The 288,358-nt window shown below is 42.6% G+C and overlaps 1 pseudogene; it reads left to right on the top strand.

Annotated features, from left to right (window-relative positions):
• Window positions 1-260,491: 260,491 nt before the first annotated feature.
• Window positions 260,492-261,200, top strand: LOC137766797 (HAUS augmin-like complex subunit 2 pseudogene; annotated as a pseudogene).
• The last annotated feature ends 27,158 nt before the right edge of the window (window positions 261,201-288,358 follow it).

Here is a 288,358-nt window from a genome sequence, read left to right as displayed (position 1 = left end):
AGGGTTAGGGTATTTATTAAACCTATCCCACTCTCTAGATACCACTGAGCACGTAAAGTAATATTATTTAGGTTCCAGCCATGGAGATGAGTTTACAGACTAGGAGTAGGTAAGGAACACACCCAGTATACAGAAATCACATGAGGATTCTCTTTTTAACCTGTTCCCTAAAACACTAGTGCTTAGGAAATCTATTGGAGGCAGAAGCAGTCAAGGGAAGCTTAGGATTAGGGTTAGGTTTACGGTTAGGGTGAGGGTACGGCTTAGGATACGGGTTCAGATAGGGGTTAGGGTACGGCATAGGGTATCTCTTACGGTTAGGGTTAGTTGTAGGTTTAGGGCTCGGTTTAGGGTGCGGGATAGGATTACAGTACGTGTTAGGGGTACGGTAGGGTTAGGGTTGGGATACGCGTTAGTGTTAGGGTATTTATTAAACCTATCCCACTCTCTAGGTACTACATAGCACATAAAGGAATATTATTTGGGGTCCAGCCATGGAGAAGTGTTTAGACACTAGGATAAGATAAGGAAAAGACCCAGTATACAGAAATCACACAAGGATTCTATTTTTAATGTGTTCTTCAAAACACTAGTGCTTAGGAAATCTATTGGAGGCAGAAGCAGTCAAGGGTAGCTTAGGGTTCGGGTTAGGGTCACTGTTATGGTTAGGGTACGGCTTATTGGACGGGTTCGGATACGTGTTAGGGTATGGCATAGGGTATGGTTGAGGGTTAGGGTTAGGGTTAGTTTTAGGGTTAGGGCTCGGTTTAGGGTACGGGTTATGATTAGGGTACGTGTTAGTGTTAGGGTAGGCGTTAGGGTTAGGTTACACGTTTGGGTTAGGGTGTTTATTAAACCTATCCCACTCTCTAGGTACCACTTAGCACGTAAAGGAGTATGATTTGGGTTCCAGCCATGGAGAAGAGTTTAGAAACTAGCATAAGATAAGGAACTCACCCATAATAAAGAAATCACATAAGGATTCTCTTTTTAACCTGTTCCCTAAAACAGTATTGATTAGGAAATCTATTGGAGGCAGAAGCAGTCAAGGGTAACTTAGGTTTAGAGATAGCGTTAGGGTTAGGGTTAGGGTAGCGCTTAGCGTACAGGTTCGGGTATGGGTTAGGGTACGGCGTAGGGTATGCTTTAGGGTTAGGGTTAGTTTTAGGGTTAGGGCTCGGTTTAGGGTACAGATTAGATTTGGGTATGTGTTAGACTTAGGGTAGGGGTTAGGGTTAGATTACCCATTAGGGTTAGGTTATTTATTAAACCTTTCCCACTCTCTACATACCACTTAACACTTAAAGGAATATTATTTGGGGTCCAGCCATGGAGAAGAGTTTAGACACTAGGATAAGAAAATGAACACACCCATTATAAAGAAATCACATGAGGATTCTCTTTTTAACCTGTTTATTAAAATACTAGAGATTAGGAAATCTATTGGAGGCAGAAGCAGTCAAGGGTATCTTAGTGTTAGGGCTAGGTTTAGGGTTAGCATTAGGATACGGCTTAGCATACGGGTTCGGGTACGGGTTAGGGTATGGCGTAGGGTATGGGTTAGGGTTAGGGTTAGGTTTAGTTTTAGGGTTAGGGGTCGGTTTAGGGTATGGGTTATGATTAGGGTACGTGTTAGTGTTAGGGTAGGGGTTAGGGTTAGGTTACACGTTAGGGTTAGGGTATTTATTAAACCTATCCCACTCTCTAGGTACCACTTAGCACGTAAAGGAATATTATTTGGATCCCAGCCTTGGAGAAGAGTTTAAACAATAGGATAAGATAAGGAACACACCCATTATAAAGAAATCACATGAGGATTCTCTTTTTAACCTGTTATTTAAAACACTAGTGCTTAAGAAATCTATTGGAGGCCGAAGCAGTCAAGGGTAGCTTAGGGTTAGGTTTAGGGTTAGGCTACGGCTTAGCATACTGGTTCGGGTACGGGTTAGGGTACGCAATAGGGTATAGGTTAGGGTTAGGGTTAGGGTTAGTTTTAGGGTTAGCGCTCGGTTTCGGGTACGGGTTAGGATTAGGCTACGTGTTAGGGTTAGGGTAGGGGTTAGGGTTAGTGTACGCATTAGGGTTAGGTTATTTATTAAACCTATCCCACTCTCTAGATTCCACGTAGCACGTAAAGGAATTTTATTTGGGGTCCAGCCATGTAGAAGAGTTTAGACACTAAGATAAGATAAGGAACACACCCATTATAAAGAAATCACATGAGGATTCTCTTTTTAACCTGTTCCTCAAAACATTAGTGCTTAGGAAATCTATTGGAAGCAGAAGCAGCCAAGGGTAGCTTAGGGATAGTGTTAGGGTTAGGGTTAGAGTACGGCTTAGGGCACGGGTTCGGGTATGGCGTCGGGTATGGTTTAGGGTTAGGGTTAGGGGCAGTTTTAGGTTTAGGGCTCGATTTAGGGTACGGGTTAGGATTAGGCTACGTGTAAGTGTTAGGGTAGGGTTTAGGGTTAGGATACGCGTTAGGGTTAGGGTATTTATTAAACGTATCCCACTCTCTAGATACCACTTAGCACGTAAAGTAATATTATTTGGGTTCCAGCCATGGAGATGAGTTTACAGACTAGGATTAGATAAGGAACACACCCAGTATACAGAAATCACATGAGGATTCTCTTTTTAACCTGTTCCTTAAAACACTCGTGCTTAGGAAATCTATTGGAGGCAGAAGCAGTTAAGGGAAGCTTAGGGTTAGGGTTAGGGTTACGGTTAGGATTAGGGTACGGCTTAGGGTTCGGGTTCAGAAAGGGGTTAGGGTACGGCGTAGGGTATCTGTTACGTTTAGGGTTAGTTGTAGGGTTAGGGCTCATTTTAGGGTGCGGGTTAGCATTACGTTACGTGTTAGGGTTAGGGTAGGGGTTAGGGTTAGGATACGCTTTAGGGTTAGGGTATTTATTAAACCTATCCCACTCTCTAGGTACCAATTAGCACATAAAGGAATATTATTTTGGTTGCAGCCATGGAGAAGAGTTTAGACACTAGGATAAGATAAGGAACACACCCATTATAAAGAAATCACATGAGGATTCTCTGTTTAACCTGTTCTTTAAAACGCTAGTGCTTAAGAAATCTATTGGAGGCAGAAGCAGTCAAGGGTAGCTTAGGGATAGGTTTAGGGTTAGGCTACGGCTTAGCATACTGGTTCGGGTACGGTTTAGGGTTCGGCGTAGGGTATAGGTTAGGGTTAGTGTTAGTGTTAGTTTTAGGGTTAGTGCTCGGTTTAGGGTACGGGTTAGGATTAGGCTACGTGTTAGGGTTAGGTTAGGGTTTAGATTTAGGCTATTCGTTAGGGTTATTGTATTTATTAAACCTATCCCACTCTCTAGATTCCTCGTAGCACGTAAAGGAATTTTATTTTGGTCCAGCCATGTAGAAGTGTTTAGACACTAGGATAAGATAAGGAACACACCCATTATAAAGAAATCACATGAGGATTCTCTTTTTACCCTGTTCCTTAAAACACTAGTGCTTAGGAAATCTACTGGAGGCAGAAGCAGTCAAGGTAGCTTCGGGTTAGGGTTAGGTTTAGGGTTAGGGCAGGGGTTCGAGTACGGGTTAGGGTACGGTGTAGGGTATGGGTTAGGCTTAGGGTTAGGGTTAGTTTTCGGGTGAGGGCTCGGTTTAGGGTATGTGTTAGAATTAGTGTACGTGTTAGGGTTAGGGTAGTGTTTAGGGTTAGGGTACGCGTTAGGGTTAGGGTATTTATTAAACCTATCCCATTCTCTAGGTACCACTTAGCACATAAAGGAATATTATTTGGGGTCCAGCCATGGAGAAGAGTTTAGACACTAGGATAAGATAAGGAAAAAACCCAGTATACAGAAATCACATGAGGATTCTATTTTTAACCTGTTTATTAAAATACTAGAGATTAGGAAATCTATTGGAGGCAGAAGCAGTCAAGGGTATCTTAGTGTTAGGGCTAGGGTTAGGGTTAGCGTTAGGATACGGCTTAGCATACGGGTTCGGGTACGGGTTAGGTTACGGCGTAGGGTATGGGTTAGGGTTAGGTTTAGTTTTAGGGTTAGGGCTCGGTTAAGGTACGGGTTATGATTAGGGTACGTGTTAGTGTTAGGGTAGGGGTTAGGGTTAGGTTAAACGTTAGGGTTAGGGTATTTATTGAACCTATCCCACTCTCTAGGTACCACTTAGCACGTAAAGGAATATTATTTGGATTCCAGCCATGGAGAAGAGTTTAAACAATAGGATAAGATAAGGAACACACCCATTATAAAGAAATCACATGAGGATTCTCTTTTTACCCTGTTCCTTAAAACACTAGTGCTTAGGAAATCTACTGGAGGCAGAAGCAGTCAAGGTAGGTTCGGGTTAGGGTTAGGTTTAGGGTTAGGGTACGGCTTAGGGCAGGGGTTCGAGTACGGGTTAGGGTACGGTGTAGGGTATGGACTAGGCTTAGGGTTAGGGTTAGTTTCCGGGTGAGGGCTCGGTTTAGGGTATGTGTTAGAATTAGTGTACGTGTTAGGGTTAGGGTAATGTTTAGGGTTAGGGTACGCGTTAGGGTTAGGGTATTTATTAAACCTATCCCACTCTCTAGATACCACTTAGCACGTAAAGTAATATTATTTGGGTTCCAGCCATGGAGATGAGTTTACAGACTAGGATTAGATAAGGAACACACCCAGTATACAGAAATCACATGAGGATTCTCTTTTTAACCTGTTCCCTAAAACACTAGTGCTTAGGAAATCTATTGGAGGCAGAAGCAGTCAAGGGAAGCTTAGGATTAGGGTTAGGGTTACGGTTAGGTTTAGGGTACGGCTTAGGATACGGGTTCAGATAGGGGTTAGGTTACGGCATAGGGTATCTGTTACGGTTAGGGTTAGTTGTAGGGTTAGGGCTCGGTTTAGGGTGCGGGTTAGGATTACAGTACGTGTTAGGGTTAGGGTAGGGTTAGGGTTAGGATACGCGTTAGGGTTGGGGTATTTATTAAACCTATCCCACTCTCTAGGTACCACTTAGCACATAAAGGAATATTATTCGGGGTCCAGCCATGGAGAAGTGTTTAGACACTAGGATAAGATAAGGAAAAAACCCAGTATACACAAATCACATGAGGATTCTCTTTTTAACCTGTTCCTAAAAACACTAGTGCTTAGGAAATCTATTGGAGGCAGAAGCAGTCAAGGGTAGCTTAGGGTTCAGGTTAGGGTTAGTGTTATGGTTAGGGTACGGCTTATTGGACGGGTTCGGATATGTGTTAGGGTATGGCGTAGGGTATGGTTTAGGGTTAGGGTTAGGGTTAGTTTTAGGGTTAGGGCTCGGTTTAGGGTACGGGTTATGATTAGGGTACGTGTTAGGGTTAGGGTAGGGGTTAAGGTTAGGTTACACGTTAGGGTTAGGGTGTTTATTAAACCTATCCCACTCCCTAAGTACCACTTAGCACGTAAAGGAATATTATTTGGATTCCACCCATTGAAAAGAGTTTAAACAATAGGATAAGATAAGGAACACAACCATTATATAGAAATCACATGAGGATTCTTTTTTTAACCTGTTATTTAAAACACTAGTGCTTAAGAAATCTATTGGAGGCCGAAGCAGTCAAGGGTAGCTTAGGTTTAGGTTTAGGTTTAGGGTTAGGCTACAGCTTAGCATACTGGTTCGGGTACGGGTTAGGGTACGGCATAGGGTATAGGTTAGGGGTAGGGTTAGGGTTAGTTTTAGGGCTAGCGCTCGGTTTCGGATACGGGTTAGTATTTGGCTATGTGTTAGGGTTAGGGTAGGGGTTAGGGTTAGGGTACGCGTTAGGGTTAGGGTATTTATTAAACCTATCCCACTCTCTAGATAGCACTTAGCAGGTAAAGGAATTTTATTTGGGGTCCAGCCATGTAGAATAGTTTAGACACTGGATAAGAAAAGGAACACACCCATTATAAAGAAATCACATGAGGATTCTCTTTTTAACGTGTTCTTTAAAACACTAGTGCTTAGGAAATCTATTTGAGGCAGAAGCAGTCAAGGGTAGCTTAGGGTTAGGATTTGGGTTAGGGTACTGCTTAGGGGACGGGTTCGGATATGGGTTAGGGTATGGCGTAGGGTATGGGTTAGGGTTAGGGTTAGGGTTAATTTTAGGGTTAGGGCTTGATTTAGGGTACGGGTTAGGATTAGGCTACGTGTTAGGTTAGGGTAGGGTTTAGGGTTAGAATACGTGTTAGGGTTAGGGTATTTATTAAACCTATCCCACTCTCTAGATGCAACTTAGCACGTAAAGGAATATTATTTGGGGTCCAGCCATGGAGAAGAGTTTAGCAACTAGGATACGATAAGGTACACACCCAGTATACAGAAATCACATGAGGATTCTCTTTTTAACCTGTTCCTCAAAACATTAGTGCTTAGGAAATATATTGGAAGCAGAAGCAGTCAAGGGTAGCTTAGGGATAGGGTTAGGGTTAGGGTTATGGTACGGCTTAGGGCATGGGTTCGGGTACGGGTTAGTGTACGGCGTCGGGTATGGTTTAGGGTTAGGTTTTGGGTTAGTTTTAGGTTTCGGGCTCGGTTTAGTGTACGGGTTAGAATTAGGGTACGTTTTAGTGTTAGGGTAGGGGTTATGGTTGGGATACGCGTTAGGGTTAGGGTATTTATTAAACCTATCCCACTCTCTAGGTACCACTTAGCACATAAAGGAATATTATTTGGGGTCCAGGCATGGAGAAGAGTTTAGATACTAGGATAAGATAAGGAACACACCCAGTATACAGAAATCACATGAGGATTCTATTTTTAACCTGTTCCTCAAAACATTAGTGCTTAGGAAATCTATTGGAGGCAGAAGGATTCAAGGGTAGCTTAGGGTTAGGGTTAGGGTTAGGCTACGGGTTAGGGAAAGGGTTAGGTGATTGGTTCTGATATGAGTTAGGGTATGGCATAGTTTATGGGTTAGTGTAGGGTTAGGGTTAGATTAAGGTTTAGGGCTCGATTTAGGGTACGGGTTAGGATTAGGCTACGTGTTAGGGTTAGGGTTGGGGTTAGGGTTAGGGTAGGCGTTAGGGTTATTGTATTTATTAAACCTATCCCAATCTGTAGATACCACTTAGCACGTAAAGGAATTTTATTTGGGGTCCAGCCATGTAGAAGAGTTTAGACAATAGGATAAGGAACACACCCATTATAAAGAAATCACATGAGGATTCTCTTTTTAACCTGTTCTTTAAAACACTAGTGCTTAAGAAATCTATTGGAGGCAGAAGCAGTCAAGGGTAGCTTAGGGTTAGGGTTAGGGTTAGGGTACGGGTTAGGGTACCGGTTAGGTGATGGGTTCGGATACGAGTTAGGGTATGGCGTAGGGTATGGGTTAGTGTAGGGTTAGGGTTAGTTTTAGGTTTAGGGCTCGATTTAGGGTACGGGTTAGGATTAGGCTACGTGTTAGGGTTAGGGTAGGGGTTAGGTTTAGGTTACTCGTTAGGGTTATTGTATTTATTAAACCTATCCCACTCTCTAGATTCCACGTAGCACGTAAAGGAATTTTATTGGGGTCCAGCCATGTAGAAGAGTTTAGACACTAGGATACGATAAGGAACACACCCATTATAAAGAAATCACATGAGGATTCTCTTTTTACCCTGTTCCTTAAAACACTAGTGCTTAGGAACTCTACTGGAGGCAGAAGCAGTCAAGGTAGCTACGGGTTAGGGTTAGGTTTAGGGTTAGGGTACGGCTTAGGGCAGTGGTTCGAGTACGGGTTAGGGTACGGTGTAGGGTATGGATTAGGCTTAGGGTTAGGGTTAGTTTCCGGGTGAGGGCTCGGTTTAGGGTATGTGTTAGAATTAGTGTACGTGTTAGGGTTAGGGTAGTGTTTAGGGTTAGGGTACGCGTTAGGGTTAGGGTATTTATTAAACCTATCCCACTCTCTAGATACCACTGAGCACGTAAAGTAATATTATTTGGGTTCCAGCCATGGAGATGAGTTTACAGACTAGGATTAGATAAGGAACACACCCAGTATACAGAAATCACATGAGGATTCTCTTTTTAACCTGTTCCCTAAAACACTAGTGCTTAGGAAATCTATTGGAGGCAGAAGCAGTCAAGGGAAGCTTAGGATTAGGGTTAGGGTTACGGTTAGGGTTAGGGTACGGCTTAGGATACGGGTTCAGATAGGGGTTAGGGTACGGCATAGGGTATCTCTTATGGTTAGGGTTAGTTGTAGGGTTAGGGCTCGGTTTAGGGTGCGGGTTAGGATTGCAGTACGTGTTAGGGTTAGGGTTAGGATACGTGTTAGGGTTAGGGTATTTATTAAACCTATCCCACTCTCTAGGTACCACTTAGCACATAAAGGAATATTATTCGGGGTCCAGCCATGGAGAAGTGTTTAGACACTAGGATAAGATAAGGAAAAAACCCAGTATACAGAAATCACATAAGGATTCTATTTTTAACCTGTTCCTCAAAACACTAGTGCTTAGGAAATCTATTGGAGGCAGAAACATTCAAGGGTAACTTAGGGTTCAGGTTAGGGTTAGTGTTATGGTTAGGGTACGGCTTATTGGACGGGTTCGGATACCTGTTAGGGTACGGCGTAGGGTATGGTTTAGGGTTAGGGTTCGGGTTAGTTTTAGGGTTAGGGCTCGGTTTAGGGTACAGATTAGATTTGGGTATGTGTTAGACTTAGGGTAGGGGTTAGGGTTAGATTACCCATTAGGGTTAGGTTATTTATTAAACCTTTCCCACTCTCTACATACCACTTAACACGTAAAGGAATATTATTTGGGGTCCAGCCATGGAGAAGAGTTTAGACACTAGGATAAGAAAATGAACACACCCATTATAAAGAAATCACATGAGGATTCTCTTTTTAACCTGTTTATTAAAATACTAGAGATTAGGAAATCTATTGGAGGCAGAAGCAGTCAAGGGTATCTTAGTGTTAGGGCTAGGGTTAGGGTTAGCATTAGGATACGGCTTAGCATACGGGTTCGGGTACGGGTTAGGGTATGGCGTAGGGTATGGGTTAGGTTTAGGGTTAGGTTTAGTTTTAGGGTTAGGGGTCGGTTTAGGGTATGGGTTATGATTAGGGTACGTGTTAGTGTTAGGGTAGGGGTTAGGGTTAGGTTACACGTTAGGGTTAGGGTATTTATTAAACCTATCCCACTCTCTAGGTACCACTTAGCACGTAAAGGAATATTATTTGGATCCCAGCCTTGGAGAAGAGTTTAAACAATAGGATAAGATAAGGAACACACCCATTATAAAGAAATCACATGAGGATTCTCTTTTTAACCTGTTATTTAAAACACTAGTGCTTAAGAAATCTATTGGAGGCCGAAGCAGTCAAGGGTAGCTTAGGGTTAGGTTTAGGGTTAGGCTACGGCTTAGCATACTGGTTCGGGTACGGGTTAGGGTACGCAATAGGGTATAGGTTAGGGTTAGGGTTAGGGTTAGTTTTAGGGTTAGCGCTCGGTTTCGGGTACGGGTTAGGATTAGGCTACGTGTTAGGGTTAGGGTAGGGGTTAGGGTTAGTGTACGCATTAGGGTTAGGTTATTTATTAAACCTATCCCACTCTCTAGATTCCACGTAGCACGTAAAGGAATTTTATTTGGGGTCCAGCCATGTAGAAGAGTTTAGACACTAAGATAAGATAAGGAACACACCCATTATAAAGAAATCACATGAGGATTCTCTTTTTAACCTGTTCCTCAAAACATTAGTGCTTAGGAAGTCTATTGGAAGCAGAAGCAGCCAAGGGTAGCTTAGGGATAGTGTTAGGGTTAGGGTTAGAGTACGGCTTAGGGCACGGGTTCGGGTATGGCGTCGGGTATGGTTTAGGGTTAGGGTTAGGGGCAGTTTTAGGTTTAGGGCTCGATTTAGGGTACGGGTTAGGATTAGGCTACGTGTAAGTGTTAGGGTAGGGTTTAGGGTTAGGATACGCGTTAGGGTTAGGGTATTTATTAAACGTATCCCACTCTCTAGATACCACTTAGCACGTAAAGTAATATTATTTGGGTTCCAGCCATGGAGATGAGTTTACAGACTAGGATTAGATAAGGAACACACCCAGTATACAGAAATCACATGAGGATTCTCTTTTTAACCTGTTCCTTAAAACACTCGTGCTTAGGAAATCTATTGGAGGCAGAAGCAGTTAAGGGAAGCTTAGGGTTAGGGTTAGGGTTACGGTTAGGATTAGGGTACGGCTTAGGGTTCGGGTTCAGAAAGGGGTTAGGGTACGGCGTAGGGTATCTGTTACGTTTAGGGTTAGTTGTAGGGTTAGGGCTCATTTTAGGGTGCGGGTTAGCATTACGTTACGTGTTAGGGTTAGGGTAGGGGTTAGGGTTAGGATACGCTTTAGGTTTAGGGTATTTATTAAACCTATCCCACTCTCTAGGTACCAATTAGCACATAAAGGAATATTATTTTGGTTGCAGCCATGGAGAAGAGTTTAGACACTAGGATAAGATAAGGAACACACCCATTATAAAGAAATCACATGAGGATTCTCTGTTTAACCTGTTCTTTAAAACGCTAGTGCTTAAGAAATCTATTGGAGGCAGAAGCAGTCAAGGGTAGCTTAGGGATAGGTTTAGGGTTAGGCTACGGCTTAGCATACTGGTTCGGGTACGGTTTAGGGTTCGGCGTAGGGTATAGGTTAGGGTTAGTGTTAGTGTTAGTTTTAGGGTTAGTGCTCGGTTTAGGGTACGGGTTAGGATTAGGCTACGTGTTAGGGTTAGGTTAGGGTTTAGATTTAGGCTATTCGTTAGGGTTATTGTATTTATTAAACCTATCCCACTCTCTAGATTCCTCGTAGCACGTAAAGGAATTTTATTTTGGTCCAGCCATGTAGAAGTGTTTAGACACTAGGATAAGATAAGGAACACACCCATTATAAAGAAATCACATGAGGATTCTCTTTTTACCCTGTTCCTTAAAACACTAGTGCTTAGGAAATCTACTGGAGGCAGAAGCAGTCAAGGTAGCTTCGGGTTAGGGTTAGGTTTAGGGTTAGGGCAGGGGTTCGAGTACGGGTTAGGGTACGGTGTAGGGTATGGGTTAGGCTTAGGGTTAGGGTTAGTTTTCGGGTGAGGGCTCGGTTTAGGGTATGTGTTAGAATTAGTGTACGTGTTAGGGTTAGGGTAGTGTTTAGGGTTAGGGTACGCGTTAGGGTTAGGGTATTTATTAAACCTATCCCATTCTCTAGGTACCACTTAGCACATAAAGGAATATTATTTGGGGTCCAGCCATGGAGAAGAGTTTAGACACTAGGATAAGATAAGGAAAAAACCCAGTATACAGAAATCACATGAGGATTCTATTTTTAACCTGTTTATTAAAATACTAGAGATTAGGAAATCTATTGGAGGCAGAAGCAGTCAAGGGTATCTTAGTGTTAGGGCTAGGGTTAGGGTTAGCGTTAGGATACGGCTTAGCATACGGGTTCGGATACGGGTTAGGTTACGGCGTAGGGTATGGGTTAGGGTTAGGTTTAGTTTTAGGGTTAGGGCTCGGTTAAGGTACGGGTTATGATTAGGGTACGTGTTAGTGTTAGGGTAGGGGTTAGGGTTAGGTTAAACGTTAGGGTTAGGGTATTTATTGAACCTATCCCACTCTCTAGGTACCACTTAGCACGTAAAGGAATATTATTTGGATTCCAGCCATGGAGAAGAGTTTAAACAATAGATAAGATAAGGAACACACCCATTATAAAGAAATCACATGAGGATTCTTTTTACCCTGTTCCTTAAAACACTAGTGCTTAGGAAATCTACTGGAGGCAGAAGCAGTCAAGGGTAGCTTAGGTTTAGGTTTAGGGTTAGGCTACGGCTTAGCATACTGGTTCGTGTACGGTTTAGGGTTCGGCGTAGGGTATAGGTTAGGGTTAGTGTTAGTGTTAGTTTTAGGGTTAGCGCTCGGTTTAGGGTACGGGTTATGATTAGGGTACGTGTTAGGGTTAGGTTAGGGTTTAGATTTAGGGTATTCGTTAGGGTCATTGTATTTATTAAACCTATCCCACTCTCTAGATTCCACGTAGCACGTAAAGGAATTTTATTGGGGTCCAGCCATGTAGAAGAGTTTAGACACTAGGATAAGATAAGGAACACACCCATTATAAAGAAATCACATGAGGATTCTCTTTTTACCCTGTTCCTTAAAACACTAGTGCTTAGGAAATCTACTGGAGGCAGAAGCAGTCAAGGTAGCTTCGGGTTAGGGTTAGGTTTAGGGTTAGGGTACGGCTTAGGGCAGGGGTTCGAGTACGGGTTAGGGTACGGTGTAGGGTATGGGTTAGGCTTAGGGTTAGGGTTAGTTTCAGGGTGAGGGCTCGGTTTAGGGTATGTGTTAGAATTAGTGTACGTGTTAGGGTTAGGGTAGTGTTTAGGGTTAGGGTACGCGTTAGGGTTAGGGTATTTATTAAACCTATCCCACTCTCTAGATACCACTTAGCACGTAAAGTAATATTTTTTGGGTTCCAGCCATGGAGATGAGTTTACAGACTAGGATTAGATAAGGAACACACCCAGTTTACAGAAATCACATGAGGATTCTCTTTTTAACCTGTTCCTAAAAACACTAGTGCTTAGGAAATCTATTGGAGGCAGAAGCAGTCAAGGGTAGCTTAGGGTTCAGGTTAGGGTTAGTGTTATGGTTAGGGTACGGCTTATTGGTCGGGTTCGGATACGTGTTAGGGTATGGCGTAGGGTATGGTTTAGGGTTAGGGTTAGGGTTAGTTTTAGGGTTAGGGCTCGGTTTAGGGTACGGGTTATGATTAGGGTACGTGTTAGGGTTAGGGTAGGGGTTAAGGTTAGGTTACACGTTAGGGTTAGGGTGTTTATTAAACCTATCCCACTCCCTAAGTACCACTTAGCACGTAAAGGAATATTATTTGGATTCCACCCATTGAAAAGAGTTTAAACAATAGGATAAGATAAGGAACACAACCATTATATAGAAATCACATGAGGATTCTTTTTTTAACCTGTTATTTAAAACACTAGTGCTTAAGAAATCTATTGGAGGCCCAAGCAGTCAAGGGTAGCTTAGGTTTAGGTTTAGGTTTAGGGTTAGGCTACAGCTTAGCATACTGGTTCGGGTACGGGTTAGGGTACGGCATAGGGTATAGGTTAGGGGTAGGGTTAGGGTTAGTTTTAGGGCTAGCGCTCGGTTTCGGATACGGGTATTTGGCTATGTGTTAGGGTTAGGGTAGGGGTTAGGGTTAGGGTACGCGTTAGGGTTAGGGTATTTATTAAACCTATCCCACTCTCTAGATACCACTTAGCACGTAAAGGAATTGTATTTGGGGTCCAGCCATGTAGAATAGTTTAGACACTGGATAAGAAAAGAAACACACCCATTATAAAGAAATCACATGAGGATTCTCTTTTTAACGTGTTCTTTAAAACACTAGTGCTTAGGAAATCTATTTGAGGCAGAAGCAGTCAAGGGTAGCTTAGGGTTAGGATTTGGGTTAGGGTACTGCTTAGGGGACGGGTTCGGATATGGGTTAGGGTATGGCGTAGGGTATGGGTTAGGGTTAGGGTTAGGGTTAATTTTAGGGTTAGGGCTTGATTTAGGGTACGGGTTAGGATTAGGCTACGTGTTAGGTTAGGGTAGGGTTTAGGGTTAGAATACGTGTTAGGGTTAGGGTATTTATTAAACCTATCCCACTCTCTAGATGCAACTTAGCACGTAAAGGAATATTATTTGGGGTCCAGCCATGGAGAAGAGTTTAGCAACTAGGATACGATAAGGTACACACCCAGTATACAGAAATCACATGAGGATTCTCTTTTTAACCTGTTCCTCAAAACATTAGTGCTTAGGAAATATATTGGAAGCAGAAGCAGTCAAGGGTAGCTTAGGGATAGGGTTAGGGTTAGGGTTATGGTACGGCTTAGGGCATGGGTTCGGGTACGGGTTAGTGTACGGCGTCGGGTATGGTTTAGGGTTAGGTTTTGGGTTAGTTTTAGGTTTCGGGCTCGGTTTAGTGTACGGGTTAGAATTAGGGTACGTTTTAGTGTTAGGGTAGGGGTTATGGTTGGGATACGCGTTAGGGTTAGGGTATTTATTAAACCTATCCCACTCTCTAGGTACCACTTAGCACATAAAGGAATATTATTTGGGGTCCAGGCATGGAGAAGAGTTTAGATACTAGGATAAGATAAGGAACACACCCAGTATACAGAAATCACATGAGGATTCTATTTTTAACCTGTTCCTCAAAACATTAGTGCTTAGGAAATCTATTGGAGGCAGAAGGATTCAAGGGTAGCTTAGGGTTAGGGTTAGGGTTAGGCTACGGGTTAGGGAAAGGGTTAGGTGATTGGTTCTGATATGAGTTAGGGTATGGCATAGTTTATGGGTTAGTGTAGGGTTAGGGTTAGATTAAGGTTTAGGGCTCGATTTAGGGTACGGGTTAGGATTAGGCTACGTGTTAGGGTTAGGGTTGGGGTTAGGGTTAGGGTAGGCGTTAGGGTTATTGTATTTATTAAACCTATCCCAATCTGTAGATACCACTTAGCACGTAAAGGAATTTTATTTGGGGTCCAGCCATGTAGAAGAGTTTAGACAATAGGATAAGGAACACACCCATTATAAAGAAATCACATGAGGATTCTCTTTTTAACCTGTTCTTTAAAACACTAGTGCTTAAGAAATCTATTGGAGGCAGAAGCAGTCAAGGGTAGCTTAGGGTTAGGGTTAGGGTTAGGGTACGGGTTAGGGTACCGGTTAGGTGATGGGTTCGGATACGAGTTAGGGTATGGCGTAGGGTATGGGTTAGTGTAGGGTTAGGGTTAGTTTTAGGTTTAGGGCTCGATTTAGGGTACGGGTTAGGATTAGGCTACGTGTTAGGGTTAGGGTAGGGGTTAGGTTTAGGTTACTCGTTAGGGTTATTGTATTTATTAAACCTATCCCACTCTCTAGATTCCACGTAGCACGTAAAGGAATTTTATTGGGGTCCAGCCATGTAGAAGAGTTTAGACACTAGGATACGATAAGGAACACACCCATTATAAAGAAATCACATGAGGATTCTCTTTTTACCCTGTTCCTTAAAACACTAGTGCTTAGGAACTCTACTGGAGGCAGAAGCAGTCAAGGTAGCTACGGGTTAGGGTTAGGTTTAGGGTTAGGGTACGGCTTAGGGCAGTGGTTCGAGTACGGGTTAGGGTACGGTGTAGGGTATGGATTAGGCTTAGGGTTAGGGTTAGTTTCCGGGTGAGGGCTCGGTTTAGGGTATGTGTTAGAATTAGTGTACGTGTTAGGGTTAGGGTAGTGTTTAGGGTTAGGGTACGCGTTAGGGTTAGGGTATTTATTAAACCTATCCCACTCTCTAGATACCACTGAGCACGTAAAGTAATATTATTTGGGTTCCAGCCATGGAGATGAGTTTACAGACTAGGATTAGATAAGGAACACACCCAGTATACAGAAATCACATGAGGATTCTCTTTTTAACCTGTTCCCTAAAACACTAGTGCTTAGGAAATCTATTGGAGGCAGAAGCAGTCAAGGGAAGCTTAGGATTAGGGTTAGGGTTACGGTTAGGGTTAGGGTACGGCTTAGGATACGGGTTCAGATAGGGGTTAGGGTACGGCATAGGGTATCTCTTATGGTTAGGGTTAGTTGTAGGGTTAGGGCTCGGTTTAGGGTGCGGGTTAGGATTGCAGTACGTGTTAGGGTTAGGGTTAGGATACGTGTTAGGGTTAGGGTATTTATTAAACCTATCCCACTCTCTAGGTACCACTTAGCACATAAAGGAATATTATTCGGGGTCCAGCCATGGAGAAGTGTTTAGACACTAGGATAAGATAAGGAAAAAACCCAGTATACAGAAATCACATAAGGATTCTATTTTTAACCTGTTCCTCAAAACACTAGTGTTTAGGAAATCTATTGGAGGCAGAAACATTCAAGGGTAACTTAGGGTTCAGGTTAGGGTTAGTGTTATGGTTAGGGTACGGCTTATTGGACGGGTTCGGATACCTGTTAGGGTACGGCGTAGGGTATGGTTTAGGGTTAGGGTTCGGGTTAGTTTTAGGGTTAGGGCTCGGTTTAGGGTACAGATTAGATTTGGGTATGTGTTAGACTTAGGGTAGGGGTTAGGGTTAGATTACCCATTAGGGTTAGGTTATTTATTAAACCTTTCCCACTCTCTACATACCACTTAACACGTAAAGGAATATTAATTGGGATCCAGCCATGGAGAAGAGTTTAGACACTAGGATAAGAAAATGAACACACCCATTATAAAGAAATCACATGAGGATTCTCTTTTTAACCTGTTTATTAAAATACTAGAGATTAGGAAATCTATTGGAGGCAGAAGCAGTCAAGGGTATCTTAGTGTTAGGGCTAGGGTTAGGGGTAGCATTAGGATACGGCTTAGCATACGGGTTCGGGTACGGGTTAGGGTATGGCGTAGGGTATGGGTTAGGGTTAGGGTTAGGTTTAGTTTTAGGGTTAGGGGTCGGTTTAGGGTATGGGTTATGATTAGGGTACGTGTTAGTGTTAGGGTAGGGGTTAGGGTTAGGTTACACGTTAGGGTTAGGGTATTTATTAAACCTATCCCACTCTCTAGGTACCACTTAGCACGTAAAGGAATATTATTTGGATCCCAGCCTTGGAGAAGAGTTTAAACAATAGGATAAGATAAGGAACACACCCATTATAAAGAAATCACATGAGGATTCTCTTTTTAACCTGTTATTTAAAACACTAGTGCTTAAGAAATCTATTGGAGGCCGAAGCAGTCAAGGGTAGCTTAGGGTTAGGTTTAGGGTTAGGCTACGGCTTAGCATACTGGTTCGGGTACGGGTTAGGGTACGCAATAGGGTATAGGTTAGGGTTAGGGTTAGGGTTAGTTTTAGGGTTAGCGCTCGGTTTCGGGTACGGGTTAGGATTAGGCTACGTGTTAGGGTTAGGGTAGGGGTTAGGGTTAGTGTACGCATTAGGGTTAGGTTATTTATTAAACCTATCCCACTCTCTAGATTCCACGTAGCACGTAAAGGAATTTTATTTGGGGTCCAGCCATGTAGAAGAGTTTAGACACTAAGATAAGATAAGGAACACACCCATTATAAAGAAATCACATGAGGATTCTCTTTTTCACCTGTTCCTCAAAACATTAGTGCTTAGGAAATCTATTGGAAGCAGAAGCAGCCAAGGGTAGCTTAGGGATAGTGTTAGGGTTAGGGTTAGAGTACGGCTTAGGGCACGGGTTCGGGTATGGCGTCGGGTATGGTTTAGGGTTAGGGTTAGGGGCAGTTTTAGGTTTAGGGCTCGATTTAGGGTACGGGTTAGGATTAGGCTACGTGTAAGTGTTAGGGTAGGGTTTAGGGTTAGGATACGCGTTAGGGTTAGGGTATTTATTAAACGTATCCCACTCTCTAGATACCACTTAGCATGTAAAGTAATATTATTTGGGTTCCAGCCATGGAGATGAGTTTACAGACTAGGATTAGATAAGGAACACACCCAGTATACAGAAATCACATGAGGATTCTCTTTTTAACCTGTTCCTTAAAACACTCGTGCTTAGGAAATCTATTGGAGGCAGAAGCAGTTAAGGGAAGCTTAGGGTTAGGGTTAGGGTTACGGTTAGGATTAGGGTACGGCTTAGGGTTCGGGTTCAGAAAGGGGTTAGGGTACGGCGTAGGGTATCTGTTACGTTTAGGGTTAGTTGTAGGGTTAGGGCTCATTTTAGGGTGCGGGTTAGCATTACGTTACGTGTTAGGGTTAGGGTAGGGGTTAGGGTTAGGATACGCTTTAGGGTTAGGGTATTTATTAAACCTATCCCACTCTCTAGGTACCAATTAGCACATAAAGGAATATTATTTTGGTTGCAGCCATGGAGAAGAGTTTAGACACTAGGATAAGATAAGGAACACACCCATTATAAAGAAATCACATGAGGATTCTCTGTTTAACCTGTTCTTTAAAACGCTAGTGCTTAAGAAATCTATTGGAGGCAGAAGCAGTCAAGGGTAGCTTAGGGATAGGTTTAGGGTTAGGCTACGGCTTAGCATACTGGTTCGGGTACGGTTTAGGGTTCGGCGTAGGGTATAGGTTAGGGTTAGTGTTAGTGTTAGTTTTAGGGTTAGTGCTCGGTTTAGGGTACGGGTTAGGATTAGGCTACGTGTTAGGGTTAGGTTAGGGTTTAGATTTAGGCTATTCGTTAGGGTTATTGTATTTATTAAACCTATCCCACTCTCTAGATTCCTCGTAGCACGTAAAGGAATTTTATTTTGGTCCAGCCATGTAGAAGTGTTTAGACACTAGGATAAGATAAGGAACACACCCATTATAAAGAAATCACATGAGGATTCTCTTTTTACCCTGTTCCTTAAAACACTAGTGCTTAGGAAATCTACTGGAGGCAGAAGCAGTCAAGGTAGCTTCGGGTTAGGGTTAGGTTTAGGGTTAGGGCAGGGGTTCGAGTACGGGTTAGGGTACGGTGTAGGGTATGGGTTAGGCTTAGGGTTAGGGTTAGTTTTCGGGTGAGGGCTCGGTTTAGGGTATGTGTTAGAATTAGTGTACGTGTTAGGGTTAGGGTAGTGTTTAGGGTTAGGGTACGCGTTAGGGTTAGGGTATTTATTAAACCTATCCCATTCTCTAGGTACCACTTAGCACATAAAGGAATATTATTTGGGGTCCAGCCATGGAGAAGAGTTTAGACACTAGGATAAGATAAGGAAAAAACCCAGTATACAGAAATCACATGAGGATTCTATTTTTAACCTGTTTATTAAAATACTAGAGATTAGGAAATCTATTGGAGGCAGAAGCAGTCAAGGGTATCTTAGTGTTAGGGCTAGGGTTAGGGTTAGCGTTAGGATACGGCTTAGCATACGGGTTCGGGTACGGGTTAGGTTACGGCGTAGGGTATGGGTTAGGGTTAGGTTTAGTTTTAGGGTTAGGGCTCGGTTAAGGTACGGGTTATGATTAGGGTACGTGTTAGTGTTAGGGTAGGGGTTAGGGTTAGGTTAAACGTTAGGGTTAGGGTATTTATTGAACCTATCCCACTCTCTAGGTACCACTTAGCACGTAAAGGAATATTATTTGGATTCCAGCCATGGAGAAGAGTTTAAACAATAGATAAGATAAGGAACACACCCATTATAAAGAAATCACATGAGGATTCTTTTTACCCTGTTCCTTAAAACACTAGTGCTTAGGAAATCTACTGGAGGCAGAAGCAGTCAAGGTAGCTTTGGGTTAGGGTTAGGTTTAAGGTTAGGGTACAGCTTAGGGCAGGGGTTCGAGTACGGGTTAGGGTACGGTGTAGGGTATGGGTTAGGCTTAGGGTTAGGGTTAGTTTCCGGGTGAGGGCTCGGTTTAGGGTATGTGTTAGAATTAGTGTACGTGTTAGGGTTAGGGTAGTGTTTAGGGTTAGGGTACGCGTTAGGGTTAGGGTATTTATTAAACCTATCCCACTCTCTAGATACCACTGAGCACGTAAAGTAATATTATTTAGGTTCCAGCCATGGAGATGAGTTTACAGACTAGGATTAGGTAAGGAACACACCCAGTATACAGAAATGACATGAGGATTCTCTTTTTAACCTGTTCCCTAAAACACTAGTGCTTAGGAAATCTATTGGAGGCAGAAGCAGTCAAGGGAAGCTTAGGATTAGGGTTAGGTTTACGGTTAGGGTTAGGGTACGGCTTAGGATACGGGTTCAGATAGGGGTTAGGGTACGGCATAGGGTATCTCTTACGGTTAGGGTTAGTTGTAGGGTTAGGGCTCGGTTTAGGGTGCGGGATAGGATTACAGTACGTGTTAGGGGTACGGTAGGGTTAGGGTTGGGATACGCGTTAGGGTTAGGGTATTTATTAAACCTATCCCACTCTCTAGGTACCACTTAGCACGTAAAGGAGTATTATTTGGGTTCCAGCCATGGAGAAGAGTTTAGAAACTAGCATAAGATAAGGAACTCACCCATAATAAAGAAATCACATAAGGATTCTCTTTTTAACCTGTTCCCTAAAACACTATTGATTAGGAAATCTATTGGAGGCAGAAGCAGTCAAGGGTATCTTAGTGTTAGGACTAGGGTTAGGGTTAGCGTTAGAATACGGCTTAGCATACGGGTTCGGGTACGGGTTAGGGTACGGCGTAGGGTATGGGTTAGGGTTAGATTTAGTTTTACGGTTAGGGCTCGGTTTAGGGTACGGGTTATGATTAGGGTACGTGTTAGTGTTAGGGTAGGGGTTAGGGTTAGGTTACACGTTAGGGTTAGGGTATTTATTAAACCTATCCCACTCTCTAGGTACCACTTAGCACGTAAAGGAATATTATTTGGATCCCAGCCATGGAGAATAGTTTAAACAATAGGATAAGATAAGGAACACACCCATTATAAAGAAATCACATGAGGATTCTCTTTTTAACCTGTTCTTTAAAACACTAGTGCTTAGGAAATCTACTGGAGGCAGAAGCAGTCAAGGGTAGCTTAGGGTTAGGTTTAGGGTTAGGCTACGGCTTAGCATACTGGTTCGTGTAGGGTTTAGGGTTCGGCGTAGGGTATAGGTTAGGGTTAGTGTTAGTGTTAGTTTTAGGGTTAGCGCTCGGTTTAGGGTACGGGTTATGATTAGGGTACGTGTTAGGGTTAGGTTAGGGTTTAGATTTAGGGTATTCGTTAGGGTCATTGTATTTATTAAACCTATCCCACTCTCTAGATTCCACGTAGCACGTAAAGGAATTTTATTGGGGTCCAGCCATGTAGAAGAGTTTAGACACTAGGATGAGATAAGGAACACACCCATTATAAAGAAATCACATGAGGATTCTCTTTTTACCCTGTTCCTTAAAACACTAGTGCTTAGGAAATCTACTGGAGGCAGAAGCAGTCAAGGTAGCTTCGGGTTAGGGTTAGGTTTAGGGTTAGGGTACGGCTTAGGGCAGGGGTTCGAGTACGGGTTAGGGTACGGTGTAGGGTATGGGTTAGGCTTAGGGTTAGGGTTAGTTTCCGGGTGAGGGCTCGGTTTAGGGTATGTGTTAGAATTAGTGTACGTGTTAGGGTTAGGGTAGTGTTTAGGGTTAGGGTACGCGTTAGGGTTAGGGTATTTATTAAACCTATCCCACTCTCTAGATACCACTTAGCACGTAAAGTAATATTATTTGGGTTCCAGCCATGGAGATGAGTTTACAGACTAGGATTAGATAAGGAACACACCCAGTATACAGAAATCACATGAGGATTCTCTTTTTAACCTGTTCCTAAAAACACTAGTGCTTAGGAAATCTATTGGAGGCAGAAGCAGTCAAGGGTAGCTTAGGGTTCAGGTTAGGGTTAGTGTTATGGATAGGGTACGGCTTATTGGACGGGTTCGGATACGTGTTAGGGTATGGCGTAGGGTATGGTTTAGGGTTAGGGTTAGGGTTAGTTTTAGGGTTAGGGCTCGGTTTAGGGTACGGGTTATGATTAGGGTACGTGTTAGGGTTAGGGTAGGGGTTAAGGTTAGGTTACACGTTAGGGTTAGGGTGTTTATTAAACCTATCCCACTCCCTAAGTACCACTTAGCACGTAAAGGAATATTATTTGGATTCCACCCATTGAAAAGAGTTTAAACAATAGGATAAGATAAGGAACACAACCATTATATAGAAATCACATGAGGATTCTTTTTTTAACCTGTTATTTAAAACACTAGTGCTTAAGAAATCTATTGGAGGCCGAAGCAGTCAAGGGTAGCTTAGGTTTAGGTTTAGGTTTAGGGTTAGGCTACAGCTTAGCATACTGGTTCGGGTACGGGTTAGGGTACGGCATAGGGTATAGGTTAGGGGTCGGGTTAGGGTTAGTTTTAGGGCTAGCGCTCGGTTTCGGATACGGGTTAGTATTTGGCTATGTGTTAGGGTTAGGGTAGGGGTTAGGGTTAGGGTACGCGTTAGGGTTAGGGTATTTATTAAACCTATCCCACTCTCTAGATACCACTTAGCACGTAAAGGAATTTTATTTGGGGTCCAGCCATGTAGAATAGTTTAGACACTGGATAAGAAAAGGAACACACCCATTATAAAGAAATCACATGAGGATTCTCTTTTTAACGTGTTCTTTAAAACACTAGTGCTTAGGAAATCTATTTGAGGCAGAAGCAGTCAAGGGTAGCTTAGGGTTAGGATTTGGGTTAGGGTACTGCTTAGGGGACGGGTTCGGATATGGGTTAGGGTATGGCGTAGGGTATGGGTTAGGGTTAGGGTTAGGGTTAATTTTAGGGTTAGGGCTTGATTTAGGGTACGGGTTAGGATTAGGCTACGTGTTAGGTTAGGGTAGGGTTTAGGGTTAGAATACGTGTTAGGGTTAGGGTATTTATTAAACCTATCCCACTCTCTAGATGCAACTTAGCACGTAAAGGAATATTATTTGGGGTCCAGCCATGGAGAAGAGTTTAGCAACTAGGATACGATAAGGTACACACCCAGTATACAGAAATCACATGAGGATTCTCTTTTTAACCTGTTCCTCAAAACATTAGTGCTTAGGAAATATATTGGAAGCAGAAGCAGTCAAGGGTAGCTTAGGGATAGGGTTAGGGTTAGGGTTATGGTACGGCTTAGGGCATGGGTTCGGGTACGGGTTAGTGTACGGCGTCGGGTATGGTTTAGGGTTAGGTTTTGGGTTAGTTTTAGGTTTCGGGCTCGGTTTAGTGTACGGGTTAGAATTAGGGTACGTTTTAGTGTTAGGGTAGGGGTTATGGTTGGGATACGCGTTAGGGTTAGGGTATTTATTAAACCTATCCCACTCTCTAGGTACCACTTAGCACATAAAGGAATATTATTTGGGGTCCAGGCATGGAGAAGAGTTTAGATACTATGATAAGATAAGGAACACACCCAGTATACAGAAATCACATGAGGATTCTATTTTTAACCTGTTCCTCAAAACATTAGTGCTTAGGAAATCTATTGGAGGCAGAAGGATTCAAGGGTAGCTTAGGGTTAGGGTTAGGGTTAGGCTACGGGTTAGGGAAAGGGTTAGGTGATTGGTTCTGATATGAGTTAGGGTATGGCATAGTTTATGGGTTAGTGTAGGGTTAGGGTTAGATTAAGGTTTAGGGCTCGATTTAGGGTACGGGTTAGGATTAGGCTACGTGTTAGGGTTAGGGTTGGGGTTAGGGTTAGGGTAGGCGTTAGGGTTATTGTATTTATTAAACCTATCCCAATCTGTAGATACCACTTAGCACGTAAAGGAATTTTATTTGGGGTCCAGCCATGTAGAAGAGTTTAGACAATAGGATAAGGAACACACCCATTATAAAGAAATCACATGAGGATTCTCTTTTTAACCTGTTCTTTAAAACACTAGTGCTTAAGAAATCTATTGGAGGCAGAAGCAGTCAAGGGTAGCTTAGGGTTAGGGTTAGGGTTAGGGTACGGGTTAGGGTACCGGTTAGGTGATGGGTTCGGATACGAGTTAGGGTATGGCGTAGGGTATGGGTTAGTGTAGGGTTAGGGTTAGTTTTAGGTTTAGGGCTCGATTTAGGGTACGGGTTAGGATTAGGCTACGTGTTAGGGTTAGGGTAGGGGTTAGGTTTAGGTTACTCGTTAGGGTTATTGTATTTATTAAACCTATCCCACTCTCTAGATTCCACGTAGCACGTAAAGGAATTTTATTGGGGTCCAGCCATGTAGAAGAGTTTAGACACTAGGATACGATAAGGAACACACCCATTATAAAGAAATCACATGAGGATTCTCTTTTTACCCTGTTCCTTAAAACACTAGTGCTTAGGAAATCTACTGGAGGCAGAAGCAGTCAAGGTAGCTTCGGGTTAGGGTTAGGTTTAGGGTTAGGGCAGGGGTTCGAGTACGGGTTAGGGCACGGTGTAGGGTATGGGTTAGGCTTAGGGTTAGGGTTAGTTTCCGGGTGAGGGCTCGGTTTAGGGTATGTGTTAGAATTAGTGTACGTGTTAGGGTTAGGGTAGTGTTTAGGGTTAGGGTACGCGTTAGGGTTAGGGTATTTATTAAACCTATCCCATTCTCTAGGTACCACTTAGCACATAAAGGAATATTATTTGGGGTCCAGCCATGGAGAAGAGTTTAGACACTAGGATAAGATAAGGAAAAAACCCAGTATACAGAAATCACATGAGGATTCTATTTTTAACCTGTTTATTAAAATACTAGAGATTAGGAAATCTATTGGAGGCAGAAGCAGTCAAGGGTATCTTAGTGTTAGGGCTAGGGTTAGGGTTAGCGTTAGGATACGGCTTAGCATACGGGTTCGGGTACGGGTTAGGTTACGGCGTAGGGTATGGGTTAGGGTTAGGTTTAGTTTTAGGGTTAGGGCTCGGTTAAGGTACGGGTTATGATTAGGGTACGTGTTAGTGTTAGGGTAGGGGTTAGGGTTAGGTTAAACGTTAGGGTTAGGGTATTTATTGAACCTATCCCACTCTCTAGGTACCACTTAGCACGTAAAGGAATATTATTTGGATTCCAGCCATGGAGAAGAGTTTAAACAATAGGATAAGATAAGGAACACACCCATTATAAAGAAATCACATGAGGATTCTCTTTTTACCCTGTTCCTTAAAACACTAGTGCTTAGGAAATCTACTGGAGGCAGAAGCAGTCAAGGTAGCTTTGGGTTAGGGTTAGGTTTAGGGTTAGGGTACAGCTTAGGGCAGGGGTTCGAGTACGGGTTAGGGTACGGTGTAGGGTATGGGTTAGGCTTAGGGTTAGGGTTAGTTTTCGGGTGAGGGCTCGGTTTAGGGTATGTGTTAGAATTAGTGTACGTGTTAGGGTTAGGGTAGTGTTTAGGGTTAGGGTACGCGTTAGGGTTAGGGTATTTATTAAACCTATCCCACTCTCTAGATACCACTGAGCACGTAAAGTAATATTATTTAGGTTCCAGCCATGGAGATGAGTTTACAGACTAGGATTAGGTAAGGAACACACCCAGTATACAGAAATCACATGAGGATTCTCTTTTTAATCTGTTCCCTAAAACACTAGTGCTTAGGAAATCTATTGGAGGCAGAAGCAGTCAAGGGTAGCTTAGGGTTCGGGTTAGGGTCACTGTTATGGTTAGGGTACGGCTTATTGGACGGGTTCGGATACGTGTTAGGGTATGGCATAGGGTATGGTTGAGGGTTAGGGTTAGGGTTAGTTTTAGGGTTAGGGCTCGGTTTAGGGTACGGGTTATGATTAGGGTACGTGTTAGTGTTAGGGTAGGCGTTAGGGTTAGGTTACACGTTTGGGTTAGGGTGTTTATTAAACCTATCCCACTCTCTAGGTACCACTTAGCACGTAAAGGAGTATGATTTGGTTTCCAGCCATGGAGAAGAGTTTAGAAACTAGCATAAGATAAGGAACTCACCCATAATAAAGAAATCACATAAGGATTCTCTTTTTAACCTGTTCCCTAAAACAGTATTGATTAGGAAATCTACTGGAGGCAGAAGCAGTCAAGGGTAACTTAGGGTTAGAGATAGCGTTAGGGTTAGGGTTAGGGTAGCGCTTAGCGTACAGGTTCGGGTATGGGTTAGGGTACGGCGTAGGGTATGCTTTAGGGTTAGGGTTAGTTTTAGGGTTAGGGCTCGGTTTAGGGTACAGATTAGATTTGGGTATGTGTTAGACTTAGGGTAGGGGTTAGGGTTAGATTACCCATTAGGGTTAGGTTATTTATTAAACCTTTCCCACTCTCTACATACCACTTAACACGTAAAGGAATATTATTTGGGGTCCAGCCATGGAGAAGAGTTTAGACACTAGGATAAGAAAATGAACACACCCATTATAAAGAAATCACATGAGGATTCTCTTTTTAACCTGTTTATTAAAATACTAGAGATTAGGAAATCTATTGGAGGCAGAAGCAGTCAAGGGTATCTTAGTGTTAGGGCTAGGTTTAGGGTTAGCATTAGGATACGGCTTAGCATACGGGTTCGGGTACGGGTTAGGGTATGGCGTAGGGTATGGGTTAGGGTTAGGGTTAGGTTTAGTTTTAGGGTTAGGGGTCGGTTTAGGGTATGGGTTATGATTAGGGTACGTGTTAGTGTTAGGGTAGGGGTTAGGGTTAGGTTACACGTTAGGGTTAGGGTATTTATTAAACCTATCCCACTCTCTAGGTACCACTTAGCACGTAAAGGAATATTATTTGGATCCCAGCCTTGGAGAAGAGTTTAAACAATAGGATAAGATAAGGAACACACCCATTATAAAGAAATCACATGAGGATTCTCTTTTTAACCTGTTATTTAAAACACTAGTGCTTAAGAAATCTATTGGAGGCCGAAGCAGTCAAGGGTAGCTTAGGGTTAGGTTTAGGGTTAGGCTACGGCTTAGCATACTGGTTCAGGTACGGGTTAGGGTACGCAATAGGGTATAGGTTAGGGTTAGGGTTAGGGTTAGTTTTAGGGTTAGCGCTCGGTTTCGGGTACGGGTTAGGATTAGGCTACGTGTTAGGGTTAGGGTAGGGGTTAGGGTTAGTGTACGCATTAGGGTTAGGTTATTTATTAAACCTATCCCACTCTCTAGATTCCACGTAGCACGTAAAGGAATTTTATTTGGGGTCCAGCCATGTAGAAGAGTTTAGACACTAAGATAAGATAAGGAACACACCCATTATAAAGAAATCACATGAGGATTCTCTTTTTAACCTGTTCCTCAAAACATTAGTGCTTAGGAAATCTATTGGAAGCAGAAGCAGCCAAGGGTAGCTTAGGGATAGTGTTAGGGTTAGGGTTAGAGTACGGCTTAGGGCACGGGTTCGGGTATGGCGTCGGGTATGGTTTAGGGTTAGGGTTAGGGGCAGTTTTAGGTTTAGGGCTCGATTTAGGGTACGGGTTAGGATTAGGCTACGTGTAAGTGTTAGGGTAGGGTTTAGGGTTAGGATACGCGTTAGGGTTAGGGTATTTATTAAACGTATCCCACTCTCTAGATACCACTTAGCACGTAAAGTAATATTATTTGGGTTCCAGCCATGGAGATGAGTTTACAGACTAGGATTAGATAAGGAACACACCCAGTATACAGAAATCACATGAGGATTCTCTTTTTAACCTGTTCCTTAAAACACTCGTGCTTAGGAAATCTATTGGAGGCAGAAGCAGTTAAGGGAAGCTTAGGGTTAGGGTTAGGGTTACGGTTAGGATTAGGGTACGGCTTAGGGTTCGGGTTGAGAAAGGGGTTAGGGTACGGCGTAGGGTATCTGTTACGTTTAGGGTTAGTTGTAGGGTTAGGGCTCATTTTAGGGTGCGGGTTAGCATTACGTTACGTGTTAGGGTTAGGGTAGGGGTTAGGGTTAGGATACGCTTTAGGGTTAGGGTATTTATTAAACCTATCCCACTCTCTAGGTACCAATTAGCACATAAAGGAATATTATTTTGGTTGCAGCCATGGAGAAGAGTTTAGACACTAGGATAAGATAAGGAACACACCCATTATAAAGAAATCACATGAGGATTCTCTGTTTAACCTGTTCTTTAAAACGCTAGTGCTTAAGAAGTCTATTGGAGGCAGAAGCAGTCAAGGGTAGCTTAGGGATAGGTTTAGGGTTAGGCTACGGCTTAGCATACTGGTTCGGGTACGGTTTAGGGTTCGGCGTAGGGTATAGGTTAGGGTTAGTGTTAGTGTTAGTTTTAGGGTTAGTGCTCGGTTTAGGGTACGGGTTAGGATTAGGCTACGTGTTAGGGTTAGGTTAGGGTTTAGATTTAGGCTATTCGTTAGGGTTATTGTATTTATTAAACCTATCCCACTCTCTAGATTCCTCGTAGCACGTAACGGAATTTTATTTTGGTCCAGCCATGTAGAAATGTTTAGACACTAGGATAAGATAAGGAACACACCCATTATAAAGAAATCACATGAGGATTCTCTTTTTACCCTGTTCCTTAAAACAATAGTGCTTAGGAAATCTACTGGAGGCAGAAGCAGTCAAGGTAGCTTCGGGTTAGGGTTAGGTTTAGGGTTAGGGCAGGGGTTCGAGTACGGGTTAGGGTACGGTGTAGGGTATGGGTTAGGCTTAGGGTTAGGGTTAGTTTTCGGGTGAGGGCTCGGTTTAGGGTATGTGTTAGAATTAGTGTACGTGTTAGGGTTAGGGTAGTGTTTAGGGTTAGGGTACGCGTTAGGGTTAGGGTATTTATTAAACCTATCCCATTCTCTAGGTACCACTTAGCACATAAAGGAATATTATTTGGGGTCCAGCCATGGAGAAGAGTTTAGACACTAGGATAAGATAAGGAAAAAACCCAGTATACAGAAATCACATGAGGATTCTATTTTTAACCTGTTTATTAAAATACTAGAGATTAGGAAATCTATTGGAGGCAGAAGCAGTCAAGGGTATCTTAGTGTTAGGGCTAGGGTTAGGGTTAGCGTTAGGATACGGCTTAGCATACGGGTTCGGGTACGGGTTAGGTTACGGCGTAGGGTATGGGTTAGGGTTAGGTTTAGTTTTAGGGTTAGGGCTCGGTTAAGGTACGGGTTATGATTAGGGTACGTGTTAGTGTTAGGGTAGGGGTTAGGGTTAGGTTAAACGTTAGGGTTAGGGTATTTATTGAACCTATCCCACTCTCTAGGTACCACTTAGCACGTAAAGGAATATTATTTGGATTCCAGCCATGGAGAAGAGTTTAAACAATAGGATAAGATAAGGAACACACCCATTATAAAGAAATCACATGAGGATTCTCTTTTTACCCTGTTCCTTAAAACACTAGTGCTTAGGAAATCTACTGGAGGCAGAAGCAGTCAAGGTAGCTTTGGGTTAGGGTTAGGTTTAGGGTTAGGGTACAGCTTAGGGCAGGGGTTCGAGTACGGGTTAGGGTACGGTGTAGGGTATGGGTTAGGCTTAGGGTTAGGGTTAGTTTCCGGGTGAGGGCTCGGTTTAGGGTATGTGTTAGAATTAGTGTACGTGTTAGGGTTAGGGTAGTGTTTAGGGTTAGGGTACGCGTTAGGGTTAGGGTATTTATTAAACCTATCCCACTCTCTAGATACCACTGAGCACGTAAAGTAATATTATTTAGGTTCCAGCCATGGAGATGAGTTTACAGACTAGGATTAGGTAAGGAACACACCCAGTATACAGAAATCACATGAGGATTCTCTTTTTAATCTGTTCCCTAAAACACTAGTGCTTAGGAAATCTATTGGAGGCAGAAGCAGTCAAGGGAAGCTTAGGATTAGGGTTAGGTTTACGGTTAGGGTTAGGGTACGGCTTAGGATACGGGTTCAGATAGGGGTTAGGGTACGGCATAGGGTATCTCTTACGGTTAGGGTTAGTTGTAGGGTTAGGGCTCGGTTTAGGGTGCGGGATAGGATTACAGTACGTGTTAGGGGTACGGTAGGGTTAGGGTTGGGATACGCGTTAGTGTTAGGGTATTTATTAAACCTATCCCACTCTCTAGGTACTACATAGCACATAAAGGAATATTATTTGGGGTCCAGCCATGGAGAAGTGTTTAGACACTAGGATAAGATAAGGAAAAAACCCAGTATACAGAAATCACACAAGGATTCTATTTTTAATGTGTTCTTCAAAACACTAGTGCTTAGGAAATCTATTGGAGGCAGAAGCAGTCAAGGGTAGCTTAGGGTTCGGGTTAGGGTCAGTGTTATGGTTAGGGTACGGCTTATTGGACGGGTTCGGATACGTGTTAGGGTATGGCATAGGGTATGGTTGAGGGTTAGGGTTAGGGTTAGTTTTAGGGTTAGGGCTCGGTTTAGGGTACGGGTTATGATTAGGGTACGTGTTAGTGTTAGGGTAGGCGTTAGGGTTAGGTTACACGTTTGGGTTAGGGTGTTTATTAAACCTATCCCACTCTCTAGGTACCACTTAGCACGTAAAGGAGTATGATTTGGGTTCCAGCCATGGAGAAGAGTTTAGAAACTAGCATAAGATAAGGAACTCACCCATAATAAAGAAATCACATAAGGATTCTCTTTTTAACCTGTTCCCTAAAACAGTATTGATTAGGAAATCTATTGGAGGCAGAAGCAGTCAAGGGTAACTTAGGGTTAGAGATAGCGTTAGGGTTAGGGTTAGGGTAGCGCTTAGCGTACAGGTTCGGGTATGGGTTAGGGTACGGCGTAGGGTATGCTTTAGGGTTAGGGTTAGTTTTAGGGTTAGGGCTCGGTTTAGGGTACAGATTAGATTTGGGTATGTGTTAGACTTAGGGTAGGGGTTAGGGTTAGATTACCCATTAGGGTTAGGTTATTTATTAAACCTTTCCCACTCTCTACATACCACTTAACACTTAAAGGAATATTATTTGGGGTCCAGCCATGGAGAAGAGTTTAGACACTAGGATAAGAAAATGAACACACCCATTATAAAGAAATCACATGAGGATTCTCTTTTTAACCTGTTTATTAAAATACTAGAGATTAGGAAATCTATTGGAGGCAGAAGCAGTCAAGGGTATCTTAGTGTTAGGGCTAGGTTTAGGGTTAGCATTAGGATACGGCTTAGCATACGGGTTCGGGTACGGGTTAGGGTATGGCGTAGGGTATGGGTTAGGGTTAGGGTTAGGTTTAGTTTTAGGGTTAGGGGTCGGTTTAGGGTATGGGTTATGATTAGGGTACGTGTTAGTGTTAGGGTAGGGGTTAGGGTTAGGTTACACGTTAGGGTTAGGGTATTTATTAAACCTATCCCACTCTCTAAGTACCACTTAGCACGTAAAGGAATATTATTTGGATCCCAGCCTTGGAGAAGAGTTTAAACAATAGGATAAGATAAGGAACACACCCATTATAAAGAAATCACATGAGGATTCTCTTTTTAACCTGTTATTTAAAACACTAGTGCTTAAGAAATCTATTGGAGGCCGAAGCAGTCAAGGGTAGCTTAGGGTTAGGTTTAGGGTTAGGCTACGGCTTAGCATACTGGTTCGGGTACGGGTTAGGGTACGCAATAGGGTATAGGTTAGGGTTAGGGTTAGGGTTAGTTTTAGGGTTAGCGCTCGGTTTCGGGTACGGGTTAGGATTAGGCTACGTGTTAGGGTTAGGGTAGGGGTTAGGGTTAGTGTACGCATTAGGGTTAGGTTATTTATTAAACCTATCCCACTCTCTAGATTCCACGTAGCACGTAAAGGAATTTTATTTGGGGTCCAGCCATGTAGAAGAGTTTAGACACTAAGATAAGATAAGGAACACACCCATTATAAAGAAATCACATGAGGATTCTCTTTTTAACCTGTTCCTCAAAACATTAGTGCTTAGGAAATCTATTGGAAGCAGAAGCAGCCAAGGGTAGCTTAGGGATAGTGTTAGGGTTAGGGTTAGAGTACGGCTTAGGGCACGGGTTCGGGTATGGCGTCGGGTATGGTTTAGGGTTAGGGTTAGGGGCAGTTTTAGGTTTAGGGCTCGATTTAGGGTACGGGTTAGGATTAGGCTACGTGTAAGTGTTAGGGTAGGGTTTAGGGTTAGGATACGCGTTAGGGTTAGGGTATTTATTAAACGTATCCCACTCTCTAGATACCACTTAGCACGTAAAGTAATATTATTTGGGTTCCAGCCATGGAGATGAGTTTACAGACTAGGATTAGATAAGGAACACACCCAGTATACAGAAATCACATGAGGATTCTCTTTTTAACCTGTTCCTTAAAACACTCGTGCTTAGGAAATCTATTGGAGGCAGAAGCAGTTAAGGGAAGCTTAGGGTTAGGGTTAGGGTTACGGTTAGGATTAGGGTACGGCTTAGGGTTCGGGTTGAGAAAGGGGTTAGGGTACGGCGTAGGGTATCTGTTACGTTTAGGGTTAGTTGTAGGGTTAGGGCTCATTTTAGGGTGCGGGTTAGCATTACGTTACGTGTTAGGGTTAGGGTAGGGGTTAGGGTTAGGATACGCTTTAGGGTTAGGGTATTTATTAAACCTATCCCACTCTCTAGGTACCAATTAGCACATAAAGGAATATTATTTTGGTTGCAGCCATGGAGAAGAGTTTAGACACTAGGATAAGATAAGGAACACACCCATTATAAAGAAATCACATGAGGATTCTCTGTTTAACCTGTTCTTTAAAACGCTAGTGCTTAAGAAATCTATTGGAGGCAGAAGCAGTCAAGGGTAGCTTAGGGATAGGTTTAGGGTTAGGCTACGGCTTAGCATACTGGTTCGGGTACGGTTTAGGGTTCAGCGTAGGGTATAGGTTAGGGTTAGTGTTAGTGTTAGTTTTAGGGTTAGTGCTCGGTTTAGGGTACGGGTTAGGATTAGGCTACGTGTTAGGGTTAGGTTAGGGTTTAGATTTAGGCTATTCGTTAGGGTTATTGTATTTATTAAACCTATCCCACTCTCTAGATTCCTCGTAGCACGTAAAGGAATTTTATTTTGGTCCAGCCATGTAGAAGTGTTTAGACACTAGGATAAGATAAGGAACACACCCATTATAAAGAAATCACATGAGGATTCTCTTTTTACCCTGTTCCTTAAAACAATAGTGCTTAGGAAATCTACTGGAGGCAGAAGCAGTCAAGGTAGCTTCGGGTTAGGGTTAGGTTTAGGGTTAGGGCAGGGGTTCGAGTACGGGTTAGGGTACGGTGTAGGGTATGGGTTAGGCTTAGGGTTAGGGTTAGTTTTCGGGTGAGGGCTCGGTTTAGGGTATGTGTTAGAATTAGTGTACGTGTTAGGGTTAGGGTAGTGTTTAGGGTTAGGGTACGCGTTAGGGTTAGGGTATTTATTAAACCTATCCCATTCTCTAGGTACCACTTAGCACATAAAGGAATATTATTTGGGGTCCAGCCATGGAGAAGAGTTTAGACACTAGGATAAGATAAGGAAAAAACCCAGTATACAGAAATCACATGAGAATTCTATTTTTAACCTGTTTATTAAAATACTAGAGATTAGGAAATCTATTGGAGGCAGAAGCAGTCAAGGGTATCTTAGTGTTAGGGCTAGGGTTAGGGTTAGCGTTAGGATACGGCTTAGCATACGGGTTCGGGTACGGGTTAGGTTACGGCGTAGGGTATGGGTTAGGGTTAGGTTTAGTTTTAGGGTTAGGGCTCGGTTAAGGTACGGGTTATGATTAGGGTACGTGTTAGTGTTAGGGTAGGGGTTAGGGTTAGGTTAAACGTTAGGGTTAGGGTATTTATTGAACCTATCCCACTCTCTAGGTACCACTTAGCACGTAAAGGAATATTATTTGGATTCCAGCCATGGAGAAGAGTTTAAACAATAGGATAAGACAAGGAACACACCCATTATAAAGAAATCACATGAGGATTCTCTTTTTACCCTGTTCCTTAAAACACTAGTGCTTAGGAAATCTACTGGAGGCATAAGCAGTCAAGGTAGCTTTGGGTTAGGGTTAGGTTTAGGGTTAGGGTACAGCTTAGGGCAGGGGTTCGAATACGGGTTAGGGTACGGTGTAGGGTATGGGTTAGGCTTAGGGTTAGGGTTAGTTTCCGGGTGAGGGCTCGGTTTAGGGTATGTGTTAGAATTAGTGTACGTGTTAGGGTTAGGGTAGTGTTTAGGGTTAGGGTACGCGTTAGGGTTAGGGTATTTATTAAACCTATCCCACTCTCTAGATACCACTGAGCACGTAAAGTAATATTATTTAGGTTCCAGCCATGGAGATGAGTTTACAGACTAGGAGTAGGTAAGGAACACACCCAGTATACAGAAATCACATGAGGATTCTCTTTTTAACCTGTTCCCTAAAACACTAGTGCTTAGGAAATCTATTGGAGGCAGAAGCAGTCAAGGGAAGCTTAGGATTAGGGTTAGGTTTACGGTTAGGGTGAGGGTACGGCTTAGGATACGGGTTCAGATAGGGGTTAGGGTACGGCATAGGGTATCTCTTACGGTTAGGGTTAGTTGTAGGTTTAGGGCTCGGTTTAGGGTGCGGGATAGGATTACAGTACGTGTTAGGGGTACGGTAGGGTTAGGGTTGGGATACGCGTTAGTGTTAGGGTATTTATTAAACCTATCCCACTCTCTAGGTACTACATAGCACATAAAGGAATATTATTTGGGGTCCAGCCATGGAGAAGTGTTTAGACACTAGGATAAGATAAGGAAAAGACCCAGTATACAGAAATCACACAAGGATTCTATTTTTAATGTGTTCTTCAAAACACTAGTGCTTAGGAAATCTATTGGAGGCAGAAGCAGTCAAGGGTAGCTTAGGGTTCGGGTTAGGGTCACTGTTATGGTTAGGGTACGGCTTATTGGACGGGTTCGGATACGTGTTAGGGTATGGCATAGGGTATGGTTGAGGGTTAGGGTTAGGGTTAGTTTTAGGGTTAGGGCTCGGTTTAGGGTACGGGTTATGATTAGGGTACGTGTTAGTGTTAGGGTAGGCGTTAGGGTTAGGTTACACGTTTGGGTTAGGGTGTTTATTAAACCTATCCCACTCTCTAGGTACCACTTAGCACGTAAAGGAGTATGATTTGGGTTCCAGCCATGGAGAAGAGTTTAGAAACTAGCATAAGATAAGGAACTCACCCATAATAAAGAAATCACATAAGGATTCTCTTTTTAACCTGTTCCCTAAAACAGTATTGATTAGGAAATCTATTGGAGGCAGAAGCAGTCAAGGGTAACTTAGGTTTAGAGATAGCGTTAGGGTTAGGGTTAGGGTAGCGCTTAGCGTACAGGTTCGGGTATGGGTTAGGGTACGGCGTAGGGTATGCTTTAGGGTTAGGGTTAGTTTTAGGGTTAGGGCTCGGTTTAGGGTACAGATTAGATTTGGGTATGTGTTAGACTTAGGGTAGGGGTTAGGGTTAGATTACCCATTAGGGTTAGGTTATTTATTAAACCTTTCCCACTCTCTACATACCACTTAACACTTAAAGGAATATTATTTGGGGTCCAGCCATGGAGAAGAGTTTAGACACTAGGATAAGAAAATGAACACACCCATTATAAAGAAATCACATGAGGATTCTCTTTTTAACCTGTTTATTAAAATACTAGAGATTAGGAAATCTATTGGAGGCAGAAGCAGTCAAGGGTATCTTAGTGTTAGGGCTAGGTTTAGGGTTAGCATTAGGATACGGCTTAGCATACGGGTTCGGGTACGGGTTAGGGTATGGCGTAGGGTATGGGTTAGGGTTAGGGTTAGGTTTAGTTTTAGGGTTAGGGGTCGGTTTAGGGTATGGGTTATGATTAGGGTACGTGTTAGTGTTAGGGTAGGGGTTAGGGTTAGGTTACACGTTAGGGTTAGGGTATTTATTAAACCTATCCCACTCTCTAGGTACCACTTAGCACGTAAAGGAATATTATTTGGATCCCAGCCTTGGAGAAGAGTTTAAACAATAGGATAAGATAAGGAACACACCCATTATAAAGAAATCACATGAGGATTCTCTTTTTAACCTGTTATTTAAAACACTAGTGCTTAAGAAATCTATTGGAGGCCGAAGCAGTCAAGGGTAGCTTAGGGTTAGGTTTAGGGTTAGGCTACGGCTTAGCATACTGGTTCGGGTACGGGTTAGGGTACGCAATAGGGTATAGGTTAGGGTTAGGGTTAGGGTTAGTTTTAGGGTTAGCGCTCGGTTTCGGGTACGGGTTAGGATTAGGCTACGTGTTAGGGTTAGGGTAGGGGTTAGGGTTAGTGTACGCATTAGGGTTAGGTTATTTATTAAACCTATCCCACTCTCTAGATTCCACGTAGCACGTAAAGGAATTTTATTTGGGGTCCAGCCATGTAGAAGAGTTTAGACACTAAGATAAGATAAGGAACACACCCATTATAAAGAAATCACATGAGGATTCTCTTTTTAACCTGTTCCTCAAAACATTAGTGCTTAGGAAATCTATTGGAAGCAGAAGCAGCCAAGGGTAGCTTAGGGATAGTGTTAGGGTTAGGGTTAGAGTACGGCTTAGGGCACGGGTTCGGGTATGGCGTCGGGTATGGTTTAGGGTTAGGGTTAGGGGCAGTTTTAGGTTTAGGGCTCGATTTAGGGTACGGGTTAGGATTAGGCTACGTGTAAGTGTTAGGGTAGGGTTTAGGGTTAGGATACGCGTTAGGGTTAGGGTATTTATTAAACGTATCCCACTCTCTAGATACCACTTAGCACGTAAAGTAATATTATTTGGGTTCCAGCCATGGAGATGAGTTTACAGACTAGGATTAGATAAGGAACACACCCAGTATACAGAAATCACATGAGGATTCTCTTTTTAACCTGTTCCTTAAAACACTCGTGCTTAGGAAATCTATTGGAGGCAGAAGCAGTTAAGGGAAGCTTAGGGTTAGGGTTAGGGTTACGGTTAGGATTAGGGTACGGCTTAGGGTTCGGGTTCAGAAAGGGGTTAGGGTACGGCGTAGGGTATCTGTTACGTTTAGGGTTAGTTGTAGGGTTAGGGCTCATTTTAGGGTGCGGGTTAGCATTACGTTACGTGTTAGGGTTAGGGTAGGGGTTAGGGTTAGGATACGCTTTAGGGTTAGGGTATTTATTAAACCTATCCCACTCTCTAGGTACCAATTAGCACATAAAGGAATATTATTTTGGTTGCAGCCATGGAGAAGAGTTTAGACACTAGGATAAGATAAGGAACACACCCATTATAAAGAAATCACATGAGGATTCTCTGTTTAACCTGTTCTTTAAAACGCTAGTGCTTAAGAAATCTATTGGAGGCAGAAGCAGTCAAGGGTAGCTTAGGGATAGGTTTAGGGTTAGGCTACGGCTTAGCATACTGGTTCGGGTACGGTTTAGGGTTCGGCGTAGGGTATAGGTTAGGGTTAGTGTTAGTGTTAGTTTTAGGGTTAGTGCTCGGTTTAGGGTACGGGTTAGGATTAGGCTACGTGTTAGGGTTAGGTTAGGGTTTAGATTTAGGCTATTCGTTAGGGTTATTGTATTTATTAAACCTATCCCACTCTCTAGATTCCTCGTAGCACGTAAAGGAATTTTATTTTGGTCCAGCCATGTAGAAGTGTTTAGACACTAGGATAAGATAAGGAACACACCCATTATAAAGAAATCACATGAGGATTCTCTTTTTACCCTGTTCCTTAAAACACTAGTGCTTAGGAAATCTACTGGAGGCAGAAGCAGTCAAGGTAGCTTCGGGTTAGGGTTAGGTTTAGGGTTAGGGCAGGGGTTCGAGTACGGGTTAGGGTACGGTGTAGGGTATGGGTTAGGCTTAGGGTTAGGGTTAGTTTTCGGGTGAGGGCTCGGTTTAGGGTATGTGTTAGAATTAGTGTACGTGTTAGGGTTAGGGTAGTGTTTAGGGTTAGGGTACGCGTTAGGGTTAGGGTATTTATTAAACCTATCCCATTCTCTAGGTACCACTTAGCACATAAAGGAATATTATTTGGGGTCCAGCCATGGAGAAGAGTTTAGACACTAGGATAAGATAAGGAAAAAACCCAGTATACAGAAATCACATGAGGATTCTATTTTTAACCTGTTTATTAAAATACTAGAGATTAGGAAATCTATTGGAGGCAGAAGCAGTCAAGGGTATCTTAGTGTTAGGGCTAGGGTTAGGGTTAGCGTTAGGATACGGCTTAGCATACGGGTTCGGGTACGGGTTAGGTTACGGCGTAGGGTATGGGTTAGGGTTAGGTTTAGTTTTAGGGTTAGGGCTCGGTTAAGGTACGGGTTATGATTAGGGTACGTGTTAGTGTTAGGGTAGGGGTTAGGGTTAGGTTAAACGTTAGGGTTAGGGTATTTATTGAACCTATCCCACTCTCTAGGTACCACTTAGCACGTAAAGGAATATTATTTGGATTCCAGCCATGGAGAAGAGTTTAAACAATAGGATAAGATAAGGAACACACCCATTATAAAGAAATCACATGAGGATTCTCTTTTTACCCTGTTCCTTAAAACACTAGTGCTTAGGAAATCTACTGGAGGCAGAAGCAGTCAAGGTAGCTTCGGGTTAGGGTTAGGTTTAGGGTTAGGGTACGGCTTAGGGCAGGGGTTCGAGTACGGGTTAGGGTACGGTGTAGGGTATGGACTAGGCTTAGGGTTAGGGTTAGTTTCCGGGTGAGGGCTCGGTTTAGGGTATGTGTTAGAATTAGTGTACGTGTTAGGGTTAGGGTAATGTTTAGGGTTAGGGTACGCGTTAGGGTTAGGGTATTTATTAAACCTATCCCACTCTCTAGATACCACTTAGCACGTAAAGTAATATTATTTGGGTTCCAGCCATGGAGATGAGTTTACAGACTAGGATTAGATAAGGAACACACCCAGTATACAGAAATCACATGAGGATTCTCTTTTTAACCTGTTCCCTAAAACACTAGTGCTTAGGAAATCTATTGGAGGCAGAAGCAGTCAAGGGAAGCTTAGGATTAGGGTTAGGGTTACGGTTAGGTTTAGGGTACGGCTTAGGATACGGGTTCAGATAGGGGTTAGGTTACGGCATAGGGTATCTGTTACGGTTAGGGTTAGTTGTAGGGTTAGGGCTCGGTTTAGGGTGCGGGTTAGGATTACAGTACGTGTTAGGGTTAGGGTAGGGTTAGGGTTAGGATACGCGTTAGGGTTGGGGTATTTATTAAACCTATCCCACTCTCTAGGTACCACTTAGCACATAAAGGAATATTATTCGGGGTCCAGCCATGGAGAAGTGTTTAGACACTAGGATAAGATAAGGAAAAAACCCAGTATACACAAATCACATGAGGATTCTCTTTTTAACCTGTTCCTAAAAACACTAGTGCTTAGGAAATCTATTGGAGGCAGAAGCAGTCAAGGGTAGCTTAGGGTTCAGGTTAGGGTTAGTGTTATGGTTAGGGTACGGCTTATTGGACGGGTTCGGATACGTGTTAGGGTATGGCGTAGGGTATGGTTTAGGGTTAGGGTTAGGGTTAGTTTTAGGGTTAGGGCTCGGTTTAGGGTACGGGTTATGATTAGGGTACGTGTTAGGGTTAGGGTAGGGGTTAAGGTTAGGTTACACGTTAGGGTTAGGGTGTTTATTAAACCTATCCCACTCCCTAAGTACCACTTAGCACGTAAAGGAATATTATTTGGATTCCACCCATTGAAAAGAGTTTAAACAATAGGATAAGATAAGGAACACAACCATTATATAGAAATCACATGAGGATTCTTTTTTTAACCTGTTATTTAAAACACTAGTGCTTAAGAAATCTATTGGAGGCCGAAGCAGTCAAGGGTAGCTTAGGTTTAGGTTTAGGTTTAGGGTTAGGCTACAGCTTAGCATACTGGTTCGGGTACGGGTTAGGGTACGGCATAGGGTATAGGTTAGGGGTAGGGTTAGGGTTAGTTTTAGGGCTAGCGCTCGGTTTCGGATACGGGTTAGTATTTGGCTATGTGTTAGGGTTAGGGTAGGGGTTAGGGTTAGGGTACGCGTTAGGGTTAGGGTATTTATTAAACCTATCCCACTCTCTAGATAGCACTTAGCAGGTAAAGGAATTTTATTTGGGGTCCAGCCATGTAGAATAGTTTAGACACTGGATAAGAAAAGGAACACACCCATTATAAAGAAATCACATGAGGATTCTCTTTTTAACGTGTTCTTTAAAACACTAGTGCTTAGGAAATCTATTTGAGGCAGAAGCAGTCAAGGGTAGCTTAGGGTTAGGATTTGGGTTAGGGTACTGCTTAGGGGACGGGTTCGGATATGGGTTAGGGTATGGCGTAGGGTATGGGTTAGGGTTAGGGTTAGGGTTAATTTTAGGGTTAGGGCTTGATTTAGGGTACGGGTTAGGATTAGGCTACGTGTTAGGTTAGGGTAGGGTTTAGGGTTAGAATACGTGTTAGGGTTAGGGTATTTATTAAACCTATCCCACTCTCTAGATGCAACTTAGCACGTAAAGGAATATTATTTGGGGTCCAGCCATGGAGAAGAGTTTAGCAACTAGGATACGATAAGGTACACACCCAGTATACAGAAATCACATGAGGATTCTCTTTTTAACCTGTTCCTCAAAACATTAGTGCTTAGGAAATATATTGGAAGCAGAAGCAGTCAAGGGTAGCTTAGGGATAGGGTTAGGGTTAGGGTTATGGTACGGCTTAGGGCATGGGTTCGGGTACGGGTTAGTGTACGGCGTCGGGTATGGTTTAGGGTTAGGTTTTGGGTTAGTTTTAGGTTTCGGGCTCGGTTTAGTGTACGGGTTAGAATTAGGGTACGTTTTAGTGTTAGGGTAGGGGTTATGGTTGGGATACGCGTTAGGGTTAGGGTATTTATTAAACCTATCCCACTCTCTAGGTACCACTTAGCACATAAAGGAATATTATTTGGGGTCCAGGCATGGAGAAGAGTTTAGATACTAGGATAAGATAAGGAACACACCCAGTATACAGAAATCACATGAGGATTCTATTTTTAACCTGTTCCTCAAAACATTAGTGCTTAGGAAATCTATTGGAGGCAGAAGGATTCAAGGGTAGCTTAGGGTTAGGGTTAGGGTTAGGCTACGGGTTAGGGAAAGGGTTAGGTGATTGGTTCTGATATGAGTTAGGGTATGGCATAGTTTATGGGTTAGTGTAGGGTTAGGGTTAGATTAAGGTTTAGGGCTCGATTTAGGGTACGGGTTAGGATTAGGCTACGTGTTAGGGTTAGGGTTGGGGTTAGGGTTAGGGTAGGCGTTAGGGTTATTGTATTTATTAAACCTATCCCAATCTGTAGATACCACTTAGCACGTAAAGGAATTTTATTTGGGGTCCAGCCATGTAGAAGAGTTTAGACAATAGGATAAGGAACACACCCATTATAAAGAAATCACATGAGGATTCTCTTTTTAACCTGTTCTTTAAAACACTAGTGCTTAAGAAATCTATTGGAGGCAGAAGCAGTCAAGGGTAGCTTAGGGTTAGGGTTAGGGTTAGGGTACGGGTTAGGGTACCGGTTAGGTGATGGGTTCGGATACGAGTTAGGGTATGGCGTAGGGTATGGGTTAGTGTAGGGTTAGGGTTAGTTTTAGGTTTAGGGCTCGATTTAGGGTACGGGTTAGGATTAGGCTACGTGTTAGGGTTAGGGTAGGGGTTAGGTTTAGGTTACTCGTTAGGGTTATTGTATTTATTAAACCTATCCCACTCTCTAGATTCCACGTAGCACGTAAAGGAATTTTATTGGGGTCCAGCCATGTAGAAGAGTTTAGACACTAGGATACGATAAGGAACACACCCATTATAAAGAAATCACATGAGGATTCTCTTTTTACCCTGTTCCTTAAAACACTAGTGCTTAGGAACTCTACTGGAGGCAGAAGCAGTCAAGGTAGCTACGGGTTAGGGTTAGGTTTAGGGTTAGGGTACGGCTTAGGGCAGTGGTTCGAGTACGGGTTAGGGTACGGTGTAGGGTATGGATTAGGCTTAGGGTTAGGGTTAGTTTCCGGGTGAGGGCTCGGTTTAGGGTATGTGTTAGAATTAGTGTACGTGTTAGGGTTAGGGTAGTGTTTAGGGTTAGGGTACGCGTTAGGGTTAGGGTATTTATTAAACCTATCCCACTCTCTAGATACCACTGAGCACGTAAAGTAATATTATTTGGGTTCCAGCCATGGAGATGAGTTTACAGACTAGGATTAGATAAGGAACACACCCAGTATACAGAAATCACATGAGGATTCTCTTTTTAACCTGTTCCCTAAAACACTAGTGCTTAGGAAATCTATTGGAGGCAGAAGCAGTCAAGGGAAGCTTAGGATTAGGGTTAGGGTTACGGTTAGGGTTAGGGTACGGCTTAGGATACGGGTTCAGATAGGGGTTAGGGTACGGCATAGGGTATCTCTTATGGTTAGGGTTAGTTGTAGGGTTAGGGCTCGGTTTAGGGTGCGGGTTAGGATTGCAGTACGTGTTAGGGTTAGGGTTAGGATACGTGTTAGGGTTAGGGTATTTATTAAACCTATCCCACTCTCTAGGTACCACTTAGCACATAAAGGAATATTATTCGGGGTCCAGCCATGGAGAAGTGTTTAGACACTAGGATAAGATAAGGAAAAAACCCAGTATACAGAAATCACATAAGGATTCTATTTTTAACCTGTTCCTCAAAACACTAGTGCTTAGGAAATCTATTGGAGGCAGAAACATTCAAGGGTAACTTAGGGTTCAGGTTAGGGTTAGTGTTATGGTTAGGGTACGGCTTATTGGACGGGTTCGGATACCTGTTAGGGTACGGCGTAGGGTATGGTTTAGGGTTAGGGTTCGGGTTAGTTTTAGGGTTAGGGCTCGGTTTAGGGTACAGATTAGATTTGGGTATGTGTTAGACTTAGGGTAGGGGTTAGGGTTAGATTACCCATTAGGGTTAGGTTATTTATTAAACCTTTCCCACTCTCTACATACCACTTAACACGTAAAGGAATATTATTTGGGGTCCAGCCATGGAGAAGAGTTTAGACACTAGGATAAGAAAATGAACACACCCATTATAAAGAAATCACATGAGGATTCTCTTTTTAACCTGTTTATTAAAATACTAGAGATTAGGAAATCTATTGGAGGCAGAAGCAGTCAAGGGTATCTTAGTGTTAGGGCTAGGGTTAGGGTTAGCATTAGGATACGGCTTAGCATACGGGTTCGGGTACGGGTTAGGGTATGGCGTAGGGTATGGGTTAGGTTTAGGGTTAGGTTTAGTTTTAGGGTTAGGGGTCGGTTTAGGGTATGGGTTATGATTAGGGTACGTGTTAGTGTTAGGGTAGGGGTTAGGGTTAGGTTACACGTTAGGGTTAGGGTATTTATTAAACCTATCCCACTCTCTAGGTACCACTTAGCACGTAAAGGAATATTATTTGGATCCCAGCCTTGGAGAAGAGTTTAAACAATAGGATAAGATAAGGAACACACCCATTATAAAGAAATCACATGAGGATTCTCTTTTTAACCTGTTATTTAAAACACTAGTGCTTAAGAAATCTATTGGAGGCCGAAGCAGTCAAGGGTAGCTTAGGGTTAGGTTTAGGGTTAGGCTACGGCTTAGCATACTGGTTCGGGTACGGGTTAGGGTACGCAATAGGGTATAGGTTAGGGTTAGGGTTAGGGTTAGTTTTAGGGTTAGCGCTCGGTTTCGGGTACGGGTTAGGATTAGGCTACGTGTTAGGGTTAGGGTAGGGGTTAGGGTTAGTGTACGCATTAGGGTTAGGTTATTTATTAAACCTATCCCACTCTCTAGATTCCACGTAGCACGTAAAGGAATTTTATTTGGGGTCCAGCCATGTAGAAGAGTTTAGACACTAAGATAAGATAAGGAACACACCCATTATAAAGAAATCACATGAGGATTCTCTTTTTAACCTGTTCCTCAAAACATTAGTGCTTAGGAAGTCTATTGGAAGCAGAAGCAGCCAAGGGTAGCTTAGGGATAGTGTTAGGGTTAGGGTTAGAGTACGGCTTAGGGCACGGGTTCGGGTATGGCGTCGGGTATGGTTTAGGGTTAGGGTTAGGGGCAGTTTTAGGTTTAGGGCTCGATTTAGGGTACGGGTTAGGATTAGGCTACGTGTAAGTGTTAGGGTAGGGTTTAGGGTTAGGATACGCGTTAGGGTTAGGGTATTTATTAAACGTATCCCACTCTCTAGATACCACTTAGCACGTAAAGTAATATTATTTGGGTTCCAGCCATGGAGATGAGTTTACAGACTAGGATTAGATAAGGAACACACCCAGTATACAGAAATCACATGAGGATTCTCTTTTTAACCTGTTCCTTAAAACACTCGTGCTTAGGAAATCTATTGGAGGCAGAAGCAGTTAAGGGAAGCTTAGGGTTAGGGTTAGGGTTACGGTTAGGATTAGGGTACGGCTTAGGGTTCGGGTTGAGAAAGGGGTTAGGGTACGGCGTAGGGTATCTGTTACGTTTAGGGTTAGTTGTAGGGTTAGGGCTCATTTTAGGGTGCGGGTTAGCATTACGTTACGTGTTAGGGTTAGGGTAGGGGTTAGGGTTAGGATACGCTTTAGGGTTAGGGTATTTATTAAACCTATCCCACTCTCTAGGTACCAATTAGCACATAAAGGAATATTATTTTGGTTGCAGCCATGGAGAAGAGTTTAGACACTAGGATAAGATAAGGAACACACCCATTATAAAGAAATCACATGAGGATTCTCTGTTTAACCTGTTCTTTAAAACGCTAGTGCTTAAGAAATCTATTGGAGGCAGAAGCAGTCAAGGGTAGCTTAGGGATAGGTTTAGGGTTAGGCTACGGCTTAGCATACTGGTTCGGGTACGGTTTAGGGTTCGGCGTAGGGTATAGGTTAGGGTTAGTGTTAGTGTTAGTTTTAGGGTTAGTGCTCGGTTTAGGGTACGGGTTAGGATTAGGCTACGTGTTAGGGTTAGGTTAGGGTTTAGATTTAGGCTATTCGTTAGGGTTATTGTATTTATTAAACCTATCCCACTCTCTAGATTCCTCGTAGCACGTAAAGGAATTTTATTTTGGTCCAGCCATGTAGAAGTGTTTAGACACTAGGATAAGATAAGGAACACACCCATTATAAAGAAATCACATGAGGATTCTCTTTTTACCCTGTTCCTTAAAACACTAGTGCTTAGGAAATCTACTGGAGGCAGAAGCAGTCAAGGTAGCTTCGGGTTAGGGTTAGGTTTAGGGTTAGGGCAGGGGTTCGAGTACGGGTTAGGGTACGGTGTAGGGTATGGGTTAGGCTTAGGGTTAGGGTTAGTTTTCGGGTGAGGGCTCGGTTTAGGGTATGTGTTAGAATTAGTGTACGTGTTAGGGTTAGGGTAGTGTTTAGGGTTAGGGTACGCGTTAGGGTTAGGGTATTTATTAAACCTATCCCATTCTCTAGGTACCACTTAGCACATAAAGGAATATTATTTGGGGTCCAGCCATGGAGAAGAGTTTAGACACTAGGATAAGATAAGGAAAAAACCCAGTATACAGAAATCACATGAGGATTCTATTTTTAACCTGTTTATTAAAATACTAGAGATTAGGAAATCTATTGGAGGCAGAAGCAGTCAAGGGTATCTTAGTGTTAGGGCTAGGGTTAGGGTTAGCGTTAGGATACGGCTTAGCATACGGGTTCGGATACGGGTTAGGTTACGGCGTAGGGTATGGGTTAGGGTTAGGTTTAGTTTTAGGGTTAGGGCTCGGTTAAGGTACGGGTTATGATTAGGGTACGTGTTAGTGTTAGGGTAGGGGTTAGGGTTAGGTTAAACGTTAGGGTTAGGGTATTTATTGAACCTATCCCACTCTCTAGGTACCACTTAGCACGTAAAGGAATATTATTTGGATTCCAGCCATGGAGAAGAGTTTAAACAATAGATAAGATAAGGAACACACCCATTATAAAGAAATCACATGAGGATTCTTTTTACCCTGTTCCTTAAAACACTAGTGCTTAGGAAATCTACTGGAGGCAGAAGCAGTCAAGGGTAGCTTAGGTTTAGGTTTAGGGTTAGGCTACGGCTTAGCATACTGGTTCGTGTACGGTTTAGGGTTCGGCGTAGGGTATAGGTTAGGGTTAGTGTTAGTGTTAGTTTTAGGGTTAGCGCTCGGTTTAGGGTACGGGTTATGATTAGGGTACGTGTTAGGGTTAGGTTAGGGTTTAGATTTAGGGTATTCGTTAGGGTCATTGTATTTATTAAACCTATCCCACTCTCTAGATTCCACGTAGCACGTAAAGGAATTTTATTGGGGTCCAGCCATGTAGAAGAGTTTAGACACTAGGATAAGATAAGGAACACACCCATTATAAAGAAATCACATGAGGATTCTCTTTTTACCCTGTTCCTTAAAACACTAGTGCTTAGGAAATCTACTGGAGGCAGAAGCAGTCAAGGTAGCTTCGGGTTAGGGTTAGGTTTAGGGTTAGGGTACGGCTTAGGGCAGGGGTTCGAGTACGGGTTAGGGTACGGTGTAGGGTATGGGTTAGGCTTAGGGTTAGGGTTAGTTTCAGGGTGAGGGCTCGGTTTAGGGTATGTGTTAGAATTAGTGTACGTGTTAGGGTTAGGGTAGTGTTTAGGGTTAGGGTACGCGTTAGGGTTAGGGTATTTATTAAACCTATCCCACTCTCTAGATACCACTTAGCACGTAAAGTAATATTTTTTGGGTTCCAGCCATGGAGATGAGTTTACAGACTAGGATTAGATAAGGAACACACCCAGTTTACAGAAATCACATGAGGATTCTCTTTTTAACCTGTTCCTAAAAACACTAGTGCTTAGGAAATCTATTGGAGGCAGAAGCAGTCAAGGGTAGCTTAGGGTTCAGGTTAGGGTTAGTGTTATGGTTAGGGTACGGCTTATTGGTCGGGTTCGGATACGTGTTAGGGTATGGCGTAGGGTATGGTTTAGGGTTAGGGTTAGGGTTAGTTTTAGGGTTAGGGCTCGGTTTAGGGTACGGGTTATGATTAGGGTACGTGTTAGGGTTAGGGTAGGGGTTAAGGTTAGGTTACACGTTAGGGTTAGGGTGTTTATTAAACCTATCCCACTCCCTAAGTACCACTTAGCACGTAAAGGAATATTATTTGGATTCCACCCATTGAAAAGAGTTTAAACAATAGGATAAGATAAGGAACACAACCATTATATAGAAATCACATGAGGATTCTTTTTTTAACCTGTTATTTAAAACACTAGTGCTTAAGAAATCTATTGGAGGCCCAAGCAGTCAAGGGTAGCTTAGGTTTAGGTTTAGGTTTAGGGTTAGGCTACAGCTTAGCATACTGGTTCGGGTACGGGTTAGGGTACGGCATAGGGTATAGGTTAGGGGTAGGGTTAGGGTTAGTTTTAGGGCTAGCGCTCGGTTTCGGATACGGGTATTTGGCTATGTGTTAGGGTTAGGGTAGGGGTTAGGGTTAGGGTACGCGTTAGGGTTAGGGTATTTATTAAACCTATCCCACTCTCTAGATACCACTTAGCACGTAAAGGAATTGTATTTGGGGTCCAGCCATGTAGAATAGTTTAGACACTGGATAAGAAAAGAAACACACCCATTATAAAGAAATCACATGAGGATTCTCTTTTTAACGTGTTCTTTAAAACACTAGTGCTTAGGAAATCTATTTGAGGCAGAAGCAGTCAAGGGTAGCTTAGGGTTAGGATTTGGGTTAGGGTACTGCTTAGGGGACGGGTTCGGATATGGGTTAGGGTATGGCGTAGGGTATGGGTTAGGGTTAGGGTTAGGGTTAATTTTAGGGTTAGGGCTTGATTTAGGGTACGGGTTAGGATTAGGCTACGTGTTAGGTTAGGGTAGGGTTTAGGGTTAGAATACGTGTTAGGGTTAGGGTATTTATTAAACCTATCCCACTCTCTAGATGCAACTTAGCACGTAAAGGAATATTATTTGGGGTCCAGCCATGGAGAAGAGTTTAGCAACTAGGATACGATAAGGTACACACCCAGTATACAGAAATCACATGAGGATTCTCTTTTTAACCTGTTCCTCAAAACATTAGTGCTTAGGAAATATATTGGAAGCAGAAGCAGTCAAGGGTAGCTTAGGGATAGGGTTAGGGTTAGGGTTATGGTACGGCTTAGGGCATGGGTTCGGGTACGGGTTAGTGTACGGCGTCGGGTATGGTTTAGGGTTAGGTTTTGGGTTAGTTTTAGGTTTCGGGCTCGGTTTAGTGTACGGGTTAGAATTAGGGTACGTTTTAGTGTTAGGGTAGGGGTTATGGTTGGGATACGCGTTAGGGTTAGGGTATTTATTAAACCTATCCCACTCTCTAGGTACCACTTAGCACATAAAGGAATATTATTTGGGGTCCAGGCATGGAGAAGAGTTTAGATACTAGGATAAGATAAGGAACACACCCAGTATACAGAAATCACATGAGGATTCTATTTTTAACCTGTTCCTCAAAACATTAGTGCTTAGGAAATCTATTGGAGGCAGAAGGATTCAAGGGTAGCTTAGGGTTAGGGTTAGGGTTAGGCTACGGGTTAGGGAAAGGGTTAGGTGATTGGTTCTGATATGAGTTAGGGTATGGCATAGTTTATGGGTTAGTGTAGGGTTAGGGTTAGATTAAGGTTTAGGGCTCGATTTAGGGTACGGGTTAGGATTAGGCTACGTGTTAGGGTTAGGGTTGGGGTTAGGGTTAGGGTAGGCGTTAGGGTTATTGTATTTATTAAACCTATCCCAATCTGTAGATACCACTTAGCACGTAAAGGAATTTTATTTGGGGTCCAGCCATGTAGAAGAGTTTAGACAATAGGATAAGGAACACACCCATTATAAAGAAATCACATGAGGATTCTCTTTTTAACCTGTTCTTTAAAACACTAGTGCTTAAGAAATCTATTGGAGGCAGAAGCAGTCAAGGGTAGCTTAGGGTTAGGGTTAGGGTTAGGGTACGGGTTAGGGTACCGGTTAGGTGATGGGTTCGGATACGAGTTAGGGTATGGCGTAGGGTATGGGTTAGTGTAGGGTTAGGGTTAGTTTTAGGTTTAGGGCTCGATTTAGGGTACGGGTTAGGATTAGGCTACGTGTTAGGGTTAGGGTAGGGGTTAGGTTTAGGTTACTCGTTAGGGTTATTGTATTTATTAAACCTATCCCACTCTCTAGATTCCACGTAGCACGTAAAGGAATTTTATTGGGGTCCAGCCATGTAGAAGAGTTTAGACACTAGGATACGATAAGGAACACACCCATTATAAAGAAATCACATGAGGATTCTCTTTTTACCCTGTTCCTTAAAACACTAGTGCTTAGGAACTCTACTGGAGGCAGAAGCAGTCAAGGTAGCTACGGGTTAGGGTTAGGTTTAGGGTTAGGGTACGGCTTAGGGCAGTGGTTCGAGTACGGGTTAGGGTACGGTGTAGGGTATGGATTAGGCTTAGGGTTAGGGTTAGTTTCCGGGTGAGGGCTCGGTTTAGGGTATGTGTTAGAATTAGTGTACGTGTTAGGGTTAGGGTAGTGTTTAGGGTTAGGGTACGCGTTAGGGTTAGGGTATTTATTAAACCTATCCCACTCTCTAGATACCACTGAGCACGTAAAGTAATATTATTTGGGTTCCAGCCATGGAGATGAGTTTACAGACTAGGATTAGATAAGGAACACACCCAGTATACAGAAATCACATGAGGATTCTCTTTTTAACCTGTTCCCTAAAACACTAGTGCTTAGGAAATCTATTGGAGGCAGAAGCAGTCAAGGGAAGCTTAGGATTAGGGTTAGGGTTACGGTTAGGGTTAGGGTACGGCTTAGGATACGGGTTCAGATAGGGGTTAGGGTACGGCATAGGGTATCTCTTATGGTTAGGGTTAGTTGTAGGGTTAGGGCTCGGTTTAGGGTGCGGGTTAGGATTGCAGTACGTGTTAGGGTTAGGGTTAGGATACGTGTTAGGGTTAGGGTATTTATTAAACCTATCCCACTCTCTAGGTACCACTTAGCACATAAAGGAATATTATTCGGGGTCCAGCCATGGAGAAGTGTTTAGACACTAGGATAAGATAAGGAAAAAACCCAGTATACAGAAATCACATAAGGATTCTATTTTTAACCTGTTCCTCAAAACACTAGTGTTTAGGAAATCTATTGGAGGCAGAAACATTCAAGGGTAACTTAGGGTTCAGGTTAGGGTTAGTGTTATGGTTAGGGTACGGCTTATTGGACGGGTTCGGATACCTGTTAGGGTACGGCGTAGGGTATGGTTTAGGGTTAGGGTTCGGGTTAGTTTTAGGGTTAGGGCTCGGTTTAGGGTACAGATTAGATTTGGGTATGTGTTAGACTTAGGGTAGGGGTTAGGGTTAGATTACCCATTAGGGTTAGGTTATTTATTAAACCTTTCCCACTCTCTACATACCACTTAACACGTAAAGGAATATTAATTGGGATCCAGCCATGGAGAAGAGTTTAGACACTAGGATAAGAAAATGAACACACCCATTATAAAGAAATCACATGAGGATTCTCTTTTTAACCTGTTTATTAAAATACTAGAGATTAGGAAATCTATTGGAGGCAGAAGCAGTCAAGGGTATCTTAGTGTTAGGGCTAGGGTTAGGGGTAGCATTAGGATACGGCTTAGCATACGGGTTCGGGTACGGGTTAGGGTATGGCGTAGGGTATGGGTTAGGGTTAGGGTTAGGTTTAGTTTTAGGGTTAGGGGTCGGTTTAGGGTATGGGTTATGATTAGGGTACGTGTTAGTGTTAGGGTAGGGGTTAGGGTTAGGTTACACGTTAGGGTTAGGGTATTTATTAAACCTATCCCACTCTCTAGGTACCACTTAGCACGTAAAGGAATATTATTTGGATCCCAGCCTTGGAGAAGAGTTTAAACAATAGGATAAGATAAGGAACACACCCATTATAAAGAAATCACATGAGGATTCTCTTTTTAACCTGTTATTTAAAACACTAGTGCTTAAGAAATCTATTGGAGGCCGAAGCAGTCAAGGGTAGCTTAGGGTTAGGTTTAGGGTTAGGCTACGGCTTAGCATACTGGTTCGGGTACGGGTTAGGGTACGCAATAGGGTATAGGTTAGGGTTAGGGTTAGGGTTAGTTTTAGGGTTAGCGCTCGGTTTCGGGTACGGGTTAGGATTAGGCTACGTGTTAGGGTTAGGGTAGGGGTTAGGGTTAGTGTACGCATTAGGGTTAGGTTATTTATTAAACCTATCCCACTCTCTAGATTCCACGTAGCACGTAAAGGAATTTTATTTGGGGTCCAGCCATGTAGAAGAGTTTAGACACTAAGATAAGATAAGGAACACACCCATTATAAAGAAATCACATGAGGATTCTCTTTTTCACCTGTTCCTCAAAACATTAGTGCTTAGGAAATCTATTGGAAGCAGAAGCAGCCAAGGGTAGCTTAGGGATAGTGTTAGGGTTAGGGTTAGAGTACGGCTTAGGGCACGGGTTCGGGTATGGCGTCGGGTATGGTTTAGGGTTAGGGTTAGGGGCAGTTTTAGGTTTAGGGCTCGATTTAGGGTACGGGTTAGGATTAGGCTACGTGTAAGTGTTAGGGTAGGGTTTAGGGTTAGGATACGCGTTAGGGTTAGGGTATTTATTAAACGTATCCCACTCTCTAGATACCACTTAGCACGTAAAGTAATATTATTTGGGTTCCAGCCATGGAGATGAGTTTACAGACTAGGATTAGATAAGGAACACACCCAGTATACAGAAATCACATGAGGATTCTCTTTTTAACCTGTTCCTTAAAACACTCGTGCTTAGGAAATCTATTGGAGGCAGAAGCAGTTAAGGGAAGCTTAGGGTTAGGGTTAGGGTTACGGTTAGGATTAGGGTACGGCTTAGGGTTCGGGTTCAGAAAGGGGTTAGGGTACGGCGTAGGGTATCTGTTACGTTTAGGGTTAGTTGTAGGGTTAGGGCTCATTTTAGGGTGCGGGTTAGCATTACGTTACGTGTTAGGGTTAGGGTAGGGGTTAGGGTTAGGATACGCTTTAGGGTTAGGGTATTTATTAAACCTATCCCACTCTCTAGGTACCAATTAGCACATAAAGGAATATTATTTTGGTTGCAGCCATGGAGAAGAGTTTAGACACTAGGATAAGATAAGGAACACACCCATTATAAAGAAATCACATGAGGATTCTCTGTTTAACCTGTTCTTTAAAACGCTAGTGCTTAAGAAATCTATTGGAGGCAGAAGCAGTCAAGGGTAGCTTAGGGATAGGTTTAGGGTTAGGCTACGGCTTAGCATACTGGTTCGGGTACGGTTTAGGGTTCGGCGTAGGGTATAGGTTAGGGTTAGTGTTAGTGTTAGTTTTAGGGTTAGTGCTCGGTTTAGGGTACGGGTTAGGATTAGGCTACGTGTTAGGGTTAGGTTAGGGTTTAGATTTAGGCTATTCGTTAGGGTTATTGTATTTATTAAACCTATCCCACTCTCTAGATTCCTCGTAGCACGTAAAGGAATTTTATTTTGGTCCAGCCATGTAGAAGTGTTTAGACACTAGGATAAGATAAGGAACACACCCATTATAAAGAAATCACATGAGGATTCTCTTTTTACCCTGTTCCTTAAAACACTAGTGCTTAGGAAATCTACTGGAGGCAGAAGCAGTCAAGGTAGCTTCGGGTTAGGGTTAGGTTTAGGGTTAGGGCAGGGGTTCGAGTACGGGTTAGGGTACGGTGTAGGGTATGGGTTAGGCTTAGGGTTAGGGTTAGTTTTCGGGTGAGGGCTCGGTTTAGGGTATGTGTTAGAATTAGTGTACGTGTTAGGGTTAGGGTAGTGTTTAGGGTTAGGGTACGCGTTAGGGTTAGGGTATTTATTAAACCTATCCCATTCTCTAGGTACCACTTAGCACATAAAGGAATATTATTTGGGGTCCAGCCATGGAGAAGAGTTTAGACACTAGGATAAGATAAGGAAAAAACCCAGTATACAGAAATCACATGAGGATTCTATTTTTAACCTGTTTATTAAAATACTAGAGATTAGGAAATCTATTGGAGGCAGAAGCAGTCAAGGGTATCTTAGTGTTAGGGCTAGGGTTAGGGTTAGCGTTAGGATACGGCTTAGCATACGGGTTCGGGTACGGGTTAGGTTACGGCGTAGGGTATGGGTTAGGGTTAGGTTTAGTTTTAGGGTTAGGGCTCGGTTAAGGTACGGGTTATGATTAGGGTACGTGTTAGTGTTAGGGTAGGGGTTAGGGTTAGGTTAAACGTTAGGGTTAGGGTATTTATTGAACCTATCCCACTCTCTAGGTACCACTTAGCACGTAAAGGAATATTATTTGGATTCCAGCCATGGAGAAGAGTTTAAACAATAGATAAGATAAGGAACACACCCATTATAAAGAAATCACATGAGGATTCTTTTTACCCTGTTCCTTAAAACACTAGTGCTTAGGAAATCTACTGGAGGCAGAAGCAGTCAAGGTAGCTTTGGGTTAGGGTTAGGTTTAAGGTTAGGTTACAGCTTAGGGCAGGGGTTCGAGTACGGGTTAGGGTACGGTGTAGGGTATGGGTTAGGCTTAGGGTTAGGGTTAGTTTCCGGGTGAGGGCTCGGTTTAGGGTATGTGTTAGAATTAGTGTACGTGTTAGGGTTAGGGTAGTGTTTAGGGTTAGGGTACGCGTTAGGGTTAGGGTATTTATTAAACCTATCCCACTCTCTAGATACCACTGAGCACGTAAAGTAATATTATTTAGGTTCCAGCCATGGAGATGAGTTTACAGACTAGGATTAGGTAAGGAACACACCCAGTATACAGAAATCACATGAGGATTCTCTTTTTAACCTGTTCCCTAAAACACTAGTGCTTAGGAAATCTATTGGAGGCAGAAGCAGTCAAGGGAAGCTTAGGATTAGGGTTAGGTTTACGGTTAGGGTTAGGGTACGGCTTAGGATACGGGTTCAGATAGGGGTTAGGGTACGGCATAGGGTATCTCTTACGGTTAGGGTTAGTTGTAGGGTTAGGGCTCGGTTTAGGGTGCGGGATAGGATTACAGTACGTGTTAGGGGTACGGTAGGGTTAGGGTTGGGATACGCGTTAGGGTTAGGGTATTTATTAAACCTATCCCACTCTCTAGGTACCACTTAGCACGTAAAGGAGTATTATTTGGGTTCCAGCCATGGAGAAGAGTTTAGAAACTAGCATAAGATAAGGAACTCACCCATAATAAAGAAATCACATAAGGATTCTCTTTTTAACCTGTTCCCTAAAACACTATTGATTAGGAAATCTATTGGAGGCAGAAGCAGTCAAGGGTAACTTAGGGTTAGAGATAGCGTTAGGGTTAGGGTTAGGGTAGTGCTTAGCGTACAGGTTCGGGTATGGGTTAGGGTATGGCGTAGGGTATGCTTTAGGGTTAGGGTTAGTTTTAGGGTTAGGGCTCGGTTTAGGGTACAGATTAGATTTGGGTATGTGTTAGACTTAGGGTAGGGGTTAGGGTTAGATTACGCATTAGGGTTAGGGTATTTATTAAACGTATCCCACTCTCTAGATACCACTTAGCACGTAAAGTAATATTATTTGGGTTCCAGCCATGGAGATGAGTTTACAGACTAGGATTAGATAAGGAACACACCCAGTATACAGAAATCACATGAGGATTCTCTTTTTAACCTGTTCCTAAAAACACTAGTGCTTAGGAAATCTATTGGAGGCAGAAGCAGTCAAGGGTAGCTTAGGGTTCAGTTTAGGGTTAGTGTTATGGTTAGGGTACGGCTTATTGGACGGGTTCGGATACGTGTTAGGGTATGGCGTAGGGTATGGTTTAGGGTTAGGGTTAGGGTTAGTTTTAGGGTTAGGGCTCGGTTTAGGGTACGGGTTATGATTAGGGTACGTGTTAGGGTTAGGGTAGGGGTTAAGGTTAGGTTACACGTTAGGGTTAGGGTGTTTATTAAACCTATCCCACTCCCTAAGTACCACTTAGCACGTAAAGGAATATTATTTGGATCCCACCCATTGAAAAGAGTTTAAACAATAGGATAAGATAAGGAACACAACCATTATATAGAAATCACATGAGGATTCTTTTTTTAACCTGTTATTTAAAACACTAGTGCTTAAGAAATCTATTGGAGGCCGAAGCAGTCAAGGGTAGCTTAGGTTTAGGTTTAGGTTTAGGGTTAGGCTACAGCTTAGCATACTGGTTCGGGTACGGGTTAGGGTACGGCATAGGGTATAGGTTAGGGGTAGGGTTAGGGTTAGTTTTAGGGCTAGCGCTCGGTTTCGGATACGGGTTAGTATTTGGCTATGTGTTAGGGTTAGGGTAGGGGTTAGGGTTAGGGTACGCGTTAGGGTTAGGGTATTTATTAAACCTATCCCACTCTCTAGATACCACTTAGCACGTAAAGGAATTGTATTTGGGGTCCAGCCATGTAGAATAGTTTAGACACTGGATAAGAAAAGAAACACACCCATTATAAAGAAATCACATGAGGATTCTCTTTTTAACGTGTTCTTTAAAACACTAGTGCTTAGGAAATCTATTTGAGGCAGAAGCAGTCAAGGGTAGCTTAGGGTTAGGATTTGGGTTAGGGTACTGCTTAGGGGACGGGTTCGGATATGGGTTAGGGTATGGCGTAGGGTATGGGTTAGGGTTAGGGTTAGGGTTAATTTTAGGGTTAGGGCTTGATTTAGGGTACGGGTTAGGATTAGGCTACGTGTTAGGTTAGGGTAGGGTTTAGGGTTAGAATACGTGTTAGGGTTAGGGTATTTATTAAACCTATCCCACTCTCTAGATGCAACTTAGCACGTAAAGGAATATTATTTGGGGTCCAGCCATGGAGAAGAGTTTAGCAACTAGGATACGATAAGGTACACACCCAGTATACAGAAATCACATGAGGATTCTCTTTTTAACCTGTTCCTCAAAACATTAGTGCTTAGGAAATATATTGGAAGCAGAAGCAGTCAAGGGTAGCTTAGGGATAGGGTTAGGGTTAGGGTTATGGTACGGCTTAGGGCATGGGTTCGGGTACGGGTTAGTGTACGGCGTCGGGTATGGTTTAGGGTTAGGTTTTGGGTTAGTTTTAGGTTTCGGGCTCGGTTTAGTGTACGGGTTAGAATTAGGGTACGTTTTAGTGTTAGGGTAGGGGTTATGGTTGGGATACGCGTTAGGGTTAGGGTATTTATTAAACCTATCCCACTCTCTAGGTACCACTTAGCACATAAAGGAATATTATTTGGGGTCCAGCCATGGAGAAGAGTTTAGATACTAGGATAAGATAAGGAACACACCCAGTATACAGAAATCACATGAGGATTCTATTTTTAACCTGTTCCTCAAAACATTAGTGCTTAGGAAATCTATTGGAGGCAGAAGGATTCAAGGGTAGCTTAGGGTTAGGGTTAGGGTTAGGCTACGGGTTAGGGAACGGGTTAGGTGATTGGTTCTGATATGAGTTAGGGTATGGCATAGGTTATGGGTTAGTGTAGGGTTAGGGTTAGTTTTAGGTTTAGGGCTCGATTTAGGGTACGGGTTAGGATTAGGCTACGTGTTAGGGTTAGGGTTGGGGTTAGGGTTAGGGTAGGCGTTAGGGTTATTGTATTTATTAAACCTATCCCAATCTGTAGATACCACTTAGCACGTAAAGGAATTTTATTTGGGGTCCAGCCATGTAGAAGAGTTTAGACAATAGGATAAGGAACACACCCATTATAAAGAAATCACATGAGGATTCTCTTTTTAACCTGTTCTTTAAAACACTAGTGCTTAAGAAATCTATTGGAGGCAGAAGCAGTCAAGGGTAGCTTAGGGTTAGGGTTAGGGTTAGGGTACGGGTTAGGGTACCGGTTAGGTGATGGGTTCGGATACGAGTTAGGGTATGGCGTAGGGTATGGGTTAGTGTAGGGTTAGGGTTAGTTTTAGGTTTAGGGCTCGATTTAGGGTACGGGTTAGGATTAGGCTACGTGTTAGGGTTAGGGTAGGGGTTAGGTTTAGGTTACTCGTTAGGGTTATTGTATTTATTAAACCTATCCCACTCTCTAGATTCCACGTAGCACGTAAAGGAATTTTATTGGGGTCCAGCCATGTAGAAGAGTTTAGACACTAGGATACGATAAGGAACACACCCATTATAAAGAAATCACATGAGGATTCTCTTTTTACCCTGTTCCTTAAAACACTAGTGCTTAGGAAATCTACTGGAGGCAGAAGCAGTCAAGGTAGCTTCGGGTTAGGGTTAGGTTTAGGGTTAGGGTACGGCTTAGGGCAGGGGTTCGAGTACGGGTTAGGGTACGGTGTAGGGTATGGATTAGGCTTAGGGTTAGGGTTAGTTTCCGGGTGAGGGCTCGGTTTAGGGTATGTGTTAGAAGTAGTGTACGTGTTAGGGTTAGGGTAGTGTTTAGGGTTAGGGTACGCGTTAGGGTTAGGGTATTTATTAAACCTATCCCACTCTCTAGATACCACTGAGCACGTAAAGTAATATTATTTGGGTTCCAGCCATGGAGATGAGTTTACAGACTAGGATTAGATAAGGAACACACCCAGTATACAGAAATCACATGAGGATTCTCTTTTTAACCTGTTCCCTAAAACACTAGTGCTTAGGAAATCTATTGGAGGCAGAAGCAGTCAAGGGAAGGTTAGGATTAGGGTTAGGGTTACGGTTAGGGTTAGGGTACGGCTTAGGATACGGGTTCAGATAGGGGTTAGGGTACGGCATAGGGTATCTCTTATGGTTAGGGTTAGTTGTAGGGTTAGGGCTCGGTTTAGGGTGCAGGTTAGGATTGCAGTACGTGTTAGGGTTAGGGTAGGGTTAGGGTTAGGATACGTGTTAGGGTTAGGGTATTTATTAAACCTATCCCACTCTCTAGGTACCACTTAGCACATAAAGGAATATTATTCGGGGTCCAGCCATGGAGAAGTGTTTAGACACTAGGATAAGATAAGGAAAAAACCCAGTATACAGAAATCACATAAGGATTCTATTTTTAACCTGTTCCTCAAAACACTAGTGCTTAGGAAATCTATTGGAGGCAGAAACATTCAAGGGTAACTTAGGGTTCAGGTTAGGGTTAGTGTTATGGTTAGGGTACGGCTTATTGGACGGGTTCGGATACGTGTTAGGGTATGGCGTAGGGTATGGTTTAGGGTTAGGGTTAGGGTTAGTTTTAGGGTTAGGGCTCGGTTTAGGGTACAGATTAGATTTGGGTATGTGTTAGACTTAGGGTAGGGGTTAGGGTTAGATTACCCATTAGGGTTAGGTTATTTATTAAACCTTTCCCACTCTCTACATACCACTTAACACGTAAAGGAATATTATTTGGGGTCCAGCCATGGAGAAGAGTTTAGACACTAGGATAAGAAAATGAACACACCCATTATAAAGAAATCACATGAGGATTCTCTTTTTAACCTGTTTATTAAAATATTAGAGAGTAGGAAATCTATTGGAGGTAGAAGCAGTCAATGGTATCTTAGTGTTAGGGCTAGGGTTAGGGGTAGCATTAGGATACGGCTTAGCATACGGGTTCGGGTACGGGTTAGGGTATGGCGTAGGGTATGGGTTAGGGTTAGGGTTAGGTTTAGTTTTAGGGTTAGGGGTCGGTTTAGGGTATGGGTTATGATTAGGGAACGTGTTAGTGTTAGGGTAGGGGTTAGGGTTAGGTTACACGTTAGGGTTAGGGTATTTATTAAACCTATCCCACTCTCTAGGTACCACTTAGCACGTAAAGGAATATTATTTGGATCCCAGCCTTGGAGAAGAGTTTAAACAATAGGATAAGATAAGGAACACACCCATTATAAAGAAATCACATGAGGATTCTCTTTTTAACCTGTTATTTAAAACACTAGTGCTTAAGAAATCTATTGGAGGCCGAAGCAGTCAAGGGTAGCTTAGGGTTAGGTTTAGGGTTAGGCTACGGCTTAGCATACTGGTTCGGGTACGGGTTAGGGTACGCAATAGGGTATAGGTTAGGGTTAGGGTTAGGGTTAGTTTTAGGGTTAGCGCTCGGTTTCGGGTACGGGTTAGGATTAGGCTACGTGTTAGGGTTAGGGTAGGGGTTAGGGTTAGTGTACGCATTAGGGTTAGGTTATTTATTAAACCTATCCCACTCTCTAGATTCCACGTAGCACGTAAAGGAATTTTATTTGGGGTCCAGCCATGTAGAAGAGTTTAGACACTAAGATAAGATAAGGAACACACCCATTATAAAGAAATCACATGAGGATTCCCTTTTTAACCTGTTCCTTAAAACACTCGTGCTTAGGAAATCTATTGGAGGCAGAAGCAGTTAAGGGAAGCTTAGGGTTAGGGTTAGGGTTACGGTTAGGATTAGGGTACGGCTTAGGGTTCGGGTTCAGAAAGGGGTTAGGGTACGGCGTAGAGTATCTGTTACGTTTAGGGTTAGTTGTAGGGTTAGGGCTCATTTTAGGGTGCGGGTTAGCATTACGTTACGTGTTAGGGTTAGGGTAGGGGTTAGGGTTAGGATACGCTTTAGGGTTAGGGTATTTATTAAACCTATCCCACTCTCTAGGTACCAATTAGCACATAACGGAATATTATTCGGGGTCCAGCCATGGAGAAGAGTTTAGACACTAGGATAAGATAAGGAACACACCCATTATAAAGAAATCACATGAGGATTCTCTGTTTAACCTGTTCTTTAAAACGCTAGTGCTTAAGAAATCTATTGGAGGCAGAAGCAGTCAAGGGTAGCTTAGGGATAGGTTTAGGGTTAGGCTACGGCTTAGCATACTGGTTCGGGTACGGCTTAGGGTTCGGCGTAGGGTATAGGTTAGGGTTACTGTTAGTGTTAGTTTTAGGGTTAGTGCTCGGTTTAGGATACGGGTTAGGATTAGGCTACGTGTTAGGGTTAGGTTAGGGTTTAGATTTAGGCTATTCGTTAGGGTTATTGTATTTATTAAACCTATCCCACTCTCTAGATTCCTCGTAGCACGTAAAGGAATTTTATTTTGGTCCAGCCATGTAGAAGTGTTTAGACACTAGGATAAGATAAGGAACACACCCATTATAAAGAAATCACATGAGGATTCTCTTTTTACCCTGTTCCTTAAAACAATAGTGCTTAGGAAATCTACTGGAGGCAGAAGCAGTCAAGGTAGCTTCGGGTTAGGGTTAGGTTTAGGGTTAGGGCAGGGGTTCGAGTACGGGTTAGGGTACGGTGTAGGGTATGGGTTAGGCTTAGGGTTAGGGTTAGTTTCCGGGTGAGGGCTCGGTTTAGGGTATGTGTTAGAATTAGTGTACGTGTTAGGGTTAGGGTAGTGTTTAGGGTTAGGGTACGCGTTAGGGTTAGGGTATTTATTAAACCTATCCCATTCTCTAGGTACCACTTAGCACATAAAGGAATATTATTTGGGGTCCAGCCATGGAGAAGAGTTTAGACACTAGGATAAGATAAGGAAAAAACCCAGTATACAAAAATCACATGAGGATTCTATTTTTAACCTGTTTATTAAAATACTAGAGATTAGGAAATCTATTGGAGGCAGAAGCAGTCAAGGGTATCTTAGTGTTAGGGCTAGGGTTAGGGTTAGCGTTAGGATACGGCTTAGCATACGGGTTCGGGTACGGGTTAGGTTACGGCGTAGGGTATGGGTTAGGGTTAGGTTTAGTTTTAGGTTTAGGGCTCGGTTAAGGTACGGGTTATGATTAGGGTACGTGTTAGTGTTAGGGTAGGGGTTAGGGTTAGGTTAAACGTTAGGGTTAGGGTATTTATTGAACCTATCCCACTCTCTAGGTACCACTTAGCACGTAAAGGAATATTATTTGGATTCCAGCCATGGAGAAGAGTTTAAACAATAGGATAAGATAAGGAACACACCCATTATAAAGAAATCACATGAGGATTCTCTTTTTACCCTATTCCTTAAAACACTAGTGCTTAGGAAATCTACTGGAGGCAGAAGCAGTCAAGGTAGCTTTGGGTTAGGGTTAGGTTTAGGGTTAGGGTACAGCTTAGGGCAGGGGTTCGAGTACGGGTTAGGGTACGGTGTAGGGTATGGGTTAGGCTTAGGGTTAGGGTTAGTTTCCGGGTGAGGGCTCGGTTTAGGGTATGTGTTAGAATTAGTGTACGTGTTAGGGTTAGGGTAGTGTTTAGGGTTAGGGTACGCATTAGGGTTAGGGTATTTATTAAACCTATCCCACTCTCTAGATACCACTGAGCACGTAAAGTAATATTATTTAGGTTCCAGCCATGGAGATGAGTTTACAGACTAGGATTAGGTAAGGAACACACCCAGTATACAGAAATCACATGAGGATTCTCTTTTTAATCTGTTCCCTAAAACACTAGTGCTTAGGAAATCTATTGGAGGCAGAAGCAGTCAAGGGAAGCTTAGGATTAGGGTTAGGTTTACGGTTAGGGTTAGGGTACGGCTTAGGATACGGGTTCAGATAGGGGTTAGGGTACGGCATAGGGTATCTCTTACGGTTAGGGTTAGTTGTAGGGTTAGGGCTCGGTTTAGGGTGCGGGATAGGATTACAGTACGTGTTAGGGGTACGGTAGGGTTAGGGTTGGGATACGCGTTAGGGTTAGGGTATTTATTAAACCTATCCCACTCTCTAGGTACTACATAGCACATAAAGGAATATTATTTGGGGTCCAGCCATGGAGAAGTGTTTAGACACTAGGATAAGATAAGGAAAAAACCCAGTATACAGAAATCACACAAGGATTCTATTTTTAATGTGTTCCTCAAAACAATAGTGCTTAGGAAATCTATTGGAGGCAGAAGCAGTCAAGGGTAGCTTAGGGTTCGGGTTAGGGTCAGTGTTATGGTTAGGGTACGGCTTATTGGACGGGTTCGGATACGTTTTAGGGTATGGCATAGGGTATGGTTGAGTGCTAGGGTTAGGGTTAGTTTTAGGGTTAGGGCTCGGATTAGGGTACGGGTTATGATTAGGGTACGTGTTAGTGTTAGGGTAGGCGTTAGGGTTAGGTTACACGTTTGGGTTAGGGTGTTTATTAAACCTATCCCACTCTCTAGGTACCACTTAGCACGTAAAGGAGTATTATTTGGGTTCCAGCCATGGAGAAGAGTTTAGAAACTAGCATAAGATAAGGAACTCACCCATAATAAAGAAATCACATAAGGATTCTCTTTTTAACCTGTTCCTTAAAACAGAATTGATTAGGAAATCTATTGGAGGCAGAAGCAGTCAAGGGTAACTTAGGGTTAGAGATAGCGTTAGGGTTAGGGTTAGGGTAGCGCTTAGCGTACAGGTTCGGGTATGGGTTAGGGTACGGCGTAGGGTATGCTTTAGGGTTAGGGTTAGTTTTAGGGTTAGGGCTCGGTTTAGGGTACAGATTAGATTTGGGTATGTGTTAGACTTAGGGTAGGGGTTAGGGTTAGATTACCCATTAGGGTTAGGTTATTTATTAAACCTTTCCCACTCTCTACATACCACTTAACACGTAAAGGAATATTATTTGGGGTCCAGCCATGGAGAAGAGTTTAGACACTAGGATAAGAAAATGAACACACCCATTATAAAGAAATCACATGAGGATTCTCTTTTTAACCTGTTTATTAAAATACTAGAGATTAGGAAATCTATTGGAGGCAGAAGCAGTCAAGGGTATCTTAGTGTTAGGGCTTGGGTTAGGGTTAGCATTGGGATACAGCTTAGCATACGGGTTCGGGTACGAGTTAGGGTATGGCGTAGGGTATGGGTTAGGGTTAGGGTTAGGTTTAGTTTTAGGGTTAGGGGTCGGTTTAGGGTATGGGTTATGATTAGGGTACGTGTTAGTGTTAGGGTAGGGGGTAGGGTTAGGTTACACGTTAGGGTTAGGGTATTTATTAAACCTATCCCACTCTCTAGGTACCACTTAGCACGTAAAGGAATATTATTTGGATCCCAGCCTTGGAGAAGAGTTTAAACAATAGGATAAGTTAAGGAACACACCCATTATAAAGAAATCACATGAGGATTCTCTTTTTAACCTGTTCTTTAAAACACTAGTGCTTAAGAAATCTATTGGAGGCCGAAGCAGTCAAGGGTAGCTTAGGGTTAGGTGTAGGGTTAGGCTACGGCTTAGCATACTGGTTCGGGTACGGGTTAGGGTACGCAATAGGGTATAGGTTAGGGTTAGGGTTAGGGTTAGTTTTAGGGTTAGCGCTCGGTTTCGGGTACTGGTTAGGATTAGGCTACGTGTTAGGGTTAGGGTAGGGGTTAGGGTTAGTGTACGCATTAGGGTTAGGTTATTTATTAAACCTATCCCACTCTCTAGATTCCACGTAGCACGTAAAGGAATTTTATTTGGGGTCCAGCCATGTAGAAGAGTTTAGACACTAAGATAAGATAAGGAACACACCCAATATAAAGAAATCACATGAGGATTCTCTTTTTAACCTGTTCCTCAAAACATTAGTGCTTAGGAAATCTATTGGAAGCAGAAACAGCCAAGGGTAGCTTAGGGATAGTGTTAGGGTTAGGGTTAGAGTACGGCTTAGGGCACGGGTTCGGGTATGGCGTCGGGTATGGTTTAGGGTTAGGGTTAGGGGCAGTTTTAGGTTTAGGGCTCGATTTAGGGTACGGGTTAGGATTAGGCTACGTGTAAGTGTTAGGGTAGGGTTTAGGGTTAGGATACGCGTTAGGGTTAGGGTATTTATTAAACGTATCCCACTCTCTAGATACCACTTAGCACGTAAAGTAATATTATTTGGGTTCCAGCCATGGAGATGAGTTTACAGACTAGGATTAGATAAGGAACACACCCAGTATACAGAAATCACATGAGGATTCTCTTTTTAACCTGTTCCTTAAAACACTCGTGCTTAGGAAATCTATTGGAGGCAGAAGCAGTTAAGGGAAGCTTAGGGTTAGGGTTAGGGTTACGGTTAGGATTAGGGTACGGCTTAGGGTTCGGGTTCAGAAAGGGGTTAGGGTACGGCGTAGGGTATCTGTTACGTTTAGGGTTAGTTGTAGGGTTAGGGCTCATTTTAGGGTGCGGGTTAGCATTACGTTACGTGTTAGGGTTAGGGTAGGGGTTAGGGTTAGGATACGTTTTAGGGTTAGGGTATTTATTAAACCTATCCCACTCTCTAGGTACCAATTAGCACATAAAGGAATATTATTTTGGTTGCAGCCATGGAGAAGAGTTTAGACACTAGGATAAGATAAGGAACACACCCATTATAAAGAAATCACGTGAGGATTCTCTGTTTAACCTGTTCTTTAAAACGCTAGTGCTTAAGAAATCTATTGGAGGCAGAAGCAGTCAAGGGTAGCTTAGGGATAGGTTTAGGGTTAGGCTACGGCTTAGCATACTGGTTCGGGTACGGTTTAGGGTTCGGCGTAGGGTATAGGTTAGGGTTAGTGTTAGTGTTAGTTTTAGGGTTAGTGCTCGGTTTAGGGTACGGGTTAGGATTAGGCTACGTGTTAGGGTTAGGTTAGGGTTTAGATTTAGGCTATTCGTTAGGGTTATTGTATTTATTAAACCTATCCCACTCTCTAGATTCCTCGTAGCACGTAAAGGAATTTTATTTTGGTCCAGCCATGTAGAAGTGTTTAGACACTAGGATAAGATAAGGAACACACCCATTATAAAGAAATCACATGAGGATTCTCTTTTTACCCTGTTCCTTAAAACACTAGTGCTTAGGAAATCTACTGGAGGCAGAAGCAGTCAAGGTAGCTTCGGGTTAGGGTTAGGTTTAGGGTTAGGGCAGGGGTTCGAGTACGGGTTAGGGTACGGTGTAGGGTATGGGTTAGGCTTAGGGTAAGGGTTAGTTTTCGGGTGAGGGCTCGGTTTAGGGTATGTGTTAGAATTAGTGTACGTGTTAGGGTTAGGGTAGTGTTTAGGGTTAGGGTATGCGTTAGGGTTAGGGTATTTATTAAACCTATCCCATTCTCTAGGTACCACTTAGCACATAAAGGAATATTATTTGGGGTCCAGCCATGGAGAAGAGTTTAGACACTAGGATAAGATAAGGAAAAAACCCAGTATACAGAAATCACATGAGGATTCTATTTTTAACCTGTTTATTAAAATACTAGAGATTAGGAAATCTATTGGAGGCAGAAGCAGTCAAGGGTATCTTAGTGTTAGGGCTAGGGTTAGTGTTAGCGTTAGGATACGGCTTAGCATACGGGTTCGGGTACGGGTTAGGTTACGGCGTAGGGTATGGGTTAGGGTTAGGTTTAGTTTTAGGGTTAGGGCTCGGTTAAGGTACGGGTTATGATTAGGGTACGTGTTAGTGTTAGGGTAGGAGTTAGGGTTAGGTTAAACGTTAGGGTTAGGGTATTTATTGAACCTATCCCACTCTCTAGGTACCACTTAGCACGTAAAGGAATATTATTTGGATTCCAGCCATGGAGAAGAGTTTAAACAATAGGATACGATAAGGAACACACCCATTATAAAGAAATCACATGAGGATTCTCTTTTTACCCTGTTCCTTAAAACACTAGTGCTTAGGAAATCTACTGGAGGCAGAAGCAGTCAAGGTAGCTTCGGGTTAGGGTTAGGTTTAGGGTTAGGGTACGGCTTAGGGCAGGGGTTCGAGTACGGGTTAGGGTACGGTGTAGGGTATGGACTAGGCTTAGGGTTAGGGTTAGTTTCCGGGTGAGGGCTCGGTTTAGGGTATGTGTTAGAATTAGTGTACGTGTTAGGGTTAGGGTAATGTTTAGGGTTAGGGTACGCGTTAGGGTTAGGGTATTTATTAAACCTATCCCACTCTCTAGATACCACTGAGCACGTAAAGTAATATTATTTGGGTTCCAGCCATGGAGATGAGTTTACAGACTAGGATTAGATAAGGAACACACCCAGTATACAGAAATCACATGAGGATTCTCTTTTTAACCTGTTTATTAAAATACTAGAGATTAGGAAATCTATTGGAGGCAGAAGCAGTCAAGGGTATCTTAGTGTTAGGACTAGGGTTAGGGTTAGCGTTAGAATACGGCTTAGCATACGGGTTCGGGTACAGGTTAGGGTACGGCGTAGGGTATGGTTTAGGGTTAGGGTTAGGGTTAGTTTTAGGGTTAGGGCTCGGTTTAGGGTACGGGTTATGATTAGGGTACGTGTTAGGGTTAGGGTAGGGGTTAAGGTTAGGTTACACGTTAGGGTTAGGGTGTTTATTAAACCTATCCCACTCCCTAAGTACCACTTAGCACGTAAAGGAATATTATTTGGATTCCATCCATTGAAAAGAGTTTAAACAATAGGATAAGATAAGGAACACAACCATTATATAGAAATCACATGAGGATTCTTTTTTTAACCTGTTATTTAAAACACTAGTGCTTAAGAAATCTATTGGAGGCCGAAGCAGTCAAGGGTAGCTTAGGTTTAGGTTTAGGTTTAGGGTTAGGCTACAGCTTAGCATACTGGTTCGGGTACGGGTTAGGGTACGGCATAGGGTATAGGTTAGGGGTAGGGTTAGGGTTAGTTTTAGGGCTAGCGCTCGGTTTCGGATACGGGTTAGTATTTGGCTATGTGTTAGGGTTAGGGTAGGGGTTAGGGTTAGGGTACGCGTTAGGGTTAGGGTATTTATTAAACCTATCCCACTCTCTAGATACCACTTAGCACGTAAAGGAATTTTATTTGGGGTCCAGCCATGTAGAATAGTTTAGACACTGGATAAGAAAAGGAACACACCCATTATAAAGAAATCACATGAGGATTCTCTTTTTAACGTGTTCTTTAAAACACTAGTGCTTAGGAAATCTATTTGAGGCAGAAGCAGTCAAGGGTAGCTTAGGGTTAGGATTTGGGTTAGGGTACTGCTTAGGGGACGGGTTCGGATATGGGTTAGGGTATGGCGTAGGGTATGGGTTAGGGTTAGGGTTAGGGTTAATTTTAGGGTTAGGGCTTGATTTAGGGTACGGGTTAGGATTAGGCTACGTGTTAGGTTAGGGTAGGGTTTAGGGTTAGAATACGTGTTAGGGTTAGGGTATTTATTAAACCTATCCCACTCTCTAGATGCAACTTAGCACGTAAAGGAATATTATTTGGGGTCCAGCCATGGAGAAGAGTTTAGCAACTAGGATACGATAAGGTACACACCCAGTATACAGAAATCACATGAGGATTCTCTTTTTAACCTGTTCCTCAAAACATTAGTGCTTAGGAAATATATTGGAAGCAGAAGCAGTCAAGGGTAGCTTAGGGATAGGGTTAGGGTTAGGGTTATGGTACGGCTTAGGGCATGGGTTCGGGTACGGGTTAGTGTACGGCGTCGGGTATGGTTTAGGGTTAGGTTTTGGGTTAGTTTTAGGTTTCGGGCTCGGTTTAGTGTACGGGTTAGAATTAGGGTACGTTTTAGTGTTAGGGTAGGGGTTATGGTTGGGATACGCGTTAGGGTTAGGGTATTTATTAAACCTATCCCACTCTCTAGGTACCACTTAGCACATAAAGGAATATTATTTGGGGTCCAGGCATGGAGAAGAGTTTAGATACTAGGATAAGATAAGGAACACACCCAGTATACAGAAATCACATGAGGATTCTATTTTTAACCTGTTCCTCAAAACATTAGTGCTTAGGAAATCTATTGGAGGCAGAAGGATTCAAGGGTAGCTTAGGGTTAGGGTTAGGGTTAGGCTACGGGTTAGGGAACGGGTTAGGTGATTGGTTCTGATATGAGTTAGGGTATGGCATAGGTTATGGGTTAGTGTAGGGTTAGGGTTAGTTTTAGGTTTAGGGCTCGATTTAGGGTACGGGTTAGGATTAGGCTACGTGTTAGGGTTAGGGTTGGGGTTAGGGTTAGGGTAGGCGTTAGGGTTATTGTATTTATTAAACCTATCCCAATCTGTAGATACCACTTAGCACGTAAAGGAATTTTATTTGGGGTCCAGCCATGTAGAAGAGTTTAGACAATAGGATAAGGAACACACCCATTATAAAGAAATCACATGAGGATTCTCTTTTTAACCTGTTCTTTAAAACACTAGTGCTTAAGAAATCTATTGGAGGCAGAAGCAGTCAAGGGTAGCTTAGGGTTAGGGTTAGGGTACGGGTTAGGGTACCGGTTAGGTGATGGGTTCGGATACGAGTTAGGGTATGGCGTAAGGTATGGGTTAGTGTAGGGTTAGGGTTAGTTTTAGGTTTAGGGCTCGATTTAGGGTACGGGTTAGGATTAGGCTACGTGTTAGGGTTAGGGTAGGGGTTAGGTTTAGGTTACTCGTTAGGGTTATTGTATTTATTAAACCTATCCCACTCTCTAGATTCCACGTAGCACGTAAAGGAATTTTATTGGGGTCCAGCCATGTAGAAGAGTTTAGACACTAGGATACGATAAGGAACACACCCATTATAAAGAAATCACATGAGGATTCTCTTTATACCCTGTTCCTTAAAACACTAGTGCTTAGGAAATCTACTGGAGGCAGAAGCAGTCAAGGTAGCTTCGGGTTAGGGTTAGGGTACGGCTTAGGGCAGGGGTTCGAGTACGGGTTAGGGTACGGTGTAGGGTATGGATTAGGCTTAGGGTTAGGGTTAGTTTCCGGGTGAGGGCTCGGTTTAGGGTATGTGTTAGAAGTAGTGTACGTGTTAGGGTTAGGGTAGTGTTTAGGGTTAGGGTACGCGTTAGGGTTAGGGTATTTATTAAACCTATCCCACTCTCTAGATACCACTGAGCACGTAAAGTAATATTATTTGGGTTCCAGCCATGGAGATGAGTTTACAGACTAGGATTAGATAAGGAACACACCCAGTATACAGAAATCACATGAGGATTCTCTTTTTAACCTGTTCCCTAAAACACTAGTGCTTAGGAAATCTATTGGAGGCAGAAGCAGTCAAGGGAAGCTTAGGAGTAGGGTTAGGTTTACGGTTAGGGTTAGGGTACGGCTTAGGATACGGGTTCAGATAGGGGTTAGGGTACGGCATAGGGTATCTCTTATGGTTAGGGTTAGTTGTAGGGTTAGGGCTCGGTTTAGGGTGCGGGTTAGGATTGCAGTACGTGTTAGGGTTAGGGTAGGGTTAGGGTTAGGATACGTGTTAGGGTTAGGGTATTTATTAAACCTATCCCACTCTCTAGGTACCACTTAGCACATAAAGGAATATTATTCGGGGTCCAGCCATGGAGAAGTGTTTAGACACTAGGATAAGATAAGGAAAAAACCCAGTATACAGAAATCACATAAGGATTCTATTTTTAACCTGTTCCTCAAAACACTAGTGCTTAGGAAATCTATTGGAGGCAGAAACATGCAAGGGTAACTTAGGGTTCAGGTTAGGGTTAGTGTTATGGTTAGGGTACGGCTTATTGGACGGGTTCGGATACGTGTTAGGGTACGGCGTAGGGTATGGTTTAGGGTTAGGGTTAGGGTTAGTTTTAGGGTTAGGGCTCGGTTTAGGGTACAGATTAGATTTGGGTATGTGTTAGACTTAGGGTAGGGGTTAGGGTTAGATTACCCATTAGGGTTAGGTTATTTATTAAACCTTTCCCACTCTCTACATACCACTTAACACGTAAAGGAATATTATTTGGGGTCCAGCCATGGAGAAGAGTTTAGACACTAGGATAAGAAAATGAACACACCCATTATAAGGAAATCACATGAGGATTCTCTTTTTAACCTGTTTATTAAAATACTAGAGATTAGGAAATCTATTGGAGGCAGAAGCAGTCAAGGGTATCTTAGTGTTAGGGCTAGGGTTAGGGGTAGCATTAGGATACGGCTTAGCATACGGGTTCGGGTACGGGTTAGGGTATGGCGTAGGGTATGGGTTAGGGTTAGGGTTAGGTTTAGTTTTAGGGTTAGGGGTCGGTTTAGGGTATGGGTTATGATTAGGGTACGTGTTAGTGTTAGGGTAGGGGTTAGGGTTAGGTTACACGTTAGGGTTAGGGTATTTATTAAACCTATCCCACTCTCTAGGTACCACTTAGCACGTAAAGGAATATTATTTGGATCCCAGCCTTGGAGAAGAGTTTAAACAATAGGATAAGATAAGGAACACACCCATTATAAAGAAATCACATGAGGATTCTCTTTTTAACCTGTTATTTAAAACACTAGTGCTTAAGAAATCTATTGGAGGCCGAAGCAGTCAAGGGTAGCTTAGGGTTAGGTTTAGGGTTAGGCTACGGCTTAGCATACTGGTTCGGGTACGGGTTAGGGTACGCAATAGGGTATAGGTTAGGGTTAGGGTTAGGGTTAGTTTTAGGGTTAGCGCTCGGTTTCGGGTACGGGTTAGGATTAGGCTACGTGTTAGGGTTAGGGTAGGGGTTAGGGTTAGTGTACCCATTAGGGTTAGGTTATTTATTAAACCTATCCCACTCTCTAGATTCCACGTAGCACGTAAAGGAATTTTATTTGGGGTCCAGCCATGTAGAAGAGTTTAGACACTAAGATAAGATAAGGAACACACCCATTATAAAGAAATCACATGAGGATTCTCTTTTTAACCTGTTCCTCAAAACATTAGTGCTTAGGAAATCTATTGGAAGCAGAAGCAGCCAAGGGTAGCTTAGGGATAGTGTTAGGGTTAGGGTTAGAGTACGGCTTAGGGCACGGGTTCGGGTATGGCGTCGGGTATGGTTTAGGGTTAGGGTTAGGGGCAGTTTTAGGTTTAGGGCTCGATTTAGGGTACGGGTTAGGATTAGGCTACGTGTAAGTGTTAGGGTAGGGTTTAGGGTTAGGATACGCGTTAGGGTTAGGGTATTTATTAAACGTATCCCACTCTCTAGATACCACTTAGCACGTAAAGTAATATTATTTGGGTTCCAGCCATGGAGATGAGTTTACATACTAGGATTAGATAAGGAACACACCCAGTATACAGAAATCACATGAGGATTCTCTTTTTAACCTGTTCCTTAAAACACTCGTGCTTAGGAAATCTATTGGAGGCAGAAGCAGTTAAGGGAAGCTTAGGGTTAGGGTTAGGGTTACGGTTAGGATTAGGGTACGGCTTAGGGTTCGGGTTCAGAAAGGGGTTAGGGTACGGCGTAGGGTATCTATTACGTTTAGGGTTAGTTGTAGGGTTAGGGCTCATTTTAGGGTGCGGGTTAGCATTACGTTACGTGTTAGGGTTAGGGTAGGGGTTAGGGTTAGGATACGCTTTAGGGTTAGGGTATTTATTAAACCTATCCCACTCTCTAGGTACCAATTAGCACATAAAGGAATATTATTTTGGTTGCAGCCATGGAGAAGAGTTTAGACACTAGGATAAGATAAGGAACACACCCATTATAAAGAAATCACATGAGGATTCTCTGTTTAACCTGTTCTTTAAAACGCTAGTGCTTAAGAAATCTATTGGAGGCAGAAGCAGTCAAGGGTAGCTTAGGGATAGGTTTAGGGTTAGGCTACGGCTTAGCATACTGGTTCAGGTACGGTTTAGGGTTCGGCGTAGGGTATAGGTTAGGGTTAGTGTTAGTGTTAGTTTTAGGGTTAGTGCTCGGTTTAGGGTACGGGTTAGGATTAGGCTACGTGTTAGGGTTAGGTTAGGGTTTAGATTTAGGCTATTCGTTAGGGTTATTGTATTTATTAAACCTATCCCACTCTCTAGATTCCTCGTAGCACGTAAAGGAATTTTATTTTGGTCCAGCCATGTAGAAGTGTTTAGACACTAGGATAAGATAAGGAACACACCCATTATAAAGAAATCACATGAGGATTCTCTTTTTACCCTGTTCCTTAAAACACTAGTGCTTAGGAAATCTACTGGAGGCAGAAGCAGTCAAGGTAGCTTCGGGTTAGGGTTAGGTTTAGGGTTAGGGCAGGGGTTCGAGTACGGGTTAGGGTACGGTGTAGGGTATGGGTTAGGCTTAGGGTTAGGGTTAGTTTTCGGGTGAGGGCTCGGTTTAGGGTATGTGTTAGAATTAGTGTACGTGTTAGGGTTAGGGTAGTGTTTAGGGTTAGGGTACGCGTTAGGGTTAGGGTATTTATTAAACCTATCCCATTCTCTAGGTACCACTTAGCACATAAAGGAATATTATTTGGGGTCCAGCCATGGAGAAGAGTTTAGACACTAGGATAAGATAAGGAAAAAACCCAGTATACAGAAATCACATGAGGATTCTATTTTTAACCTGTTTATTAAAATACTAGAGATTAGGAAATCTATTGGAGGCAGAAGCAGTCAAGGGTATCTTAGTGTTAGGGCTAGGGTTAGGGTTAGCGTTAGGATACGGCTTAGCATACGGGTTCGGGTACGGGTTAGGTTACGGCGTAGGGTATGGGTTAGGGTTAGGTTTAGTTTTAGGGTTAGGGCTCAGTTAAGGTACGGGTTATGATTAGGGTACGTGTTACTGTTAGGGTAGGGGTTAGGGTTAGGTTAAACGTTAGGGTTAGGGTATTTATTGAACCTATCCCACTCTCTAGGTACCACTTAGCACGTAAAGGAATATTATTTGGATTCCAGCCATGGAGAAGAGTTTAAACAATAGGATAAGATAAGGAACACACCCATTATAAAGAAATCATATGAGGATTCTCTTTTTACCCTGTTCCTTAAAACACTAGTGCTTAGGAAATCTACTGGAGGCAGAAGGAGTCAAGGTAGCTTTGGGTTAGGGTTAGGTTTAGGGTTAGGGTACGGCTTAGGGCAGGGGTTCGAGTACGGGTTAGGGTACGGTGTAGGGTATGGACTAGGCTTAGGGTTAGGGTTAGTTTCCGGGTGAGGGCTCGGTTTAGGGTATGTGTTAGAATTAGTGTACGTGTTAGGGTTAGGGTAAAGTTTAGGGTTAGGGTACGCGTTAGGGTTAGGGTATTTATTAAACCTATCCCACTCTCTAGATACCACTGAGCACGTAAAGTAATATTATTTGGGTTCCAGCCATGGAGATGAGTTTACAGACTAGGATTAGATAAGGAACACACCCAGTATACAGAAATCACATGAGGATTCTCTTTTTAACCTATTCCCTAAAACACTAGTGCTTAGGAAATCTATTGGAGGCAGAAGCAGTCAAGGGAAGCTTAGGATTAGGGTTAGGGTTACGGTTAGGGTTAGGGTACGGCTTAGGATACGGGTTCAGATAGGGGTTAGGGTACGGCATAGGGTATCTGTTACGGTTAGTGTTAGTTTTAGGGTTAGGGCTCGGTTTAGGGTGCGGGTTAGGATTACAGTACGTGTTAGGGTTAGGGTAGGGTTAGGGTTAGGATACGCGTTAGGGTTGTGGTATTTATTAAACCTATCCCACTCTCTAGGTACCACTTAGCACATAAAGGAATATTATTCGTGGTCCAGCCATGGAGAAGTGTTTAGACACTAGGATAAGATAAGCAAAAAACCCAGTATACAGAAATCACATAAGGATTCTATTTTTAACCTGTTCCACAAAACACTAGTGCTTAGGAAATCTATTGGAGGCAGAAGCAGTCAAGGGTATCTTAGTGTTAGGACTAGGGTTAGGGTTAGCGTTAGAATACGGCTTAGCATACGGTTTCGGGTACGGGTTAGGGTACGGCGTAGGTTATGGGTTAGGGTTAGGGTTAGGTTTCGTTTTACGGTTAGGGCTCGGTTTAGGGTACGGGTTATGATTAGGGTACGTGTTAGTGTAAGGGTAGGGGTTAGGGTTAGGTTACACGTTAGGGTTAGGGTATTTATTAAACCTATCCCACTCTCTAGGTACCACTTAGCACGTAAAGGAATATTATTTGGATTCCAGCCATGGAGAATAGTTTAAACAATAGGATAAGATAAGGAACACACCCATTATAAAGAAATCACATGAGGATTCTCTTTTTAACCTGTTCTTTAAAACACTAGTGCTTAAGAAATCTATTGGAGGACGAAGCAGTCAAGGGTAGCTTAGGGTTAGGTTTAGGGTTAGGCTACGGCTTAGCATACTGGTTCGGGTACAGTTTAGGTTTCGGCGTAGGGTATAGGTTAGGGTTAGTGTTAGTGTTAGTTTTAGGGTTAGCGCTCGGTTTAGGGTACGGGTTATGATTAGGGTACGTGTTAGGGTTAGGTTAGGGTTTAGATTTAGGGTATTCGTTAGGGTCATTGTATTTATTAAACCTATCCCACTCTCTAGATTCCACGTAGCACGTAAAGGAATTTTATTGGGGTCCAGCCATGTAGAAGAGTTTAGACACTAGGATAAGATAAGGAACACACCCATTATAAAGAAATCACATGAGGATTCTCTTTTTACCCTGTTCCTTAAAACACTAGTGCTTAGGAAATCTACTGGAGGCAGAAGCAGTCAAGGTAGCTTCGGGTTAGGGTTAGGTTTAGGGTTAGGGTACGGCTTAGGGCAGGGGTTCGAGTACGGGTTAGGGTACGGTGTAGGGTATGGGTTAGGCTTAGGGTTAGGGTTAGTTTCCGGGTGAGGGCTCGGTTTAGGGTATGTGTTAGAATTAGTGTACGTGTTAGGGTTAGGGTAGTGTTTAGGGTTAGGGTACGCGTTAGGGTTAGGGTATTTATTAAACCTATCCCACTCTCTAGATACCACTTAGCACGTAAAGTAATATTATTTGGGTTCCAGCCATGGAGATGAGTTTACAGACTAGGATTAGATAAGGAACACACCCAGTATACAGAAATCACATGAGGATTCTCTTTTTAACCTGTTCCTAAAAACACTAGTGCTTAGGAAATCTATTGGAGGCAGAAGCAGTCAAGGGTAGCTTAGGGTTCAGGTTAGGGTTAGTGTTATGGTTAGGGTACGGCTTATTGGACGGGTTCGGATACGTGTTAGGGTATGGCGTAGGGTATGGTTTAGGGTTAGGGTTAGGGTTAGTTTTAGGGTTAGGGCTCGGTTTAGGGTACGGGTTATGATTAGGGTACGTGTTAGGGTTAGGGTAGGGGTTAAGGTTAGGTTACACGTTAGGGTTAGGGTGTTTATTAAACCTATCCCACTCCCTAAGTACCACTTAGCACGTAAAGGAATATTATTTGGATTCCACCCATTGAAAAGAGTTTAAACAATAGGATAAGATAAGGAACACAACCATTATATAGAAATCACATGAGGATTCTTTTTTTAACCTGTTATTTAAAACACTAGTGCTTAAGAAATCTATTGGAGGCCGAAGCAGTCAAGGGTAGCTTAGGTTTAGGTTTAGGTTTAGGGTTAGGCTACAGCTTAGCATACTGGTTCGGGTACGGGTTAGGGTACGGCATAGGGTATAGGTTAGGGGTAGGGTTAGGGTTAGTTTTAGGGCTAGCGCTCGGTTTCGGATACGGGTTAGTATTTGGCTATGTGTTAGGGTTAGGGTAGGGGTTAGGGTTAGGGTACGCGTTAGGGTTAGGGTATTTATTAAACCTATCCCACTCTCTAGATACCACTTAGCACGTAAAGGAATTGTATTTGGGGTCCAGCCATGTAGAATAGTTTAGACACTGGATAAGAAAAGGAACACACCCATTATAAAGAAATCACATGAGGATTCTCTTTTTAACGTGTTCTTTAAAACACTAGTGCTTAGGAAATCTATTTGAGGCAGAAGCAGTCAAGGGTAGCTTAGGGTTAGGATTTGGGTTAGGGTACTGCTTAGGGGACGGGTTCGGATATGGGTTAGGGTATGGCGTAGGGTATGGGTTAGGGTTAGGGTTAGGGTTAATTTTAGGGTTAGGGCTTGATTTAGGGTACGGGTTAGGATTAGGCTACGTGTTAGGTTAGGGTAGGGTTTAGGGTTAGAATACGTGTTAGGGTTAGGGTATTTATTAAACCTATCCCACTCTCTAGATGCAACTTAGCACGTAAAGGAATATTATTTGGGGTCCAGCCATGGAGAAGAGTTTAGCAACTAGGATACGATAAGGTACACACCCAGTATACAGAAATCACATGAGGATTCTCTTTTTAACCTGTTCCTCAAAACATTAGTGCTTAGGAAATATATTGGAAGCAGAAGCAGTCAAGGGTAGCTTAGGGATAGGGTTAGGGTTAGGGTTATGGTACGGCTTAGGGCATGGGTTCGGGTACGGGTTAGTGTACGGCGTCGGGTATGGTTTAGGGTTAGGTTTTGGGTTAGTTTTAGGTTTCGGGCTCGGTTTAGTGTACGGGTTAGAATTAGGGTACGTTTTAGTGTTAGGGTAGGGGTTATGGTTGGGATACGCGTTAGGGTTAGGGTATTTATTAAACCTATCCCACTCTCTAGGTACCACTTAGCACATAAAGGAATATTATTTGGGGTCCAGCCATGGAGAAGAGTTTAGATACTAGGATAAGATAAGGAACACACCCAGTATACAGAAATCACATGAGGATTCTATTTTTAACCTGTTCCTCAAAACATTAGTGCTTAGGAAATCTATTGGAGGCAGAAGGATTCAAGGGTAGCTTAGGGTTAGGGTTAGGGTTAGGCTACGGGTTAGGGAACGGGTTAGGTGATTGGTTCTGATATGAGTTAGGGTATGGCATAGGTTATGGGTTAGTGTAGGGTTAGGGTTAGTTTTAGGTTTAGGGCTCGATTTAGGGTACGGGTTAGGATTAGGCTACGTGTTAGGGTTAGGGTTGGGGTTACGGTTAGGGTAGGCGTTAGGGTTATTGTATTTATTAAACCTATCCCAATCTGTAGATACCACTTAGCACGTAAAGGAATTTTATTTGGGGTCCAGCCATGTAGAAGAGTTTAGACAATAGGATAAGGAACACACCCATTATAAAGAAATCACATGAGGATTCTCTTTTTAACCTGTTCTTTAAAACACTAGTGCTTAAGAAATCTATTGGAGGCAGAAGCAGTCAAGGGTAGCTTAGGGTTAGGGTTAGGGTTAGGGTACGGGTTAGGGTACCGGTTAGGTGATGGGTTCGGATACGAGTTAGGGTATGGCGTAGGGTATGGGTTAGTGTAGGGTTAGGGTTAGTTTTAGGTTTAGGGCTCGATTTAGGGTACGGGTTAGGATTAGGCTACGTGTTAGGGTTAGGTTAGGGTTTAGATTTAGGGTATTCGTTAGGGTCATTGTATTTATTAAACCTATCCCACTCTCTAGATTCCACGTAGCACGTAAAGGAATTTTATTGGGGTCCAGCCATGTAGAAGAGTTTAGACACTAGGATAAGATAAGGAACACACCCATTATAAAGAAATCACATGAGGATTCTCTTTTTACCCTGTTCCTTAAAACACTAGTGCTTAGGAAATCTACTGGAGGCAGAAGCAGTCAAGGTAGCTTCGGGTTAGGGTTAGGTTTAGGGTTAGGGTACGGCTTAGGGCAGGGGTTCGAGTACGGGTTAGGGTACGGTGTAGGGTATGGGTTAGGCTTAGGGTTCGGGTTAGTTTCCGGGTGAGGGCTCGGTTTAGGGTATGTGTTAGAATTAGTGTACGTGTTAGGGTTAGGCTAGTGTTTAGGGTTAGGGTACGCGTTAGGGTTAGGGTATTTATTAAACCTATCCCACTCTCTAGATACCACTTAGCACGTAAAGTAATATTATTTGGGTTCCAGCCATGGAGATGAGTTTACAGACTAGGATTAGATAAGGAACACACCCAGTATACAGAAATCACATGAGGATTCTCTTTTTAACCTGTTCCTAAAAACACTAGTGCTTAGGAAATCTATTGGAGGCAGAAGCAGTCAAGGGTAGCTTAGGGTTCAGGTTAGGGTTAGTGTTATGGTTAGGGTACGGCTTATTGGACGGGTTCGGATACGTGTTAGGGTATGGCGTAGGGTATGGTTTAGGGTTAGGGTTAGGGTTAGTTTTAGGGTTAGGGCTCGGTTTAGGGTACGGGTTATGATTAGGGTACGTGTTAGGGTTAGGGTAGTGGTTAAGGTTAGGTTACACGTTAGGGTTAGGGTGTTTATTAAACCTATCCCACTCCCTAAGTACCACTTAGCACGTAAAGGAATATTATTTGGATTCCACCCATTGAAAAGAGTTTAAACAATAGGATAAGATAAGGAACACAACCATTATATAGAAATCACATGAGGATTCTTTTTTTAACCTGTTATTTAAAACACTAGTGCTTAAGAAATCTATTGGAGGCCGAAGCAGTCAAGGGTAGCTTAGGTTTAGGTTTAGGTTTAGGTTTAGGGTTAGGCTACAGCTTAGCATACTGGTTCGGGTACGGGTTAGGGTACGGCATAGGGTATAGGTTAGGGGTAGGGTTAGGGTTAGTTTTAGGGCTAGCGCTCGGTTTCGGATACGGGTTAGTATTTGGCTATGTGTTAGGGTTAGGGTAGGGGTTAGGGTTAGGGTACGCGTTAGGGTTAGGGTATTTATTAAACCTATCCCACTCTCTAGATACCACTTAGCACGTAAAGGAATTGTATTTGGGGTCCAGCCATGTAGAATAGTTTAGACACTGGATAAGAAAAGAAACACACCCATTATAAAGAAATCACATGAGGATTCTCTTTTTAACGTGTTCTTTAAAACACTAGTGCTTAGGAAATCTATTTGAGGCAGAAGCAGTCAAGGGTAGCTTAGGGTTAGGATTTGGGTTAGGGTACTGCTTAGGGGACGGGTTCGGATATGGGTTAGGGTATGGCGTAGGGTATGGGTTAGGGTTAGGGTTAGGGTTAATTTTAGGGTTAGGGCTTGATTTAGGGTACGGGTTAGGATTAGGCTACGTGTTAGGTTAGGGTAGGGTTTAGGGTTAGAATACGTGTTAGGGTTAGGGTATTTATTAAACCTATCCCACTCTCTAGATGCAACTTAGCACGTAAAGGAATATTATTTGGGGTCCAGCCATGGAGAAGAGTTTAGCAACTAGGATACGATAAGGTACACACCCAGTATACAGAAATCACATGAGGATTCTCTTTTTAACCTGTTCCTCAAAACATTAGTGCTTAGGAAATATATTGGAAGCAGAAGCAGTCAAGGGTAGCTTAGGGATAGGGTTAGGGTTAGGGTTATGGTACGGCTTAGGGCATGGGTTCGGGTACGGGTTAGTGTACGGCGTCGGGTATGGTTTAGGGTTAGGTTTTGGGATAGTTTTAGGTTTCGGGCTCGGTTTAGTGTACGGGTTAGAATTAGGGTACGTTTTAGTGTTAGGGTAGGGGTTATGGTTGGGATACGCGTTAGGGTTAGGGTATTTATTAAACCTATCCCACTCTCTAGGTACCACTTAGCACATAAAGGAATATTATTTGGGGTCCAGCCATGGAGAAGAGTTTAGATACTAGGATAAGATAAGGAACACACCCAGTATACAGAAATCACATGAGGATTCTATTTTTAACCTGTTCCTCAAAACATTAGTGCTTAGGAAATCTATTGGAGGCAGAAGGATTCAAGGGTAGCTTAGGGTTAGGGTTAGGGTTAGGCTACGGGTTAGGGAACGGGTTAGGTGATTGGTTCTGATATGAGTTAGGGTATGGCATAGGTTATGGGTTAGTGTAGGGTTAGGGTTAGTTTTAGGTTTAGGGCTCGATTTAGGGTACGGTTTAGGATTAGGCTACGTGTTAGGGTTAGGGTTGGGGTTAGGGTTAGGGTAGGCGTTAGGGTTATTGTATTTATTAAACCTATCCCAATCTGTAGATACCACTTAGCACGTAAAGGAATTTTATTTGGGGTCCAGCCATGTAGAAGAGTTTAGACAATAGGATAAGGAACACACCCATTATAAAAATCACATGAGGATTCTCTTTTTAACCTGTTCTTTAAAACACTAGTGCTTAAGAAATCTATTGGAGGCAGAAGCAGTCAAGGGTAGCTTAGGGATAGGGTTAGGGTTAGGGTACGGGTTAGGGTACCGGTTAGGTGATGGGTTCGGATACGAGTTAGGGTATGACGTAGGGTATGGGTTAGTGTAGGGTTAGGGTTAGTTTTAGGTTTAGGGCTCGATTTAGGGTACGGGTTAGGATTAGGCTACGTGTTAGGGTTAGGGTAGGGGTTAGGTTTAGGTTACTCGTTAGGGTTATTGTATTTATTAAACCTATCCCACTCTCTAGATTCCACGTAGCACGTAAAGGAATTTTATTGGGGTCCAGCCATGTAGAAGAGTTTAGACACTAGGATACGATAAGGAACACACCCATTATAAAGAAATCACATGAGGATTCTCTTTTTACCCTGTTCCTTAAAACACTAGTGCTTAGGAAATCTACTGGAGGCAGAAGCAGTCAAGGTAGCTTCGGGTTAGGGTTAGGTTTAGGGTTAGGGTACGGCTTAGGGCAGGGGTTAGAGTACGGGTTATGGTACGGTGTAGGGTATGGATTAGGCTTAGGGTTAGGGTTAGTTTCCGGGTGAGGGCTCGGTTTAGGGTATTTGTAAGAAGTAGTGTACGTGTTAGGGTTAGGGTAGTGTTTAGGGTTAGGGTACGCATTAGGGTTAGGGTATTTATTAAACCTATCCCACTCTCTAGATACCACTGAGCACGTAAAGTAATATTATTTGGGTTCCAGCCATGGAGATGAGTTTACAGACTAGGATTAGATAAGGAACACACCCAGTATACAGAAATCACATGAGGATTCTCTTTTTAACCTGTTCCCTAAAACACTAGTGCTTAGGAAATCTATTGGAGGCAGAAGCAGTCAAGGGAAGCTTAGGATTAGGGTTAGGGTTACGGTTAGGGTTAGGGTACGGCTTAGGATACGGGTTCAGATAGGGGTTAGGGTACGGCATAGGGTATCTCTTATGGTTAGGGTTAGTTGTAGGGTTAGGGCTCGGTTTAGGGTGCGGGTTAGGATTGCAGTACGTGTTAGGGTTAGGGTAGGGTTAGGGTTAGGATACGTGTTAGGGTTAGGGTATTTATTAAACCTATCCCACTCTCTAGGTACCACTTAGCACATAAAGGAATATTATTCGGGGTCCAGCCATGGAGAAGTGTTTAGACACTAGGATAAGATAAGGAAAAAACCCAGTATACAGAAATCACATAAGGATTCTATTTTTAACCTGTTCCTCAAAACACTAGTGCTTAGGAAATCTATTGGAGGCAGAAACATGCAAGGTTAACTTAGGGTTCAGGTTAGGGTTAGTGTTATGGTTAGGGTACGGCTTATTGGACGGGTTCGGATACGTGTTAGGGTACGGCGTAGGGTATGGTTTAGGGTTAGGGTTAGGGTTAGTTTTAGGGTTAGGGCTCGGTTTAGGGTACAGATTAGATTTGGGTATGTGTTAGACTTAGGGTAGGGGTTAGGGTTAGATTACCCATTAGGGTTAGGTTATTTATTAAACCTTTCCCACTCTCTACATACCACTTAACACGTAAAGGAATATTATATGGGGTCCAGCCATGGAGAAGAGTTTAGACACTAGGATAAGAAAATGAACACACCCATTATAAAGAAATCACATGAGCATTCTCTTTTTAACCTGTTTATTAAAATAATAGAGATTAGGAAATCTATTGGAGGCAGAAGCAGTCAAGGGTATCTTAGTGTTAGGGCTAGGGTTAGGGGTAGCATTAGGATACGGCTTAGCATACGGGTTCGGGTACGGGTTAGGGTATGGCGTAGGGTATGGGTTAGGGTTAGGGTTAGGTTTAGTTTTAGGGTTAGGGGTCGGTTTAGGGTATGGGTTATGATTAGGGTACGTGTTAGTGTTAGGGTAGGGGTTAGGGTTAGGTTACACGTTAGGGTTAGGGTATTTATTAAACCTATCCCACTCTCTAGGTACCACTTAGCACGTAAAGGAATATTATTTGGATCCCAGCCTTGGAGAAGAGTTTAAACAATAGGATAAGATAAGGAACACACCCATTATAAAGAAATCACATGAGGATTCTCTTTTTAACCTGTTATTTAAAACACTAGTGCTTAAGAAATCTATTGGAGGCCGAAGCAGTCAAGGGTAGCTTAGGGTTAGGTTTAGGGTTAGGCTACGGCTTAGCATACTGGTTCGGGTACGGGTTAGGGTACGAAATAGGGTATAGGTTAGGGTTAGGGTTAGGGTTAGTTTTAGGGTTAGCGCTCGGTTTCGGGTACGGGTTAGGATTAGGCTACGTGTTAGGGTTAGGGTAGGGGTTAGGGTTAGTGTACGCATTAGGGTTAGGTTATTTATTAAACCTATCCCACTCTCTAGATTCCACGTAGCACGTAAAGGAATTTTATTTGGGGTCCAGCCATGTAGAAGAGTTTAGACACTAAGATAAGATAAGGAACACACCCATTATAAAGAAATCACATGAGGATTCTCTTTTTAACCTGTTCCTCAAAACATTAGTGCTTAGGAAATCTATTGGAAGCAGAAGCAGCCAAGGGTAGCTTAGGGATAGTGTTAGGGTTAGGGTTAGAGTACGGCTTAGGGCACGGGTTCGGGTATGGCGTCGGGTATGGTTTAGGGTTAGGGTTAGGGGCAGTTTTAGGTTTAGGGCTCGATTTAGGGTACGGGTTAGGATTAGGCTACGTGTAAGTGTTAGGGTACGGTTTAGGGTTAGGATACGCGTTAGGGTTAGGGTATTTATTAAACGTATCCCACTCTCTAGATACCACTTAGCACGTAAAGTAATATTATTTGGGTTCCAGCCATGGAGATGAGTTTACAGACTAGGATTAGATAAGGAACACACCCAGTATACAGAAATCACATGAGGATTCTCTTTTTAACCTGTTCCTTAAAACACTCGTGCTTAGGAAATCTATTGGAGGCAGAAGCAGTTAAGGGAAGCTTAGGGTTAGGGTTAGGGTTACGGTTAGGATTAGGGTACGGCTTAGGGTTCGGGTTCAGAAAGGGGTTAGGGTACGGCGTAGGGTATCTGTTACGTTTAGGGTTAGTTGTAGGGTTAGGGCTCATTTTAGGGTGCGGGTTAGCATTACGTTACGTGTTAGGGTTAGGGTAGGGGTTAGGGTTAGGATACGTTTTAGGGTTAGGGTATTTATTAAACCTATCCCACTCTCTAGGTACCAATTAGCACATAAAGGAATATTATTTTGGTTGCAGCCATGGAGAAGAGTTTAGACACTAGGATAAGATAAGGAACACACCCATTATAAAGAAATCACATGAAGATTCTCTGTTTAACCTGTTCTTTAAAACGCTAGTGCTTAAGAAATCTATTGGAGGCAGAAGCAGTCAAGGGTAGCTTAGGGATAGGTTTAGGGTTAGGCTACGGCTTAGCATACTGGTTCGGGTACGGTTTAGGGTTCGGCGTAGGGTATAGGTTAGGGTTAGTGTTAGTGTTAGTTTTAGGGTTAGTGCTCGGTTTAGGGTACGGGTTAGGATTAGGCTACGTGTTAGGGCTAGGTTAGGGTTTAGATTTAGGCTATTCGTTAGGGTTATTGTATTTATTAAACCTATCCCACTCTCTAGATTCCTCGTAGCACGTAAAGGAATTTTAATTTGGTCCAGCCATGTAGAAGTGTTTAGACACTAGGATAAGATAAGGAACACACCCATTATAAAGAAATCACATGAGGATTCTCTTTTTACCCTGTTCCTTAAAACACTAGTGCTTAGGAAATCTACTGGAGGCAGAAGCAGTCAAGGTAGCTTCGGGTTAGGGTTAGGTTTAGGGTTAGGGCAGGGGTTCGAGTACGGGTTAGGGTACGGTGTAGGGTATGGATTAGGCTTAGGGTTAGGGTTAGTTTCCGGGTGAGGGCTCGGTTTAGGGTATGTGTTAGAATTAGTGTACGTGTTAGGGTTAGGGTAGTGTTTAGGGTTAGGGTACGCGTTAGGGTTAGGGTATTTATTAAACCTATCCCACTCTCTAGATACCACTGAGCACGTAAAGTAATATTATTTGGGTTCCAGCCATGGAGATGAGTTTACAGACTAGGATTAGATAAGGAACACACCCAGTATACAGAAATCACATGAGGATTCTCTTTTTAACCTGTTCCCTAAAACACTAGTGCTTAGGAAATCTATTGGAGGCAGAAGCAGTCAAGGGAAGCTTAGGATTAGGGTTAGGGTTACGGTTAGGGTTAGGGTACGGCTTAGGATACGGGTTCAGATAGGGGTTAGGGTACGGCATGGGGTATCTCTTATGGTTAGGGTTAGTTGTAGGGTTAGGGCTCGGTTTAGGGTGCGGGTTAGGATTGCAGTACGTGTTAGGGTTAGGGTAGGGTTAGGGTTAGGATACGTGTTAGGGTTAGGGTATTTATTAAACCTATCCCACTCTCTAGGTACCACTTAGCACATAAAGGAATATTATTCGGGGTCCAGCCATGGAGAAGTGTTTGGACACTAGGATAAGATAAGGAAAAAACCCAGTATACAGAAATCACATAAGGATTCTATTTTTAACCTGTTCCTCAAAACACTAGTGCTTAGGAAATCTATTGGAGGCAGAAACATGCAAGGGTAACTTAGGGTTCAGGTTAGGGTTAGTGTTATGGTTAGGGTACGGCTTATTGGACGGGTTCGGATACGTGTTAGGGTATGGCGTAGGGTATGGTTTAGGGTTAGGGTTATGGTTAGTTTTAGGGTTAGGGCTCGGTTTAGGGTACAGATTAGATTTGGGTATGTGTTAGACTTAGGGTAGGGGTTAGGGTTAGATTACCCATTAGGGTTAGGTTATTTATTAAACCTTTCCCACTCTCTACATACCACTTAACACGTAAAGGAATATTATTTGGGGTCCAGCCATGGAGAAGAGTTTAGACACTAGGATAAGAAAATGAACACACCCATTATAAAGAAATCACATGAGGATTCTCTTTTTAACCTGTTTATTAAAATAGTAGAGATTAGGAAATCTATTGGAGGCAGAAGCAGTCAAGGGTATCTTAGTGTTAGGGCTAGGGTTAGGGGTAGCATTAGGATACGGCTTAGCATACGGGTTCGGGTACGGGTTAGGGTATGGCGTAGGGTATGGGTTAGGGTTAGGGTTAGGTTTAGTTTTAGGGTTAGGGGTCGGTTTAGGGTATGGGTTATGATTAGGGTACGTGTTAGTGTTAGGGTAGGGGTTAGGGTTAGGTTACACGTTAGGGTTAGGGTATTTATTAAACCTATCCCACTCTCTAGGTACCACTTAGCACGTAAAGGAATATTATTTGGATCCCAGCCTTGGAGAAGAGTTTAAACAATAGGATAAGATAAGGAACACACCCATTATAAAGAAATCACATGAGGATTCTCTTTTTAACCTGTTATTTAAAACACTAGTGCTTAAGAAATCTATTGGAGGCCGAAGCAGTCAAGGGTAGCTTAGGGTTAGGTTTAGGGTTAGGCTACGGCTTAGCATACTGGTTCGGGTACGGGTTAGGGTACGCAATAGGGTATAGGTTAGGGTTAGGGTTAGGGTTAGTTTTAGGGTTAGCGCTCGGTTTCGGGTACGGGTTAGGATTAGGCTACGTGTTAGGGTTAGGGTAGGGGTTAGGGTTAGTGTACGCATTAGGGTTAGGTTATTTATTAAACCTATCCCACTCTCTAGATTCCACGTAGCACGTAAAGGAATTTTATTTGGGGTCCAGCCATGTAGAAGAGTTTAGACACTAAGATAAGATAAGGAACACACCCATTATAAAGAAATCACATGAGGATTCTCTTTTTAACCTGTTCCTCAAAACATTAGTGCTTAGGAAATCTATTGGAAGCAGAAGCAGCCAAGGGTAGCTTAGGGATAGTGTTAGGGTTAGGGTTAGAGTACGGCTTAGGGCACGGGTTCGGGTATGGCGTCGGGTATGGTTTAGGGTTAGGGTTAGGGGCAGTTTTAGGTTTAGGGCTCGATTTAGGGTACGGGTTAGGATTAGGCTACGTGTAAGTGTTAGGGTAGGGTTTAGGGTTAGGATACGCGTTAGGGTTAGGGTATTTATTAAACGTATCCCACTCTCTAGATACCACTTAGCACGTAAAGTAATATTATTTGGGTTCCAGCCATGGAGATGAGTTTACAGACTAGGATTAGATAAGGAACACACCCAGTATACAGAAATCACATGAGGATTCTCTTTTTAACCTGTTCCTTAAAACACTCGTGCTTAGGAAATCTATTGGAGGCAGAAGCAGTTAAGGGAAGCTTAGGGTTAGGGTTAGGGTTACGGTTAGGATTAGGGTACGGCTTAGGGTTCGGGTTCAGAAAGGGGTTAGGGTACGGCGTAGGGTATCTGTTACGTTTAGGGTTAGTTGTAGGGTTAGGGCTCATTTTAGGGTGCGGGTTAGCATTACGTTACGTGTTAGGGTTAGGGTAGGGGTTAGGGTTAGGATACGTTTTAGGGTTAGGGTATTTATTAAACCTATCCCACTCTCTAGGTACCAATTAGCACATAAAGGAATATTATTTTGGTTGCAGCCATGGAGAAGAGTTTAGACACTAGGATAAGATAAGGAACACACCCATTATAAAGAAATCACATGAGGATTCTCTGTTTAACCTGTTCTTTAAAACGCTAGTGCTTAAGAAATCTATTGGAGGCAGAAGCAGTCAAGGGTAGCTTAGGGATAGGTTTAGGGTTAGGCTACGGCTTAGCATACTGGTTCGGGTACGGTTTAGGGTTCGGCGTAGGGTATAGGTTAGGGTTAGTGTTAGTGTTAGTTTTAGGGTTAGTGCTCGGTTTAGGGTACGGGTTAGGATTAGGCTACGTGTTAGGGTTAGGTTAGGGTTTAGATTTAGGCTATTCGTTAGGGTTATTGTATTTATTAAACCTATCCCACTCTCTAGATTCCTCGTAGCACGTAAAGGAATTTTATTTTGGTCCAGCCATGTAGAAGTGTTTAGACACTAGGATAAGATAAGGAACACACCCATTATAAAGAAATCACATGAGGATTCTCTTTTTACCCTGTTCCTTAAAACACTAGTGCTTAGGAAATCTACTGGAGGCAGAAGCAGTCAAGGTAGCTTCGGGTTAGGGTTAGGTTTAGGGTTAGGGCAGGGGTTCGAGTACGGGTTAGGGTACGGTGTAGGGTATGGGTTAGGCTTAGGGTTAGGGTTAGTTTTCGGGTGAGGGCTCGGTTTAGGGTATGTGTTAGAATTAGTGTACGTGTTAGGGTTAGGGTAGTGTTTAGGGTTAGGGTACGCGTTAGGGTTAGGGTATTTATTAAACCTATCCCATTCTCTAGGTACCACTTAGCACATAAAGGAATATTATTTGGGGTCCAGCCATGGAGAAGAGTTTAGACACTAGGATAAGATAAGGAAAAAACCCAGTATACAGAAATCACATGAGGATTCTATTTTTAACCTGTTTATTAAAATACTAGAGATTAGGAAATCTATTGGAGGCAGAAGCAGTCAAGGGTATCTTAGTGTTAGGGCTAGGGTTAGGGTTAGCGTTAGGATACGGCTTAGCATACGGGTTCGGGTACGGGTTAGGTTACGGCGTAGGGTATGGGTTAGGGTTAGGTTTAGTTTTAGGGTTAGGGCTCGATTAAGGTACGGGTTATGATTAGGGTACGTGTTAGGGTAGGGGTTAGGGTTAGGTTAAACGTTAGGGTTAGGGTATTTATTGAACCTATCCCACTCTCTAGGTACCACTTAGCACGTAAAGGAATATTATTTGGATTCCAGCCATGGAGAAGAGTTTAAACAATAGGATAAGATAAGGAACACACCCATTATAAAGAAATCACATGAGGATTCTCTTTTTACCCTGTTCCTTAAAACACTAGTGCTTAGGAAATCTACTGGAGGCAGAAGCAGTCAAGGTAGCTTCGGGTTAGGGTTAGGTTTAGGGTTAGGGTAAGGCTTAGGGCAGGGGTTCGAGTACGGGTTAGGGTACGGTGTAGGGTATGGACTAGGCTTAGGGTTAGGGTTAGTTTCCGGGTGAGGGCTCGGTTTAGGGTATGTGTTAGAATTAGTGTACGTGTTAGGGTTAGGGTAATGTTTAGGGTTAGGGTACGCGTTAGGGTTAGGGTATTTATTAAACCTATCCCACACTCTAGATACCACTGAGCACGTAAAGTAATATTATTTGGGTTCCAGCCATGGAGATGAGTTTACAGACTAGGATTAGATAAGGAACACACCCAGTATACAGAAATCACATGAGGATTCTCTTTTTAACCTGTTCCCTAAAACACTAGTGCTTAGGAAATCTATTGGAGGCAGAAGCAGTCAAGGGAAGCTTAGGATTAGGGTTAGGGTTACGGTTAGGGTTAGGGTACGGCTTAGGATACGGGTTCAGATAGGGGTTAGGTTACGGCATAGGGTATCTGTTACGGTTAGGGTTAGTTGTAGGGTTAGGGCTCGGTTTAGGGTGCGGGTTAGGATTACAGTACGTGTTAGGGTTAGGGTAGGGTTAGGGTTAGGATACGCGTTAGGGTTGGGGTATTTATTAAACCTATCCCACTCTCTAGGTACCACTTAGCACATAAAGGAATATTATTCGGGGTCCAGCCATGGAGAAGTGTTTAGACACTAGGATAAGATAAGGAAAAAACCCAGTATACAGAAATCACATAAGGATTCTATTTTTAACCTGTTCCACAAAACACTAGTGCTTAGGAAATCTATTGGAGGCAGAAGCAGTCAAGGGTAGCTTAGGGTTCGTGTTAGGGTCAGTTTTATGGTTAGGGTACGGCTTATTGGACGGGTTCGGATACGTGTTAAGGTATGGCATAGCGTATGGTTTAGGGTTAGGGTTAGGGCTCGGTTTAGGGTACGGGTTATGAGTAGGGTACGTGTTAGGGTTAGGTTACACGTTAGGGTTAGGGTGTTTATTAAACCTATCCCACTCTCTAGGTACCACTTAGCACGTAAAGGAGTATTATTTGGGTTCCAGCCATGGAGAAGAGTTTAGAAACTAGCATAAGATAAGGAACTCACCCATAATAAAGAAATCACATAAGGATTCTCTTTTTAACCTGTTCCCTAAAACACTATTGATTAGGAAATCTATTGGAGGCAGAAGCAGTCAAGGGTAACTTAGGGTTAGAGATAGCGTTAGGGTTAGGGTTAGGGTAGTGCTTAGCGTACAGGTTCGGGTATGGGTTAGGGTATGGCGTAGGGTATGCTTTAGGGTTAGGGTTAGTTTTAGGGTTAGGGCTCGGTTTAGGGTACACATTAGATTTGGGTATGTGTTAGACTTAGGGTAGGGGTTAGGGTTAGATTACGCATTAGGGTTAGGGTATTTATTAAACCTATCCCACTCTCTAGATACCACTTAGCACGTAAAGGAATATTATTTGGTGTCCAGCCATGGAGAAGAGTTTAGACACTAGGATAAGGAAATGAACACACCCATTATAAAGAAATCACATGAGGATTCTCTTTTTAACCTGTTTATTAAAATACTAGAGATTAGGAAATCTATTGGAGGCAGAAGCAGTCAAGGGTATCTTAGTGTTAGGACTAGGGTTAGGGTTAGCGTTAGAATACGGCTTAGCATACGGGTTCGGGTACGGGTTAGGGTACGGCGTAGGGTATGGGTTAGGGTTAGGGTTAGGTTTAGTTTTACGGTTAGGGCTCGGTTTAGGGTACGGGTTATGATTAGGGTACGTGTTAGTGTAAGGGTAGGGGTTAGGGTTAGGTTACACGTTAGGGTTAGGGTATTTATTAAACCTATCCCACTCTCTAGGTACCACTTAGCACGTAAAGGAATATTATTTGGATCCCAGCCATGGAGAATAGTTTAAACAATACGATAAGATAAGGAACACACCCATTATAAAGAAATCACATGAGGATTCTCTTTTTAACCTGTTCTTTAAAACACTAGTGCTTAGGAAATCTATTGGAGGACGAAGCAGTCAAGGGTAGCTTAGGGTTAGGTTTAGGGTTAGGCTACGGCTTAGCATACTGGTTCGGGTACAGTTTAGGTTTCGGCGTAGGGTATAGGTTAGGGTTAGTGTTAGTGTTAGTTTTAGGGTTAGCGCTCGGTTTAGGGTACGGGTTATGATTAGGGTACGTGTTAGGGTTAGGTTAGGGTTTAGATTTAGGGTATTCGTTAGGGTCATTGTATTTATTAAACCTATCCCACTCTCTAGATTCCACGTAGCACGTAAAGGAATTTTATTGGGGTCCAGCCATGTAGAAGAGTCTAGACACTAGGATAAGATAAGGAACACACCCATTATAAAGAAATCACATGAGGATTCTCTTTTTACCCTGTTCCTTAAAACACTAGTGCTTAGGAAATCTACTGGAGGCAGAAGCAGTCAAGGTAGCTTCGGGTTAGGGTTAGGTTTAGGGTTAGGGTACGGCTTAGGGCAGGGGTTCGAGTACGGGTTAGGGTACGGTGTAGGGTATGGGTTAGGCTTAGGGTTAGGGTTAGTTTCCGGGTGAGGGCTCGGTTTAGGGTATGTGTTAGAATTAGTGTACGTGTTAGGGTTAGGGTAGTGTTTAGGGTTAGGGTACGCGTTAGGGTTAGGGTATTTATTAAACCTATCCCACTCTCTAGATACCACTTAGCACGTAAAGTAATATTATTTGGGTTCCAGCCATGGAGATGAGTTTACAGACTAGGATTAGATAAGGAACACACCCAGTATACAAAAATCACATGAGGATTCTCTTTTTAACCTGTTCCTAAAAACACTAGTGCTTAGGAAATCTATTGGAGGCAGAAGCAGTCAAGGGTAGCTTAGGGTTCAGGTTAGGGTTAGTGTTATGGTTAGGGTACGGCTTATTGGACGGGTTCGGATACGTGTTAGGGTATGGCGTAGGGTATGGTTTAGGGTTAGGGTTAGGGTTAGTTTTAGGGTTAGGGCTCGGTTTAGGGTACGGGTTATGATTAGGGTACGTGTTAGGGTTAGGGTAGGGGTTAAGGTTAGGTTACACGTTAGGGTTAGGGTGTTTATTAAACCTATCCCACTCCCTAAGTACCACTTAGCAGGTAAAGGAATATTATTTGGATTCCACCCATTGAAAAGAGTTTAAACAATAGGATAAGATAAGGAACACAACCATTATATAGAAATCACATGAGGATTCTTTTTTTAACCTGTTATTTAAAACACTAGTGCTTAAGAAATCTATTGGAGGCCGAAGCAGTCAAGGGTAGCTTAGGTTTAGGTTTAGGTTTAGGTTTAGGGTTAGGCTACAGCTTAGCATACTGGTTCGGGTACGGGTTAGGGTACGGCATAGGGTATAGGTTAGGGGTAGGGTAAGGGTTAGTTTTAGGGCTAGCGCTCGGTTTCGGATACGGGTTAGTATTTGGCTATGTGTTAGGGTTAGGGTAGGGGTTAGGGTTAGGGTACGCGTTAGGGTTAGGGTATTTATTAAACCTATCCCACTCTCTAGATACCACTTAGCACGTAAAGGGATTTTATTTGGGGTCCAGCCATGTAGAATAGTTTAGACACTGGATAAGAAAAGGAACACACCCATTATAAAGAAATCACATGAGGATTCTCTTTTTAACGTGTTCTTTAAACACTAGTGCTTAGGAAATCTATTTGAGGCAGAAGCAGTCAAGGGTAGCTTAGGGTTAGGATTTGGGTTAGGGTACTGCTTAGGGGACGGGTTCGGATATGGGTTAGGGTATGGCGTAGGGTATGGGTTAGGGTTAGGGTTAGGGTTAATTTTAGGGTTAGGGCTTGATTTAGGGTACGGGTTAGGATTAGGCTACGTGTTAAGTTAGGGTAGGGTTTAGGGTTAGAATACGTGTTAGGGTTAGGGTATTTATTAAACCTATCCCACTCTCTAGATGCAACTTAGCACGTAAAGGAATATTATTTGGGGTCCAGCCATGGAGAAGAGTTTAGACACTAGGATAAGATAAGGAAAAAACCCAGTATACAGAAATCACATGAGGATTCTCTTTTTAACCTGTTCCTCAAAACATTAGTGCTTAGGAAATATATTGGAAGCAGAAGCAGTCAAGGGTAGCTTAGGGATAGGGTTAGGGTTAGGGTTATGGTACGGCTTAGGGCATGTGTTCGGGTACGGGTTAGTGTACGGCGTCGGGTATGGTTTAGGGTTAGGTTTTGGGTTAGTTTTAGGTTTCGGGCTCGGTTTAGTGTACAGGTTAGAATTAGGGTACGTTTTAGTGTTAGGGTAGGGGTTATGGTTGGGATACGCGTTAGGGTTAGGGTATTTATTAAACCTATCCCACTCTCTAGGTACCACTTAGCACATAAAGGAATATTATTTGGGGTCCAGCCATGGAGAAGAGTTTAGATACTAGGATAAGATAAGGAACACACCCAGTATACAGAAATCACATGAGGATTCTATTTTTAACCTGTTCCTCAAAACATTAGTGCTTAGGAAATCTATTGGAGGCAGAAGGATTCAAGGGTAGCTTAGGGTTAGGGTTAGGGTTAGGCTACGGGTTAGGGAACGGGTTAGGTGATTGGTTCTGATATGAGTTAGGGTATGGCATAGGTTATGGGTTAGTGTAGGGTTAGGGTTAGTTTTAGGTTTAGGGCTCGATTTAGGGTACGGGTTAGGATTAGGCTACGTGTTAGGGTTAGGGTTGGGGTTAGGGTTAGGGTAGGCGTTAGGGTTATTGTATTTATTAAACCTATCCCAATCTGTAGATACCACTTAGCACGTAAAGGAATTTTATTTGGGGTCCAGCCATGTAGAAGAGTTTAGACAATAGGATAAGGAACACACCCATTATAAAGAAATCACATGAGGATTCTCTTTTTAACCTGTTCTTTAAAACACTAGTGCTTAAGAAATCTATTGGAGGCAGAAGCAGTCAAGGGTAGCTTAGGGTTAGGGTTAGGGTTAGGGTACGGGTTAGGGTACCGGTTAGGTGATGGGTTCGGATACGAGTTAGGGTATGGCGTAGGGTATGGGTTAGTGTAGGGTTAGGGTTAGTTTTAGGTTTAGGGCTCGATTTAGGGTACGGGTTAGGATTAGGCTACGTGTTAGGGTTAGGGTAGGGGTTAGGTTTAGGTTACTCGTTAGGGTTATTGTATTTATTAAACCTATCCCACTCTCTAGATTCCACGTAGCACGTAAAGGAATTTTATTGGGGTCCAGCCATGTAGAAGAGTTTAGACACTAGGATACGATAAGGAACACACCCATTATAAAGAAATCACATGAGGATTCTCTTTTTACCCTGTTCCTTAAAACACTAGTGCTTAGGAAATCTACTGGAGGCAGAAGCAGTCAAGGTAGCTTCGGGTTAGGGTTAGGTTTAGGGTTAGGGTACGGCTTAGGGCAGTGGTTCGAGTACGGGTTAGGGTACGGTGTAGGGTATGGATTAGGCTTAGGGTTAGGGTTAGTTTCCGGGTGAGGGCTCGGTTTAGGGTATGTGTTAGAATTAGTGTACGTGTTAGGGTTAGGGTAGTGTTTAGGGTTAGGGTACGCGTTAGGGTTAGGGTATTTATTAAACCTATCCCACTCTCTAGATACCACTGAGCACGTAAAGTAATATTATTTGGGTTCCAGCCATGGAGATGAGTTTACAGACTAGGATTAGATAAGGAACACACCCAGTATACAGAAATCACATGAGGATTCTCTTTTTAACCTGTTCCCTAAAACACTAGTGCTTAGGAAATCTATTGGAGGCAGAAGCAGTCAAGGGAAGCTTAGGATTAGGGTTAGGGTTACGGTTAGGGTTAGGGTACGGCTTAGGATACGGGTTCAGATAGGGGTTAGGGTACGGCATGGGGTATCTCTTATGGTTAGGGTTAGTTGTAGGGTTAGGGCTCGGTTTAGGGTGCGGGTTAGGATTGCAGTACGTGTTAGGGTTAGGGTAGGGTTAGGGTTAGGATACGTGTTAGGGTTAGGGTATTTATTAAACCTATCCCACTCTCTAGGTACCACTTAGCACATAAAGGAATATTATTCGGGGTCCAGCCATGGAGAAGTGTTTGGACACTAGGATAAGATAAGGAAAAAACCCAGTATACAGAAATCACATAAGGATTCTATTTTTAACCTGTTCCTCAAAACACTAGTGCTTAGGAAATCTATTGGAGGCAGAAACATGCAAGGGTAACTTAGGGTTCAGGTTAGGGTTAGTGTTATGGTTAGGGTACGGCTTATTGGACGGGTTCGGATACGTGTTAGGGTATGGCGTAGGGTATGGTTTAGGGTTAGGGTTATGGTTAGTTTTAGGGTTAGGGCTCGGTTTAGGGTACAGAGTAGATTTGGGTATGTGTTAGACTTAGGGTAGGGGTTAGGGTTAGATTACCCATTAGGGTTAGGTTATTTATTAAACCTTTCCCACTCTCTACATACCACTTAACACGTAAAGGAATATTATTTGGGGTCCAGCCATGGAGAAGAGTTTAGACACTAGGATAAGAAAATGAACACACCCATTATAAAGAAATCACATGAGGATTCTCTTTTTAACCTGTTTATTAAAATAGTAGAGATTAGGAAATCTATTGGAGGCAGAAGCAGTCAAGGGTATCTTAGTGTTAGGGCTAGGGTTAGGGGTAGCATTAGGATACGGCTTAGCATACGGGTTCGGGTACGGGTTAGGGTATGGCGTAGGGTATGGGTTAGGGTTAGGGTTAGGTTTAGTTTTAGGGTTAGGGGTCGGTTTAGGGTATGGGTTATGATTAGGGTACGTGTTAGTGTTAGGGTAGGGGTTAGGGTTAGGTTACACGTTAGGGTTAGGGTATTTATTAAACCTATCCCACTCTCTAGGTACCACTTAGCACGTAAAGGAATATTATTTGGATCCCAGCCTTGGAGAAGAGTTTAAACAATAGGATAAGATAAGGAACACACCCATTATAAAGAAATCACATGAGGATTCTCTTTTTAACCTGTTATTTAAAACACTAGTGCTTAAGAAATCTATTGGAGGCCGAAGCAGTCAAGGGTAGCTTAGGGTTAGGTTTAGGGTTAGGCTACGGCTTAGCATACTGGTTCGGGTACGGGTTAGGGTACGCAATAGGGTATAGGTTAGGGTTAGGGTTAGGGTTAGTTTTAGGGTTAGCGCTCGGTTTCGGGTACGGGTTAGGATTAGGCTACGTGTTAGGGTTAGGGTAGGGGTTAGGGTTAGTGTACGCATTAGGGTTAGGTTATTTATTAAACCTATCCCACTCTCTAGATTCCACGTAGCACGTAAAGGAATTTTATTTGGGGTCCAGCCATGTAGAAGAGTTTAGACACTAAGATAAGATAAGGAACACACCCATTATAAAGAAATCACATGAGGATTCTCTTTTTAACCTGTTCCTCAAAACATTAGTGCTTAGGAAATCTATTGGAAGCAGAAGCAGCCAAGGGTAGCTTAGGGATAGTGTTAGGGTTAGGGTTAGAGTACGGCTTAGGGCACGGGTTCGGGTATGGCGTCGGGTATGGTTTAGGGTTAGGGTTAGGGGCAGTTTTAGGTTTAGGGCTCGATTTAGGGTACGGGTTAGGATTAGGCTACGTGTAAGTGTTAGGGTAGGGTTTAGGGTTAGGATACGCGTTAGGGTTAGGGTATTTATTAAACGTATCCCACTCTCTAGATACCACTTAGCACGTAAAGTAATATTATTTGGGTTCCAGCCATGGAGATGAGTTTACAGACTAGGATTAGATAAGGAACACACCCAGTATACAGAAATCACATGAGGATTCTCTTTTTAACCTGTTCCTTAAAACACTCGTGCTTAGGAAATCTATTGGAGGCAGAAGCAGTTAAGGGAAGCTTAGGGTTAGGGTTAGGGTTACGGTTAGGATTAGGGTACGGCTTAGGGTTCGGGTTCAGAAAGGGGTTAGGGTACGGCGTAGGGTATCTGTTACGTTTAGGGTTAGTTGTAGGGTTAGGGCTCATTTTAGGGTGCGGGTTAGCATTACGTTACGTGTTAGGGTTAGGGTAGGGGTTAGGGTTAGGATACGTTTTAGGGTTAGGGTATTTATTAAACCTATCCCACTCTCTAGGTACCAATTAGCACATAAAGGAATATTATTTTGGTTGCAGCCATGGAGAAGAGTTTAGACACTAGGATAAGATAAGGAACACACCCATTATAAAGAAATCACATGAGGATTCTCTGTTTAACCTGTTCTTTAAAACGCTAGTGCTTAAGAAATCTATTGGAGGCAGAAGCAGTCAAGGGTAGCTTAGGGATAGGTTTAGGGTTAGGCTACGGCTTAGCATACTGGTTCGGGTACGGTTTAGGGTTCGGCGTAGGGTATAGGTTAGGGTTAGTGTTAGTGTTAGTTTTAGGGTTAGTGCTCGGTTTAGGGTACGGGTTAGGATTAGGCTACGTGTTAGGGTTAGGTTAGGGTTTAGATTTAGGCTATTCGTTAGGGTTATTGTATTTATTAAACCTATCCCACTCTCTAGATTCCTCGTAGCACGTAAAGGAATTTTATTTTGGTCCAGCCATGTAGAAGTGTTTAGACACTAGGATAAGATAAGGAACACACCCATTATAAAGAAATCACATGAGGATTCTCTTTTTACCCTGTTCCTTAAAACACTAGTGCTTAGGAAATCTACTGGAGGCAGAAGCAGTCAAGGTAGCTTCGGGTTAGGGTTAGGTTTAGGGTTAGGGCAGGGGTTCGAGTACGGGTTAGGGTACGGTGTAGGGTATGGGTTAGGCTTAGGGTTAGGGTTAGTTTTCGGGTGAGGGCTCGGTTTAGGGTATGTGTTAGAATTAGTGTACGTGTTAGGGTTAGGGTAGTGTTTAGGGTTAGGGTACGCGTTAGGGTTAGGGTATTTATTAAACCTATCCCATTCTCTAGGTACCACTTAGCACATAAAGGAATATTATTTGGGGTCCAGCCATGGAGAAGAGTTTAGACACTAGGATAAGATAAGGAAAAAACCCAGTATACAGAAATCACATGAGGATTCTATTTTTAACCTGTTTATTAAAATACTAGAGATTAGGAAATCTATTGGAGGCAGAAGCAGTCAAGGGTATCTTAGTGTTAGGGCTAGGGTTAGGGTTAGCGTTAGGATACGGCTTAGCATACGGGTTCGGGTACGGGTTAGGTTACGGCGTAGGGTATGGGTTAGGGTTAGGTTTAGTTTTAGGGTTAGGGCTCGATTAAGGTACGGGTTATGATTAGGGTACGTGTTAGGGTAGGGGTTAGGGTTAGGTTAAACGTTAGGGTTAGGGTATTTATTGAACCTATCCCACTCTCTAGGTACCACTTAGCACGTAAAGGAATATTATTTGGATTCCAGCCATGGAGAAGAGTTTAAACAATAGGATAAGATAAGGAACACACCCATTATAAAGAAATCACATGAGGATTCTCTTTTTACCCTGTTCCTTAAAACACTAGTGCTTAGGAAATCTACTGGAGGCAGAAGCAGTCAAGGTAGCTTCGGGTTAGGGTTAGGTTTAGGGTTAGGGTAAGGCTTAGGGCAGGGGTTCGAGTACGGGTTAGGGTACGGTGTAGGGTATGGACTAGGCTTAGGGTTAGGGTTAGTTTCCGGGTGAGGGCTCGGTTTAGGGTATGTGTTAGAATTAGTGTACGTGTTAGGGTTAGGGTAATGTTTAGGGTTAGGGTACGCGTTAGGGTTAGGGTATTTATTAAACCTATCCCACACTCTAGATACCACTGAGCACGTAAAGTAATATTATTTGGGTTCCAGCCATGGAGATGAGTTTACAGACTAGGATTAGATAAGGAACACACCCAGTATACAGAAATCACATGAGGATTCTCTTTTTAACCTGTTCCCTAAAACACTAGTGCTTAGGAAATCTATTGGAGGCAGAAGCAGTCAAGGGAAGCTTAGGATTAGGGTTAGGGTTACGGTTAGGGTTAGGGTACGGCTTAGGATACGGGTTCAGATAGGGGTTAGGTTACGGCATAGGGTATCTGTTACGGTTAGGGTTAGTTGTAGGGTTAGGGCTCGGTTTAGGGTGCGGGTTAGGATTACAGTACGTGTTAGGGTTAGGGTAGGGTTAGGGTTAGGATACGCGTTAGGGTTGGGGTATTTATTAAACCTATCCCACTCTCTAGGTACCACTTAGCACATAAAGGAATATTATTCGGGGTCCAGCCATGGAGAAGTGTTTAGACACTAGGATAAGATAAGGAAAAAACCCAGTATACAGAAATCACATAAGGATTCTATTTTTAACCTGTTCCACAAAACACTAGTGCTTAGGAAATCTATTGGAGGCAGAAGCAGTCAAGGGTAGCTTAGGGTTCGTGTTAGGGTCAGTTTTATGGTTAGGGTACGGCTTATTGGACGGGTTCGGATACGTGTTAAGGTATGGCATAGCGTATGGTTTAGGGTTAGGGTTAGGGCTCGGTTTAGGGTACGGTTTATGAGTAGGGTACGTGTTAGGGTTAGGTTACACGTTAGGGTTAGGGTGTTTATTAAACCTATCCCACTCTCTAGGTACCACTTAGCACGTAAAGGAGTATTATTTGGGTTCCAGCCATGGAGAAGAGTTTAGAAACTAGCATAAGATAAGGAACTCACCCATAATAAAGAAATCACATAAGGATTCTCTTTTTAACCTGTTCCCTAAAACACTATTGATTAGGAAATCTATTGGAGGCAGAAGCAGTCAAGGGTAACTTAGGGTTAGAGATAGCGTTAGGGTTAGGGTTAGGGTAGTGCTTAGCGTACAGGTTCGGGTATGGGTTAGGGTATGGCGTAGGGTATGCTTTAGGGTTAGGGTTAGTTTTAGGGTTAGGGCTCGGTTTAGGGTACACATTAGATTTGGGTATGTGTTAGACTTAGGGTAGGGGTTAGGGTTAGATTACGCATTAGGGTTAGGGTATTTATTAAACCTATCCCACTCTCTAGATACCACTTAGCACGTAAAGGAATATTATTTGGTGTCCAGCCATGGAGAAGAGTTTAGACACTAGGATAAGGAAATGAACACACCCATTATAAAGAAATCACATGAGGATTCTCTTTTTAACCTGTTTATTAAAATACTAGAGATTAGGAAATCTATTGGAGGCAGAAGCAGTCAAGGGTATCTTAGTGTTAGGACTAGGGTTAGGGTTAGCGTTAGAATACGGCTTAGCATACGGGTTCGGGTACGGGTTAGGGTACGGCGTAGGGTATGGGTTAGGGTTAGGGTTAGGTTTAGTTTTACGGTTAGGGCTCGGTTTAGGGTACGGGTTATGATTAGGGTACGTGTTAGTGTAAGGGTAGGGGTTAGGGTTAGGTTACACGTTAGGGTTAGGGTATTTATTAAACCTATCCCACTCTCTAGGTACCACTTAGCACGTAAAGGAATATTATTTGGATCCCAGCCATGGAGAATAGTTTAAACAATACGATAAGATAAGGAACACACCCATTATAAAGAAATCACATGAGGATTCTCTTTTTAACCTGTTCTTTAAAACACTAGTGCTTAGGAAATCTATTGGAGGACGAAGCAGTCAAGGGTAGCTTAGGGTTAGGTTTAGGGTTAGGCTACGGCTTAGCATACTGGTTCGGGTACAGTTTAGGTTTCGGCGTAGGGTATAGGTTAGGGTTAGTGTTAGTGTTAGTTTTAGGGTTAGCGCTCGGTTTAGGGTACGGGTTATGATTAGGGTACGTGTTAGGGTTAGGTTAGGGTTTAGATTTAGGGTATTCGTTAGGGTCATTGTATTTATTAAACCTATCCCACTCTCTAGATTCCACGTAGCACGTAAAGGAATTTTATTGGGGTCCAGCCATGTAGAAGAGTCTAGACACTAGGATAAGATAAGGAACACACCCATTATAAAGAAATCACATGAGGATTCTCTTTTTACCCTGTTCCTTAAAACACTAGTGCTTAGGAAATCTACTGGAGGCAGAAGCAGTCAAGGTAGCTTCGGGTTAGGGTTAGGTTTAGGGTTAGGGTACGGCTTAGGGCAGGGGTTCGAGTACGGGTTAGGGTACGGTGTAGGGTATGGGTTAGGCTTAGGGTTAGGGTTAGTTTCCGGGTGAGGGCTCGGTTTAGGGTATGTGTTAGAATTAGTGTACGTGTTAGGGTTAGGGTAGTGTTTAGGGTTAGGGTACGCGTTAGGGTTAGGGTATTTATTAAACCTATCCCACTCTCTAGATACCACTTAGCACGTAAAGTAATATTATTTGGGTTCCAGCCATGGAGATGAGTTTACAGACTAGGATTAGATAAGGAACACACCCAGTATACAAAAATCACATGAGGATTCTCTTTTTAACCTGTTCCTAAAAACACTAGTGCTTAGGAAATCTATTGGAGGCAGAAGCAGTCAAGGGTAGCTTAGGGTTCAGGTTAGGGTTAGTGTTATGGTTAGGGTACGGCTTATTGGACGGGTTCGGATACGTGTTAGGGTATGGCGTAGGGTATGGTTTAGGGTTAGGGTTAGGGTTAGTTTTAGGGTTAGGGCTCGGTTTAGGGTACGGGTTATGATTAGGGTACGTGTTAGGGTTAGGGTAGGGGTTAAGGTTAGGTTACACGTTAGGGTTAGGGTGTTTATTAAACCTATCCCACTCCCTAAGTACCACTTAGCAGGTAAAGGAATATTATTTGGATTCCACCCATTGAAAAGAGTTTAAACAATAGGATAAGATAAGGAACACAACCATTATATAGAAATCACATGAGGATTCTTTTTTTAACCTGTTATTTAAAACACTAGTGCTTAAGAAATCTATTGGAGGCCGAAGCAGTCAAGGGTAGCTTAGGTTTAGGTTTAGGTTTAGGGTTAGGCTACAGCTTAGCATACTGGTTCGGGTACGGGTTAGGGTACGGCATAGGGTATAGGTTAGGGGTAGGGTAAGGGTTAGTTTTAGGGCTAGCGCTCGGTTTCGGATACGGGTTAGTATTTGGCTATGTGTTAGGGTTAGGGTAGGGGTTAGGGTTAGGGTACGCGTTAGGGTTAGGGTATTTATTAAACCTATCCCACTCTCTAGATACCACTTAGCACGTAAAGGGATTTTATTTGGGGTCCAGCCATGTAGAATAGTTTAGACACTGGATAAGAAAAGGAACACACCCATTATAAAGAAATCACATGAGGATTCTCTTTTTAACGTGTTCTTTAAACACTAGTGCTTAGGAAATCTATTTGAGGCAGAAGCAGTCAAGGGTAGCTTAGGGTTAGGATTTGGGTTAGGGTACTGCTTAGGGGACGGGTTCGGATATGGGTTAGGGTATGGCGTAGGGTATGGGTTAGGGTTAGGGTTAGGGTTAATTTTAGGGTTAGGGCTTGATTTAGGGTACGGGTTAGGATTAGGCTACGTGTTAAGTTAGGGTAGGGTTTAGGGTTAGAATACGTGTTAGGGTTAGGGTATTTATTAAACCTATCCCACTCTCTAGATGCAACTTAGCACGTAAAGGAATATTATTTGGGGTCCAGCCATGGAGAAGAGTTTAGACACTAGGATAAGATAAGGAAAAAACCCAGTATACAGAAATCACATGAGGATTCTCTTTTTAACCTGTTCCTCAAAACATTAGTGCTTAGGAAATATATTGGAAGCAGAAGCAGTCAAGGGTAGCTTAGGGATAGGGTTAGGGTTAGGGTTATGGTACGGCTTAGGGCATGTGTTCGGGTACGGGTTAGTGTACGGCGTCGGGTATGGTTTAGGGTTAGGTTTTGGGTTAGTTTTAGGTTTCGGGCTCGGTTTAGTGTACAGGTTAGAATTAGGGTACGTTTTAGTGTTAGGGTAGGGGTTATGGTTGGGATACGCGTTAGGGTTAGGGTATTTATTAAACCTATCCCACTCTCTAGGTACCACTTAGCACATAAAGGAATATTATTTGGGGTCCAGCCATGGAGAAGAGTTTAGATACTAGGATAAGATAAGGAACACACCCAGTATACAGAAATCACATGAGGATTCTATTTTTAACCTGTTCCTCAAAACATTAGTGCTTAGGAAATCTATTGGAGGCAGAAGGATTCAAGGGTAGCTTAGGGTTAGGGTTAGGGTTAGGCTACGGGTTAGGGAACGGGTTAGGTGATTGGTTCTGATATGAGTTAGGGTATGGCATAGGTTATGGGTTAGTGTAGGGTTAGGGTTAGTTTTAGGTTTAGGGCTCGATTTAGGGTACGGGTTAGGATTAGGCTACGTGTTAGGGTTAGGGTTGGGGTTAGGGTTAGGGTAGGCGTTAGGGTTATTGTATTTATTAAACCTATCCCAATCTGTAGATACCACTTAGCACGTAAAGGAATTTTATTTGGGGTCCAGCCATGTAGAAGAGTTTAGACAATAGGATAAGGAACACACCCATTATAAAGAAATCACATGAGGATTCTCTTTTTAACCGGTTCTTTAAAACACTAGTGCTTAAGAAATCTATTGGAGGCAGAAGCAGTCAAGGGTAGCTTAGGGTTAGGGTTAGGGTTAGGGTACGGGTTAGGGTACCGGTTAGGTGACGGGTTCGGATACGAGTTAGGGTATGGCGTAGGGTATGGGTTAGTGTAGGGTTAGGGTTAGTTTTAGGTTTAGGGCTCGATTTAGGGTACGGGTTAGGATTAGGCTACGTGTTAGGGTTAGGGTAGGGGTTAGGTTTAGGTTACTCGTTAGGGTTATTGTATTTATTAAACCTATCCCACTCTCTAGATTCCACGTAGCACGTAAAGGAATTTTATTGGGGTCCAGCCATGTAGAAGAGTTTAGACACTAGGATACGATAAGGAACACACCCATTATAAAGAAATCACATGAGGATTCTCTTTTTACCCTGTTCCTTAAAACACTAGTGCTTAGGAAATCTACTGGAGGCAGAAGCAGTCAAGGTAGCTACGGGTTAGGGTTAGGTTTAGGGTTAGGGTACGGCTTAGGGCAGTGGTTCGAGTACGGGTTAGGGTACGGTGTAGGGTATGGATTAGGCTTAGGGTTAGGGTTAGTTTCCGGGTGAGGGCTCGGTTTAGGGTATGTGTTAGAATTAGTGTACGTGTTAGGGTTAGGGTAGTGTTTAGGGTTAGGGTACGCGTTAGGGTTAGGGTATTTATTAAACCTATCCCACTCTCTAGATACCACTGAGCACGTAAAGTAATATTATTTGGGTTCCAGCCATGGAGATGAGTTTACAGACTAGGATTAGATAAGGAACACACCCAGTATACAGAAATCACATGAGGATTCTCTTTTTAACCTGTTCCCTAAAACACTAGTGCTTAGGAAATCTATTGGAGGCAGAAGCAGTCAAGGGAAGCTTAGGATTAGGGTTAGGGTTACGGTTAGGGTTAGGGTACGGCTTAGGATACGGGTTCAGATAGGGGTTAGGGTACGGCATAGGGTATCTCTTATGGTTAGGGTTAGTTGTAGGGTTAGGGCTCGGTTTAGGGTGCGGGTTAGGATTGCAGTACGTGTTAGGGTTAGGGTTAGGATACGTGTTAGGTTTAGGGTATTTATTAAACCTATCCCACTCTCTAGGTACCACTTAGCACATAAAGGAATATTATTCGGGGTCCAGCCATGGAGAAGTGTTTAGACACTAGGATAAGATAAGGAAAAAACCCAGTATACAGAAATCACATAAGGATTCTATTTTTAACCTGTTCCTCAAAACACTAGTGCTTAGGAAATCTATTGGAGGCAGAAACATGCAAGGGTAACTTAGGGTTCAGGTTAGGGTTAGTGTTATGGTTAGGGTACGGCTTAATGGACGGGTTCGGATACGTGTTAGGGTATGGCGTAGGGTATGGTTTAGGGTTAGGGTTAGGGTTAGTTTTAGGGTTAGGGCTCGGTTTAGGGTACAGATTAGATTTGGGTATGTGTTAGACTTAGGGTAGGGGTTAGGGTTAGATTACCCATTAGGGTTAGGTTATTTATTAAACCTTTCCCACTCTCTACATACCACTTAACACGTAAAGGAATATTATTTGGGGTCCAGCCATGGAGAAGAGTTTAGACACTAGGATAAGAAAATGAACACACCCATTATAAAGAAATCACATGAGGATTCTCTTTTTAACCTGTTTATTAAAATAGTAGAGATTAGGAAATCTATTGGAGGCAGAAGCAGTCAAGGGTATCTTAGTGTTAGGGCTAGGGTTAGGGGTAGCATTAGGATACGGCTTAGCATACGGGTTCGGGTATGGGTTAGGGTTAGGGTTAGGTTTAGTTTTAGGGTTAGGGGTCGGTTTAGGGTATGGGTTATGATTAGGGTACGTGTTAGTGTTAGGGTAGGGGTTAGGGTTAGGTTACACGTTAGGGTTAGGGTATTTATTAAACCTATCCCACTCTCTAGGTACCACTTAGCACGTAAAGGAATATTATTTGGATCCCAGCCTTGGAGAAGAGTTTAAACAATAGGATAAGATAAGGAACACACCCATTATAAAGAAATCACATGAGGATTCTCTTTTTAACCTGTTATTTAAAACACTAGTGCTTAAGAAATCTATTGGAGGCCGAAGCAGTCAAGGGTAGCTTAGGGTTAGGTTTAGGGTTAGGCTACGGCTTAGCATACTGGTTCGGGTACGGGTTAGGGTACGCAATAGGGTATAGGTTAGGGTTAGGGTTAGGGTTAGTTTTAGGGTTAGCGCTCGGTTTCGGGTACGGGTTAGGATTAGGCTACGTGTTAGGGTTAGGGTAGGGGTTAGGGTTAGTGTACGCATTAGGGTTAGGTTATTTATTAAACCTATCCCACTCTCTAGATTCCACGTAGCACGTAAAGGAATTTTATTTGGGGTCCAGCCATGTAGAAGAGTTTAGACACTAAGATAAGATAAGGAACACACCCATTATAAAGAAATCACATGAGGATTCTCTTTTTAACCTGTTCCTCAAAACATTAGTGCTTAGGAAATCTATTGGAAGCAGAAGCAGCCAAGGGTAGCTTAGGGATAGTGTTAGGGTTAGGGTTAGAGTACGGCTTAGGGCACGGGTTCGGGTATGGCGTCGGGTATGGTTTAGGGTTAGGGTTAGGGGCAGTTTTAGGTTTAGGGCTCGATTTAGGGTACGGGTTAGGATTAGGCTACGTGTAAGTGTTAGGGTAGGGTTTAGGGTTAGGATACGCGTTAGGGTTAGGGTATTTATTAAACGTATCCCACTCTCTAGATACCACTTAGCACGTAAAGTAATATTATTTGGGTTCCAGCCATGGAGATGAGTTTACAGACTAGGATTAGATAAGGAACACACCCAGTATACAGAAATCACATGAGGATTCTCTTTTTAACCTGTTCCTTAAAACACTCGTGCTTAGGAAATCTATTGGAGGCAGAAGCAGTTAAGGGAAGCTTAGGGTTAGGGTTAGGGTTACGGTTAGGATTAGGGTACGGCTTAGGGTTCGGGTTCAGAAAGGGGTTAGGGTACGGCGTAGGGTATCTGTTACGTTTAGGGTTAGTTGTAGGGTTAGGGCTCATTTTAGGGTGCGGGTTAGCATTACGTTACGTGTTAGGGTTAGGGTAGGGGTTAGGGTTAGGATACGTTTTAGGGTTAGGGTATTTATTAAACCTATCCCACTCTCTAGGTACCAATTAGCACATAAAGGAATATTATTTTGGTTGCAGCCATGGAGAAGAGTTTAGACACTAGGATAAGATAAGGAACACACCCATTATAAAGAAATCACATGAGGATTCTCTGTTTAACCTGTTCTTTAAAACGCTAGTGCTTAAGAAATCTATTGGAGGCAGAAGCAGTCAAGGGTAGCTTAGGGATAGGTTTAGGGTTAGGCTACGGCTTAGCATACTGGTTCGGGTACGGTTTAGGGTTCGGCGTAGGGTATAGGTTAGGGTTAGTGTTAGTGTTAGTTTTAGGGTTAGTGCTCGGTTTAGGGTACGGGTTAGGATTAGGCTACGTGTTAGGGTTAGGTTAGGGTTTAGATTTAGGCTATTCGTTAGGGTTATTGTATTTATTAAACCTATCCCACTCTCTAGATTCCTCGTAGCACGTAAAGGAATTTTATTTTGGTCCAGCCATGTAGAAGTGTTTAGACACTAGGATAAGATAAGGAACACACCCATTATAAAGAAATCACATGAGGATTCTCTTTTTACCCTGTTCCTTAAAACACTAGTGCTTAGGAAATCTACTGGAGGCAGAAGCAGTCAAGGTAGCTTCGGGTTAGGGTTAGGTTTAGGGTTAGGGCAGGGGTTCGAGTACGGGTTAGGGTACGGTGTAGGGTATGGGTTAGGCTTAGGGTTAGGGTTAGTTTTCGGGTGAGGGCTCGGTTTAGGGTATGTGTTAGAATTAGTGTACGTGTTAGGGTTAGGGTAGTGTTTAGGGTTAGGGTACGCGTTAGGGTTAGGGTATTTATTAAACCTATCCCATTCTCTAGGTACCACTTAGCACATAAAGGAATATTATTTGGGGTCCAGCCATGGAGAAGAGTTTAGACACTAGGATAAGATAAGGAAAAAACCCAGTATACAGAAAACACATGAGGATTCTATTTTTAACCTGTTTATTAAAATACTAGAGATTAGGAAATCTATTGGAGGCAGAAGCAGTCAAGGGTATCTTAGTGTTAGGGCTAGGGTTAGGGTTAGCGTTAGGATACGGCTTAGCATACGGGTTCGGGTACGGGTTAGGTTACGGTGTAGGGTATGGGTTAGGGTTAGGTTTAGTTTTAGGGTTAGGGCTCGATTAAGGTACGAGTTATGATTAGGGTACGTGTTAGGGTAGGGGTTAGGGTTAGGTTAAACGTTAGGGTTAGGGTATTTATTGAACCTATCCCACTCTCTAGGTACCACTTAGCACGTAAAGGAATATTATTTGGATTCCAGCCATGGAGAAGAGTTTAAACAATAGGATAAGATAAGGAACACACCCATTATAAAGAAATCACATGAGGATTCTCTTTTTACCCTGTTCCTTAAAACACTAGTGCTTAGGAAATCTACTGGAGGCAGAAGCAGTCAAGGTAGCTTCGGGTTAGGGTTAGGTTTAGGGTTAGGGTACGGCTTAGGGCAGGGGTTCGAGTACGGGTTAGGGTACGGTGTAGGGTATGGACTAGGCTTAGGGTTAGGGTTAGTTTCCGGGTGAGGGCTCGGTTTAGGGTATGTGTTAGAATTAGTGTACGTGTTAGGGTTAGGGTAATGTTTAGGGTTAGGGTACGCGTTAGGGTTAGGGTATTTATTAAACCTATCCCACTCTCTAGATACCACTGAGCACGTAAAGTAATATTATTTGGGTTCCAGCCATGGAGATGAGTTTACAGACTAGGATTAGATAAGGAACACACCCAGTATACAGAAATCACATGAGGATTCTCTTTTTAACCTGTTCCCTAAAACACTAGTGCTTAGGAAATCTATTGGAGGCAGAAGCAGTCAAGGGAAGCTTAGGATTAGGGTTAGGGTTACGGTTAGGGTTAGGGTACGGCTTAGGATACGGTTTCAGATAGGGGTTAGGGTACGGCATAGGGTATCTGTTACGGTTAGGGTTAGTTGTAGGGTTAGGGCTCGGTTTAGGGTGCGGGTTAGGATTACAGTACGTGTTAGGGTTAGGGTAGGGTTAGGGTTAGGATACGCGTTAGGGTTGGGGTATTTATTAAACCTATCCCACTCTCTAGGTACCACTTAGCACATAAAGGAATATTATTCGGGGTCCAGCCATGGAGAAGTGTTTAGACACTAGGATAAGATAAGGAAAAAACCCAGTATACAGAAATCACATAAGGATTCTATTTTTAACCTGTTCCACAAAACACTAGTGCTTAGGAAATCTATTGGAGGCAGAAGCAGTCAAGGGTAGCTTAGGGTTCGTGTTAGGGTCAGTGTTATGGTTAGGGTACGGCTTATTGGACGGGTTCGGATACGTGTTAAGGTATGGCATAGCGTATGGTTTAGGGTTAGGGTTAGGGCTCGGTTTAGGGTACGGGTTATGAGTAGGGTACGTGTTAGGGTTAGGTTACACGTTAGGGTTAGGGTGTTTATTAAACCTATCCCACTCTCTAGGTACCACTTAGCACGTAAAGGAGTATTATTTGGGTTCCAGCCATGGAGAAGAGTTTAGAAACTAGCATAAGATAAGGAACTCACCCATAATAAAGAAATCACATAAGGATTCTCTTTTTAACCTGTTCCCTAAAACACTATTGATTAGGAAATCTATTGGAGGCAGAAGCAGTCAAGGGTAACTTAGGGTTAGAGATAGCGTTAGGGTTAGGGTTAGGGTAGTGCTTAGCGTACAGGTTCGGGTATGGGTTAGGGTATGGCGTAGGGTATGCTTTAGGGTTAGGGTTAGTTTTAGGGTTAGGGCTCGGTTTAGGGTACACATTAGATTTGGGTATGTGTTAGACTTAGGGTAGGGGTTAGGGTTAGATTACGCATTAGGGTTAGGGTATTTATTAAACCTATCCCACTCTCTAGATACCACTTAGCACGTAAAGGAATATTATTTGGTGTCCAGCCATGGAGAAGAGTTTAGACACTAGGATAAGGAAATGAACACACCCATTATAAAGAAATCACATGAGGATTCTCTTTTTAACCTGTTTATTAAAATACTAGAGATTAGGAAATCTATTGGAGGCAGAAGCAGTCAAGGGTATCTTAGTGTTAGGACTAGGGTTAGATTTAGCGTTAGAATACGGCTTAGCATACGGGTTCGGGTACGGGTTAGGGTACGGCGTAGGGTATGGGTTAGGGTTAGGGTTAGGTTTAGTTTTACGGTTAGGGCTCGGTTTAGGGTACGGGTTATGATTAGGGTACGTGTTAGTGTAAGGGTAGGGGTTAGGGTTAGGTTACACGTTAGGGTTAGGGTATTTATTAAACCTATCCCACTCTCTAGGTACCACTTAGCACGTAAAGGAATATTATTTGGATCCCAGCCATGGAGAATAGTTTAAACAATAGGATAAGATAAGGAACACACCCATTATAAAGAAATCACATGAGGATTCTCTTTTTAACCTGTTCTTTAAAACACTAGTGCTTAAGAAATCTATTGGAGGACGAAGCAGTCAAGGGTAGCTTAGGGTTAGGTTTAGGGTTAGGCTACGGCTTAGCATACTGGTTCGGGTACAGTTTAGGTTTCGGCGTAGGGTATAGGTTAGGGTTAGTGTTAGTGTTAGTGTTAGGGTTAGCGCTCGGTTTAGGGTACGGGTTATGATTAGGGTACGTGTTAGGGTTAGGTTAGGGTTTAGATTTAGGGTATTCGTTAGGGTCATTGTATTTATTAAACCTATCCCACTCTCTAGATTCCACGTGGCACGTAAAGGAATTTTATTGGGGTCCAGCCATGTAGAAGAGTTTAGACACTAGGATAAGATAAGGAACACACCCATTATAAAGAAATCACATGAGGATTCTCTTTTTACCCTGTTCCTTAAAACACTAGTGCTTAGGAAATCTACTGGAGGCAGAAGCAGTCAAGGTAGCTTCGGGTTAGGGTTAGGTTTAGGGTTAGGGTACGGCTTAGGGCAGGGGTTCGAGTACGGGTTAGGGTACGGTGTAGGGTATGGGTTAGGCTTAGGGTTAGGGTTAGTTTCCGGGTGAGGGCTCGGTTTAGGGTATGTGTTAGAATTAGTGTACGTGTTAGGGTTAGGGTAGTGTTTAGGGTTAGGGTACGCGTTAGGGTTAGGGTATTTATTAAACCTATCCCACTCTCTAGATACCACTTAGCACGTAAAGTAATATTATTTGGGTTCCAGCCATGGAGATGAGTTTACAGACTAGGATTAGATAAGGAACACACCCAGTATACAGAAATCACATGAGGATTCTCTTTTTAACCTGTTCCTAAAAACACTAGTGCTTAGGAAATCTATTGGAGGCAGAAGCAGTCAAGGGTAGCTTAGGGTTCAGGTTAGGGTTAGTGTTATGGTTAGGGTACGGCTTATTGGACGGGTTCGGATACGTGTTAGGGTATGGCGTAGGGTATGGTTTAGGGTTAGGGTTAGGGTTAGTTTTAGGGTTAGGGCTCGGTTTAGGGTACGGGTTATGATTAGGGTACGTGTTAGGGTTAGGGTAGGGGTTAAGGTTAGGTTACACGTTAGGGTTAGGGTGTTTATTAAACCTATCCCACTCCCTAAGTACCACTTAGCACGTAAAGGAATATTATTTGGATTCCACCCATTGAAAAGAGTTTAAACAATAGGATAAGATAAGGAACACAACCATTATATAGAAATCACATGAGGATTCTTTTTTTAACCTGTTATTTAAAACACTAGTGCTTAAGAAATCTATTGGAGGCCGAAGCAGTCAAGGGTAGCTTAGGTTTAGGTTTAGGTTTAGGGTTAGGCTACAGCTTAGCATACTGGTTCGGGTACGGGTTAGGGTACGGCATAGGGTATAGGTTAGGGGTAGGGTTAGGGTTAGTTTTAGGGCTAGCGCTCGGTTTCGGATACGGGTTAGTATTTGGCTATGTGTTAGGGTTAGGGTTGGGGTTAGGGTTAGGGTACGCGTTAGGGTTATTGTATTTATTAAACCTATCCCAATCTGTAGATACCACTTAGCACGTAAAGGAATTTTATTTGGGGTCCAGCCATGTAGAAGAGTTTAGACAATAGGATAAGGAACACACCCATTATAAAGAAATCACATGAGGATTCTCTTTTTAACCTGTTCTTTAAAACACTAGTGCTTAAGAAATCTATTGGAGGCAGAAGCAGTCAAGGGTAGCTTAGGGTTAGGGTTAGGGTTAGGGTACGGGTTAGGGTACCGGTTAGGTGATGGGTTCGGATACGAGTTAGGGTATGGCGTAGGGTATGCGTTAGTGTAGGGTTAGGGTTAGTTTTAGGTTTAGGGCTCGATTTAGGGTACGGGTTAGGATTAGGCTACGTGTTAGGGTTAGGGTAGGGGTTAGGTTTAGGGTACTCGTTAGGGTTATTGTATTTATTAAACCTATCCCACTCTCTAGATTCCACGTAGCACGTAAAGGAATTTTATTGGGGTCCAGCCATGTAGAAGAGTTTAGACACTAGGATACGATAAGGAACACACCCATTATAAAGAAATCACATGAGGATTCTCTTTTTACCCTGTTCCTTAAAACACTAGTGCTTAGGAAATCTACTGGAGGCAGAAGCAGTCAAGGTAGCTTCGGGTTAGGGTTAGGTTTAGGGTTAGGGTACGGCTTAGGGCAGTCGTTCGAGTACGGGTTAGGGTACGGTGTAGGGTATGGACTAGGCTTAGGGTTAGGGTTAGTTTCCGGGTGAGGGCTCGGTTTAGGGTATGTGTTAGAAGTAGTGTACGTGTTAGGGTTAGGGTAGTGTTTAGGGTTAGGGTACGCGTTAGGGTTAGGGTATTTATTAAACCTATCCCACTCTCTAGATACCACTGAGCACGTAAAGTAATATTATTTGGGTTCCAGCCATGGAGATGAGTTTACAGACTAGGATTAGATAAGGAACACACCCAGTATACAGAAATCACATGAGGATTCTCTTTTTAACCTGTTCCCTAAAACACTAGTGCTTAGGAAATCTATTGGAGGCAGAAGCAGTCAAGGGAAGCTTAGGATTAGGGTTAGGGTTACGGTTAGGGTTAGGGTACGGCTTAGGATACGGGTTCAGATAGGGGTTAGGGTACGGCATAGGGTATCTCTTATGGTTAGGGTTAGTTGTAGGGTTAGGGCTCGGTTTAGGGTGCGGGTTAGGATTGCAGTACGTGTTAGGGTTAGGGTAGGGTTAGGGTTAGGATACGTGTTAGGGTTAGGGTATTTATTAAACCTATCCCACTCTCTAGGTACCACTTAGCACATAAAGGAATATTATTCGGGGTCCAGCCATGGAGAAGTGTTTAGACACTAGGATAAGATAAGGAAAAAACCCAGTATACAGAAATCACATAAGGATTTTTTTTTAACCTGTTCCTCAAAACACTAGTGCTTAGGAAATCTATTGGAGGCAGAAACATGCAAGGGTAACTTAGGGTTCAGGTTAGGGTTAGTGTTATGGTTAGGGTACGGCTTATTGGACGGGTTCGGATACGTGTTAGGGTACGGCGTAGGGTATGGTTTAGGGTTAGGGTTAGGGTTAGTTTTAGGGTTAGGGCTCGGTTTAGGGTACAGATTAGATTTGGGTATGTGTTAGACTTAGGGTAGGGGTTAGGGTTAGATTACCCATTAGGGTTAGGTTATTTATTAAACCTTTCCCACTCTCTACATACCACTTAACACGTAAACGAATATTATTTGGGGTCCAGCCATGGAGAAGAGTTTAGACACTAGGATAAGAAAATGAACACACCCATTATAAAGAAATCACATGAGGATTCTCTTTTTTACCTGTTCCTCAAAACATTAGTGCTTAGGAAATCTATTGGAAGCAGAAGCAGCCAAGGGTAGCTTAGGGATAGTGTTAGGGTTAGGGTTAGAGTACGGCTTAGGGCACGGGATCGGGTATGGCGTCGGGTATGGTTTAGGGTTAGGGTTACGGGCAGTTTTAGGTTTAGGGCTCGATTTAGGGTACGGGTTAGGATTAGGCTACGTGTAAGTGTTAGGGTAGGGTTTAGGGTTAGGATACGCGTTAGGGTTAGGGTATTTATTAAACGTATCCCACTCTCTAGATACCACTTAGCACGTAAAGTAATATTATTTGGGTTCCAGCCATGGAGATGAGTTTACAGACTAGGATTAGATAAGGAACACACCCAGTATACAGAAATCACATGAGGATTCTCTTTTTAACCTGTTCCTTAAAACACTCGTGCTTAGGAAATCTATTGGAGGCAGAAGCAGTTAAGGGAAGCTTAGGGTTAGGGTTAGGGTTACGGTTAGGATTAGGATACGGCTTAGGGTTCGGGTTCAGAAAGGGGTTAGGGTACGGCGTAGGGTATCTGTTACGTTTAGGGTTAGTTGTAGGGTTAGGGCTCATTTTAGGGTGCGGCTTAGCATTACGTTACATGTTAGGGTTAGGGTAGGGGTTAGGGTTAGGATACGTTTTAGGGTTAGGGTATTTATTAAACCTATCCCACTCTCTAGGTACCAATTAGCACATAAAGGAATATTATTTTGGTTGCAGCCATGGAGAAGAGTTTAGACACTAGGATAAGATAAGGAACACACCCATTATAAAGAAATCACATGAGGATTCTCTGTTTAACCTGTTCTTTAAAACGCTAGTGCTTAAGAAATCTATTGGAGGCAGAAGCAGTCAAGGGTAGCTTAGGGATAGGTTTAGGGTTAGGCTACGGCTTAGCATACTGGTTCGGGTACGGTTTAGGGTTCGGCGTAGGGTATAGGTTAGGGTTAGTGTTAGTGTTAGTTTTAGGGTTAGTGCTCGGTTTAGGGTACGGGTTAGTATTAGGCTACGTGTTAGGGTTAGGTTAGGGTTTAGATTTAGGCTATTCGTTAGGGTTATTGTATTTATTAAACCTATCCCACTCTCTAGATTCCTCGTAGCACGTAAAGGAATTTTATTTTGGTCCAGCCATGTAGAAGTGTTTAGACACTAGGATAAGATAAGGAACACACCCATTATAAAGAAATCACATGAGGATTCTCTTTTTACCCTGTTCCTTAAAACACTAGTGCTTAGGAAATCTACTGGAGGCAGAAGCAGTCAAGGTAGCTTCGGGTTAGGTTTAGGTTTAGGGTTAGGGCAGGGGTTCGAGTACGGGTTAGGGTACGGTGTAGGGTATGGACTAGGCTTAGGGTTAGGGTTAGTTTCCGGGTGAGGGCTCGGTTTAGGGTATGTGTAAGAAGTAGTGTACGTGTTAGGGTTAGGGTAGTGTTTAGGGTTAGGGTACGCGTTAGGGTTAGGGTATTTATTAAACCTATCCCACTCTCTAGATACCACTGAGCACGTAAAGTAATATTATTTGGGTTCCAGCCATGGAGATGAGTTTACAGACTAGGATTAGATAAGGAACACACCCAGTATACAGAAATCACATGAGGATTCCCTTTTTAACCTGTTCCCTAAAACACTAGTGCTTAGGAAATCTATTGGAGGCAGAAGCAGTCAAGGGAAGCTTAGGATTAGGGTTAGGGTTACGGTTAGGGTTAGGGTATGGCTTAGGATACGGGTTCAGATAGGGGTTAGGGTACGGCATAGGGTATCTGTTACGGTTAGGGTTAGTTGTAGGGTTAGGGCTCGGTTTAGGGTGCGGGTTAGGATTACAGTACGTGTTAGGGTTAGGGTAGGGTTAGGGTTAGGATACGCGTTAGGGTTGGGGTATTTATTAAACCTATCCCACTCTCTAGGTACCACTTAGCACATAAAGGAATATTATTCGGGGTCCAGCCATGGAGAAGTGTTTAGACACTAGGATAAATAAGGAAAAAACCCAGTATACAAAAATCACATAAGGATTCTATTTTTAACCTGTTCCACAAAACACTAGTGCTTAGGAAATCTATTGGAGGCAGAAGCAGTCAAGGGTAGCTTAGGGTTCGTGTTAGGGTCAGTGTTATGGTTAGGGTACGGCTTATTGGATGGGTTCGGATACGTGTTAAGGTATGGCATAGCGTATGGTTTAGGGTTAGGGTTAGGGCTCGGTTTAGGGTACGGGTTATGAGTAGGGTACGTGTTAGGGTTAGGTTACACGTTAGGGTTTGGGTGTTTATTAAACCTATCCCACTCTCTAGGTACCACTTAGCACGTAAAGGAGTATTATTTGGGTTCCAGCCATGGAGAAGAGTTTAGAAACTAGCATAAGATAAGGAACTCACCCATAATAAAGAAATCACATAAGGATTCTCTTTTTAACCTGTTCCCTAAAACACTATTGATTAGGAAATCTATTGGAGGCAGAAGCAGTCAAGGGTAACTTAGGGTTAGAGATAGCGTTAGGGTTAGGGTTAGGGTAGTGCGTAGCGTACAGGTTCGGGTATGGGTTAGGGTATGGCGTAGGGTATGCTTTAGGGTTAGGGTTAGTTTTAGGGTTAGGGCTCGGTTTATGGTACAGATTAGATTTGGGTATGTGTTAGACTTAGGGTAGGGGTTAGGGTTAGATTACGCATTAGGGTTAGGGTATTTATTAAACCTATCCCACTCTCTAGATACCACTTAGCACGTAAAGGAATATTATTTGGTGTCCAGCCATGGAGAAGAGTTTAGACACTAGGATAAGGAAATGAACACACCCATTATAAAGAAATCACATGAGGATTCTCTTTTTAACCTGTTTATTAAAATACTGAGATTAGGAAATCTATTGGAGGCAGAAGCAGTCAAGGGTATCTTAGTGTTAGGACTAGGGTTAGGGTTAGCGTTAGAATACGGCTTAGCATACGGGTTCGGGTACGTGTTAGGGTACGGCGTAGGGTATGGGTTAGGGTTAGGGTTAGGTTTAGTTTTACGGTTAGGGCTCGGTTTAGGGTACGGGTTATGATTAGTGTACGTGTTAGTGTAAGGGTAGGGGTTAGGGTTAGGTTACACGTTAGGGTTAGGGTATTTATTAAACCTATCCCACTCTCTAGGTACCACTTAGCACGTAAAGGAATATTATTTGGATCCCAGCCATGGAGAATAGTTTAAACAATAGGATAAGATAAGGAACACACACATTATAAAGAAATCACATGAGGATTCTCTTTTTAACCTGTTCTTTAAAACACTAGTGCTTAAGAAATCTATTGGAGGACGAAGCAGTCAAGGGTAGCTTAGGGTTAGGTTTAGGGTTAGGCTACGGCTTAGCATACTGGTTCGGGTACAGTTTAGGTTTCGGCGTAGGGTATAGGTTAGGGTTAGTGTTAGTGTTAGTTTTAGGGTTAGCGCTCGGTTTAGGGTACGGGTTATGATTAGGGTACGGGTTAGGGTTAGGTTAGGGTTTAGATTTAGGGTATTCGTTAGGGTCATTGTATTTATTAAACCTATCCCACTCTCTAGATTCCACGTAGCACGTAAAGGAATTTTATTGGGGTCCAGCCATGTAGAAGAGTTTAGACACTAGGATAAGATAAGGAACACACCCATTATAAAGAAATCACATGAGGATTCTCTTTTTACCCTGTTCCTTAAAACACTAGTGCTTAGGAAATCTACTGGAGGCAGAAGCAGTCAAGGTAGCTTCGGGTTAGGGTTAGGTTTAGGGTTAGGGTACGGCTTAGGGCAGGGGTTCGAGTACGGGTTAGGGTACGGTGTAGGGTATGGGTTAGGCTTAGGGTTAGGGTTAGTTTCCGGGTGAGGGCTCGGTTTAGGGTATGTGTTAGAATTAGTGTACGTGTTAGGGTTAGGGTAGTGTTTAGGGTTAGGGTACGCGTTAGGGTTAGGGTATTTATTAAACCTATCCCACTCTCTAGATACCACTTAGCACGTAAAGTAATATTATTTGGGTTCCAGCCATGGAGATGAGTTTACAGACTAGGATTAGATAAGGAACACACCCAGTATACAGAAATCACATGAGGATTCTCTTTTTAACCTGTTCCTAAAAACACTAGTGCTTAGGAAATCTATTGGAGGCAGAAGCAGTCAAGGGTAGCTTAGGGTTCAGGTTAGGGTTAGTGTTATGGTTAGGGTACGGCTTATTGGACGGGTTCGGATACGTGTTAGGGTATGGCGTAGGGTATGGTTTAGGGTTAGGGTTAGGGTTAGTTTTAGGGTTAGGGCTCGGTTTAGGGTACGGGTTATGATTAGGGTACGTGTTAGGGTTAGGGTAGGGGTTAAGGTTAGGTTACACGTTAGGGTTAGGGTGTTTATTAAACCTATCCCACTCCCTAAGTACCACTTAGCACGTAAAGGAATATTATTTGGATTCCACCCATTGTAAAGAGTTTAAACAATAGGATAAGATAAGGAACACAACCATTATATAGAAATCACATGAGGATTCTTTTTTTAACCTGTTATTTAAAACACTAGTGCTTAAGAAATCTATTGGAGGCCGAAGCAGTCAAGGGTAGCTTAGGTTTAGGGTTAGGCTACAGCTTAGCATACTGGTTCGGGTACGGGTTAGGGTATGGCATAGGGTATAGGTTAGGGGTAGGGTTAGGGTTAGTTTTAGGGCTAGCGCTCGGTTTCGGATACGGGTTAGTATTTGGCTATGTGTTAGGGTTAGGGTAGGGGTTAGGGTTAGGGTACGCGTTAGGGTTAGGGTATTTATTAAACCTATCCCACTCTCTAGATACCACTTAGCACGTAAAGGAATTTTATTTGGGGTCCAGCCATGTAGAATAGTTTAGACACTGGATAAGAAAAGGAACACACCCATTATAAAGAAATCACATGAGGATTCTCTTTTTAACGTGTTCTTTAAAACACTAGTGCTTAGGAAATCTATTTGAGGCAGAAGCAGTCAAGGGTAGCTTAGGGTTAGGATTTGGGTTAGGGTACTGCTTAGGGGACGGGTTCGGATATGGGTTAGGGTATGGCGTAGGGTATGGGTTAGGGTTAGGGTTAGGGTTAATTTTAGGGTTAGGGCTTGATTTAGGGTACGGGTTAGGATTAGGCTACGTGTTAGGTTAGGGTAGGGTTTAGGGTTAGAATACGTGTTAGGGTTAGGGTATTTATTAAACCTATCCCACTCTCTAGATGCAACTTAGCACGTAAAGGAATATTATTTGGGGTCCAGCCATGGAGAAGAGTTTAGCAACTAGGATACGATAAGGTACACACCCAGTATACAGAAATCACATGAGGATTCTCTTTTTAACCTGTTCCTCAAAACATTAGTGCTTAGGAAATATATTGGAAGCAGAAGCAGTCAAGGGTAGCTTAGGGATAGGGTTAGGCTTAGGGTTATGGTACGGCTTAGGGCATGGGTTCGGGTACGGGTTAGTGTACGGCGTCGGGTATGGTTTAGGGTTAGGTTTTGGGTTAGTTTTAGGTTTCGGGCTCGGTTTAGTGTACGGGTTAGAATTAGGGTACGTTTTAGTGTTAGGGTAGGGGTTATGGTTGGGATACGCGTTAGGGTTAGGGTATTTATTAAACCTATCCCACTCTCTAGGTACCACTTAGCACATAAAGGAATATTATTTGGGGTCCAGCCATGGAGAAGAGTTTAGATACTAGGATAAGATAAGGAACACACCCAGTATACAGAAATCACATGAGGATTCTATTTTTAACCTGTTCCTCAAAACATTAGTGCTTAGGAAATCTATTGGAGGCAGAAGGATTCAAGGGTAGCTTAGGGTTAGGGTTAGGGTTAGGCTACGGGTTAGGGAACGGGTTAGGTGATTGGTTCTGATATGAGTTAGGGTATGGCATAGGTTATGGGTTAGTGTAGGGTTAGGGTTAGTTTTAGGTTTAGGGCTCGATTTAGGGTACGGTTTAGGATTAGGCTACGTGTTAGGGTTAGGGTTGGGGTTAGGGTTAGGGTAGGCGTTAGGGTTATTGTATTTATTAAACCTATCCCAATCTGTAGATACCACTTAGCACGTAAAGGAATTTTATTTGGGGTCCAGCCATGTAGAAGAGTTTAGACAATAGGATAAGGAACACACCCATTATAAAAATCACATGAGGATTCTCTTTTTAACCTGTTCTTTAAAACACTAGTGCTTAAGAAATCTATTGGAGGCAGAAGCAGTCAAGGGTAGCTTAGGGATAGGGTTAGGGTTAGGGTACGGGTTAGGGTACCGGTTAGGTGATGGGTTCGGATACGAGTTAGGGTATGACGTAGGGTATGGGTTAGTGTAGGGTTAGGGTTAGTTTTAGGTTTAGGGCTCGATTTAGGGTACGGGTTAGGATTAGGCTACGTGTTAGGGTTAGGGTAGGGGTTAGGTTTAGGTTACTCGTTAGGGTTATTGTATTTATTAAACCTATCCCACTCTCTAGATTCCACGTAGCACGTAAAGGAATTTTATTGGGGTCCAGCCATGTAGAAGAGTTTAGACACTAGGATACGATAAGGAACACACCCATTATAAAGAAATCACATGAGGATTCTCTTTTTACCCTGTTCCTTAAAACACTAGTGCTTAGGAAATCTACTGGAGGCAGAAGCAGTCAAGGTAGCTTCGGGTTAGGGTTAGGTTTAGGGTTAGGGTACGGCTTAGGGCAGGGGTTAGAGTACGGGTTATGGTACGGTGTAGGGTATGGATTAGGCTTAGGGTTAGGGTTAGTTTCCGGGTGAGGGCTCGGTTTAGGGTATTTGTAAGAAGTAGTGTACGTGTTAGGGTTAGGGTAGTGTTTAGGGTTAGGGTACGCATTAGGGTTAGGGTATTTATTAAACCTATCCCACTCTCTAGATACCACTGAGCACGTAAAGTAATATTATTTGGGTTCCAGCCATGGAGATGAGTTTACAGACTAGGATTAGATAAGGAACACACCCAGTATACAGAAATCACATGAGGATTCTCTTTTTAACCTGTTCCCTAAAACACTAGTGCTTAGGAAATCTATTGGAGGCAGAAGCAGTCAAGGGAAGCTTAGGATTAGGGTTAGGGTTACGGTTAGGGTTAGGGTACGGCTTAGGATACGGGTTCAGATAGGGGTTAGGGTACGGCATAGGGTATCTCTTATGGTTAGGGTTAGTTGTAGGGTTAGGGCTCGGTTTAGGGTGCGGGTTAGGATTGCAGTACGTGTTAGGGTTAGGGTAGGGTTAGGGTTAGGATACGTGTTAGGGTTAGGGTATTTATTAAACCTATCCCACTCTCTAGGTACCACTTAGCACATAAAGGAATATTATTCGGGGTCCAGCCATGGAGAAGTGTTTAGACACTAGGATAAGATAAGGAAAAAACCCAGTATACAGAAATCACATAAGGATTCTATTTTTAACCTGTTCCTCAAAACACTAGTGCTTAGGAAATCTATTGGAGGCAGAAACATGCAAGGTTAACTTAGGGTTCAGGTTAGGGTTAGTGTTATGGTTAGGGTACGGCTTATTGGACGGGTTCGGATACGTGTTAGGGTACGGCGTAGGGTATGGTTTAGGGTTAGGGTTAGGGTTAGTTTTAGGGTTAGGGCTCGGTTTAGGGTACAGATTAGATTTGGGTATGTGTTAGACTTAGGGTAGGGGTTAGGGTTAGATTACCCATTAGGGTTAGGTTATTTATTAAACCTTTCCCACTCTCTACATACCACTTAACACGTAAAGGAATATTATATGGGGTCCAGCCATGGAGAAGAGTTTAGACACTAGGATAAGAAAATGAACACACCCATTATAAAGAAATCACATGAGCATTCTCTTTTTAACCTGTTTATTAAAATAATAGAGATTAGGAAATCTATTGGAGGCAGAAGCAGTCAAGGGTATCTTAGTGTTAGGGCTAGGGTTAGGGGTAGCATTAGGATACGGCTTAGCATACGGGTTCGGGTACGGGTTAGGGTATGGCGTAGGGTATGGGTTAGGGTTAGGGTTAGGTTTAGTTTTAGGGTTAGGGGTCGGTTTAGGGTATGGGTTATGATTAGGGTACGTGTTAGTGTTAGGGTAGGGGTTAGGGTTAGGTTACACGTTAGGGTTAGGGTATTTATTAAACCTATCCCACTCTCTAGGTACCACTTAGCACGTAAAGGAATATTATTTGGATCCCAGCCTTGGAGAAGAGTTTAAACAATAGGATAAGATAAGGAACACACCCATTATAAAGAAATCACATGAGGATTCTCTTTTTAACCTGTTATTTAAAACACTAGTGCTTAAGAAATCTATTGGAGGCCGAAGCAGTCAAGGGTAGCTTAGGGTTAGGTTTAGGGTTAGGCTACGGCTTAGCATACTGGTTCGGGTACGGGTTAGGGTACGAAATAGGGTATAGGTTAGGGTTAGGGTTAGGGTTAGTTTTAGGGTTAGCGCTCGGTTTCGGGTACGGGTTAGGATTAGGCTACGTGTTAGGGTTAGGGTAGGGGTTAGGGTTAGTGTACGCATTAGGGTTAGGTTATTTATTAAACCTATCCCACTCTCTAGATTCCACGTAGCACGTAAAGGAATTTTATTTGGGGTCCAGCCATGTAGAAGAGTTTAGACACTAAGATAAGATAAGGAACACACCCATTATAAAGAAATCACATGAGGATTCTCTTTTTAACCTGTTCCTCAAAACATTAGTGCTTAGGAAATCTATTGGAAGCAGAAGCAGCCAAGGGTAGCTTAGGGATAGTGTTAGGGTTAGGGTTAGAGTACGGCTTAGGGCACGGGTTCGGGTATGGCGTCGGGTATGGTTTAGGGTTAGGGTTAGGGGCAGTTTTAGGTTTAGGGCTCGATTTAGGGTACGGGTTAGGATTAGGCTACGTGTAAGTGTTAGGGTACGGTTTAGGGTTAGGATACGCGTTAGGGTTAGGGTATTTATTAAACGTATCCCACTCTCTAGATACCACTTAGCACGTAAAGTAATATTATTTGGGTTCCAGCCATGGAGATGAGTTTACAGACTAGGATTAGATAAGGAACACACCCAGTATACAGAAATCACATGAGGATTCTCTTTTTAACCTGTTCCTTAAAACACTCGTGCTTAGGAAATCTATTGGAGGCAGAAGCAGTTAAGGGAAGCTTAGGGTTAGGGTTAGGGTTACGGTTAGGATTAGGGTACGGCTTAGGGTTCGGGTTCAGAAAGGGGTTAGGGTACGGCGTAGGGTATCTGTTACGTTTAGGGTTAGTTGTAGGGTTAGGGCTCATTTTAGGGTGCGGGTTAGCATTACGTTACGTGTTAGGGTTAGGGTAGGGGTTAGGGTTAGGATACGTTTTAGGGTTAGGGTATTTATTAAACCTATCCCACTCTCTAGGTACCAATTAGCACATAAAGGAATATTATTTTGGTTGCAGCCATGGAGAAGAGTTTAGACACTAGGATAAGATAAGGAACACACCCATTATAAAGAAATCACATGAAGATTCTCTGTTTAACCTGTTCTTTAAAACGCTAGTGCTTAAGAAATCTATTGGAGGCAGAAGCAGTCAAGGGTAGCTTAGGGATAGGTTTAGGGTTAGGCTACGGCTTAGCATACTGGTTCGGGTACGGTTTAGGGTTCGGCGTAGGGTATAGGTTAGGGTTAGTGTTAGTGTTAGTTTTAGGGTTAGTGCTCGGTTTAGGGTACGGGTTAGGATTAGGCTACGTGTTAGGGCTAGGTTAGGGTTTAGATTTAGGCTATTCGTTAGGGTTATTGTATTTATTAAACCTATCCCACTCTCTAGATTCCTCGTAGCACGTAAAGGAATTTTAATTTGGTCCAGCCATGTAGAAGTGTTTAGACACTAGGATAAGATAAGGAACACACCCATTATAAAGAAATCACATGAGGATTCTCTTTTTACCCTGTTCCTTAAAACACTAGTGCTTAGGAAATCTACTGGAGGCAGAAGCAGTCAAGGTAGCTTCGGGTTAGGGTTAGGTTTAGGGTTAGGGCAGGGGTTCGAGTACGGGTTAGGGTACGGTGTAGGGTATGGATTAGGCTTAGGGTTAGGGTTAGTTTCCGGGTGAGGGCTCGGTTTAGGGTATGTGTTAGAATTAGTGTACGTGTTAGGGTTAGGGTAGTGTTTAGGGTTAGGGTACGCGTTAGGGTTAGGGTATTTATTAAACCTATCCCACTCTCTAGATACCACTGAGCACGTAAAGTAATATTATTTGGGTTCCAGCCATGGAGATGAGTTTACAGACTAGGATTAGATAAGGAACACACCCAGTATACAGAAATCACATGAGGATTCTCTTTTTAACCTGTTCCCTAAAACACTAGTGCTTAGGAAATCTATTGGAGGCAGAAGCAGTCAAGGGAAGCTTAGGATTAGGGTTAGGGTTACGGTTAGGGTTAGGGTACGGCTTAGGATACGGGTTCAGATAGGGGTTAGGGTACGGCATGGGGTATCTCTTATGGTTAGGGTTAGTTGTAGGGTTAGGGCTCGGTTTAGGGTGCGGGTTAGGATTGCAGTACGTGTTAGGGTTAGGGTAGGGTTAGGGTTAGGATACGTGTTAGGGTTAGGGTATTTATTAAACCTATCCCACTCTCTAGGTACCACTTAGCACATAAAGGAATATTATTCGGGGTCCAGCCATGGAGAAGTGTTTGGACACTAGGATAAGATAAGGAAAAAACCCAGTATACAGAAATCACATAAGGATTCTATTTTTAACCTGTTCCTCAAAACACTAGTGCTTAGGAAATCTATTGGAGGCAGAAACATGCAAGGGTAACTTAGGGTTCAGGTTAGGGTTAGTGTTATGGTTAGGGTACGGCTTATTGGACGGGTTCGGATACGTGTTAGGGTATGGCGTAGGGTATGGTTTAGGGTTAGGGTTATGGTTAGTTTTAGGGTTAGGGCTCGGTTTAGGGTACAGATTAGATTTGGGTATGTGTTAGACTTAGGGTAGGGGTTAGGGTTAGATTACCCATTAGGGTTAGGTTATTTATTAAACCTTTCCCACTCTCTACATACCACTTAACACGTAAAGGAATATTATTTGGGGTCCAGCCATGGAGAAGAGTTTAGACACTAGGATAAGAAAATGAACACACCCATTATAAAGAAATCACATGAGGATTCTCTTTTTAACCTGTTTATTAAAATAGTAGAGATTAGGAAATCTATTGGAGGCAGAAGCAGTCAAGGGTATCTTAGTGTTAGGGCTAGGGTTAGGGGTAGCATTAGGATACGGCTTAGCATACGGGTTCGGGTACGGGTTAGGGTATGGCGTAGGGTATGGGTTAGGGTTAGGGTTAGGTTTAGTTTTAGGGTTAGGGGTCGGTTTAGGGTATGGGTTATGATTAGGGTACGTGTTAGTGTTAGGGTAGGGGTTAGGGTTAGGTTACACGTTAGGGTTAGGGTATTTATTAAACCTATCCCACTCTCTAGGTACCACTTAGCACGTAAAGGAATATTATTTGGATCCCAGCCTTGGAGAAGAGTTTAAACAATAGGATAAGATAAGGAACACACCCATTATAAAGAAATCACATGAGGATTCTCTTTTTAACCTGTTATTTAAAACACTAGTGCTTAAGAAATCTATTGGAGGCCGAAGCAGTCAAGGGTAGCTTAGGGTTAGGTTTAGGGTTAGGCTACGGCTTAGCATACTGGTTCGGGTACGGGTTAGGGTACGCAATAGGGTATAGGTTAGGGTTAGGGTTAGGGTTAGTTTTAGGGTTAGCGCTCGGTTTCGGGTACGGGTTAGGATTAGGCTACGTGTTAGGGTTAGGGTAGGGGTTAGGGTTAGTGTACGCATTAGGGTTAGGTTATTTATTAAACCTATCCCACTCTCTAGATTCCACGTAGCACGTAAAGGAATTTTATTTGGGGTCCAGCCATGTAGAAGAGTTTAGACACTAAGATAAGATAAGGAACACACCCATTATAAAGAAATCACATGAGGATTCTCTTTTTAACCTGTTCCTCAAAACATTAGTGCTTAGGAAATCTATTGGAAGCAGAAGCAGCCAAGGGTAGCTTAGGGATAGTGTTAGGGTTAGGGTTAGAGTACGGCTTAGGGCACGGGTTCGGGTATGGCGTCGGGTATGGTTTAGGGTTAGGGTTAGGGGCAGTTTTAGGTTTAGGGCTCGATTTAGGGTACGGGTTAGGATTAGGCTACGTGTAAGTGTTAGGGTAGGGTTTAGGGTTAGGATACGCGTTAGGGTTAGGGTATTTATTAAACGTATCCCACTCTCTAGATACCACTTAGCACGTAAAGTAATATTATTTGGGTTCCAGCCATGGAGATGAGTTTACAGACTAGGATTAGATAAGGAACACACCCAGTATACAGAAATCACATGAGGATTCTCTTTTTAACCTGTTCCTTAAAACACTCGTGCTTAGGAAATCTATTGGAGGCAGAAGCAGTTAAGGGAAGCTTAGGGTTAGGGTTAGGGTTACGGTTAGGATTAGGGTACGGCTTAGGGTTCGGGTTCAGAAAGGGGTTAGGGTACGGCGTAGGGTATCTGTTACGTTTAGGGTTAGTTGTAGGGTTAGGGCTCATTTTAGGGTGCGGGTTAGCATTACGTTACGTGTTAGGGTTAGGGTAGGGGTTAGGGTTAGGATACGTTTTAGGGTTAGGGTATTTATTAAACCTATCCCACTCTCTAGGTACCAATTAGCACATAAAGGAATATTATTTTGGTTGCAGCCATGGAGAAGAGTTTAGACACTAGGATAAGATAAGGAACACACCCATTATAAAGAAATCACATGAGGATTCTCTGTTTAACCTGTTCTTTAAAACGCTAGTGCTTAAGAAATCTATTGGAGGCAGAAGCAGTCAAGGGTAGCTTAGGGATAGGTTTAGGGTTAGGCTACGGCTTAGCATACTGGTTCGGGTACGGTTTAGGGTTCGGCGTAGGGTATAGGTTAGGGTTAGTGTTAGTGTTAGTTTTAGGGTTAGTGCTCGGTTTAGGGTACGGGTTAGGATTAGGCTACGTGTTAGGGTTAGGTTAGGGTTTAGATTTAGGCTATTCGTTAGGGTTATTGTATTTATTAAACCTATCCCACTCTCTAGATTCCTCGTAGCACGTAAAGGAATTTTATTTTGGTCCAGCCATGTAGAAGTGTTTAGACACTAGGATAAGATAAGGAACACACCCATTATAAAGAAATCACATGAGGATTCTCTTTTTACCCTGTTCCTTAAAACACTAGTGCTTAGGAAATCTACTGGAGGCAGAAGCAGTCAAGGTAGCTTCGGGTTAGGGTTAGGTTTAGGGTTAGGGCAGGGGTTCGAGTACGGGTTAGGGTACGGTGTAGGGTATGGGTTAGGCTTAGGGTTAGGGTTAGTTTTCGGGTGAGGGCTCGGTTTAGGGTATGTGTTAGAATTAGTGTACGTGTTAGGGTTAGGGTAGTGTTTAGGGTTAGGGTACGCGTTAGGGTTAGGGTATTTATTAAACCTATCCCATTCTCTAGGTACCACTTAGCACATAAAGGAATATTATTTGGGGTCCAGCCATGGAGAAGAGTTTAGACACTAGGATAAGATAAGGAAAAAACCCAGTATACAGAAATCACATGAGGATTCTATTTTTAACCTGTTTATTAAAATACTAGAGATTAGGAAATCTATTGGAGGCAGAAGCAGTCAAGGGTATCTTAGTGTTAGGGCTAGGGTTAGGGTTAGCGTTAGGATACGGCTTAGCATACGGGTTCGGGTACGGGTTAGGTTACGGCGTAGGGTATGGGTTAGGGTTAGGTTTAGTTTTAGGGTTAGGGCTCGATTAAGGTACGGGTTATGATTAGGGTACGTGTTAGGGTAGGGGTTAGGGTTAGGTTAAACGTTAGGGTTAGGGTATTTATTGAACCTATCCCACTCTCTAGGTACCACTTAGCACGTAAAGGAATATTATTTGGATTCCAGCCATGGAGAAGAGTTTAAACAATAGGATAAGATAAGGAACACACCCATTATAAAGAAATCACATGAGGATTCTCTTTTTACCCTGTTCCTTAAAACACTAGTGCTTAGGAAATCTACTGGAGGCAGAAGCAGTCAAGGTAGCTTCGGGTTAGGGTTAGGTTTAGGGTTAGGGTAAGGCTTAGGGCAGGGGTTCGAGTACGGGTTAGGGTACGGTGTAGGGTATGGACTAGGCTTAGGGTTAGGGTTAGTTTCCGGGTGAGGGCTCGGTTTAGGGTATGTGTTAGAATTAGTGTACGTGTTAGGGTTAGGGTAATGTTTAGGGTTAGGGTACGCGTTAGGGTTAGGGTATTTATTAAACCTATCCCACACTCTAGATACCACTGAGCACGTAAAGTAATATTATTTGGGTTCCAGCCATGGAGATGAGTTTACAGACTAGGATTAGATAAGGAACACACCCAGTATACAGAAATCACATGAGGATTCTCTTTTTAACCTGTTCCCTAAAACACTAGTGCTTAGGAAATCTATTGGAGGCAGAAGCAGTCAAGGGAAGCTTAGGATTAGGGTTAGGGTTACGGTTAGGGTTAGGGTACGGCTTAGGATACGGGTTCAGATAGGGGTTAGGTTACGGCATAGGGTATCTGTTACGGTTAGGGTTAGTTGTAGGGTTAGGGCTCGGTTTAGGGTGCGGGTTAGGATTACAGTACGTGTTAGGGTTAGGGTAGGGTTAGGGTTAGGATACGCGTTAGGGTTGGGGTATTTATTAAACCTATCCCACTCTCTAGGTACCACTTAGCACATAAAGGAATATTATTCGGGGTCCAGCCATGGAGAAGTGTTTAGACACTAGGATAAGATAAGGAAAAAACCCAGTATACAGAAATCACATAAGGATTCTATTTTTAACCTGTTCCACAAAACACTAGTGCTTAGGAAATCTATTGGAGGCAGAAGCAGTCAAGGGTAGCTTAGGGTTCGTGTTAGGGTCAGTTTTATGGTTAGGGTACGGCTTATTGGACGGGTTCGGATACGTGTTAAGGTATGGCATAGCGTATGGTTTAGGGTTAGGGTTAGGGCTCGGTTTAGGGTACGGGTTATGAGTAGGGTACGTGTTAGGGTTAGGTTACACGTTAGGGTTAGGGTGTTTATTAAACCTATCCCACTCTCTAGGTACCACTTAGCACGTAAAGGAGTATTATTTGGGTTCCAGCCATGGAGAAGAGTTTAGAAACTAGCATAAGATAAGGAACTCACCCATAATAAAGAAATCACATAAGGATTCTCTTTTTAACCTGTTCCCTAAAACACTATTGATTAGGAAATCTATTGGAGGCAGAAGCAGTCAAGGGTAACTTAGGGTTAGAGATAGCGTTAGGGTTAGGGTTAGGGTAGTGCTTAGCGTACAGGTTCGGGTATGGGTTAGGGTATGGCGTAGGGTATGCTTTAGGGTTAGGGTTAGTTTTAGGGTTAGGGCTCGGTTTAGGGTACACATTAGATTTGGGTATGTGTTAGACTTAGGGTAGGGGTTAGGGTTAGATTACGCATTAGGGTTAGGGTATTTATTAAACCTATCCCACTCTCTAGATACCACTTAGCACGTAAAGGAATATTATTTGGTGTCCAGCCATGGAGAAGAGTTTAGACACTAGGATAAGGAAATGAACACACCCATTATAAAGAAATCACATGAGGATTCTCTTTTTAACCTGTTTATTAAAATACTAGAGATTAGGAAATCTATTGGAGGCAGAAGCAGTCAAGGGTATCTTAGTGTTAGGACTAGGGTTAGGGTTAGCGTTAGAATACGGCTTAGCATACGGGTTCGGGTACGGGTTAGGGTACGGCGTAGGGTATGGGTTAGGGTTAGGGTTAGGTTTAGTTTTACGGTTAGGGCTCGGTTTAGGGTACGGGTTATGATTAGGGTACGTGTTAGTGTAAGGGTAGGGGTTAGGGTTAGGTTACACGTTAGGGTTAGGGTATTTATTAAACCTATCCCACTCTCTAGGTACCACTTAGCACGTAAAGGAATATTATTTGGATCCCAGCCATGGAGAATAGTTTAAACAATACGATAAGATAAGGAACACACCCATTATAAAGAAATCACATGAGGATTCTCTTTTTAACCTGTTCTTTAAAACACTAGTGCTTAGGAAATCTATTGGAGGACGAAGCAGTCAAGGGTAGCTTAGGGTTAGGTTTAGGGTTAGGCTACGGCTTAGCATACTGGTTCGGGTACAGTTTAGGTTTCGGCGTAGGGTATAGGTTAGGGTTAGTGTTAGTGTTAGTTTTAGGGTTAGCGCTCGGTTTAGGGTACGGGTTATGATTAGGGTACGTGTTAGGGTTAGGTTAGGGTTTAGATTTAGGGTATTCGTTAGGGTCATTGTATTTATTAAACCTATCCCACTCTCTAGATTCCACGTAGCACGTAAAGGAATTTTATTGGGGTCCAGCCATGTAGAAGAGTCTAGACACTAGGATAAGATAAGGAACACACCCATTATAAAGAAATCACATGAGGATTCTCTTTTTACCCTGTTCCTTAAAACACTAGTGCTTAGGAAATCTACTGGAGGCAGAAGCAGTCAAGGTAGCTTCGGGTTAGGGTTAGGTTTAGGGTTAGGGTACGGCTTAGGGCAGGGGTTCGAGTACGGGTTAGGGTACGGTGTAGGGTATGGGTTAGGCTTAGGGTTAGGGTTAGTTTCCGGGTGAGGGCTCGGTTTAGGGTATGTGTTAGAATTAGTGTACGTGTTAGGGTTAGGGTAGTGTTTAGGGTTAGGGTACGCGTTAGGGTTAGGGTATTTATTAAACCTATCCCACTCTCTAGATACCACTTAGCACGTAAAGTAATATTATTTGGGTTCCAGCCATGGAGATGAGTTTACAGACTAGGATTAGATAAGGAACACACCCAGTATACAAAAATCACATGAGGATTCTCTTTTTAACCTGTTCCTAAAAACACTAGTGCTTAGGAAATCTATTGGAGGCAGAAGCAGTCAAGGGTAGCTTAGGGTTCAGGTTAGGGTTAGTGTTATGGTTAGGGTACGGCTTATTGGACGGGTTCGGATACGTGTTAGGGTATGGCGTAGGGTATGGTTTAGGGTTAGGGTTAGGGTTAGTTTTAGGGTTAGGGCTCGGTTTAGGGTACGGGTTATGATTAGGGTACGTGTTAGGGTTAGGGTAGGGGTTAAGGTTAGGTTACACGTTAGGGTTAGGGTGTTTATTAAACCTATCCCACTCCCTAAGTACCACTTAGCAGGTAAAGGAATATTATTTGGATTCCACCCATTGAAAAGAGTTTAAACAATAGGATAAGATAAGGAACACAACCATTATATAGAAATCACATGAGGATTCTTTTTTTAACCTGTTATTTAAAACACTAGTGCTTAAGAAATCTATTGGAGGCCGAAGCAGTCAAGGGTAGCTTAGGTTTAGGTTTAGGTTTAGGGTTAGGCTACAGCTTAGCATACTGGTTCGGGTACGGGTTAGGGTACGGCATAGGGTATAGGTTAGGGGTAGGGTAAGGGTTAGTTTTAGGGCTAGCGCTCGGTTTCGGATACGGGTTAGTATTTGGCTATGTGTTAGGGTTAGGGTAGGGGTTAGGGTTAGGGTACGCGTTAGGGTTAGGGTATTTATTAAACCTATCCCACTCTCTAGATACCACTTAGCACGTAAAGGGATTTTATTTGGGGTCCAGCCATGTAGAATAGTTTAGACACTGGATAAGAAAAGGAACACACCCATTATAAAGAAATCACATGAGGATTCTCTTTTTAACGTGTTCTTTAAACACTAGTGCTTAGGAAATCTATTTGAGGCAGAAGCAGTCAAGGGTAGCTTAGGGTTAGGATTTGGGTTAGGGTACTGCTTAGGGGACGGGTTCGGATATGGGTTAGGGTATGGCGTAGGGTATGGGTTAGGGTTAGGGTTAGGGTTAATTTTAGGGTTAGGGCTTGATTTAGGGTACGGGTTAGGATTAGGCTACGTGTTAAGTTAGGGTAGGGTTTAGGGTTAGAATACGTGTTAGGGTTAGGGTATTTATTAAACCTATCCCACTCTCTAGATGCAACTTAGCACGTAAAGGAATATTATTTGGGGTCCAGCCATGGAGAAGAGTTTAGACACTAGGATAAGATAAGGAAAAAACCCAGTATACAGAAATCACATGAGGATTCTCTTTTTAACCTGTTCCTCAAAACATTAGTGCTTAGGAAATATATTGGAAGCAGAAGCAGTCAAGGGTAGCTTAGGGATAGGGTTAGGGTTAGGGTTATGGTACGGCTTAGGGCATGTGTTCGGGTACGGGTTAGTGTACGGCGTCGGGTATGGTTTAGGGTTAGGTTTTGGGTTAGTTTTAGGTTTCGGGCTCGGTTTAGTGTACAGGTTAGAATTAGGGTACGTTTTAGTGTTAGGGTAGGGGTTATGGTTGGGATACGCGTTAGGGTTAGGGTATTTATTAAACCTATCCCACTCTCTAGGTACCACTTAGCACATAAAGGAATATTATTTGGGGTCCAGCCATGGAGAAGAGTTTAGATACTAGGATAAGATAAGGAACACACCCAGTATACAGAAATCACATGAGGATTCTATTTTTAACCTGTTCCTCAAAACATTAGTGCTTAGGAAATCTATTGGAGGCAGAAGGATTCAAGGGTAGCTTAGGGTTAGGGTTAGGGTTAGGCTACGGGTTAGGGAACGGGTTAGGTGATTGGTTCTGATATGAGTTAGGGTATGGCATAGGTTATGGGTTAGTGTAGGGTTAGGGTTAGTTTTAGGTTTAGGGCTCGATTTAGGGTACGGGTTAGGATTAGGCTACGTGTTAGGGTTAGGGTTGGGGTTAGGGTTAGGGTAGGCGTTAGGGTTATTGTATTTATTAAACCTATCCCAATCTGTAGATACCACTTAGCACGTAAAGGAATTTTATTTGGGGTCCAGCCATGTAGAAGAGTTTAGACAATAGGATAAGGAACACACCCATTATAAAGAAATCACATGAGGATTCTCTTTTTAACCGGTTCTTTAAAACACTAGTGCTTAAGAAATCTATTGGAGGCAGAAGCAGTCAAGGGTAGCTTAGGGTTAGGGTTAGGGTTAGGGTACGGGTTAGGGTACCGGTTAGGTGACGGGTTCGGATACGAGTTAGGGTATGGCGTAGGGTATGGGTTAGTGTAGGGTTAGGGTTAGTTTTAGGTTTAGGGCTCGATTTAGGGTACGGGTTAGGATTAGGCTACGTGTTAGGGTTAGGGTAGGGGTTAGGTTTAGGTTACTCGTTAGGGTTATTGTATTTATTAAACCTATCCCACTCTCTAGATTCCACGTAGCACGTAAAGGAATTTTATTGGGGTCCAGCCATGTAGAAGAGTTTAGACACTAGGATACGATAAGGAACACACCCATTATAAAGAAATCACATGAGGATTCTCTTTTTACCCTGTTCCTTAAAACACTAGTGCTTAGGAAATCTACTGGAGGCAGAAGCAGTCAAGGTAGCTACGGGTTAGGGTTAGGTTTAGGGTTAGGGTACGGCTTAGGGCAGTGGTTCGAGTACGGGTTAGGGTACGGTGTAGGGTATGGATTAGGCTTAGGGTTAGGGTTAGTTTCCGGGTGAGGGCTCGGTTTAGGGTATGTGTTAGAATTAGTGTACGTGTTAGGGTTAGGGTAGTGTTTAGGGTTAGGGTACGCGTTAGGGTTAGGGTATTTATTAAACCTATCCCACTCTCTAGATACCACTGAGCACGTAAAGTAATATTATTTGGGTTCCAGCCATGGAGATGAGTTTACAGACTAGGATTAGATAAGGAACACACCCAGTATACAGAAATCACATGAGGATTCTCTTTTTAACCTGTTCCCTAAAACACTAGTGCTTAGGAAATCTATTGGAGGCAGAAGCAGTCAAGGGAAGCTTAGGATTAGGGTTAGGGTTACGGTTAGGGTTAGGGTACGGCTTAGGATACGGGTTCAGATAGGGGTTAGGGTACGGCATAGGGTATCTCTTATGGTTAGGGTTAGTTGTAGGGTTAGGGCTCGGTTTAGGGTGCGGGTTAGGATTGCAGTACGTGTTAGGGTTAGGGTTAGGATACGTGTTAGGTTTAGGGTATTTATTAAACCTATCCCACTCTCTAGGTACCACTTAGCACATAAAGGAATATTATTCGGGGTCCAGCCATGGAGAAGTGTTTAGACACTAGGATAAGATAAGGAAAAAACCCAGTATACAGAAATCACATAAGGATTCTATTTTTAACCTGTTCCTCAAAACACTAGTGCTTAGGAAATCTATTGGAGGCAGAAACATGCAAGGGTAACTTAGGGTTCAGGTTAGGGTTAGTGTTATGGTTAGGATACGGCTTAATGGACGGGTTCGGATACGTGTTAGGGTATGGCGTAGGGTATGGTTTAGGGTTAGGGTTAGGGTTAGTTTTAGGGTTAGGGCTCGGTTTAGGGTACAGATTAGATTTGGGTATGTGTTAGACTTAGGGTAGGGGTTAGGGTTAGATTACCCATTAGGGTTAGGTTATTTATTAAACCTTTCCCACTCTCTACATACCACTTAACACGTAAAGGAATATTATTTGGGGTCCAGCCATGGAGAAGAGTTTAGACACTAGGATAAGAAAATGAACACACCCATTATAAAGAAATCACATGAGGATTCTCTTTTTAACCTGTTTATTAAAATAGTAGAGATTAGGAAATCTATTGGAGGCAGAAGCAGTCAAGGGTATCTTAGTGTTAGGGCTAGGGTTAGGGGTAGCATTAGGATACGGCTTAGCATACGGGTTCGGGTATGGGTTAGGGTTAGGGTTAGGTTTAGTTTTAGGGTTAGGGGTCGGTTTAGGGTATGGGTTATGATTAGGGTACGTGTTAGTGTTAGGGTAGGGGTTAGGGTTAGGTTACACGTTAGGGTTAGGGTATTTATTAAACCTATCCCACTCTCTAGGTACCACTTAGCACGTAAAGGAATATTATTTGGATCCCAGCCTTGGAGAAGAGTTTAAACAATAGGATAAGATAAGGAACACACCCATTATAAAGAAATCACATGAGGATTCTCTTTTTAACCTGTTATTTAAAACACTAGTGCTTAAGAAATCTATTGGAGGCCGAAGCAGTCAAGGGTAGCTTAGGGTTAGGTTTAGGGTTAGGCTACGGCTTAGCATACTGGTTCGGGTACGGGTTAGGGTACGCAATAGGGTATAGGTTAGGGTTAGGGTTAGGGTTAGTTTTAGGGTTAGCGCTCGGTTTCGGGTACGGGTTAGGATTAGGCTACGTGTTAGGGTTAGGGTAGGGGTTAGGGTTAGTGTACGCATTAGGGTTAGGTTATTTATTAAACCTATCCCACTCTCTAGATTCCACGTAGCACGTAAAGGAATTTTATTTGGGGTCCAGCCATGTAGAAGAGTTTAGACACTAAGATAAGATAAGGAACACACCCATTATAAAGAAATCACATGAGGATTCTCTTTTTAACCTGTTCCTCAAAACATTAGTGCTTAGGAAATCTATTGGAAGCAGAAGCAGCCAAGGGTAGCTTAGGGATAGTGTTAGGGTTAGGGTTAGAGTACGGCTTAGGGCACGGGTTCGGGTATGGCGTCGGGTATGGTTTAGGGTTAGGGTTAGGGGCAGTTTTAGGTTTAGGGCTCGATTTAGGGTACGGGTTAGGATTAGGCTACGTGTAAGTGTTAGGGTAGGGTTTAGGGTTAGGATACGCGTTAGGGTTAGGGTATTTATTAAACGTATCCCACTCTCTAGATACCACTTAGCACGTAAAGTAATATTATTTGGGTTCCAGCCATGGAGATGAGTTTACAGACTAGGATTAGATAAGGAACACACCCAGTATACAGAAATCACATGAGGATTCTCTTTTTAACCTGTTCCTTAAAACACTCGTGCTTAGGAAATCTATTGGAGGCAGAAGCAGTTAAGGGAAGCTTAGGGTTAGGGTTAGGGTTACGGTTAGGATTAGGGTACGGCTTAGGGTTCGGGTTCAGAAAGGGGTTAGGGTACGGCGTAGGGTATCTGTTACGTTTAGGGTTAGTTGTAGGGTTAGGGCTCATTTTAGGGTGCGGGTTAGCATTACGTTACGTGTTAGGGTTAGGGTAGGGGTTAGGGTTAGGATACGTTTTAGGGTTAGGGTATTTATTAAACCTATCCCACTCTCTAGGTACCAATTAGCACATAAAGGAATATTATTTTGGTTGCAGCCATGGAGAAGAGTTTAGACACTAGGATAAGATAAGGAACACACCCATTATAAAGAAATCACATGAGGATTCTCTGTTTAACCTGTTCTTTAAAACGCTAGTGCTTAAGAAATCTATTGGAGGCAGAAGCAGTCAAGGGTAGCTTAGGGATAGGTTTAGGGTTAGGCTACGGCTTAGCATACTGGTTCGGGTACGGTTTAGGGTTCGGCGTAGGGTATAGGTTAGGGTTAGTGTTAGTGTTAGTTTTAGGGTTAGTGCTCGGTTTAGGGTACGGGTTAGGATTAGGCTACGTGTTAGGGTTAGGTTAGGGTTTAGATTTAGGCTATTCGTTAGGGTTATTGTATTTATTAAACCTATCCCACTCTCTAGATTCCTCGTAGCACGTAAAGGAATTTTATTTTGGTCCAGCCATGTAGAAGTGTTTAGACACTAGGATAAGATAAGGAACACACCCATTATAAAGAAATCACATGAGGATTCTCTTTTTACCCTGTTCCTTAAAACACTAGTGCTTAGGAAATCTACTGGAGGCAGAAGCAGTCAAGGTAGCTTCGGGTTAGGGTTAGGTTTAGGGTTAGGGCAGGGGTTCGAGTACGGGTTAGGGTACGGTGTAGGGTATGGGTTAGGCTTAGGGTTAGGGTTAGTTTTCGGGTGAGGGCTCGGTTTAGGGTATGTGTTAGAATTAGTGTACGTGTTAGGGTTAGGGTAGTGTTTAGGGTTAGGGTACGCGTTAGGGTTAGGGTATTTATTAAACCTATCCCATTCTCTAGGTACCACTTAGCACATAAAGGAATATTATTTGGGGTCCAGCCATGGAGAAGAGTTTAGACACTAGGATAAGATAAGGAAAAAACCCAGTATACAGAAAACACATGAGGATTCTATTTTTAACCTGTTTATTAAAATACTAGAGATTAGGAAATCTATTGGAGGCAGAAGCAGTCAAGGGTATCTTAGTGTTAGGGCTAGGGTTAGGGTTAGCGTTAGGATACGGCTTAGCATACGGGTTCGGGTACGGGTTAGGTTACGGTGTAGGGTATGGGTTAGGGTTAGGTTTAGTTTTAGGGTTAGGGCTCGATTAAGGTACGAGTTATGATTAGGGTACGTGTTAGGGTAGGGGTTAGGGTTAGGTTAAACGTTAGGGTTAGGGTATTTATTGAACCTATCCCACTCTCTAGGTACCACTTAGCACGTAAAGGAATATTATTTGGATTCCAGCCATGGAGAAGAGTTTAAACAATAGGATAAGATAAGGAACACACCCATTATAAAGAAATCACATGAGGATTCTCTTTTTACCCTGTTCCTTAAAACACTAGTGCTTAGGAAATCTACTGGAGGCAGAAGCAGTCAAGGTAGCTTCGGGTTAGGGTTAGGTTTAGGGTTAGGGTACGGCTTAGGGCAGGGGTTCGAGTACGGGTTAGGGTACGGTGTAGGGTATGGACTAGGCTTAGGGTTAGGGTTAGTTTCCGGGTGAGGGCTCGGTTTAGGGTATGTGTTAGAATTAGTGTACGTGTTAGGGTTAGGGTAATGTTTAGGGTTAGGGTACGCGTTAGGGTTAGGGTATTTATTAAACCTATCCCACTCTCTAGATACCACTGAGCACGTAAAGTAATATTATTTGGGTTCCAGCCATGGAGATGAGTTTACAGACTAGGATTAGATAAGGAACACACCCAGTATACAGAAATCACATGAGGATTCTCTTTTTAACCTGTTCCCTAAAACACTAGTGCTTAGGAAATCTATTGGAGGCAGAAGCAGTCAAGGGAAGCTTAGGATTAGGGTTAGGGTTACGGTTAGGGTTAGGGTACGGCTTAGGATACGGTTTCAGATAGGGGTTAGGGTACGGCATAGGGTATCTGTTACGGTTAGGGTTAGTTGTAGGGTTAGGGCTCGGTTTAGGGTGCGGGTTAGGATTACAGTACGTGTTAGGGTTAGGGTAGGGTTAGGGTTAGGATACGCGTTAGGGTTGGGGTATTTATTAAACCTATCCCACTCTCTAGGTACCACTTAGCACATAAAGGAATATTATTCGGGGTCCAGCCATGGAGAAGTGTTTAGACACTAGGATAAGATAAGGAAAAAACCCAGTATACAGAAATCACATAAGGATTCTATTTTTAACCTGTTCCACAAAACACTAGTGCTTAGGAAATCTATTGGAGGCAGAAGCAGTCAAGGGTAGCTTAGGGTTCGTGTTAGGGTCAGTGTTATGGTTAGGGTACGGCTTATTGGACGGGTTCGGATACGTGTTAAGGTATGGCATAGCGTATGGTTTAGGGTTAGGGTTAGGGCTCGGTTTAGGGTACGGGTTATGAGTAGGGTACGTGTTAGGGTTAGGTTACACGTTAGGGTTAGGGTGTTTATTAAACCTATCCCACTCTCTAGGTACCACTTAGCACGTAAAGGAGTATTATTTGGGTTCCAGCCATGGAGAAGAGTTTAGAAACTAGCATAAGATAAGGAACTCACCCATAATAAAGAAATCACATAAGGATTCTCTTTTTAACCTGTTCCCTAAAACACTATTGATTAGGAAATCTATTGGAGGCAGAAGCAGTCAAGGGTAACTTAGGGTTAGAGATAGCGTTAGGGTTAGGGTTAGGGTAGTGCTTAGCGTACAGGTTCGGGTATGGGTTAGGGTATGGCGTAGGGTATGCTTTAGGGTTAGGGTTAGTTTTAGGGTTAGGGCTCGGTTTAGGGTACACATTAGATTTGGGTATGTGTTAGACTTAGGGTAGGGGTTAGGGTTAGATTACGCATTAGGGTTAGGGTATTTATTAAACCTATCCCACTCTCTAGATACCACTTAGCACGTAAAGGAATATTATTTGGTGTCCAGCCATGGAGAAGAGTTTAGACACTAGGATAAGGAAATGAACACACCCATTATAAAGAAATCACATGAGGATTCTCTTTTTAACCTGTTTATTAAAATACTAGAGATTAGGAAATCTATTGGAGGCAGAAGCAGTCAAGGGTATCTTAGTGTTAGGACTAGGGTTAGATTTAGCGTTAGAATACGGCTTAGCATACGGGTTCGGGTACGGGTTAGGGTACGGCGTAGGGTATGGGTTAGGGTTAGGGTTAGGTTTAGTTTTACGGTTAGGGCTCGGTTTAGGGTACGGGTTATGATTAGGGTACGTGTTAGTGTAAGGGTAGGGGTTAGGGTTAGGTTACACGTTAGGGTTAGGGTATTTATTAAACCTATCCCACTCTCTAGGTACCACTTAGCACGTAAAGGAATATTATTTGGATCCCAGCCATGGAGAATAGTTTAAACAATAGGATAAGATAAGGAACACACCCATTATAAAGAAATCACATGAGGATTCTCTTTTTAACCTGTTCTTTAAAACACTAGTGCTTAAGAAATCTATTGGAGGACGAAGCAGTCAAGGGTAGCTTAGGGTTAGGTTTAGGGTTAGGCTACGGCTTAGCATACTGGTTCGGGTACAGTTTAGGTTTCGGCGTAGGGTATAGGTTAGGGTTAGTGTTAGTGTTAGTGTTAGGGTTAGCGCTCGGTTTAGGGTACGGGTTATGATTAGGGTACGTGTTAGGGTTAGGTTAGGGTTTAGATTTAGGGTATTCGTTAGGGTCATTGTATTTATTAAACCTATCCCACTCTCTAGATTCCACGTAGCACGTAAAGGAATTTTATTGGGGTCCAGCCATGTAGAAGAGTTTAGACACTAGGATAAGATAAGGAACACACCCATTATAAAGAAATCACATGAGGATTCTCTTTTTACCCTGTTCCTTAAAACACTAGTGCTTAGGAAATCTACTGGAGGCAGAAGCAGTCAAGGTAGCTTCGGGTTAGGGTTAGGTTTAGGGTTAGGGTACGGCTTAGGGCAGGGGTTCGAGTACGGGTTAGGGTACGGTGTAGGGTATGGGTTAGGCTTAGGGTTAGGGTTAGTTTCCGGGTGAGGGCTCGGTTTAGGGTATGTGTTAGAATTAGTGTACGTGTTAGGGTTAGGGTAGTGTTTAGGGTTAGGGTACGCGTTAGGGTTAGGGTATTTATTAAACCTATCCCACTCTCTAGATACCACTTAGCACGTAAAGTAATATTATTTGGGTTCCAGCCATGGAGATGAGTTTACAGACTAGGATTAGATAAGGAACACACCCAGTATACAGAAATCACATGAGGATTCTCTTTTTAACCTGTTCCTAAAAACACTAGTGCTTAGGAAATCTATTGGAGGCAGAAGCAGTCAAGGGTAGCTTAGGGTTCAGGTTAGGGTTAGTGTTATGGTTAGGGTACGGCTTATTGGACGGGTTCGGATACGTGTTAGGGTATGGCGTAGGGTATGGTTTAGGGTTAGGGTTAGGGTTAGTTTTAGGGTTAGGGCTCGGTTTAGGGTACGGGTTATGATTAGGGTACGTGTTAGGGTTAGGGTAGGGGTTAAGGTTAGGTTACACGTTAGGGTTAGGGTGTTTATTAAACCTATCCCACTCCCTAAGTACCACTTAGCACGTAAAGGAATATTATTTGGATTCCACCCATTGAAAAGAGTTTAAACAATAGGATAAGATAAGGAACACAACCATTATATAGAAATCACATGAGGATTCTTTTTTTAACCTGTTATTTAAAACACTAGTGCTTAAGAAATCTATTGGAGGCCGAAGCAGTCAAGGGTAGCTTAGGTTTAGGTTTAGGTTTAGGGTTAGGCTACAGCTTAGCATACTGGTTCGGGTACGGGTTAGGGTACGGCATAGGGTATAGGTTAGGGGTAGGGTTAGGGTTAGTTTTAGGGCTAGCGCTCGGTTTCGGATACGGGTTAGTATTTGGCTATGTGTTAGGGTTAGGGTTGGGGTTAGGGTTAGGGTACGCGTTAGGGTTATTGTATTTATTAAACCTATCCCAATCTGTAGATACCACTTAGCACGTAAAGGAATTTTATTTGGGGTCCAGCCATGTAGAAGAGTTTAGACAATAGGATAAGGAACACACCCATTATAAAGAAATCACATGAGGATTCTCTTTTTAACCTGTTCTTTAAAACACTAGTGCTTAAGAAATCTATTGGAGGCAGAAGCAGTCAAGGGTAGCTTAGGGTTAGGGTTAGGGTTAGGGTACGGGTTAGGGTACCGGTTAGGTGATGGGTTCGGATACGAGTTAGGGTATGGCGTAGGGTATGCGTTAGTGTAGGGTTAGGGTTAGTTTTAGGTTTAGGGCTCGATTTAGGGTACGGGTTAGGATTAGGCTACGTGTTAGGGTTAGGGTAGGGGTTAGGTTTAGGGTACTCGTTAGGGTTATTGTATTTATTAAACCTATCCCACTCTCTAGATTCCACGTAGCACGTAAAGGAATTTTATTGGGGTCCAGCCATGTAGAAGAGTTTAGACACTAGGATACGATAAGGAACACACCCATTATAAAGAAATCACATGAGGATTCTCTTTTTACCCTGTTCCTTAAAACACTAGTGCTTAGGAAATCTACTGGAGGCAGAAGCAGTCAAGGTAGCTTCGGGTTAGGGTTAGGTTTAGGGTTAGGGTACGGCTTAGGGCAGTCGTTCGAGTACGGGTTAGGGTACGGTGTAGGGTATGGACTAGGCTTAGGGTTAGGGTTAGTTTCCGGGTGAGGGCTCGGTTTAGGGTATGTGTTAGAAGTAGTGTACGTGTTAGGGTTAGGGTAGTGTTTAGGGTTAGGGTACGCGTTAGGGTTAGGGTATTTATTAAACCTATCCCACTCTCTAGATACCACTGAGCACGTAAAGTAATATTATTTGGGTTCCAGCCATGGAGATGAGTTTACAGACTAGGATTAGATAAGGAACACACCCAGTATACAGAAATCACATGAGGATTCTCTTTTTAACCAGTTCCCTAAAACACTAGTGCTTAGGAAATCTATTGGAGGCAGAAGCAGTCAAGGGAAGCTTAGGATTAGGGTTAGGGTTACGGTTAGGGTTAGGGTACGGCTTAGGATACGGGTTCAGATAGGGGTTAGGGTACGGCATAGGGTATCTCTTATGGTTAGGGTTAGTTGTAGGGTTAGGGCTCGGTTTAGGGTGCGGGTTAGGATTGCAGTACGTGTTAGGGTTAGGGTAGGGTTAGGGTTAGGATACGTGTTAGGGTTAGGGTATTTATTAAACCTATCCCACTCTCTAGGTACCACTTAGCACATAAAGGAATATTATTCGGGGTCCAGCCATGGAGAAGTGTTTAGACACTAGGATAAGATAAGGAAAAAACCCAGTATACAGAAATCACATAAGGATTTTTTTTTAACCTGTTCCTCAAAACACTAGTGCTTAGGAAATCTATTGGAGGCAGAAACATGCAAGGGTAACTTAGGGTTCAGGTTAGGGTTAGTGTTATGGTTAGGGTACGGCTTATTGGACGGGTTCGGATACGTGTTAGGGTACGGCGTAGGGTATGGTTTAGGGTTAGGGTTAGGGTTAGTTTTAGGGTTAGGGCTCGGTTTAGGGTACAGATTAGATTTGGGTATGTGTTAGACTTAGGGTAGGGGTTAGGGTTAGATTACCCATTAGGGTTAGGTTATTTATTAAACCTTTCCCACTCTCTACATACCACTTAACACGTAAACGAATATTATTTGGGGTCCAGCCATGGAGAAGAGTTTAGACACTAGGATAAGAAAATGAACACACCCATTATAAAGAAATCACATGAGGATTCTCTTTTTTACCTGTTCCTCAAAACATTAGTGCTTAGGAAATCTATTGGAAGCAGAAGCAGCCAAGGGTAGCTTAGGGATAGTGTTAGGGTTAGGGTTAGAGTACGGCTTAGGGCACGGGATCGGGTATGGCGTCGGGTATGGTTTAGGGTTAGGGTTACGGGCAGTTTTAGGTTTAGGGCTCGATTTAGGGTACGGGTTAGGATTAGGCTACGTGTAAGTGTTAGGGTAGGGTTTAGGGTTAGGATACGCGTTAGGGTTAGGGTATTTATTAAACGTATCCCACTCTCTAGATACCACTTAGCACGTAAAGTAATATTATTTGGGTTCCAGCCATGGAGATGAGTTTACAGACTAGGATTAGATAAGGAACACACCCAGTATACAGAAATCACATGAGGATTCTCTTTTTAACCTGTTCCTTAAAACACTCGTGCTTAGGAAATCTATTGGAGGCAGAAGCAGTTAAGGGAAGCTTAGGGTTAGGGTTAGGGTTACGGTTAGGATTAGGATACGGCTTAGGGTTCGGGTTCAGAAAGGGGTTAGGGTACGGCGTAGGGTATCTGTTACGTTTAGGGTTAGTTGTAGGGTTAGGGCTCATTTTAGGGTGCGGCTTAGCATTACGTTACATGTTAGGGTTAGGGTAGGGGTTAGGGTTAGGATACGTTTTAGGGTTAGGGTATTTATTAAACCTATCCCACTCTCTAGGTACCAATTAGCACATAAAGGAATATTATTTTGGTTGCAGCCATGGAGAAGAGTTTAGACACTAGGATAAGATAAGGAACACACCCATTATAAAGAAATCACATGAGGATTCTCTGTTTAACCTGTTCTTTAAAACGCTAGTGCTTAAGAAATCTATTGGAGGCAGAAGCAGTCAAGGGTAGCTTAGGGATAGGTTTAGGGTTAGGCTACGGCTTAGCATACTGGTTCGGGTACGGTTTAGGGTTCGGCGTAGGGTATAGGTTAGGGTTAGTGTTAGTGTTAGTTTTAGGGTTAGTGCTCGGTTTAGGGTACGGGTTAGTATTAGGCTACGTGTTAGGGTTAGGTTAGGGTTTAGATTTAGGCTATTCGTTAGGGTTATTGTATTTATTAAACCTATCCCACTCTCTAGATTCCTCGTAGCACGTAAAGGAATTTTATTTTGGTCCAGCCATGTAGAAGTGTTTAGACACTAGGATAAGATAAGGAACACACCCATTATAAAGAAATCACATGAGGATTCTCTTTTTACCCTGTTCCTTAAAACACTAGTGCTTAGGAAATCTACTGGAGGCAGAAGCAGTCAAGGTAGCTTCGGGTTAGGTTTAGGTTTAGGGTTAGGGCAGGGGTTCGAGTACGGGTTAGGGTACGGTGTAGGGTATGGACTAGGCTTAGGGTTAGGGTTAGTTTCCGGGTGAGGGCTCGGTTTAGGGTATGTGTAAGAAGTAGTGTACGTGTTAGGGTTAGGGTAGTGTTTAGGGTTAGGGTACGCGTTAGGGTTAGGGTATTTATTAAACCTATCCCACTCTCTAGATACCACTGAGCACGTAAAGTAATATTATTTGGGTTCCAGCCATGGAGATGAGTTTACAGACTAGGATTAGATAAGGAACACACCCAGTATACAGAAATCACATGAGGATTCCCTTTTTAACCTGTTCCCTAAAACACTAGTGCTTAGGAAATCTATTGGAGGCAGAAGCAGTCAAGGGAAGCTTAGGATTAGGGTTAGGGTTACGGTTAGGGTTAGGGTATGGCTTAGGATACGGGTTCAGATAGGGGTTAGGGTACAGCATAGGGTATCTGTTACGGTTAGGGTTAGTTGTAGGGTTAGGGCTCGGTTTAGGGTGCGGGTTAGGATTACAGTACGTGTTAGGGTTAGGGTAGGGTTAGGGTTAGGATACGCGTTAGGGTTGGGGTATTTATTAAACCTATCCCACTCTCTAGGTACCACTTAGCACATAAAGGAATATTATTCGGGGTCCAGCCATGGAGAAGTGTTTAGACACTAGGATAAATAAGGAAAAAACCCAGTATACAAAAATCACATAAGGATTCTATTTTTAACCTGTTCCACAAAACACTAGTGCTTAGGAAATCTATTGGAGGCAGAAGCAGTCAAGGGTAGCTTAGGGTTCGTGTTAGGGTCAGTGTTATGGTTAGGGTACGGCTTATTGGATGGGTTCGGATACGTGTTAAGGTATGGCATAGCGTATGGTTTAGGGTTAGGGTTAGGGCTCGGTTTAGGGTACGGGTTATGAGTAGGGTACGTGTTAGGGTTAGGTTACACGTTAGGGTTTGGGTGTTTATTAAACCTATCCCACTCTCTAGGTACCACTTAGCACGTAAAGGAGTATTATTTGGGTTCCAGCCATGGAGAAGAGTTTAGAAACTAGCATAAGATAAGGAACTCACCCATAATAAAGAAATCACATAAGGATTCTCTTTTTAACCTGTTCCCTAAAACACTATTGATTAGGAAATCTATTGGAGGCAGAAGCAGTCAAGGGTAACTTAGGGTTAGAGATAGCGTTAGGGTTAGGGTTAGGGTAGTGCGTAGCGTACAGGTTCGGGTATGGGTTAGGGTATGGCGTAGGGTATGCTTTAGGGTTAGGGTTAGTTTTAGGGTTAGGGCTCGGTTTATGGTACAGATTAGATTTGGGTATGTGTTAGACTTAGGGTAGGGGTTAGGGTTAGATTACGCATTAGGGTTAGGGTATTTATTAAACCTATCCCACTCTCTAGATACCACTTAGCACGTAAAGGAATATTATTTGGTGTCCAGCCATGGAGAAGAGTTTAGACACTAGGATAAGGAAATGAACACACCCATTATAAAGAAATCACATGAGGATTCTCTTTTTAACCTGTTTATTAAAATACTGAGATTAGGAAATCTATTGGAGGCAGAAGCAGTCAAGGGTATCTTAGTGTTAGGACTAGGGTTAGGGTTAGCGTTAGAATACGGCTTAGCATACGGGTTCGGGTACGTGTTAGGGTACGGCGTAGGGTATGGGTTAGGGTTAGGGTTAGGTTTAGTTTTACGGTTAGGGCTCGGTTTAGGGTACGGGTTATGATTAGTGTACGTGTTAGTGTAAGGGTAGGGGTTAGGGTTAGGTTACACGTTAGGGTTAGGGTATTTATTAAACCTATCCCACTCTCTAGGTACCACTTAGCACGTAAAGGAATATTATTTGGATCCCAGCCATGGAGAATAGTTTAAACAATAGGATAAGATAAGGAACACACACATTATAAAGAAATCACATGAGGATTCTCTTTTTAACCTGTTCTTTAAAACACTAGTGCTTAAGAAATCTATTGGAGGACGAAGCAGTCAAGGGTAGCTTAGGGTTAGGTTTAGGGTTAGGCTACGGCTTAGCATACTGGTTCGGGTACAGTTTAGGTTTCGGCGTAGGGTATAGGTTAGGGTTAGTGTTAGTGTTAGTTTTAGGGTTAGCGCTCGGTTTAGGGTACGGGTTATGATTAGGGTACGGGTTAGGGTTAGGTTAGGGTTTAGATTTAGGGTATTCGTTAGGGTCATTGTATTTATTAAACCTATCCCACTCTCTAGATTCCACGTAGCACGTAAAGGAATTTTATTGGGGTCCAGCCATGTAGAAGAGTTTAGACACTAGGATAAGATAAGGAACACACCCATTATAAAGAAATCACATGAGGATTCTCTTTTTACCCTGTTCCTTAAAACACTAGTGCTTAGGAAATCTACTGGAGGCAGAAGCAGTCAAGGTAGCTTCGGGTTAGGGTTAGGTTTAGGGTTAGGGTACGGCTTAGGGCAGGGGTTCGAGTACGGGTTAGGGTACGGTGTAGGGTATGGGTTAGGCTTAGGGTTAGGGTTAGTTTCCGGGTGAGGGCTCGGTTTAGGGTATGTGTTAGAATTAGTGTACGTGTTAGGGTTAGGGTAGTGTTTAGGGTTAGGGTACGCGTTAGGGTTAGGGTATTTATTAAACCTATCCCACTCTCTAGATACCACTTAGCACGTAAAGTAATATTATTTGGGTTCCAGCCATGGAGATGAGTTTACAGACTAGGATTAGATAAGGAACACACCCAGTATACAGAAATCACATGAGGATTCTCTTTTTAACCTGTTCCTAAAAACACTAGTGCTTAGGAAATCTATTGGAGGCAGAAGCAGTCAAGGGTAGCTTAGGGTTCAGGTTAGGGTTAGTGTTATGGTTAGGGTACGGCTTATTGGACGGGTTCGGATACGTGTTAGGGTATGGCGTAGGGTATGGTTTAGGGTTAGGGTTAGGGTTAGTTTTAGGGTTAGGGCTCGGTTTAGGGTACGGGTTATGATTAGGGTACGTGTTAGGGTTAGGGTAGGGGTTAAGGTTAGGTTACACGTTAGGGTTAGGGTGTTTATTAAACCTATCCCACTCCCTAAGTACCACTTAGCACGTAAAGGAATATTATTTGGATTCCACCCATTGTAAAGAGTTTAAACAATAGGATAAGATAAGGAACACAACCATTATATAGAAATCACATGAGGATTCTTTTTTTAACCTGTTATTTAAAACACTAGTGCTTAAGAAATCTATTGGAGGCCGAAGCAGTCAAGGGTAGCTTAGGTTTAGGGTTAGGCTACAGCTTAGCATACTGGTTCGGGTACGGGTTAGGGTATGGCATAGGGTATAGGTTAGGGGTAGGGTTAGGGTTAGTTTTAGGGCTAGCGCTCGGTTTCGGATACGGGTTAGTATTTGGCTATGTGTTAGGGTTAGGGTAGGGGTTAGGGTTAGGGTACGCGTTAGGGTTAGGGTATTTATTAAACCTATCCCACTCTCTAGATACCACTTAGCACGTAAAGGAATTTTATTTGGGGTCCAGCCATGTAGAATAGTTTAGACACTGGATAAGAAAAGGAACACACCCATTATAAAGAAATCACATGAGGATTCTCTTTTTAACGTGTTCTTTAAAACACTAGTGCTTAGGAAATCTATTTGAGGCAGAAGCAGTCAAGGGTAGCTTAGGGTTAGGATTTGGGTTAGGGTACTGCTTAGGGGACGGGTTCGGATATGGGTTAGGGTATGGCGTAGGGTATGGGTTAGGGTTAGGGTTAGGGTTAATTTTAGGGTTAGGGCTTGATTTAGGGTACGGGTTAGGATTAGGCTACGTGTTAGGTTAGGGTAGGGTTTAGGGTTAGAATACGTGTTAGGGTTAGGGTATTTATTAAACCTATCCCACTCTCTAGATGCAACTTAGCACGTAAAGGAATATTATTTGGGGTCCAGCCATGGAGAAGAGTTTAGCAACTAGGATACGATAAGGTACACACCCAGTATACAGAAATCACATGAGGATTCTCTTTTTAACCTGTTCCTCAAAACATTAGTGCTTAGGAAATATATTGGAAGCAGAAGCAGTCAAGGGTAGCTTAGGGATAGGGTTAGGCTTAGGGTTATGGTACGGCTTAGGGCATGGGTTCGGGTACGGGTTAGTGTACGGCGTCGGGTATGGTTTAGGGTTAGGTTTTGGGTTAGTTTTAGGTTTCGGGCTCGGTTTAGTGTACGGGTTAGAATTAGGGTACGTTTTAGTGTTAGGGTAGGGGTTATGGTTGGGATACGCGTTAGGGTTAGGGTATTTATTAAACCTATCCCACTCTCTAGGTACCACTTAGCACATAAAGGAATATTATTTGGGGTCCAGCCATGGAGAAGAGTTTAGATACTAGGATAAGATAAGGAACACACCCAGTATACAGAAATCACATGAGGATTCTATTTTTAACCTGTTCCTCAAAACATTAGTGCTTAGGAAATCTATTGGAGGCAGAAGGATTCAAGGGTAGCTTAGGGTTAGGGTTAGGGTTAGGCTACGGGTTAGGGAACGGGTTAGGTGATTGGTTCTGATATGAGTTAGGGTATGGCATAGGTTATGGGTTAGTGTAGGGTTAGGGTTAGTTTTAGGTTTAGGGCTCGATTTAGGGTACGGTTTAGGATTAGGCTACGTGTTAGGGTTAGGGTTGGGGTTAGGGTTAGGGTAGGCGTTAGGGTTATTGTATTTATTAAACCTATCCCAATCTGTAGATACCACTTAGCACGTAAAGGAATTTTATTTGGGGTCCAGCCATGTAGAAGAGTTTAGACAATAGGATAAGGAACACACCCATTATAAAAATCACATGAGGATTCTCTTTTTAACCTGTTCTTTAAAACACTAGTGCTTAAGAAATCTATTGGAGGCAGAAGCAGTCAAGGGTAGCTTAGGGATAGGGTTAGGGTTAGGGTACGGGTTAGGGTACCGGTTAGGTGATGGGTTCGGATACGAGTTAGGGTATGACGTAGGGTATGGGTTAGTGTAGGGTTAGGGTTAGTTTTAGGTTTAGGGCTCGATTTAGGGTACGGGTTAGGATTAGGCTACGTGTTAGGGTTAGGGTAGGGGTTAGGTTTAGGTTACTCGTTAGGGTTATTGTATTTATTAAACCTATCCCACTCTCTAGATTCCACGTAGCACGTAAAGGAATTTTATTGGGGTCCAGCCATGTAGAAGAGTTTAGACACTAGGATACGATAAGGAACACACCCATTATAAAGAAATCACATGAGGATTCTCTTTTTACCCTGTTCCTTAAAACACTAGTGCTTAGGAAATCTACTGGAGGCAGAAGCAGTCAAGGTAGCTTCGGGTTAGGGTTAGGTTTAGGGTTAGGGTACGGCTTAGGGCAGGGGTTAGAGTACGGGTTATGGTACGGTGTAGGGTATGGATTAGGCTTAGGGTTAGGGTTAGTTTCCGGGTGAGGGCTCGGTTTAGGGTATTTGTAAGAAGTAGTGTACGTGTTAGGGTTAGGGTAGTGTTTAGGGTTAGGGTACGCATTAGGGTTAGGGTATTTATTAAACCTATCCCACTCTCTAGATACCACTGAGCACGTAAAGTAATATTATTTGGGTTCCAGCCATGGAGATGAGTTTACAGACTAGGATTAGATAAGGAACACACCCAGTATACAGAAATCACATGAGGATTCTCTTTTTAACCTGTTCCCTAAAACACTAGTGCTTAGGAAATCTATTGGAGGCAGAAGCAGTCAAGGGAAGCTTAGGATTAGGGTTAGGGTTACGGTTAGGGTTAGGGTACGGCTTAGGATACGGGTTCAGATAGGGGTTAGGGTACGGCATAGGGTATCTCTTATGGTTAGGGTTAGTTGTAGGGTTAGGGCTCGGTTTAGGGTGCGGGTTAGGATTGCAGTACGTGTTAGGGTTAGGGTAGGGTTAGGGTTAGGATACGTGTTAGGGTTAGGGTATTTATTTAAACCTATCCCACTCTCTAGGTACCACTTAGCACATAAAGGAATATTATTCGGGGTCCAGCCATGGAGAAGTGTTAGACACTAGGATAAGATAAGGAAAAAACCCAGTATACAGAAATCACATAAGATTCTATTTTTAACCTGTTCCTCAAAACACTAGTGCTTAGGAAATCTATTGGAGGCAGAAACATGCAAGGTTAACTTAGGGTTCAGGTTAGGGTTAGTGTTATGGTTAGGGTACGGCTTATTGGACGGGTTCGGATACGTGTTAGGGTACGGCGTAGGGTATGGTTTAGGGTTAGGGTTAGGGTTAGTTTTAGGGTTAGGGCTCGGTTAGGGTACAGATTAGATTTGGGTATGTGTTAGACTTAGGGTAGGGTTAGGGTTAGATTACCCATTAGGGTTAGGTTATTTATTAAACCTTTCCCACTCTCTACATACCACTTAACACGTAAAGGAATATTATATGGGGTCCAGCCATGGAGAAGAGTTTAGACACTAGGATAAGAAAATGAACACAACCCATTATAAAGAAATCACATGAGCATTCTCTTTTTAACCTGTTTATTAAAATAATAGAGATTAGGAAATCTATTGGAGCAGAAGCAGTCAAGGGTATCTTAGTGTTAGGGCTAGGGTTAGGGGTAGCATTAGGATACGGCTTAGCAATACGGGTTCGGGTACGGGTTAGGGTATGGCGTAGGGTATGGGTTAGGGTTAGGGTTAGGTTTAGTTTTAGGGTTAGGGGTCGGTTTAGGGTATGGGTTATGATTAGGGTACGTGTTAGTGTTAGGGTAGGGGTTAGGGTTAGGTTACACGTTAGGGTTAGGGTATTTATTAAACCTATCCCACTCTCTAGGTACCACTTAGCACGTAAAGGAATATTATTTGGATCCCAGCCTTGGAGAAGAGTTTAAACAATAGGATAAGATAAGGAACACACCCATTATAAAGAAATCACATGAGGATTCTCTTTTTAACCTGTTATTTAAAACACTAGTGCTTAAGAAATCTATTGGAGGCCGAAGCAGTCAAGGGTAGCTTAGGGTTAGGTTTAGGGTTAGGCTACGGCTTAGCATACTGGTTCGGGTACGGGTTAGGGTACGAAATAGGGTATAGGTTAGGGTTAGGGTTAGGGTTAGTTTTAGGGTTAGCGCTCGGTTTCGGTACGGTTAGGATTAGGCTACGTGTTAGGGTTAGGGTAGGGGGTTAGGGTTAGTGTACGCATTAGGTTAGGTTATTTATTAAACCTATCCCACTCTCTAGATTCCACGTAGCACGTAAAGGAATTTTATTTGGGGTCCAGCCATGTAGAAGAGTTTAGACACTAAGATAAGATAAGGAACACACCCATTATAAAGAAATCACATGAGGATTCTCTTTTTAACCTGTTCCTCAAAACATTAGTGCTTAGGAAATCTATTGGAAGCAGAAGCAGCCAAGGGTAGCTTAGGGATAGTGTTAGGGTTAGGGTTAGAGTACGGCTTAGGGCACGGGTTCGGGTATGGCGTCGGGTATGGTTTAGGGTTAGGGTTAGGGGCAGTTTTAGGTTTAGGGCTCGATTTAGGGTACGGGTTAGGATTAGGCTACGTGTAAGTGTTAGGGTACGGTTTAGGGTTAGGATACGCGTTAGGGTTAGGGTATTTATTAAACGTATCCCACTCTCTAGATACCACTTAGCACGTAAAGTAATATTATTTGGGTTCCAGCCATGGAGATGAGTTTACAGACTAGGATTAGATAAGGAACACACCCAGTATACAGAAATCACATGAGGATTCTCTTTTTAACCTGTTCCTTAAAACACTCGTGCTTAGGAAATCTATTGGAGGCAGAAGCAGTTAAGGGAAGCTTAGGGTTAGGGTTAGGGTTACGGTTAGGATTAGGGTACGGCTTAGGGTTCGGGTTCAGAAAGGGGTTAGGGTACGGCGTAGGGTATCTGTTACGTTTAGGGTTAGTTGTAGGGTTAGGGCTCATTTTAGGGTGCGGGTTAGCATTACGTTACGTGTTAGGGTTAGGGTAGGGGTTAGGGTTAGGATACGTTTTAGGGTTAGGGTATTTATTAAACCTATCCCACTCTCTAGGTACCAATTAGCACATAAAGGAATATTATTTTGGTTGCAGCCATGGAGAAGAGTTTAGACACTAGGATAAGATAAGGAACACACCCATTATAAAGAAATCACATGAAGATTCTCTGTTTAACCTGTTCTTTAAAACGCTAGTGCTTAAGAAATCTATTGGAGGCAGAAGCAGTCAAGGGTAGCTTAGGGATAGGTTTAGGGTTAGGCTACGGCTTAGCATACTGGTTCGGGTACGGTTTAGGGTTCGGCGTAGGGTATAGGTTAGGGTTAGAGTTAGTGTTAGTTTTAGGGTTAGTGCTCGGTTTAGGGTACGGGTTAGGATTAGGCTACGTGTTAGGGCTAGGTTAGGGTTTAGATTTAGGCTATTCGTTAGGGTTATTGTATTTATTAAACCTATCCCACTCTCTAGATTCCTCGTAGCACGTAAAGGAATTTTAATTTGGTCCAGCCATGTAGAAGTGTTTAGACACTAGGATAAGATAAGGAACACACCCATTATAAAGAAATCACATGAGGATTCTCTTTTTACCCTGTTCCTTAAAACACTAGTGCTTAGGAAATCTACTGGAGGCAGAAGCAGTCAAGGTAGCTTCGGGTTAGGGTTAGGTTTAGGGTTAGGGCAGGGGTTCGAGTACGGGTTAGGGTACGGTGTAGGGTATGGGTTAGGCTTAGGGTTAGGGTTAGTTTTCGGGTGAGGGCTCGGTTTAGGGTATGTGTTAGAATTAGTGTACGTGTTAGGGTTAGGGTAGTGTTTAGGGTTAGGGTACGCGTTAGGGTTAGGGTATTTATTAAACCTATCCCATTCTCTAGGTACCACTTAGCACATAAAGGAATATTATTTGGGGTCCAGCCATGGAGAAGAGTTTAGACACTAGGATAAGATAAGGAAAAAACCCAGTATACAGAAATCACATGAGGATTCTATTTTTAACCTGTTTATTAAAATACTAGAGATTAGGAAATCTATTGGAGGCAGAAGCAGTCAAGGGTATCTTAGTGTTAGGGCTAGGGTTAGGGTTAGCGTTAGGATACGGCTTAGCATACGGGTTCGGGTACGGGTTAGGTTACGGCGTAGGGTATGGGTTAGGGTTAGGTTTAGTTTTAGGGTTAGGGCTCGGTTAAGGTACGGGTTATGATTAGGGTACGTGTTAGTGTTAGGGTAGGGGTTAGGGTTAGGTTAAACGTTAGGGTTAGGGTATTTATTGAACCTATCCCACTCTCTAGGTACCACTTAGCACGTAAAGGAATATTATTTGGATTCCAGCCATGGAGAAGAGTTTAAACAATAGGATAAGATAAGGAACACACCCATTATAAAGAAATCACATGAGGATTCTCTTTTTACCCTGTTCCTTAAAACACTAGTGCTTAGGAAATCTACTGGAGGCAGAAGCAGTCAAGGTAGCTTCGGGTTAGGGTTAGGTTTAGGGTTAGGGTACGGCTTAGGGCAGGGGTTCGAGTACGGGTTAGGGTACGGTGTAGGGTATGGACTAGGCTTAGGGTTAGGGTTAGTTTCCGGGTGAGGGCTCGGTTTAGGGTATGTGTTAGAATTAGTGTACGTGTTAGGGTTAGGGTAATGTTTAGGGTTAGGGTACGCGTTAGGGTTAGGGTATTTATTAAACCTATCCCACTCTCTAGATACCACTGAGCACGTAAAGTAATATTATTTGGGTTCCAGCCATGGAGATGAGTTTACAGACTAGGATTAGATAAGGAACACACCCAGTATACAGAAATCACATGAGGATTCTCTTTTTAACCTGTTCCCTAAAACACTAGTGCTTAGGAAATCTATTGGAGGCAGAAGCAGTCAAGGGAAGCTTAGGATTAGGGTTAGGGTTACGGTTAGGGTTAGGGTACGGCTTAGGATACGGGTTCAGATAGGGGTTAGGGTACGGCATAGGGTATCTGTTACGGTTAGGGTTAGTTGTAGGGTTAGGGCTCGGTTTAGGGTGCGGGTTAGGATTACAGTACGTGTTAGGGTTAGGGTAGGGTTAGGGTTAGGATACGCGTTAGGGTTGGGGTATTTATTAAACCTATCCCACTCTCTAGGTACCACTTAGCACATAAAGGAATATTATTCGGGGTCCAGCCATGGAGAAGTGTTTAGACACTAGGATAAGATAAGGAAAAAACCCAGTATACAGAAATCACATAAGGATTCTATTTTTAACCTGTTCCACAAAACACTAGTGCTTAGGAAATCTATTGGAGGCAGAAGCAGTCAAGGGTAGCTTAGGGTTCGTGTTAGGGTCAGTGTTATGGTTAGGGTACGGCTTATTGGACGGGTTCGGATACGTGTTAGGGTACGGCGTAGGGTATGGTTTAGGGTTAGGGTTAGGGTTAGTTTTAGGGTTAGGGCTCGGTTTAGGGTACAGATTAGATTTGGGTATGTGTTAGACTTAGGGTAGGGGTTAGGGTTAGATTACCCATTAGGGTTAGGTTATTTATTAAACCTTTCCCACTCTCTACATACCACTTAACACGTAAAGGAATATTATATGGGGTCCAGCCATGGAGAAGAGTTTAGACACTAGGATAAGAAAATGAACACACCCATTATAAAGAAATCACATGAGCATTCTCTTTTTAACCTGTTTATTAAAATAATAGAGATTAGGAAATCTATTGGAGGCAGAAGCAGTCAAGGGTATCTTAGTGTTAGGGCTAGGGTTAGGGGTAGCATTAGGATACGGCTTAGCATACGGGTTCGGGTACGGGTTAGGGTATGGCGTAGGGTATGGGTTAGGGTTAGGGTTAGGTTTAGTTTTAGGGTTAGGGGTCGGTTTAGGGTATGGGTTATGATTAGGGTACGTGTTAGTGTTAGGGTAGGGGTTAGGGTTAGGTTACACGTTAGGGTTAGGGTATTTATTAAACCTATCCCACTCTCTAGGTACCACTTAGCACGTAAAGGAATATTATTTGGATCCCAGCCTTGGAGAAGAGTTTAAACAATAGGATAAGATAAGGAACACACCCATTATAAAGAAATCACATGAGGATTCTCTTTTTAACCTGTTATTTAAAACACTAGTGCTTAAGAAATCTATTGGAGGCCGAAGCAGTCAAGGGTAGCTTAGGGTTAGGTTTAGGGTTAGGCTACGGCTTAGCATACTGGTTCGGGTACGGGTTAGGGTACGAAATAGGGTATAGGTTAGGGTTAGGGTTAGGGTTAGTTTTAGGGTTAGCGCTCGGTTTCGGGTACGGGTTAGGATTAGGCTACGTGTTAGGGTTAGGGTAGGGGTTAGGGTTAGTGTACGCATTAGGGTTAGGTTATTTATTAAACCTATCCCACTCTCTAGATTCCACGTAGCACGTAAAGGAATTTTATTTGGGGTCCAGCCATGTAGAAGAGTTTAGACACTAAGATAAGATAAGGAACACACCCATTATAAAGAAATCACATGAGGATTCTCTTTTTAACCTGTTCCTCAAAACATTAGTGCTTAGGAAATCTATTGGAAGCAGAAGCAGCCAAGGGTAGCTTAGGGATAGTGTTAGGGTTAGGGTTAGAGTACGGCTTAGGGCACGGGTTCGGGTATGGCGTCGGGTATGGTTTAGGGTTAGGGTTAGGGGCAGTTTTAGGTTTAGGGCTCGATTTAGGGTACGGGTTAGGATTAGGCTACGTGTAAGTGTTAGGGTACGGTTTAGGGTTAGGATACGCGTTAGGGTTAGGGTATTTATTAAACGTATCCCACTCTCTAGATACCACTTAGCACGTAAAGTAATATTATTTGGGTTCCAGCCATGGAGATGAGTTTACAGACTAGGATTAGATAAGGAACACACCCAGTATACAGAAATCACATGAGGATTCTCTTTTTAACCTGTTCCTTAAAACACTCGTGCTTAGGAAATCTATTGGAGGCAGAAGCAGTTAAGGGAAGCTTAGGGTTAGGGTTAGGGTTACGGTTAGGATTAGGGTACGGCTTAGGGTTCGGGTTCAGAAAGGGGTTAGGGTACGGCGTAGGGTATCTGTTACGTTTAGGGTTAGTTGTAGGGTTAGGGCTCATTTTAGGGTGCGGGTTAGCATTACGTTACGTGTTAGGGTTAGGGTAGGGGTTAGGGTTAGGATACGTTTTAGGGTTAGGGTATTTATTAAACCTATCCCACTCTCTAGGTACCAATTAGCACATAAAGGAATATTATTTTGGTTGCAGCCATGGAGAAGAGTTTAGACACTAGGATAAGATAAGGAACACACCCATTATAAAGAAATCACATGAAGATTCTCTGTTTAACCTGTTCTTTAAAACGCTAGTGCTTAAGAAATCTATTGGAGGCAGAAGCAGTCAAGGGTAGCTTAGGGATAGGTTTAGGGTTAGGCTACGGCTTAGCATACTGGTTCGGGTACGGTTTAGGGTTCGGCGTAGGGTATAGGTTAGGGTTAGTGTTAGTGTTAGTTTTAGGGTTAGTGCTCGGTTTAGGGTACGGGTTAGGATTAGGCTACGTGTTAGGGCTAGGTTAGGGTTTAGATTTAGGCTATTCGTTAGGGTTATTGTATTTATTAAACCTATCCCACTCTCTAGATTCCTCGTAGCACGTAAAGGAATTTTAATTTGGTCCAGCCATGTAGAAGTGTTTAGACACTAGGATAAGATAAGGAACACACCCATTATAAAGAAATCACATGAGGATTCTCTTTTTACCCTGTTCCTTAAAACACTAGTGCTTAGGAAATCTACTGGAGGCAGAAGCAGTCAAGGTAGCTTCGGGTTAGGGTTAGGTTTAGGGTTAGGGCAGGGGTTCGAGTACGGGTTAGGGTACGGTGTAGGGTATGGGTTAGGCTTAGGGTTAGGGTTAGTTTTCGGGTGAGGGCTCGGTTTAGGGTATGTGTTAGAATTAGTGTACGTGTTAGGGTTAGGGTAGTGTTTAGGGTTAGGGTACGCGTTAGGGTTAGGGTATTTATTAAACCTATCCCATTCTCTAGGTACCACTTAGCACATAAAGGAATATTATTTGGGGTCCAGCCATGGAGAAGAGTTTAGACACTAGGATAAGATAAGGAAAAAACCCAGTATACAGAAATCACATGAGGATTCTATTTTTAACCTGTTTATTAAAATACTAGAGATTAGGAAATCTATTGGAGGCAGAAGCAGTCAAGGGTATCTTAGTGTTAGGGCTAGGGTTAGGGTTAGCGTTAGGATACGGCTTAGCATACGGGTTCGGGTACGGGTTAGGTTACGGCGTAGGGTATGGGTTAGGGTTAGGTTTAGTTTTAGGGTTAGGGCTCGGTTAAGGTACGGGTTATGATTAGGGTACGTGTTAGTGTTAGGGTAGGGGTTAGGGTTAGGTTAAACGTTAGGGTTAGGGTATTTATTGAACCTATCCCACTCTCTAGGTACCACTTAGCACGTAAAGGAATATTATTTGGATTCCAGCCATGGAGAAGAGTTTAAACAATAGGATAAGATAAGGAACACACCCATTATAAAGAAATCACATGAGGATTCTCTTTTTACCCTGTTCCTTAAAACACTAGTGCTTAGGAAATCTACTGGAGGCAGAAGCAGTCAAGGTAGCTTCGGGTTAGGGTTAGGTTTAGGGTTAGGGTACGGCTTAGGGCAGGGGTTCGAGTACGGGTTAGGGTACGGTGTAGGGTATGGACTAGGCTTAGGGTTAGGGTTAGTTTCCGGGTGAGGGCTCGGTTTAGGGTATGTGTTAGAATTAGTGTACGTGTTAGGGTTAGGGTAATGTTTAGGGTTAGGGTACGCGTTAGGGTTAGGGTATTTATTAAACCTATCCCACTCTCTAGATACCACTGAGCACGTAAAGTAATATTATTTGGGTTCCAGCCATGGAGATGAGTTTACAGACTAGGATTAGATAAGGAACACACCCAGTATACAGAAATCACATGAGGATTCTCTTTTTAACCTGTTCCCTAAAACACTAGTGCTTAGGAAATCTATTGGAGGCAGAAGCAGTCAAGGGAAGCTTAGGATTAGGGTTAGGGTTACGGTTAGGGTTAGGGTACGGCTTAGGATACGGGTTCAGATAGGGGTTAGGGTACGGCATAGGGTATCTGTTACGGTTAGGGTTAGTTGTAGGGTTAGGGCTCGGTTTAGGGTGCGGGTTAGGATTACAGTACGTGTTAGGGTTAGGGTAGGGTTAGGGTTAGGATACGCGTTAGGGTTGGGGTATTTATTAAACCTATCCCACTCTCTAGGTACCACTTAGCACATAAAGGAATATTATTCGGGGTCCAGCCATGGAGAAGTGTTTAGACACTAGGATAAGATAAGGAAAAAACCCAGTATACAGAAATCACATAAGGATTCTATTTTTAACCTGTTCCACAAAACACTAGTGCTTAGGAAATCTATTGGAGGCAGAAGCAGTCAAGGGTAGCTTAGGGTTCGTGTTAGGGTCAGTGTTATGGTTAGGGTACGGCTTATTGGACGGGTTCGGATACGTGTTAGGGTACGGCGTAGGGTATGGTTTAGGGTTAGGGTTAGGGTTAGTTTTAGGGTTAGGGCTCGGTTTAGGGTACAGATTAGATTTGGGTATGTGTTAGACTTAGGGTAGGGGTTAGGGTTAGATTACCCATTAGGGTTAGGTTATTTATTAAACCTTTCCCACTCTCTACATACCACTTAACACGTAAAGGAATATTATTTGGGGTCCAGCCATGGAGAAGAGTTTAGACACTAGGATAAGAAAATGAACACACCCATTATAAAGAAATCACATGAGCATTCTCTTTTTAACCTGTTTATTAAAATAATAGAGATTAGGAAATCTATTGGAGGCAGAAGCAGTCAAGGGTATCTTAGTGTTAGGGCTAGGGTTAGGGGTAGCATTAGGATACGGCTTAGCATACGGGTTCGGGTACGGGTTAGGGTATGGCGTAGGGTATGGGTTAGGGTTAGGGTTAGGTTTAGTTTTAGGGTTAGGGGTCGGTTTAGGGTATGGGTTATGATTAGGGTACGTGTTAGTGTTAGGGTAGGGGTTAGGGTTAGGTTACACGTTAGGGTTAGGGTATTTATTAAACCTATCCCACTCTCTAGGTACCACTTAGCACGTAAAGGAATATTATTTGGATCCCAGCCTTGGAGAAGAGTTTAAACAATAGGATAAGATAAGGAACACACCCATTATAAAGAAATCACATGAGGATTCTCTTTTTAACCTGTTATTTAAAACACTAGTGCTTAAGAAATCTATTGGAGGCCGAAGCAGTCAAGGGTAGCTTAGGGTAAGGTTTAGGGTTAGGCTACGGCTTAGCATACTGGTTCGGGTACGGGTTAGGGTACGCAATAGGGTATAGGTTAGGGTTAGGGTTAGGGTTAGTTTTAGGGTTAGCGCTCGGTTTCGGGTACGGGTTAGGATTAGGCTACGTGTTAGGGTTAGGGTAGGGGTTAGGGTTAGTGTACGCATTAGGGTTAGGTTATTTATTAAACCTATCCCACTCTCTAGATTCCACGTAGCACGTAAAGGAATTTTATTTGGGGTCCAGCCATGTAGAAGAGTTTAGACACTAAGATAAGATAAGGAACACACCCATTATAAAGAAATCACATGAGGATTCTCTTTTTAACCTGTTCCTCAAAACATTAGTGCTTAGGAAATCTATTGGAAGCAGAAGCAGCCAAGGGTAGCTTAGGGATAGTGTTAGGGTTAGGGTTAGAGTACGGCTTAGGGCACGGGTTCGGGTATGGCGTCGGGTATGGTTTAGGGTTAGGGTTAGGGGCAGTTTTAGGTTTAGGGCTCGATTTAGGGTACGGGTTAGGATTAGGCTACGTGTAAGTGTTAGGGTACGGTTTAGGGTTAGGATACGCGTTAGGGTTAGGGTATTTATTAAACGTATCCCACTCTCTAGATACCACTTAGCACGTAAAGTAATATTATTTGGGTTCCAGCCATGGAGATGAGTTTACAGACTAGGATTAGATAAGGAACACACCCAGTATACAGAAATCACATGAGGATTCTCTTTTTAACCTGTTCCTTAAAACACTCGTGCTTAGGAAATCTATTGGAGGCAGAAGCAGTTAAGGGAAGCTTAGGGTTAGGGTTAGGGTTACGGTTAGGATTAGGGTACGGCTTAGGGTTCGGGTTCAGAAAGGGGTTAGGGTACGGCGTAGGGTATCTGTTACGTTTAGGGTTAGTTGTAGGGTTAGGGCTCATTTTAGGGTGCGGGTTAGCATTACATTACGTGTTAGGGTTAGGGTAGGGGTTAGGGTTAGGATACGTTTTAGGGTTAGGGTATTTATTAAACCTATCCCACTCTCTAGGTACCAATTAGCACATAAAGGAATATTATTTTGGTTGCAGCCATGGAGAAGAGTTTAGACACTAGGATAAGATAAGGAACACACCCATTATAAAGAAATCACATGAAGATTCTCTGTTTAACCTGTTCTTTAAAACGCTAGTGCTTAAGAAATCTATTGGAGGCAGAAGCAGTCAAGGGTAGCTTAGGGATAGGTTTAGGGTTAGGCTACGGCTTAGCATACTGGTTCGGGTACGGTTTAGGGTTCGGCGTAGGGTATAGGTTAGGGTTAGTGTTAGTGTTAGTTTTAGGGTTAGTGCTCGGTTTAGGGTACGGGTTAGGATTAGGCTACGTGTTAGGGTTAGGTTAGGGTTTAGATTTAGGCTATTCGTTAGGGTTATTGTATTTATTAAACCTATCCCACTCTCTAGATTCCTCGTAGCACGTAAAGGAATTTTAATTTGGTCCAGCCATGTAGAAGTGTTTAGACACTAGGATAAGATAAGGAACACACCCATTATAAAGAAATCACATGAGGATTCTCTTTTTACCCTGTTCCTTAAAACAATAGTGCTTAGGAAATCTACTGGAGGCAGAAGCAGTCAAGGTAGCTTCGGGTTAGGGTTAGGTTTAGGGTTAGGGCAGGGGTTCGAGTACGGGTTAGGGTACGGTGTAGGGTATGGGTTAGGCTTAGGGTTAGGGTTAGTTTTCGGGTGAGGGCTCGGTTTAGGGTATGTGTTAGAATTAGTGTACGTGTTAGGGTTAGGGTAGTGTTTAGGGTTAGGGTACGCGTTAGGGTTAGGGTATTTATTAAACCTATCCCATTCTCTAGGTACCACTTAGCACATAAAGGAATATTATTTGGGGTCCAGCCATGGAGAAGAGTTTAGACACTAGGATAAGATAAGGAAAAAACCCAGTATACAGAAATCACATGAGGATTCTATTTTTAACCTGTTTATTAAAATACTAGAGATTAGGAAATCTATTGGAGGCAGAAGCAGTCAAGGGTATCTTAGTGTTAGGGCTAGGGTTAGGGTTAGCGTTAGGATACGGCTTAGCATACGGGTTCGGGTACGGGTTAGGTTACGGCGTAGGGTATGGGTTAGGGTTAGGTTTAGTTTTAGGGTTAGGGCTCGGTTAAGGTACGGGTTATGATTAGGGTACGTGTTAGTGTTAGGGTAGGGGTTAGGGTTAGGTTAAACGTTAGGGTTAGGGTATTTATTGAACCTATCCCACTCTCTAGGTACCACTTAGCACGTAAAGGAATATTATTTGGATTCCAGCCATGGAGAAGAGTTTAAACAATAGGATAAGATAAGGAACACACCCATTATAAAGAAATCACATGAGGATTCTCTTTTTACCCTGTTCCTTAAAACACTAGTGCTTAGGAAATCTACTGGAGGCAGAAGCAGTCAAGGTAGCTTCGGGTTAGGGTTAGGTTTAGGGTTAGGGTACGGCTTAGGGCAGGGGTTCGAGTACGGGTTAGGGTACGGTGTAGGGTATGGACTAGGCTTAGGGTTAGGGTTAGTTTCCGGGTGAGGGCTCGGTTTAGGGTATGTGTTAGAATTAGTGTACGTGTTAGGGTTAGGGTAATGTTTAGGGTTAGGGTACGCGTTAGGGTTAGGGTATTTATTAAACCTATCCCACTCTCTAGATACCACTGAGCACGTAAAGTAATATTATTTGGGTTCCAGCCATGGAGATGAGTTTACAGACTAGGATTAGATAAGGAACACACCCAGTATACAGAAATCACATGAGGATTCTCTTTTTAACCTGTTCCCTAAAACACTAGTGCTTAGGAAATCTATTGGAGGCAGAAGCAGTCAAGGGAAGCTTAGGATTAGGGTTAGGGTTACGGTTAGGGTTAGGGTACGGCTTAGGATACGGGTTCAGATAGGGGTTAGGGTACGGCATAGGGTATCTGTTACGGTTAGGGTTAGTTGTAGGGTTAGGGCTCGGTTTAGGGTGCGGGTTAGGATTACAGTACGTGTTAGGGTTAGGGTAGGGTTAGGGTTAGGATACGCGTTAGGGTTGGGGTATTTATTAAACCTATCCCACTCTCTAGGTACCACTTAGCACATAAAGGAATATTATTCGGGGTCCAGCCATGGAGAAGTGTTTAGACACTAGGATAAGATAAGGAAAAAACCCAGTATACAGAAATCACATAAGGATTCTATTTTTAACCTGTTCCACAAAACACTAGTGCTTAGGAAATCTATTGGAGGCAGAAGCAGTCAAGGGTAGCTTAGGGTTCGTGTTAGGGTCAGTGTTATGGTTAGGGTACGGCTTATTGGACGGGTTCGGATACGTGTTAAGGTATGGCATAGCGTATGGTTTAGGGTTAGGGTTAGGGCTCGGTTTAGGGTACGGGTTATGAGTAGGGTACGTGTTAGGGTTAGGTTACACGTTAGGGTTAGGGTGTTTATTAAACCTATCCCACTCTCTAGGTACCACTTAGCACGTAAAGGAGTATTATTTGGGTTCCAGCCATGGAGAAGAGTTTAGAAACTAGCATAAGATAAGGAACTCACCCATAATAAAGAAATCACATAAGGATTCTCTTTTTAACCTGTTCCCTAAAACACTATTGATTAGGAAATCTATTGGAGGCAGAAGCAGTCAAGGGTAACTTAGGGTTAGAGATAGTGTTAGGGTTAGGGTTAGGGTAGTGCTTAGCGTACAGGTTCGGGTATGGGTTAGGGTATGGCGTAGGGTATGCTTTAGGGTTAGGGTTAGTTTTAGGGTTAGGGCTCGGTTTAGGGTACAGATTAGATTTGGGTATGTGTTAGACTTAGGGTAGGGGTTAGGGTTAGATTACGCATTAGGGTTAGGGTATTTATTAAACCTATCCCACTCTCTAGATACCACTTAGCACGTAAAGGAATATTATTTGGTGTCCAGCCATGGAGAAGAGTTTAGACACTAGGATAAGGAAATGAACACACCCATTATAAAGAAATCACATGAGGATTCTCTTTTTAACCTGTTTATTAAAATACTAGAGATTAGGAAATCTATTGGAGGCAGAAGCAGTCAAGGGTATCTTAGTGTTAGGACTAGGGTTAGGGTTAGCGTTAGAATACGGCTTAGCATACGGGTTCGGGTACGGGTTAGGGTACGGCGTAGGGTATGGGTTAGGGTTAGGGTTAGGTTTAGTTTTACGGTTAGGGCTCGGTTTAGGGTACGGGTTATGATTAGGGTACGTGTTAGTGTAAGGGTAGGGGTTAGGGTTAGGTTACACGTTAGGGTTAGGGTATTTATTAAACCTATCCCACTCTCTAGGTACCACTTAGCACGTAAAGGAATATTATTTGGATCCCAGCCATGGAGAATAGTTTAAACAATAGGATAAGATAAGGAACACACCCATTATAAAGAAATCACATGAGGATTCTCTTTTTAACCTGTTCTTTAAAACACTAGTGCTTAAGAAATCTATTGGAGGACGAAGCAGTCAAGGGTAGCTTAGGGTTAGGTTTAGGGTTAGGCTACGGCTTAGCATACTGGTTCGGGTACAGTTTAGGTTTCGGCGTAGGGTATAGGTTAGGGTTAGTGTTAGTGTTAGTTTTAGGGTTAGCGCTCGGTTTAGGGTACGGGTTATGATTAGGGTACGTGTTAGGGTTAGGTTAGGGTTTAGATTTAGGGTATTCGTTAGGGTCATTGTATTTATTAAACCTATCCCACTCTCTAGATTCCACGTAGCACGTAAAGGAATTTTATTGGGGTCCAGCCATGTAGAAGAGTTTAGACACTAGGATAAGATAAGGAACACACCCATTATAAAGAAATCACATGAGGATTCTCTTTTTACCCTGTTCCTTAAAACACTAGTGCTTAGGAAATCTACTGGAGGCAGAAGCAGTCAAGGTAGCTTCGGGTTAGGGTTAGGTTTAGGGTTAGGGTACGGCTTAGGGCAGGGGTTCGAGTACGGGTTAGGGTACGGTGTAGGGTATGGGTTAGGCTTAGGGTTAGGGTTAGTTTCCGGGTGAGGGCTCGGTTTAGGGTATGTGTTAGAATTAGTGTACGTGTTAGGGTTAGGGTAGTGTTTAGGGTTAGGGTACGCGTTAGGGTTAGGGTATTTATTAAACCTATCCCACTCTCTAGATACCACTTAGCACGTAAAGTAATATTATTTGGGTTCCAGCCATGGAGATGAGTTTACAGACTAGGATTAGATAAGGAACACACCCAGTATACAGAAATCACATGAGGATTCTCTTTTTAACCTGTTCCTAAAAACACTAGTGCTTAGGAAATCTATTGGAGGCAGAAGCAGTCAAGGGTAGCTTAGGGTTCAGGTTAGGGTTAGTGTTATGGTTAGGGTACGGCTTATTGGACGGGTTCGGATACGTGTTAGGGTATGGCGTAGGGTATGGTTTAGGGTTAGGGTTAGGGTTAGTTTTAGGGTTAGGGCTCGGTTTAGGGTACGGGTTATGATTAGGGTACGTGTTAGGGTTAGGGTAGGGGTTAAGGTTAGGTTACACGTTAGGGTTAGGGTGTTTATTAAACCTATCCCACTCCCTAAGTACCACTTAGCATGTAAAGGAATATTATTTGGATTCCACCCATTGTAAAGAGTTTAAACAATAGGATAAGATAAGGAACACAACCATTATATAGAAATCACATGAGGATTCTTTTTTTAACCTGTTATTTAAAACACTAGTGCTTAAGAAATCTATTGGAGGCCGAAGCAGTCAAGGGTAGCTTAGGTTTAGGTTTAGGTTTAGGGTTAGGCTACAGCTTAGCATACTGGTTCGGGTACGGGTTAGGGTACGGCATAGGGTATAGGTTAGGGGTAGGGTTAGGGTTAGTTTTAGGGCTAGCGCTCGGTTTCGGATACGGGTTAGTATTTGGCTATGTGTTAGGGTTAGGGTAGGGGTTAGGGTTAGGGTACGCGTTAGGGTTAGGGTATTTATTAAACCTATCCCACTCTCTAGATACCACTTAGCATGTAAAGGAATTTTATTTGGGGTCCAGCCATGTAGAATAGTTTAGACACTGGATAAGAAAAGGAACACACCCATTATAAAGAAATCACATGAGGATTCTCTTTTTAACGTGTTCTTTAAAACACTAGTGCTTAGGAAATCTATTTGAGGCAGAAGCAGTCAAGGGTAGCTTAGGGTTAGGATTTGGGTTAGGGTACTGCTTAGGGGACGGGTTCGGATATGGGTTAGGGTATGGCGTAGGGTATGGGTTAGGGTTAGGGTTAGGGTTAATTTTAGGGTTAGGGCTTGATTTAGGGTACGGGTTAGGATTAGGCTACGTGTTAGGTTAGGGTAGGGTTTAGGGTTAGAATACGTGTTAGGGTTAGGGTATTTATTAAACCTATCCCACTCTCTAGATGCAACTTAGCACGTAAAGGAATATTATTTGGGGTCCAGCCATGGAGAAGAGTTTAGCAACTAGGATACGATAAGGTACACACCCAGTATACAGAAATCACATGAGGATTCTCTTTTTAACCTGTTCCTCAAAACATTAGTGCTTAGGAAATATATTGGAAGCAGAAGCAGTCAAGGGTAGCTTAGGGATAGGGTTAGGCTTAGGGTTATGGTACGGCTTAGGGCATGGGTTCGGGTACGGGTTAGTGTTCGGCGTCGGGTATGGTTTAGGGTTAGGTTTTGGGTTAGTTTTAGGTTTCGGGCTCGGTTTAGTGTACGGGTTAGAATTAGGGTACGTTTTAGTGTTAGGGTAGGGGTTATGGTTGGGATACGCGTTAGGGTTAGGGTATTTATTAAACCTATCCCACTCTCTAGGTACCACTTAGCACATAAAGGAATATTATTTGGGGTCCAGCCATGGAGAAGAGTTTAGATACTAGGATAAGATAAGGAACACACCCAGTATACAGAAATCACATGAGGATTCTATTTTTAACCTGTTCCTCAAAACATTAGTGCTTAGGAAATCTATTGGAGGCAGAAGGATTCAAGGGTAGCTTAGGGTTAGGGTTAGGGTTAGGCTACGGGTTAGGGAACGGGTTAGGTGATTGGTTCTGATATGAGTTAGGGTATGGCATAGGTTATGGGTTAGTGTAGGGTTAGGGTTAGTTTTAGGTTTAGGGCTCGATTTAGGGTACGGGTTAGGATTAGGCTACGTGTTAGGGTTAGGGTTGGGGTTAGGGTTAGGGTAGGCGTTAGGGTTATTGTATTTATTAAACCTATCCCAATCTGTAGATACCACTTAGCACGTAAAGGAATTTTATTTGGGGTCCAGCCATGTAGAAGAGTTTAGACAATAGGATAAGGAACACACCCATTATAAAGAAATCACATGAGGATTCTCTTTTTAACCTGTTCTTTAAAACACTAGTGCTTAAGAAATCTATTGGAGGCAGAAGCAGTCAAGGGTAGCTTAGGGTTAGGGTTAGGGTTAGGGTACGGGTTAGGGTACCGGTTAGGTGATGGGTTCGGATACGAGTTAGGGTATGGCGTAGGGTATGGGTTAGTGTAGGGTTAGGGTTAGTTTTAGGTTTAGGGCTCGATTTAGGGTACGGGTTAGGATTAGGCTACGTGTTAGGGTTAGGGTAGGGGTTAGGTTTAGGTTACTCGTTAGGGTTATTGTATTTATTAAACCTATCCCACTCTCTAGAATCCACGTAGCACGTAAAGGAATTTTATTGGGGTCCAGCCATGTAGAAGAGTTTAGACACTAGGATACGATAAGGAACACACCCATTATAAAGAAATCACATGAGGATTCTCTTTTTACCCTGTTCCTTAAAACACTAGTGCTTAGGAAATCTACTGGAGGCAGAAGCAGTCAAGGTAGCTTCGGGTTAGGGTTAGGTTTAGGGTTAGGGTACGGCTTAGGGCAGGGGTTCGAGTACGGGTTAGGGTACGGTGTAGGGTATGGATTAGGCTTAGGGTTAGGGTTAGTTTCCGGGTGAGGGCTCGGTTTAGGGTATGTGTAAGAAGTAGTGTACGTGTTAGGGTTAGGGTAGTGTTTAGGGTTAGGGTACGCGTTAGGGTTAGGGTATTTATTAAACCTATCCCACTCTCTAGATACCACTGAGCACGTAAAGTAATATTATTTGGGTTCCAGCCATGGAGATGAGTTTACAGACTAGGATTAGATAAGGAACACACCCAGTATACAGAAATCACATGAGGATTCTCTTTTTAACCTGTTCCTCAAAACATTAGTGCTTAGGAAATATATTGGAAGCAGAAGCAGTCAAGGGTAGCTTAGGGATAGGGTTAGGGTTAGGGTTATGGTACGGCTTAGGGCATGGGTTCGGGTACGGGTTTGTGTACGGCGTCGGGTATGGTTTAAGGTTAGGTTTTGGGTTAGTTTTAGGTTTCGGGCTCGGTTTAGTGTACGGGTTAGAATTAGGGTACGTTTTAGTGTTAGGGTAGGGGTTATGGTTGGGATACGCGTTAGGGTTAGGGTATTTATTAAACCTATCCCACTCTCTAGATACCACTGAGCACGTAAAGTAATATTATTTGGGTTCCAGCCATGGAGATGAGTTTACAGACTAGGATTAGATAAGGAACACACCCAGTATACAGAAATCACATGAGGATTCTCTCTTTAACCTGTTCCCTAAAACACTAGTGCTTAGGAAATCTATTGGAGGCAGAAGCAGTCAAGGGAAGCTTAGGATTAGGGTTAGGGTTACGGTTAGGGTTAGGGTACGGCTTAGGATACGGGTACAGATAGGGGTTAGGGTACGGCATAGGGTATCTCTTATGGTTAGGGTTAGTTGTAGGGTTAGGGCTCGGTTTAGGGTGCGGGTTAGGATTGCAGTACGTGTTAGGGTTAGGGTAGGGTTAGGGTTAGGATACGTGTTAGGGTTAGGGTATTTATTAAACCTATCCCACTCTCTAGGTACCACTTAGCACATAAAGGAATATTATTCGGGGTCCAGCCATGGAGAAGTGTTTAGACACTAGGATAAGATAAGGAAAAAACCCAGTATACAGAAATCACATAAGGATTCTATTTTTAACCTGTTCCTCAAAACACTAGTGCTTAGGAAATCTATTGGAGGCAGAAACATGCAAGGGTAACTTAGGGTTCAGGTTAGGGTTAGTGTTATGGTTAGGGTACGGCTTATTGGACGGGTTCGGATACGTGTTAGGGTACGGCGTAGGGTATGGTTTAGGGTTAGGGTTAGGGTTAGTTTTAGGGTTAGGGCTCGGTTTAGGGTACAGATTAGATTTGGGTATGTGTTAGACTTAGGGTAGGGGTTAGGGTTAGATTACCCATTAGGGTTAGGTTATTTATTAAACCTTTCCCACTCTCTACATACCACTTAACACGTAAAGGAATATTATTTGGGGTCCAGCCATGGAGAAGAGTTTTAGACACTAGGATAAGAAAATGAACACACCCATTATAAAGAAATCACATGAGGATTCTCTTTTAACCTGTTTATTAAAATACTAGAGATTAGGAAATCTATTGGAGGCAGAAGCAGTCAAGGGTATCTTAGTGTTAGGGCTAGGGGTTAGGGGTAGCATTAGGATACGGCTTAGCATACGGGTTCGGGTACGGGTTAGGGTATGGCGTAGGGTATGGGTTAGGGTTAGGGTTAGGTTTAGTTTTAGGGTTAGGGGTCGGTTTAGGGTATGGGTTATGATTAGGGTACGTGTTAGTGTTAGGGTAGGGGTTAGGGTTAGGTTACACGTTAGGGTTAGGGTATTTATTAAACCTATCCCACTCTCTAGGTACCACTTAGCACGTAAAGGAATATTATTTGGATCCCAGCCTTGGAGAAGAGTTTAAACAATAGGATAAGATAAGGAACACACCCATTATAAAGAAATCACATGAGGATTCTCTTTTTAACCTGTTATTTAAAACACTAGTGCTTAAGAAATCTATTGGAGGCCGAAGCAGTCAAGGGTAGCTTAGGGTTAGGTTTAGGGTTAGGCTACGGCTTAGCATACTGGTTCGGGTACGGGTTAGGGTACGCAATAGGGTATAGGTTAGGGTTAGGGTTAGGGTTAGTTTTAGGGTTAGCGCTCGGTTTCGGGTACGGGTTAGGATTAGGCTACGTGTTAGGGTTAGGGTAGGGGTTAGGGTTAGTGTACGCATTAGGGTTAGGTTATTTATTAAACCTATCCCACTCTCTAGATTCCACGTAGCACGTAAAGGAATTTTATTTGGGGTCCAGCCATGTAGAAGAGTTTAGACACTAAGATAAGATAAGGAACACACCCATTATAAAGAAATCACATGAGGATTCTCTTTTTAACCTGTTCCTCAAAACATTAGTGCTTAGGAAATCTATTGGAAGCAGAAGCAGCCAAGGGTAGCTTAGGGATAGTGTTAGGGTTAGGGTTAGAGTACGGCTTAGGGCACGGGTTCGGGTATGGCGTCGGGTATGGTTTAGGGTTAGGGTTACGGGCAGTTTTAGGTTTAGGGCTCGATTTAGGGTACGGGTTAGGATTAGGCTACGTGTAAGTGTTAGGGTAGGGTTTAGGGTTAGGATACGCGTTAGGGTTAGGGTATTTATTAAACGTATCCCACTCTCTAGATACCACTTAGCACGTAAAGTAATATTATTTGGGTTCCAGCCATGGAGATGAGTTTACAGACTAGGATTAGATAAGGAACACACCCAGTATACAGAAATCACATGAGGATTTTCTTTTAACCTGTTCCTTAAAACACTCGTGCTTAGGAAATCTATTGGAGGCAGAAGCAGTTAAGGGAAGCTTAGGGTTAGGGTTAGGGTTACGGTTAGGATTAGGGTACGGCTTAGGGTTCGGGTTCAGAAAGGGGTTAGGGTACGGCGTAGGGTATCTGTTACGTTTAGGGTTAGTTGTAGGGTTAGGGCTCATTTTAGGGTGCGGGTTAGCATTACGTTACGTGTTAGGGTTAGGGTAGGGGTTAGGGTTAGGATACGTTTTAGGGTTAGGGTATTTATTAAACCTATCCCACTCTCTAGGTACCAATTAGCACATAAAGGAATATTATTTTGGTTGCAGCCATGGAGAAGAGTTTAGACACTAGGATAAGATAAGGAACACACCCATTATAAAGAAATCACATGAGGATTCTCTGTTTAACCTGTTCTTTAAAACGCTAGTGCTTAAGAAATCTATTGGAGGCAGAAGCAGTCAAGGGTAGCTTAGGGATAGGTTTAGGGTTAGGCTACGGCTTAGCATACTGGTTCGGGTACGGTTTAGGGTTCGGCGTAGGGTATAGGTTAGGGTTAGTGTTAGTGTTAGTTTTAGGGTTAGTGCTCGGTTTAGGGTACGGGTTAGGATTAGGCTACGTGTTAGGGTTAGGTTAGGGTTTAGATTTAGGCTATTCGTTAGGGTTATTGTATTTATTAAACCTATCCCACTCTCTAGATTCCTCGTAGCACGTAAAGGAATTTTATTTTGGTCCAGCCATGTAGAAGTGTTTAGACACTAGGATAAGATAAGGAACACACCCATTATAAAGAAATCACATGAGGATTCTCTTTTTACCCTGTTCCTTAAAACACTAGTGCTTAGGAAATCTACTGGAGGCAGAAGCAGTCAAGGTAGCTTCGGGTTAGGGTTAGGTTTAGGGTTAGGGCAGGGGTTCGAGTACGGGTTAGGGTACGGTGTAGGGTATGGGTTAGGCTTAGGGTTAGGGTTAGTTTTCGGGTGAGGGCTCGGTTTAGGGTATGTGTTAGAATTAGTGTACGTGTTAGGGTTAGGGTAGTGTTTAGGGTTAGGGTACGCGTTAGGGTTAGGGTATTTATTAAACCTATCCCATTCTCTAGGTACCACTTAGCACATAAAGGAATATTATTTGGGGTCCAGCCATGGAGAAGAGTTTAGACACTAGGATAAGATAAGGAAAAAACCCAGTATACAGAAATCACATGAGGATTCTATTTTTAACCTGTTTATTAAAATACTAGAGATTAGGAAATCTATTGGAGGCAGAAGCAGTCAAGGGTATCTTAGTGTTAGGGCTAGGGTTAGGGTTAGCGTTAGGATACGGCTTAGCATACGGGTTCGGGTACGGGTTAGGTTACGGCGTAGGGTATGGGTTAGGGTTAGGTTTAGTTTTAGGGTTAGGTCTCGGTTTAGGGTACGGGTTATGATTAGGGTACGTGTTAGTGTTAGGGTAGGGGTTAGGGTTAGGTTAAACGTTAGGGTTAGGGTATTTATTGAACCTATCCCACTCTCTAGGTACCACTTAGCACGTAAAGGAATATTATTTGGATTCCAGCCATGGAGAAGAGTTTAAACAATAGGATAAGATAAGGAACACACCCATTATAAAGAAATCACATGAGGATTCTCTTTTTACCCTGTTCCTTAAAACACTAGTGCTTAGGAAATCTACTGGAGGCAGAAGCAGTCAAGGTAGCTTCGGGTTAGGGTTAGGTTTAGGGTTAGGGTACGGCTTAGGGCAGGGGTTCGAGTACGGGTTAGGGTACGGTGTAGGGTATGGACTAGGCTTAGGGTTAGGGTTAGTTTCCGGGTGAGGGCTCGGTTTAGGGTATGTGTTAGAATTAGTGTACGTGTTAGGGTTAGGGTAATGTTTAGGGTTAGGGTACGCGTTAGGGTTAGGGTATTTATTAAACCTATCCCACTCTCTAGATACCACTGAGCACGTAAAGTAATATTATTTGGGTTCCAGCCATGGAGATGAGTTTACAGACTAGGATTAGATAAGGAACACACCCAGTATACAGAAATCACATGAGGATTCTCTTTTTAACCTGTTCCCTAAAACACTAGTGCTTAGGAAATCTATTGGAGGCAGAAGCAGTCAAGGGAAGCTTAGGATTAGGGTTAGGGTTACGGTTAGGGTTAGGGTACGGCTTAGGATACGGGTTCAGATAGGGGTTAGGGTACGGCATAGGGTATCTGTTACGGTTAGGGTTAGTTGTAGGGTTAGGGCTCGGTTTAGGGTGCGGGTTAGGATTACAGTACGTGTTAGGGTTAGGGTAGGGTTAGGGTTAGGATACGCGTTAGGGTTGGGGTATTTATTAAACCTATCCCACTCTCTAGGTACCACTTAGCACATAAAGGAATATTATTCGGGGTCCAGCCATGGAGAAGTGTTTAGACACTAGGATAAGATAAGGAAAAAACCCAGTATACAGAAATCACATAAGGATTCTATTTTTAACCTGTTCCACAAAACACTAGTGCTTAGGAAATCTATTGGAGGCAGAAGCAGTCAAGGGTAGCTTAGGGTTCGTGTTAGGGTCAGTGTTATGGTTAGGGTACGGCTTATTGGACGGGTTCGGATACGTGTTAAGGTATGGCATAGCGTATGGTTTAGGGTTAGGGTTAGGGCTCGGTTTAGGGTACGGGTTATGAGTAGGGTACGTGTTAGGGTTAGGTTACACGTTAGGGTTAGGGTGTTTATTAAACCTATCCCACTCTCTAGGTACCACTTAGCACGTAAAGGAGTATTATTTGGGTTCCAGCCATGGAGAAGAGTTTAGAAACTAGCATAAGATAAGGAACTCACCCATAATAAAGAAATCACATAAGGATTCTCTTTTTAACCTGTTCCCTAAAACACTATTGATTAGGAAATCTATTGGAGGCAGAAGCAGTCAAGGGTAACTTAGGGTTAGAGATAGTGTTAGGGTTAGGGTTAGGGTAGTGCTTAGCGTACAGGTTCGGGTATGGGTTAGGGTATGGCGTAGGGTATGCTTTAGGGTTAGGGTTAGTTTTAGGGTTAGGGCTCGGTTTAGGGTACAGATTAGATTTGGGTATGTGTTAGACTTAGGGTAGGGGTTAGGGTTAGATTACGCATTAGGGTTAGGGTATTTATTAAACCTATCCCACTCTCTAGATACCACTTAGCACGTAAAGGAATATTATTTGGTGTCCAGCCATGGAGAAGAGTTTAGACACTAGGATAAGGAAATGAACACACCCATTATAAAGAAATCACATGAGGATTCTCTTTTTAACCTGTTTATTAAAATACTAGAGATTAGGAAATCTATTGGAGGCAGAAGCAGTCAAGGGTATCTTAGTGTTAGGACTAGGGTTAGGGTTAGCGTTAGAATACGGCTTAGCATACGGGTTCGGGTACGGGTTAGGGTACGGCGTAGGGTATGGGTTAGGGTTAGGGTTAGGTTTAGTTTTACGGTTAGGGCTCGGTTTAGGGTACGGGTTATGATTAGGGTACGTGTTAGTGTAAGGGTAGGGGTTAGGGTTAGGTTACACGTTAGGGTTAGGGTATTTATTAAACCTATCCCACTCTCTAGGTACCACTTAGCACGTAAAGGAATATTATTTGGATCCCAGCCATGGAGAATAGTTTAAACAATAGGATAAGATAAGGAACACACCCATTATAAAGAAATCACATGAGGATTCTCTTTTTAACCTGTTCTTTAAAACACTAGTGCTTAAGAAATCTATTGGAGGACGAAGCAGTCAAGGGTAGCTTAGGGTTAGGTTTAGGGTTAGGCTACGGCTTAGCATACTGGTTCGGGTACAGTTTAGGTTTCGGCGTAGGGTATAGGTTAGGGTTAGTGTTAGTGTTAGTTTTAGGGTTAGCGCTCGGTTTAGGGTACGGGTTATGATTAGGGTACGTGTTAGGGTTAGGTTAGGGTTTAGATTTAGGGTATTCGTTAGGGTCATTGTATTTATTAAACCTATCCCACTCTCTAGATTCCACGTAGCACGTAAAGGAATTTTATTGGGGTCCAGCCATGTAGAAGAGTTTAGACACTAGGATAAGATAAGGAACACACCCATTATAAAGAAATCACATGAGGATTCTCTTTTTACCCTGTTCCTTAAAACACTAGTGCTTAGGAAATCTACTGGAGGCAGAAGCAGTCAAGGTAGCTTCGGGTTAGGGTTAGGTTTAGGGTTAGGGTACGGCTTAGGGCAGGGGTTCGAGTACGGGTTAGGGTACGGTGTAGGGTATGGGTTAGGCTTAGGGTTAGGGTTAGTTTCCGGGTGAGGGCTCGGTTTAGGGTATGTGTTAGAATTAGTGTACGTGTTAGGGTTAGGGTAGTGTTTAGGGTTAGGGTACGCGTTAGGGTTAGGGTATTTATTAAACCTATCCCACTCTCTAGATACCACTTAGCACGTAAAGTAATATTATTTGGGTTCCAGCCATGGAGATGAGTTTACAGACTAGGATTAGATAAGGAACACACCCAGTATACAGAAATCACATGAGGATTCTCTTTTTAACCTGTTCCTAAAAACACTAGTGCTTAGGAAATCTATTGGAGGCAGAAGCAGTCAAGGGTAGCTTAGGGTTCAGGTTAGGGTTAGTGTTATGGTTAGGGTACGGCTTATTGGACGGGTTCGGATACGTGTTAGGGTATGGCGTAGGGTATGGTTTAGGGTTAGGGTTAGGGTTAGTTTTAGGGTTAGGGCTCGGTTTAGGGTACGGGTTATGATTAGGGTACGTGTTAGGGTTAGGGTAGGGGTTAAGGTTAGGTTACACGTTAGGGTTAGGGTGTTTATTAAACCTATCCCACTCCCTAAGTACCACTTAGCATGTAAAGGAATATTATTTGGATTCCACCCATTGTAAAGAGTTTAAACAATAGGATAAGATAAGGAACACAACCATTATATAGAAATCACATGAGGATTCTTTTTTTAACCTGTTATTTAAAACACTAGTGCTTAAGAAATCTATTGGAGGCCGAAGCAGTCAAGGGTAGCTTAGGTTTAGGTTTAGGTTTAGGGTTAGGCTACAGCTTAGCATACTGGTTCGGGTACGGGTTAGGGTACGGCATAGGGTATAGGTTAGGGGTAGGGTTAGGGTTAGTTTTAGGGCTAGCGCTCGGTTTCGGATACGGGTTAGTATTTGGCTATGTGTTAGGGTTAGGGTAGGGGTTAGGGTTAGGGTACGCGTTAGGGTTAGGGTATTTATTAAACCTATCCCACTCTCTAGATACCACTTAGCATGTAAAGGAATTTTATTTGGGGTCCAGCCATGTAGAATAGTTTAGACACTGGATAAGAAAAGGAACACACCCATTATAAAGAAATCACATGAGGATTCTCTTTTTAACGTGTTCTTTAAAACACTAGTGCTTAGGAAATCTATTTGAGGCAGAAGCAGTCAAGGGTAGCTTAGGGTTAGGATTTGGGTTAGGGTACTGCTTAGGGGACGGGTTCGGATATGGGTTAGGGTATGGCGTAGGGTATGGGTTAGGGTTAGGGTTAGGGTTAATTTTAGGGTTAGGGCTTGATTTAGGGTACGGGTTAGGATTAGGCTACGTGTTAGGTTAGGGTAGGGTTTAGGGTTAGAATACGTGTTAGGGTTAGGGTATTTATTAAACCTATCCCACTCTCTAGATGCAACTTAGCACGTAAAGGAATATTATTTGGGGTCCAGCCATGGAGAAGAGTTTAGCAACTAGGATACGATAAGGTACACACCCAGTATACAGAAATCACATGAGGATTCTCTTTTTAACCTGTTCCTCAAAACATTAGTGCTTAGGAAATATATTGGAAGCAGAAGCAGTCAAGGGTAGCTTAGGGATAGGGTTAGGCTTAGGGTTATGGTACGGCTTAGGGCATGGGTTCGGGTACGGGTTAGTGTTCGGCGTCGGGTATGGTTTAGGGTTAGGTTTTGGGTTAGTTTTAGGTTTCGGGCTCGGTTTAGTGTACGGGTTAGAATTAGGGTACGTTTTAGTGTTAGGGTAGGGGTTATGGTTGGGATACGCGTTAGGGTTAGGGTATTTATTAAACCTATCCCACTCTCTAGGTACCACTTAGCACATAAAGGAATATTATTTGGGGTCCAGCCATGGAGAAGAGTTTAGATACTAGGATAAGATAAGGAACACACCCAGTATACAGAAATCACATGAGGATTCTATTTTTAACCTGTTCCTCAAAACATTAGTGCTTAGGAAATCTATTGGAGGCAGAAGGATTCAAGGGTAGCTTAGGGTTAGGGTTAGGGTTAGGCTACGGGTTAGGGAACGGGTTAGGTGATTGGTTCTGATATGAGTTAGGGTATGGCATAGGTTATGGGTTAGTGTAGGGTTAGGGTTAGTTTTAGGTTTAGGGCTCGATTTAGGGTACGGGTTAGGATTAGGCTACGTGTTAGGGTTAGGGTTGGGGTTAGGGTTAGGGTAGGCGTTAGGGTTATTGTATTTATTAAACCTATCCCAATCTGTAGATACCACTTAGCACGTAAAGGAATTTTATTTGGGGTCCAGCCATGTAGAAGAGTTTAGACAATAGGATAAGGAACACACCCATTATAAAGAAATCACATGAGGATTCTCTTTTTAACCTGTTCTTTAAAACACTAGTGCTTAAGAAATCTATTGGAGGCAGAAGCAGTCAAGGGTAGCTTAGGGTTAGGGTTAGGGTTAGGGTACGGGTTAGGGTACCGGTTAGGTGATGGGTTCGGATACGAGTTAGGGTATGGCGTAGGGTATGGGTTAGTGTAGGGTTAGGGTTAGTTTTAGGTTTAGGGCTCGATTTAGGGTACGGGTTAGGATTAGGCTACGTGTTAGGGTTAGGGTAGGGGTTAGGTTTAGGTTACTCGTTAGGGTTATTGTATTTATTAAACCTATCCCACTCTCTAGAATCCACGTAGCACGTAAAGGAATTTTATTGGGGTCCAGCCATGTAGAAGAGTTTAGACACTAGGATACGATAAGGAACACACCCATTATAAAGAAATCACATGAGGATTCTCTTTTTACCCTGTTCCTTAAAACACTAGTGCTTAGGAAATCTACTGGAGGCAGAAGCAGTCAAGGTAGCTTCGGGTTAGGGTTAGGTTTAGGGTTAGGGTACGGCTTAGGGCAGGGGTTCGAGTACGGGTTAGGGTACGGTGTAGGGTATGGATTAGGCTTAGGGTTAGGGTTAGTTTCCGGGTGAGGGCTCGGTTTAGGGTATGTGTAAGAAGTAGTGTACGTGTTAGGGTTAGGGTAGTGTTTAGGGTTAGGGTACGCGTTAGGGTTAGGGTATTTATTAAACCTATCCCACTCTCTAGATACCACTGAGCACGTAAAGTAATATTATTTGGGTTCCAGCCATGGAGATGAGTTTACAGACTAGGATTAGATAAGGAACACACCCAGTATACAGAAATCACATGAGGATTCTCTTTTTAACCTGTTCCTCAAAACATTAGTGCTTAGGAAATATATTGGAAGCAGAAGCAGTCAAGGGTAGCTTAGGGATAGGGTTAGGGTTAGGGTTATGGTACGGCTTAGGGCATGGGTTCGGGTACGGGTTTGTGTACGGCGTCGGGTATGGTTTAAGGTTAGGTTTTGGGTTAGTTTTAGGTTTCGGGCTCGGTTTAGTGTACGGGTTAGAATTAGGGTACGTTTTAGTGTTAGGGTAGGGGTTATGGTTGGGATACGCGTTAGGGTTAGGGTATTTATTAAACCTATCCCACTCTCTAGATACCACTGAGCACGTAAAGTAATATTATTTGGGTTCCAGCCATGGAGATGAGTTTACAGACTAGGATTAGATAAGGAACACACCCAGTATACAGAAATCACATGAGGATTCTCTCTTTAACCTGTTCCCTAAAACACTAGTGCTTAGGAAATCTATTGGAGGCAGAAGCAGTCAAGGGAAGCTTAGGATTAGGGTTAGGGTTACGGTTAGGGTTAGGGTACGGCTTAGGATACGGGTACAGATAGGGGTTAGGGTACGGCATAGGGTATCTCTTATGGTTAGGGTTAGTTGTAGGGTTAGGGCTCGGTTTAGGGTGCGGGTTAGGATTGCAGTACGTGTTAGGGTTAGGGTAGGGTTAGGGTTAGGATACGTGTTAGGGTTAGGGTATTTATTAAACCTATCCCACTCTCTAGGTACCACTTAGCACATAAAGGAATATTATTCGGGGTCCAGCCATGGAGAAGTGTTTAGACACTAGGATAAGATAAGGAAAAAACCCAGTATACAGAAATCACATAAGGATTCTATTTTTAACCTGTTCCTCAAAACACTAGTGCTTAGGAAATCTATTGGAGGCAGAAACATGCAAGGGTAACTTAGGGTTCAGGTTAGGGTTAGTGTTATGGTTAGGGTACGGCTTATTGGACGGGTTCGGATACGTGTTAGGGTACGGCGTAGGGTATGGTTTAGGGTTAGGGTTAGGGTTAGTTTTAGGGTTAGGGCTCGGTTTAGGGTACAGATTAGATTTGGGTATGTGTTAGACTTAGGGTAGGGGTTAGGGTTAGATTACCCATTAGGGTTAGGTTATTTATTAAACCTTTCCCACTCTCTACATACCACTTAACACGTAAAGGAATATTATTTGGGGTCCAGCCATGGAGAAGAGTTTAGACACTAGGATAAGAAAATGAACACACCCATTATAAAGAAATCACATGAGGATTCTCTTTTTAACCTGTTTATTAAAATACTAGAGATTAGGAAATCTATTGGAGGCAGAAGCAGTCAAGGGTATCTTAGTGTTAGGGCTAGGGTTAGGGGTAGCATTAGGATACGGCTTAGCATACGGGTTCGGGTATGGGTTAGGGTATGGCGTAGGGTATGGGTTAGGGTTAGGGTTAGGTTTAGTTTTAGGGTTAGGGGTCGGTTTAGGGTATGGGTTATGATTAGGGTACGTGTTAGTGTTAGGGTAGGGGTTAGGGTTAGGTTACACGTTAGGGTTAGGGTATTTATTAAACCTATCCCACTCTCTAGGTACCACTTAGCACGTAAAGGAATATTATTTGGATCCCAGCCTTGGAGAAGAGTTTAAACAATAGGATAAGATAAGGAACACACCCATTATAAAGAAATCACATGAGGATTCTCTTTTTAACCTGTTATTTAAAACACTAGTGCTTAAGAAATCTATTGGAGGCCGAAGCAGTCAAGGGTAGCTTAGGGTTAGGTTTAGGGTTAGGCTACGGCTTAGCATACTGGTTCGGGTACGGGTTAGGGTACGCAATAGGGTATAGGTTAGGGTTAGGGTTAGGGTTAGTTTTAGGGTTAGCGCTCGGTTTCGGGTACGGGTTAGGATTAGGCTACGTGTTAGGGTTAGGGTAGGGGTTAGGGTTAGTGTACGCATTAGGGTTAGGTTATTTATTAAACCTATCCCACTCTCTAGATTCCACGTAGCACGTAAAGGAATTTTATTTGGGGTCCAGCCATGTAGAAGAGTTTAGACACTAAGATAAGATAAGGAACACACCCATTATAAAGAAATCACATGAGGATTCTCTTTTTAACCTGTTCCTCAAAACATTAGTGCTTAGGAAATCTATTGGAAGCAGAAGCAGCCAAGGGTAGCTTAGGGATAGTGTTAGGGTTAGGGTTAGAGTACGGCTTAGGGCACGGGTTCGGGTATGGCGTCGGGTATGGTTTAGGGTTAGGGTTACGGGCAGTTTTAGGTTTAGGGCTCGATTTAGGGTACGGGTTAGGATTAGGCTACGTGTAAGTGTTAGGGTAGGGTTTAGGGTTAGGATACGCGTTAGGGTTAGGGTATTTATTAAACGTATCCCACTCTCTAGATACCACTTAGCACGTAAAGTAATATTATTTGGGTTCCAGCCATGGAGATGAGTTTACAGACTAGGATTAGATAAGGAACACACCCAGTATACAGAAATCACATGAGGATTTTCTTTTTAACCTGTTCCTTAAAACACTCGTGCTTAGGAAATCTATTGGAGGCAGAAGCAGTTAAGGGAAGCTTAGGGTTAGGGTTAGGGTTACGGTTAGGATTAGGGTACGGCTTAGGGTTCGGGTTCAGAAAGGGGTTAGGGTACGGCGTAGGGTATCTGTTACGTTTAGGGTTAGTTGTAGGGTTAGGGCTCATTTTAGGGTGCGGGTTAGCATTACGTTACGTGTTAGGGTTAGGGTAGTGGTTAGGGTTAGGATACGTTTTAGGGTTAGGGTATTTATTAAACCTATCCCACTCTCTAGGTACCAATTAGCACATAAAGGAATATTATTTTGGTTGCAGCCATGGAGAAGAGTTTAGACACTAGGATAAGATAAGGAACACACCCATTATAAAGAAATCACATGAGGATTCTCTGTTTAACCTGTTCTTTAAAACGCTAGTGCTTAAGAAATCTATTGGAGGCAGAAGCAGTCAAGGGTAGCTTAGGGATAGGTTTAGGGTTAGGCTACGGCTTAGCATACTGGTTCGGGTACGGTTTAGGGTTCGGCGTAGGGTATAGGTTAGGGTTAGTGTTAGTGTTAGTTTTAGGGTTAGTGCTCGGTTTAGGGTACGGGTTAGGATTAGGCTACGTGTTAGGGTTAGGTTAGGGTTTAGATTTAGGCTATTCGTTAGGGTTATTGTATTTATTAAACCTATCCCACTCTCTAGATTCCTCGTAGCACGTAAAGGAATTTTATTTTGGTCCAGCCATGTAGAAGTGTTTAGACACTAGGATAAGATAAGGAACACACCCATTATAAAGAAATCACATGAGGATTCTCTTTTTACCCTGTTCCTTAAAACACTAGTGCTTAGGAAATCTACTGGAGGCAGAAGCAGTCAAGGTAGCTTCGGGTTAGGGTTAGGTTTAGGGTTAGGGCAGGGGTTCGAGTACGGGTTAGGGTACGGTGTAGGGTATGGGTTAGGCTTAGGGTTAGGGTTAGTTTTCGGGTGAGGGCTCGGTTTAGGGTATGTGTTAGAATTAGTGTACGTGTTAGGGTTAGGGTAGTGTTTAGGGTTAGGGTACGCGTTAGGGTTAGGGTATTTATTAAACCTATCCCATTCTCTAGGTACCACTTAGCACATAAAGGAATATTATTTGGGGTCCAGCCATGGAGAAGAGTTTAGACACTAGGATAAGATAAGGAAAAAACCCAGTATACAGAAATCACATGAGGATTCTATTTTTAACCTGTTTATTAAAATACTAGAGATTAGGAAATCTATTGGAGGCAGAAGCAGTCAAGGGTATCTTAGTGTTAGGGCTAGGGTTAGGGTTAGCGTTAGGATACGGCTTAGCATACGGGTTCGGGTACGGGTTAGGTTACGGCGTAGGGTATGGGTTAGGGTTAGGTTTAGTTTTAGGGTTAGGGCTCGGTTAAGGTACGGGTTATGATTAGGGTACGTGTTAGTGTTAGGGTAGGGGTTAGGGTTAGGTTAAACGTTAGGGTTAGGGTATTTATTGAACCTATCCCACTCTCTAGGTACCACTTAGCACGTAAAGGAATATTATTTGGATTCCAGCCATGGAGAAGAGTTTAAACAATAGGATAAGATAAGGAACACACCCATTATAAAGAAATCACATGAGGATTCTCTTTTTACCCTGTTCCTTAAAACACTAGTGCTTAGGAAATCTACTGGAGGCAGAAGCAGTCAAGGTAGCTTCGGGTTAGGGTTAGGTTTAGGGTTAGGGTACGGCTTAGGGCAGGGGTTCGAGTACGGGTTAGGGTACGGTGTAGGGTATGGACTAGGCTTAGGGTTAGGGTTAGTTTCCGGGTGAGGGCTCGGTTTAGGGTATGTGTTAGAATTAGTGTACGTGTTAGGGTTAGGGTAATGTTTAGGGTTAGGGTACGCGTTAGGGTTAGGGTATTTATTAAACCTATCCCACTCTCTAGATACCACTGAGCACGTAAAGTAATATTATTTGGGTTCCAGCCATGGAGATGAGTTTACAGACTAGGATTAGATAAGGAACACACCCAGTATACAGAAATCACATGAGGATTCTCTTTTTAACCTGTTCCCTAAAACACTAGTGCTTAGGAAATCTATTGGAGGCAGAAGCAGTCAAGGGAAGCTTAGGATTAGGGTTAGGGTTACGGTTAGGGTTAGGGTACGGCTTAGGATACGGGTTCAGATAGGGGTTAGGGTACGGCATAGGGTATCTGTTACGGTTAGGGTTAGTTGTAGGGTTAGGGCTCGGTTTAGGGTGCGGGTTAGGATTACAGTACGTGTTAGGGTTAGGGTAGGGTTAGGGTTAGGATACGCGTTAGGGTTGGGGTATTTATTAAACCTATCCCACTCTCTAGGTACCACTTAGCACATAAAGGAATATTATTCGGGGTCCAGCCATGGAGAAGTGTTTAGACACTAGGATAAGATAAGGAAAAAACCCAGTATACAGAAATCACATAAGGATTCTATTTTTAACCTGTTCCACAAAACACTAGTGCTTAGGAAATCTATTGGAGGCAGAAGCAGTCAAGGGTAGCTTAGGGTTCGTGTTAGGGTCAGTGTTATGGTTAGGGTACGGCTTATTGGACGGGTTCGGATACGTGTTAAGGTATGGCATAGCGTATGGTTTAGGGTTAGGGTTAGGGCTCGGTTTAGGGTACGGGTTATGAGTAGGGTACGTGTTAGGGTTAGGTTACACGTTAGGGTTAGGGTGTTTATTAAACCTATCCCACTCTCTAGGTACCACTTAGCACGTAAAGGAGTATTATTTGGGTTCCAGCCATGGAGAAGAGTTTAGAAACTAGCATAAGATAAGGAACTCACCCATAATAAAGAAATCACATAAGGATACTCTTTTTAACCTGTTCCCTAAAACACTATTGATTAGGAAATCTATTGGAGGCAGAAGCAGTCAAGGGTAACTTAGGGTTAGAGATAGCGTTAGGGTTAGGGTTAGGGTAGTGCTTAGCGTACAGGTTCGGGTATGGGTTAGGGTATGGCGTAGGGTATGCTTTAGGGTTAGGGTTAGTTTTAGGGTTAGGGCTCGGTTTAGGGTACAGATTAGATTTGGGTATGTGTTAGACTTAGGGTAGGGGTTAGGGTTAGATTACGCATTAGGGTTAGGGTATTTATTAAACCTATCCCACTCTCTAGATACCACTTAGCACGTAAAGGAATATTATTTGGTGTCCAGCCATGGAGAAGAGTTTAGACACTAGGATAAGGAAATGAACACACCCATTATAAAGAAATCACATGAGGATTCTCTTTTTAACCTGTTTATTAAAATACTAGAGATTAGGAAATCTATTGGAGGCAGAAGCAGTCAAGGGTATCTTAGTGTTAGGACTAGGGTTAGGGTTAGCGTTAGAATACGGCTTAGCATACGGGTTCGGGTACGGGTTAGGGTACGGCGTAGGGTATGGGTTAGGGTTAGGGTTAGGTTTAGTTTTACGGTTAGGGCTCGGTTTAGGGTACGGGTTATGATTATGGTACGTGTTAGTGTAAGGGTAGGGGTTAGGGTTAGGTTACACGTTAGGGTTAGGGTATTTATTAAACCTATCCCACTCTCTAGGTACCACTTAGCACGTAAAGGAATATTATTTGGATCCCAGCCATGGAGAATAGTTTAAACAATAGGATAAGATAAGGAACACACCCATTATAAAGAAATCACATGAGGATTCTCTTTTTAACCTGTTCTTTAAAACACTAGTGCTTAAGAAATCTATTGGAGGACGAAGCAGTCAAGGGTAGCTTAGGGTTAGGTTTAGGGTTAGGCTACGGCTTAGCATACTGGTTCGGGTACAGTTTAGGTTTCGGCGTAGGGTATAGGTTAGGGTTAGTGTTAGTGTTAGTTTTAGGGTTAGCGCTCGGTTTAGGGTACGGGTTATGATTAGGGTACGTGTTAGGGTTAGGTTAGGGTTTAGATTTAGGGTATTCATTAGGGTCATTGTATTTATTAAACCTATCCCACTCTCTAGATTCCACGTAGCACGTAAAGGAATTTTATTGGGGTCCAGCCATGTAGAAGAGTTTAGACACTAGGATAAGATAAGGAACACACCCATTATAAAGAAATCACATGAGGATTCTCTTTTTACCCTGTTCCTTAAAACACTAGTGCTTAGGAAATCTACTGGAGGCAGAAGCAGTCAAGGTAGCTTCGGGTTAGGGTTAGGTTTAGGGTTAGGGTACGGCTTAGGGCAGGGGTTCGAGTACGGGTTAGGGTACGGTGTAGGGTATGGGTTAGGCTTAGGGTTAGGGTTAGTTTCCGGGTGAGGGCTCGGTTTAGGGTATGTGTTAGAATTAGTGTACGTGTTAGGGTTAGGGTAGTGTTTAGGGTTAGGGTACGCGTTAGGGTTAGGGTATTTATTAAACCTATCCCACTCTCTAGATACCACTTAGCACGTAAAGTAATATTATTTGGGTTCCAGCCATGGAGATGAGTTTACAGACTAGGATTAGATAAGGAACACACCCAGTATACAGAAATCACATGAGGATTCTCTTTTTAACCTGTTCCTAAAAACACTAGTGCTTAGGAAATCTATTGGAGGCAGAAGCAGTCAAGGGTAGCTTATGGTTCAGGTTAGGGTTAGTGTAATGGTTAGGGTACGGCTTATTGGACGGGTTCGGATACGTGTTAGGGTATGGCGTAGGGTATGGTTTAGGGTTAGGGTTAGGGTTAGTTTTAGGGTTAGGTCTCGGTTTAGGGTACGGGTTATGATTAGGGTACGTGTTAGGGTTAGGGTAGGGGTTAAGGTTAGGTTACACGTTAGGGTTAGGGTGTTTATTAAACCTATCCCACTCCCTAAGTACCACTTAGCATGTAAAGGAATATTATTTGGATTCCACCCATTGTAAAGAGTTTAAACAATAGGATAAGATAAGGAACACAACCATTATATAGAAATCACATGAGGATTCTTTTTTTAACCTGTTATTTAAAACACTAGTGCTTAAGAAATCTATTGGAGGCCGAAGCAGTCAAGGGTAGCTTAGGTTTAGGTTTAGGTTTAGGGTTAGGCTACAGCTTAGCATACTGGTTCGGGTACGGGTTAGGGTACGGCATAGGGTATAGGTTAGGGGTAGGGTTAGGGTTAGTTTTAGGGCTAGCGCTCGGTTTCGGATACGGGTTAGTATTTGGCTATGTGTTAGGGTTAGGGTAGGGGTTAGGGTTAGGGTACGCGTTAGGGTTAGGGTATTTATTAAACCTATCCCACTCTCTAGATACCACTTAGCACGTAAAGGAATTTTATTTGGGGTCCAGCCATGTAGAATAGTTTAGACACTGGATAAGAAAAGGAACACACCCATTATAAAGAAATCACATGAGGATTCTCTTTTTAACGTGTTCTTTAAAACACTAGTGCTTAGGAAATCTATTTGAGGCAGAAGCAGTCAAGGGTAGCTTAGGGTTAGGATTTGGGTTAGGGTACTGCTTAGGGGACGGGTTCGGATATGGGTTAGGGTATGGCGTAGGGTATGGGTTAGGGTTAGGGTTAGGGTTAATTTTAGGGTTAGGGCTTGATTTAGGGTACGGGTTAGGATTAGGCTACGTGTTAGGTTAGGGTAGGGTTTAGGGTTAGAATACGTGTTAGGGTTAGGGTATTTATTAAACCTATCCCACTCTCTAGATGCAACTTAGCACGTAAAGGAATATTATTTGGGGTCCAGCCATGGAGAAGAGTTTAGCAACTAGGATACGATAAGGTACACACCCAGTATACAGAAATCACATGAGGATTCTCTTTTTAACCTGTTCCTCAAAACATTAGTGCTTAGGAAATATATTGGAAGCAGAAGCAGTCAAGGGTAGCTTAGGGATAGGGTTAGGCTTAGGGTTATGGTACGGCTTAGGGCATGGGTTCGGGTACGGGTTAGTGTACGGCGTCGGGTATGGTTTAGGGTTAGGTTTTGGGTTAGTTTTAGGTTTCGGGCTCGGTTTAGTGTACGGGTTAGAATTAGGGTACGTTTTAGTGTTAGGGTAGGGGTTATGGTTGGGATACGCGTTAGGGTTAGGGTATTTATTAAACCTATCCCACTCTCTAGGTACCACTTAGCACATAAAGGAATATTATTTGGGGTCCAGCCATGGAGAAGAGTTTAGATACTAGGATAAGATAAGGAACACACCCAGTATACAGAAATCACATGAGGATTCTATTTTTAACCTGTTCCTCAAAACATTAGTGCTTAGGAAATCTATTGGAGGCAGAAGGATTCAAGGGTAGCTTAGGGTTAGGGTTAGGGTTAGGCTACGGGTTAGGGAACGGGTTAGGTGATTGGTTCTGATATGAGTTAGGGTATGGCATAGGTTATGGGTTAGTGTAGGGTTAGGGTTAGTTTTAGGTTTAGGGCTCGATTTAGGGTACGGGTTAGGATTAGGCTACGTGTTAGGGTTAGGGTTGGGGTTAGGGTTAGGGTAGGCGTTAGGGTTATTGTATTTATTAAACCTATCCCAATCTGTAGATACCACTTAGCACGTAAAGGAATTTTATTTGGGGTCCAGCCATGTAGAAGAGTTTAGACAATAGGATAAGGAACACACCCATTATAAAGAAATCACATGAGGATTCTCTTTTTAACCTGTTCTTTAAAACACTAGTGCTTAAGAAATCTATTGGAGGCAGAAGCAGTCAAGGGTAGCTTAGGGTTAGGGTTAGGGTTAGGGTACGGGTTAGGGTACCGGTTAGGTGATGGGTTCGGATACGAGTTAGGGTATGGCGTAGGGTATGGGTTAGTGTAGGGTTAGGGTTAGTTTTAGGTTTAGGGCTCGATTTAGGGTACGGGTTAGGATTAGGCTACGTGTTAGGGTTAGGGTAGGGGTTAGGTTTAGGTTACTCGTTAGGGTTATTGTATTTATTAAACCTATCCCACTCTCTAGAATCCACGTAGCACGTAAAGGAATTTTATTGGGGTCCAGCCATGTAGAAGAGTTTAGACACTAGGATACGATAAGGAACACACCCATTATAAAGAAATCACATGAGGATTCTCTTTTTACCCTGTTCCTTAAAACACTAGTGCTTAGGAAATCTACTGGAGGCAGAAGCAGTCAAGGTAGCTTCGGGTTAGGGTTAGGTTTAGGGTTAGGGTACGGCTTAGGGCAGGGGTTCGAGTACGGGTTAGGGTACGGTGTAGGGTATGGATTAGGCTTAGGGTTAGGGTTAGTTTCCGGGTGAGGGCTCGGTTTAGGGTATGTGTAAGAAGTAGTGTACGTGTTAGGGTTAGGGTAGTGTTTAGGGTTAGGGTACGCGTTAGGGTTAGGGTATTTATTAAACCTATCCCACTCTCTAGATACCACTGAGCACGTAAAGTAATATTATTTGGGTTCCAGCCATGGAGATGAGTTTACAGACTAGGATTAGATAAGGAACACACCCAGTATACAGAAATCACATGAGGATTCTCTCTTTAACCTGTTCCCTAAAACACTAGTGCTTAGGAAATCTATTGGAGGCAGAAGCAGTCAAGGGAAGCTTAGGATTAGGGTTAGGGTTACGGTTAGGGTTAGGGTACGGCTTAGGATACGGGTTCAGATAGGGGTTAGGGTACGGCATAGGGTATCTCTTATGGTTAGGGTTAGTTGTAGGGTTAGGGCTCGGTTTAGGGTGCGGGTTAGGATTGCAGTACGTGTTAGGGTTAGGGTAGGGTTAGGGTTAGGATACGTGTTAGGGTTAGGGTATTTATTAAACCTATCCCACTCTCTAGGTACCACTTAGCACATAAAGGAATATTATTCGGGGTCCAGCCATGGAGAAGTGTTTAGACACTAGGATAAGATAAGGAAAAAACCCAGTATACAGAAATCACATAAGGATTCTATTTTTAACCTGTTCCTCAAAACACCAGTGCTTAGGAAATCTATTGGAGGCAGAAACATGCAAGGGTAACTTAGGGTTCAGGTTAGGGTTAGTGTTATGGTTAGGGTACGGCTTATTGGACGGGTTCGGATACGTGTTAGGGTACGGCGTAGGGTATGGTTTAGGGTTAGGGTTAGGGATAGTTTTAGGGTTAGGGCTCGGTTTAGGGTACAGATTAGATTTGGGTATGTGTTAGACTTAGGGTAGGGGTTAGGGTTAGATTACCCATTAGGGTTAGGTTATTTATTAAACCTTTCCCACTCTCTACATACCACTTAACACGTAAAGGAATATTATTTGGGGTCCAGCCATGGAGAAGAGTTTAGACACTAGGATAAGAAAATGAACACACCCATTATAAAGAAATCACATGAGGATTCTCTTTTTAACCTGTTTATTAACATAGTAGAGATTAGGAAATCTATTGGAGGCAGAAGCAGTCAAGGGTATCTTAGTGTTAGGGCTAGGGTTAGGGGTAGCATTAGGATACGGCTTAGCATACGGGTTCGGGTACGGGTTAGGGTATGGCATAGGGTATGGGTTAGGGTTAGGGTTAGGTTTAGTTTTAGGGTTAGGGGTCGGTTTAGGGTATGGGTTATGATTAGGGTACGTGTTAGTGTTAGGGTAGGGGTTAGGGTTAGGTTACACGTTAGGGTTAGGGTATTTATTAAACCTATCCCACTCTCTAGGTACCACTTAGCACGTAAAGGAATATTATTTGGATCCCAGCCTTGGAGAAGAGTTTAAACAATAGGATAAGATAAGGAACACACCCATTATAAAGAAATCACATGAGGATTCTCTTTTTAACCTGTTATTTAAAACACTAGTGCTTAAGAAATCTATTGGAGGCCGAAGCAGTCAAGGGTAGCTTAGGGTTAGGTTTAGGGTTAGGCTACGGCTTAGCATACTGGTTCGGGTACGGGTTAGGGTACGCAATAGGGTATAGGTTAGGGTTAGGGTTAGGGTTAGTTTTAGGGTTAGCGCTCGGTTTCGGGTACGGGTTAGGATTAGGCTACGTGTTAGGGTTAGGGTAGGGGTTAGGGTTAGTGTACGCATTAGGGTTAGGTTATTTATTAAACCTATCCCACTCTCTAGATTCCACGTAGCACGTAAAGGAATTTTATTTGGGGTCCAGCCATGTAGAAGAGTTTAGACACTAAGATAAGATAAGGAACACACCCATTATAAAGAAATCACATGAGGATTCTCTTTTTAACCTGTTCCTCAAAACATTAGTGCTTAGGAAATCTATTGGAAGCAGAAGCAGCCAAGGGTAGCTTAGGGATAGTGTTAGGGTTAGGGTTAGAGTACGGCTTAGGGCACGGGTTCGGGTATGGCGTCGGGTATGGTTTAGGGTTAGGGTTAGGGGCAGTTTTAGGTTTAGGGCTCGATTTAGGGTACGGGTTAGGATTAGGCTACGTGTAAGTGTTAGGGTAGGGTTTAGGGTTAGGATACGCGTTAGGGTTAGGGTATTTATTAAACGTATCCTACTCTCTAGATACCACTTAGCACGTAAAGTAATATTATTTGGGTTCCAGCCATGGAGATGAGTTTACAGACTAGGATTAGATAAGGAACACACCCAGTATACAGAAATCACATGAGGATTTTCTTTTTAACCTGTTCCTTAAAACACTCGTGCTTAGGAAATCTATTGGAGGCAGAAGCAGTTAAGGGAAGCTTAGGGTTAGGGTTAGGGTTACGGTTAGGATTAGGGTACGGCTTAGGGTTCGGGTTCAGAAAGGGGTTAGGGTACGGCGTAGGGTATCTGTTACGTTTAGGGTTAGATGTAGGGTTAGGGCTCATTTTAGGGTGCGGGTTAGCATTACGTTACGTGTTAGGGTTAGGGTAGGGGTTAGGGTTAGGATACGCTTTAGGGTTAGGGTATTTATTAAACCTATCCCACTCTCTAGGTACCAATTAGCACATAAAGGAATATTATTTTGGTTGCAGCCATGGAGAAGAGTTTAGACACTAGGATAAGATAAGGAACACACCCATTATAAAGAAATCACATGAGGATTCTCTGTTTAACCTGTTCTTTAAAACGCTAGTGCTTAAGAAATCTATTGGAGGCAGAAGCAGTCAAGGGTAGCTTAGGGATAGGTTTAGGGTTAGGCTACGGCTTAGCATACTGGTTCGGGTACGGTTTAGGGTTCGGCGTAGGGTATAGGTTAGGGTTAGTGTTAGTGTTAGTTTTAGGGTTAGTGCTCGGTTTAGGGTACGGGTTAGGATTCGGCTACGTGTTAGGGTTAGGTTAGGGTTTAGATTTAGGCTATTCGTTAGGGTTATTGTATTTATTAAACCTATCCCACTCTCTAGATTCCTCGTAGCACGTAAAGGAATTTTATTTTGGTCCAGCCATGTAGAAGTGTTTAGACACTAGGATAAGATAAGGAACACACCCATTATAAAGAAATCACATGAGGATTCTCTTTTTACCCTGTTCCTTAAAACACTAGTGCTTAGGAAATCTACTGGAGGCAGAAGCAGTCAAGGTAGCTTCGGGTTAGGGTTAGGTTTAGGGTTAGGGTACGGCTTAGGGCAGGGGTTCGAGTACGGGTTAGGGTACGGTGTAGGGTATGGGTTAGGCTTAGGGTTAGGGTTAGTTTTCGGGTGAGGGCTCGGTTTAGGGTATGTGTTAGAATTAGTGTACGTGTTAGGGTTAGGGTAGTGTTTAGGGTTAGGGTACGCGTTAGGGTTAGGGTATTTATTAAACCTATCCCATTCTCTAGGTACCACTTAGCACGTAAAGGAATATTATTTGGGGTCCAGCCATGGAGAAGAGTTTAGACACTAGGATAAGATAAGGAAAAAACCCAGTATACAGAAATCACATGAGGATTCTATTTTTAACCTGTTTATTAAAATACTAGAGATTAGGAAATCTATTGGAGGCAGAAGCAGTCAAGGGTATCTTAGTGTTAGGGCTAGGGTTAGGGTTAGCGTTAGGATACGGCTTAGCATACGGGTTCGGGTACGGGTTAGGTTACGGCGTAGGGTATGGGTTAGGGTTAGGTTTAGATTTAGGGTTAGGGCTCGATTAAGGTACGGGTTATGATTAGGGTACGTGTTAGTGTTAGGGTAGGGGTTAGGGTTAGGTTAAAAGTTAGGGTTAGGGTATTTATTGAACCTATCCCACTCTCTAGGTACCACTTAGCACGTAAAGGAATATTATTTGGATTCCAGCCATGGAGAAGAGTTTAAACAATAGGATAAGATAAGGAACACACCCATTATAAAGAAATCACATGAGGATTCTCTTTTTACCCTGTTCCTTAAAACACTAGTGCTTAGGAAATCTACTGGAGGCAGAAGCAGTCAAGGTAGCTTCGGGTTAGGGTTAGGTTTAGGGTTAGGGTACGGCTTAGGGCAGGGGTTCGAGTACGGGTTAGGGTACGGTGTAGGGTATGGACTAGGCTTAGGGTTAGGGTTAGTTTCCGGGTGAGGGCTCGGTTTAGGGTATGTGTTAGAATTAGTGTACGTGTTAGGGTTAGGGTAATGTTTAGGGTTAGGGTACGCGTTAGGGTTAGGGTATTTATTAAACCTATCCCACTCTCTAGATACCACTGAGCACGTAAAGTAATATTATTTGGGTTCCAGCCATGGAGATGAGTTTACAGACTAGGATTAGATAAGGAACACACCCAGTATACAGAAATCACATGAGGATTCTCTTTTTAACCTGTTCCCTAAAACACTAGTGCTTAGGAAATCTATTGGAGGCAGAAGCAGTCAAGGGAAGCTTAGGATTAGGGTTAGGGTTACGGTTAGGGTTAGGGTACGGCTTAGGATACGGGTTCAGATAGGGGTTAGGGTACGGCATAGGGTATCTGTTACGGTTAGGGTTAGTTGTAGGGTTAGGGCTCGGTTTAGGGTGCGGGTTAGGATTACAGTACGTGTTAGGGTTAGGGTAGGGTTAGGGTTAGGATACGCGTTAGGGTTGGGGTATTTATTAAACCTATCCCACTCTCTAGGTACCACTTAGCACATAAAGGAATATTATTCGGGGTCCAGCCATGGAGAAGTGTTTAGACACTAGGATAAGATAAGGAAAAAACCCAGTATACAGAAATCACATAAGGATTCTATTTTTAACCTGTTCCACAAAACACTAGTGCTTAGGAAATCTATTGGAGGCAGAAGCAGTCAAGGGTAGCTTAGGGTTCGTGTTAGGGTCAGTGTTATGGTTAGGGTACGGCTTATTGGACGGGTTCGGATACGTGTTAAGGTATGGCATAGCGTATGGTTTAGGGTTAGGGTTAGGGCTCGGTTTAGGGTACGGGTTATGAGTAGGGTACGTGTTAGGGTTAGGTTACACGTTAGGGTTAGGGTGTTTATTAAACCTATCCCACTCTCTAGGTACCACTTAGCACGTAAAGGAGTATTATTTGGGTTCCAGCCATGGAGAAGAGTTTAGAAACTAGCATAAGATAAGGAACTCACCCATAATAAAGAAATCACATAAGGATTCTCTTTTTAACCTGTTCCCTAAAACACTATTGATTAGGAAATCTATTGGAGGCAGAAGCAGTCAAGGGTAACTTAGGGTTAGAGATAGCGTTAGGGTTAGGGTTAGGGTAGTGCTTAGCGTACAGGTTCGGGTATGGGTTAGGGTATGGCGTAGGGTATGCTTTAGGGTTAGGGTTAGTTTTAGGGTTAGGGCTCGGTTTAGGGTACAGATTAGATTTGGGTATGTGTTAGACTTAGGGTAGGGGTTAGGGTTAGATTACGCATTAGGGTTAGGGTATTTATTAAACCTATCCCACTCTCTAGATACCACTTAGCACGTAAAGGAATATTATTTGGTGTCCAGCCATGGAGAAGAGTTTAGACACTAGGATAAGGAAATGAACACACCCATTATAAAGAAATCACATGAGGATTCTCTTTTTAACCTGTTTATTAAAATACTAGAGATTAGGAAATCTATTGGAGGCAGAAGCAGTCAAGGGTATCTTAGTGTTAGGACTAGGGTTAGGGTTAGCGTTAGAATACGGCTTAGCATACGGGTTCGGGTACGGGTTAGGGTACGGCGTAGGGTATGGGTTAGGGTTAGGGTTAGGTTTAGTTTTACGGTTAGGGCTCGGTTTAGGGTACGGGTTATGATTAGGGTACGTGTTAGTGTAAGGGTAGGGGTTAGGGTTAGGTTACACGTTAGGGTTAGGGTATTTATTAAACCTATCCCACTCTCTAGGTACCACTTAGCACGTAAAGGAATATTATTTGGATCCCAGCCATGGAGAATAGTTTAAACAATAGGATAAGATAAGGAACACACCCATTATAAAGAAATCACATGAGGATTCTCTTTTTAACCTGTTCTTTAAAACACTAGTGCTTAAGAAATCTATTGGAGGACGAAGCAGTCAAGGGTAGCTTAGGGTTAGGTTTAGGGTTAGGCTACGGCTTAGCATACTGGTTCGGGTACAGTTTAGGTTTCGGCGTAGGGTATAGGTTAGGGTTAGTGTTAGTGTTAGTTTTAGGGTTAGCGCTCGGTTTAGGGTACGGGTTATGATTAGGGTACGTGTTAGGGTTAGGTTAGGGTTTAGATTTAGGGTATTCATTAGGGTCATTGTATTTATTAAACCTATCCCACTCTCTAGATTCCACGTAGCACGTAAAGGAATTTTATTGGGGTCCAGCCATGTAGAAGAGTTTAGACACTAGGATAAGATAAGGAACACACCCATTATAAAGAAATCACATGAGGATTCTCTTTTTACCCTGTTCCTTAAAACACTAGTGCTTAGGAAATCTACTGGAGGCAGAAGCAGTCAAGGTAGCTTCGGGTTAGGGTTAGGTTTAGGGTTAGGGTACGGCTTAGGGCAGGGGTTCGAGTACGGGTTAGGGTACGGTGTAGGGTATGGGTTAGGCTTAGGGTTAGGGTTAGTTTCCGGGTGAGGGCTCGGTTTAGGGTATGTGTTAGAATTAGTGTACGTGTTAGGGTTAGGGTAGTGTTTAGGGTTAGGGTACGCGTTAGGGTTAGGGTATTTATTAAACCTATCCCACTCTCTAGATACCACTTAGCACGTAAAGTAATATTATTTGGGTTCCAGCCATGGAGATGAGTTTACAGACTAGGATTAGATAAGGAACACACCCAGTATACAGAAATCACATGAGGATTCTCTTTTTAACCTGTTCCTAAAAACACTAGTGCTTAGGAAATCTATTGGAGGCAGAAGCAGTCAAGGGTAGCTTAGGGTTCAGGTTAGGGTTAGTGTTATGGTTAGGGTACGGCTTATTGGACGGGTTCGGATACGTGTTAGGGTATGGCGTAGGGTATGGTTTAGGGTTAGGGTTAGGGTTAGTTTTAGGGTTAGGGCTCGGTTTAGGGTACGGGTTATGATTAGGGTACGTGTTAGGGTTAGGGTAGGGGTTAAGGTTAGGTTACACGTTAGGGTTAGGGTGTTTATTAAACCTATCCCACTCCCTAAGTACCACTTAGCACGTAAAGGAATATTATTTGGATTCCACCCATTGAAAAGAGTTTAAACAATAGGATAAGATAAGGAACACAACCATTATATAGAAATCACATGAGGATTCTTTTTTTAACCTGTTATTTAAAACACTAGTGCTTAAGAAATCTATTGGAGGCCGAAGCAGTCAAGGGTAGCTTAGGTTTAGGTTTAGGTTTAGGGTTAGGCTACAGCTTAGCATACTGGTTCGGGTACGGGTTAGGGTACGGCATAGGGTATAGGTTAGGGGTAGGGTTAGGGTTAGTTTTAGGGCTAGCGCTCGGTTTCGGATACGGGTTAGTATTTGGCTATGTGTTAGGGTTAGGGTAGGGGTTAGGGTTAGGGTACGCGTTAGGGTTAGGGTATTTATTAAACCTATCCCACTCTCTAGATACCACTTAGCACGTAAAGGAATTTTATTTGGGGTCCAGCCATGTAGAATAGTTTAGACACTGGATAAGAAAAGGAACACACCCATTATAAAGAAATCACATGAGGATTCTCTTTTTAACGTGTTCTTTAAAACACTAGTGCTTAGGAAATCTATTTGAGGCAGAAGCAGTCAAGGGTAGCTTAGGGTTAGGATTTGGGTTAGGGTACTGCTTAGGGGACGGGTTCGGATATGGGTTAGGGTATGGCGTAGGGTATGGGTTAGGGTTAGGGTTAGGGTTAATTTTAGGGTTAGGGCTTGATTTAGGGTACGGGTTAGGATTAGGCTACGTGTTAGGTTAGGGTAGGGTTTAGGGTTAGAATACGTGTTAGGGTTAGGGTATTTATTAAACCTATCCCACTCTCTAGATGCAACTTAGCACGTAAAGGAATATTATTTGGGGTCCAGCCATGGAGAAGAGTTTAGCAACTAGGATACGATAAGGTACACACCCAGTATACAGAAATCACATGAGGATTCTCTTTTTAACCTGTTCCTCAAAACATTAGTGCTTAGGAAATATATTGGAAGCAGAAGCAGTCAAGGGTAGCTTAGGGATAGGGTTAGGCTTAGGGTTATGGTACGGCTTAGGGCATGGGTTCGGGTACGGGTTAGTGTACGGCGTCGGGTATGGTTTAGGGTTAGGTTTTGGGTTAGTTTTAGGTTTCGGGCTCGGTTTAGTGTACGGGTTAGAATTAGGGTACGTTTTAGTGTTAGGGTAGGGGTTATGGTTGGGATACGCGTTAGGGTTAGGGTATTTATTAAACCTATCCCACTCTCTAGGTACCACTTAGCACATAAAGGAATATTATTTGGGGTCCAGCCATGGAGAAGAGTTTAGATACTAGGATAAGATAAGGAACACACCCAGTATACAGAAATCACATGAGGATTCTATTTTTAACCTGTTCCTCAAAACATTAGTGCTTAGGAAATCTATTGGAGGCAGAAGGATTCAAGGGTAGCTTAGGGTTAGGGTTAGGGTTAGGCTACGGGTTAGGGAACGGGTTAGGTGATTGGTTCTGATATGAGTTAGGGTATGGCATAGGTTATGGGTTAGTGTAGGGTTAGGGTTAGTTTTAGGTTTAGGGCTCGATTTAGGGTACGGGTTAGGATTAGGCTACGTGTTAGGGTTAGGGTTGGGGTTAGGGTTAGGGTAGGCGTTAGGGTTATTGTATTTATTAAACCTATCCCAATCTGTAGATACCACTTAGCACGTAAAGGAATTTTATTTGGGGTCCAGCCATGTAGAAGAGTTTAGACAATAGGATAAGGAACACACCCATTATAAAGAAATCACATGAGGATTCTCTTTTTAACCTGTTCTTTAAAACACTAGTGCTTAAGAAATCTATTGGAGGCAGAAGCAGTCAAGGGTAGCTTAGGGTTAGGGTTAGGGTTAGGGTACGGGTTAGGGTACCGGTTAGGTGATGGGTTCGGATACGAGTTAGGGTATGGCGTAGGGTATGGGTTAGTGTAGGGTTAGGGTTAGTTTTAGGTTTAGGGCTCGATTTAGGGTACGGGTTAGGATTAGGCTACGTGTTAGGGTTAGGGTAGGGGTTAGGTTTAGGTTACTCGTTAGGGTTATTGTATTTATTAAACCTATCCCACTCTCTAGAATCCACGTAGCACGTAAAGGAATTTTATTGGGGTCCAGCCATGTAGAAGAGTTTAGACACTAGGATACGATAAGGAACACACCCATTATAAAGAAATCACATGAGGATTCTCTTTTTACCCTGTTCCTTAAAACACTAGTGCTTAGGAAATCTACTGGAGGCAGAAGCAGTCAAGGTAGCTTCGGGTTAGGGTTAGGTTTAGGGTTAGGGTACGGCTTAGGGCAGGGGTTCGAGTACGGGTTAGGGTACGGTGTAGGGTATGGATAAGGCTTAGGGTTAGGGTTAGTTTCCGGGTGAGGGCTCGGTTTAGGGTATGTGTAAGAAGTAGTGTACGTGTTAGGGTTAGGGTAGTGTTTAGGGTTAGGGTACGCGTTAGGGTTAGGGTATTTATTAAACCTATCCCACTCTCTAGATACCACTTAGCACGTAAAGTAATATTATTTGGGTTCCAGCCATGGAGATGAGTTTACAGACTAGGATTAGATAAGGAACACACCCAGTATACAGAAATCACATGAGGATTCTCTCTTTAACCTGTTCCCTAAAACACTAGTGCTTAGGAAATCTATTGGAGGCAGAAGCAGTCAAGGGAAGCTTAGGATTAGGGTTAGGGTTACGGTTAGGGTTAGGGTACGGCTTAGGATACGGGTTCAGATAGGGGTTAGGGTACGGCATAGGGTATCTCTTATGGTTAGGGTTAGTTGTAGGGTTAGGGCTCGGTTTAGGGTGCGGGTTAGGATTGCAGTACGTGTTAGGGTTAGGGTAGGGTTAGGGTTAGGATACGTGTTAGGGTTAGGGTATTTATTAAACCTATCCCACTCTCTAGGTACCACTTAGCACATAAAGGAATATTATTCGGGGTCCAGCCATGGAGAAGTGTTTAGACACTAGGATAAGATAAGGAAAAAACCCAGTATACAGAAATCACATAAGGATTCTATTTTTAACCTGTTCCTCAAAACACTAGTGCTTAGGAAATCTATTGGAGGCAGAAACATGCAAGGGTAACTTAGGGTTCAGGTTAGGGTTAGTGTTATGGTTAGGGTACGGCTTATTGGACGGGTTCGGATACGTGTTAGGGTACGGCGTAGGGTATGGTTTAGGGTTAGGGTTAGGGTTAGTTTTAGGGTTAGGGCTCGGTTTAGGGTACAGATTAGATTTGGGTATGTGTTAGACTTAGGGTAGGGGTTAGGGTTAGATTACCCATTAGGGTTAGGTTATTTATTAAACCTTTCCCACTCTCTACATACCACTTAACACGTAAAGGAATATTATTTGGGGTCCAGCCATGGAGAAGAGTTTAGACACTAGGATAAGAAAATGAACACACCCATTATAAAGAAATCACATGAGGATTCTCTTTTTACCCTGTTCCTTAAAACAATAGTGCTTAGGAAATCTACTGGAGGCAGAAGCAGTCAAGGTAGCTTCGGGTTAGGGTTAGGTTTAGGGTTAGGGCAGGGGTTCGAGTACGGGTTAGGGTACGGTGTAGGGTATGAGTTAGGCTTAAGGTTAGGGTTAGTTTTCGGGTGAGGGCTCGGTTTAGGGTATGTGTTAGAATTAGTGTACGTGTTAGGGTTAAGATAGTGTTTAGGGTTAGGGTACGCGTTAGGGTTAGGGTTTTATTAAACCTATCCCATTCTCTAGGTACCACTTAGCACATAAAGGAATATTATTTGGGGTCCAGCCATGGAGAAGAGTTTAGACACTAGGATAAGATAAGGAAAAAACCCAGTATACAGAAATCACATGAGGATTCTATTTTTAACCTGTTTATTAAAATACTAGAGATTAGGAAATCTATTGGAGGCAGAAGCAGTCAAGGGTATCTTAGTGTTAGGGCTAGGGTTAGGGTTAGCGTTAGGATACGGCTTAGCATACGGGTTCGGGTACGGGTTAGGTTACGGCGTAGGGTATGGGTTAGGGTTAGGTTTAGTTTTAGGGTTAGGGCTCGGTTAAGGTACGGGTTATGATTAGGGTACGTGTTAGTGTTAGGGTAGGGGTTAGGGTTAGGTTACACGTTAGGGTTAGATTATTTATTAAACCTATCCCACTCTCTAGGTACCACTTAGCACGTAAAGGAATATTATTTGGATCCCAGCCTTGGAGAAGAGTTTAAACAATAGGATAAGATAAGGAACACACCCATTATAAAGAAATCACATGAGGATTCTCTTTTTAACCTGTTCTTTAAAACACTAGTGCTTAAGAAATCTATTGGAGGACGAAGCAGTCAAGGGTAGCTTAGGGTTAGGTTTAGGGTTAGGCTACGGCTTAGCATACTGGTTCGGGTACGGGTTAGGGTACGCAATAGGGTATAGGTTAGGGTTAGGGTTAGGGTTAGTTTTAGGGTTAGCGCTCGGTTTCGGGTACGGGTTAGGATTAGGCTACGTGTTAGGGTTAGGGTAGGGGTTAGGGTTAGTGTACGTATTAGGGTTAGGTTATTTATTAAACCTATCCCACTCTCTAGATTCCACGTAGCACGTAAAGGAATTTTATTTGGGGTCCAGCCATGTAGAAGAGTTTAGACACTAAGATAAGATAAGGAACACACCCATTATAAAGAAATCACATGAGGATTCTCTTTTTAACCTGTTCCTCAAAACATTAGTGCTTAGGAAATCTATTGGAAGCAGAAGCAGCCAAGGGTAGCTTAGGGATAGTGTTAGGGTTAGGGTTAGAGTACGGCTTAGGGCACGGGTTCGGGTATGGCGTCGGGTATGGTTTAGGGTTAGGGTTAGGGGCAGTTTTAGGTTTAGGGCTCGATTTAGGGTACGGGTTAGGATTAGGCTACGTGTAAGTGTTAGGGTAGGGTTTAGGGTTAGGATACGCGTTAGGGTTAGGGTATTTATTAAACGTATCCCACTCTCTAGATACCACTTAGCACGTAAAGTAATATTATTTGGGTTCCAGCCATGGAGATGAGTTTACAGACTAGGATTAGATAAGGAACACACCCAGTATACAGAAATCACATGAGGATTCTCTTTTTAACCTGTTCCTTAAAACACTCGTGCTTAGGAAATCTATTGGAGGCAGAAGCAGTTAAGGGAAGCTTAGGGTTAGGGTTAGGGTTACGGTTAGGATTAGGGTACGGCTTAGGGTTCGGGTTCAGAAAGGGGTTAGGGTACGGCGTAGGGTATCTGTTACGTTTAGGGTTAGTTGTAGGGTTAGGGCTCATTTTAGGGTGCGGGTTAGCATTACGTTACGTGTTAGGGTTAGGGTAGGGGTTAGGGTTAGGATACGCTTTAGGGTTAGGGTATTTATTAAACCTATCCCACTCTCTAGGTACCAATTAGCACATAAAGGAATATTATTTTGGTTGCAGCCATGGAGAAGAGTTTAGACACTAGGATAAGATAAGGAACACACCCATTATAAAGAAATCACATGAGGATTCTCTGTTTAACCTGTTCTTTAAAACGCTAGTGCTTAAGAAATCTATTGGAGGCAGAAGCAGTCAAGGGTAGCTTAGGGATAGGTTTAGGGTTAGGCTACGGCTTAGCATACTGGTTCGGGTATGGTTTAGGGTTCGGCGTAGGGTATAGGTTAGGGTTAGTGTTAGTGTTAGTTTTAGGGTTAGTGCTCGGTTTAGGGTACGGGTTAGGATTAGGCTACGTGTTAGGGTTAGGTTAGGGTTTAGATTTAGGCTATTCGTTAGGGTTATTGTATTTATTAAACCTATCCCACTCTCTAGATTCCTCGTAGCACGTAAAGGAATTTTATTTTGGTCCAGCCATGTAGAAGTGTTTAGACACTAGGATAAGATAAGGAACACACCCATTATAAAGAAATCACATGAGGATTCTCTTTTTACCCTGTTCCTTAAAACACTAGTGCTTAGGAAATCTACTGGAGGCAGAAGCAGTCAAGGTAGCTTCGGGTTAGGGTTAGGTTTAGGGTTAGGGCAGGGGTTCGAGTACGGGTTAGGGTACGGTGTAGGGTATGGACTAGGCTTAGGGTTAGGGTTAGTTTCCGGGTGAGGGCTCGGTTTAGGGTATGTGTAAGAAGTAGTGTACGTGTTAGGGTTAGGGTAGTGTTTAGGGTTAGGGTACGCGTTAGGGTTAGGGTATTTATTAAACCTATCCCACTCTCTAGATACCACTGAGCACGTAAAGTAATATTATTTGGGTTCCAGCCATGGAGATGAGTTTACAGACTAGGATTAGATAAGGAACACACCCAGTATACAGAAATCACATGAGGATTCCCTTTTTAACCTGTTCCCTAAGACACTAGTGCTTAGGAAATCTATTGGAGGCAGAAGCAGTCAAGGGAAGCTTAGGATTAGGGTTAGGGTTACGGTTAGGGTTAGGGTATGGCTTAGGATACGGGTTCAGATAGGGGTTAGGGTACGGCATAGGGTATCTGTTACGGTTAGGGTTAGTTGTAGGGTTAGGGCTCGGTTTAGGGTGCGGGTTAGGATTACAGTACGTGTTAGGGTTAGGGTAGGGTTAGGGTTAGGATACGCGTTAGGGTTGGGGTATTTATTAAACCTATCCCACTCTCTAGGTACCACTTAGCACATAAAGGAATATTATTCGGGGTCCAGCCATGGAGAAGTGTTTAGACACTAGGATAAGATAAGGAAAAAACCCAGTATACAGAAATCACATAAGGATTCTATTTTTAACCTGTTCCACAAAACACTAGTGCTTAGGAAATCTATTGGAGGCAGAAGCAGTCAAGGGTAGCTTAGGGTTCGTGTTAGGGTCAGTGTTATGGTTAGGGTACGGCTTATTGGACGGGTTCGGATACGTGTTAAGGTATGGCATAGCGTATGGTTTAGGGTTAGGGTTAGGGCTCGGTTTAGGGTACGGGTTATGAGTAGGGTACGTGTTAGGGTTAGGTTACACGTTAGGGTTAGGGTGTTTATTAAACCTATCCCACTCTCTAGGTACCACTTAGCACGTAAAGGAGTATTATTTGGGTTCCAGCCATGGAGAAGAGTTTAGAAACTAGCATAAGATAAGGAACTCACCCATAATAAAGAAATCACATAAGGATTCTCTTTTTAACCTGTTCCCTAAAACACTATTGATTAGGAAATCTATTGGAGGCAGAAGCAGTCAAGGGTAACTTAGGGTTAGAGATAGTGTTAGGGTTAGGGTTAGGGTAGTGCTTAGCGTACAGGTTCGGGTATGGGTTAGGGTATGGCGTAGGGTATGCTTTAGGGTTAGGGTTAGTTTTAGGGTTAGGGCTCGGTTTAGGGTACAGATTAGATTTGGGTATGTGTTAGACTTAGGGTAGGGGTTAGGGTTAGATTACGCATTAGGGTTAGGGTATTTATTAAACCTATCCCACTCTCTAGATACCACTTAGCACGTAAAGGAATATTATTTGGTGTCCAGCCATGGAGAAGAGTTTAGACACTAGGATAAGGAAATGAACACACCCATTATAAAGAAATCACATGAGGATTCTCTTTTTAACCTGTTTATTAAAATACTAGAGATTAGGAAATCTATTGGAGGCAGAAGCAGTCAAGGGTATCTTAGTGTTAGGACTAGGGTTAGGGTTAGCGTTAGAATACGGCTTAGCATACGGGTTCGGGTACGGGTTAGGGTACGGCGTAGGGTATGGGTTAGGGTTAGGGTTAGGTTTAGTTTTACGGTTAGGGCTCGGTTTAGGGTACGGGTTATGATTAGGGTACGTGTTAGTGTAAGGGTAGGGGTTAGGGTTAGGTTACACGTTAGGGTTAGGGTATTTATTAAACCTATCCCACTCTCTAGGTACCACTTAGCACGTAAAGGAATATTATTTGGATCCCAGCCATGGAGAATAGTTTAAACAATAGGATAAGATAAGGAACACACCCATTATAAAGAAATCACATGAGGATTCTCTTTTTAACCTGTTCTTTAAAACACTAGTGCTTAAGAAATCTATTGGAGGACGAAGCAGTCAAGGGTAGCTTAGGGTTAGGTTTAGGGTTAGGCTACGGCTTAGCATACTGGTTCGGGTACAGTTTAGGTTTCGGCGTAGGGTATAGGTTAGGGTTAGTGTTAGTGTTAGTTTTAGGGTTAGCGCTCGGTTTAGGGTACGGGTTATGATTAGGGTACGTGTTAGGGTTAGGTTAGGGTTTAGATTTAGGGTATTCGTTAGGGTCATTGTATTTATTAAACCTATCCCACTCTCTAGATTCCACGTAGCACGTAAAGGAATTTTATTGGGGTCCAGCCATGTAGAAGAGTTTAGACACTAGGATAAGATAAGGAACACACCCATTATAAAGAAATCACATGAGGATTCTCTTTTTACCCTGTTCCTTAAAACACTAGTGCTTAGGAAATCTACTGGAGGCAGAAGCAGTCAAGGTAGCTTCGGGTTAGGGTTAGGTTTAGGGTTAGGGTACGGCTTAGGGCAGGGGTTCGAGTACGGGTTAGGGTACGGTGTAGGGTATGGGTTAGGCTTAGGGTTCGGGTTAGTTTCCGGGTGACGGCTCGGTTTAGGGTATGTGTTAGAATTAGTGTACGTGTTAGGGTTAGGCTAGTGTTTAGGGTTAGGGTACGCGTTAGGGTTAGGGTATTTATTAAACCTATCCCACTCTCTAGATACCACTTAGCACGTAAAGTAATATTATTTGGGTTCCAGCCATGGAGATGAGTTTACAGACTAGGATTAGATAAGGAACACACCCAGTATACAGAAATCACATGAGGATTCTCTTTTTAACCTGTTCCTAAAAACACTAGTGCTTAGGAAATCTATTGGAGGCAGAAGCAGTCAAGGGTAGCTTAGGGTTCAGGTTAGGGTTAGTGTTATGGTTAGGGTACGGCTTATTGGACGGGTTCGGATACGTGTTAGGGTATGGCGTAGGGTATGGTTTAGGGTTAGGGTTAGGGTTAGTTTTAGGGTTAGGGCTCGGTTTAGGGTACGGGTTATGATTAGGGTACGTGTTAGGGTTAGGGTAGGGGTTAAGGTTAGGTTACACGTTAGGGTTAGGGTGTTTATTAAACCTATCCCACTCCCTAAGTACCACTTAGCACGTAAAGGAATATTATTTGGATTCCACCCATTGAAAAGAGTTTAAACAATAGGATAAGATAAGGAACACAACCATTATATAGAAATCACATGAGGATTCTTTTTTTAACCTGTTATTTAAAACACTAGTGCTTAACAAATCTATTGGAGGCCGAAGCAGTCAAGGGTAGCTTAGGTTTAGGTTTAGGTTTAGGGTTAGGCTACAGCTTAGCATACTGGTTCGGGTACGGGTTAGGGTACGGCATAGGGTATAGGTTAGGGGTAGGGTTAGGGTTAGTTTTAGGGCTAGCGCTCGGTTTCGGATACGGGTTAGTATTTGGCTATGTGTTAGGGTTAGGGTAGGGGTTAGGGTTAGGGTACGCGTTAGGGTTAGGGTATTTATTAAACCTATCCCACTCTCTAGATACCACTTAGCACGTAAAGGAATTTTATTTGGGGTCCAGCCATGTAGAATAGTTTAGACACTGGATAAGAAAAGGAACACACCCATTATAAAGAAATCACATGAGGATTCTCTTTTTAACGTGTTCTTTAAAACACTAGTGCTTAGGAAATCTATTTGAGGCAGAAGCAGTCAAGGGTAGCTTAGGGTTAGGATTTGGGTTAGGGTACTGCTTAGGGGACGGGTTCGGATATGGGTTAGGGTATGGCGTAGGGTATGGGTTAGGGTTAGGGTTAGGGTTAATTTTAGGGTTAGGGCTTGATTTAGGGTACGGGTTAGGATTAGGCTACGTGTTAGGTTAGGGTAGGGTTTAGGGTTAGAATACGTGTTAGGGTTAGGGTATTTATTAAACCTATCCCACTCTCTAGATGCAACTTAGCACGTAAAGGAATATTATTTGGGGTCCAGCCATGGAGAAGAGTTTAGCAACTAGGATACGATAAGGTACACACCCAGTATACAGAAATCACATGAGGATTCTCTTTTTAACCTGTTCCTCAAAACATTAGTGCTTAGGAAATATATTGGAAGCAGAAGCAGTCAAGGGTAGCTTAGGGATAGGGTTAGGCTTAGGGTTATGGTACGGCTTAGGGCATGGGTTCGGGTACGGGTTAGTGTACGGCGTCGGGTATGGTTTAGGGTTAGGTTTTGGGTTAGTTTTAGGTTTCGGGCTCGGTTTAGTGTACGGGTTAGAATTAGGGTACGTTTTAGTGTTAGGGTAGGGGTTATGGTTGGGATACGCGTTAGGGTTAGGGTATTTATTAAACCTATCCCACTCTCTAGGTACCACTTAGCACATAAAGGAATATTATTTGGGGTCCAGCCATGGAGAAGAGTTTAGATACTAGGATAAGATAAGGAACACACCCAGTATACAGAAATCACATGAGGATTCTATTTTTAACCTGTTCCTCAAAACATTAGTGCTTAGGAAATCTATTGGAGGCAGAAGGATTCAAGGGTAGCTTAGGGTTAGGGTTAGGGTTAGGCTACGGGTTAGGGAACGGGTTAGGTGATTGGTTCTGATATGAGTTAGGGTATGGCATAGGTTATGGGTTAGTGTAGGGTTAGGGTTAGTTTTAGGTTTAGGGCTCGATTTAGGGTACGGGTTAGGATTAGGCTACGTGTTAGGGTTAGGGTTGGGGTTAGGGTTAGGGTAGGCGTTAGGGTTATTGTATTTATTAAACCTATCCCAATCTGTAGATACCACTTAGCACGTAAAGGAATTTTATTTGGGGTCCAGCCATGTAGAAGAGTTTAGACAATAGGATAAGGAACACACCCATTATAAAGAAATCACATGAGGATTCTCTTTTTAACCTGTTCTTTAAAACACTAGTGCTTAAGAAATCTATTGGAGGCAGAAGCAGTCAAGGGTAGCTTAGGGTTAGGGTTAGGGTTAGGGTTAGGGTACGGGTTAGGGTACCGGTTAGGTGATGGGTTCGGATACGAGTTAGGGTATGGCGTAGGGTATGGGTTAGTGTAGGGTTAGGGTTAGTTTTAGGTTTAGGGCTCGATTTAGGGTACGGGTTAGGATTAGGCTACGTGTTAGGGTTAGGGTAGGGGTTAGGTTTAGGCTACTCGTTAGGGTTACTGTATTTATTAAACCTATCCCACTCTCTAGATTCCACGTAGCACGTAAAGGAATTTTATTGGGGTCCAGCCATGTAGAACAGTTTAGACACTAGGATACGATAAGGAACACACCCATTATAAAGAAATCACATGAGGATTCTCTTTTTACCCTGTTCCTTAAAACACTAGTGCTTAGGAAATCTACTGGAGGCAGAAGCAGTCAAGGTAGCTTCGGGTTAGGGTTAGGTTTAGGGTTAGGGTACGGCTTAGGGCAGGGGTTCGAGTACGGGTTAGGGTACGGTGTAGGGTATGGATTAGGCTTAGGGTTAGGGTTAGTTTCCGGGTGAGGGCTCGGTTTAGGGTATGTGTTAGAAGTAGTGTACGTGTTAGGGTTAGGGTAGTGTTTAGGGTTAGGGTACGCGTTAGGGTTAGGGTATTTATTAAACCTATCCCACTCTCTAGATACCACTGAGCACGTAAAGTAATATTATTTGGGTTCCAGCCATGGAGATGAGTTTACAGACTAGGATTAGATAAGGAACACACCCAGTATACAGAAATCACATGAGGATTCTCTTTTTAACCTGTTCCCTAAAACACTAGTGCTTAGGAAATCTATTGGAGGCAGAAGCAGTCAAGGGAAGCTTAGGATTAGGGTTAGGGTTACGGTTAGGGTTAGGGTACGGCTTAGGATACGGGTTCAGATAGGGGTTAGGGTACGGCATAGGGTATCTCTTATGGTTAGGGTTAGTTGTAGAGTTAGGGCTCGGTTTAGGGTGCGGGTTAGGATTGCAGTACGTGTTAGGGTTAGGGTAGGGTTAGGGTTAGGATACGTGTTAGGGTTAGGGTATTTATTAAACCTATCCCACTCTCTAGGTACCACTTAGCACATAAAGGAATATTATTCGGGGTCCAGCCATGGAGAAGTGTTTAGACACTAGGATAAGATAAGGAAAAAACCCAGTATACAGAAATCACATAAGGATTCTATTTTTAACCTGTTCCTCAAAACACTAGTGCTTAGGAAATCTATTGGAGGCAGAAACATGCAAGGGTAACTTAGGGTTCAGGTTAGGGTTAGTGTTATGGTTAGGGTACGGCTTATTGGACGGGTTCGGATACGTGTTAGGGTACGGCGTAGGGTATGGTTTAGGGTTAGGGTTAGGGTTAGTTTTAGGGTTAGGGCTCGGTTTAGGGTACAGATTAGATTTGGGTATGTGTTAGACTTAGGGTAGGGGTTAGGGTTAGATTACCCATTAGGGTTAGGTTATTTATTAAACCTTTCCCACGCTCTACATACCACTTAACACGTAAAGGAATATTATTTGGGGTCCAGCCATGGAGAAGAGTTTAGACACTAGGATAAGAAAATGAACACACCCATTATAAAGAAATCACATGAGGATTCTCTTTTTAACCTGTTTATTAAAATACTAGAGATTAGGAAATCTATTGGAGGCAGAAGCAGTCAAGGGTATCTTAGTGTTAGGGCTAGGGTTAGGGGTAGCATTAGGATACGGCTTAGCATACGGGTTCGGGTACGGGTTAGGGTATGGCGTAGGGTATGGGTTAGGGTTAGGGTTAGGTTTAGTTTTAGGGTTAGGGGTCGGTTTAGGGTATGGGTTATGATTAGGGTACGTGTTAGTGTTAGGGTAGGGGTTAGGGTTAGGTTACACGTTAGGGTTAGGGTATTTATTAAACCTATCCCACTCTCTAGGTACCACTTAGCACGTAAAGGAATATTATTTGGATCCCAGCCTTGGAGAAGAGTTTAAACAATAGGATAAGATAAGGAACACACCCATTATAAAGAAATCACATGAGGATTCTCTTTTTAACCTGTTATTTAAAACACTAGTGCTTAAGAAATCTATTGGAGGCCGAAGCGTTCAAGGGTAGCTTAGGGTTAGGTTTAGGGTTAGGCTACGGCTTAGCATACTGGTTCGGGTACGGGTTAGGGTACGCAATAGGGTATAGGTTAGGGTTAGGGTTAGGGTTAGTTTTAGGGTTAGCGCTCGGTTTCGGGTACGGGTTAGGATTAGGCTACGTGTTAGGGTTAGGGTAGGGGTTAGGGTTAGTGTACGCATTAGGGTTAGGTTATTTATTAAACCTATCCCACTCTCTAGATTCCACGTAGCACGTAAAGGAATTTTATTTGGGGTCCAGCCATGTAGAAGAGTTTAGACACTAAGATAAGATAAGGAACACACCCATTATAAAGAAATCACATGAGGATTCTCTTTTTAACCTGTTCCTCAAAACATTAGTGCTTAGGAAATCTATTGGAAGCAGAAGCAGCCAAGGGTAGCTTAGGGATAGTGTTAGTGTTAGGGTTAGAGTACGGCTTAGGGCACGGGTTCGGGTATGGCGTCGGGTATGGTTTAGGGTTAGGGTTAGGGGCAGTTTTAGGTTTAGGGCTCGATTTAGGGTACGGGTTAGGATTAGGCTACGTGTAAGTGTTAGGGTAGGGTTTAGGGTTAGGATACGCGTTAGGGTTAGGGTATTTATTAAACGTATCCCACTCTCTAGATACCACTTAGCACGTAAAGTAATATTATTTGGGTTCCAGCCATGGAGATGAGTTTACAGACTAGGATTAGATAAGGAACACACCCAGTATACAGAAATCACATGAGGATTCTCTTTTTAACCTGTTCCTTAAAACACTCGTGCTTAGGAAATCTATTGGAGGCAGAAGCAGTTAAGGGAAGCTTAGGGTTAGGGTTAGGGTTACGGTTAGGATTAGGGTACGGCTTAGGGTTCGGGTTCAGAAAGGGGTTAGGGTACGGCGTAGGGTATCTGTTACGTTTAGGGTTAGTTGTAGGGTTAGGGCTCATTTTAGGGTGCGGGTTAGCATTACGTTACGTGTTAGGGTTAGGGTAGGGGTTAGGGTTAGGATACGCTTTAGGGTTAGGGTATTTATTAAACCTATCCCACTCTCTAGGTACCAATTAGCACATAAAGGAATATTATTTTGGTTGCAGCCATGGAGAAGAGTTTAGACACTAGGATAAGATAAGGAACACACCCATTATAAAGAAATCACATGAGGATTCTCTGTTTAACCTGTTCTTTAAAACGCTAGTGCTTAAGAAATCTATTGGAGGCAGAAGCAGTCAAGGGTAGCTTAGGGATAGGTTTAGGGTTAGGCTACGGCTTAGCATACTGGTTCGGGTACGGTTTAGGGTTCGGCGTAGGGTATAGGTTAGGGTTAGTGTTAGTGTTAGTTTCAGGGTTAGTGCTCGGTTTAGGGTACTGGTTAGGATTAGGCTACGTGTTAGGGTTAGGTTAGGGTTTAGATTTAGGCTATTCGTTAGGGTTATTGTATTTATTAAACCTATCCCACTCTCTAGATTCCTCGTAGCACGTAAAGGAATTTTAATTTGGTCCAGCCATGTAGAAGTGTTTAGACACTAGGATAAGATAAGGAACACACCCATTATAAAGAAATCACATGAGGATTCTCTTTTTACCCTATTCCTTAAAACACTAGTGCTTAGGAAATCTACTGGAGGCAGAAGCAGTCAAGGTAGCTTCGGGTTAGGGTTAGGTTTAGGGTTAGGGCAGGGGTTCGAGTACGGGTTAGGGTACGGTGTAGGGTATGGGTTAGGCTTAGGGTTAGGGTTAGTTTTCGGGTGAGGGCTCGGTTTAGGGTATGTGTTAGAATTAGTGTACGTGTTAGGGTTAGGGTAGTGTTTAGGGTTAGGGTACGCGTTAGGGTTAGGGTATTTATTAAACCTATCCCATTCTCTAGGTACCACTTAGCACATAAAGGAATATTATTTGGGGTCCAGCCATGGAGAAGAGTTTAGACACTAGGATAAGATAAGGAAAAAACCCAGTATACAGAAATCACATGAGGATTCTATTTTTAACCTGTTTATTAAAATACTAGAGATTAGGAAATCTATTGGAGGCAGAAGCAGTCAAGGGTATCTTAGTGTTAGGGCTAGGGTTAGGGTTAGCGTTAGGATACGGCTTAGCATACGGGTTCGGGTACGGGTTAGGTTACGGCGTAGGGTATGGGTTAGGGTTAGGTTTAGTTTTAGGGTTAGGGCTCGATTAAGGTACGGGTTATGATTAGGGTACGTGTTAGTGTTAGGGTAGGGGTTAGGGTTAGGTTAAACGTTAGGGTTAGGGTATTTATTGAACCTATCCCACTCTCTAGGTACCACTTAGCACGTAAAGGAATATTATTTGGATTCCAGCCATGGAGAAGAGTTTAAACAATAGGATAAGATAAGGAACACACCCATTATAAAGAAATCACATGAGGATTCTCTTTTTACCCTGTTCCTTAAAACACTAGTGCTTAGGAAATCTACTGGAGGCAGAAGCAGTCAAGGTAGCTTCGGGTTAGGGTTAGGTTTAGGGTTAGGGTACGGCTTAGGGCAGGGGTTCGAGTACGGGTTAGGGTACGGTGTAGGGTATGGACTAGGCTTAGGGTTAGGGTTAGTTTCCGGGTGAGGGCTCGGTTTAGGGTATGTGTTAGAATTAGTGTACGTGTTAGGGTTAGGGTAATGTTTAGGGTTAGGGTACGCGTTAGGGTTAGGGTATTTATTAAACCTATCCCACTCTCTAGATACCACTGAGCACGTAAAGTAATATTATTTGGGTTCCAGCCATGGAGATGAGTTTACAGACTAGGATTAGATAAGGAACACACCCAGTATACAGAAATCACATGAGGATTCTCTTTTTAACCTGTTCCCTAAAACACTAGTGCTTAGGAAATCTATTGGAGGCAGAAGCAGTCAAGGGAAGCTTAGGATTAGGGTTAGGGTTACGGTTAGGGTTAGGGTACGGCTTAGGATACGGGTTCAGATAGGGGTTAGGGTACGGCATAGGGTATCTGTTACGGTTAGGGTTAGTTGTAGGGTTAGGGCTCGGTTTAGGGTGCGGGTTAGGATTACACTACGTGTTAGGGTTAGGGTAGGGTTAGGGTTAGGATACGCGTTAGGGTTGGGGTATTTATTAAACCTATCCCACTCTCTAGGTACCACTTAGCACATAAAGGAATATTATTCGGGGTCCAGCCATGGAGAAGTGTTTAGACACTAGGATAAGATAAGGAAAAAACCCAGTATACAGAAATCACATAAGGATTCTATTTTTAACCTGTTCCACAAAACACTAGTGCTTAGGAAATCTATTGGAGGCAGAAGCAGTCAAGGGTAGCTTAGGGTTCGTGTTAGGGTCAGTGTTATGGTTAGGGTACGGCTTATTGGACGGGTTCGGATACGTGTTAAGGTATGGCATAGCGTATGGTTTAGGGTTAGGGTTAGGGCTCGGTTTAGGGTACGGGTTATGAGTAGGGTACGTGTTAGGGTTAGGTTACACGTTAGGGTTAGGGTGTTTATTAAACCTATCCCACTCTCTAGGTACCACTTAGCACGTAAAGGAGTATTATTTGGGTTCCAGCCATGGAGAAGAGTTTAGAAACTAGCATAAGATAAGGAACTCACCCATAATAAAGAAATCACATAAGGATACTCTTTTTAACCTGTTCCCTAAAACACTATTGATTAGGAAATCTATTGGAGGCAGAAGCAGTCAAGGGTAACTTAGGGTTAGAGATAGCGTTAGGGTTAGGGTTAGGGTAGTGCTTAGCGTACAGGTTCGGGTATGGGTTAGGGTATGGCGTAGGGTATGCTTTAGGGTTAGGGTTAGTTTTAGGGTTAGGGCTCGGTTTAGGGTACAGATTAGATTTGGGTATGTGTTAGACTTAGGGTAGGGGTTAGGGTTAGATTACGCATTAGGGTTAGGGTATTTATTAAACCTATCCCACTCTCTAGATACCACTTAGCACGTAAAGGAATATTATTTGGTGTCCAGCCATGGAGAAGAGTTTAGACACTAGGATAAGGAAATGAACACACCCATTATAAAGAAATCACATGAGGATTCTCTTTTTAACCTGTTTATTAAAATACTAGAGATTAGGAAATCTATTGGAGGCAGAAGCAGTCAAGGGTATCTTAGTGTTAGGACTAGGGTTAGGGTTAGCGTTAGAATACGGCTTAGCATACGGGTTCGGGTACGGGTTAGGGTACGGCGTAGGGTATGGGTTAGGGTTAGGGTTAGGTTTAGTTTTACGGTTAGGGCTCGGTTTAGGGTACGGGTTATGATTAGGGTACGTGTTAGTGTAAGGGTAGGGGTTAGGGTTAGGTTACACGTTAGGGTTAGGGTATTTATTAAACCTATCCCACTCTCTAGGTACCACTTAGCACGTAAAGGAATATTATTTGGATCCCAGCCATGGAGAATAGTTTAAACAATAGGATAAGATAAGGAACACACCCATTATAAAGAAATCACATGAGGATTCTCTTTTTAACCTGTTCTTTAAAACACTAGTGCTTAAGAAATCTATTGGAGGACGAAGCAGTCAAGGGTAGCTTAGGGTTAGGTTTAGGGTTAGGCTACGGCTTAGCATACTGGTTCGGGTACAGTTTAGGTTTCGGCGTAGGGTATAGGTTAGGGTTAGTGTTAGTGTTAGTTTTAGGGTTAGCGCTCGGTTTAGGGTACGGGTTATGATTAGGGTACGTGTTAGGGTTAGGTTAGGGTTTAGATTTAGGGTATTCATTAGGGTCATTGTATTTATTAAACCTATCCCACTCTCTAGATTCCACGTAGCACGTAAAGGAATTTTATTGGGGTCCAGCCATGTAGAAGAGTTTAGACACTAGGATAAGATAAGGAACACACCCATTATAAAGAAATCACATGAGGATTCTCTTTTTACCCTGTTCCTTAAAACACTAGTGCTTAGGAAATCTACTGGAGGCAGAAGCAGTCAAGGTAGCTTCGGGTTAGGGTTAGGTTTAGGGTTAGGGTACGGCTTAGGGCAGGGGTTCGAGTACGGGTTAGGGTACGGTGTAGGGTATGGGTTAGGCTTAGGGTTAGGGTTAGTTTCCGGGTGAGGGCTCGGTTTAGGGTATGTGTTAGAATTAGTGTACGTGTTAGGGTTAGGGTAGTGTTTAGGGTTAGGGTACGCGTTAGGGTTAGGGTAATTATTAAACCTATCCCACTCTCTAGATACCACTTAGCACGTAAAGTAATATTATTTGGGTTCCAGCCATGGAGATGAGTTTACAGACTAGGATTAGATAAGGAACACACCCAGTATACAGAAATCACATGAGGATTCTCTTTTTAACCTGTTCCTAAAAACACTAGTGCTTAGGAAATCTATTGGAGGCAGAAGCAGTCAAGGGTAGCTTATGGTTCAGGTTAGGGTTAGTGTAATGGTTAGGGTACGGCTTATTGGACGGGTTCGGATACGTGTTAGGGTATGGCGTAGGGTATGGTTTAGGGTTAGGGTTAGGGTTAGTTTTAGGGTTAGGTCTCGGTTTAGGGTACGGGTTATGATTAGGGTACGTGTTAGGGTTAGGGTAGGGGTTAAGGTTAGGTTACACGTTAGGGTTAGGGTGTTTATTAAACCTATCCCACTCCCTAAGTACCACTTAGCACGTAAAGGAATATTATTTGGATTCCACCCATTGTAAAGAGTTTAAACAATAGGATAAGATAAGGAACACAACCATTATATAGAAATCACATGAGGATTCTTTTTTTAACCTGTTATTTAAAACACTAGTGCTTAACAAATCTATTGGAGGCCGAAGCAGTCAAGGGTAGCTTAGGTTTAGGTTTAGGTTTAGGGTTAGGCTACAGCTTAGCATACTGGTTCGGGTACGGGTTAGGGTACGGCATAGGGTATAGGTTAGGGGTAGGGTTAGGGTTAGTTTTAGGGCTAGCGCTCGGTTTCGGATACGGGTTAGTATTTGGCTATGTGTTAGGGTTAGGGTAGGGGTTAGGGTTAGGGTACGCGTTAGGGTTAGGGTATTTATTAAACCTATCCCACTCTCTAGATACCACTTAGCACGTAAAGGAATTTTATTTGGGGTCCAGCCATGTAGAATAGTTTAGACACTGGATAAGAAAAGGAACACACCCATTATAAAGAAATCACATGAGGATTCTCTTTTTAACGTGTTCTTTAAAACACTAGTGCTTAGGAAATCTATTTGAGGCAGAAGCAGTCAAGGGTAGCTTAGGGTTAGGATTTGGGTTAGGGTACTGCTTAGGGGACGGGTTCGGATATGGGTTAGGGTATGGCGTAGGGTATGGGTTAGGGTTAGGGTTAGGGTTAATTTTAGGGTTAGGGCTTGATTTAGGGTACGGGTTAGGATTAGGCTACGTGTTAGGTTAGGGTAGGGTTTAGGGTTAGAATACGTGTTAGGGTTAGGGTATTTATTAAACCTATCCCACTCTCTAGATGCAACTTAGCACGTAAAGGAATATTATTTGGGGTCCAGCCATGGAGAAGAGTTTAGCAACTAGGATACGATAAGGTACACACCCAGTATACAGAAATCACATGAGGATTCTCTTTTTAACCTGTTCCTCAAAACATTAGTGCTTAGGAAATATATTGGAAGCAGAAGCAGTCAAGGGTAGCTTAGGGATAGGGTTAGGCTTAGGGTTATGGTACGGCTTAGGGCATGGGTTCGGGTACGGGTTAGTGTACGGCGTCGGGTATGGTTTAGGGTTAGGTTTTGGGTTAGTTTTAGGTTTCGGGCTCGGTTTAGTGTACGGGTTAGAATTAGGGTACGTTTTAGTGTTAGGGTAGGGGTTATGGTTGGGATACGCGTTAGGGTTAGGGTATTTATTAAACCTATCCCACTCTCTAGGTACCACTTAGCACATAAAGGAATATTATTTCGGGTCCAGCCATGGAGAAGAGTTTAGATACTAGGATAAGATAAGGAACACACCCAGTATACAGAAATCACATGAGGATTCTATTTTTAACCTGTTCCTCAAAACATTAGTGCTTAGGAAATCTATTGGAGGCAGAAGGATTCAAGGGTAGCTTAGGGTTAGGGTTAGGGTTAGGCTACGGGTTAGGGAACGGGTTAGGTGATTGGTTCTGATATGAGTTAGGGTATGGCATAGGTTATGGGTTAGTGTAGGGTTAGGGTTAGTTTTAGGTTTAGGGCTCGATTTAGGGTACGGGTTAGGATTAGGCTACGTGTTAGGGTTAGGGTTGGGGTTAGGGTTAGGGTAGGCGTTAGGGTTATTGTATTTATTAAACCTATCCCAATCTGTAGATACCACTTAGCACGTAAAGGAATTTTATTTGGGGTCCAGCCATGTAGAAGAGTTTAGACAATAGGATAAGGAACACACCCATTATAAAGAAATCACATGAGGATTCTCTTTTTAACCTGTTCTTTAAAACACTAGTGCTTAAGAAATCTATTGGAGGCAGAAGCAGTCAAGGGTAGCTTAGGGTTAGGGTTAGGGTTAGGGTACGGGTTAGGGTACCGGTTAGGTGATGGGTTCGGATACGAGTTAGGGTATGGCGTAGGGTATGGGTTAGTGTAGGGTTAGGGTTAGTTTTAGGTTTAGGGCTCGATTTAGGGTACGGGTTAGGATTAGGCTACGTGTTAGGGTTAGGGTAGGGGTTAGGTTTAGGTTACTCGTTAGGGTTATTGTATTTATTAAACCTATCCCACTCTCTAGAATCCACGTAGCACGTAAAGGAATTTTATTGGGGTCCAGCCATGTAGAAGAGTTTAGACACTAGGATACGATAAGGAACACACCCATTATAAAGAAATCACATGAGGATTCTCTTTTTACCCTGTTCCTTAAAACACTAGTGCTTAGGAAATCTACTGGAGGCAGAAGCAGTCAAGGTAGCTTCGGGTTAGGGTTAGGTTTAGGGTTAGGGTACGGCTTAGGGCAGCGGTTCGAGTACGGGTTAGGGTACGGTGTAGGGTATGGATTAGGCTTAGGGTTAGGGTTAGTTTCCGGGTGAGGGCTCGGTTTAGGGTATGTGTTAGAATTAGTGTACGTGTTAGGGTTAGGGTAGTGTTTAGGGTTAGGGTACGCATTAGGGTTAGGGTATTTATTAAACCTATCCCACTCTCTAGATACCACTGAGCACGTAAAGTAATATTATTTGGGTTCCAGCCATGGAGATGAGTTTACAGACTAGGATTAGATAAGGAACACTCCCAGTATACAGAAATGACATGAGGATTCTCTTTTTAACATGTTCCCTAAAACACTAGTGCTTAGGAAATCTATTGGAGGCAGAAGCAGTCAAGGGAAGCTTAGGATTAGGGTTAGGGTTACGGTTAGGGTTAGGGTACGGCTTAGGATACGGGTTCAGATAGGGGTTAGGGTACGGCATAGGGTATCTGTTACGGTTAGGGTTAGTTGTAGGGTTAGGGCTCGGTTTAGGGTGCGGGTTAGGATTACACTACGTGTTAGGGTTAGGGTAGGGTTAGGGTTAGGATACGCGTTAGGGTTGGGGTATTTATTAAACCTATCCCACTCTCTAGGTACCACTTAGCACATAAAGGAATATTATTCGGGGTCCAGCCATGGAGAAGTGTTTAGACACTAGGATAAGATAAGGAAAAAACCCAGTATACAGAAATCACATAAGGATTCTATTTTTAACCTGTTCCACAAAACACTAGTGCTTAGGAAATCTATTGGAGGCAGAAGCAGTCAAGGGTAGCTTAGGGTTCGTGTTAGGGTCAGTGTTATGGTTAGGGTACGGCTTATTGGACGGGTTCGGATACGTGTTAAGGTATGGCATAGCGTATGGTTTAGGGTTAGGGTTAGGGCTCGGTTGAGGGTACGGGTTATGAGTAGGGTACGTGTTAGGGTTAGGTTACACGTTAGGGTTAGGGTGTTTATTAAACCTATCCCACTCTCTAGGTACCACTTAGCACGTAAAGGAGTATTATTTGGGTTCCAGCCATGGAGAAGAGTTTAGAAACTAGCATAAGATAAGGAACTCACCCATAATAAAGAAATCACATAAGGATTCTCTTTTTAACCTGTTCCCTAAAACACTATTGATTAGGAAATCTATTGGAGGCAGAAGCAGTCAAGGGTAACTTAGGGTTAGAGATAGCGTTAGGGTTAGGGTTAGGGTAGTGCTTAGCGTACAGGTTCGGGTATGGGTTAGGGTATGGCGTAGGGTATGCTTTAGGGTTAGGGTTAGTTTTAGGGTTAGGGCTCGGTTTAGGGTACAGATTAGATTTGGGTATGTGTTAGACTTAGGGTAGGGGTTAGGGTTAGATTACGCATTAGGGTTAGGGTATTTATTAAACCTATCCCACTCTCTAGATACCACTTAGCACGTAAAGGAATATTATTTGGTGTCCAGCCATGGAGAAGAGTTTAGACACTAGGATAAGGAAATGAACACACCCATTATAAAGAAATCACATGAGGATTCTCTTTTTAACCTGTTTATTAAAATACTAGAGATTAGGAAATCTATTGGAGGCAGAAGCAGTCAAGGGTATCTTAGTGTTAGGACTAGGGTTAGGGTTAGCGTTAGAATACGGCTTAGCATACGGGTTCGGGTACGGGTTAGGGTACGGCGTAGGGTATGGGTTAGGGTTAGGGTTAGGTTTAGTTTTACGGTTAGGGCTCGGTTTAGGGTACGGGTTATGATTAGGGTACGTGTTAGTGTAAGGGTAGGGGTTAGGGTTAGGTTACACGTTAGGGTTAGGGTATTTATTAAACCTATCCCACTCTCTAGGTACCACTTAGCACGTAAAGGAATATTATTTGGATCCCAGCCATGGAGAATAGTTTAAACAATAGGATAAGATAAGGAACACACCCATTATAAAGAAATCACATGAGGATTCTCTTTTTAACCTGTTCTTTAAAACACTAGTGCTTAAGAAATCTATTGGAGGACGAAGCAGTCAAGGGTAGCTTAGGGTTAGGTTTAGGGTTAGGCTACGGCTTAGCATACTGGTTCGGGTACAGTTTAGGTTTCGGCGTAGGGTATAGGTTAGGGTTAGTGTTAGTGTTAGTTTTAGGGTTAGCGCTCGGTTTAGGGTACGGGTTATGATTAGGGTACGTGTTAGGGTTAGGTTAGGGTTTAGATTTAGGGTATTCGTTAGGGTCATTGTATTTATTAAACCTATCCCACTCTCTAGATTCCACGTAGCACGTAAAGGAATTTTATTGGGGTCCAGCCATGTAGAAGAGTTTAGACACTAGGATAAGATAAGGAACACACCCATTATAAAGAAATCACATGAGGATTCTCTTTTTACCCTGTTCCTTAAAACACTAGTGCTTAGGAAATCTACTGGAGGCAGAAGCAGTCAAGGTAGCTTCGGGTTAGGGTTAGGTTTAGGGTTAGGGCAGGGGTTCGAGTACGGGTTAGGGTACGGTGTAGGGTATGGACTAGGCTTAGGGTTAGGGTTAGTTTCCGGGTGAGGGCTCGGTTTAGGGTATGTGTAAGAAGTAGTGTACGTGTTAGGGTTAGGGTAGTGTTTAGGGTTAGGGTACGCGTTAGGGTTAGGGTATTTATTAAACCTATCCCACTCTCTAGATACCACTGAGCACGTAAAGTAATATTATTTGGGTTCCAGCCATGGAGATGAGTTTACAGACTAGGATTAGATAAGGAACACACCCAGTATACAGAAATCACATGAGGATTCTCTTTTTAACCTGTTCCTAAAAACACTAGTGCTTAGGAAATCTATTGGAGGCAGAAGCAGTCAAGGGTAGCTTAGGGTTCAGGTTAGGGTTAGTGTTATGGTTAGGGTACGGCTTATTGGACGGGTTCGGATACGTGTTAGGGTATGGCGTAGGGTATGGTTTAGGGTTAGGGTTAGGGTTAGTTTTAGGGTTAGGGCTCGGTTTAGGGTACGGGTTATGATTAGGGTACGTGTTAGGGTTAGGGTAGGGGTTAAGGTTAGGTTACACGTTAGGGTTAGGGTGTTTATTAAACCTATCCCACTCCCTAAGTACCACTTAGCACGTAAAGGAATATTATTTGGATTCCACCCATTGAAAAGAGTTTAAACAATAGGATAAGATAAGGAACACAACCATTATATAGAAATCACATGAGGATTCTTTTTTTAACCTGTTATTTAAAACACTAGTGCTTAACAAATCTATTGGAGGCCGAAGCAGTCAAGGGTAGCTTAGGTTTAGGTTTAGGTTTAGGGTTAGGCTACAGCTTAGCATACTGGTTCGGGTACGGGTTAGGGTACGGCATAGGGTATAGGTTAGGGGTAGGGTTAGGGTTAGTTTTAGGGCTAGCGCTCGGTTTCGGATACGGGTTAGTATTTGGCTATGTGTTAGGGTTAGGGTAGGGGTTAGGGTTAGGGTACGCGTTAGGGTTAGGGTATTTATTAAACCTATCCCACTCTCTAGATACCACTTAGCACGTAAAGGAATTTTATTTGGGGTCCAGCCATGTAGAATAGTTTAGACACTGGATAAGAAAAGGAACACACCCATTATAAAGAAATCACATGAGGATTCTCTTTTTAACGTGTTCTTTAAAACACTAGTGCTTAGGAAATCTATTTGAGGCAGAAGCAGTCAAGGGTAGCTTAGGGTTAGGATTTGGGTTAGGGTACTGCTTAGGGGACGGGTTCGGATATGGGTTAGGGTATGGCGTAGGGTATGGGTTAGGGTTAGGGTTAGGGTTAATTTTAGGGTTAGGGCTTGATTTAGGGTACGGGTTAGGATTAGGCTACGTGTTAGGTTAGGGTAGGGTTTAGGGTTAGAATACGTGTTAGGGTTAGGGTATTTATTAAACCTATCCCACTCTCTAGATGCAACTTAGCACGTAAAGGAATATTATTTGGGGTCCAGCCATGGAGAAGAGTTTAGCAACTAGGATACGATAAGGTACACACCCAGTATACAGAAATCACATGAGGATTCTCTTTTTAACCTGTTCCTCAAAACATTAGTGCTTAGGAAATATATTGGAAGCAGAAGCAGTCAAGGGTAGCTTAGGGATAGGGTTAGGGTTAGGGTTATGGTACGGCTTAGGGCATGGGTTCGGGTACGGGTTAGTGTACGGCGTCGGGTATGGTTTAGGGTTAGGTTTTGGGTTAGTTTTAGGTTTCGGGCTCGGTTTAGTGTACGGGTTAGAATTAGGGTACGTTTTAGTGTTAGGGTAGGGGTTATGGTTGGGATACGCGTTAGGGTTAGGGTATTTATTAAACCTATCCCACTCTCTAGGTACCACTTAGCACATAAAGGAATATTATTTCGGGTCCAGCCATGGAGAAGAGTTTAGATACTAGGATAAGATAAGGAACACACCCAGTATACAGAAATCACATGAGGATTCTATTTTTAACCTGTTCCTCAAAACATTAGTGCTTAGGAAATCTATTGGAGGCAGAAGGATTCAAGGGTAGCTTAGGGTTAGGGTTAGGGTTAGGCTACGGGTTAGGGAACGGGTTAGGTGATTGGTTCTGATATGAGTTAGGGTATGGCATAGGTTATGGGTTAGTGTAGGGTTAGGGTTAGTTTTAGGTTTAGGGCTCGATTTAGGGTACGGGTTAGGATTAGGCTACGTGTTAGGGTTAGGGTTGGGGTTAGGGTTAGGGTAGGCGTTAGGGTTATTGTATTTATTAAACCTATCCCAATCTGTAGATACCACTTAGCACGTAAAGGAATTTTATTTGGGGTCCAGCCATGTAGAAGAGTTTAGACAATAGGATAAGGAACACACCCATTATAAAGAAATCACATGAGGATTCTCTTTTTAACCTGTTCTTTAAAACACTAGTGCTTAAGAAATCTATTGGAGGCAGAAGCAGTCAAGGGTAGCTTAGGGTTAGGGTTAGGGTTAGGGTTAGGGTACGGGTTAGGGTACCGGTTAGGTGATGGGTTCGGATACGAGTTAGGGTATGGCGTAGGGTATGGGTTAGTGTAGGGTTAGGGTTAGTTTTAGGTTTAGGGCTCGATTTAGGGTACGGGTTAGGATTAGGCTACGTGTTAGGGTTAGGGTAGGGGTTAGGTTTAGGCTACTCGTTAGGGTTACTGTATTTATTAAACCTATCCCACTCTCTAGATTCCACGTAGCACGTAAAGGAATTTTATTGGGGTCCAGCCATGTAGAACAGTTTAGACACTAGGATACGATAAGGAACACACCCATTATAAAGAAATCACATGAGGATTCTCTTTTTACCCTGTTCCTTAAAACACTAGTGCTTAGGAAATCTACTGGAGGCAGAAGCAGTCAAGGTAGCTTCGGGTTAGGGTTAGGTTTAGGGTTAGGGTACGGCTTAGGGCAGGGGTTCGAGTACGGGTTAGGGTACGGTGTAGGGTATGGATTAGGCTTAGGGTTAGGGTTAGTTTCCGGGTGAGGGCTCGGTTTAGGGTATGTGTTAGAAGTAGTGTACGTGTTAGGGTTAGGGTAGTGTTTAGGGTTAGGGTACGCGTTAGGGTTAGGGTATTTATTAAACCTATCCCACTCTCTAGATACCACTGAGCACGTAAAGTAATATTATTTGGGTTCCAGCCATGGAGATGAGTTTACAGACTAGGATTAGATAAGGAACACACCCAGTATACAGAAATCACATGAGGATTCTCTTTTTAACCTGTTCCCTAAAACACTAGTGCTTAGGAAATCTATTGGAGGCAGAAGCAGTCAAGGGAAGCTTAGGATTAGGGTTAGGGTTACGGTTAGGGTTAGGGTACGGCTTAGGATACGGGTTCAGATAGGGGTTAGGGTACGGCATAGGGTATCTCTTATGGTTAGGGTTAGTTGTAGAGTTAGGGCTCGGTTTAGGGTGCGGGTTAGGATTGCAGTACGTGTTAGGGTTAGGGTAGGGTTAGGGTTAGGATACGTGTTAGGGTTAGGGTATTTATTAAACCTATCCCACTCTCTAGGTACCACTTAGCACATAAAGGAATATTATTCGGGGTCCAGCCATGGAGAAGTGTTTAGACACTAGGATAAGATAAGGAAAAAACCCAGTATACAGAAATCACATAAGGATTCTATTTTTAACCTGTTCCTCAAAACACTAGTGCTTAGGAAATCTATTGGAGGCAGAAACATGCAAGGGTAACTTAGGGTTCAGGTTAGGGTTAGTGTTATGGTTAGGGTACGGCTTATTGGACGGGTTCGGATACGTGTTAGGGTACGGCGTAGGGTATGGTTTAGGGTTAGGGTTAGGGTTAGTTTTAGGGTTAGGGCTCGGTTTAGGGTACAGATTAGATTTGGGTATGTGTTAGACTTAGGGTAGGGGTTAGGGTTAGATTACCCATTAGGGTTAGGTTATTTATTAAACCTTTCCCACGCTCTACATACCACTTAACACGTAAAGGAATATTATTTGGGGTCCAGCCATGGAGAAGAGTTTAGACACTAGGATAAGAAAATGAACACACCCATTATAAAGAAATCACATGAGGATTCTCTTTTTAACCTGTTTATTAAAATACTAGAGATTAGGAAATCTATTGGAGGCAGAAGCAGTCAAGGGTATCTTAGTGTTAGGGCTAGGGTTAGGGGTAGCATTAGGATACGGCTTAGCATACGGGTTCGGGTACGGGTTAGGGTATGGCGTAGGGTATGGGTTAGGGTTAGGGTTAGGTTTAGTTTTAGGGTTAGGGGTCGGTTTAGGGTATGGGTTATGATTAGGGTACGTGTTAGTGTTAGGGTAGGGGTTAGGGTTAGGTTACACGTTAGGGTTAGGGTATTTATTAAACCTATCCCACTCTCTAGGTACCACTTAGCACGTAAAGGAATATTATTTGGATCCCAGCCTTGGAGAAGAGTTTAAACAATAGGATAAGATAAGGAACACACCCATTATAAAGAAATCACATGAGGATTCTCTTTTTAACCTGTTATTTAAAACACTAGTGCTTAAGAAATCTATTGGAGGCCGAAGCGTTCAAGGGTAGCTTAGGGTTAGGTTTAGGGTTAGGCTACGGCTTAGCATACTGGTTCGGGTACGGGTTAGGGTACGCAATAGGGTATAGGTTAGGGTTAGGGTTAGGGTTAGTTTTAGGGTTAGCGCTCGGTTTCGGGTACGGGTTAGGATTAGGCTACGTGTTAGGGTTAGGGTAGGGGTTAGGGTTAGTGTACGCATTAGGGTTAGGTTATTTATTAAACCTATCCCACTCTCTAGATTCCACGTAGCACGTAAAGGAATTTTATTTGGGGTCCAGCCATGTAGAAGAGTTTAGACACTAAGATAAGATAAGGAACACACCCATTATAAAGAAATCACATGAGGATTCTCTTTTTAACCTGTTCCTCAAAACATTAGTGCTTAGGAAATCTATTGGAAGCAGAAGCAGCCAAGGGTAGCTTAGGGATAGTGTTAGTGTTAGGGTTAGAGTACGGCTTAGGGCACGGGTTCGGGTATGGCGTCGGGTATGGTTTAGGGTTAGGGTTAGGGGCAGTTTTAGGTTTAGGGCTCGATTTAGGGTACGGGTTAGGATTAGGCTACGTGTAAGTGTTAGGGTAGGGTTTAGGGTTAGGATACGCGTTAGGGTTAGGGTATTTATTAAACGTATCCCACTCTCTAGATACCACTTAGCACGTAAAGTAATATTATTTGGGTTCCAGCCATGGAGATGAGTTTACAGACTAGGATTAGATAAGGAACACACCCAGTATACAGAAATCACATGAGGATTCTCTTTTTAACCTGTTCCTTAAAACACTCGTGCTTAGGAAATCTATTGGAGGCAGAAGCAGTTAAGGGAAGCTTAGGGTTAGGGTTAGGGTTACGGTTAGGATTAGGGTACGGCTTAGGGTTCGGGTTCAGAAAGGGGTTAGGGTACGGCGTAGGGTATCTGTTACGTTTAGGGTTAGTTGTAGGGTTAGGGCTCATTTTAGGGTGCGGGTTAGCATTACGTTACGTGTTAGGGTTAGGGTAGGGGTTAGGGTTAGGATACGCTTTAGGGTTAGGGTATTTATTAAACCTATCCCACTCTCTAGGTACCAATTAGCACATAAAGGAATATTATTTTGGTTGCAGCCATGGAGAAGAGTTTAGACACTAGGATAAGATAAGGAACACACCCATTATAAAGAAATCACATGAGGATTCTCTGTTTAACCTGTTCTTTAAAACGCTAGTGCTTAAGAAATCTATTGGAGGCAGAAGCAGTCAAGGGTAGCTTAGGGATAGGTTTAGGGTTAGGCTACGGCTTAGCATACTGGTTCGGGTACGGTTTAGGGTTCGGCGTAGGGTATAGGTTAGGGTTAGTGTTAGTGTTAGTTTCAGGGTTAGTGCTCGGTTTAGGGTACTGGTTAGGATTAGGCTACGTGTTAGGGTTAGGTTAGGGTTTAGATTTAGGCTATTCGTTAGGGTTATTGTATTTATTAAACCTATCCCACTCTCTAGATTCCTCGTAGCACGTAAAGGAATTTTAATTTGGTCCAGCCATGTAGAAGTGTTTAGACACTAGGATAAGATAAGGAACACACCCATTATAAAGAAATCACATGAGGATTCTCTTTTTACCCTATTCCTTAAAACACTAGTGCTTAGGAAATCTACTGGAGGCAGAAGCAGTCAAGGTAGCTTCGGGTTAGGGTTAGGTTTAGGGTTAGGGCAGGGGTTCGAGTACGGGTTAGGGTACGGTGTAGGGTATGGGTTAGGCTTAGGGTTAGGGTTAGTTTTCGGGTGAGGGCTCGGTTTAGGGTATGTGTTAGAATTAGTGTACGTGTTAGGGTTAGGGTAGTGTTTAGGGTTAGGGTACGCGTTAGGGTTAGGGTATTTATTAAACCTATCCCATTCTCTAGGTACCACTTAGCACATAAAGGAATATTATTTGGGGTCCAGCCATGGAGAAGAGTTTAGACACTAGGATAAGATAAGGAAAAAACCCAGTATACAGAAATCACATGAGGATTCTATTTTTAACCTGTTTATTAAAATACTAGAGATTAGGAAATCTATTGGAGGCAGAAGCAGTCAAGGGTATCTTAGTGTTAGGGCTAGGTTTAGGGTTAGCGTTAGGATACGGCTTAGCATACGGGTTCGGGTACGGGTTAGGTTACGGCGTAGGGTATGGGTTAGGGTTAGGTTTAGTTTTAGGGTTAGGGCTCGGTTAAGGTACGGGTTATGATTAGGGTACGTGTTAGTGTTAGGGTAGGGGTTAGGGTTAGGTTAAACGTTAGGGTTAGGGTATTTATTGAACCTATCCCACTCTCTAGGTACCACTTAGCACGTAAAGGAATATTATTTGGATTCCAGCCATGGAGAAGAGTTTAAACAATAGGATAAGATAAGGAACACACCCATTATAAAGAAATCACATGAGGATTCTCTTTTTACCCTGTTCCTTAAAACACTAGTGCTTAGGAAATCTACTGGAGGCAGAAGCAGTCAAGGTAGCTTCGGGTTAGGGTTAGGTTTAGGGTTAGGGTACGGCTTAGGGCAGGGGTTCGAGTACGGGTTAGGGTAAGGTGTAGGGTATGGACTAGGCTTAGGGTTAGGGTTAGTTTCCGGGTGAGGGCTCGGTTTAGGGTGTTAGAATTAGTGTACGTGTTAGGGTTAGGGTAATGTTTAGGGTTAGGGTACGCGTTAGGGTTAGGGTATTTATTAAACCTATCCCACTCTCTAGATACCACTGAGCACGTAAAGTAATATTATTTGGGTTCCAGCCATGGAGATGAGTTTACAGACTAGGATTAGATAAGGAACACACCCAGTATACAGAAATCACATGAGGATTCTCTTTTTAACCTGTTCCTAAAAACACTAGTGCTTAGGAAATCTATTGGAGGCAGAAGCAGTCAAGGGAAGCTTAGGATTAGGGTTAGGGTTACGGTTAGGGTTAGGGTACGGCTTAGGATACGGGTTCAGATAGGGGTTAGGGTACGGCATAGGGTATCTCTTATGGTTAGGGTTAGTTGTAGGGTTAGGGCTCGGTTTAGGGTGCGGGTTAGGATTGCAGTACGTGTTAGGGTTAGGGTAGGGTTAGGGTTAGGATACGTGTTAGGGTTAGGGTATTTATTAAACCTATCCCACTCTCTAGGTACCACTTAGAACATAAAGGAATATTATTTGGGGTCCAGCCATGGAGAAGAGTTTAGATACTAGGATAAGATAAGGAACACACCCAGTATACAGAAATCACATGAGGATTCTATTTTTAACCTGTTCCTCAAAACATTAGTGCTTAGGAAATCTATTGGAGGCAGAAGGATTCAAGGGTAGCTTAGGGTTAGGGTTAGGGTTAGGCTACGGGTTAGGGAACGGGTTAGGTGATTGGTTCTGATATGAGTTAGGGTATGGCATAGGTTATGGGTTAGTGTAGGGTTAGGGTTAATTTTAGGTTTAGGGCTCGATTTAGGGTACGGGTTAGGATTAGGCTACGAGTTAGGGTTAGGGTTGGGGTTAGGGTTAGGGTAGGCGTTAGGGTTATTGTATTTATTAAACCTATCCCAATCTGTAGATACCACTTAGCACGTAAAGGAATTTTATTTGGGGTCCAGCCATGTAGAAGAGTTTAGACAATAGGATAAGGAACACACCCATTATAAAGAAATCACATGAGGATTCTCTTTTTAACCTGTTCTTTAAAACACTAGTGCTTAAGAAATCTATTGGAGGCAGAAGCAGTCAAGGGTAGCTTAGGGTTAGGGTTAGGGTTAGGGTACGGGTTAGGGTACTGGTTAGATGATGGGTTCGGATACGAGTTAGGGTATGGCATAGGGTATGGGTTAGTGTAGGGTTAGGGTTAGTTTTAAGTTTAGGGCTCGATTTAGGGTACGGGTTAGGATTAGGCTACGTGTTAGGGTTAGGGTAGGGGTTAGGTTTAGGTTACTCGTTAGGGTTATTGTATTTATTAAACCTATCCCACTCTCTAGATTCCACGTAGCACGTAAAGGAATTTTATTGGGGTCCAGCCATGTAGAAGAGTTTAGACACTAGGATACGATAAGGAACACACCCATTATAAAGAAATCACATGAGGATTCTCTTTTTACCCTGTTCCTTAAAACACTAGTGCTTAGGAAATCTACTGGAGGCAGAAGCAGTCAAGGTAGCTTCGGGTTAGGGTTAGGTTTAGGGTTAGGGTACGGCTTAGGGCAGGGCTTCGAGTACGGGTTAGGGTACGGTGTAGGGTATGGATTAGGCTTAGGGTTAGGGTTAGTTTCCGGGTGAGGGCTCGGTTTAGGGTATGTGTTAGAAGTAGTGTACGTGTTAGGGTTAGGGTAGTGTTTAGGGTAAGGGTACGCGTTAGGGTTAGGGTATTTATTAAACCTATCCCACTCTCTAGATACCACTGAGCACGTAAAGTAATATTATTTGGGTTCCACCCATGGAGATGAGTTTACAGACTAGGATTAGATAAGGAACACACCCAGTATACAGAAATCACATGAGGATTCTCTTTTTAACCTGTTCCCTAAAACACTAGTGCTTAGGAAATCTATTGGAGGCAGAAGCAGTCAAGGGAAGCTTAGGATTAGGGTTAGGGTTACGGTTAGGGTTAGGGTACGGCTTAGGATACGGGTTCAGATAGGGGTTAGGGTACGGCATAGGGTATCTCTTATGGTTAGGGTTAGTTGTAGGGTTAGGGCTCGGTTTAGGGTGCGGGTTAGGATTGCAGTACGTGTTAGGGTTAGGGTAGGGTTAGGGTTAGGATACGTGTTAGGGTTAGGGTATTTATTAAACCTATCCCACTCTGTAGGTACCACTTAGCACATAAAGGAATATTATTCGGGGTCCAGCCATGGAGAAGTGTTTAGACACTAGGATAAGATAAGGAAAAAACCCAGTATACAGAAATCACATAAGGATTCTATTTTTAACCTGTTCCTCAAAACACTAGTGCTTAGGAAATCTATTGGAGGCAGAAACATTCAAGGGTAACTTAGGGTTCAGGTTAGGGTTAGTGTTATGGTTAGGGTACGGCTTATTGGACGGGTTCGGATACGTGTTAGGGTACGGCGTAGGGTATGGTTTAGGGTTAGGGTTAGGGTTAGTTTTAGGGTTAGGGCTCGGTTTAGGGTACAGATTAGATTTGGGTATGTGTTAGACTTAGGGTAGGGGTTAGGGTTAGATTACCCATTAGGGTTAGGTTATTTATTAAACCTTTCCCACTCTCTACATACCACTTAACACGTAAAGGAATATTATTTGGGGTCCAGCCATGGAGAAGAGTTTAGACACTAGGATAAGAAAATGAACACACCCATTATAAAGAAATCACATGAGGATTCTCTTTTTAACCTGTTTATTAAAATACTAGAGTTTAGGAAATCTATTGGAGGCAGAAGCAGTCAAGGGTATCTTAGTGTTAGGGCTAGGGTTAGGGGTAGAATTAGGATACGGCTTAGCATACGGGTTCGGGTACGGGTTAGGGTATTCCGTAGGGTATGGGTTAGGGTTAGGGTTAGGTTTAGTTTTAGGGTTAGGGGTCGGTTTAGGGTATGGGTTATGATTAGGGTACGTGTTAGTGTTAGGGTAGGGGTTAGGGTTAGGTTACACGTTAGGGTTAGGGTATTTATTAAACCTATCCCACTCTCTAGGTACCACTTAGCACGTAAAGGAATATTATTTGGATCCCAGCCTTGGAGAAGAGTTTAAACAATAGGATAAGATAAGGAACACACCCATTATAAAGAAATCACATGAGGATTCTCTTTTTAACCTGTTATTTAAAACACTAGTGCTTAAGAAATCTATTGGAGGCCGAAGCAGTCAAGGGTAGCTTAGGGTTAGGTTTAGGGTTAGGCTACGGCTTAGCATACTGGTTCGGGTACGGGTTAGGGTACGCAATAGGGTATAGGTTAGGGTTAGGGTTAGGGTTAGTTTTAGGGTTAGCGCTCGGTTTCGGGTACGGGTTAGGATTAGGCTACGTGTTAGGGTTAGGGTAGGGGTTAGGGTTAGTGTACGCATTAGGGTTAGGTTATTTATTAAACCTATCCCACTCTCTAGATTCCACGTAGCACGTAAAGGAATTTTATTTGGGGTCCAGCCATGTAGAAGAGTTTAGACACTAAGATAAGATAAGGAACACACCCATTATAAAGAAATCACATGAGGATTCTCTTTTTAACCTGTTCCTCAAAACATTAGTGCTTAGGAAATCTATTGGAAGCAGAAGCAGCCAAGGGTAGCTTAGGGATAGTGTTAGGGTTAGGGTTAGAGTATGGCTTAGGGCACGGGTTCGGGTATGGCGTCGGGTATGGTTTAGGGTTAGGGTTAGGGTTAGTTTTAGGTTTAGGGCTCGATTTAGGGTACGGGTTAGGATTAGGCTACGTGTAAGTGTTAGGGTAGGGTTTAGGGTTAGGATACGCGTTAGGGTTAGGGTATTTATTAAACGTATCCCACTCTCTAGATACCACTTAGCACGTAAAGTAATATTATTTGGGTTCCAGCCATGGAGATGAGTTTACAGACTAGGATTAGATAAGGAACACACCCAGTATACAGAAATCACATGAGGATTCTCTTTTTAACCTGTTCCTTAAAACACTCGTGCTTAGGAAATCTATTGGAGGCAGAAGCAGTTAAGGGAAGCTTAGGGTTAGGGTTAGGGTTACGGTTAGGATTAGGGTACGGCTTAGGGTTCGGGTTCAGAAAGGGGTTAGGGTACGGCGTAGGGTATCTGTTACGTTTAGGGTTAGTTGTAGGGTTAGGGCTCATTTTAGGGTGCGGGTTAGCATTACGTTACGTGTTAGGGTTAGGGTAGGGGTTAGGGTTAGGATACGCTTTAGGGTTAGGGTATTTATTAAACCTATCCCACTCTCTAGGTACCAATTAGCACATAAAGGAATATTATTTTGGTTGCAGCCATGGAGAAGAGTTTAGACACTAGGATAAGATAAGGAACACACCCATTATAAAGAAATCACATGAGGATTCTCTGTTTAACCTGTTCTTTAAAACGCTAGTGCTTAAGAAATCTATTGGAGGCAGAAGCAGTCAAGGGTAGCTTAGGGATAGGTTTAGGGTTAGGCTACGGCTTAGCATACTGGTTTGGGTACGGTTTAGGGTTCGGCGTAGGGTATAGGTTAGGGTTAGTGTTAGTGTTAGTTTTAGGGTTAGTGCTCGGTTTAGGGTACGGGTTAGGATTAGGCTACGTGTTAGGGTTAGGTTAGGGTTTAGATTTAGGCTATTCGTTAGGGTTATTGTATTTATTAAACCTATCCCACTCTCTAGATTCCTCGTAGCACGTAAAGGAATTTTATTTTGGTCCAGCCATGTAGAAGTGTTTAGACACTAGGATAAGATAAGGAACACACCCATTATAAAGAAATCACATGAGGATTCTCTTTTTACCCTGTTCCTTAAAACAATAGTGCTTAGGAAATCTACTGGAGGCAGAAGCAGTCAAGGTAGCTTCGGGTTAGGGTTAGGTTTAGGGTTAGGGCAGGGGTTCGAGTACGGGTTAGGGTACGGTGTAGGGTATGGGTTAGGCTTAGGGTTAGGGTTAGTATCCGGGTGAGGGCTCGGTTTAGGGTATGTGTTAGAATTAGTGTACGTGTTAGGGTTAGGCTAGTGTTTAGGGTTAGGGTACGCGTTAGGGTTAGGGTATTTATTAAACCTATCCCATTCTCTAGGTACCACTTAGCACATAAAGGAATATTATTTGGGGTCCAGCCATGGAGAAGAGTTTAGACACTAGGATAAGATAAGGAAAAAACCGAGTATACAGAAATCACATGAGGATTCTATTTTTAACCTGTTTATTAAAATACTAGAGATTAGGAAATCTATTGGAGGCAGAAGCAGTCAAGGGAATCTTAGGATTAGGGTTAGGGTTACGGTTAGGGTTAGGGTACCGCTTAGGATACGGTTTCAGATAGGGGTTAGGGTACGGCATAGGGTATCTCTTATGGTTAGGGTTAGTTGTAGGGTTAGGGCTCGGTTTAGAGTGCGGGTTAGGATTGCAGTACGTGTTAGGGTTAGGGTAGGTTTAGGGTTAGGATACGCGTTAGGGTTAGGGTATTTATTAAACCTATCCCACCCTCTAGGTACCACTTAGCACATAAAGGAATATTATTCGGGGTCCAGCCATGGAGAAGTGTTTAGACACTAGGATAAGATAAGGAAAAAACCCAGTATACAGAAATCACATAAGGATTCTATTTTTAACCTGTTCCTCAAAACACTAGTGCTTAGGAAATCTATTGGAGGCAGAAACATGCAAGGGTAACTTAGGGTTCAGGTTAGGGTTAGTGTTATGGTTAGGGTACGGCTTATTGGACGGGTTCGGATACGTGTTAGGGTACGGCGTAGGGTATGGTTTATGGTTAGGGTTAGGGTTAGTTTTAGGGTTAGGGCTCGGTTTAGGGTACAGATTAGATTTGGGTATGTGTTAGACTTAGGGTAGGGGTTAGGGTTAGATTACCCATTAGGGTTAGGTTATTTATTAAACCTATCCCACTCTCTACATACCACTTAACACGTAAAGGAATATTATTTGGGGTCCAGCCATGGAGAAGAGTTTAGACACTAGGATAAGAAAATGAACACACCCATTATAAAGAAATCACATGAGGATTCTCTTTTTAACCTGTTTATTAAAATACTAGAGATTAGGAAATCTATTGGAGGCAGAAGCAGTCAAGGGTATCTTAGTGTTAGGGCTAGGGTTAGGGGTAGCATTAGGATACGGCTTAGCATACGGGTTCGGGTACGGGTTAGGGTATGGCGTAGGGTATGGTTTAGGGTTAGGGTTAGGTTTAGTTTTAGGGTTAGGGGTCGGTTTAGGGTATGGGTTATGATTAGGGTACGTGTTAGTGTTAGGGTAGGGGATAGGGTTAGGTTACTCGTTAGGGTTAGGGTATTTATTAAACCTATCCCACTCTCTAGATACCACTGAGCACGTAAAGTAATATTATTTGGGTTCCAGCCATGGAGATGAGTTTACAGACTAGGATTAGATAAGGAACACACCCAGTATACAGAAATCACATGAGGATTCTCTTTTTAACCTGTTCCCTAAAACACTAGTGCTTAGGAAATCTATTGGAGGCAGAAGCAGTCAAGGGAAGCTTAGGATTAGGGTTAGGGTTACGGTTAGGTTTAGGGTACGGCTTAGGATACGGGTTCAGATAGGGGTTAGGGTACGGCATAGGGTATCTGTTACGGTTAGGGTTAGTTGTAGGGTTAGGGCTCGGTTTAGGGTGCGGGTTAGGATTACAGTACGTGTTAGGGTTAGGGTAGGGTTAGGGTTAGGATACGCGTTAGGGTTGGGTATTTATTAAACCTATCCCACTCTCTAGGTACCACTTAGCACATAAAGGAATATTATTCGGGGTCCAGCCATGGAGAAGTGTTTAGACACTACGATAAGATAAGAAAAAAACCCAGTATACAGAAATCACATAAGGATTCTATTTTTAACCTGTTCCACAAAACACTAGTGCTTAGGAAATCTATTGGAGGCAGAAGCAGTCAAGGGTAGCTTAGGGTTCGTGTTAGGGTCAGTGTTATGGTTAGGGTACGGCTTATTGGACGGGTTCGGATACGTGTTAAGGTATGGCATAGCGTATGGTTTAGGGTTAGGGTTACGGCTCGGTTTAGGGTACGGGTTATGAGTAGGGTACGTGTTAGGGTTAGGTCACACGTTAGGGTTAGGGTGTTTATTAAACCTATCCCACTCTCTAGGTACCACTTAGCACGTAAAGGAGTATTATTTGGGTTCCAGCCATGGAGAAGAGTTTAGAAACTAGCATAAGATAAGGAACTCACCCATAATAAAGAAATCACATAAGGATTCTCTTTTTAACCTGTTCCCTAAAACACTATTGATTAGGAAATCTATTGGAGGCAGAAGCAGTCAAGGGTAACTTAGGGTTAGAGATAGCGTTAGGGTTAGGGTTAGGGTAGCGCTTAGCGTACAGGTTCGGGTATGGGTTAGGGTATGGCGTAGGGTATGCTTTAGGGTTAGGGTTAGTTTTAGGGTTAGGGCTCGGTTTAGGGTACAGATTAGATTTGGGTATGTGTTAGACTTAGGGTAGGGGTTAGGATTAGATTACGCATTAGGGTTAGGGTATTTATTAAACCTATCCCACTCTCTAGATACCACTTAGCACGTAAAGGAATATTATTTGGTGTCCATCCATGGAGAAGAGTTTAGACACTAGGATAAGGAAATGAACACACCCATTATAAAGAAATCACATGAGGATTCTCTTTTTAACCTGTTTATTAAAATACTAGAGATTAGGAAATCTATTGGAGGCAGAAGCAGTCAAGGGTATCTTAGTGTTAGGACTAGGGTTAGGGTTAGCGTTAGAATACGGCTTAGCATACGGGTTCGGGTACGGGTTAGGGTACGGCGTAGGGTATGGGTTAGGGTTAGGGTTAGGTTTAGTTTTACGGTTAGGGCTCGGTTTAGGGTACGGGTTATGATTAGGGTACGTGTTAGTGTTAGGGTAGGGGTTAGGGTTAGAGATTACACGTTAGGGTTAGGGTATTTATTAAACCTATCCCACTCTCTAGGTACCACTTAGCACGTAAAGGAATATTATTTGGATCCCAGCCATGGAGAATAGTTTAAACAATAGGATAAGATAAGGAACACACACATTATAAAGAAATCACATGAGGATTCTCTTTTTAACCTGTTCTTTAAAACACTAGTGCTTAAGAAATCTATTGGAGGACGAAGCAGTCAAGGGTAGCTTAGGGTTAGGTTTAGGGTTAGGCTACGGCTTAGCATACTGGTTCGGGTACAGTTTAGGTTTCGGCGTAGGGTATAGGTTAGGGTTAGTGTTAGTGTTAGTTTTAGGGTTAGCGCTCGGTTTAGGGTACGGGTTATGATTAGGGTACGTGTTAGGGTTAGGTTAGGGTTTAGATTTAGGGTATTCGTTAGGGTCATTGTATTTATTAAACCTATCCCACTCTCTAGATTCCACGTAGCACGTAAAGGAATTTTATTGGGGTCCAGCCATGTAGAAGAGTTTAGACACTAGGATAAGATAAGGAACACACCCATTATAAAGAAATCACATGAGGATTCTCTTTTTACCCTGTTCCTTAAAACACTAGTGCTTAGGAAATCTACTGGAGGCAGAAGCAGTCAAGGTAGCTTCGGGTTAGGGTTAGGGTTAGGGTTAGGGTACGGCTTAGGGCAGGGGTTCGAGTACGGGTTAGGGTACGGTGTAGGGTATGGGTTAGGCTTAGGGTTAGGGTTAGTTTCCGGGTGAGGGCTCGGTTTAGGGTATGTGTTAGAATTAGTGAACGTGTTAGGGTTAGGGTAGTGTTTAGGGTTAGGGTACGCGTTAGGGTTAGGGTATTTATTAAACCTATCCCACTCTCTAGATACCACTTAGCACGTAAAGTAATATTATTTGGGTTCCAGCCATGGAGATGAGTTTACAGACTAGGATTAGATAAGGAACACACCCAGTATACAGAAATCACATGAGGATTCTCTTTTTAACCTGTTCCCTAAAACACTAGTGCTTAGGAAATCTATTGGAGGCAGAAGCAGTCAATGGAAGCTTAGGATTAGGGTTAGGGTTACGGTTAGGGTTAGGGTACGGCTTAGGATACGGGTTCAGATAGGGGTTAGGGTACGGGATAGGGTATCTCTTATGGTTAGGGTTAGTTGTAGGGTTAGGGCTCGGTTTAGGGTGCGGGTTAGGATTGCAGTACATGTTAGAGTTTGGGTACGGTTAGGGTTAGGATACGTGTTAGGGTTAGGGTATTTATTAAACCTATCCCACTCTCTAGGTACCACTTAGCACATAAAGGAATATTATTCGGGGTCCAGCCATGGAGAAGTGTTTAGACACTAGGATAAGATAAGGAAAAAACCCAGTATACAGAAATCACATAAGGATTCTATTTTTAACCTGTTCCTCAAAACACTAGTGCTTAGGAAATCTATTGGAGTCAGAAACATTCAAGGGTTACTTAGGGTTCAGGTTAGGGTTAGTGTTATGGTTAGGGTACGGCTTATTGGACGGGTTCGGATACGTGTTAGGGTACGGCGTAGGGTATGGTTTAGGGTTAGGGTTAGGGTTAGTTTTAGGGTTAGGGCTCGGTTTAGGGTACAGATTAGATTTGGGTATGTGTTAGACTTAGGGTAGGGGTTAGGGTTAGATTACCCATTAGGGTTAGGTTATTTATTAAACCTATCCCACTCTCTACATACCACTTAACACGTAAAGGAATATTATTTGGGGTCCAGCCATGGAGAAGAGTTTAGACACTAGGATAAGAAAATGAACACACCCATTATAAAGAAAGCACATGAGGATTCTCTTTTTAACCTGTTTATTAAAAATTAGAGATTAGGAAATCTATTGGAGGCAGAAGCAGTCAAGGGTATCTTAGTGTTAGGGCTAGGGTTAGGGGTAGCATTAGGATACGGCTTAGCATACGGGTTCGGGTACGGGTTAGGGTATGGCGTAGGGTATGGGTTAGGGTTAGGGTTAGGTTTAGTTTTAGGGTTAGGGGTCGGTTTAGGGTATGGGTTATGATTAGGGTACGTGTTAGTGTTAGGGTAGGGGTTAGGGTTAGGTTACACGTTAGGGTTAGGGTATTTATTAAACCTATCCCACTCTCTAGGTACCACTTAGCACGTAAAGGAATATTATTTGGATCCCAGCCTTGGAGAAGAGTTTAAACAATAGGATAAGATAAGGAACACACCCATTATAAAGAAATCACATGAGGATTCTCTTTTTAACCTGTTATTTAAAACACTAGTGCTTAAGAAATCTATTGGAGGCCGAAGCAGTCAAGGGTAGCTTAGGGTTAGGTTTAGGGTTAGGCTACGGCTTAGCATACTGGTTCGGGTACGGGTTAGGGTACGCAATAGGGTATAGGTTAGGGTTAGGGTTAGGGTTAGTTTTAGGGTTAGCGCTCGGTTTCGGGTACGGGTTAGGATTAGGCTACGTGTTAGGGTTAGGGTAGGGGTTAGGGTTAGTGTACGCATTAGGGTTAGGTTATTTATTAAACCTATCCCACTCTCTAGATTCCACGTAGCACGTAAAGGAATTTTATTTGGGGTCCAGCCATGTAGAAGAGTTTAGACACTAAGATAAGGAACACACCCATTATAAAGAAATCACATGAGGATTCTCTTTTTAACCTGTTCCTCAAAACATTAGTGCTTAGGAAATCTATTGGAAGCAGAAGCAGCCAAGGGTAGCTTAGGGATAGTGTTAGGGTTAGGGTTAGAGTATGGCTTAGGGCACGGGTTCGGGTATGGCGTCGGGTATGGTTTAGGGTTAGGGTTAGGGTTAGTTTTAGGTTTAGGGCTCGATTTAGGGTACGGGTTAGGATTAGGCTACGTGTAAGTGTTAGGGTAGGGTTTAGGGTTAGGATACGCGTTAGGGTTAGGGTATTTATTAAACGTATCCCACTCTCTAGATACCACTTAGCACGTAAAGTAATATTATTTGGGTTCCAGCCATGGAGATGAGTTTACAGACTAGGATTAGATAAGGAACACACCCAGTATACAGAAATCACATGAGGATTCTCTTTTTAACCTGTTCCTTAAAACACTCGTGCTTAGGAAATCTATTGGAGGCAGAAGCAGTTAAGGGAAGCTTAGGGTTAGGGTTAGGGTTACGGTTAGGATTAGGGTACGGCTTAGGGTTCGGGTTCAGAAAGGGGTTAGGGTACGGCGTAGGGTATCTGTTACGTTTAGGGTTAGTTGTAGGGTTAGGGCTCATTTTAGGGTGCGGGTTAGCATTACGTTACGTGTTAGGGTTAGGGTAGGGGTTAGGGTTAGGATACGCTTTAGGGTTAGGGTATTTATTAAACCTATCCCACTCTCTAGGTACCAATTAGCACATAAAGGAATATTATTTTGGTTGCAGCCATGGAGAAGAGTTTAGACACTAGGATAAGATAAGGAACACACCCATTATAAAGAAATCACATGAGGATTCTCTGTTTAACCTGTTCTTTAAAACGCTAGTGCTTAAGAAATCTATTGGAGGCAGAAGCAGTCAAGGGTAGCTTAGGGATAGGTTTAGGGTTAGGCTACGGCTTAGCATACTGGTTTGGGTACGGTTTAGGGTTCGGCGTAGGGTATAGGTTAGGGTTAGTGTTAGTGTTAGTTTTAGGGTTAGTGCTCGGTTTAGGGTACGGGTTAGGATTAGGCTACGTGTTAGGGTTAGGTTAGGGTTTAGATTTAGGCTATTCGTTAGGGTTATTGTATTTATTAAACCTATCCCACTCTCTAGATTCCTCGTAGCACGTAAAGGAATTTTATTTTGGTCCAGCCATGTAGAAGTGTTTAGACACTAGGATAAGATAAGGAACACACCCATTATAAAGAAATCACATGAGGATTCTCTTTTTACCCTGTTCCTTAAAACAATCGTGCTTAGGAAATCTACTGGAGGCAGAAGCAGTCAAGGTAGCTTCGGGTTAGGGTTAGGTTTAGGGTTAGGGCAGGGGTTCGAGTACGGGTTAGGGTACGGTGTAGGGTATGGGTTAGGCTTAGGGTTAGGGTTAGTATCCGGGTGAGGGCTCGGTTTAGGGTATGTGTTAGAATTAGTGTACGTGTTAGGGTTAGGGTAGTGTTTAGGGTTAGGGTACGCGTTAGGGTTAGGGTATTTATTAAACCTATCCCATTCTCTAGGTACCACTTAGCACATAAAGGAATATTATTTGGGGTCCAGCCATGGAGAAGAGTTTAGACACTAGGATAAGATAAGGAAAAAACCGAGTATACAGAAATCACATGAGGATTCTATTTTTAACCTGTTTATTAAAATACTAGAGATTAGGAAATCTATTGGAGGCAGAAGCAGTCAAGGGAAGCTTAGGATTAGGGTTAGGGTTACGGTTAGGGTTAGGGTACCGCTTAGGATACGGTTTCAGATAGGGGTTAGGGTACGGCATAGGGTATCTCTTATGGTTAGGGTTAGTTGTAGGGTTAGGGCTCGGTTTAGAGTGCGGGTTAGGATTGCAGTACGTGTTAGGGTTAGGGTAGGTTTAGGGTTAGGATACGCGTTAGGGTTAGGGTATTTATTAAACCTATCCCACTCTCTAGGTACCACTTAGCACATAAAGGAATATTATTCGGGGTCCAGCCATGGAGAAGTGTTTAGACACTAGGATAAGATAAGGAAAAAACCCAGTATACAGAAATCACATAAGGATTCTATTTTTAACCTGTTCCTCAAAACACTAGTGCTTAGGAAATCTATTGGAGGCAGAAACATGCAAGGGTAACTTAGGGTTCAGGTTAGGGTTAGTGTTATGGTTAGGGTACGGCTTATTGGACGGGTTCGGATACGTGTTAGGGTACGGCGTAGGGTATGGTTTATGGTTAGGGTTAGGGTTAGTTTTAGGGTTAGGGCTCGGTTTAGGGTACAGATTAGATTTGGGTATGTGTTAGACTTAGGGTAGGGGTTAGGGTTAGATTACCCATTAGGGTTAGGTTATTTATTAAACCTATCTCACTCTCTACATACCACTTAACACGTAAAGGAATATTATTTGGGGTCCAGCCATGGAGAAGAGTTTAGACACTAGGATAAGAAAATGAACACACCCATTATAAAGAAATCACATGAGGATTCTCTTTTTAACCTGTTTATTAAAATACTAGAGATTAGGAAATCTATTGGAGGCAGAAGCAGTCAAGGGTATCTTAGTGTTAGGGCTAGGGTTAGGGGTAGCATTAGGATACGGCTTAGCATACGGGTTCGGGTACGGGTTAGGGTATGGCGTAGGGTATGGTTTAGGGTTAGGGTTAGGTTTAGTTTTAGGGTTAGGGGTCGGTTTAGGGTATGGGTTATGATTAGGGTACGTGTTAGTGTTAGGGTAGGGGATAGGGTTAGGTTACTCGTTAGGGTTAGGGTATTTATTAAACCTATCCCACTCTCTAGATACCACTGAGCACGTAAAGTAATATTATTTGGGTTCCAGCCATGGAGATGAGTTTACAGACTAGGATTAGATAAGGAACACACCCAGTATACAGAAATCACATGAGGATTCTCTTTTTAACCTGTTCCCTAAAACACTAGTGCTTAGGAAATCTATTGGAGGCAGAAGCAGTCAAGGGAAGCTTAGGATTAGGGTTAGGGTTACGGTTAGGTTTAGGGTACGGCTTAGGATACGGGTTCAGATAGGGGTTAGGGTACGGCATAGGGTATCTGTTACGGTTAGGGTTAGTTGTAGGGTTAGGGCTCGGTTTAGGGTGCGGGTTAGGATTACAGTACGTGTTAGGGTTAGGGTAGGGTTAGGGTTAGGATACGCGTTAGGGTTGGGTATTTATTAAACCTATCCCACTCTCTAGGTACCACTTAGCACATAAAGGAATATTATTCGGGGTCCAGCCATGGAGAAGTGTTTAGACACTACGATAAGATAAGAAAAAAACCCAGTATACAGAAATCACATAAGGATTCTATTTTTAACCTGTTCCACAAAACACTAGTGCTTAGGAAATCTATTGGAGGCAGAAGCAGTCAAGGGTAGCTTAGGGTTCGTGTTAGGGTCAGTGTTATGGTTAGGGTACGGCTTATTGGACGGGTTCGGATACGTGTTAAGGTATGGCATAGCGTATGGTTTAGGGTTAGGGTTACGGCTCGGTTTAGGGTACGGGTTATGAGTAGGGTACGTGTTAGGGTTAGGTCACACGTTAGGGTTAGGGTGTTTATTAAACCTATCCCACTCTCTAGGTACCACTTAGCACGTAAAGGAGTATTATTTGGGTTCCAGCCATGGAGAAGAGTTTAGAAACTAGCATAAGATAAGGAACTCACCCATAATAAAGAAATCACATAAGGATTCTCTTTTTAACCTGTTCCCTAAAACACTATTGATTAGGAAATCTATTGGAGGCAGAAGCAGTCAAGGGTAACTTAGGGTTAGAGATAGCGTTAGGGTTAGGGTTAGGGTAGCGCTTAGCGTACAGGTTCGGGTATGGGTTAGGGTATGGCGTAGGGTATGCTTTAGGGTTAGGGTTAGTTTTAGGGTTAGGGCTCGGTTTAGGGTACAGATTAGATTTGGGTATGTGTTAGACTTAGGGTAGGGGTTAGGATTAGATTACGCATTAGGGTTAGGGTATTTATTAAACCTATCCCACTCTCTAGATACCACTTAGCACGTAAAGGAATATTATTTGGTGTCCATCCATGGAGAAGAGTTTAGACACTAGGATAAGGAAATGAACACACCCATTATAAAGAAATCACATGAGGATTCTCTTTTTAACCTGTTTATTAAAATACTAGAGATTAGGAAATCTATTGGAGGCAGAAGCAGTCAAGGGTATCTTAGTGTTAGGACTAGGGTTAGGGTTAGCGTTAGAATACGGCTTAGCATACGGGTTCGGGTACGGGTTAGGGTACGGCGTAGGGTATGGGTTAGGGTTAGGGTTAGGTTTAGTTTTACGGTTAGGGCTCGGTTTAGGGTACGGGTTATGATTAGGGTACGTGTTAGTGTTAGGGTAGGGGTTAGGGTTAGAGATTACACGTTAGGGTTAGGGTATTTATTAAACCTATCCCACTCTCTAGGTACCACTTAGCACGTAAAGGAATATTATTTGGATCCCAGCCATGGAGAATAGTTTAAACAATAGGATAAGATAAGGAACACACACATTATAAAGAAATCACATGAGGATTCTCTTTTTAACCTGTTCTTTAAAACACTAGTGCTTAAGAAATCTATTGGAGGACGAAGCAGTCAAGGGTAGCTTAGGGTTAGGTTTAGGGTTAGGCTACGGCTTAGCATACTGGTTCGGGTACAGTTTAGGTTTCGGCGTAGGGTATAGGTTAGGGTTAGTGTTAGTGTTAGTTTTAGGGTTAGCGCTCGGTTTAGGGTACGGGTTATGATTAGGGTACGTGTTAGGGTTAGGTTAGGGTTTAGATTTAGGGTATTCGTTAGGGTCATTGTATTTATTAAACCTATCCCACTCTCTAGATTCCACGTAGCACGTAAAGGAATTTTATTGGGGTCCAGCCATGTAGAAGAGTTTAGACACTAGGATAAGATAAGGAACACACCCATTATAAAGAAATCACATGAGGATTCTCTTTTTACCCTGTTCCTTAAAACACTAGTGCTTAGGAAATCTACTGGAGGCAGAAGCAGTCAAGGTAGCTTCGGGTTAGGGTTAGGGTTAGGGTTAGGGTACGGCTTAGGGCAGGGGTTCGAGTACGGGTTAGGGTACGGTGTAGGGTATGGGTTAGGCTTAGGGTTAGGGTTAGTTTCCGGGTGAGGGCTCGGTTTAGGGTATGTGTTAGAATTAGTGAACGTGTTAGGGTTAGGGTAGTGTTTAGGGTTAGGGTACGCGTTAGGGTTAGGGTATTTATTAAACCTATCCCACTCTCTAGATACCACTTAGCACGTAAAGTAATATTATTTGGGTTCCAGCCATGGAGATGAGTTTACAGACTAGGATTAGATAAGGAACACACCCAGTATACAGAAATCACATGAGGATTCTCTTTTTAACCTGTTCCCTAAAACACTAGTGCTTAGGAAATCTATTGGAGGCAGAAGCAGTCAATGGAAGCTTAGGATTAGGGTTAGGGTTACGGTTAGGGTTAGGGTACGGCTTAGGATACGGGTTCAGATAGGGGTTAGGGTACGGGATAGGGTATCTCTTATGGTTAGGGTTAGTTGTAGGGTTAGGGCTCGGTTTAGGGTGCGGGTTAGGATTGCAGTACATGTTAGAGTTTGGGTAGGGTTAGGGTTAGGATACGTGTTAGGGTTAGGGTATTTATTAAACCTATCCCACTCTCTAGGTACCACTTAGCACATAAAGGAATATTATTCGGGGTCCAGCCATGGAGAAGTGTTTAGACACTAGGATAAGATAAGGAAAAAACCCAGTATACAGAAATCACATAAGGATTCTATTTTTAACCTGTTCCTCAAAACACTAGTGCTTAGGAAATCTATTGGAGTCAGAAACATTCAAGGGTTACTTAGGGTTCAGGTTAGGGTTAGTGTTATGGTTAGGGTACGGCTTATTGGACGGGTTCGGATACGTGTTAGGGTACGGCGTAGGGTATGGTTTAGGGTTAGTTTTAGGGTTAGGGCTCGGTTTAGGGTACAGATTAGATTTGGGTATGTGTTAGACTTAGGGTAGGGGTTAGGGTTAGATTACCCATTAGGGTTAGGTTATTTATTAAACCTATCCCACTCTCTACATACCACTTAACACGTAAAGGAATATTATTTGGGGTCCAGCCATGGAGAAGAGTTTAGACACTAGGATAAGAAAATGAACACACCCATTATAAAGAAAGCACATGAGGATTCTCTTTTTAACCTGTTTATTAAAAATTAGAGATTAGGAAATCTATTGGAGGCAGAAGCAGTCAAGGGTATCTTAGTGTTAGGGCTAGGGTTAGGGGTAGCATTAGGATACGGCTTAGCATACGGGTTCGGGTACGGGTTAGGGTATGGCGTAGGGTATGGGTTAGGGTTAGGGTTAGGTTTAGTTTTAGGGTTAGGGGTCGGTTTAGGGTATGGGTTATGATTAGGGTACGTGTTAGTGTTAGGGTAGGGGTTAGGGTTAGGTTACACGTTAGGGTTAGGGTATTTATTAAACCTATCCCACTCTCTAGGTACCACTTAGCACGTAAAGGAATATTATTTGGATCCCAGCCTTGGAGAAGAGTTTAAACAATAGGATAAGATAAGGAACACACCCATTATAAAGAAATCACATGAGGATTCTCTTTTTAACCTGTTATTTAAAACACTAGTGCTTAAGAAATCTATTGGAGGCCGAAGCGTTCAAGGGTAGCTTAGGGTTAGGTTTAGGGTTAGGCTACGGCTTAGCATACTGGTTCGGGTACGGGTTAGGGTACGCAATAGGGTATAGGTTAGGGTTAGGGTTAGGGTTAGTTTTAGGGTTAGCGCTCGGTTTCGGGTACGGGTTAGGATTAGGCTACGTGTTAGGGTTAGGGTAGGGGTTAGGGTTAGTGTACGCATTAGGGTTAGGTTATTTATTAAACCTATCCCACTCTCTAGATTCCACGTAGCACGTAAAGGAATTTTATTTGGGGTCCAGCCATGTAGAAGAGTTTAGACACTAAGATAAGATAAGGAACACACCCATTATAAAGAAATCACATGAGGATTCTCTTTTTAACCTGTTCCTCAAAACATTAGTGCTTAGGAAATCTATTGGAAGCAGAAGCAGCCAAGGGTAGCTTAGGGATAGTGTTAGTGTTAGGGTTAGAGTACGGCTTAGGGCACGGGTTCGGGTATGGCGTCGGGTATGGTTTAGGGTTAGGGTTAGGGGCAGTTTTAGGTTTAGGGCTCGATTTAGGGTACGGGTTAGGATTAGGCTACGTGTAAGTGTTAGGGTAGGGTTTAGGGTTAGGATACGCGTTAGGGTTAGGGTATTTATTAAACGTATCCCACTCTCTAGATACCACTTAGCACGTAAAGTAATATTATTTGGGTTCCAGCCATGGAGATGAGTTTACAGACTAGGATTAGATAAGGAACACACCCAGTATACAGAAATCACATGAGGATTCTCTTTTTAACCTGTTCCTTAAAACACTCGTGCTTAGGAAATCTATTGGAGGCAGAAGCAGTTAAGGGAAGCTTAGGGTTAGGGTTAGGGTTACGGTTAGGATTAGGGTACGGCTTAGGGTTCGGGTTCAGAAAGGGGTTAGGGTACGGCGTAGGGTATCTGTTACGTTTAGGGTTAGTTGTAGGGTTAGGGCTCATTTTAGGGTGCGGGTTAGCATTACGTTACGTGTTAGGGTTAGGGTAGGGGTTAGGGTTAGGATACGCTTTAGGGTTAGGGTATTTATTAAACCTATCCCACTCTCTAGGTACCAATTAGCACATAAAGGAATATTATTTTGGTTGCAGCCATGGAGAAGAGTTTAGACACTAGGATAAGATAAGGAACACACCCATTATAAAGAAATCACATGAGGATTCTCTGTTTAACCTGTTCTTTAAAACGCTAGTGCTTAAGAAATCTATTGGAGGCAGAAGCAGTCAAGGGTAGCTTAGGGATAGGTTTAGGGTTAGGCTACGGCTTAGCATACTGGTTTGGGTACGGTTTAGGGTTCGGCGTAGGGTATAGGTTAGGGTTAGTGTTAGTGTTAGTTTTAGGGTTAGTGCTCGGTTTAGGGTACGGGTTAGGATTAGGCTACGTGTTAGGGTTAGGTTAGGGTTTAGATTTAGGCTATTCGTTAGGGTTATTGTATTTATTAAACCTATCCCACTCTCTAGATTCCTCGTAGCACGTAAAGGAATTTTATTTTGGTCCAGCCATGTAGAAGTGTTTAGACACTAGGATAAGATAAGGAACACACCCATTATAAAGAAATCACATGAGGATTCTCTTTTTACCCTGTTCCTTAAAACAATCGTGCTTAGGAAATCTACTGGAGGCAGAAGCAGTCAAGGTAGCTTCGGGTTAGGGTTAGGTTTAGGGTTAGGGCAGGGGTTCGAGTACGGGTTAGGGTACGGTGTAGGGTATGGGTTAGGCTTAGGGTTAGGGTTAGTATCCGGGTGAGGGCTCGGTTTAGGGTATGTGTTAGAATTAGTGTACGTGTTAGGGTTAGGGTAGTGTTTAGGGTTAGGGTACGCGTTAGGGTTAGGGTATTTATTAAACCTATCCCATTCTCTAGGTACCACTTAGCACATAAAGGAATATTATTTGGGGTCCAGCCATGGAGAAGAGTTTAGACACTAGGATAAGATAAGGAAAAAACCGAGTATACAGAAATCACATGAGGATTCTATTTTTAACCTGTTTATTAAAATACTAGAGATTAGGAAATCTATTGGAGGCAGAAGCAGTCAAGGGAAGCTTAGGATTAGGGTTAGGGTTACGGTTAGGGTTAGGGTACCGCTTAGGATACGGTTTCAGATAGGGGTTAGGGTACGGCATAGGGTATCTCTTATGGTTAGGGTTAGTTGTAGGGTTAGGGCTCGGTTTAGAGTGCGGGTTAGGATTGCAGTACGTGTTAGGGTTAGGGTAGGTTTAGGGTTAGGATACGCGTTAGGGTTAGGGTATTTATTAAACCTATCCCACTCTCTAGGTACCACTTAGCACATAAAGGAATATTATTCGGGGTCCAGCCATGGAGAAGTGTTTAGACACTAGGATAAGATAAGGAAAAAACCCAGTATACAGAAATCACATAAGGATTCTATTTTTAACCTGTTCCTCAAAACACTAGTGCTTAGGAAATCTATTGGAGGCAGAAACATGCAAGGGTAACTTAGGGTTCAGGTTAGGGTTAGTGTTATGGTTAGGGTACGGCTTATTGGACGGGTTCGGATACGTGTTAGGGTACGGCGTAGGGTATGGTTTATGGTTAGGGTTAGGGTTAGTTTTAGGGTTAGGGCTCGGTTTAGGGTACAGATTAGATTTGGGTATGTGTTAGACTTAGGGTAGGGGTTAGGGTTAGATTACCCATTAGGGTTAGGTTATTTATTAAACCTATCTCACTCTCTACATACCACTTAACACGTAAAGGAATATTATTTGGGGTCCAGCCATGGAGAAGAGTTTAGACACTAGGATAAGAAAATGAACACACCCATTATAAAGAAATCACATGAGGATTCTCTTTTTAACCTGTTTATTAAAATACTAGAGATTAGGAAATCTATTGGAGGCAGAAGCAGTCAAGGGTATCTTAGTGTTAGGGCTAGGGTTAGGGGTAGCATTAGGATACGGCTTAGCATACGGGTTCGGGTACGGGTTAGGGTATGGCGTAGGGTATGGTTTAGGGTTAGGGTTAGGTTTAGTTTTAGGGTTAGGGGTCGGTTTAGGGTATGGGTTATGATTAGGGTACGTGTTAGTGTTAGGGTAGGGGATAGGGTTAGGTTACTCGTTAGGGTTAGGGTATTTATTAAACCTATCCCACTCTCTAGATACCACTGAGCACGTAAAGTAATATTATTTGGGTTCCAGCCATGGAGATGAGTTTACAGACTAGGATTAGATAAGGAACACACCCAGTATACAGAAATCACATGAGGATTCTCTTTTTAACCTGTTCCCTAAAACACTAGTGCTTAGGAAATCTATTGGAGGCAGAAGCAGTCAAGGGAAGCTTAGGATTAGGGTTAGGGTTACGGTTAGGTTTAGGGTACGGCTTAGGATACGGGTTCAGATAGGGGTTAGGGTACGGCATAGGGTATCTGTTACGGTTAGGGTTAGTTGTAGGGTTAGGGCTCGGTTTAGGGTGCGGGTTAGGATTACAGTACGTGTTAGGGTTAGGGTAGGGTTAGGGTTAGGATACGCGTTAGGGTTGGGTATTTATTAAACCTATCCCACTCTCTAGGTACCACTTAGCACATAAAGGAATATTATTCGGGGTCCAGCCATGGAGAAGTGTTTAGACACTACGATAAGATAAGAAAAAAACCCAGTATACAGAAATCACATAAGGATTCTATTTTTAACCTGTTCCACAAAACACTAGTGCTTAGGAAATCTATTGGAGGCAGAAGCAGTCAAGGGTAGCTTAGGGTTCGTGTTAGGGTCAGTGTTATGGTTAGGGTACGGCTTATTGGACGGGTTCGGATACGTGTTAAGGTATGGCATAGCGTATGGTTTAGGGTTAGGGTTACGGCTCGGTTTAGGGTACGGGTTATGAGTAGGGTACGTGTTAGGGTTAGGTCACACGTTAGGGTTAGGGTGTTTATTAAACCTATCCCACTCTCTAGGTACCACTTAGCACGTAAAGGAGTATTATTTGGGTTCCAGCCATGGAGAAGAGTTTAGAAACTAGCATAAGATAAGGAACTCACCCATAATAAAGAAATCACATAAGGATTCTCTTTTTAACCTGTTCCCTAAAACACTATTGATTAGGAAATCTATTGGAGGCAGAAGCAGTCAAGGGTAACTTAGGGTTAGAGATAGCGTTAGGGTTAGGGTTAGGGTAGCGCTTAGCGTACAGGTTCGGGTATGGGTTAGGGTATGGCGTAGGGTATGCTTTAGGGTTAGGGTTAGTTTTAGGGTTAGGGCTCGGTTTAGGGTACAGATTAGATTTGGGTATGTGTTAGACTTAGGGTAGGGGTTAGGATTAGATTACGCATGAGGGTTAGGGTATTTATTAAACCTATCCCACTCTCTAGATACCACTTAGCACGTAAAGGAATATTATTTGGTGTCCATCCATGGAGAAGAGTTTAGACACTAGGATAAGGAAATGAACACACCCATTATAAAGAAATCACATGAGGATTCTCTTTTTAACCTGTTTATTAAAATACTAGAGATTAGGAAATCTATTGGAGGCAGAAGCAGTCAAGGGTATCTTAGTGTTAGGACTAGGGTTAGGGTTAGCGTTAGAATGCGGCTTAGCATACGGGTTCGGGTACGGGTTAGGGTACGGCGTAGGGTATGGGTTAGGGTTAGGGTTAGGTTTAGTTGTAGGGTTAGGGCTCGGTTTAGGGTGCGGGTTAGGATTGCAGTACATGTTAGAGTTAGGGTAGGGTTAGGGTTAGGATACGTGTTAGGGTTAGGGTATTTATTAAACCTATCCCACTCTCTAGGTACCACTTAGCACATAAAGGAATATTATTCGGGGTCCAGCCATGGAGAAGTGTTTAGACACTAGGATAAGATAAGGAAAAAACCCAGTATACAGAAATCACATAAGGATTCTATTTTTAACCTGTTCCTCAAAACACTAGTGCTTAGGAAATCTATTGGAGGCAGAAACATTCAAGGGTTACTTAGGGTTCAGGTTAGGGTTAGTGTTATGGTTAGGGTACGGCTTATTGGACGGGTTCGGATACGTGTTAGGGTACGGCGTAGGGTATGGTTTAGGGTTAGGGTTAGGGTTAGTTTTAGGGTTAGGGCTCGGTTTAGGGTACAGATTAGATTTGGGTATGTGTTAGACTTAGGGTAGGGGTTAGGGTTAGATTACCCATTAGGGTTAGGTTATTTATTAAACCTATCCCACTCTCTACATACCACTTAACACGTAAAGGAATATTATTTGGGGTCCAGCCATGGAGAAGAGTTTAGACACTAGGATAAGAAAATGAACACACCCATTATAAAGAAAGCACATGAGGATTCTCTTTTTAACCTGTTTATTAAAAATTAGAGATTAGGAAATCTATTGGAGGCAGAAGCAGTCAAGGGTATCTTAGTGTTAGGGCTAGGGTTAGGGGTAGCATTAGGATACGGCTTAGCATACGGGTTCGGGTACGGGTTAGGGTATGGCGTAGGGTATGGGTTAGGGTTAGGGTTAGGTTTAGTTTTAGGGTTAGGGGTCGGTTTAGGGTATGGGTTATGATTAGGGTACGTGTTAGTGTTAGGGTAGGGGTTAGGGTTAGGTTACACGTTAGGGTTAGGGTATTTATTAAACCTATCCCACTCTCTAGGTACCACTTAGCACGTAAAGGAATATTATTTGGATCCCAGCCTTGGAGAAGAGTTTAAACAATAGGATAAGATAAGGAACACACCCATTATAAAGAAATCACATGAGGATTCTCTTTTTAACCTGTTATTTAAAACACTAGTGCTTAAGAAATCTATTGGAGGCCGAAGCAGTCAAGGGTAGCTTAGGGTTAGGTTTAGGGTTAGGCTACGGCTTAGCATACTGGTTCGGGTACGGGTTAGGGTACGCAATAGGGTATAGGTTAGGGTTAGGGTTAGGGTTAGTTTTAGGGTTAGCGCTCGGTTTCGGGTACGGGTTAGGATTAGGCTACGTGTTAGGGTTAGGGTAGGGGTTAGGGTTAGTGTACGCATTAGGGTTAGGTTATTTATTAAACCTATCCCACTCTCTAGATTCCACGTAGCACGTAAAGGAATTTTATTTGGGGTCCAGCCATGTAGAAGAGTTTAGACACTAAGATAAGATAAGGAACACACCCATTATAAAGAAATCACATGAGGATTCTCTTTTTAACCTGTTCCTCAAAACATTAGTGCTTAGGAAATCTATTGGAAGCAGAAGCAGCCAAGGGTAGCTTAGGGATAGCGTTAGGGTTAGGGTTAGAGTACGGCTTAGGGCACGGGTTCGGGTATGGCGTCGGGTATGGTTTAGGGTTAGGGTTAGGGGCAGTTTTAGGTTTAGGGCTCGATTTAGGGTACGGGTTAGGATTAGGCTACGTGTAAGTGTTAGGGTAGGGTTTAGGGTTAGGATACGCGTTAGGGTTAGGGTATTTATTAAACGTATCCCACTCTCTAGATACCACTTAGCACGTAAAGTAATATTATTTGGGTTCCAGCCATGGAGATGAGTTTACAGACTAGGATTAGATAAGGAACACACCCAGTATACAGAAATCACATGAGGATTCTCTTTTTAACCTGTTCCTTAAAACACTCGTGCTTAGGAAATCTATTGGAGGCAGAAGCAGTTAAGGGAAGCTTAGGGTTAGGGTTAGGGTTACGGTTAGGATTAGGGTACGGCTTAGGGTTCGGGTTCAGAAAGGGGTTAGGGTACGGCGTAGGGTATCTGTTACGTTTAGGGTTAGTTGTAGGGTTAGGGCTCATTTTAGGGTGCGGGTTAGCATTACGTTACGTGTTAGGGTTAGGGTAGGGGTTAGGGTTAGGATACGCTTTAGGGTTAGGGTATTTATTAAACCTATCCCACTCTCTAGGTACCAATTAGCACATAAAGGAATATTATTTTGGTTGCAGCCATGGAGAAGAGTTTAGACACTAGGATAAGATAAGGAACACACCCATTATAAAGAAATCACATGAGGATTCTCTGTTTAACCTGTTCTTTAAAACGCTAGTGCTTAAGAAATCTATTGGAGGCAGAAGCAGTCAAGGGTAGCTTAGGGATAGGTTTAGGGTTAGGCTACCTCTTAGCATACTGGTTCGGGTACGGTTTAGGGTTCGGCGTAGGGTATAGGTTAGGGTTAGTGTTAGTGTTAGTTTTAGGGTTAGTGCTCGGTTTAGGGTACGGGTTAGGATTAGGCTACGTGTTAGGGTTAGGTTAGGGTTTAGATTTAGGGTATTCTGTTATCGATGCTTTAAATTAAGGGCTAAAAATATCTAAAAGCGATGTGGCACCAGGTGTTAAGTGGAACAAGCTGTAGTCCCTGCTGCAGCAACTGCTCCCAAGATGGTATATAATGCTCATCCCCTTTCTCTAGCAACCGTTGCCCTGGATTAGCACATCAGTTGTTTGTGTTTCTTGTTCAGGAGAGTGGTGCAGACATGGAAGTCTGATGGTTATAACCACCTGCTTACCTAGCCCTTTTCAGGCCACAGTAAATGCATTGCCAGTGATTTTGTCACCAGTGAATTTTCTGAGTTCCAGACTTCCTCTTCCTTGTCCCCATTATGTAGCAATAAGTCTACCACCCATTATCTACTAGGTAGTTCACCCACCAGTAGAGTAAGGCCTTAGCTTGCTTACTGATCTATCTGCACTGAGAGCCCAAAATAAACTGATAGCATTCATAACTTTAGTTCATGGAAGTGATTCACTTCCCCCACCTCAAAGAGATCAGGATCCTTAATCCCTCCTATACTATAAAGGATGGGAAATACAAATTCATCAATTGGTCACTGACAGTGATGATAATACAAGTCAGTCCTATTATCACACCTTGATTTCTGGATGCAAGTCTTCTATCTATTGACATCTCAGCAAGATAAAATGACAATTGGTTCAACATCTATACCATGTCATGTCTAACATACTCCAACAACACATATCTTATACCCTATCTAGTGATTTGGCTGAACTTTTAAGAGAACATCTCAGTGCTCTACTAGACACTAGCTCTAGAGCCAGTTTGGCAGTGCCTTGTCTCCTAGTTCTGAGTCTCTGCTCTTCAGTGTCTTTAATATAATTTTCAAAATCTATAGTCTTAACTTCATCCATTTATTCCTTCCAGCTCTACAGGTGGAAGCTCTTTCCTGAAGTTACTGTCTCTCTGAATCCTTGGTGCCCACCTCCCTTTTTTTTTTTTTTTTTTTTGCCCTTTCAGTTCTCTACTACCTGTTCAAATAATTCTTTATTTGAACTTTGTTAAAATAACCAATGTGGTTTGTGTTTCCCTGCCTAGAAACAGAGGAGCGGGAGGGGAAGCTTGTGAAGAAGGAAATGATGTCAGAGTATTGTAAGTATATTGGGGCAGTGTGTTAAATTGAAATACAAGTAGCTAAGAATTTTCCTGAAGTCCATGAAATGTGGTACCTTGCTGAATGTTGTCCTCGGAGGATAGGAACAGCAGGAGCAGGGGGGGAAAAAAAGAGAGAAATTCAAGTCTTTTGGAAAGGATCATCACTTTTTGGTGGGACTGAAGGAAAAATATAGAAATAGTTTGGACACTCAGCAATATTAAAAAGAACTCTGCTAGATGTTGTGGTACAGAATAGATCATATAGAAGTTCAAACAAACTATATTTACCAGGAGTGATACCAACCAGGTGCAGTTGTAATTGGGTGACAGAATTATTTGAAGCCAGAATGCTTGGGAGTTACTACTGTAATTTAGTGACGAAGGACCAGGGATGCTACACATGCTGCAATGCATGGGACTACCCAGCACAAGGAAAAGCTGTCCCTAACCAAATGCCAGTGGCACTCCGATGAGAAATACCATCTCAGATATTATTTTTAGTATTTTTCCTACTGATATTTTTTCTTAAAACACTTTCTTGTATTTTTCTCACATACCATATGGCTCAGGTAATACTGTAGTAACTGAAACATTTAATGAATATAAAAATGTTAGCTGAATACATCTTAAACATAAGACTCTTGAATTTTGTAATACGTAATTTCAAAATTTCATAAGTACTTTCTATTAATCATATTCAATTCGGAAAGCACAGATATTCTCAAGATGTCAAAATTGTTTATATCAGAAACAGTAATAAATATATGCAGATTTTCAAAAAAAAAAAAAAAAAAAACATTAGTGCTTAGGAAATCTATTGGAAGCAGAAGCAGCCAAGGGTAGCTTAGGGATAGTGTTAGGGTTAGGGTTAGAGTACGGCTTAGGGCACGGGTTCGGGTATGGCGTCGGGTATGGTTTAGGGTTAGGGTTAGGGGTAGTTTTAGGTTTAGGGCTCGATTTAGGGTACGGGTTAGGATTAGGCTACGTGTAAGTGTTAGGGTAGGGTTTAGGGTTAGGATACGCGTTAGGGTTAGGGTATTTATTAAACGTATCCCACTCTCTAGATACCACTTAGCACGTAAAGTAATATTATTTGGGTTCCAGCCATGGAGATGAGTTTACAGACTAGGATTAGATAAGGAACACACCCAGTATACAGAAATCACATGAGGATTCTCTTTTTAACCTGTTCCTTAAAACACTCGTGCTTAGGAAATCTATTGGAGGCAGAAGCAGTTAAGGGAAGCTTAGGGCTAGGGTTAGGGTTACGGTTAGGATTAGGGTACGGCTTAGGGTTCGGGTTCAGAAAGGGGTTAGGGTACGGGATAGGGTATCTGTTACGTTTAGGGTTAGTTGTAGGGTTAGGGCTCATTTTAGGGTGCGGGTTAGCATTACGTTACGTGTTAGGGTTAGGGTAGGGGTTAGGGTTAGGATACGCTTTAGGGTTAGGGTATTTATTAAACCTATCCCACTCTCTAGGTACCAATTAGCACATAAAGGAATATTATTTTGGTTGCAGCCATGGAGAAGAGTTTAGACACTAGGATAAGATAAGGAACACACCCATTATAAAGAAATCACATGAGGATTCTCTGTTTAACCTGTTCTTTAAAACGCTAGTGCTTAAGAAATCTATTGGAGGCAGAAGCAGTCAAGGGTAGCTTAGGGATAGGTTTAGGGTTAGGCTACGGCTTAGCATACTGGTTCGGGTACGGTTTAGGGTTCGGCGTAGGGTATAGGTTAGGGTTAGTGTTAGTGTTAGTTTTAGGGTTAGTGCTCGGTTTAGGGTACGGGTTAGGATTAGGCTACGTGTTAGGGTTAGGTTAGGGTTTAGATTTAGGCTATTCGTTAGGGTTATTGTATTTATTAAACCTATCCCACTCTCTAGATTCCTCGTAGCACGTAAAGGAATTTTATTTTGGTCCAGCCATGTAGAAGTGTTTAGACACTAGGATAAGATAAGGAACACACCCATTAAAAAGAAATCACATGAGGATTCTCTTTTTACCCTGTTCCTTAAAACAATAGTGCTTAGGAAATCTACTGGAGGCAGAAGCAGTCAAGGTAGCTTCGGGTTAGGGTTAGGTTTAGGGTTAGGGCAGGGGTTCGAGTACGGGTTAGGGTACGGTGTAGGGTATGGGTTAGGCTTAGGGTTAGGGTTAGTTTCCGGGTGAGGGCTCGGTTTAGGGTATGTGTTAGAATTAGTGTACATGTTAGGGTTAGGGTAGTGTTTAGGGTTAGGGTACGCGTTAGGGTTAGGGTATTTATTAAACCTATCCCATTCTCTAGGTACCACTTAGCACGTAAAGGAATATTATTTGGGGTCCAGCCATGGAGAAGAGTTTAGACACTAGGATAAGATAAGGAAAAAACCCAGTATACAGAAATCACATGAGGATTCTATTTTTAACCTGTTTATTAAAATACTAGAGATTAGGAAATCTATTGGAGGCAGAAGCAGTCAAGGGTATCTTAGTGTTAGGGCTAGGGTTAGGGTTAGCGTTAGGATACGGCTTAGCATACGGGTTCGGTTACGGGTTAGGTTACAGCGTAGGGTATGGGTTAGGGTTAGGTTTAGTTTTAGGGTTAGGGCTCGGTTAAGGTACGGGTTATGATTAGGGTACGTGTTAGTGTTAGGGTAGGGGTTATGGTTAGGTTGAACGTTAGGATTAGGGTATTTATTGAACCTATCCCACTCTCTAGGTACCACTTAGCACGTAAAGGAATATTATTTGGATTCCAGCCATGGAGAAGGGTTTAAACAATAGGATAAGATAAGGAACACACCCATTATAAAGAAATCACATGAGGATTCTCTTTTTACCCTGTTCCTTAAAACACTAGTGCTTAGGAAATCTACTGGAGGCAGAAGCAGTCAAGGTAGCTTTGGGTTAGGGTTAGGTTTAGGGTTAGGGTACAGCTTAGGGCAGGGGTTCGAGTACGGGTTAGGGTACGGTGTAGGGTATGGGTTAGGCTTAGGGTTAGGGTTAGTTTCCGGGTGAGGGCTCGGTTTAGGGTATGTGTTAGAATTAGTGTACGTGTTAGGGTTAGGGTAGTGTTTAGCGTTGGGGTACGCGTTAGGGTTAGGGTATTTATTAAACCTATCCCACTCTCTAGATACCACTGAGCACGTAAAGTAATATTATTTAGGTTCCAGCCATGGAGATGAGTTTACAGACTAGGATTAGGTAAGGAACACACCCAGTATACAGAAATCACATGAGGATTCTCTTTTTAACCTGTTCCCTAAAACACTAGTGCTGGGGAGGAGAGAAGATGGCGGAAGAGTAAGACGCGGAGATCACCTTCCTTCCCACAGATACAGTAGAAATACATCTACACGTGGAACTGCTCCTACAGAACACCCACTGAACGCTGGCAGAAAACGTCCGACCTTCAAAAAGACAAGAAACTCCCCCCGTACTTGGGTAGGGCAAAAGAGGAAAAAGAAATAACAGAGACAAAAGAATAGGGACGGCACCTGCACCAGTGGGAGGGAGCTGTGAAGGAGGAAAGATTTCCACGCACTAGGAGCCCCTTCGCGGGCAGAGACTGCGGGTGGCAGAAGGGGGAAGCTTCGGAGCCACGGAGGAGAGCGCAGCCACAGGGGTGCGGAGGGCAAAGCGGAGAGGCTCCCGCAAGGAGGAGCGGTGCCGACCAGCACTCACCAGCCCGAGAGGCTTGTCTGCTCCCCCGCCGGGGCGGGCGGGGGCTGGGAGCTGAGGCTCGGGCTTCAGTCGGATCGCAGGGAGAGGACTGGGATTGGCGGCGTGAACACAGCCTGAAGGGGTTAGCGCACCACAGCTAGCCGGGAGGGAGTCCGAGAAAAAGTCTGCAGCTGCCGAAGAGGCAAGAGACTTTTTCTTCCCTCTTTGTTTCCTGGTGCGCGAGGAGAGGGGATTCAGAGCGCCGCCTAAACGAACTTCAGAGACGGGCGCGAGCCGCAGCTAACAGCGCGGATCCCACAGAAACAGGGGCGCAGAGGAAAAAGCAGAGAGACTCCCGCACAGAGGCTCGGCGCCGAGCAGCGCTCACCAGCCCGAGAGGCTTGTCTGCTCACCCGCCGGGGCGGGCGGGGCTGGGAGCTGAGGCTTGGGCTTCGGTCGGATCGCAGGGAGAGGACTGGGGTTGGCGGCGTGAACACAGCCTGAAGGGTTTAGCGCACCACAGCTGGCTGGGAGGGAGACCGGGAAAAAGTCTGCAGCTGCCGAAGAGGCAAGAGGCTTTTTCTTGCCTCTTTGTTTCGCTGCGCGCAAGGAGAGGGGATTCAGAGCGCCGCCTAAACGAACTCCAGAGAAAGGCGCGAGCCGCGGCGATCAGCGCGGACCCCAGAGACGGGCGTGAGACGCTGGGGCTGCTGCTGCCGCCTCCAAAAAGCCTGTGTGTGAGCACAGGTCACTCTCCACACCGCCCCTCCCGGGAGCCGGTGCAGCCCGCCACTGCCAGGGTCCCGTGATCCCCGGACAAATTCCCCGGGAGAACGCACTGCGCGCCTCAGGCTGGTGCAACGTCACGCCGGCCTCTGACGCCGCAGGCTCGCCCCGCCTCCTCCGTACCCCTCCCTCCCCGCGGCCTGAGTGAGCCAGCGCCCCCGAAGCAGCTGCTCCTTTAACCCCGTTCTGTCTGGGCGGGGAATAGACGCCCTCAGGTGACCTACACGCAGAGGCGGGTCCAAATCCAAAGCTGAACCCCAGGAGCTGTGTGAACAGGGAAGAGAAGGGGAAATCTCTCCCAGCAGCCTCAGAAGTAGCGGATTAAAACTCCACAAACAACTTGATGTGCCTGCATCTGCTGAATACCTGAATAGACAACGAATCATCCCAAATTCAGGAGGTGGACTTTGGGAGCAGGATATATTAATTTTTCCCCTGTTCCTTTTTTTTTTGTGAGTGTATATGTATATGCTTCTGGGTGAGATTTTGTCTGTATAGCTTTGCTTTACAATAGCTTTATTTTGCTTCACTATATTATAGCCTCTTTCTTCCTTCCTTCCTTCCTTCCTTCCTTCCTTCCTTCCTTCCTTCCTTCCTTTCTTTCTTTCTTTCTTTCTTTCTCTCTTTCTTTCTTTCTTTCTATTTTTTCTCCCTTTTACTCTGAGCCGTGTGGACGAAAGGATCTTGGTGCTCCAGCCAGGCATCAGGGCCGTGCCTCTGAGGTGGGAGAGCCAACTTCAGGACACTGGTCCACAAGAGACCTCCCAGCTCCACGTAATACCAAACGGTAAAAATCTCTCAGAGATCTCCATCTCAACATCAAGACCCAGCATCACTCAATGACCAGCAAGCTACAGTGCTGAACACCCTATGCCAAACAACTAGCAAGACAGGAACACAGCCCCATCCATTAGCAGAGAGGCTGCCTAAAATCATAATAAGGCCACAGACACCCCCAAAATACACCACCAGACGTGGATGTGCCCACCAGAAAGACAAGATCCAGCCTCATCCACCAGAGCTCAGGCACTAGTTCCCTACACCAGGAAGCCTACACAACCCACTGAACAAACTTAGCCACTGGGGACAGATACCAAAAACAACGGGAACTACAAACCTGCAGTCTGTGAAAAGGAGACCCCAAACACAGTAAGATAAGCAAAATGAGACGACAGAAAAACACACAGCAGATGAAGGAGCAGGGTCAAAGCACACTAGACTTAACAAATGAAGAGGAAATAGGTAGTCTACCTGAAAAAGAACTCAGAATAATGATAGTAAGGATGATCCAAAATCTTGGCAATAGAATAGACAAAATGCAAGAAACATTTAACAAGGACGTAGAAGAACTAAAGAGGAACCAAGCAATGATGAAAAACACAATAAATGAAATTAAAAATACTCTAGATGGGATCAATAGCAGAATAACTGAGGCAGAAGAAAGGATAAGTGACCTGGAAGATAAAATGGTGGAAATAACTACTACAGAGCAGGATAAAGAAAAAAGAATGAAAAGAACTGAGGACAGTCTCAGAGACCTCTGGGACAACATTAAACGCACCAACATTCGAATTATAGGGGTCCCAGAAGAAGAAGAGAAAAAGAAAGGGACTGAGAAAATATTTGAAGAGATTATAGTTGAAAAATTCCCTAATATGGGAAAGGAAATAGTTAATCAAGTCCTGGAAGCACAGAGAGTCCCATACAGGATAAACCCAAGGAGAAACACGCCAAGACACATATTAATCAAACTGTCAAAAATTAAATATAAGGAAAACATATTAAAGGCAGCAAGGGAAAAAAAAACAAATAACACACAAGGGAATCCCCATAAGGTTAACATCTGATCTTTCAGCAGAAACTCTGCAAGCCAGAAGGGAGTGGCAGGATATACTTAAAGTGATGAAGGAGAAAAACCTACAACCAAGATTACTCTACCCAGCAAGGATCTCATTCAGATTCGATGGAGAAATTAAAACCTTTACAGACAAGCAAAAGCTGAGAGAGTTCAGCACCACCAAACCAGCTTTACAACAAATGCTAAAGGAACTTCTCTAGGCAAGAAACACAAGAGAAGGAAAACACCTACAATAACAAACCCAAAACATTTAAGAAAATGGGAATAGGAACATACATATCGATAATTACCTTGAATGTAAATGGATTAAATGCTCCCACCAAAAGACACAGGCTGGCTGAATGGATACAAAAACAAGACCCATATATATGCTGTCTACAAGAGACCCACTTCAGACCTAGAGACACATACAGACTGAAAGTGAGGGGATGGAAAAAGATATTCCATGCAAATGGAAATCAAAAGAAAGCTGGAGTAGCAATTCTCATATCAGACAAAATAGACTTTAAAATAAAGACTATTACAAGAGACAAAGAAGGACACTATATAATGATCAAGGGATTGATCCAAGAGGAAGCTATAACAATTGTAAATATTTATGCACCCAACATAGGAGCACCTCAATACATAAGGCAAATACTAACAGCCATAAAAGGGGAAATCGACAGCAACACAATCATAGTAGGGGACTTTAACACCCCACTTTCACCAATGGACAGATCATCCAAAATGAAAATAAATAAGGAAACACAAGCTTTAAATGATACATTAAACAAGATGGACTTAATTGATATTTATAGGACATTCTACCCAAAAACAACAGAATACACATTTTTCTCAAGTGCTCATGGAACATTCTCCAGGATAGATCATATCTTGGGTCATAAATCAAGCCTTGGTAAATTTAAGAAAATTGAAATCGTATCAAGTATCTTTTCCGACCACAACGCTATGAGACTAGATATCAATTACAGGAAAAGATCTGTAAAAAATACAAACACATGGAGGCTACACAATACACTACTTAATAACGAAGTGATTACTGAAGTAATCAAAGGGGAAATCAAAAAATACCTAGAAACAAATGACAATGGAGATACGACGACCCAAAACCTATGGGACGCAGCAAAAGCAGTGCTAAGAGGGAAGTTTATAGCAATACAAGCCTACCTCAAGAAACAGGAAACATCTCGAATAAACAACCTAACCTTGCACCTGAAGCAATTAGAGAAAGAAGAACAAAAAAACCCCAAAGCCAGCAGAAGGAAAGAAATTATAAAGATCAGGTCAGAAATAAATGAAAAAGAAATGAAGGAAACAATAGCAAAAATCAATGAAACTAAAAGCTGGTTCTTTGAGAAGATAAACAAAATTGATAAACCATTAGCCAGACTCATCAAGAGAAAAAGGGAGAAGACTCAAATCAATAGAATTAGAAATGAAAAAGGAGAAGTAACCACTGACACTGCAGAAATACAAAAGATCATGAGAGATTACTACAAGCAACTCTATGCCAATAAAATGGACAACCTGGAAGAAATGGACAGATTCTTAGAAATGCACAAACTGCCGAGACTGAACCAGGAAGAAATAGAAAATATGAACAGACCAATCACAAGCACTGAAATTGAAACTGTGATTAAAAACCTTCCAACAAACAAAAGCCCAGGACCAGATGGCTTCACAGGTGAATTCTATCAAACATTTAGAGACGAGCTAACACCTATCCTTCTCAAACTCTTCCAAAATATTGCAGAGGGAGGAACACTCCCAAACTCATTCTACGAGGCCACCATCACCCTGATACCAAAACCAGACAAAGATGTCACAAAGAAAGAAAACTACAGGCCAATATCACTGATGAACATAGATGCAAAAATCCTCAACAAAATACTAGCAAACAGAATCCAACAGCACATTAAAAGGATCATACACCATGATCAAGTGGGGTTTATCCCAGGAATGCAAGGATTCTTCAATATATGCAAATCAATCAATGTGATACACCATATTAACTAATTGAAGGAGAAAAACCATATGATCATCTCAATAGATGCAGAGAAAGCTTTCGACAAAATTCAACATTCATTTATGATAAAAGCCCTGCAGAAAGTAGGCATAGAGGGAACTTTCCTCAACATAATAAAGGCCATATATGACAAACCCACAGCCAACATTGTCCTCAATGGTGAAAAACTGAAACCATTTCCACTAAGATCAGGAACAAGACAAGGTTGCCCACTCTCACCACTATTATTCAACATAGTTTTGGAAGTGCTAGCCACAGCAATCAGAGAAGACAAAGAAATAAAAGGAATCCAAATAGGAAAAGAAGAAGTAAAGCTGTCACTATTTGCAGATGACATGATACTATACATAGAGAATCCTAAAGATGCTACCAGAAAACTCCTAGAGCTAATCAATGAATTTGGTAAAGTAGCAGGATACAAAATAAATGCACAGAAATCTCTTGCATTTCTATACACTAATGACGAAAAATCTGAAAGTGAAATTAAGAAAACACTCCCATTTACCATTGCAACAAAAAGAATAAAATATCTAGGAATAAACCTACCTAAGGAGACAAAAGACCTGTATGCAGAAAATTATAAGACACTGATGAAAGAAATTAAAGATGATACAAATAGATGGAGAGATATACCATGTTCCTGGATTGGAAGAATCAACATTGTGAAAATGACTCTACTACCCAAAGCAATCTACAGATTCAATGCAATCCCTATCAAACTACCACTGGCATTTTTCACAGAACTAGAACAAAAAATTTCACAATTTGTATGGAAACACAAAAGACCCCGAATAGCCAAAGCAATCTTGAGAACGAAAAATGGAGCTGGGGGAATCAGGCTCCCTGACTTCAGACTATATTACAAAGCTTCAGTAATCAAGACAGTTTGGTACTGGCACAAAAACAGAAATATAGATCAATGGAACAGGATAGAAAGCCCAGAGATAAACCCACACACATATGGTCACCTTATCTTTGATAAAGGTGGCAAGATTATACAGTGGAGAAAAGACAGCCTCTTCAATAAGTGGTGCTGGGAAAATTGGACAGGTACATGTAAAAGTATGAAATTAGAACACTCCCTGACACCATGCACAAAAATAAACTCAAAATGGATTAAAGACCTAAGTGTAAGGGCAGACACTATCAAACTCTTAGAGGAAAACATAGGCAGAACACTCTATGACATACATCACAGCAAGATTCTTTTTGACCCAGCTCCCAGAGAAATGGAAATGAGAACACAAATAAACAAATGGGACCTAATGAAACTTAAAAGCTTTTGCACAGCAAAGGAAACCATAAACAAGACCAAAAGACAACCATCAGAATGGGAGAAAATATTTGCAAATGAAGCAACTGACAAAGGATTAATCTCCAAGATTTACAAGCAGCTCATGCAGCTCAATAACAAAAAAACCAACAACCGAATCCAAAAATGGGCAGAAGACCTAAATAGACATTTCTCCAAAGAAGATATACAGATGGCCTACAGACACATGAAAGAATGCTCAACATCATTAATCATTAGAGAAATGCAAATCAAAACTACAATGAGATATCATCTCACACCGGTCAGAATGGCCATCATCAAAAAATCTAGAAACAATAAATGCTGGAGAGGGTGTGGAGGAAAGGGAACACTCTTGCACTGTTGGTGGGAATGTAAATTGATACAGCCACTATGGAGAACAGTATGGAGGTTCCTGAAAAAACTACAAATAGAACTACCATACGACCCAGCAATCCCAATACTGGGCATATACCCTGAGAAAACCATAGGTCAAAAAGAGTCATGTACCAAAATGTTCATTGCAGCTCTATTTACAATAGCCAGGACATGGAAGCAACGTAAATGTCCATCGACAGATGAATGGATAAAGAAGATGTGGCACATATATACAATGGAATATTACTCAGCCATAAAAAGAAATGAAATGGAGGTATTTGTAATGAGGTGGATGGAGTTAGAGTCTGTCATGCAGAGTGAAGTAAGTCAGAAAGAGAAAAACAAATACAGTATGCTAACACATATATACGGAATCTAAGGAAAAAAAAAAAAAAGGCCATGAAGAACCTAGTGGCAAGACGGGAATAAAGACACAGACCTACTAGAGAATGGACTTGAGGATATGGGGAGGGGGTGGGGTGAGATGTGACAGGGTAAGAGAGTGTCATGGACATATATACACTACCAAATGTAAAATAGATAACTAGTGGAAAGCAGCCGCATAGCACAGGGAGATCAGCTCGGTGCTTTTTGACCACCTAGAGGGGTGGGATGGGGAGGGTGGGAGGGAGGGAGATGCAAGAGGGAAGAGAAATGGCAACATATTGTATATGTATAACTGATTCACTTTGTTATAAAGCAGAAGCTAACACACCATTGTAAGGCAATTATACTTCAATAAAGATGTTTAAAAAAAAAAAGTGAATCCTCATGTGATTTCTTTATAATGGGTGTGTTCCTTATCTTATCCTTGTGTCTAAACTCTTCTCCATGGCTGGAACCAAAATAATATTCCTTTATGTGCTAAGTGGTACCTAGAGAGTGGGATAGGTTTAATAAATACCCTAACCGTAACGCGTATCCTAACCCTAACCCCTACCCTAACCCTAACACGTAACGTAATGCTAACCCGCACACTAAAGTGAGCCGTAACCCTACAACTAACCCTAACTGTAACAGATACCCTACGCCGTACCCTAACCCCTTTCTGAACCCGAACCCTAAGCCGTACCCTAATCCTAACAGTAACCCTAACCCTAACCCTAAGCTTCCCTTGACTGCTTCTGCCTCCAACAGATTTCCTAAGCAGTAGTGTTTTAAGGAACAGGTTAAAAAGATAATCCTCATGTGATTTCTGTATCCTGGGTGTGTTCCTTATCGTATCCTAGTGTCTAAACTCTTCTCCATGGCTGGACCCCAAATAATATTCCTTTATTTGCTAAATGGTACCTAGAGAGTGGGATAGGTTTAATAAATACCCTAACCCTAACGCGTACCCTATCCCTAAAGACTACCCTAACCCTAACACGTACACTAATCCTAAGCCATACCCTAAACCGAGCCCTAACCCTAAAACTAACCCTAACCCTAACCCTAACCCATACCCTACGCCGTACCCTAACCTGTACCCGAAACCGTGCCATAAGCCATACCCTAACCCTAACCCTAACCCTAACCGGAAGCTACCTTGACTGCTTCTGCCTCCAGTAGATTTCCTAAGCACTAGTGTTTTAAGGAACAGGTTAAAAAGCTAATCCTCATGTGATTTCTTTATAATGGGTGTGTTCCTTATCGTATCCTAGTGTCTAAACTCTTCTACATGGCTGGACCCCAAATAAAATTCCTTTACGTGCTAAGTGGTATCTAGAGATTGGGATAGGTTTAATAAATACAATAACCCTAACGCGTACCCTAACCCTAACCCCTACCCTAACCCTAACACGTAGCCTAATCCTAACCCGTACCCTAAACCGAGCGCTAACCCTAAAACTAACACTAACACTAACCCTAACCTACACCCTATGCCGTGCCCTAACCCGTACCCGAACCAGTATCCTAAGCCATAGCCTAACTGTAAACCTAAACCTAAGCTACCCTTGACTGCTTCTGCCTCCAATAGATTTCTTAAGCACTAGTGTTTTAAATAACAGGTAAAAAAGAGAATCCTCATGTGATTTCTTTATAATGGGTCTGGTCCTTATCTTATCCTAGTGTCTAAACTCTTCTCCATGGCTGGAACCCAAATAATATTCCTTTACATGCTAAGTGTTATCTAGAGTGTGGAATAGGTTTAATAAATACCCTAACCCTAACGCGTATCCTAACCCTAACCCCTACCCTAACCCTAACACGTAGCCTAATCCTAACCCGTACCCTAAACCGAGCGCTAACCCTAAAACTAACCCTAACCCTAACCCTCACCTATACCCTATGCCGTACCCTAACCCGTACCCGAACCAGTATGCTAAGCTCTAGCCTAACCCTAAACCTAACCCTAAGCTACCCTTGACTGCTTCAGCCTCCAATAGATTTCTTAAGCACTTGTGTTTTAAATAACAGGTTGAAAAAAGAATCCTCATGTGATTTCTTTATAATGGGTGTGTTCCTTATCTTATCCTATTGTTTAAACTCTTCTCCATGGCTGGAATCCAAATAATATTCCTTTACGTGCTAAGTGGTACCTAGGGAGTTGGATAGGTTTAATAAATACCCTAACCCTAACGTGTAACCTAACCCTAACCCCTACCCTAACCCTAACACGTACCCTAATCATAACCCGTACCCTAAACCGAGGTCTAACCCTAAAACTAACCCTAACCCTAAAGCATAAACTTCGCCGTACCCTAACCCATACCCGAACCTGTACGCTAAGCCATACCCTAACTGTGACCCTAACGCTAACCCTAACCCTAAGTTACCCTTGACTGCTTCTGCCTCCAATAGATTTCCTAATCAATAGTGTTTTAGGGAACAGGTTAGAAAGAGAATGCTTATGTGATTTCTTTATTATGGGTGAGTTCCTTATCTTATGCTAGTCTCTAAACTCTTCTCCATGGCTGGAACCCAAATAATATTCTTTTACGTGCTAAGTGGTACCTAGAGAGTGGGATAGGTTTAATAAATACCCTAACCTTAACGCGTATCCTAACCCTAACCCCTACCCTAACCCTAACATGTACTGTAATCCTAACCCGCACCCTAAGCCGAGCCCTAACCCTACAACTAACCGTAACCGTAACAGATACCCTATGCCGTACCCTAACCCCTATCTGAACCCGTAACCTAAGCCGTACCCTGACCCTCACCGAAACCCTAACCCTAACCCTAAGCTTCCCTTGACTGCTTCTGCCTCCAATAGATTTCCTAAGCACTAGTGTTTTAAGGAACAGGTTAAAAAGAGAATCCTCGACCAGAGCCTCCCATCAAGCCTCTTAGATAGCCTCAACCACCAGTGGGCAGACAGCAGAAGCAAGAAAAACTACAATCCTGCAGCCTGTGGACCAAAAACCACAGTTACAGAAAGATAGAGAAGATGAAAAGGCAGAGAGGGCTATGTACCAGATGAAGGAACAAGAAAAAACCCAAGAAAAACAACTAAATGAAGTGGAGATAGGCAACCTTCCAGAAAAAGAATTCAGAATAATGATAGTGAAGATGATCCAGGACCTCGGAATAAGAATGAAGGCAAAGATTGAGAAGATGCAAGAAATGATTAACAAAGACCTAGAAGAATTAAAGAACAAACAAACAGAAATTACCAATACAATAACTGAAGTGAAAACTACACTAGAAGGAATCAATAGCAGAATAACTGAGGCAGAAGAACGGATAAGTGACCTGGAAGACAGAATGGTGGAATTCACTGCTGCGGAACAGACTAAAGAAAAAAGAATGAAAAGAAATGAAGACAGTCGGCTCACTCTCCGCGCCACCCGGAAAGGTGGCTCCCAGCCATGGCTGCGGCGAACACCTGGGACCCGGCATCCGAGCCAAACGCTACGGGGCTACTGCTGGACCATTTTGTAGCTTCGGGGTTGGTTACTCAGGAGATGTTAAATATATCTAAGAAATCAACTTCTTGCTTTGTGAACTTCTCCAGACTACAGCAGATCACAGATATTCAAGCTGAAATCTACCAGAAAAACCTGGAAATTGAACTCCTATGACTAGAAAAAGATGCAGCAGATGTTGTCCATCCTTCCTTTTTGGCTCAGAAGTGTCATACTCTTCAAAGCATGAATAATCATTTGGAAGCAGTGCTAAAAGAAAAGCGGTCCCTCAGGCAAAGACTGTTGAAACCCATGTGCCAAGAAAACTTGCCTATTGAAGCTGTTTATCACAGATACATGGTGCATTTGCTGGAGTTGGCGGTAACTTTCATTGAGAGATTAGAAGATCATCTTGAAATAATTAGAAATATCCCTCATTTAGATGAAAATCTAAAGAAAATGAGCACAGCTTTAGCAGAGATGGATATTTTGGTGGCTGAGACAGCAGAACTGGCAGAGAATATACTCAAGTTGTGAGAACAACAGAAGGAGATTTCCTCTTGCATCCCCAGAATATTAGCTGAAGAAAATTTTCTTCATAAATGTGATGTTACAGTGCCTCCTTAACCTTTTACTTCTAAAGTTAATGTTCAAACTATTAATGCAAAGTAATTATCAACTTTTTATTTTTGTTTAATTATATTTAGTCATGTGAAGTCCATTTCTAGTCAATTATAACATGGGTATTTATAGACTTTGCCACTAGCAATACTGAAAGAGCCCTCTTTATATTGAAATACCAAGATTCCAAGTTCATTAAGACAAAACTGAATTTTCCTTTGTTTTTCATATATTTTCATTCCACTTTTCAATAAAACTCAAATATAACTATGATAAAAAAAAAAAAGAAATGAAGACAGCCTAAGAGACATCTGGGACAACATTAAACGCAACAACATTCACATTATAGGGATCCCAGAAGGAGAAGAGAGAGAGAAAGGACCAGAGAAAATATTTGAAGACATTATAGTCGAAAACTTCCCTAACATGGGAAAGGAAATAGCCACCCAAGTCCAGGAAGCGCAGAGAGTCCCATACAGAATAAACCCAAGGAGAAACATGCCGAGACACATAGTAATCAAAGTGGCAAAAATTAAAGACAAAGAAAAATTATTGAAAGCAGCAAGGGAAAAACGACAAATAACATACAAGGGAACTCCCATAAGGTTAACAGCTGATTTCTCAGCAGAAACTCTGCAAGCCAGAAGGGAGTGGCATGATATACTTAAAGTGATGAAAGGGAAGAACCTACAACCAAGATTACTCTACCCGGCAAGGATCTCATTTAGATTTGATGGAGAAATCAAAAGCTTTACAGACAAGCAAAAGCTAAGAGAATTCAGCACCACCAAACCAGCTCTACAACAAATGCTAAAGGAACATCTCTAAGTGGGAAACACAAGAGAAGAAAAGGACCTACAAAAACAAACCCAAAACAAGAAAATGGTCATAGGAACATACATATCGATAATTACCTTAAACGTGAATGGATTAAATGCCCCAACCAAAAGACATAGACTGGCTGAATGGATACAAAAACAAGACCCATATATATGCTGTCTACAAGAGACCCACTTTAGACCTAGGGACACATACAGACTGAAAGTGAGGGGATGGAAAAAGATATTCCATGCAAATGGAAATCAAAAGAAAGCTGGAGTAGCTATACTCATATCAGATAAAATAGACTTTAAAATAAAGAATGTTACAAGAGACAAGGAAGGACACTACATAATGATCCAGGGATCAATCCAAGAAGAAGATATAACAATTATAAATATATATGCACCCAACATAGGAGCACCTCAATACATAAGGCAACTGCTAACAGCTATAAAAGAGGAAATCGACAGTAACACAATAATAGTGGGGGACTTTAACACCTCACTTACACCAATGGACAGATCATCCAAAATGAAAATAAATAAGGAAACAGAAGCTTTAAATGACACAATAGACCAGATAGATTTAATTGATATATATAGGACATTCCATCCAAAAACAGCAGATTACACGTTCTTCTCAAGTGCGCATGGAACATTCTCCAGGATAGATCACATCTTGGGTCACAAATCAAACCTCAGTAAATTTAAGAAAATTGAAATCATATCAAGCATCTTTTCTGACCACAACGCTATGAGATTAGAAATGAATTACAGGGAAAAAAACGTAAAAAAGACAAACACATGGAGGCTAAACAATACGTTACTAAATAACCAAGAGATCACTGAAGAAATCAAAGAGGAAATAAAAAAAATACCTAGAGACAAATGACAATGAAAACACGATGACCCAAAACCTATGGGATGCAGCAAAAGCAGTTCTAAGAGGGAAGTTTATAGCTATACAAGCCTACCTAAAGAAACAAGAAAAATCTCAAGTAAACAATCTAAACTTACACCTAAAGAAACTAGAGAAAGAAGAATAAACAAAACCCAAAGTTAGCAGAAGGAAAGAAATCATAAAGATCAGAGCAGAAATAAATGAAATAGAAACAAAGAAAACAATAGCAAAGATCAATAAAACTAAAAGTTGGTTCTTTGAGAAGATAAACAAAATTGATAAGCCATTAGCCAGACTCATCAAGAAAAAGAGGGAGAGGACTCAAATCAATAAAATCAGAAATGAAAAAGGAGAAGTTACAACAGACACTGCAGAAATACAAAGCATCCTAAGAGACTACTACAAGCAACTTTATGCCAATAAAATGGACAACCTGGAAGAAATGGACAAATTCTTAGAAAGGTATAACCTTCCAGGACTGAACCAGGAAGAAACAGAAAATATGAACAGGCCAATAACAAGTAATGAAATTGAAACTGTGATTAAAAATCTTCCAACAAACAAAAGTCCAGGACCAGATGGCTTCACAGGTGAATTCTATCAAACATTTAGAGAAGATCTAACACCCATCCTTCTCAAACTCTTCCAAAAGATTGCAGAGGCAGGAACACTCCCAAACTCATTCTATGAGGCCACCATCACCCTGATACCAAAACCAGACAAAGACACTACAAAAAAAGAAAATTACAGACCAATATCACTGATGAATATAGATGCAAAAATCCTCAACAAAATACTAGCAAACAGAATCCAACAACACATTAAAAGGATCATACACCACGATCAAGTGGGATTTATCCCAGGGATGCAAGGATTCTTCAATATACGCAAATCAATCAATGTGATACACCATATTAACAAATTGAAGAATAAAAACCATATGATCATCTCAATAGATGCAGAAAAAGCTTTTGACAAAATTCAACACCCATTTCTGATAAAAACTCTCCAGAAAGTGGGCATAGAGGGAACCTACCTCAACATAATAAAGGCCATATATGACAAACCCACAGCAAACATCATTCTCAATGGTGAAAAACTGCAAGCATTTCCTCTAAGATCAGGAACGAGACAAGGATGTCCACTCTCACCACTATTATTCAACATAGTTCTGGAAGTCCTAGCCACGGCAATCAGAGAAGAAAAAGAAATAAAAGGAATACAAATTGGAAAAGAAGAAGTAAAACTGTCACTGTTTGCAGATGACATGATACTATACATAGAGAATCCTAAAACTGCCACCAGAAAACTGCTAGAGCTAATTAATGAATATGGTAAAGTTGCAGGATACAAAATTAATGCACAGAAATCTCTTGCATTCCTATACACTAATGATGAAAAATCTGAAAGAATTTATGGAAACACTCCCATTTACCATTGCAACAAAAAGAATAAAATACTTAGGAATAAACCTACCTAGGGAGACAAAAGACCTGTATGCAGAAAACTATAAGACACTGATGAAAGACATTAAAGATGATACCAACAGATGGAGAGATATACCATGTTCTTGGATTGGAAGAATCAACATTGTGAAAATGAGTATACTACCCAAAGCAATCTACAGATTCAATGCAATCCCTATCAAATTACCAATGGCATTTTTTACGGAGCTAGAACAAATCATCTTAAAATTTGTATGGAGACACAAAAGACCCCGAATAGCCAAAGCAGTCTTGAGGCAAAAAAATGGAGCTGGAGGAATCAGACTCCCTGACTTCAGACTATACTACAAAGCTACAGTAATCAAGACAATATGGTACTGGCACAAAAACAGAAACAGAGATCAATGGAACAAGATAGAAAGCCCAGAGATTAACCCACGCACCTATGGTCAACTAATCTATGACAAAGGAGGCAAAGATATACAATGGAGAAAACACAGTCTCTTCGATAAGTGGTGCTGGGAAAACTGGACAGCTACATGTAAAAGAATGAAATTAGAATACTCCCTAACACCATACACAAAAATAAACTCAAAATGGATTAGAGACCTAAATATAAGACTGGACACTATAAAACTCTTAGAGGAAAACATAGGAAGAACACTCTTTGACATAAATCACAGCAAGATCTTTTTTGATCCACCTCCTAGAGTAATGGAAATAAAAATAAAAATAAACAAGTGGGACCTAATGAAACTTCAAAGCTTTTGCACAGCAAAGGAAAGCATAAACAAGACGAAAAGACAACCCTCAGAATGGCAGAAAATATTTGCAAATGAATCAACGGACAAAGGATTAATCTCCAAAATATATAAACAGCTCATTCAGCTCAATATTAAAGAAACAAACACCCCAATCCAAAAATGGGCAGAAGACCTAAATAGACATTTCTCCAAAGAAGACATACAGACGGCCACGAAGCACATGAAAAGATGCTCAACATCACTAATTATTAGAGAAATGTAAATCAAAACTACAATGAGGTATCACCTCACTCCTGTTAGAATGGGCATCATCAGAAAATCTACAAACAACAAATGCTGGAGAGGGTGTGGAGAAAAGGGAACCCTCTTGCACTGTTGGTGGGAATGTAAATTGATACAGCCACTATGGAGAACAATATGGAGGTTCCTTAAAAAACTAAAAATAGAATTACCATATGACCCAGCAATCCCACTACTGGGCATATACCCAGAGAAAACCGTAATTCAAAAAGACACATGCACCCGAATGTTCATTGCAGCACTATTTACAATAGCCAGGTCATGGAAGCAACCTAAATGCCCATCAACAGACGAATGGATAAAGAAGTTGTGGTACATATATACAATGGAATATTACTCAGCCATAAAAAGGAACGAAATTGAGTCATTTGTTGAGACGTGGATGGATCTAGAGACTGTCATACAGAGTGAACTAAGTCAGAAAGAGAAAAACAAATATCGTATATTAATGCATGTATGTGGAACCTAGAAAAATGGTACAGATGAGACAGTTTGCAGGGCAGAAGTTGAGACACAGATGTAGAGAATGGACATATGGACACCAAGGGGGGAAAACTGCGGTGGGGTGGGGATGGTGGTGTGCTGAATTGGGCGATTGGGATTGACATGTATACACTGATGTGTATAAAATTGATGCCTAATAAGAACCTGCAGTATAAAAAAACAAACAAAACAACTAATACTAAACTTTCATTGGGTTATTTGTATGGAAATATGTTAATATAAACGTTTCAGACATTACATGAAATTTCTAAAAATCTTATATTTGTATTTGTATGGAAATATGTATGGAAATATGTTAATATAAATGTTTCAGACATTACATGAAATTTCTAAAAATCTTATGTGTTCTGATATAATGTTATAAGTAATAATCCTAGTTATTACTTTAAAATGTATATCTCAGAAATAACTAATTTTCTTGTCAACTGCATTATTATGAACTTTCATCAAATCTTTAACCGTGGTCATTTTTAAGTCTTTTGTCATTTACAGACAGTTCTGGGTGTACTCTGATGATTTTGCAAATATGTTCCTATAAAAGGGTTTCATCTTCAGGAAATTCATGGAAAAGACTCTGACAAGTACACGTTTCTGGTAACTGACTGTACTGCTGAACTGATTGAATAAGCATTTTCAGAACTCTAATGAAAAACTGATGAACTCATAAAAGTGCTAACAAAAGATCAAGATAAAAAAAAATAATTACATGGGACTGAGTGAACTGATGAGGATGAGTATAATTTTTGTGATTTTCTGTCTGAATTAAAAAAAAAATCCCACAAGGACTCAGAGGCAAAGAATATACAAATCAATTTTCACTGCAAAGTAAAGGAGCTGTTGCAGTGGAGGATTACTGGACTGAATGTCAACATTATGACATAGTATGAGTGTGTTTCATGTTTGGTAATTGCAATCATTGTTGCTTTTGTTGTGGTCATCCATGTACAATGCTTGGTGTCAGTCTATTTATCTCTTGTAAAAATAAAATACAGTGTGTGTGTGTGAAAAAAAATTAAAAAATTAAAAAAAGACACTGATGAAAGAAATTAAAGATGATACCAACAGATGCAGAGATATACCACATTCTTGGATTGGAAGAATCGATATTGTGAAAATGACTATACTACCCAAAGCAAACTACAGATTCAATGCAATCTCTATCAAATTATCAGTGGCATTTTTACAGAAGTAGAACAAAAAATCTTAAAATTTGTATGGAGACACAAAAGATCCCGAATAGCCAAAGCAGTCTTGAGGGAAAAAAGTGGAGCTGGAGGAATCAGATTCCCTGACTTCAGACTATACTACAAAGCTACAGTAATCAAGACATTATGGTACTGGCACAAAAACAGAAATATACATCAATGGAACAAGATAGAAATCCCAGAGATAAACCCATGCAGCTATGGGCAGCTAATTTATGACAAAGGAGGCAAGGATATACAGTGAAGAAAAGACAGTCTTCAATAAGTGGTTCTCGGAAAACTGGACAGCTACATGTAAAAGAATGAAATTAGAACACTCCCTAACACCATACACAAAAATAAACTCAAAATGGATTAGAGACCTAAATGTAAGACTGGACACTATAAAACTCTTAGAGGAAAACATAGGAAGAACACTCCTTGACATAAATCACAGCAAGACCTTTTTTGATCCACCTCCTAGAGTAATGGAAATAAAAACAAAAATAAACAAATGGGACGTAATGAAACTTAAAAGCTTTTGCACAGCAAAGGAAGCCATAAACAAGATGAAAAGACAACCCTCAGAATGGGAGAAAATATTTGGAAGCAAATCAACGGACAAAAGATTAATCTCCAAAATACATAAACAACTCATGCAGCTCAATATTAAAAAAACAAACAACCCAATCCAAAAATGGGCAGAAGACCTAAATAGACATTTCTCCAAAGAAGGCATACAGATGGCCAAGAAGCACATGAAAAGCTGTTCAACATCACTAATTATGAGAGAAATGCAAATCAAAACTACAATGAGGTATCACCTCACACCAGTCAGAATGGGCATCATCAGAAAATCTACAAACAAGAAACGCTGGAGAGGGTGTGGAGAAAAGGGAACCCTCTTGCACTGTTGTTGGGAAAGTAAATTGATATAGCCACTATGGAGAACAGTATGGAGGTCCTTAAAAAACTAAAAATAGAATTACCATATGACCCAGCAATCTGACTACTGGGCATATACCCAGAGAAAACCATAATTCAAAAAGACACATGCACCCCAGTGTTCATTGCAGTTCTATTTACAGTAGCCAGGTCATGGAAACAACCTAAATGCCCATTGACAGACAAATGGATAAAGAAGATGTGGTACATATATACAATGGGATATTACACAGCCATAAAAAGGAACGAAATTCGGTCATTTGTAGAGAGGTGGATAGACCTAGAGACTGTCATGCAGAGTGAAGTAATTCAGAAAGTGAAAAGCAAATATCGTATATTAACACATATATGTGGAACCTAGAAAAATTGTACAAATGAACCGGTTTGCAGGGCAGAAATTGAGACACAGATGTAGAGAACAAGTGTATGGACACCAAAGGGGGAAAGCAGCTGGGGGGTGAGGGTGGTGGTGTGATTAATTGGGCGATTGGGATTGACATATATACACTGATGTGTATAAAATTGATGACTAATAAAAACCTGCTGTTTAAAAAAATAAAATTAAATTTAAAAATTCAAAAATATTTTAGAGAATCCTCATGTGATTTCTTTATAATGGGTGTGTTCCTTATCTTATCCTAGTCTCTAAACTCTTCTCCATGGCTGGACCCCAAATAATATTCCTTTACGTGCTAAGTGGTACCTAGAGAGTGGGATAGGTTTAATAAATATCCTAACCCTAACGCGTATCCCAAACCTAACCCCTACCCTAACCCTAACACGTACCCTAATCCTAACCCGTACCCTAAAACGAGCCCTAACCCTAAAACTAACCCTAACCCTAACCCATACCGTACGATGTACCCTGACCGTACCCGAATCCGTGCCCTAAGCCGTAACCTAACCCTAACCCTAAGCTACCCTTGACGCCTTCTGCTTCCAATAGATTTCCTAAGCACTAATGTTTTGAGGAACAGGTTAAAAATAGAATCCTCATGTGATTACGGTATACTGGGTATTTTCCTTATCTTATCCTAGTGTCTAAACTCTTCTCCATGGCTGGACCCCAAATAATATTCCTTTACGTGCTAATTGGTACCTAGAGAGTGGGATAGGTTTAATAAATACCCTAACCCTAACGTGTATCCTAACCCTAACCCCTACCCTAACACTAACTCGTACCGTAATCCTAACCAGCACCCTAAACCGAGCCCTAACCCTACAACTAACCCTAACCGTAACAGATACCCTATGCCGTACCCTAACACCTATCTGAACCTGTAACCTAAGCCGTACCCTAACCCTAACCAAAACCGTAACCCTAACCCTAAGTTTCCCTTGACTGCTTCTGCCTCCAATAGATTCCTAAGCACTAGTGTTTTAAGGAACAGGTTACAAAGAGAATCCTCATGTGATTTCCGTATAATGGGTGTGTTCCTTATCTAAACCTAGTCTGTAAACTCATCTCCATGGCTGGAACCTAAATAATATTCCTTTACGTGCTATGTGGTATCAAGAGAGTGGGATAGGTTTAATAAATACCCTAACCCTAACGCGTACCCTATCCCTGAACACTACCCTAACCCTAACACGTACACTAATCCTAAGCCATATCCTAAGCCGAGCCCTAACCCTAAAACTAACCCTAACCCATACCCTACGCTGTACCCTAACCCAAACCCAAACCCTAACCCTAAGCTACCCTTGACTGCTTCTGCCTCCAACAGATTTCCTAAGCACTAGTGTTTTGAGGAACAGGTTAAAAAGGGAATCCTCATGTGATTTCTGCATAATGGGTGTGTTCCTTATCTTATACTAGTTTCTATACTCTTCTCCATGGCTGGACCCCAAATAATATTCCTTTACGTGCTATGTGGTACCTAGAGAGTGGGATAGGTTTAATAAATACACTAACCCTAATGCGTACCCTAACCCTAACCCCTACCAAAACCCTAACACATACACTAATACTAACCCGTACGCTAAACCAAGCCCTAACCCTAAAACTAACCCTAACCCTAACCCTAACATACCCTACGCCATACACTAACCCATACCCAAACCCGTACTCTAGGCCGTACCCTAACCCAAACCCAAAACCAAACCCTAACCCTAAGCTACCCTTGACTGCTTCTGCCTCCAATATATTTCCTAAGCACTAGTGTTTTGAGGAACACGTTAAAAAGGGAATCCTCATGTGATTTCTGTATAACGGGTGTGTTCCTTATCTTATACTAGTTTTGAAACTCTTCTCCATGGCTGGACCCCAAATAATATTCCTTTACGTGCTAACTGGTATCTAGAGAGTGGGATAGGTTTAATAAATACCCTAACCCTAACACGTACCCTAACCCTAACCCCTACCTTAACCCTAACAAGTACCCTAATCCTAACCCGTTCCCTAAACCGAGCCCTAATCCTAAAACTAAACGTAACCCTAACCCTAACCCATACCCTACGCTGTACCCTAACCCATACACAAACCCGTACCCTAAGCCGTACCCTAACCCATACCCTAACCCTAACACTAACCCTAAGCTACCCTTGACTGCTTCTGCCTCCAATAGATTTTCTAAGCACTAGTGTTTTGAGGAACAGGTCAAAAAGAGAATCCTCATGTGATTTCTGTAAAATGGGTGTGTTCCTTATCTTATCCTAGTCTCTAAACTCTTCTCCATGGCTGGACCCCAAATAATATTGCTTTACGTGTTATGTGGTATCTAGAGTGTGGGATAGGTTTAATAAATAACCTAACCCTAAGGCGTCCCCTAACCCTAACCCCTACCCTAACCCTAACACGTACCCTAATCCTAAACCGTACCCTAAACCGAGCCCTAACCCAAAACTAACCCTAACCCTAACCCATACCCTACGCCATACCCTAACCCGTACCCGAACCCGTATGCTAAGCCGTAACCTAAACCTAACCCTAACCCTAACCCTAAACCTATGCTACCCTTGACTGCTTCTGCCTCCAATCGATTTCCTAAGCACTAGTGTCTTAAGGAATAGGTTAAAAAGAGAATCCTCTTTTGATTTCTTTATTATGGGTGTGTTCCTTATCTTATCCTATTGTCTAAACTCTTCTCATGGCTGGACCCCAAATAATATTCCTTTACGTGCTATGTGGTATCTAAGAGTGGGATAGGTTTAATAAATACCCTAACCCTAATGTGTACCCTAACCCTAACCACTACCCTAACCCTAACACGTACCCTAATCCTATCCCGTACCCTAAATCGAGCCCTAACCCTAAAACTAACCCTAACACTAACACTAACCCATACCCTACGCCGTACCCTAAGCCGTACCCTAACCCTAAACCTAAGCTACCCTTGACTGCTTCTGCCTCCAATAGATTTCCTAAGCACTAGTGTTTTAAGGAACAGGTTAAAAATAGAATCCTCATGTGATTTCTTTATAGTGGGTATGGTCCTTATCTTTCCCTAGTGTCTAAACCCTTCTCCATGACTGGACTCCAAATAATATTCCTTTACATGCTAAGTGGTATCTAGAGCGTGGGATAGGTTTAATAAATAACCTAACCCTAAAGCGTAACCTAACCCGATCCCCTACCCTAACACTAACATGTACCCTTATCCCAACCCGTACTCTAAACCGAGCCCTAACTCTAAAACTAACCCTAACCCTAACCCTAATCCATACCCTACGCCGTAACTTAATCCGTACCCGAACCCGTACCCTAAGCCATACCCTAACCCTAACCCTAACCCTAACCGTAACACTAAGCTACCCTTGACTACTTCTGCCTCCAATAGATTTCCTAAATAGTAGTGTTTTTAGAAACTGGTTAAAAAGAGAATCCTCATGTGATTTATTTATAATGGCTGTGCTCCTTATCTTATCCTAGTGTCTGAACTCTTCTCCATGGCTGTACCCCAAATAATATTCCTTTACGTGCTAAGTGGTATGTAGAGAGCGGGATAGGTTTAATAAATACACTAACCCTAATGCGTACCCTAACACTAACCCCTGCCCTAACCCTAACACGTACACTAATCCTAACCCGTACCCTAAACCGAGCCCTACCCCTAAAACTAACCCTAACCCTAACCCTAACCCCTAGCCTAACTCTAACACATAACCAAATCTAATCTGTACGCTAAACCGAGCCCTAACCCTATAACTAACCCTATCCCTAACCCTAACCCATACCCTACGCCGTACCCTAACCCGTAACAGAAACCAAACCCTAAGCCGTACCCTAACCCTAACCCTAACCCTAGCCCTAACCCTAAGCTACCCTTGACTACTTCTGCCTCCAATAGATTTCCTAAGCACTAGTGTTTTAAGGAACAGGTTAAAAAGAGAATCCTCATGCGATTTCTTATAATGGGTGTGTTACTTATCTTATCCTAGTGTCTAAACTCTTCTCCATGGCTGGACCCCAAATAGGATTCCTTTACGTGCTAAGTGCTATCTAGAGAGTGGGATAGGTTTAATAAATAACCTAACCCTAACGCGTACCCTAACCCTAACACGTACCCTAATCCTAACCCTTTCCCTAAACCGAGCCCTAATCCTAAAATGAAACGTAACCCTAACCCTATCCCATACCCTACTCTGTACCCTAACCCATACCCTAACCCTAACCCTAACCCTAAGCTACCCTTGACTGCTTCTGCCTCCAATAGATTTTCTAAACAGTAGTGTTTTGAGGAACAGGTCATAAAGAGAATCCTCATGTGATTTCTGTAAAATGGGTGTGTTCCTTATCTTATCCTAGTCTCTAAACTCTTCTCCATGGCTGGACCCCAAATAATATTCCTTTACGTGTTATGTGGTATCTAGAGAGTGGGATAGGTTTAATAAATAACCTAACCCTAATGTGTACCCTAACCCTAACCACTACCCTAACCCTAACCCGTACCCTAATCCTATCCCGTACCCTAAATCGAGCCCTAACCCTAAAACTAACCCTAACACTAACACTAACCCATACCCTACGCCGTACTCTAACCCGTACACGAACCCGTACCCTAAGCCGTATCCTAACCCTATCTCTAACCCTAACCCTAAACCTAAGCTACCCTTGACTGCTTCTGCCTCCAATAGATTTCCTAAGCACTAGTGTTTTAAGGAACAAGTTAAAAATAGAATCCTCATGTGATTTCTTTATAGTGGGTGTGGTCCTTATCTTTCCCTAGTGTCTAAACCCTTCTCCATGACTGGACTCCAAATAATATTCCTTTACATGCTAAATGGTATCTAGAGTGTGGGATAGGTTTAATAAATACCCTAACCCTAAAGCGTAACCTAACCCTATCCCCTACCCTAACACTAACATGTACCCTTATCCCAACCCGTACTCTAAACCGAGCCCTAACTCTAAATCTAACATATACTAATACATACAAAATATATCATCCCCAAAGACCTATGGAATACCAAGAGTGGTCTACTCAACACTCTGTAATAACCTACATGGAAAAGGACCCAAAGATCAATAGATATATGTATATGTGTAAATGAACAAGATTCTGTACACCTAGAACAAAAGACATTTTTCAATCAAATTTGCTCTGATAAAAACTACAACTTAAACACACAAACAAGAATTAAGGAGGCTAAAACTTATGGGGGTTTATCCTGGCACATTCCACTCTAATCTGCAACCTAAAAGCACAAATTGCAGCAAGGTTCTGTTTACCTAGCAAGCAGCGTTGGCAACGTAGAAATGCTGCCATCCTAAGGCCGTTTCCTTAAACAGCAGCTTTAAATCTACTGCTAATGGTCACTAATATTCTCAAGGACTGCAGGGCTGTAAATGACTCATGCCCTCAAAAAATGTCCTGCGGTAGGGAATGGCCAAAATAGTTCACAACACGGAAACCTTTTCAAGAAAACAGTTTGAAGAGGTAAGTGTTACTCACTCTGTTATTTAAAACAAAGAAGAACATGGATAAAAGCTCAATATCAGGAATTATTGGTTGGATGCAAATCCAAACTACAAAAGGACTTCGACACCCAATATTCAAAATGTCATCCGTAAAAATCTACAAACAATGAATGCTGACGGGTTAGTGGAGAAAGGCATACCCACTATGCTGTTGGTTGGATGTAAACTGGTAACAGCTAATTATGAGAACAGAATGGAGCTGCATTTAAAAGTAAAAACTGAGCTACCATATGATGCGTCTGAAACCCTAATGGGCCTGTACCCTAATAAGACCAGAATCGGAAAGGCACAGACAGGCAAACATGCACTGCAGCAATATTTACAATAGGCAAGACATGCAAGCAAACAAAATGTCCATCAACATATAAATGAACAAGGAAGAAGCGGTATAGGTACCGAATGGAATAGTAGCCTCGGGAAAAAAATGAAGAGTGCCGTTTTCAGGACTGCAGATGAGCCTAGAAATAATCATATTAGGTTAAGTAAGTCAGAAGAGAATGACAAATATCCTATGATATCATTTATACATGTTATCCTAAGATTGCTACCAATGAACCTATTTCCACAGAAATGACACTCACAGACTTATAAAACAAAGTAATGGTTAACCAAAATGAAAGGTGGGAGGATGGATAAATTAGGATTATGAGGCTAACATACATATACTAATGTATGTTAAATGTATAGAAACATATAACATATAAACTATATGAATTATATAATCACCAATACATATAAAATATATAATGACAAAACAGCTACCAAATACCAAGGTAGGTCTACCCAACATTCTTTAATAACATACATGGTAACAGGATCCGAAGATGAACAGACATATGTATGAATCATTGAACAGATTCTGTACAGCCAGACAAACACAACACTCTAATCAAATTTTCTCCGATAAGAAATATAAATTAAATTAAAAAACAAACATAAGTAAGGAGACATAACTTTCTGGGGGCTTCTCCAAGCACATTCCACTCTAATTTACAACCTTGGAACACTACATCCAGGAAAACTCTGTTGCCCTAGTAACAAGAGATGAGAACGTAATAATACTGCCACCTTGTGGCTATTTCCCACAACAGCAACTTTAAACCCAGTGCTAATGGTTGCTTAATAGTCACAAGGACTGCAGCGCTGTAAATGACACCTGCCGTCAAAAAATGTCCTGGGGTAGGGAATAGGCAAGAAAATTCAAAACATGACAAATTTTTCAAGAAGTCAATATGAAGAGGGAAGTTGTACTGAATCTTTATAAAAAAAAGGAAAAGAAAAAATGGACATGCCTAAAGCTCAGTATAAGGAATTATTAGCCACATGCAAATCCAACCTCCAAAAAGGTTTCAGCTCACCCCAGTCAAATGACCATCTGCAAAAAGTCTACAAACTATAAATTCTGCAGGGGTTTTAGAGAACTGTGTACCTTCCAGCTGCTGGTGGGATGTAAACTGGTAACAGCACTAATGAAAACTGAATGGAGCTGCTTTGAAAAGTTAAAATTGAGCGACCATATGATGCGGCAGGGCACCTTTTCGGCCTATAACCTAAGACCACCAGAATCGGAAAGACAGAGGCAGGAAAATACGCACTGCAGCAATATTGAAATAGCCAAGACATGGAAGCAAAAAAAAGGTCCATAAACAGATGAATGGAAAAGAAGAAGTGCTATATGGACTGAATGGAATAGTAGCCTTGGGGAAAAAAAGCACAATGCCATTTTCAGGACTACAGATGAGCCTAGAAATAATCATATTTGGTTAAGTAAGTCAAAAGGGAATGACAAATATCCTATGATATCATTTATACATGTTGTCTTAGATTGCTACCAATGAACATATTTCCACAGAAAAAGACACTCACAGACATATAAAACAAACTAATGGTTAACCAAAATGAAAGTTGGGAGGATGGATAAATTAGGATCATGTGTCTAACATACATATACTAATGTATGTTAAATGTATATAAACATATAACATATAAACTATATGAATTATATAATCACCAATACATATAAAATATATAATGACAAAACAGCTACCAAATACCAAGGGAGGTCTACTCAACATTCTGTAAAAACATACATGGTAACAGGATCCGATGAACAGATATATGTATGAATCATTGAGCAGATTCTGTACAGCCAGACAAACACAACACTCTAACCAAATTTACTCCGATAAGAAATATAAATTAAATATAAAAAACAAACATAAGTAAGAAGATATAAACTTCTGGGGGCTTTTCCCTGCACATTCCACTCTAATTTTCAACATTGGAACACTACCTCCAGGAAGACTCTGTTGCCCTAGTAACAAGGTTTGAGAACGTAATAATGCTGCCGCCTTGTGGCTGTTTCCCACAACAGCAGCTTTAAACCCAGTGCTAATGGTTACTTAATAGTCACAAGGACTGCAGGGCTGTAAATGACACCTGCCCTGAAAAAAATGCCCTGGGGTAGGGAATAGGCTAGAAAATTCAACACATGAAAAATTTTTCAAGAAGTCAATATGAAGAGGGAAGTTGTACTCATTTTTTCAAAAAAAAAGGAAAAGAAAAAACAGGACATGCCTAAAGCTCAGGATAAGGAATTAGTAGCCACATGCTAATCCAACCTCCAAAAGGGTTTCAGCTCACACCAGTCCAATGACCATCAGCAAAAAGTCTACAAACTATAAATGCTGAAGGGGTTTTAGAGAACTGTGTACCTTCTACCTGCTGGTGGGATGTAAAGTGGTAACATCACTAACGAAAACCGAATGGAGCTGCTTTAGAAAGTAAAAATTGAGCTACCGTATGATCCGGCAGGGCACCTTGTGGGCCTATAACCTAAGACCACCACAATCGGAAAGACAGAGGCAGGAAAATGTTCACTGCAGAAATACTGAAATAGCCAAGACACGAAAGCAAAAAAAAGGTCCATAAACAGATAAATGGACAAAGAAGAAGTGGTATATGAACAGATTGGAATATTAGTCACAAAAAAATAAAAGAATGGCATAGGCAGCACCACAGATGAGCCTAGAGATAATCACACAACGTGAAATAAGTCAGAAAGTGAAAGACAAGTGTCCTAGGATATCACTTATGTCATCTGAAAATTCATAAAAATGAACATATTTCCACAGAGAAAGACAATCTCAGATGGAGAAGAGAAACTTATGGTTAAGCCAAAGAAAAGGTATGAGGAATGGATAAATTAGGATATTGGGGTTAACAAACATATACTAAAACATACAAAATATATCATCCCCAAAGACCTAAGGAATACCAAGAGTGGTCAGCTCAACACTCTGTAATAACCTACAAGGAAAAGGACCCAAAGATCAACAGATATATGTATATGTGTAAATGAACAAGATTCTGTACACCTAGAACAAAAGACATTTTTCAATCAAATTTGCTCTGATAAAAACTACAACTTAAACACACAAACAAGAATTAAGGAGGCTAAAACTTATGGGGGTTTGTCCTGGCACATTCCACTCTAATCTGCAACCTAAAAGCACAACTTGCAGCAAGGTTCTGTTTCCCTAGCAAGCAGTGTCGGCAACGTAGAAATGCTGCCATCCTAAGGCCTTTTCCTTAAACAGCAGCTTGAAATCTACTGTTAATGGTCACTAATATTCACAAGGACTGCAGGGCTGTAAATGACTCATGCCCTCAAAAAATGTCCTGAGGTAGGGAATGGCCAAAAAAGTTCACAACACGGAAAACTTTTCAAGAACACAGTTTGAAGAGGTAAGTGTTACTCACTCTGTTATTTAAAACAAAGAAGAACATGGATAAAAGCTCATTATCAGGAATTATTGGTTGGATGCACATCCAAACTACAAAAAGATTTTGCCACCCATTATTCAAAATGCCATCCTTAAAACGTCTACAAACAATGAATGCTGACGGGTTAGTGGATAACGGCATACCCACTATGCTGTTGGTTGGATGTAAACTGGTAACAGCTAATCATGAGAACAGAATGGAGCTGCATTTAAAAGTTAAAAACTAAGTACCATATGATGTGGACGATACCCTAAAGGGCCTATACCCTAAGAAGACCAGAATCGGAAAGGCACAGACAGGCAAACATGCACTGCAGCAATATTTACAATAGCCAAGACATGCAAGGAAACAAAATATCCATCAACAGATAAGTGGACAAAGAAGAACTGGTATACGTCTGGAATAGAATAGTATCCTCGGGAAAAAAATGAACAGTGCCGTTTTCAGGACTGCAGATGAGCCTAGAAATAATCATATTAGGTTAAGTAAGTCAAAAGGAAAGACAAATATCCTATGGTATCATTTATACATGTTATCCTAAGATTGCTACCAATGAACCTATTTCCACAGAAAAAGACACTCAGAGACTTATAAAACAAAGTAATGGTTAACCAAAATGAAAGGTGGGAGGATGGATAAATTAGGATTATGGGGCTAACATACATATACTAATGTATGTTAAATGTACATAAACATATAACATATAAATTATATGAATTATATAATCACCAATACATATAAAATATATAATGACCAAACACCTACCAAATACCAAGGGAGATCTACTCAACATTCTGTATTAGCATACATGTTAACAGGATCCAAAGATGAACAGACATATGTATGAATCATTGAGCAGATTCTGTACAGCCAGACAATCACAACACTCTAATCAAATTTACTCCGATAAGAAATATAAATTAAAAAACAAACATAAGTAAGGAGACATAAACTTCTGGGGGCTTGTCCCAGCACATTCCACTCTAATTTACAACCTTCGAACACTACCTCCAGGAAGACTCTGTTGCCCTAGTAACAAGAGATGAGAACGTAATAATACTGCCGCCTTGTGGCTGTTTCCCACAACAGCAGGTTTAACCCCAGTGCTAATGGTTACTTAATAGTCACAAGGACTGGAGGGCTGTAAATGACACCTGCCCTCAAAAAATGCCCTGGGGTAGAGAATAGGGTAGAAAATTCAACACATGACAAATTTTTCAAGAAGTCAATATGAAGAGGGAAGTTGTACTCACTCTTTAAAAAAAAAAGAGGGAGAGGTGGGGCAAGATGGCAGAAGGGTAAGACAGGGAGACCACCTTCCTTCCCACATATACAGTAGAAATATATCTACACGTGAAACTGCTCCTACAGAACACCCACTGAACACTGGCAGAAGACGTCAGACCTCCCAAAAGTCAAGAAACTCCCCACGCACCTGAGTATGGCAACAGAAAAAAGAAATAACAGAGACAAAAGAATAGGGACAGGACCTGCACCAGCGGGATGGAGCTGTGAAGGAGGAAAGGTTTCCACGCACTAGGAAGCCCCTTCGCGGGCAGAGACTGCGGAGGCAGAGGGGCGAAGCTTCGGAGCCACGGAGGAGAGCACAGCCACAGGGGTGCGGAGGGCAAAGCGGAGAGATTCCCGCACAAAGGAGCGGTGCCGTCCAGCACTCACCAGCCCGAGAGGCTTATCTGCTCCCTCGCCGGGGCAGGCGGGCCTGGGAGCTGTGGCTAGGGCTTCCTTCGGATCGCAGGGAGAGGACTGGGGTTGGTGGCATGAACACAGCCTGAAGGGTTAAATAACAAATGAAAGTAAGGAGACATCAGCTTTTGTGGGTTTATCCGTGCACATTCCACTCTAATTTATAAGCGAGGAACACCACTGGCCGGGAGGTCTGTTTCCCTAGTTTCCAGAGTGGGGAACGTAGAAAGGATGCCGCCCTCTGGCCATTACCTGCAAAAGCAGCTTTAAAGCCTGTGCTAATGGTCACTTCATATGAACAACTACTGCAGGGCTGTAACTGAAACCTGCCCTCAAAATGTCTTGAGGGAGGGAATGGCCAAAACATTTCAAATTGTGACACATACTTTAAGAAAACACTTTGAAGAACTAAGCTGTAATCACACTTTGAAAAATAAAAAGGACATGTCTTAAAGCTCAATTTCAACGGATTATGAGACACATGCAAATTCAACCACAAAGAGGTATCAGCTCACACCAGTCAGAATAACCATCAGCAAGTCAACTATAAACAATACATGCTGAAGGTGTTGTGGAGAAATGCATACCCTCCACTCTAAGAGGGACGAAACCTGGAAAGAGGCACTAATGAGAACAGAATGGAGGTGCCTTTAAAAGGTAAACATTGAAATACCATATAATCCAGGAGTCTCATTCCTGGACCTAAAACCTAAGAAGATAGAATTGGAAAGACACAGGCAGGCAAATCTGCACTGCACAGTATTACTCTAGCCAAGATATGGAAGTAACCAAAAAGTTCACCAACAGATGGGTGGACATAGAATAACTGCTACATGTCGAGATGGAATATTAGCTAGCGAAAAAATGAAACAATGCCATTTGCAGCACCATAGGTGACTCTACATGTAATCACGCAACTTGTGGTAAGTGAGAAAGCGAAAGACACATGTCCTATCATATCACTTAGAGGTGTTACCTAAAAACTGATACCAAAGAAGATATTTCCACAGAGAAAGGCAATCACAGATTCATTAAACAAACTTATGGTTCACCAAATGGAAAGGTGTGAGGATTGGATACATTACGACATTGGGCTTAACAGAGATATACAAACACATGTGAAATATATAATCACCAAAGACCTACGGAATACCAAGAGAACACTATTCAACATTGTGTCATAACCTACATGGGAAAAGGATCCGGAGAAAAATAGATATATGTATATGTGTGAAAGAACCACATCTTGCACACCTAGAACACACAAAACATTGTAATCAAATTTGCTGTGATAAAAAATAAAAATTAAGGTAAAAATTCGAACCAGAAGTAATGAGACATAAACTTAAAGGGCTTTTTCCTGGCACATTCCAATCTAATTTACAACCTACAACACCATTTCCATTAAGGCTCTGCTGCCCTAGTACCCAGATTTGGGAATGGAGAAATGCTGCCTCCTTGTGGCCGGTTCCCACAACAGCAGCTTTAAACCCATTGCTAAAGGTCACTGAATAGTCACCAAACTTGCAGTTCTGTAAATGACACCTGCCCTCCAAAAACTCCTGGGGTCGAAAATGGACAATAAAAGATAAATCTGTTCATTTCTAGCTGGATTATGCTATTGCCAGATCAACTGGTGGTTTAATTCTAAGAAAAGGCTTTGTTCCTTATTTCCTCTCAACTGACATAACTCCTATTTTTGCAAAGCCACAGGCCCACTGGGGTGTTCTCATGGCTTTGTCTTATTTCTTTCAGGAACTATGGGCAGTAGGATTTTTACTTTATTAATACTTGGGATTCTAAATAAGAACTGGATATGGGTAAACACCAACCCCAAAGTGCCTTTGGAAGGACAACATAACTCTACCTACTGATTTAGAACCAGAATGGTAGTTTCCTTCTGACTTCCTTTCTTTTTCAATAGAGAAAAAAATCAGGTTAAAAATGTTGGGGGAGGAGAGAAGATGGCGGAAGAGTAAGACGCAGAGATCACCTTCCTTCCCACAGATACAGTAATACATCTACACGTGGAACTGCTCCTACAGAACACCCACTGAACGCTGGCAGAAAACGTCAGACCTCCCAAAAGGCAAGAAACTCCCCCCGTACTTGGGTAGGGAAAAAGAAAAAAGAAATAACAGAGACAAAAGAATAGGGACGGCACCTGCACCAGTGGGAGGGAGCTGTGAAGGAGGAAAGATTTCCACGCACTAGGAAGCCCCTTCGCGGGCAGAGACTGCGGGTGGCAGAGGGGGGAAGCTTCGGAGCCACAGAGGAGAGCGCAGCCACAGGGGTGCGGAGGGCAAAGCGGAGAGATTCCCGCACGGAGGATCAGTGCCGACCAGCACTCACCAGCCCGAGAGGCTTGTCTGCTCCCCCGCCGGGGCGGGCGCGGCTGGGAGCTGAGGCTCAGCTTCGGTCGGATCGCAGGAAGAGGACTGGGGTTGGCGGCGTGAACACAGCCTGAAGGGGTTAGCGCACCACAGCTGGCTGGGAGGGAGACCGGGAAAAAATCTGCAGCTGCCGAAGAGGCAAGAGACTTTTTCTTGCCTCTTTGTTTCACGGCACGCAAGGAGAGGGGATTCAGAGCGCCGCCTAAACGAACTCCAGAGACTGGCGCGAGCCGCGGCTATCAGCGCGGACCCCAGAGACAGGCGTGAGACGCTGGGGCTGCTGCTGCCGCCTCCAAAAAGCCTGTGTGCGAGCACAGGTCACTCTCCACACCGCCCCTCCCGGGAGCCTGTGCAGCCTGCCACTGCCAGGGTCCCGTGATCCAGGGACGACTTCCCCGGGAGAACGCACGGCGCGCCTCAGGCTGGTGCAACGTCACGCCGGCCTCTGCCGCCGCAGGCTCGCCCCGCCTCCTCTGTACCCCTCCCTCCCCCCGGCCTGGGTGAGCCAGAGCCCCGAAGCAGCTGCTCCTTTAACCCCGTCCTGTCTGGGCGGGGAACAGACGCCCTCAGGCGACCTACACGCAGAGGCGGGTCCAAATCCAAAGCTGATCCCCAAGAGCTGTGTGAACAGAGAAGAGAAGGGGAAATCTCTCCCAGCAGCCTCAGAAGCAGCGGATTAAAACTCCACAAACAACTTGATGTGCCTGCATCTGTTGAATACCTGAATAGACAACGAATCATCCCAAATTCAGGAGGTGGACTTTGGGAGCAGGATATATTAATTTTTCCCCTTTTCCTTTTTTTGTGAGTGTATATGTATATGCTTCTGGGTGAGATTTTGTCTGTATAGCTTTGTTTTATAATAGCTTTATTTTACTTCACTATATTATAGCCTTTTTCTTTCTTTCTTTCTTTCTATTTTTTCTCCCTTTTACTCTGAGCCGTGTGGACGAAAGGCTCTTGGTGCTCCAGCCAGGCATCAGGGCCGTACCTCTGAGGTGGGAGAGCCAACTTCAGGACACTGGTCCACAAGAGACCTCCCAGCTCCACGTAATACCAAACGGTAAAAATCTCTCAGAGATCTCCATCTCAACATCAAGACCCAGCATCACTCAATGACCAGCAAGCTACAGTGCTGAACACCCTATGCCAAACAACTAGCAAGACAGGAACACAGCCCCATCCATTAGCAGAGAGGCTGCCTAAAATCATAATAAGCCCACAGACACCCCAAAACACACCACCAGACGTGGACGTGCCCACCAGAAAGACAAGATCCAGCCTCATCCACCAGAACTCAGGCACTAGTTCCCTCCACCAGGAAGCCTACACAACCCACTGAACCAATCTTAGCCACTGGGGACAGATACCAAAAACAACGGGAACTACGAACCTGCAGCCTGTGAAAAGGAGACCCCAAACACAGTAAGATAAGCAAAATGAGACGACAGAAAAACACACAGCAGATGAAGGAGCAGGGTCAAAACACACCAGACTTAACAAATGAAGAGGAAATAGGTTGTCTACCTGAAAAAGAATTCAGAATAATGATAGTAAGGATGATCCAAAATCTTGGAAATGGAATAGACAAAATGCAAGAAACATTTAACAAGGACGTAGAAGAACTAAAGAGGAACCAAGCAATGATGAAAAACACAATAAATGAAATTAAAAATACTCTAGATGGGATCAATAGCAGAATAACTGAGGCAGAAGAAAGGATAAGTGACCTGGAAGATAAAATGGTGGAAATAACTACTGCAGAGCATAATAAAGAAAAAAGAATGAAAAGAACTGAGGACAGTCTCAGAGACCTCTGGGACAACATTAAATGCACCAACATTCGAATTATAGGGGTCCCAGAAGACGAAGAGAAAAAGAAAGGGACTGAGAAAATATTTGAAGAGATTATAGTTGAAAACTTCCCTAATATGGGAAAGGAAATAGTTAATCAAGTCCTGGAAGCACAGAGAGTCCCATACAGGATAAACCCAAGGAGAAACACGCCAAGACACATATTAATCAAACTGTCAAAAATTAAATATAAGGAAAACATATTAAAGGCAGCAAGGGAAAAACAACAAATAACACACAAGGGACTCCCCATAAGGTTAACATCTGATCTTTCAGCAGAAACTCTGCAAGCCAGAAGGGAGTGGCAGGATATACTTAAAGTGATGAAGGAGAAAAACCTACAACCAAGATTACTCTACCCAGCAAGGATCTCATTCAGATGTGATGGAGAAATTAAAACCTTTACAGACAAGCAAAATCTGAGAGAGTTCAGCACCACCAAACAAGCTTTACGACAAATGCTAAAGGAACTTCTCTAGGCAAGAAACACAAGAGAAGGAAAACACCTACAATAACAAACCCAAAACATTTAAGAAAATGGGAATAGGAACATACATATCGATAATTACCTTGAATGTAAATGGATTAAATGTTCCCACCAAAAGACACAGGCTGGCTGAATGGATACAAAAACAAGACCCATATATATGCTGTCTACAAGAGACCCACTTCAGACCTAGAGACACATACAGACTGAAAGTGAGGGGATGGAAAAAGATATTCCATGCAAATGGAAATCAAAAGAAAGCTGGAGTAGCAATTCTCATATCAGACAAAATAGACCTTAAAATAAAGACTATTACAAGAGACAAAGAAGGACACTATATAATGATCAAGGGATCGATCCAAGAGGAAGGTATAACAATTGTAAATATTTATGCACCCAACATAGGAGCACCTCAATACATAAGGCAAATACTAACAGCCATAAAAGGGGAAATTGACAGCAACACAATCATAGTAGGGGACTTTAACACCCCACTTTCACCAATGGACAGATCATCCAAAATGAAAATAAATAAGGAAACACAAGCTTTAAATGATACATTAAACAAGATGGACTTAATTGATATTTATAGGACATTCCACCCAAAAACAACAGAATACACATTTTTCTCAAGTGCTCATGGAACATTCTCCAGGATAGATCATATCTTGGGTCACAAATCAAGCCTTGGTAAATTTAAGAAAATTGAAATCGTATCAAGTATCTTTTCCGACCACAACGCTATGAGACTAGATATCAATTACAGGAAAAGATCTGTAAAAAATACAAACACATGGAGGCTACACAATACACTACTTAATAACGAAGTGATCACTGAAGAAATCAAAGGGGAAATCAAAAAATACCTAGAAACAAATGACAATGGAGATACGATGACCCAAAACCTATGGGACGCAGCAAAAGCAGTGCTAAGAGGGAAGTTTATAGCAATACAAGCCTACCTCACGAAACAGGAAACATCTCGAATAAACAACCTAACCTTGCACCTAAAGCAATTAGGGAAAGAAGAACAAAAAAACCCCAAAGCCAGCAGAAGGAAAGAAATCATAAAGATTAGGTCAGAAATAAATGAAAAAGAAATGAAGGAAACAATAGCAAAAATCAATGAAACTAAAAGCTGGTTCTTGAGAAGATAAACAAAATTGATAAACCATTAGCCAGACTCATCAAGAGAAAAAGGGAGAAGACTCAAATCAATAGAATTAGAAATGAAAAAGAAGAAGTAACCACTGACACTGCAGAAATACAAAAGATCATGAGAGATTACTACAAGCAACTCTATGCCAATAAAATGGACAACCTGGAAGAAATGGACAGATTCTTAGAAATGCACAAACTGCCGAGACTGAACCAGGAAGAAATAGAAAATATGAACAGACCAATCACAAGCACTGAAATTGAAACTGTGATTAAAAACCTTCCAACAAACAAAAGCCCAGGACCAGATGGCTTCACAGGCGAATTCTATCAAACATTTAGAGAAGAGCTAACACCTATCCTTCTCAAACTCTTCCAAAATATTGCAGAGGGAGGAACACTCCCCAACTCATTCTACGAGGCCACCATCACCCTGATACCAAAACCAGACAAAGATGTCACAAAGAAAGAAAACTACAGGCCAATATCACTGATGAACATAGATGCAAAAATCCTCAACAAAATACTAGGAAACAGAATCCAACAGCACATTAAAAGGATCATACACCATGATCAAGTGGGGTTTATCCCAGGAATGCAAGGATTCTTCAACATACGCAAATCAATCAATGTGATACACCATATTAGCAAATTGAAGGAGAAAAACCATATGATCATCTCAATAGATGCAGAGAAAGCTTTCAACAAAATTCAACACCCATTTATGATAAAAGCCCTGCAGAAAGTAGGCATAGAGGGAACTTTCCTCAACATAATAAAGGCCATATATGACAAACCCACAGCCAACATTGTCCTCAATGGTGAAAAACTGAAACCATTTCCACTAAGATCAGGAACAAGACAAGGTTGCCCACTCTCACCACTATTATTCAACATAGTTTTGGAAGTGTTAGCCACAGCAATCAGAGAAGACAAAGAAATAAAAGGAATCCAAATCGGAAAAGAAGAGGTAAAGCTGTCACTATTTGCAGATGACATGATACTATACATAGAGAATCCTAAAGATGCTACCAGAAAACTCCTAGAGCTAATCAATGAATTTGGTAAAGTAGCAGGATACAAAATTAATGCACAGAAATCTCTTGCATTTCTATACACTAATGACGAAAAATCTGAAAGTGAAATTAAGAAAACACTCCCGTTTACCATTGCAACAAAAAGAATAAAATATCTAGGAGTAAACCTACCTAAGGAGACAAAAGACCTGTATGCAGAAAATTATAAGACACTGATGAAAGAAATTAAAGATGATACAAATAGATGGAGAGACATACCATGTTCCTGGATTGGAAGAATCAACATTGTGAAAATGACTCTACTACCCAAAGCAATCTACAGATTCAATGCAATCCCTATCAAACTACCACTGGCATTTTTCACAGAACTAGAACAAAAAATTTCACAATTTGTATGGAAACACAAAAGACCCCGAATAGCCAAAGCAATCTTGAGAACGAAAAATGGAGCTGGGGGAATCAGGCTCCCTGACTTCAGACTATATTACAAAGCTTCAGTAATCAAGACAGTTTGGTACTGGCACAAAAACAGAAATATAGATCAATGGAACAGGATAGAAAGCCCAGAGATAAACCCACACACATATGGTCACCTTATCTTTGATAAAGGAGGCAAGCATATACAGTGGAGAAAAGACAGCCTCTTCAATAAGTGGTGCTGGGAAAATTGGACAGGTACATGTAAAAGTATGAAATTAGAACACTCCCTGACACCATGCACAAAAATAAACTCAAAATGGATTAAAGACCTAAGTGTAAGGGCAGACACTATCAAACTCTTAGAGGAAAACATAGGCAGAACACTCTATGACATACATCACAGCAAGATTCTTTTTGACCCAGCTCCCAGAGAAATGGAAATAAGAACACAAATAAACAAATGGGACCTAATGAAACTTAAAAGCTTTTGCACAGCAAAGGAAACCATAAACAAGACCAAAAGACAACCATCAGAATGGGAGAAAATATTTGCAAATGAAGCAACTGACAAAGGATTAATCTCCAAGATTTACAAGCAGCTCATGCAGCTCAATAACAAAAAAACCAACAACCGAATCCAAAAATGGGCAGAAGACCTAAATAGACATTTCTCCAAAGAAGATATACAGATGGCCTACAGACACATGAAAGAATGCTCAACATCATTAATCATTAGAGAAATGCAAATCAAAACTACAATGAGATATCATCTCACACCGGTCAGAATGGCCATCATCAAAAAATCTGGAAACAATAAATGCTGGAGAGGGTGTGGAGGAAAGGGAACACTCTTGCACTGTTGGTGGGAATGTAAATTGATACAGCCACTATGGAGAACAGTATGGAGGTTCCTCAAAAAACTACAAATAGAACTACCATACGACCCAGCAATCCCACTACTGGGCATATACCCTGAGAAAACTATAGGTCAAAAAGAGTCATGTACCAAAATGTTCATTGCAGCTCTATTTACAATAGCCAGGACATGGAAGCAACCTAAATGTCCATCGACAGATGAATGGATAAAGAAGATGTGGCACATATATACAATGGAATATTACTCAGCCATAAAAAGAAATGAAATGGAGGTATTTGTAATGAGGTGGATGGAGTTAGAGTCTGTCATGCAGAGTGAAGTAAGTCAGAAAGAGAAAAACAAATACAGTATGCTAACACATATATATGGAATCTAAGGGGAAAAAAAGGCCATGAAGAACCTAGTGGCAAGACGGGAATAAAGACACAGACCTACTAGAGAATGGACTTGAGGATATGAGGAGGCGGTGGGGTGAGATGTGACAGGGTAAGAGAGTGTCATGGACATATATACACTACCAAATGTAAAATAGATAACTAGTGGGAAGCAGCCGCATAGCACAGGGAGATCAGCTCGGTGCTTTGTGACCACCTAGAGGGGTGGGATGGGGAGGGTGGGAGGGAGGGAGATGCAAGAGGGAAGAGAAATGGGAACATATTGTATGTGTATAACTGATTCATTTTGTTATAAAGCAGAAGCTAACACACCA

The sequence above is a fragment of the Eschrichtius robustus genome, chromosome 6, assembly GCF_028021215.1.
Source record: "Eschrichtius robustus isolate mEscRob2 chromosome 6, mEscRob2.pri, whole genome shotgun sequence".
Classification (NCBI taxonomy): Eukaryota; Metazoa; Chordata; class Mammalia; order Artiodactyla; family Eschrichtiidae; genus Eschrichtius; species Eschrichtius robustus.
The sequence above is the reverse complement of the archived record's forward strand: the minus strand, read 5'-3'. Positions and strand labels throughout refer to the sequence as shown.